Source organism: Engystomops pustulosus, chromosome 1, assembly GCF_040894005.1.
Source record: "Engystomops pustulosus chromosome 1, aEngPut4.maternal, whole genome shotgun sequence".
NCBI classification, from domain to species: Eukaryota; Metazoa; Chordata; class Amphibia; order Anura; family Leptodactylidae; genus Engystomops; species Engystomops pustulosus.
This window is the reverse complement of record NC_092411.1, coordinates 67,151,290-67,401,963: the sequence shown is the minus strand read 5'-3', so window position 1 is coordinate 67,401,963 and position 250,674 is coordinate 67,151,290. Positions and strand designations below refer to the sequence as shown.

At 40.0% G+C, this 250,674-nt stretch overlaps 1 protein-coding gene across 2 annotated transcripts; it reads right to left on the bottom strand.

Annotated features, from left to right (window-relative positions):
• Positions 1-16,423: 16,423 nt before the first annotated feature.
• CUX2 (cut like homeobox 2) lies at positions 16,424-246,921 on the bottom strand. 2 transcript variants are annotated; one of them, XM_072142885.1, is made up of 22 exons: positions 246,474-246,921; positions 146,771-146,881; positions 145,693-145,740; positions 110,612-110,690; positions 83,165-83,305; positions 77,281-77,395; positions 64,388-64,464; positions 62,691-62,757; positions 51,540-51,588; positions 49,341-49,442; positions 48,145-48,336; positions 43,654-43,712; positions 40,919-40,967; positions 40,722-40,821; positions 39,947-40,586; positions 39,277-39,374; positions 35,825-36,597; positions 34,903-35,062; positions 32,980-33,261; positions 32,287-32,475; positions 29,860-30,133; positions 16,424-26,611 (listed from the first exon to the last, which is right to left on the bottom strand). In XM_072142885.1, the coding sequence occupies exons 1-22, from the start codon at positions 246,534-246,536 to the stop codon at positions 25,777-25,779; spliced, it is 4,503 nt and encodes a 1,500-aa protein (XP_071998986.1). In that variant the 5' UTR covers positions 246,537-246,921; the 3' UTR covers positions 16,424-25,776. The 2 variants fall into 2 exon arrangements, with proteins under 2 accessions (XP_071998986.1, XP_071998994.1); XM_072142893.1 differs by lacking the exon at positions 49,341-49,442.
• Positions 246,922-250,674: the final 3,753 nt, after the last annotated feature.

Genomic DNA, 250,674 nt, shown 5'->3' with positions numbered 1-250,674 from the left:
TCAGAAAATCATCTGCATAAGGACGTGAAAAGATGATAAAATACTACAATGCTATAGGCCAGCTGAATATACCAGAACCTCCCCTTTAAGACATTCTTCCAAAATGTTGATGAACTCTGCACTGTTTCTTCCAGAGATCTTGGTCTCATATTAACAGAATGTTTATACTAACTGTCTTTGTGTTAGCTTTGTATAAGTCACAACATGGTCTGCAAGCAGAGAAGCTTCAGAAAGATGAAGTAAACAACAGCGAGGACACAGTCATTTCTAAACCGTTCACAAAAAATTATGTACAACATGGCTGGACAGTGGTCAGCATAACCTCCGGCTAAGACAAGATGGTGTCCTACTGGACCAAAATGGGGTCTGTAGAGAAATATCTCTCGCACTGGTATTGGTGTGTGTGTGTGTGTTCACACAGAAAGCTGTCAATCGCTGGATGAATGCGGGGTAATCTGTCATTCCTCAGAGATCTCTAAGGAAAATTACTCAGCTTTTTGCTCAGAAATCCTGCCCCTTATCATATAAAACCTTGTATCACAGAGCTCTGCATATCTATCCCATCTCGCACCCAGAGAATCAGAGCTTGCTACTTGCTTCAAGTCAGACAAATATTAAATAAACGTTGGCTAAATCATTGGCAAGATAACAGAAAGTGGAGACAAATTGTTGTACAGAGAAGAATCTTTCCAATTATATTGTAGTAGAAGGGTGAGATGGGACTAGAAGTTCAATGTCTATTGTCTGCTTTCTACATGTGGGCCATTGAGCAGAAATGTATTTGTTATATTTGTTCTCGGGGTCTGGCTGGAGAAAATGAATGGTGCGCTTTATTTTTTATTTGTTTTGGCTTCAATGCTGAGTGGGTGCCATAACTTATATATATATTATGATAGATGAGTTTTTTTTTTTCTCCACATACAGCGTCAAGTTTGTTAAACTTGGCATAACAACGGGACAGTTTTTCCCTACAGGATACACTGTTCAGCCATTAAGTGAAGTTGGTGCATTTGGCATTGCGGGTGATTGCCATGTATAAATCCATGCTTCACAAGCGCAAGACTAATGTATCCTCTACTTGTGGTTCTGTATCATGTTTTTATACAGGTTGTCTACACTTGTGCTCTGTGACTGATCAGTCTAGTATTCAGGGTACAACGTACTTATGCTGTCACTTCCATATACGGCATGGCCTTTCATTTACATTTCCTCTTGTAATGAATTATGTTTAAACATTTACATTCCACTAGTAACTATGAAAAATGTTATTGTATACACTTGTACATTCCTTTTGTGAAATAAATTGTTCTTAAGAAAAGTCCTTTTTTTCCTCTTTACGGTCAAGCTGACAAAAAGGCAACAAAGGCTCAAGCAGAATTGGGCTGTAGACTTTATTCATTTACAATAAACCTAAAATAAATGCAGAATTTTATCAACTATGCATCAATTTAGGTTTTGTAGAATCTCATTTATTAAAGGAAATCTACCATTTGATTTATGCATTATGAACCAAACATACTTTGAGAATGCTGTAGCCACACTTGTTTAAAGGGAACCTGTCACCAGTATACCCCGATTTTAGCCCTCCACACTTCCCCATAGAGCATTGCATGTACACTACTAAACATCTTTTGTTGCAAAACTTGGCTTTACAGAGAAAAAGAGAACTTATATTTTACCTTTGAAAAACCTGTGCAGTTTGACTACTCCAGTCACCAAATGGGCGGGGTTGAAGAGGAGTATATTCCCCTCCACCCTCTGGAAACGTCTCCTCACTGCCACATTTTCAAATCAATATTACCGCCCCTCATCCGCCCTTTGTCTTCATTTCAACGCCCCCTTGCTCGGCCCTCAGTATCTCATCGCGGTCAACATGCGCAGATGAAGCGGTGCCGGCCGCAAGGTCCCCGCATTCATCTGCGCATGCGCCACACTACGCTGACAACTCGCACTAGTTACGTTGTTTGCGTAACCCACGGCGCCTCTCTGTCTATTCTCCCAGTTCCCACTCAGTCAGTGATTGCTCCTGACAGGGTGAGGCTGCAGATACAAACCTTTGAGGGGGCTGACTGTATTAGTATAGTGAGATCCAGACTGGCACATAATATATATTATATATATTATATATGCCATCCACACTGCCCAGTCTATTATATGCCATCCACACTGCCCAGTATATTATATGCTATCCACACTGCCCAGTATATTATATGCCATCCACATGCCCAGTATGTTATATTTCATCCACACTGCCCAGTCTGTTATATTTCATCCACATGCCCAGTCTATTATATGCCATCCACATGCCCAGTCTATTATATGCCATCCACATGCCCAGTCTATTATATGCCAGCCACACTGCCCAGTCTATTATATGCCAGCCACACTGCCCAGTCTATTATATGCCATAAAGTTGCCCAGTATATAATGTGCCAGTCTGGATCTCACTATACTAATGCAGTCAGCCCCCTCACAGGTTTGTATCTGCAGCCTCACCCAGTCAGGAGCAATCACTGACTGAGTGGTAACTGGGAGAATAGACAGAGAGGCGCCGTGGGTTACGCAAACAACGTAACTAGTGCGAGTTGTCAGCGTTGTTTGGCGCATGCGCAGATGAATGCAGGGACCTTGCGGCCGGCACCGCTTCATCTGCGCATGTCCGTGCGCAGAGCACAAGCGATGCTGACCGCGCAGGCGTGAGAATGCCAGATGCGGTCAGCGAGAGTTGCGGGACGTGAGTAGGTGACGTCAACAGTAGGGCCGAGCAAGGGGGCGTTGAAATGAAGGCGGTAATATTGATTTGAAAATGCGGCAGTGAAGAGACGTTTCCAGAGGGTGGAGGGGAATATACTCCTCTTCAACCCCGCCCATTTGGCGACTGGAGTAGTCACACTGCACAGGTTTTTCAAAGGTAAAATATAAGTTATCTTTTTCTCTGTAAAGCCGATTTTTGCAACAAAAGATGTTTAGTAGTGTACATGCAATGCTCTATGGGGAAGTGTGGAGGGCTAAAATCGGGGTATACTGGTGACAGGTTCCCTTTAACTTGTTTAATCCCGGAGTTAAGTGGTTTTGTTAAAAAAGCATTTTAAAAATTCAGGACCTTGGGCAGCTGGGTGCTGCTGACTGCAGTACATTAACACATAGCTTCCTGAACTGTCCAGACAGGACTAATCAACCTGAGCTGGATGTCTCGTACACAGCAGCTGGGAGAAGGTGCAGTGATTGATTACTTCTGCCGGTCAGATACATCACAGTGAATACAGAGTTCTCTGAAGCAGTGCATAATTGGGGTAATAGGAGAACACTGGGCAGCCACAGATGCGACGGAGCCTCACTGTTATAATTTTATAATTGTTTTTGCAGCAAAGTCTCTCGGATCAGGGATTAAACAAGATATGTTTCTGCAGCAGCGTAGATACAGCATTCTCAAGGTATGTTTGGTTCATAATGCATAAAAACTAATGATATATTTCTTTGTAAGTGGATTTCCCACTAACAGAATTGTATTCCTCATTCACAAGTAACCATCAGAGTAACCACCTTTGGCTTTGATTACTGCTTTGCACTCTCTTGGCATTCTCTTGATGAGCTTCAAGAGGTAGTCGCCAGAAAAGGTTTTCTTATTTGGGCTAAAAAACACAATGAATGGACATTAGACCAGTGGAAATCTGTGCTTTGGTCTGATGAGTCCAAAGTTGACATCTTTGGTTCCAGCCACCGTGTCTTTGTGTGACACAGAAAAGGTGAATGAATGGACTCTACATGCCTGGTTCCCACTGGGAAGAATGGAGGAGGTGATGGTGTGGGGCTTTGCTGGTGTCACTGTTGGGGATTTATTCAAAATTGAGGGTATACCGAACCAGCATGGTTACCATAGCATCTTGCAGCTGCATGCTATTCCATCTGACCCCAAACACACATCCGGGCTGTGTAAGGGCTATTTGACCAAGAAGGAGAGTGATTGGGTACTACGACAGATGACCTGGCCTCCACAGTCTGAACCCAATCGAGATGGTTTGGGGTGAGCTGGACCGTAGCGTGAAGGCAAAAGGGCCAACAAGTGCTAAGTATCACTGGGAATGTGCAAAGCAATAATCGGAGCAAAAGGTGGCTACTTTGAAGAAGCTAGAATATAAGACATATTTTCAGTTGTTTCATTTTGTTAAATATATAATTCCACATGTGTTTATTCATAGTTTTGATGCCTTCAGTGTTTTTATAGTACAGTTTTTATAGTCATGAAAATATAGAAAACTCTTGAGAATGAGAAGGTGTGTCCAAACTTTTGGTCTGTACTGTATCTGAAATGAGATCATGCCATTTCACATCATTAGGGGGTAACAATCAAATGCCATAACTGCTGGAAGCCCTTGAGATGTTTAATATAGGGACCTAGAGAAAAAAGGGGTTTGTGTCATTTTGCCTGCACAGGGAAAGGCACTTTATTTTGCCACCACGTTTGCAGTTTTTTTTCCCAGCTTCACAGTACGTTGAATGGAATATTAAATGGTGCTGGAAAGAAGTACAATCTGACCTGCAGAAAACAAATCCACATCTGGCTCTGTAAATTGGAATATAAAGAAGTTCTGGGGAGAAAGAAATGTAAACCCAAAAATAGAAATGAGCTGTGATGTTAAGGAGTTAAGTGTCAAAGGACCAGATACCCTCAGTTGTTGAGTTTCAGAAAATGGGAAGATTAAATAAATGCTAATTATATTGAATGTTGTGCATAATATAAAGGGAACCTGTCACCAGACTTTACCCAATTAAACTACTAGCATAGTATGGTAGGGTATGAAATGTCCTTTGCAAAATTCTTTTTTTTTTATGGGAAATTTTACCTTTTTATATAAAAAAAAATTCTATAGAGAGCTTCTGTGCTTACTTCCAGTGGACAGAAATCTGACCATGGTCACACAGGTGCACCGCTTGTTATATCACACAGCTCTGATAACTCTATATAACTGTAACGATCAGGGGCGGACTGGGAATTTAAAGTGGCCCTGGAAAAAACTGTTAAAGTGGCCCCATTCTGTGGGTGGGGTCAAAACAAGTAGGCGTGGCCATGTGATGTGGGTGGAGTTACGAACTGCATACAAACTGTTTATAGAAGGTCTAAATCAACATGTACAGCACAGAGAAAGAAATTGTATATATGCCTCCCTTATACAGGAATAACGCTTCTTTTTTTAAGAGAACACAACTTAATACTACAATACCTTCTCCGATAACCAAGAAAGTAACTACTATAATACTGCCCCCTATGTACAAGAATATAACTATTATAATACTGCCCCCTATGTACAAGAATATATCTACTATAATACTGCCCCTATGTACAAGAATAGAACTACTATAATACTGCCCCCTAGGTACAAGAATAGAACTACTATAATACTGCCCCTTATGTACAAGAATAGAACTACTATAATACTGCCCCCTATGTACAGGAATAGAACTACTATAATACTGCCCCTATGTACAAGAATATAACTACTATAATACTGCCCCCTATGTACAGGAATATAACTACTATAATACTGCTCCTATGTACAGGAATAGAACTACTATAATACTACCCCCTATGTACAAGAATAGAACTACTATAATAGTACCCCCTATGTACAAGAATAGAACTACTATAATACTTCCCCCTAGGTACAAGAATAGAACTACTATAATACTGCCCCCTATGTACAAGAATAGAACTACTATAATACTGCCCCCTATGTACAAGAATATAACTACTATAATACTGCCCCCTATGTACAGGAATATAACTACTATAATACTGCTCCTATGTACAGGAATAGAACTACTATAATACTACCCCCTATGTACAAGAATAGAACTACTATAATACTGCCCCCTATGTACAAGAATATAACTATTCTAAACTATAAACTACTATACAACACAGCTACATACAGCCGCCTCGCCCCCAGTAACACCGCTACATACAGCCGCCCTGCCCCCAGTAACACCGCTACATACAGCCGCCTCCCCCCCCAGTTACACATCTACATACAGCCGCCTCATCCCCAGTAACACAGCTACATACATCCGCCTCGCCCCCAGTAACACAGCTACATACAGCCGCCTCGCCCCCAGTAACACAGCTACATACAGCCGCCTCCCCCTCAATAACACAGCTACATACAGCCGCCTCATCCCTAGTAACACAGCTACATACAGCCGCCTCACCAGCCACGCAGTCCCATGTAACATCCACCGCAGCCACACCAGCCATGCAGTCCCATGTAACATACACCTCAGCCACGCAGTCCCATGTAACATATACTTCAGCCTGCACCAGCCTTTCAGTCCCAAGTAACATCCACCGCAGCCACACCAGCCATGCAGTCCCATGTAACATACCCACCAGCCACGCAGTCCCATGTAACATACCCACCAGCCACACAGTCCCATGTATACAGCCACTTACCCTGTAAGTTCTTTTCTGATTGTCAAAGGCTTCTTCTTGCGATCCAGGGAAGAGGAAACGGGGGGGCAGGGGCGATCATGAGGGGGGGCGATCGCGAGGGGGGCGATCATGAGGGGGGGATCCAGGGGGGGGATATCGCGGGGGGGGGGGACATCATGAGGGGGGTCACGTGTTGACACTGGCATCAGAAAACAGAAGCACAGCAGGGGGAAGTCCCTGCAGCGCTGCGCCCGGCCTCCAGTTCCTACGGTCTTCAGCGTGGCCACTGTGAGTTTTTTTTTTTCTTCATCGGCCCCACTTGTGTCAGACCGGCCTCGGCCCGGCCCCAAACGAGTCGGCCCACCAGGATTTCCCCCGGTGGGTCTAATGGCCAGTCCGCCCCTGGTAACGATCCACTGGAAGTAAACGTAGAAGCTTATTATAGAATAACGGCAAACTGAGATCTAAAACATTGCGAGGAATTGATACAGAAAGTATACTGGAAAATTTAATGATTTTTCTTTATAAAAGCAATAACATTAATTTTCCAAAATGGGACTACCCCTTTAACCCCTTCCCGACGTGCGCCGTAATAGTACGACGCGTCGTGTCCCAGTGTATGGAGAGGGCTCACAGGCTGATCCCTCTCCATAGCCAGTAAGTTTATCCAGCAATATGCAGCAAAGTCTTACCAGTTACAACCAGAGTCTTAACCTGTCGATCGCTACTGGTGATGATCGCCGCTCCCTGTGACGTCATCTGGGAATGGTGATCATTTGTCATGACAGCCTCGGGTCTTCCCATGTGCAATTTGCACATTGTAATGAATGAGGTGGAAAATCCCCATATACAGGTAATCCCCGGGTTGCGTACCGGCAGGGGTGAACCTAGCCTCTCTGCTGCCTGAGGCGAACTATAGAAAAACGCCCCCTCCCGCGGCCAGCCAAATAGCTAGTTACTATGATTAGTGCAAACAATCAATTGATACCCCAGTGGTGGCGAACCCATTGGACCCCTCGTTTTCGTGATATTGCAGTGGTGGCGAACCTATGGCACTGGTGCCAGAGGTGGCACTCAGAGCCCTCTCAGTGGGCACTCAGGCTGTTCCACCATGGGAGAGTCCGCCAGACAGGGATCCTCCTGTAGTCTCAGGACTTGCCATGTTTAGCATTATTTTAATGTGGAGCATCCTGGTATACCTGCAAGAAGAGAGGTGGTGTGGACAGGATCAGGTTATCATTGCCCCTTCTATGCAACCCCTGAATCCTACTGTTTCGGGGCTGTCAAGGGAAGCTCCAGTGACAACCCAAATTTCCTCTCCTTCTGACAAAGATATTGGTGCCCTTAAGCCCATTGAAAGCTGATGGTACAGCACAGAGCAAGAAAATTGCAATAAGTTACTGCTTGAATTGCTGTTTTGGCACTTTGCAAAAAATATGCAGGTTTTGGGTTGCAGTTTGGGCACTCGACCTCTAAAAGGTTCGCCATCACTGCCCTATTGTGTGGGGAATTCATTAAAGGAGTTTTCCCACGAAGAAACTTTAGGGCCTAACTTGCTGATCAGTGGGGTTTTAGAGCTGAGACCCCCACAGATCACGAAAACGAGGGGTCCAACGGGGTCCCACACACCTCCGTCGGACCCCTTGTCGCTCCGTCAGATTAATGGAGAAGCCGAATGGGCATGACGATTCTGCTCCATTAATCTCTATGGAGCTGACGGAGATCGCCGAGCAATGCGCTCGTCAGCTCCATAGAGATTAATGGAGCAGAACGGTCATGTGCAGCCGTCTGCTCCATTAGTCTGACTGAGCAATGAAGGATCCGACGGAGGTCCGTGGGACCCCATTGGACCCCTCGTTTTCGTGATCTGTGGAGGTCTCCGCACTGATCAGCAAGTTAGGCCACCTCCTGTGGATAGGGGCATACTTTTCTTCGTGGGAAAAACCCCTTTAAGACTGCTCTTTTAAATGCCAGTCTTAAAATTATTCCCTCCAGCACCCGTATCATCTAAAAGACTCCGGTCTATTAGTAGATTTTGGTGCAAACTCCACCATTTCGGATGTGATACAAGGTCTGTTCCGCAAATATGCAGACACATGCTCTACACACATTCCAGACACATTCTCTATAGATACATTGCAGACACAACTCTATGTATACATTAAAGACACAAGCTCTACATACTTGTTACGTACGCAAACTCTACATATACATTACAGACACAAGCTCTACATACAAACAGTATTGTACACTCAACTCTCCTTTAGATAGTTAGAGGTGGTCAGACAGCCAGTAAGGGACATTGTCTCTCCCACACCAGGATAAGAGTGCAGGGAGCACAGGACAGTGCAGACACTCAGAGCACTTCCTGCTCTTCTCTCTTTTCTGTCCCCTGGCTCCCTCCTCCCCTCACCTCAGTCCCATCTCCTGCAGTTGATAGTGTCATGCAGCAAAAGTTTCCTCAGTGAGAGGAGCTGCTTCCTCTGCACATGAGGTGGTAGGGGACCCCTAGGAGCCACTGACAGTACTTCCCTGGTACACAGAGACACGGGAATTATGGGCGGGGCCTCATCAATGAGTGAAGGAAGCGGAGGACCCTGACTGTACTGAGTTCTGCAGCAGCTTTTACTCCACCTGCAGCGCTGCTCAGCACAGTTGACAGTCAATCTGTGGCTCCACACTAATGTTGCTCTCTATTGAGCCTGCTACCTCCTACTGACTAATGCCTAGCCAGGACATGCCATGGTCATGATTATTTTAACATGACGTGTCCTGGCTCAGACTGGCTGCTCTTTACAACAGTGGCCTGCATGATGCCGCCCTCATTGACCACGAGAGGGCGCCGCCTGAGACGAAAGTCTCAACTCGCCTCATGGGTAGTGCACCCCTGCGTACAGGATAGGTTCTGTAGGTTTGTTCTTATGTTGAGTTTGTATGTAAGTTGGAACTGTATATTTTACAATTGTAGCCCCAGCCAAATTTTTTTTGGTCTATGTGACAATTTGATTTTTAAAATATTGGGCTGTCATAAGAACCAGGATTAGCAATAAAGCTTAATTGCAGACACCTTTGATAATTGTTATAGCTGTTATTGTAGCATAGGGCTAAAGTACAGGAAATTACCAACATCTAGAGGTCCGTTTGTAACTTAAGTGTTCTTAAGTAAGGGACCGCCTGTACGGCCATACTGTAGTATGGCAGTATATGGTAGGATTGATCGGACAACTTAGGGTTAAAGTAACCTAGGGGGTCTGAAAAATTGTGATAGTAAATATAAAAAAAGTTAAAAAAAAATTCACAGGGTATTACAATGAGCAGAATATGTGTCGGCCAATTTCCTGTTCTCTCTCTCCTCCTGCCAGTGGAAGGAAGTGCAGGGGGAATTGCTCAGCTCTTTATAACAGCCTGCGAAGGTACAACACTGAGGAAGGAAGGCTTCCATAGATAACTAATGCCACAGTAATCATACCTCCCAACATTTGGGAAAAGGAAAGAGGGACAAAATGGCGGCGTAGCGTGCCGCGGCGATCCCCCTAAGCCACACCCCCAATCACTCCCTGGCCACGCCCCAAATTTTAGCCATATTAAAATAATAAAAATCATCATTTAAAAAAAAAAAAAAAAAATTATCCTCATTGGGATTTGAACCCAGAACCTGCAGTGTCCATGTACATTATTAACACAGCGCCTTAACCCACTGAGCTATAACCTCTGTGATTAACAAGATGGAGAATTTTGGTAACTAAGAACTATATACTGCCTTGGTATATAGGGAGGGATCTTCTCAGATTATTGTAATTATTGAGACTATTATTATTATTATTATTTATTATTATTATTATTATTATTATTATTATTATTATTATTATTATTATTATTATTATTATTATTATTATGGAGATTATTATTATTATTATTGAGATGATTATTATTATTTTTACCATTATTAATAATCATCTCCATAATAATAAAATTTATAATAATAATAATAATAATAATAATAATAGTCTCAATAATTACAATAATAATCTCTGAGAAGATCCCTCTCTATATATCAGTGCATTAGTCTGTGTCACAGTGTAAATGGCAGATAACATGTCTTACTTACCAGAAATCCCCAGCTTTGTATCACTGGGCTTATAGCTCAGTTAGTTAAGCTCCTGTCTGCAGTGCAGAGGGTCCCAGGTTCGAATCTCAGCCTGGCCAAAACTTTATGTAATTTAATTATATAAAGAGCTTGTGTCTGGGGAAGACCTGGAGACCATATATGGACAGATACTGATCTGAGCTGATGACGTGGTCCCTGCTCTCTCTGCCAAGCCGACACTTCTCTGAAAAGGATTCCCTCCCGATGTCTGCTCTGGGGAACCCTAGGAGATGCAGTGACCATATATGGACAGATCTGAAGTTGATGACGTGGTCCCTGCTCTGCGCTAAGCCCGACACTTCTCTGAAAAGGATTCCCTCCCGATGTCTGTAGAAGCCATTCTGTACTGTGAGTTGAGACTTTCAAAGTATTTACTATGCGGACACAGCGCCGGGACACAGCGGGACCTGGGGGGAGAATCCGTGACAATATCATAGCTGCCCGTGACGCGGGGCAGGGGTACGAAAAACGGGAAAGTCCCGTCAAAATCGGGACGGTTGGGAGCTATGAGTAATGGTGCCTGGCTTATCATGCTTGATTTTAATGGTAGTTTTCCTTTAAAGAGAACCCGTCATGCAAAATAACCCCCCTAAACTAAATATATTTTCATAAACTGCCATTAGAGAGCATTGCCTCTATCCCTTCATTGTCCCTCTACATGCCTGTAATCCTAAGCAATGAGGTCCTAAAGCTGTATGCAAATGACCTGTGAAATGTCCAATGAAGCATTAGCATATTCAAGCTGTCCACTCTATTCATGAGTGGGAGGCACAGCCACACCCCCAGGGCATGACTGACAGCCTGTATAATGATGTGAGGCTGTATAATGATGTGCTTCCTGGTGCTGGTGGCCACACCCCCTGCAGCCTGTGTGTGTATATAGGAGAGATACAGCAGCTCCAGGCAGCCATGTTACAGCAGAACATGTCAGATTCATGTGTAGCTGATGTCTGTGTCTCTCACCTGTGTATTAGGAGGATGCAGCATGTCAGCAGATACAGCACTCACACTAGCCATGCTTTACTATACATTACACACATACATGAGCAGGGGGAGGAGAGGGGAGGGGTAACAGGGGTGACATCACTGCCTCTGTCCATGTGACCAGCCTCATTTACATGATAAAGAATAGATGATTTTACAATGAATAATGTATGAAATAACTAGATAAAGGCTGGGATGGATCCTTGTGAGCTGCTCCAACAGGTAGAGGTGACAGGACTAGTGGCAGAGACCTGATGACAGGTCCTCTTTAAGTCAGGGGCGTTACTTGAGAGGGTGCAGAGGGAGTGGTTGCAACTGGGCCCAAGAGGCTTAGGGGTGTAACTTTTCCATATTAGAAGGAAAGTACTATAATCCATAGATTATAGTAAGTAGCCTGAACCAGACTTTGCACTTAGGCCTTTCAACTTCAAGTTACGCCACTGCTCTAAAGGAGTTGGCCACTTTAAAACCTCATGTTTTTTGTAAAATGTAAATGTGGGGGACAGGATATTAGGTAATTTACTAATATACATCTATTAAAAGTTCTGCACCGTGTTATTGATATGTAAAGTCAAGGTTACTGTTTTTACTGTATATACTCCACTGTAAGCCGACCCGAGTAGTATATAGCCTTCCCCCTGTAGTATATAGCCATCTCCTTGAAGTATATAGCCAGCCCCTTTAGTATATACCCATCCAGCCCCGTTTAGTAAATAGCCAGCCAGCCCTTTGTAGCATATAGCCAGCCACCACCCCCATTTTGTATATAGCCAGTCCCCTGTAGTATATAGCCAGTCCCCTGTAGTATATAGCCAGCCCCTGTAGTACATAGCCATCCCCCTGTAGTATATAGCCAGTGCCCTTTAGTATACAACCAGCCCCCTGTAGTATATAACCAGACAGCCCCCTGTAGTATATAACCAGACAGACCCCCTTAGTATATAACCAGACAGCCCCCCTTAGTATATAACCAGACAGCCCCCCTTTGGATATAACCAGACAGCCCCCTTTAGTATATAACCAGACAGCCCCCTTTAGTATATAACCAGACAGCCCCCTTTAGTATATAGCCAGCCATCTCTCTTTAGTAAATAGCCAGCCGGCTCTTTATAGCATATAGCCAGCCAACCCTGTGTAGTATATAGCCATCCCCCTTTAGTATATAGCCAGCCAGCCCCCATTAGTATGTAGCCAGGCATTCCCCTTTAGTATATAGATAACCACCCCTCCCCTTTAGTATATAACCAGCCCCCTTAATTATACATCAGCCACCCCCTTTAGTAGATAGCCAGCCACCCCCTTTAGAATATAGCCATCACCCTTTAGTATATAGCAAGCCATCTTCCTGTAGTATAAAGCCAGCCCACCCCTTTAGTATATAGCCAGCCCGCCCCCTTTAGTATATTGCAAGCCCTGTGTAGTATATAGCCACCCCCTTTAGTATATAGCCAGCCCCCTATAGTACATAGCCAGCCAGCCCCCTTTGGTATATAGCCAGCCACCCTGCCTTTAGTATGTAGCCATCCCCCTTTAGTATCTAACCAGCCTCTTTAGTACATAGCCAGCCAACCCTTTTAGTATACAGCCAGCCAGCCCCCTTTAGTATATAGCCAGCTTCATGTGGTATATAGACAGCCACCTTTAGTATATAGCCAGCCCCCAGTTTGCCCAGCACAAAAAAAAATAAACTAAGTACTCCCCTTTCTGATGCACGGGCAGGTCCTCTTCTTGCTTCATCTCCAGGTCAGCGACAGGTCCATGCACAAGGCCCCGCCGGTGCACACTATGATGTAAAAAAAGACCAGTGTGGGGTGCCGGAAACGTGCATTTTGACTTATTTTTTTTTCTTGACTCTAGTATAAGCCGAGTTTAAGTTGTTCAGCACATTTTTTTGTGCTGAAAAACTTGGCTTATACTCAAATATATATGGTACCTCATCAGCCAGACATTCCTGTCCATAAAATGGCTGCAGATGGAGGGGCATGTGATCTCTAACTGGCGATTGTTTATGGACAGATAAGATCACACGACCCTCCATCTGCAGCCATTTTATGGACAGGAATCTCTGTCTGATGAGATAAAAGACAGGAGGCTTCACTTATCAGGTAAGTGGTGCAGAACTATTAATAGATGTATATTGGTAAATTACCTAATATCCTGTCCCCCACACCTACACACACATTACAAAATGTGTACAGGTAAAGTGGCCAATCCCTATAAGTTCTATAGTACTTAGAAATGAGCGTTGGTGTCATATTAAAGCTGACAGTGTTTTTTGGTTCTGTAAATGGTAGAACCAGAGATACAGGCAGTTGAAAAAATAGTTGGAAATGCAAAATAGCTGTCTGTATCTCCAGTGTTGTGATCTGAAAGATGAGATTCTTAACTTGAATATGACACCAAAAGTATGTTTCTGGGTTCAATAGGGGTGTCTGAAGTAACACTATCCCTGCAGCCTTTATACTTGACTTATCTCAGGCAAATATGACTCTTTTCTGCTTATATTCACAGGTATTTGGAAGAGATTTTATTAAAGAAAAATTTCACATAATTAAGGGAGTTCTGGAAAAACATAGCATACCGACATACGGGGCCTATTAGTTTAATGGGCTAAAATCTGGTGCCATGTTGTCTTTACGGCGTAGCTATTGCTGTAAAATGCAGTCTAATATGCAGACCACAGTAGTGGAAGAAACCACTTCCAAATAAAAAGGGCTTTATTTTATCATCTGTAGACAGCAGTCACAGGGGCGGTCCTATCAGTAATTGACAGCATTCACAGTCTGAATGTGTGTTCAGAGATAACTCAATTATTAATAGTTCTACCTCCCATGACTAGATGACTGTATCCAACCATAGAAAGATCAGAGATAGAAATGAATCATATTGAATCTTTTTCCACAGAACTAATATATTACTGTGCTCAGCACCTTGTGTTCTATTCCATGCAGCAGCAGACCAGATTACATTTTCATGGTGGGAGGTGGAAGGGAATTTTTAAGATTGTAATTTTTATCTGACATGTGATGTAGGTTGCAGTGTGTTTCCCATTTTAACATACATACAGTATACACTCACAGGCCACTTTATTAGGTACACCTGTCCAACTGCTCGTTAACACTTAATTTCTAATCAGCCAATCACATGGCGGCAACTCAGTGCATTTAGGCATGTAGACATGGTCAAGACAATCTCCTGCAGTTCAAACCGAGCATCAGTATGGGGAAGAAAGGTGATTTGATGCCTTTGAACGTTGTTGGTGCCAGAAGGGCTGGTATGAGTATTTCAGAAACTGCTGATCTACTGGGATTTTCACGCACAACCATCTCTAGGGTTTACAGAGAATGGTCCGAAAAAGAAAAACATCCAGTGAGCGGCAGTTCTGTGGGCGGAAATGCCTTGTTGATGCCAGAGGTAAGAGGAGAATGGGCAGACTGGTTCGAGCTGATAGAAAGGCAACAGTGACTCAAATCGCCACCCGTTACAACCAAGGTAGGCAGAAGAGCATCTCTGAATGCACAGTACGTCGAACTTTGAGGCAGATGGGCTACAGCAGCAGAAGACCACACCGGGTGCCACTCCTTTCAGCTAAGAACAGGAAACTGAGGCTACAATTTGCACAAGCTCATCGAAATTGGACAGTAGAAGATTGGAAAAACGTTGCCTGGTCTGATGAGTCTCGATTTCTGCTGCGACATTCGGATGGTAGGGTCAGAATTTGGCGTCAACAACATGAAAGCATGGATCCATCCTGCCTTGTATCAACGGTTCAGGCTGGTGGTGGTGTCATGGTGTGGGGAATATTTTTTGGCACTCTTTGGGCCCCTTGGTACCAATTGAGCATCGTTGCAACGCCACAGCCTACCTGAGTATTGTTGCTGACCATGTCCATCCCTTTATGACCACAATGTACACAACATCTGATGGCTACTTTCAGCAGGATAATGCGCCATGTCATAAAGCTGGAATCATCTCAGACTGGTTTCTTGAACATGACAATGAGTTCACTGTACTCAAATGGCCTCCACGGTCACCAGATCTCAATCCAATAGAGCATCTTTGGGATGTGGTGGAACGGGAGATTCGCATCATGGATGTGCAGCCGACAAATCTGCGGCAACTGTGTGATGCCATCATGTCAATATGGACCAAAATCTCTGAGGAATGCTTCCAGCACCTTGTTGAATCTATGCCACGAAGAATTGAGGCAGTTCTGAAGGCAAAAGGGGGTCCAACTCGTTACTAGCATGGTTACTAGTATTTCTACTAATCTGTTTATGGTTTGCATATACATAGAATATGTCTTTTTTTCCTATTCAATTCAAAAGGTAAGGCTAAATTCACACTACCGGTCCTTCCCTCCATTAAAGTCAAGAATGAAGGTTTAACATATTAGTTAAAAATCCCATTGCCATCAATGTATATTTTATGTCATCCGTTATGTTTGCTTTAGGCAGTGATCTGTTTCCCATGCGTTATTTTCGAATGGAGGAAAAGTACTGCAGCCCCGTCATTTTTTTCTGTCTTAAAGAGGCATGGATAATGGATCCCTCCCTAAACGGATGACATAAAATATACATTGGTGTCAATGGGATATTTAAGTGATACATTAAACCTTCAATTCTTTACCTTATAACTCAGATAAGGAACGGAGGGAATGAACAGTAGTGTGAAATGAGCCTAATCCAGGAATAAAATGTATGGTTGAAAACAGAACCTAATTGCTCATAGATTCTGCCTGATATTCCAGCTTGGAATGGAGCCAAGTTCAATACCAGCTACAACCTTAAGATTGGAGTGGCGCTGTTCTTTGACGGAGGCTGGTAGTGTACTAATGTAACAAAGTAGGAAACAGACCAGGCACAAACAAGTATCAAGTTCTATATTTAGCGTCTTTAACATAATAATTGCATTTTAGTTGTTTAACAAAGTATTTGTTATTTGTAGTTTATTATACAAACGAGATACAGTACATGATCCTACTGGAATTACATGTCCACTTGTTTCAGTACAACAGGATCCCTGTAATCCGACTACCCTAAGTGCTTAACTCAATCCTGGTACATGGACATCCCAATTTACACACAAAACACTAGACTGCCATGAAATCCTTAAGTTGCACTTAAGACATTATACAGTACTTACATCAGAGATGTTGTATAGGTTAGACTTTTATACAGATTTCACTGTAAGCAGTATGACCCCCAAAACAGCCTCATACCAGGATGCCCTCTGTTGGACTTCTGACTCTTGAAATTTAAATGTTAAATTCCAAAGGACTCCGGCATAACTATTAGAAGAAACCACCACCGTATTGTTTTACACTCAAAGTGGAAGCAATCATTTGGACGGCTACTCAAAGATGACTGTGATCTGCCTAAACGGCAAAGTGTTGATGAATACTGGCTTCATAATAGCAGAAACAACACAATTAGGACATATTTTGCAATCATATAAACCATTCAGAATTTACCTCCCGATAAACTTATGGCATGTATAGGAAATATTTCATACATGTTATAGACCCTTTTATGACTTAAAAGAAGTGAGGTCCTATTAGCAATATAAAATATGCAAATCTGGCAAAGAGTGTTGTAAACTAAATCATCTAATACAGGCGGTCCCCTACTTAAGAACACTCGACTTACATACGACCCCTAGTTACAAACGGACCACTGGATTTTGGTAATTTATTGTACTTTAGTCCTAGGCTCCAATAAACAGCTATAACAGTTATTAAAGGTGTCTGAAGTCTTAATCCGGGTTCTTATGACAACCCAACATTTTTAAAATCCAATTGTCACAGAGACCAAAAAAGTTCTGTCTGGGATTACAATGATAAAATATACAGTTTCGACTTACATACAAATTCAACTTAAGAACAAATCTACAGACCCTATCTTGTATGTAACCCAGGGACTGCCTGTAGTTGTAAAGTTAGACTAGACGGCCTTTAATTCATCAGATTTTTCATTTATTACACGTTTATAAATCTGGTGCAGTTTAAGGCTATCTACACATGCTGCAGATTTTGGTATAGAAAATCTGCAGCGTAATAAATTCATAAATAAAGTGAATGTGATTAGGAACAAGGAATGGAGATGACACTTTTTTTCCGCTTGGAAATTGTTGCTCGATGTGGAAAATAAAATAATGTTACTTTTGGGAGAGTGAAAATCTGGATCAACATGTGGTTTTCATGCAGAATCCATAAAGGCAAATCTACATCAAATCTGCATGAAAAATGCACATAAAACCGTGGGTATTGGATGTGGAGTTTCATGCTCAAGGCTTTCTCCCTGCCTAACTTTTAAGACACTATTAGTAAAGCTCAAAAGGCTGCTGAATTGAGACTCAAATTGTCCATATACTTTAGATGTCTGTTAGCTCAGGACACTTGAATACAATAAATTCACTTGTCCAATCTTTATCTTCTCATTTCGGAGGCCCCCGTATACAATAAATGGTTGAATCAGTCAATTATTTGGCAGGTTTGAGGAATATTTGTCCATTGTTTAAGATTATCCCATTTTCACAGTATGGGGGGATAACAATCTGATCATTAGGGATCTGACTGCCCGATTCCTCACCAATCACAAGAGCTAACTCCAGCACTCATAGAAGCTGACAGAGTGCATGGGCCGTGCATGGGCGTCTCAGCAGACATATAGGGGATGATTTAAAATGATGTATTTGTTAAAGGAAATCTACTATTAGTTTTTATGCAGTGTGAACCATACCTTGAGAATGCTGTAGCGACACTGAAGCAGAAACATATCTTGTTTAATCCCTGAACCGAGTGGTTTTGCTCAAAAAACAATTATAATATTCAGGACCTTGGGAAAGTTGGGTGCAGACTGTCTGCAGTACATAATACATTACACAGAGCTTCCTGAACTGTCCAGATAGGAATTAATCAACCTGAGCTGGATGACTCATGCACAGCAGCTGGGGGATGGTGCAGTGATTGATTACTTCTACCTGTCAGGGACAACACAGTGAATACAGCATTCTCTGAAGAAGTGCATAATTAAGCTAAGGAGCATGCCGGAGCAGCCACAGGAGCGACAGACCCTCGTTGTCAAAATGTTAATATTTTTTTTCAGCAAAACCACTCAGTTCAGGGATTAAACAAGTTATGTTTCTGCAACAGTGTAGCTTCAGCATTCTCAAGGTATTTGGGTTCACAAAGTATAAAAGGAAATGGCAGATTTCCTTTAAAGCCTACATGTAAGTTTCTGCACAATTTATGCTGATATCCTGACTACATTTACTTAGCAAATAATGATTGCATTACTTTTGATGACGATATTGGAAAATATGACATGGTTAAAACAAATTCTCCTGATGGAGAAATGTTTAATGGTGGTAGAATTAGCTGAAAGCTGTTAAATCTCCTTTATGCATCTAAATTCTTTAAAAGCAAATTCTAAGAAAAGGGCAACAGACTAAGTGGAACTACTTGTGTAACCGTAGACGTGGTGTCCGGTGTGATACTGACACGTAAACCACAGCTTGGCATAGGACTGTGCAATGGTGTTCACACTTTGGTTTACTCAACTTGTATGACGGCACAGAAATAGAAATGCCCCTCATGAATAGCATTTACACATTCAGCCTCAGGGCATGTGTGACATGAGAGCAGGTCGTGATAAAGGCAGAAACTTTTCCATGAATCTGTGAATACTATTCTAGAGCCCCGCTATAACACAAAGGATAATATACAATATACAGAAAACTGCATAAGACTGTTGATCAGTAAGATGCTGCTGCACATGAAATCTTCAGGGGACATTTATCAGGGCAGTTTTCTTGGCAGAAAACTGGTGTGCAAGCCCTAAAATTGCAATTCACCCCTACAGTCTAGCCCCTGCAGTTCAGGACGGAGCTCACAGACACTCATTTCTTGCCATCAAACAACACATCGTGAGGAGAGAGAAACTGCAAGCTACAGGCAGATAAGGCAGATTCTTTGTCTGGGGAGGGATATATATATACAGATATGTAGCAGAGCTGACAGTGTGTAATAGGCATCTCATGGATCTTATCATCTCTGATCTGTCCCATCTCTGTGTCAGTGTATTAGTCAGTAGACAGATGAAAGTGCATATACACCTTGTACCCTGATAATCTAACCACATTGTCACCCCACAGAACTAGATGAATAATATTGTGTCTGCTTAGAGAGTCTCTGCCCACACCCTGAGATTTTGCACTGAGCAGCCTAGGGAGAGATAGCAGCTAAAGCAGCAATAAAACTGAGTAAATTGAAAAGTAAGGGGTTAAAATGATCTTTATTGTGTTAACATCACTAGGGGATTGAGATTTGAGAACCCATTTAACTCCTGGCATCTAATCATTACAGTTTGCAGGTAGAAGGCAATAACTAAAAAAAGGTAATATTGATAAAATTAAAAGGAAAAACAATTACCGAAGTGTTTCTTTAAGTGACAGTCCACCTACACATGTCACAGTATTCTAGTTCTCTGCTAGCAGAATCGCTTTGAGGCCACAATATACATTGGGGCAGATTTATAAAAAGTGTCCTAAGGTGAGACAGTGCAGAGTTGGACTAGACAGTCTTATTCTGCACCAGATTCATATAAGTGTCTGCTGCTATAGGGTTGGCACCAGGTTTCAGTAGGCCCCTGGGAGACAAAACCTCTTTGGGCCCCTTTGCAGTGAACTCATGGCAGCATTAAAAATTCAGAAACTAAAACAGTCTCCAGTTCCCTAAAATAATCCCTTTGTCATAGCAAACAGCTCCCTCATGGTTATTTTATATAACGCCCCTCTCACCTCCTTGGATTCCTTATGTACAGCCTTATGTGAGCCCTCCCAGCAGCTCTGGGCCCTGGCACTTGCCCAGGTATGCCCATTGCTGGTGCCGGCCCTGTGGTGCTAGATGATAAATCTGTCCTAGTATAAGACTGTATGGTCATACTCTGCACATCCTATTAGTTGGCCTACTTTATGCCAGAAAATTAGAACAAAGTTCTGTCGGGTCAGCAGTATTTTTGGTGCACGGACCTTTTTTGGCGTGAGGCTACGCCCCCTTTGTCGAACTACTCATAGGAGAGCCACAAAACTCTCCTAAAGGGTCTAAAACCCTTTATAAATGTGGTGTAGGCAGTTGTTTTAGTGCAAATTACAACAGAATTCCTTCTTATACACATTAATAAATCTATCCCATTGTCTACATGATACCTTACCTATGTTTGGTGAGTGTCTCCTATTACCTGACAATTCAGAATAAAAGCCTGGGTAAAACCATTAGAAGAATCATACATTTCTACAATCCCATCCAATAAACTGTGACTTTAAATCGATGTGGGATAGCTGATTTCGCCATTAAGTCCTGTGTTTCTAGAGGATATAAGGAGAGAATATCTGGCATTGTACATTACTGTACTATGATCATTTGTGTAGTTTTACATTAATGGAAGAATTGAAAAGAGATGAGTAAAGTAGTGATATATTTCATCATTTTCCAGGAGCTTTCAGCGATTACTACCACATTCCAGCAGTGCCTGATGAGAACAGTGTGTTACTGCCACCTAGTGTAATATTGTGATATGTGTTTTCTAGAGTAAAAGTATGAACCTGTAGCTTAATATTGTATTCTACCTCTAAAGAGGGCAGTATAACTTGGGGAAGAATAGGCACAAAATAAATGTATTAAGTGTAGATAAGCATAAATGCATGGGCTGTGGACAAAAGCAGATTATTTATGTAACAGTTTATTAATAAGTGTATAGTTAATATTTCCACACTTCATTTATTATTTGGCCCTAAGATGAATCACGACAATTGATCTTTACTATAGCCATGTGGCTGTTGTTGTGGGATCCCTCTCTGACATATAATAATTCTTACCCCTGGTATATGACCCCTAGCTCTCCAGTCAATTCCTTTCCGGATAACTTGCTTGGCCACAATGTGTTGCTCTGATTGCTGTTTTGTTTGTCCCAATATTGTAAGCAGCTAATCATAATAATATAATGAAGGTGCAGGTACAGCACAATTGTGTCTGCTATCTAGTGGTAGTCTGTATCCTTCTAAATACTGAGAGCTGCATGAAAGCTATATCATGTTTGCATGATTCTTAACAGGAGCTATAATATCAGTGTAACCTCTGCTCATGTAATAAGTGTTGACCACACATCAATATCTGATATGGGAATATAGAGGGAGTCTCTGGATTTGGACTTACACATATACCTTTTTCTCCTGCTAGCATCCTGATCACTTGGGGTTTCTCCCAGAACGTATGCTTAGTGGAGGGCTTGGATGGATGCCATACAGTTGCATCCGTCCCCATAGGCTATTAAGGCCTCTGCTGAGCGTAAAGGAGGGAGTAGGATGGAAAGATGAATCTTGCTACATCTTCCCATTGTGTTTCACACAGTATGTGTCATATACTTGTCAGACAGAAGCAAAGAGAATGCCTCCATCTGCCAGTATATGTCTATAGGTACATATATTGTTTATGTTAGAAGCTTTCCTGTTGCATACACCATATGAATATCCATATAAACTTGGTGTGGAAGTAGCTTAACCTGCAAGTGCCATGATCATCTTAGTCCCACCGTATTAGCCTGCCCAACACCTCCCACTTGTTCCCTTATTCCCAGCCCAGTGCTTGCCCTGTTCAGCCTGATATATAATCCAGATACATAAGATACACAATCCACTGGAGTTAAAGCACTGCATATGTGCAAGAGTTCAGGTAAGATTCAAGTAACAACATTGCGGTCAAATGTAGCTAGCCACTCTGGCACCTAACATCATCTTCACTAAAACATAAAGGTTATGGATTTTAGGAATTTGGGTGGTTGTAAAGCAGGTTGCCTGCCAGTGAGTTTGGTCTGAGAGACTCGCTCTGTATGTTTGTGGGATTTCCTGGACCAAAATCTCTCATACAGATATGTCATACATTATGTGAGAAAACATGCACCTGTCTGATGGAGGCCATCTGTAGCCTTAAGCTCTGGTGTTATAAAACAAACCATAAACATTTAATGTATATCTTTCAGCCATCTTGCCTGCAGGCAGCTGTTAAGGTTCAGATAAAACCATGACAGAGCCTAAAGGTGATCATACACAGTAGATTGTCTGGATTGTCTCCTACCAACCATGAGATGTGTATAGGGGTCTCCTGAATCTCACTGGCAGTAGATATCAGGAAAAGCAATGAATCAGGCATGTTTTTGTTCTCCGATGTGTTTGGAAGGGGGCTATTCTCTTCTCACCAGTCAAACATGTGTATGAGGTGGTCAGGAGGAATAGGTCAAAATAATGAGCTATAAAATGGCAGATATAACAACAGAAACCTACTACAGGGATTATAACTATTAACTCATTTATACATTGCAGTGCAATGTACACAAATATAAAATGGTGCAAAAACGCTTTTCCCATAGCAGAAGTTCACTATGGTCTAAGCAGACTTGTATTATACTAAAACCCTAGTACAGTTACATTACATGTAATACATTTGTTCATTATTGTTAGATGGCATGGGTTACTCATACAAAAATAATTTACCTTCTACACCAGCACACGTTATACTGAGATACCCGTCATATCATGTTTTCCTGTACTGTTAGGAGACAGCTTCATGTTCAGTACAAATTGCATTCTCATTGCAAATACCAGGCACCTGTCTTCAGGAAGAGCGCACCAGGAAAGGGTCATAGAAATAGACAATTTACTGCACGCTGAATGCGAGGCCTTCATACTCTTCATTGCCTCAAACACGTATTAACGGTCTTACAGTACAATTCCATTCTGTAAGTCCCAGGTACAGACAACTAGGGTTTCTCCAGATGTACCAGCTTGTAGCAGCTATTGCTGACCTCTTGGAGTTAAGACGGTTAAACCATTATACTGCAGAAATTCTGTATAATATAATAATATACACAACATGGCCATAAGTATGTGGAAACCTAAACAGGGCCCCTTGTGACAGTGCATCAATCTCTGGGACAAATCGTGGCATCCAGCATGGTAAAGCGTGACTTATCCCTCTAGGACGTGTTCCCCTGATCCTGTGTCTTACACCTCTTTAGATGACTCTTGCAGGGGTTGGTAACTTTAATATGGTATGTATAAGACCCTAAAAGGGTCTCCAATTTTATACTTACCCTATTAAAGTTTGCCATTATCTCTCTGGGAGCAGTGGGTCACGTGACCAAAAGGCAGCAGCACTCAAGGCTTCCTGTGTGGTCCTGTGTCCTGCTGGCTTCTGACAGATGGGAGGGGCCGTGCAGTCATTACTCCTCCATATGTGGTTGGAAGGATGTGCAGATACATCAGCATACAGTAATGACTGCACGGCTCTCTCCATCTGCCAGTAGGACACATGATGTCACAGGAAGTCCTGAGTCTTGCTACCTGAGTGTTACGTGACTCCCTGCGATGAACAGGAAACTTTAACAGGGCAAGTATAATAATGATCACTGTCTTGGAGATAGTGGTAGCAACCAGAGCAGCTCTTGATATACATGAGAAACTTCATTTGGAATCCTAGTGCTTCTTGATGGATTGAAAGTGACTTAATGTAATGTAGACCCTAATAGGGTCCCTTACTTATCCTGTTAAAATTTGCTACAAATGGCCCACCTATTTAATATTAATTACATCGATCCTGTGTGTGGCTGCTCTTGCTTTGATGTTTCTTTTAGGGGTAGTATTGAATTCCGTATGTTGATTGTGAGGTCAAGCAAGATGTAAAGAGATCAATGTTATGCCTTATGGTTGGTAATGTTCTTAAATAGGAAATGTACTTTCACCCGCCAATAGTGCAAGTGAATATAAGAAAAGTTTTAGTATTTATTTCAGGGTATGTTCACACTGAGGATTTTGGAAAAAAAATATCCACTTTAGGATTTCCAAAAACGCTTTTTGGAAGCATATTTTGAGCCTCCCATCAATGGGAGTTTCTGAACTGAATTTTTAGCTGGAGCAGGAAATTTACAAATGAATTTATAGGGAAGCAGGCGAAATTTTTTTATGTCAAAATCCACAGTGTGAAAATGCTTATATATATTCCTCCCTGAAACGGCATCTACCACCAGTACGAAGACCTATATGAAAATGAGCCTGTTGGGCTTCAGGCCCCATATGTGTTAGTGGAGCCTGGTGCCGCTCAGGGTGATTTGCATACAGTCTTTCATCCTGGTGGTAGATGTCCTTTAAAGATCTATGTAAAGTGGAGGGAGAAAAGATTTATTTGCGGAGACAAGAGGCACACAGAGACGTGACATTTCTTTTGAGCGTTGTACCTCACTACAGTGTTTAATTCACTGCTTTACTGATGTCCTCCATGCTGCTCCTTACCTGTATGTGAGTTAGTCTTATACACAGCACACAGTTACTCTATGGGCTGTGTATTTGACACCATATCAGCTATTCTCAAATAAAACTCAAGGAAAACTGTTAATTGGATATGTCATCCCCTATCAGGAAAAAGGTTATAAATTCATGGAAACTTCCTAAAGCTAGACCCACATACTTCTGGCCGTGCAGTACAAATAAAATTACATAAAAACTACCACCGGACACATAGCAATTTCAGCAATCTGTTACTTGTAGCACTTTATATGCTGACTATTTCTGCCATAGCTCTCTGGTATATTATGTCATATTGGACAACCAATCTGTTACATATGTCAAGGCAATACATATTGAGTTTAGAGTCTTGCAGACTGTATCATCTCTTTAGAGGGTAGGTCTGATCGCTGTCTTGATATCTATGAGATACTTCATTTGGACAGACTCCTAGGGCTTCTTGATGGCTTGAAAGAACAGTGAATTAATCTAATCCAGTGGCAAGCTAAAGTACATCATTGTTATCACGGCTACATCTCTGCGGTTTTGATCAATGTCCATTATCAAAGCAGCTTCAGCTATTAATAAATTCCAAATATTAGGTAATAAAATATCGAAAATGTTTATAAATATTTTTTTTCTAAAAGATTTTCTTTGTTTTACCTTGAAAATTGTTTCTCTTATTTTTTTTTTTCTGTTAAATTCCTCGGGATCATCAGGATATTTGTTACCCTCTTTGTCTACTTCACAAAACAGAAAAACAAAAAATATAGATATATAAAATATGCAATATTTAAGGTTCAATTACTCTGTTCCATAAGGTGGATTCACAGAGTGGGGTAGAAACAATAATTCTTTTTTTAAATTACAGAGATAGAAAGAAGTTTCAAAATTCCCATTCCAGGGTCTCTTCTTTATTTGCGGCTCTCTCAAGCCTATGGATAATGTTATTTAGATTTGCCATTTTTTCATTCCTCCTCTGGTTGTTGGGGCTATGTTTTGTGGAGGGATGCAATGGTGCAGTGTCGCTGCCTGGGCTGGAAGCATGAGTCTTAATAGGCATGGTGACAGGCAAGGATGGAGAGATGGGAGCAGAACATGACGGAACGGGAGAAACGGACATCATGAGGCCCGGAGAAGAGGCGGCTGATGGTGAGTTCAGAGACACTTCGAGGCTGCAGCGGGACGATTCTATTGTAGACTTAAAACTGATGGGGTCAGCCGGTGACATCTCTGCTCCCATTATCTCTTTATGTGTATGTACAGAAGCAGAACAGTCATGGGTCACAGGATGGTGAGATTTCTCAAGAACAGAGTTGCTTTTCCGTAAATATCGTAGTCTCTGGGAGCCATCACAGTGACAGGAAGCAACCTGTTTTTCTCTAAGCGCTCTAGATGGCTCTGATTCATAACCCGTTCTTGGCGGTGTTTCCGAGCCGCAAGACTCACATTGGTTGGAAAAGTCATAGTTATCTTCTTCCGGGCTCTCCTTCTTAATTTTCATTGCAGTTCTCACCTCCCTTGAGTAGCAGCTACTATGCAGCATATGTTTAAAATCATTGATGACTGGCTTCCTGTCTCCTGCTTCAGAGTCCAGGCTGTTAGGAGTCAGCTCCCTGTGGGGTAGTGTTGTAGATGTAAAGCTGTCACAGCTGTTTGGTTCTTGGTCTATATCATTTTCATGCTGGCCTTCCATTAGAATCTCCCTGCGCATGCGTGACCTAAAGATATAGATAGCATAGGTAACATTGTTAGCAATCTCAAAGTACAGTTTATACAGTTTATGTAGTCATCCATGATTAGAAGACATGACTTTTTGAGAAAAGCAACCATTGGTATCTAAAGGTTGAGCCTTTGATATCTATGAGAATTATTAAGCTGCAATGCAAACACAAGCTGTTGACCCCCTTAGTTCTGAATTAAATAGCATGCACCTTCTCTGATACTATTCCTCATCTGATGTATAATTATGCATACCTGTTGATATCTGGTTTGCACAAATTAAGGTTTTATATAGGATAGATGCATAAAATCAAATCCATACATATTATGCCAAATCCCACCAATATTATAGTATAAGCTATTTAGGCATAGAGAGCGTTTTCCAAGCCACCAGAGAGGAGACTACAAGAAAAGTTCATTTATCATCATAAGTAACATGTGAGCTCCAAGTTTAGTTACTGTGACTATAGATGTGTTGTTAAAGAAAGGTGAGAGGTGAGGGAGTTTAAACTTCAGAACTGCTTAAAGGGGTCGTCTAATTGTTTTAAAAAATATATATATTTTGTGCTGCAGGGAGTGGGAATAATTCACAGGTCTTCTGCTTCCAGCAATGGTTGTCTGAATTACTTTTTTGTGTCACCATTAAGCGCAATTACTAAATTCTGCAATTACCTGGCGGAAACAGAACAGGAGAAGTTAGTGAACTTATTTTATGTTTAATTTTTCTCCTGCAGCACAAAAAAAAGGATTAAACTAATAGTCAGGGCAACCCGTTAGGCAGAGTACACCTTGTATATGTATTTTACTATACTAAACTCAATAAGGATTGAGTGTTATTTTTAATTATTTCTGGTGCTGGTGCATAGAGATGAACGAGGCAGCCTGCGCATGCGCGACTGGTAATCTCAGGGTGTGATGGGGGTACATCAGACCCTCATTCTCGTGATCTGTGGAGGGTCCCATCAACTTGCTTTGTGGGAAAACCCCTTTAGCGTGACAGACAGTTTGCACTGAAATTCTTTCATGTTAACATATTCAATTGTTACATTAAAGTTAAAAAGATTCTATCATGCAAAGTTTTTGCCTCTGAAGCAAAAACTGTTCTATTCAGGTTAGATAAAAAACCCAAAGCACCAAGTCCCTATTCATGGTTAATTGAAATGATCTATGAAGGCTTCTGAGCAGCGTTGGAACATCTCCTGAGACCTGTCAACCAAAGTCAGACGCAGCCTGAAGCTGCCAGACACCAGGAGAATGTAAAAGAAAAATCAAGACCTGGGGAATAGAAAGGTAAATGCAAAAAGAAGCATCTGTCCTGGAAATTGCTTGGTTTTGCCTTATGTTACTGGTATTTCTTGTATGAAGTGTATATATATATATATATATATATATATATATGATTACAATGCTGTACACATAATGTACCGGTACACATAAGTTCCTGCTTCTTTATGTTCAAGGTAGGATTTTCATCATGTCTTCTTTTTATAGTGAAGCCATAACTGAAAAAAAATCTACGCATTTCAAGCCATGTTTCTGGCTCTTAGTCACGGATCATTACTAAGAGCCACAAACATGGTTTGAAACGTGTAAATCTTTTTCTATAGATGTACATCTCTAGTTTTTAGCATGTCTAAATAAAATGTAGTATTTATAATTTCTTAACAATTGAAGTGCTCAAGATTCCTTTTTTTTCCTGACTGCAAACCGGAGCCGACATGGATCCTCCTCCTCTCCCTGCACTCCATAGCGAACAACGGTGTATTCACATGGTGGTAAGACGAACATTTAAAAAAAACAAACTTCTGACAGCAGGAGGAGGAGCAGCAGGCAGTATCTTTCTTCTGACATAACTGTCCAAGTATGGCCACAGCCAAGGTCTCCAGTTAGTGGAGGCTGGGGATGGAAGCCATACAGTGACACCCATCTTCCATAGGCTATTATGACTTCTGTTAAATCGATAGTTTCATAGTTTATACGGTTGAAAAAAGACACTTGTCCATCTTTGCTTATAGCAGCCAGCAGAATTAAATACTATAGTCTGCTAAACTATTCCATCCTGTGTTTGCAGCCACTATTTTGGCCTATATTGGCCATATGACATCAATCAATCATTTAGCACCTGGGTCCCCAAACTACGGACCGCGGACCGTTCCTATTCGGTCCCCCGTGGGCTTCGACAGTCGGAAGCTCCTGCCCTTCACTGTATAGTGCTTGGTGCGGCCGGAAACGTCCGATCGAGCACTATTATTGGAGCAATGTGGCCGGAAGACAACTCCGGCGCACATCGCTCCATTAACTAGGCTGCGCAGTTGTGTGACAACTTCATCACGCGGCCGCGCCAGGGAGCCCAATATGTGAAATAATTAATTATGGGGGCAGCATAGGATATAATTAATGATGGAGGGGCACCATAGGAAATAATTAATGGTGGGGGCAGAATAGGAAATAATTAATGATGGAGGGGCAGCATAGGAAATAATTAATGGTGGGGGCAGAATAGGAAATAATTAATGGTAGAGGGGCAGCATAGGAAATAATTAATGGTGGGGGCAGCATAGGAAATAATTAATGGAGGGGGCAGAATAGGAAATATTTAATGGTAGAGGGGCAGCAGAGGAAATAATTAATGGTGGGGGCAGAATAGGAAATATTTAATGGTAGAGGGGCAGCAGAGGAAATAATTAATTATGAGGGGCATCATAGCAAATAATTACTAATGAGGGGCAGCATAGGAAATAATTAATTATGAGGGACAGCATAGCAATTAATTATGAGGGGCAGCATAGGAAATAATTAATTATGAGGAGCAGCATAGCAAATAATTAATGGTGGGGGCAGCATAGGAAATAATTAATTATGAGGGGCAGCATAGGAAATAATTAATTATGAGGGGCATCATAGGAAATAATTAATTATGAGGGACAGCATAGGAAATAATTAATGGTGGGGGCAGCATAGGAAATAATTAATGGTGGAGGGGCATCATAGCAATGAATAGACCCAATTAATTAATTAATTGGGCCAATAAATAAAATAGTTCACAAGGGGGTGCAGTATATTAAATAAGTCACATGTACCGCTATTTAATTTTAAACTTTAGTCCGGCCCTCCAACGGTCTGAGAGGGACAGTGAACGCCCCCTATGTAAAAAGTTTGGGGACCCCTGATTTAGCATGTATGTAATGTATGTATGGAACCCATCCTGATGGAAACTGACAACAGAGCCATATGTTTCTTGTCCTACCTGTAGTTATGAAACCAGTTTATGACGGTGTTGGTTTTGAGGTTGAGCTGTAAGGAGAGCAGTTCAATGGTTTGCTGTGTTGGGTAAGGTTCCAGCTGATAAGCTTTTTTCAAGGCTTCCTTCTCTTCTAGTGCAAGAACCACTCTTGGCTTTTTCATCTGCAACAGATTGTAATCCTGTGGCTGGAGGCTGGGGCTTGCACAATCCGTTCTAGTGTTGGAAGATTCGCTGTCCGAGCCAACACTTATGAGGCCATAACGACGCTTCAGATAAGCTAAATGTAACAGAAATAACTTTTTATCATCACAATTACATTACTGCATAAAACTCCAGCTGAGCAACATTCAGGAGCAAATGCTGAAAACAGCAATTTAAGTTTGAGGAAGAATTATTCTATACCGTCAAAAAAAGGTAACTAGATGTAAGCCTGCGCAGCCTAGTTCGTGGACATGTTTTTTCTTTACATAACCTGCATGCTGTAGAACCTTTTTTGCAGTTACAGTTATATTCATATATTTAATCTTTCCAAAGATCTTTTTATACCTAGGCCTGTGGCCAGGACAAGGGGTCATCTTCTATAAAAAGAGGAGTGGCGGATCTAAAATTGCCATAGACGGGGATTCTTCGCTCGGCGAGCAGTGAGACTATGGAACTCTGAGGTTGTTATAGTGAATACAGGCAGTCCCCGGGTTACATACAAGATAGGGTCCATGGGGTTGTTCTTAAGTATATTTGTATATTTTATCATTGTAGATCCAGAGGTCACAGTGGGCAGAGGGCTCTGTATTTAACTAGGGGTCTGTAAGTCAGGTGTCTTTAAGTAGGGGACCGCCTGTACTTTGTCCATGCTCAGGACAGGCCTCGATGCCTTTCTTGTGAACTTATGAGAAGAAAACCTTTGTTTAATCATAAAGGTTGGACTTTATGGACTTGCATCTTTTTCAAACCCTATAAACTTTGACACTATACTATATATTTTAGGCAGCTTTCAGATGAGGATTGGTGGGCCACTCAGGACCTCTGTTTCCTAGGCAGCTAATAATATATTAATCCAATTGTTTATAATTCATCATTAAAGTTCTATAACACTTGGTTAATTCATATGTGTAGATGCCTTTCATATGCCTACCTCTACATGAAAAAAGTGCCAGATTGAACATTCTAACTTTATTCATCTTGTATTGGCCTGTGATTAGCCCCTTTTTAGAGGAAAGTGCTTTCCTTACTTTCTACTGTTTAGAACTAGACTGTCGCTCTCTCCCTGACGTTATTCTTGCTTGGCATCACCCAGGACGGCGACTGGACTCACTATGAGTAGTGAGGAGGGGGTTGTTGTTTAGTTATTGTATAATCAAAAACAGACTTTTGGCAGACACGCGATGTCCTATGTTTTATCCTCTTTCTTATTGCTATTTGCATGTTGCACAGCACTATGTTTAATTTTCTGATGTCAATAAAGCGAATTAAAAAAAAAAAAAGCAACATCCCACTGATCAATGCCCAACTTTCGAGAATCCTCGTGACATGACTTGGGGTATTGGCAAACCGGTTAGTCTCTTCCAAAAAGAAAAGACACCCAAACACAGACAGTGCTGTATTAGAGGCATTGCTCCTCATACAGTGCAGGTAACTGGTATTACTAGAATAGAGGATATAAGGAAGGCGAATGTATTTCTTATAGCAGTAGCCATGTTTCAGGAAATGAATGTTATTATTTGTATGATGAAAAAGTATATTGGAAAATTGTATAACTTATGCATCAATTCCTCATAGTTTTTTAGATCTCTGCTTGCTGTCATAGTATAGGACGCTTCTATGTTTACTTCCAGTGGACATAAATCTGACCTCGGTCACAGAGGGGCACGGCACCTTATAACACACATCAATGCTTACTCTCAGTGATATGGACGAGCCAGCAAGCAGAGAGATCAAGAAAACCGCAAAGGAATTAATACAGAAAGGCAGCACTAGAGGCATAGTTTTTCTGAAAACACACATACACATAGCAACATATTTCATACCGTCTACTATGACAACTGTGTCACTAAAAGTGAACAAGGAGGTGAAAATATTATTGGCTTGATATGGACAATGCCAACACCTTTTGGTAGAATTGATTATTGCAGGAATGATAAAAGGGTTTTACTGGACCCCTGGAACCCCCATAGGGGTTTGGGCAGGGATAAAAAGTAGAATATAATAGTATAACTACTGTCAACAAGATCGGCTCAGAGCAGGAACCAGTAGCCATACAGGGGTTTGTAACCCTGCCCCAATGTTTATGGTTTTTTTCTGGAAACTTAATGTTAATTAGTTGCTGTTGAAGTTTTGGGAAATATACAGAAATCTGCACTAACTTAGAAATATGCTACATATATATGTCCGTTTAAGTATAGTTTTTTATTACGGTTTGTTTTTAACACTCACCCTTTTTTTCCATCTTTTTCATGTCTCTCAGTTTTTCTATGTTGTGTGGATCACTCAGCCATAGCTGCATACGAACAAATGGCTCTCTGCCTTTTAAACTCAGCTTATGCCAAGGCTTGGGCCGGGACAGTAGATCTGATACAGACCCTTGAGTAAGGCCCAAAATGCTTTCTCCAAATAACCTTTGACCTGAAAAAGGAGTAAAGACCAGTATATATTACTGTTTGTGCTGCAGCACTTTAGGAAGGCGGCAACTATGAAGCATTTTATGTAATGTACAAAATTTACAAAAAGTTTAAAATAGGTGCATATATTCTACTTATTTATATCTTGGCTATTACATTTCTTTTCTTTCTGGTTATAAAATGTCAAGATTTGGTTCAGCGTAGCAAGAAAATAGAGGTAAATGTTATCAGATTTTGGCTACAAATGTTCGCCATATAAAGTGGTTTATAAAAGAAGAGCAAAGAGTAGTATGGTAGCAAGTAATTATATATAGCAATTATATATAGACTGAGCTTTATCCTGAAGTCTCCTTGACTTCCTCCAAAAGTTTAATGATAAATCGAGAACTTCAAAAAGGAACCATAAGCATAGGTAAGCGAGAATAGTTTTAGAGGTCTACATTTGTAGACACAACTAGTTTTTATACTGAGTTTGTACACATAAAGGCAAGGCTGTAGAAGCATTTACCTAAATTATTGTCTGTCAACACTTCCTTAACCTTCTTAGTGATGGCATAGGTGTCAAGCTCTGGAGACATTGCCACAATTTCTTGGATACCTGCTGAGGTCACTGGGTGGGGGTTTGGGAATGTTCTATTATTGAGTGATGAAACAGATCTACTCTCAGGTTGCTGATTCTCTTTGCTGCTTTCCAAACTTAACACAACTGGTTCAGCAGGACTTTTTTCTTGCTCTGATGGGCTTGGTGACGGAGATGGGGATGGATTTGTTTCCAAGGGACTTGTTGTGCCTTAAAAACAGAAATATATTAACAAAACTTGGAAGGATCTATACTTGGTAGGTTCAGAAACAGACAGCGGCACACAGTTTTTTAAATTCCCTTTCTTTACAGTAATTAATAAATATAAAAAATATATACTTTTTTTTTAATAGAATAGACTAGTTAAAGTTAATTTTCAGTACTTGGTTATGGTATTTTTGGATGGTAAAAAACCGAAGTACACACTGATAGAAGTGTTTCAAGTACAAAATTTAGCATATTTACTATATAATACAGAGGATGCAAATATCAAACATCACAGAACATAAACATATAAATCGGAACTACATGGGGCGACACAAGGTAAAAAGTTTTTATTTTGTGAAATGGTCAAGTTATTATTTATAAAATTTTTTTTAAAACATATAACATTTTGATTACTAGATTTGATTTTGAGGAATAGTATGGAAATAATATTAAATCTACATCTAAACCAGAATCCAGTATTCCCATCCCAATCCATGACCCAAAGAGATAGTTATACTAGTGGAAGTCTATTTATATGAAATCAAAGTCTAGATTTTGTCTGGTTAGAGATCTGGCGTGATTATTTGGATAATTTCTGTAATTTACTGTACTGTAACATTGCTTAGTACCGTACTGTGACATCATCTTATTATCCCTATACTATAAACTGTGTGTATCATCCCTGTACCATGACATCACAGTGTGCATTGTCCCCCCACTGTAATGTCACGGCGTGCATAGTTGCTGTACTGTGACATCACAGCACGTGTTGTCCTTGTACTGCGATGTCACAGCGTGTGTTGTCTGGGTACTGTGACGTCACAGAGTGTGTTGTCCCCATACTGCAACATCACAGCGTTCATTGTCTCCATACCGTGACATCACAGCATTCATTGTCCTCATACTTTCTTATCACAGCATGCATTATTCTTGCACTGTGACATTACAGCGTCCCCGTACTGTGATATCACAGTGTGCATTTTCCTGCACTATGACATCACTGTCTATATAATGGCTCTACTGTGACATCACTTACTATCATAATCTAAACCTTTTAAAAAGTGCTGCTGAAAGTATCATTTTGCACTGGGGGCCATGCATATGTGTTAAACTAATGCATTGAGTCTTGAAACAACCCAAACTTTATAATTAAGAATTTAATTTAATTTTATAACTAACATACTAAGTATGTTATGTGGAGTAAAAATTACATTTTAATTCACCTTAAGGCCTATTGCCAACGACCGAGTTTGTTGGGTGCAAATCACATCGTAGGTTTTCTTGAATATCTGGCTCGAATGCTCTTAAACCAGAACCGAACTGGGCATGTCTGTTTAGTTCTGGTTCATGAGGGTTCGACATGATGTTCCAGCAAACACACAATGTGATTTTGATTAGAGCTTTATGCATCAAACTAGTTTGTGTAAAATAGGACTAAGTGTCTGGCTTTACACTTTACATCGTAAGAAGTGACCCTCTTGCAAATGACTTTACTTTTCTTCACGAAAGAATAATACTGTAGCATTTTTTTATGTTGCCCTGTTGCCTGGGTATTTTTACAGGACATGTAAGAATAGCTCACCAAATGTTTATAGCTACAGTGAAATAACTGGTTTCCTTTTCAGTGGAAATTTCTATAAGTACCTTGTGACAGAGCTGGTTGCTGGTTAATCCCCTGACCAAGCTGATCAGTCAGCCACAGCTGCATGCGAATAAAAGGTTCACGGCCTTTCTGGGTCAACTTACTCCATGGTTTTGGTCTGGACAACATGTCACTCACACTGCCTTGAGATAATCCCAGCACCTGAGTAAACAACATAAGTTACAACAATATGGTTATTGTATGTTCAACAAAAAATTAAAGGGAACAAATCAACAAAAATTAAAGGGATCCTGAACTATGAGCCCCCACAAGTAGTGTATGAAATGTCCTTTCTAGAATTCCCTCTTTTACCTAAAAATTTTTTAATTTTCGCGAGTCGTCTCTTCCTTAATAGAAAGTGCAGAGATCTGGAAGGAGAAAGCAGTGTACACAGTATAGTGACAAGGCTGGGTTACTGCAGCTTAGCCCCTATTCACATGAATAAAGTTTTCAGTTTTCTAAAAATCAGGAAAACTGGATATAAAATTACACTATTCAGATGATCAAAACCATGAAAATCTGATACAGTTGAACAACAAAATAGACTGTCCAAAATCCGCAAAGGCTCCAAGGGAATTGGCTGGTAGTTCCTAAGTGGACTTCCTTATCATAGTAGTAAATGGAGCAGTAGTACGCTGCACGTACACCCCTCCATTCACTTCTATTATACAGCAGTCCCATAGAAGCAAATGGAGTGGGGGTCTCCACCTCCGCTTCATTGACGTACAGGCCCTTCTTCGTATGATTGCTGGAGATCATGTAGACACCTATCCTCCAAAGGATGATACAATTATCTTGTGGATAAGGGATATGTTTCAATTGTGAAAAAACTGCTTTACTATACAAAAGAGGATATGTAAAGTATTATAAAATGACTGGTTCTCATGGTTCAAGATGGATAACACAACTGAGCCTCTGTAATACCTTTTCTCCAAAGATTCTTTGGCAGATGCCATTCTTTGCTAATTTCTCCTTAACTTGTCTGGTCAGATCCAAGGTGTCCACTTCTCTGTACATGTAAAGCTCATATTGCTCTGGAGTGAGAGGGGGAACAGTGGGCTTGAGATTCCTAGGAACATAGGCAGGGTAGTAGGAAAGCTGATTTACATTCGGACTATCCAGGCTTCCTGCCTCTGTCTTTATCTCCACAATCTTATGTGATTCTTCTCCATTGGGTACATCTTCCTCATTTTGTGAAGTCTCAATAATTTCCCCTTTCTTCCAAGGGCGACCATTGACCGTACTAGAGTAACTTGAAGATGATGAAGATAATGATGGAGACACAGAGTTAAAGGGACGGCTCAGGAGGCTTTTCTCAGATGCCCAGTGCTGGTCAAAGTATGACCCTGCATCACCTATTTCTGACTTTACTTTTCGGATAATGCTTTGTACAAAAGCTGCTGGAGACAGTACACTAAGAGGGGTCTGCGTGGAGCTTGTGCTAGTCAGAAGGCTGCCGTCCTCCTGCTTAATGTACATATGAGGTGTTTTGTGAATGGAGGGAGTGAGAATAGGGCACTCATTTGGAGGTGTGGGGATGGACCTATGGCCATTGCCTGATTCGATTTCTAACAATGCCCGCTGTTGTGCCTGCATCTCTCTTCTTGCCTGCTCTAGAATATTCTTTATTGCATCTTCGGAGCTGTTGTTACTGCAGGCAGGTGATGATAAAGGAGCACTCGAACCTTTTGTTTCACCTGCATGAACAACAATAAAGCAAAATGCAGAATGAACAGAAACATAATGGGTAACATGGATGTAGTATCCAAATGATTGAAGGCAATATACATATAGAAGAGCATCAAGCATTATGTTTTATTCAACTAACTTATTTGTAAATACTTGGATTTCATTATGAAATATCAATTCAGCGTTATCTCTTCTCATAACTTTGTGTAGTGCTATTCCTTTTTTTTAGATTTACTAAAACTATCAGATTAAATAGCTTTCTTGGTGGCACCAATTGTGGATGCATCCTTGCAAAGTCTAGCCCAGTCAGCGCTGATCAGATTGCAGGGATACAACTGCATAACTTAATGTTTAAAAATAGATAATACAGAAGTGCTATTTCATTGGCTTTTTATCTTCTGAGATAAGATATCACAGTGTAGAAAATCCTAGATCTGAACACAACTAAATCTGAAATGTTAAAGTTAAGTATAGAAACGGGCAGCAGGTGGCAGTATAACAGAACGCTGCTGGTTCTACAAGCAAGAACAGGTCAGAAATGTAGCATGTACAGTACTGTTATCTCTAATCATTCTAATGTATGTTTTTCTTCTTCTGATTCTTGTAATTTTTAAAAAAGGTTTTTGTCCCACAAGGAAACTTTTCCTTTAAAACTTTTCCATCCTTTGACCGCTAAAAATGTAGTTATTGGGCTGTTATGGGGCTTTCACTTATATAGGGAGTTAAAGGGAAAAATATATAACAATATTTCTGCCACAGTTGTATCTTTGATCGTATAACCTTGTGATGTCCTTGAATCAAAAGTTAAAAAAAAAAAATAATAATAATAATAATAACAGAATTGTACAGTGCATTTATTACATTTTTCAGTGAAAGTTCCATTTTTATCTTTATGCATATGAGTTTCTCTGCCAATTAGAGAGTCAATCATTGCATATGAGGGCAGTGCTAAATAGTGCTAAATAGTGATGTGCGGCAGAAAAAGAAGAAAAGAGGTGCACCAGCAGTCAAGGCCTGCCCCGGGCTTATAGAGGCTGATCTGCACAGATAAATATAGAATTTCTGAAACAACTTGCAAACAGGAAAGGAAGAGGCAGATTTATCAGAAGTCTGAGAGCAGAACAGAATCAGAGCTCAGCTTTCATTTTATAAACTGCTGTGGGAAAATGAAAGCTGAGCTCTGGTTGTTTGCTTTGAGCAAATAAATCACTCCAGGTGAATTTCCCCTGGTACCAAGGTGAACTGTGCCATCAGGTTTATACCTGTGTTCCCTTTGCTTCTTAAAAGGAATCTGTCACCTACTTTTACCCCACTAAAAACTATGAGCCCACCGAGTAGAGTATATTTTTTGTAGCATTCCCTCTGTTAGGTGAAGTTTAACCTGTATACCTATTTTAAAAATCACCTCAAGTCATGTGCAAATGAGCAGAAAACAACCATGATTCATAGTTGGGAATGCAAGGTGCAGATAAAGAGCCAGTTCTCCCCCCCCTAACAAACCTGAGTGAAGTTGCCCCCCCCCCCCCACCTTGTTAAAATCTGGTGTAAAATGTTTGTGCTGCTTTTGCTTTGAATATATTAACAAAATTGTAAAGGTCAAAAGTTCAACCAGCCTCCCCACATTAACCGAATCAAACAAAACTGGTGTCAAACGTTAGTGCTACGTTTGTGTTGCTTTGTGCAGCAAAATTGTTTGCTGCACAAATTTTGTTTGTGCTGCTCTAATATTTAAGGTCTGTTTAGGGGTTTACATAGGTTAAGGTGTTTAGGATGAACAGGTAAAAAACAAACATAGTGACACTTCTCTGGTTTGATCACCAGGGGGAGCTAGCAAACACATTGTACTTTGGAAGGAATAAACTCCACTGACCTCTGGAAAAAATATAAACATATTAAAAATAGTAGCACAAACAAAAATTTTGCTGCACAAACCAGCACAAACGTTTGACACCAATTTTGTTTGATTCGGTTAATGTGAGTGTGTGTGTGTGGGGGGAGGGGGCTGGCTGACCTTTTGACCTTTCCAATTTTGTTAATATATTCAAAACAAAAGCAGCACAAACAAATATTTGAGCAGCACAAACATAGAACAATTGATTGGCACCAGTTTGGTTTGATTTGGGTAATGTGGCGGTGCTAGTTGACCTCTGATGATCTATGTAAACTTTTATTAATATCTTAAAAACAATAGCCGCACAAATGAAAATTTCTGCTGCACAAACGTTTGACGCCAATTTTGTTTGAATTGAACAAGGTGGGCGCCAACTTCACTCAGGTGCTAACGAACCACAAGCCTTCTGTTATCCGGAAAAAAAAAATCTCTTTTTTAGGGTTGCTTTACACCTATTGTGGTCGGCATGTGATTGCACACAGACTGACAAGAGTTACAGTGTCATGCTGCTGCTTAGCAAGGACTCCTTGCCTCATATATCAATATGGTGCAAAGAATCTCATTCCCAACAGTGTTTATGATCATGGCCATTCAAAATAACAGCTCCCCGTCACATAACCAACATGTAAACAGCTCTGTCACAACCTTGGAGTGAGACCATGGCGCTTCCATGAACACTGGTTCCTATGAAACAGAACTGCAGTCTGGACTGTCACTGTGTATGTACAACACATGTACAAAATCTGTTGCTGTTTGTTGTGCTGCTTTTACAGAAATGCAAAATCTGTAAACTCACCTCCTTTTTGAGATTGAATCTCTTTTTTGGCTTGCTCAAGAATATTTTTTATGGCATCATCTGATCCTGTTTCTGGTGTACGGATTCTTGGTGTAATACTTCCTAGATAACAATAAAGCAAAGTGAATACAAATTTATAGAGTAACTAAACCTTTGAAGCATTTTTTTTTATTTTATTTAAAAAATGAATAGAGCCAGTGGTAACATTAAAAATAGTATATAGTATATCTGCTGAAGCAGTAATCTACAGAGAGTAGGACTGTTTACTTCCAATGGACAGAAATCTGACCATGGTCACACAGGTGCGCAGCTCGTTATAACACACACCTCTGATTACTCTCTGTGATGTAACGAGCTGTGCACCTGTGTGACCATGGTCAGATTTCTGTCCACTGGAAATAAACATAGAAGCTCTCTATGGAATGACAGCAAGCAGAAATCTAGAAAACTCTTAGGAATTCATACAGAAAGTATATTGGAAAATTTAAGAACTTTTCATCATACAAACATTAACATTTATTTGCTGGAATGGGAATGCCCCTTTAAGCAATTTTATCAGAAGTTTAGCCTTGTTTTAAGGTGTTGATAGATCAAGAATCCCAGCTACCATCTCTCATGCATTCAGCTCATTGAGTACAACTGTATTTTGTGTAATACAGGAAATTACCACTTGCCTCTTTGCCGCACTTGAATTGTTCTTAGTGCCAGGACATTTTGCTCATCTGAAAGAAACTGCTTCATCTTAATAAAAGGTTCTTTCCCTTTCACTGTAAGTTTTCGCCAAGGCTTGGGGCGAGCCAGTATCTCGCTTACTGAGCCCTGGGAAAGCCCCAGGACATAGTGTCCAAATACTCGTTGTCCAATATTATGTTTCAGTAGCTGCTCCTTAACTTGAAAAGCTATTTCAGACGTGTCTAGATGTTCATCGTCCACGGAGCTGGAGTTGGTTCCTTCGGATTGATCACTATGTGGGCTAGAATCTTGAGTGCCAGTTGACTGGTGATTGTTGGAGAGAATATTGGCCTTTAATGTGTAGAATGGAGATTGAAATGAATGCATGTGGTTATTTTCAGTCTTAAGCAATGGAGATGTAACCCGATTCTTGACGATTTGTTCCCCTGCCAATTGTTCATTATTACTGTAAACAGAAGATGGGCAAAAGGTCCTACGAACTTTGTTTCCAATGGGTGTTTCCAGCACAGATTGAGCAGGACTTGGTGTAGACACTCGATCTCTTGTCAAAGGAGAAATGGAGTATGGCCTTTCAGCTGGCCCAAGATCTTTTGCGGCATCTTGAGAATGATCTTCATCTAAAAATATATATGTCATGTAAAATATATAAAAATCATAATAGTGACGTAATTTCAGGAAGGTGCCATTATTACAATTTAGGCTAATCTTGTGGATCCTGTCATGTGTAAATAGAATAAGAATTTGGTACATACCACAGTTGGTGACAGTGCTCCGCTTTTCTGGGAGATAGTTCTGTGAGGGGTTAAATGTTTCTTTTTTGATGGACAAGCTTTCTTCTGACTTTGATGTCTCCTGCAAGAAAGAAGTGAAACATTTTATTAAGGGCTTCTAGACAGATCTATCAATATGTAATATTATTTTCACATTAAACAGTGTTCACATTACATACTGGGACAAGATCACAGCTGGATGTAGCAGACTTCATAGCTTTCAATATGCTGGAAGAAAAAAAAAGAATTACACTTGGACTCTATAAAAATCTATGCAAAATCAGGGATTAGTCAAGCGACAATAATTCAGATTCTTCCTTGCTGGTTGTTATCGTTCGATGAGCTGTTTATACCCAGTTTCTACTCTGTATACTTATGACTTATCCAGAGGTTAGGTCAATTAATGGTTGGGCTGTAGCTCAATGACGATCAGCTATTTCACTATGGATGGAGTTGGAAGCAGTCAGAAAGTTCCGTAAAGTCCGAGCTGGATTATTTTCATAGAACAAGGGGACCTGCTACATAATGGTAGGGGGTGTCTGATCCTTTCTCTGTCTGTAGTGTCAAGCAGCTGGGGCGCCAGGTGTACCCCCACCGATAACATAACAACAACCTACCGTATGGAAATCACTCTAGGTATTTTAGGTCACTACTCAGGTGAAACAAGGATTGTGCAGCCATGGGTCAGGTGCTTTGCCTTTCTGATTGTATCTATACACACCAGCGAGTTCACATGAACACGCTCTCAGTCTATGTAGACCCAGAACAGCTGTCACTTGTCAGGGGAGCTCCAGTTACAGGACATATAGAAAATAAACAAGTTTCCAAAAGTCCTTTTCTGATCTTTTAAGGAAAAATGTATTAAAATAAAAATGCTCATCTAAGGCTGTGACTTTAAAGGGGTATTCCAGGAATCAGCATAATTCATATACAAGTGGGCACTCAAAATATAAGCTAATGTGTAATTAGTTGTTATTTAAAATTTTGCTCCCCTTAGCAGAAAATGCTGATGACATAGAGTGTAATGAAGAATTAAAATGCTACTGGCCCTTTAATCAGTCCGTTAATTTCCTCCGCGCGGTCCTTGGCAGAGCATACACAGGACAGAAGATGGCCGCTGGTCACATGTCCACATCACATGTTCTGCACCTGCCTGGGCAGGTCATGTGATCACCACTACGTTTGGCTGTAGTCGGTTGGTTGCAGTGCATCGAGAATGGCCAGTGTTGTGGTGATGGCAGTTACACATCATTACTATGGTAACAGAGCAAGAAAACCTGTTACATCATCACTGTCAGCAGAGCATAAGAGGGAGGAGGAGTTACTGAGAACTAAAGGATCATGGAACTTGTAGTTTCCAGTGGCGGCCATCTTAGTGATAACTCCACCTACTTTAGAGAGGCCATAAATTTTGTAAATCATAAAATCATATTATTTTGGCTCCGTTTTGTGACTAATGACATTGACTATTGTTGTATTCATTTATTTATATCATCAAGGGTTTTTGTGTCAGACGTTCATATTCCCGGAATACCCCTTTAACTAAAACATTTCATATATTAAAATATCTGTCACAATATCTGAGGTTGAATATATATAACTTATCTAAAATCCTAGATAATAAAAAAAAGGGAAAACCCCTTTTTGTCACAAAATTATGATGTCCTTAAGGCCTATAATACATTTGAAATAAGAATTACAGTTGATAGTTCTGTGATAGATATGAATACCCCTTTGAGGTCTTATGTAGATTTCTACGTGTGATATAGAACTACTAGCAGTGGCTTATTCAACAAACTTTATTACTGATAAATAACTAAAAAAAAATTTTTTGGTAAACTGAAATCTCAGAAAACACAGTATATAGTTTATAATAAGTAATACAGATAGTCCCTGGGTTACATACAAGATACATTCTTTATATTTGTTCTTAAGTTCAATTTGTCGTAACTGTATAATTTATAATTGTAACTACAGATAAAAAATATTTTGGCCCTGTGACAATTCGATTTTATAAATTTTTGCTGTAATGGGAACAAGGATTATCAATAGCATTTCATTACATACACCTTACTACATGAGTATACCCGGGAACACAGGAAGCTTCTACACCACTGCATCCACCACTGCATATACACAGCTTTACACATGATAAGCAGAAGCATTATCAGGCAATTTCTAACATACTCCCATAGACTTCTATTAGGTTCATATCTAAGCTCCATTATTCTATTATTCTGCTCTGTTATAGGAGGCAAACAAAATATTAGCAGGCTGGATGTTTAACATACTGGAATCTGTAAAAGAAGCTCTTCCTATACTTCCTATACTGACGTCCTTGGGTAAATATGTTACAAATAAAAAAAGGGGATGATGAGCTTTGGAAGAAGGTAGAGTGCCATTAAACATGCCATCATTAACTGGATTGAATAATTATACTATGTATATAAAATCATATTACTAAGTACGTATGTAACAGCTACTAAATTATTGTAGAATTGTAAAAAAAAATGCCCATAACTAATTTTTAGAATTATTTTATAAATCAAATACTAAAAGTGAAAATTGAGTATTGTAAAATGTACTATTTCTCTGGGGTAAAAGATTTGAGAATCGGTAAATTGTACAGCTGCCCCTCGGTGATGTAAATATAGATGATAAAAGCTTTGCGTGGCTGTTCAGTTAATACCTCCAGAAGATTTATATCTCATGTTATAAAATAACAGATGGATATGTATTTTCTGCACAACGGAAGGGTAAATATATACAGCACTGTAATAGGTATAAACAACCCCCAGTGACACTGCCGTCTTATTTATTGCATTATAAACCTGGGAGCGTGGAGTGTTCCCCATGGCACATTATGAATCAGACTGATAGAGAGCAGATGTACTCAGGGAGGCAGAAATCTCACCTTAGTTCAGTTTTAATTTCTTCGTAATCAGACTGACTGTGCAACTTCTCTTCCAATTTCTGCAGAAACATATAAATAGAAGAATATGGTATCAGTCTGCAGGCTTTCCAATCCAAGCCTAATGCATTACACACACACACATACATACAATGGGGGAGATTTATCATTAGTCCTATGTAGCTTCTTGGTGTATAATTGTCACAAATTTTTGTGCAAACATCATTTTTGCAGGGTTTTTTTAGCAAGCAAAAAAATGCAACTCTAAAGTTTCCAATGGCGGAAAAAATATACCAAAATGTACAACACCACATTTATTAACTGGGTTTTTTTTTTAAAAGAACGCAAATTTAATGGCAAAACTACACCACATAGGAGGTGGTGTATGTGGGTCCATTGCTACTACAGGGGGAAGGTTTTAAAAAGTTTTTGCTCAATTTTATGTTTGCGGTATCTGAGAATTTCCTACGCAAAAACATCGCAAAAAAGCAGAAATTGAGCAGATGTTAGTTGACCCCTTAAGGACGTAGGTAGCCAGTTAATGGCTTAAGGCTCAGCCCCATTTTTTGTATTCTGACATGAGCCGCTTTATATGGTTATAACTTTAGAACACGGTTACTGATCAAAACGATTCTGACATTGTTTTTTCCTGACATGTACTTCATTTTAGTGGTAAATTTTGGCTGATAAGTTTTGTGTTTATTTACAAAAAAAGAAAAACTTGCCATTTTCGAAATCATCGCGTTTTCAGGCAGATAGATTTACCACCTAAATAAGTTACTGAATAACATTTCCCATATGTCTGTATATTTTATAATTTTTTAAAAGTCTGGATAATTTATTTTGATGTCACACGGCTTACAAATCGAATAACAGTTTTACGTATTTTCAGAATTGACTATTTTGGGGATAAATACAGTTTTGAATGAAATTTTACATATTTAACATCAATAACCCCCTATGTAATCAACCTGCATATATAATCAATCTGCACCCCTCAAACTATCAGAAACAGCTTTTAGGAAGATTGTTAACCCCTTGAAATCTTCATAGTAATTGAATCAAAATGGAGGTGAAATTTAGAATGGTCAAATTTTGTCGATTATACGTTCAATTAGCGCTAAAATTTACACATTTCCAAAAGAGAAAATCCACCTTACAATTTGTTATACAATTTCTCCCGAATACAGAGACCCCCCACATGTGGCCGTTACTTGTTTTATTAAAATTTTTAGTTTTTTCATTATTGGGGCATTGACAGCATTTTTTTTTTTGCGGGATTAGATGCTTTTTCCAGTGTTACCATTTGGTATCCTGATCGGACCCCAGAGCTGTCATGGCAACGATCGGCACCCCCCGAACATGGCACGGGGGGGGGGGGGGGCTGATCGTGGGGGAAAGACACCTGGAAGGCATGCTAAATGCCATGGTCCAGCTGATCGCGGCATTCAATGGGTTAAACACCCGCGATTGGATCCCACTCCGACCGCGGGTGTTACATTGGGTTGTCAGCTGTTAGCTCTGATCCAGAGCTAAGCCAGCATCAGTACCGCGGCAGATATATCCAGTCTAACACATAGACAACTGCTCAAAATCCTGCCTAATGATAAATCTCCTTTCCAAAAGTATACTTCTCTGTTGCCCATACACTACCACACTAGCAGAGATGCCTATTTCTTCACTCAATTGCCATGTATGACCTAGTCCTTCAACTTTTAAAGGAAAAATATATTTTGCAGATACAAATTAGATAATAAATAAACTCTTTCAATATCTTATCGAAAAATTCACTATCAACCTAAATTATACCATACATTTGATTCTGCTCTAATATTCCACTGCCAAAGCTCAGTTCACACCTGTGTTTGGGAGGTTCCCCTAGACCAGTGCAGCAGCTGGAAGCACAACACAAGGTAGGAAAGTCAACTGAAGTGTATGAGGATCGGAAGATGAATGGAATGTGTGGAGTTTAACAGAAACCCATGATGCAGGTGTGAACTGGCCCTAATTTTTACCAGGATATTGTTACAATTTAATTGTTATTAATTTAATTCTTAATTAAATAAAAAAGACCTATATTAGATTTATTCTAAACAATAAATCCACCATTTGCCATAATGAATTCTCCCCAAGAGTGTTTTCTCTATTGTAGTAATGCTTATAAAGTACCTCTTCCCTGGCATGCTATCTATGTACCATCGATAATAAATATTCAGACAGGACAGTGAACTCTTCCTAGTAAACCCTTGAGGGTGGGGTCACACGTTCAGTTCTTCAGGGGCAGTTTTTAAAGCCAACATATCACTGAGAGAAGCGGCTCATCCTCTTTTATTCATTCCACTCCTGGTTTGGACATCAAAAACTGCATCTGAAAAACTAAACGTGTGAATGCACCCTGAATACCTTATTACCTACTCACCATAGCTTCATCATGAGATCTAACAAACAGCCCTACATTTGTGGGAACAAAGTGGACCCTTTAGATACTGATATGTTTTCACTATGGGTAGAAGACAGTATAGGGTAGAATTTACTACAGGCTATACATTATCTCTATCTGAATTTTTACTTTTGGATAGTGCACTTTGTTTTATATGGATTCCATATCCAGGAAATGGTAAATTATAAAAATTATAACGAAAAAGTTAATTTATATTTTTTAATCTACAATTTATAGTTGTATTGTTAGTATTATTGTTTATTATGCATCTAATAAGAGTCGTTTTTAGTGAATTAACTTAATGATAAGCAGATGAAATTAGCAGTGATTTATACTGATTACTCCTTGAATTGTAATTGCCAGCTTAAAGTTGTTGCATCTCATTTCATGAAATGACATAGGAGGGATGCCCACATGGCTTATTCCTATGGTTTATTAGCACAAAAATCTTTACTATTTCTACACATGATTTGCTGGTTTATGTAAAGAATGTTACTGGACATGTACTTTAATTCTGCACCATATTCAGATACAACTTTACCATCTGTACATAAAAACATTGTATTTCTGGACTCAGCTGTGGATTTACAGGATGTACAGTATCCTATGTAGACAATCCCTGTAAGATACAATAACTACACAAGCTGCTGCACAAATCTCTTTGCTACAAGTCCGAGAGCAAGGTGTTTAGCTCACACCACATGGTCTACACTGGATTTAGTTGTGTCTCAGTTGAGAGCAGGACAAGCTTTGTACATGTTTGAAATGTTTTCATTCACTGACACCTAACAAACTTCCCTGAAATATTGATGAACTGAAACACATACCGGTAATCCCTTTAAATACTTAAGGAAATCCTGTCACCATAAAAATGCAGTGTACTCAGCAGGAAGAATGTTATAGTAACCATACTCATAATGTATGGTAAGAGTTTGCAGAAAAAATAAATCTGTATAATGGATTTTATGCAATCGAGCTTCTGCTCTTTCTATGCTTACAAGTCTGAAAAGCTGTCCCATAAATGATGGCGGATATCTCCGTATGGAAACGGAGGACTGTCAATTGATAGCCTTCGTAAAGGAAAGCTACCATCAAAAGCATAATAAACCCTAGACACTTACTCATAGATCCAGGCTTTGTGACTGCGGTACTTGTCTTATATTAGTTATCCATGGCCTCCTTCCTTTTAAAATCAACTTAAAATTTTTTGCTAATGAGCCAGAAGGGCTTTGGGGGTGTTACCAAAGCACCTCCATGCTGTAGCTATTACAATGTGCACTTCCCCTTCCCACTGTGCGAGATTGCAGTAAGCAGAGAGGATGGGAAGTGATGTGAGCACAGGGGGAGACAGTGTAGCAGCCTGTGAAACTACAGCACAGGCTCTAGTAATGCCCCGCTGCCAGCACCCTTCTGACTCATTAGCATAATTATATAAGTTAATATTAGAAGGAAGAAAGCCATGGATAAATGTATAGATACATAAATGTAAATATAAGAAGATTATCACAGTAACAGTGCCTTGATCTATGAGTAAGTGTCCCTGGTTTACTATGCTTGGGTTTGATGGTAGATTTCCTTTAACTTCACTGCACAGAATTAGCAATAGATTCACACAGCAGTGCACATGATGTGGCAAAATCACCACAATGTATTCTACGAGTAATGCAGATGAATGGTTCTCCAGATTTTATTAGGGGTTTGATTTTATTTGTGGAAAAAATCTGCATGCAAACACCCAACAGCAGTGGGTTTCAAGTCATACACAGACAGTCCATGGGTTACATACCGGATAGGTCTATAGGTTTGTTGATAATTAGAATTGTAAGTAAGTCAGTCCAAGTAGATTTTGTAAGTGGAACTTAAGACATCTTGCACATTTCCTTACAAAACTTTATTTAATCTGCTCAGGCATGCAGATTACACTGCTTTCTAATGGTGACAAATCAGTAGGCAAGTGACGTTATGCGCCATTCTTGAAACTGTATAGACTGCACTAGCAGTTTACTAGAGAGATTTATGACAGCTTAGCTTTCTAGGATGTGTAACATTTGCACCTCTATGGCCTCGGTTTTGATGAGCAGCTGTTGTTCTAGTTCAGCTATTTGATTAGACGAAGACTCCTCCAGTTCTTGTATAGCGTTCTGTAGTTGCTGAATATCCTTGAGGAGTCTTAAAATTTCTCTGTCTTTAGAAGCTAAAGCTGATTCTAAATGAGATCCAGAACATAGTGAGAAGCCACTTTTGTCCTAAAAAATATAATAAAAAAATAAAAGAAAGAAGAAGAAAAAAAAAACACCTGTTATGATGCTTCAAATAATGGAGACAATTAACATAAACTTCAGATACCATTAGGCACATACATAATCCACTTAACTTCCCTGGAGACACAAAAACAAGAACATGCCTACTTGAGTTACTCTGGAAATAAAGAGTAATGTTATTTTCTCTGGACAGAGACACTTACTGCGCAACACAGCAAAAATGTGACCTAGGTAATAGCAAAGCACAAAGTAAAGCTCTAAAAGCCACCGGGGCAGTCTACAGAGTCTTCTTGTCTCATTAAAGGGCTTTTTATATTATTAAAGGGCTATTTACATGATAGATCTTTATGGCATATGGCAAGGTTTGTCCTTAGTATCTGATAGGTGCAAGTCCCAGAGCTAGGACCATCCCCTATCTCCATAAGGGGCATTTCTGAAAATTGTCTCACCTTTTATGTACTGTATTTGGCTTGGTTAAAATAAAAATATTATAGAAAGTGAACTGTCATACAAACTACAATAATATTAACCCTGATAATTAAAAATTATATTACTATATTGCCTCTAATTTAGTTTTCCCACAAGTATCTCAAAGCTTCCCCTTATGTATAAATTGTAACTATAACATATTTACTATATTTTACCACCCTCCAAATTAGTAGGATTTCTGGCATATTTCCATATTTCCATAGGACCTTTTACAAAATTTTTCTTTTCTACATCCCTAGTATCTCTAGATACTACATATCACTTGCTGAGAATGGAAATATGGCTGGTGGCCACTATCAAGAGCAAAAACACCTGTGACCCACTGTTTATGTCCTATAGACGTTACATGATCTACTTATCTAGTGAACTAACTTGTTTTTTTAGGAAGCCCTTCACAAGTGAAGAGCATAACAGTTCGTCCATGAAGTTTTGATATTTGTACAAAAAGACATTTAGGCAGTGTATGTAGTAGCTACATAGCTCCCAGAAGAAAGACTCACAGAAGAACTTTGAGGAGAACAACAGGTCAGTGAAATGGAATTATTTACAGACGATAATTGTTCCCTGAGATTCTCAACCTCCCTCTGAGCAGCTTCTGCTCTCTGCAAGACAGGGAAAATAGATGGCAAGTCAGACATTTGCAGATAACACAAATGTGTAATAATGCCACACAATATTGTGTGATGGGCTTTAATGGAATGATTAAATAATGGTAGTGGTTCTGGTTCTATTAAAGACAACAGCAACAGTAAGAATATTCACAGAACGACTTAAAGTTGTTTGACCCTCCTAATAGACCACCACCGATAGACCTTCCACTAATCACAAGCTAAGGAAAGCTAAATGTTATGGAAACAGGGAAGCATTTTTGTCTAAGGGTTAATTCACAAAGTGTTTGGCCTTTATAAATGTAGAAATCACACAGAGATTGGTTATTACTTTATTGGGAGGGCATGATGAAACACATAGGCTTAACAATAGGCAGAACAAATTCTCATATAGGATTAGCTCTAAAAAGGGCTATCCTCACGTCCCATACATGCATCTACCACCCGTTCTACCTTTATAGGTAGAATCGTGGTGGTAGTTTCCCTTTAAGCAGGTGTAGTAACATAGCATTTGCATAAGAGTGTAGAAGCTTTGAGATACAGTACACTATTCGCGAAATGGTTGTATGAGTATTATTATGATGAAGCTTTAATATGTTACCCATATCTTCTGTATACTATGTTCAGTCTATTCACTCCCTTATACTCCCCTATCAGTGGATGGTATTCAATGTTCAATTTATGATGAAAAAAAACAATGTTCATTTGAATGGGTCTAAATATTACAATGCGCTGTATACAACAAGTAGAGTATATGCTATCGGGCCTGGTTACTGTGTGGTGAAGCTACATCATAAATTATAGTGAAGGTTCTATTATTGCCTGGATTTAAAGTGGGACCAGTCTTTGTATATTAGCAAATTCCCTGCTTGAGACCTACCTCATTTATAGGTTTACATGCATTAAGCTTTAGAGTATTGCTTAGACCAGTGGTGGCGAACCTATGGCACGGGTGCCAGAGGTGACACTCAAAGCCCTTTCTGTGGGCACCTGGACCATCGCCCCAGCACACCAGACAGGACTCAAAGCAACTTAAAAGATGCTGCTTTCAGTCATATTTTGATACTTACTTAGCTACTTGGGACTGTAGGAAGAGGGAAAATGAATAGACATGGCCGAATTATCTTTGGCGGACCTCTTGCTGGCCCCTACAGGTCTACAGAGGGACACTGGAAAGAAGCTAAAATGATACAAATTTTCATCTTTCTACTGTGTTGCTGTCCTCAGGAGGCCAATATGATTGTTGAAGAACAGGGAGCAGTACTTCTTTAATTTATGGTTGGCACCTCTCAATAAATAAGAGGGGTTTGGGGTGTCTTTTTGGGCACTCGGACGCTAAAAGGTTCACCATCACTGGCTTAGACTTTACGTACATTTTTTACCAATAGGGTTAAAAAATGTTTAATAAGTATATTAGAAATAATTTGACTATACAACCCCCTACACATTTAGTAAACTAAGTGCACCCCTTAACTGGAATCAAAAGTGGGGGTTCATAACAGAAGGTTACCATTTAAAGTGTGTCCTAGCAGCCTGGAATAGTCTTATAGGGGGACTTTTTTAAAGTTAGTTTTTCTGGAGACTGCACTAATGCACTAAATTTATAAATAAGTCTGATAAATCAAGCACAGAATTAAAGGGGTTCTCCCGTGACATACAAGTTGGCACATATCTACAGGATAGGGGTTAACTTGCTGAACCGTGGGAGTCTCAGTTATGGGACCAAAACTGAGCACAAGTAGGGGGTCCTTTGCACCCATGACGTACCAAGATATGAAGAGAGCAGCACCTCGCACATGCGCCGACTGCTCCATTTATTTTGAGGTACAACGGGAGTACATCGAACCCCTGTTCTCATGATCTGTGGGGGTCCCATCAGCAAATTATCCACAGCATAGGGGCTACTTTGTATGTCACTGGAGAACCCCTTTAGTACTATCCAGAGGTGTTGCTTTCTACCCCAAACTTTTAATGGAGAGAGTTTGTAACAACTTTGTACAACTCTTTATATAACACTGACAAATACAAACAGGAGGAAAATCCTGCATCATGCAGAAAAAGCTGTAAAAAGATTATTAGTACAGTACTTACCCTGTGAGCTTTTTCAAGATTGGTCATTATCATACCCACTTCATCTGCCCTAAGGAAAAGGGAATTTTCACAAGAATTATAAGTATGTCCAGAAATCTATTTTAAATATTTTATACAATACACCATAAGCTTTAAAGGGGTATTCCCACAAAGACAAGTTTCTTACATGTACTCAGTAAATTAAAATAAAACATTCTCTAATTCATTGTTAATTGTAAAGTAAGAGGTTAAAATGTTCTTTATTGTGTTAACATCACTAGGGGATTGAAATGTGAGAATTTTCTTTCGTGGGAAAGGCCCTTTAAAAGGGCAGGCAATGTATTTCTGTGAAAATTATTTTGCTAAACAACACTATGAGATTGTTTCCATTTTTTTGGGTGAAAAATATTGTAAGGGAAAAAGCTGGAAGCATACATAGTATTTTGTTGCACTTTTCAAAAATACTGTTGCTTTACATTTCATTTTTTGTATTTTCTCTACAATTTCTGTGATAGTGGTTTTCAAAATTCCAAGCATTAATACTTAAAAACACCAGTAAAAATTTCTACAAATTAAATATGGACAATGGGGAAGATATACCAAAAGTGTCAAAAATTTTGACTAGATAGTCTTAGTTGAACCAGATTAAAACAGTGTCTAACGCTGAAATCTGGCATAGTCTGGTCTAACTCTGCACCTCTCGTTAGTTGGATTAGTTTACACCAAAAAATAAAAGTCTGCATAAATTTTGTCTCACATCCATTTTGCTATAAAGCTAATCTCTTTTACCAAGGTCATTCCCCTTTTTATTGTACAATTTGTAAAACTATTTTAAACTGCCTTACAACTCTGATGTGAAATCAAGGGCACAAATGTATCCTTTCCTACATTTTTAAAGATCTCAGCTTGCATTCATTGATAATAAGAATAATCTTTATGTCTATAGTGCAATTATATTCATTATATATTTATTAAATAAAAAGGAGGGAGGGCTGTCGGTGAGTCACCATATGCAAGGTTAGATTTCTAAATCTGGACTCTTGTTTGGGCAGAGTTAGCCATAAATGTCACTTTACTGACTAAACTACATCAGATTGAGTTGGAGTTGTGCCATTTTCCATAAAATTTCATTTTTTTTACGCTGTGGCCTTTCATTCTGCTCTGCCTAATAGGTGAACCCTGGACCTCTATTAATCTGACAATCACTAAAGGGTTTTAAATATTAAGTTTCTAAACAAGAGACCTTTTTAAACACAAAACCCCAGATGCAGCCAGCCCTCTAAGGTCCTGTGTGATATAAACACTGATAAAAGATTGTAATTATCTACATATACAGAGTATTATGCATCCATCCTACAGAAAGGAATGGTCTACACCCAGTCTTTTCTTCTACTCTAGGTCATACAGAGACCTCGGAACAGGTCAGTGGACTTCTTCCGCATTTGGGATGAATATAGGAAAAGGTTTGGAAGTCTGCTAAATACATTTTGGCTGGGGAATGATAATATTCATTAAATAACTTCAACAGGTAATGAAAAGCATAAGGATCATCTCCTTATTGACAAACCTGTCCATTCTATTATTGTGTATTCAAAGTTGGACAGACCATTAGTAGGTGCTGCTGACTTTTCCTGGACTAGATAACTTTTCTCTTCTTTATTTTATCCTAGCGATACCATTTGTATATGATTTTGCAAAGGTTTAAAGATGAACTAATATCAACTATGTATGACTTGAGGGTGGCCCTCAGAACAATATGTAGTGCTGGGCCAAAGAATCTTTGTTTATATTAGCCATCGTTTTAAATGGGTATTCCAGGATGGCAAGATTTTTAATTATACTCAGGATAACAAAATAACACATTCTACACTATAAAACATTTCACAAATATAATTCCAACTTGTCTCTATAAGTCCTGGTGTTTACAATTTTGGTTGTCCCTAGATACGACCGTGAATCTTCCGAAGACCAGCTCAGACACCGGCACTTCTTGCCGGCAAGCAGCGGTGTGCAGAGACTTACTCTACAAGCTACAGGCAGGATAAGGTCTTTATCCAAAAGGGAGGAATAGCAAAGCTAACTCTGTGTGGGATATAGATGAGTTAGCAGAGCTTAGAGCGTCATTGTGTTTTATATCCATCTCATGGATCTCAGGCCATGCAATGAGTCTCTGGAGCTCATAAGCTACAACTTGTGCTGTAGTCAGAGGTGTTTGGTAACTAAATTCTGATGCATAAAACAGACTTCTGTTACCAAGGTGTCTGCAACAAATCTACCGTCCAATAAGGAGATCTACCATCAAATTCCAGCATGATAAACCAGGAGCACTAACTCATAGATCCAGGCACCGTGACTGTGGTAATCTTCTTATATCTGTTATCCATGGCCTCCAAAAGCTAATGAGCCTGAAGGGTTCTGGGGGTGTTAACAGAATACCTGCCCCCCCCCCCCCCGCCCCTTGGCACTTCTGTCCATCTATTTTAATCTCACTGCGGCAAAGGAAGTTTCATCACACAGTGGGAGGGGGAAGTGCTCCTGTGCACTGTAACAGCCAGTGAAGCTGCAGCACAAATGGGCTCATAAGCATAATTTTAAAAGTTGATTTTAGAAGGATTTTTTAAGCAGGGGGAGGGGGAAGTGCTGTGGGCACATGGGCAAGCAGTGTAACAACCTGTGAAACTACAGCACAGGCTCTGGTAACAGCAAGTGCCCTTCTGGCTCATTAGCATAATTATAAAAGTAGAAGGCGATAGGTAATAAATATAAAAAGATTACCACAGTCACTGTGCCTATTTCTATGAGCAAGTGTCCCTGGTTTATCGTGCTTGATTTTTATGTTAGATTTTTTTTAAATCTGTGATGAACGATTAACATGACAAACTTGTAATAAAGAAATAGATCAAATAGAAGATTTCTAGGAATGAGAATATAATTAAACCCAGTCATGAAATGAGTTTTGCTCACATTTCTTATATCGGGAGAGTAATAGACAATTATACTGTACACCTTGGCAGCCAGAAGTTAAATTGTGACGGCTTAGATTAGGGATCATATCGTGAACACAAATTTCTCTCATTCACCATTAAAGAGAAAATTATTTACAACACATCAAGGTAAGGGAGGTCTATCAAATTATCAAAGAACATCTGCTTTGGTGTAATAAGATTAAGAGTTCTCCCAGTGTTGCATAATATAAAGAGGAAATGTGTTGCCGTGTGTTAGTAAGACTGGCACAATGCACCAACAGCTGGGAGATTTGGCAGTGTACAGTAATGGGTATAGCCAAAGGGGTGCAGAGGATGATCCAAACTCATAAAAATGGATGGCACCACACCAATTAAAATAACAACCAGCAAATGTACATTTAATGAAGTCAAGACGTTATTTTAATATAATTCATTTGGTTCAGTCTGCCCAAAGCAGCAGCTGTGTCTGTGTGTTAGGGGCATACAAGGGCACAGTGTTACCAACTCTTTAGGAAGTGGGAGTGATAACTGCTCAGCAATAGTCAGGCTTACAGGGTTAGTAGTGCCCTGCTCATGCCCTAGCAGGAATACAGTAAACAGGCATTTTATTTGGTGTGTCTATATGTACAGTATTGCACTCTACAGCCCAAATAGCGGCTCTTGCCAAACAATGATAGGTGGTACAAGGCTGAACATGGCTTATATCCTGTGTCAATGAGAGCCAAAAGTAAGACAGTATTAAACATGCTTACTAAGGGCACATGCACATGACTGTATTTCCTTGCAATGTGCTAGCCATACCGTAACGTTTTATTCACAGGTAGCACATGGCCCCTTTGTTTTCAATGGAAAATACATCATCTATTTTATTGACCATATTTATGACTGAACCGTAATTTGGCCAGACGGCTGTGCCAAAAAATATAGGGCCACAAAAAGAACAGAGGCATGAAAAATAGATCAAGCAAATACTATCTTTATTAATAGAAAAATACACCACAAAACATGCTTAAAAACCTTTAAAAATTGTGAACGAAGTCACAAATGAATGACATCCTTGGGAAAGTGCTGAACACATGATAATGTGCACTATTCCCAGAACTCCAGCTTCCCCTACTGGCCACAATATAGTATACAACCATGTACAGAAATAAATATTATAAATGGTGAGCTAATCAAATCTTTTGACAAGTCTATACAGATGCAAAGTAACAACAAAAAAAAGAGGTGAAACACAATAATGGACGGACACACAATTCAAGTATCAGCACAAAACCATGTACAAATAAGAAAATTGTATACCTAAATGCTCAGGCAATGAGAGCGGGGTGCTGGGGATAGATGCCCCACGCGTATCGCTACCTCGTGGTAGCTTCCTCAGGGGGCAAAATATAGGGCTTGATCTTTGTGGCACGGCTGCTCGTCTTTCAATGGAGAGGGGCCTGGAGCGCTCAATCCCCTCCCTTCTTCACTCAGCCACGTGGAAAGCCTGGGCTCTCACTCATTGTATAGCTTGAGCGTTCTGGTGCTTAGTTGGACCGTGCGCCATATTTAAGAATTGTGTTGCACACCCATGTTAAGGGTGCACTAAAAAGGTGATGCACTCTTCGGTATCTGTGCAGGGGGTGCCAGATTCATGTTTAACCTGTGCCAAAAATCCTGAATTTGGCACCCTGCACACTACACAAGAAAACTGCATTTAGTGCAGTTTGGTCCGTTGCCAGTAAATGTACCTCTATGTGTTAAAACAATCACAAATGTTTTACACAATAAACAAGCACTCACACAACTCAATTAACAAATATATTTTTTAAAAGTTATGGAACAATTAATTTAATATTTGTTTTAATTGTGCAAACCTTTAAAAACCTTATTAATTTGTTATCGCTACCATTGGTTCCATATAAAAACAAGTCACAATGCAGGTAGCTATATGGAAAAAGAAACTGTAAAGTTATGACTGTAATGACATGTGGGTTTTTACATTATTGCCAAGTTAATTTAGTCCCTGAGCTATTTCAATTACTTAATTTTCTGTAGTTGCAAATACCGAATCCTTACTCTTTGTCAGCTATTTTAAATGTGAGAGGCTGGCCATAAAAGCTGATACTTTCACAAAACTACTGATATTGTCTCTGTATCATCAAAAATAAGGAACAGTTATGTGACCTTGCAGTCCAAGAGGCTGCCAGCAAAATTAGGTAATCAGCTCAGCGATGCAATACGTATGGTTCCAGAATCTGACAATTATCTAATGCAAACTGACGGGATCATTAGCAGGCATGGTGATATATCAGAATGGAAGCCGGCTGATGTCAGCACAAGTTTTTGTTTACCAGACTAGAGTCAGGCCACGTCTAAGCAAGTGATTCAACAGCTAAATCCGAATCACCATAGCGCCATTACATTTGCCACAGTAGCACACAGCAGAGAGTAGTTTGTTTTAGCCACTAAAAAATAAAAAGCCATTTGAGTAAAGACCAGTGTTCACACTAGGCTGTGCAGCAGCATAGTTTCTGAGATCGGCCCACTTAGGTCTACAGCTGTCAGTGCGGGGAAAATATCCTCCTGCACTCTCTGGGAGCTCTAGATGGGATCTTCTTCTTCAACAGCAAGGAAGAGTGGAAAAAAAAAGATGTGAGGGGCCTTAAAGGAAATCTACCATCAAAATCAATCATGATAAACCAGTGACACTTATACTGTGACTGTGGTGATCTTCTTACATGTGTTATCCATGGCATTCTTCCTTCTAAAATCAACTTTTAAAATTATGCTAATGAGTCTGACTTGCTCTGAGGTACGTTACCAGAGACCCTGCGTGCTGTAGTTCACAGGCTGTTACACTGTACAAGAGTATGTCTCCCCCTTCACCTGCTACCTCTGCACTTCCTCCCTCCATATGTCTGCTGTAATTTCACAGCGGAGGGGTAATGTCCCCCAGAGCCCTTTTGGCTCATAAGGATAATTTTTAAAGTGGATTTTTAGAAGGAAGAGGAGTATGAAGAGAGAAAAATGCTGGTTCTAAGGGTGCCACATTTATATACATAGATGTTCCCATATGCTGGCCGGAAATCTAAAGTGTACACCATAGTGTATATTAGTGATATATAAGTGTCACAGATAGTGTCATAACCTTGATCTTGTAAAAACTCTGCCAAGGTAGGTAGATAAAATAGCATCTTACAATAATGCCTGGATGAATTAATAATTAGATGCTCTTGTATAGACTTGTGGGTATACAACTGGCTATGACGATAGATTATATAGTTAACAGTGTTACACGTGTGTGTGAATGAAGCGTCTTGTTCTTGATAGTAGTATTTTAGTGCACTCTGTGGAGGGCATGGATAGCATACATTCATTAAAGGACCTCACTAATATAATACAGATAGGAAAATGGCAAAATAAAACCACATTTATCAAACAAACAGATCACTATAGTGGCACAATACACCAAACATCCCCGCCTAATGATACATCTGCCCTTATGTATATCTATATCTTACACATCATACATCAGCCCTACATATATATATATATATATTACATATCTGCAATTAAGATTTATTGTTAATCCTAAAAAACAATGGTGCACTTTTTCTTTTGACTCCTGGCCTGACGTCAGCGAACCTCATTGCAACTATTATGCAGTCTTGGGTGGCTTCCTAGGTTAAATTCCTGCTTAAAAAAACAGTTCTCCTATCCAGCATGATCCTCCAACAGGTTTGGAGGTCAACAACACAATTTAAGGTTGGCGATCGAGAAACCATTTGCCCGGGGAAGGGGGTGGTTTATGAGGGGGTTTGTTAAATATAGGGAGGGGTTGATGTCTTTTTCTTGTAAAAATTGCTAATAAAAAATATTTGACTAAAAAAAAAAAGATTTATTGTTAATCCTGTTTCTTATGACAACCCAAAAGTTTTAAAATCCAATTGTCAGAGACCCAAAAATTACTTGGCTGGGGTTAGAATTATAAAATATACAGTTGCAACTTAAAAATTCAACTTAAGAACAAAACTACAGAACCTATCCTGTATATAACCCGGGGCTACCTATATATATGTCTGAGTGGGGGAAATGATAACACAGAAGAAAACTGCATATAATATGTAATAGTACTGAGAAGCATACTGTAAAATGTTATTAGGGCCAAAGTAGATCCAGTTGACCCTTGAACTGACTTCTCATGATGGAAATAGCTGAATCATTTGCCATGTCAGAATTTCTTTCAGATACAACCAGCTGCCAGGTTTCAGAACACGGAGACTGGGAGAGAAGCCAACGCCTCCTCACAGTGTGATCTTATAGGATTCCCTACTTCAAAGCCCAGGGATTGTTTTTGGAAGCGAGTACTGTCCACTTATCTCATTGTTAACATTTTACACTTGAAATTGAGAGTGTGATTAACATCAGTGCAATTTATTCTCCGTGTACAATGAAAGGCGAAGCGCAGATGAACGCTTTCAGTTGATTTTGTAGAACATTACGGTTCACAATGATTATTAGAATCCAGAGGTAATTCAGAATAAGATTATTGCAAAGCTGATCAGGCGTCACTGCAAAAGTGCAACTTAGATGCAGTGTTAGAAGCTGAAATTTAATATAAATATAGTACATTAAAATGTTTCTAAATTCTAAACTATAATAAAAAAAAGCAGCAATTATAAATAAAAGAGAAACAAGCCATTGAATTTCTCAGAATCTGAATGCATTGAGAGACGCATCAGACCTGTTTACTTTTGGCTCACTTTTAGATGATGTTCATGTATAGCGTTCATTGTGTGAAATACAGAACATACGTCCGTTTTATTTTCCCACTGAAAAACGGGGTTGGGGACCTGCACTCCTAGTTATCTGCCCTCCCCTTTTAGTTTGAGTTGTGTTTAAAAAATGCAACTGAAACACAAAGTGTAAACGTTGTTAACATGTTTAAAATAGCTTTCTGTAAACATAAATGTTAAAAGCAATGTAGGCAAATCTCCTCGCCTCAACTGTTGGATTTCAAAACACAATTTATTTATTTTTTCTTTTTAAAAACTAGGGGGCATCTGTAATTTTTCCCATAATATGTTACAAAATGTTCAAATATTCACTTGTACAGAGTTTGATGCAAAGTTGGTGAACTTTCCAAGATAATCCTTCAAAATGTTATGTTTTTGGCTTGATGCCTAGGTTATAAGCTGTAGTTTAAATTTGTGAAGCACATTCAGTTCATGAGAGTTGAGACATAGGGGCACTTTTACTAAGAATGGTTCAAACTGCAGTAAGTGTGGCTTGTCTGTGTAGTGTGCAGAGGAAGCCACGATTTCTGGCGCATATGAATCTGGCGCTTCTTGAACTGGCTCGAAAGAGTGCACCACTTTTTTTCTGATCTATCTTTAACCAGGGGGCGTGCAACACACTCCTGTTGGACTTGCATGTTAAATCAGGCGCACGGTCCGACTGAGCACCGGAACGTCCCCTAATTTGTGTCACATGATGCCTAGTGCAGCTGTGCCAAAAAAGGGTTGCATGTGGCACATTTGTGGTGCAGACACTTCTTAAATACCTGTGCACGCAGTTTGCACTAGAAAGAAGGCACAAAGTCCACCAGAAAACTGGTGCAAAACCCTTAGTAAATGTACCCCATAGTCTTCAGCAGTCAGGAAAACACTCTGCAACCCATGGGGCAAGGGACCTGAGTGAAGTTGGCCCCCCCACCTTGTTCTAATCAAACAAAATTGGAATCAACGTTTGTGCTGGTTTGTGCAGCAGAAATTTTTGTTTGTGCCGCCATCGTTTTCGAGATGTTAATGAAAGTTTCCAGAGGTCATCAGAGGTCAACCAGCCCCCCCACATTGCCCAAATCAAACAAAACTGGTGCCGAACAATTCTGCTATGTTTGTGCTGCGCAAATTTTGTTTGTGCTGCTTTTGTTTTGAATATATGAACAAAAAATTAAAGTTAAAAAGTTCAAGCAGCCCCCCCACATTAACCGAATCAAACAAAACTGGTGTCAAACGTTAGTGCTACGTTTGTGCTGGTTTGTGCAGCAAAAATTTATGTTTGTGGCGCTATAATTTTTAAGGTATGTTCAGGTGTTTGAGGTGTTTAGGATGAACTGGTAAAAAACAAACCTAGTGACACTTCCCTGGTTTGATCACCAGGAGGAGCTAGCAAACACATTGTACTTTGGAAGAAATGAACTCTGATGACCTCTGCAAAAAAGTATGAATATATTAAAAATGATAGCGGCACAAACGAAAATTTTTGCTGCACAAACCAGCACAAACGTAGCACTAACGTTTGACACCAGTTTTGTTTGATTCGGTTAATGTGGGGGGCTGGCTGAACTTTTGAACTTTAATTTTTTGTTCATATATTCAAAACAAAAGCAGCACAAACAAAATTTGAGCAGCACAAACCAGCACATACGTAGCAGAATTGTTCGGTCTCAGTTTTGTTTGATTTGGGCAACGTGGGGGGGGGGGGGCTGGTTTACCTCTGATGACCTCTGGAAACTTTCATTAAAATCTTAAAAACGATAGCGGCACAAACGAAAATTTCTGCTGCACAAACCAGTACAAACGTAGCACAAACATTTGACACCAATTTTGTTTGATTTGAACAAGGTGGGGGGGGGGGGCAACTTCACTCAGGTGGGCAAGGGCTTTTCCTAAAATTCTATTCTACTTTTATTCTGTTGATGATTAGATCATGAGGAGCAACAGTGCAATAAAATATACAAATCTGTCCAGGGTGTTACTGTGTGTAAACAATGACCCTGTAGCATTCTTTGATATGTCTCCTCCAAATGCTGCAATAACCTTTTAAGAACTTATAAAGTAGACGGGAAGTCAAACTATCCTTCTCCAAGTGGTGAGCGTGAGGGACCTCCTGATCCTATCCAAATTTCTATACCGCATTTATTACATGCCTGTGAGACTCCACTGTATGGGAGTGTGTCGGGTGATTCCTGCTTATGCTGCTGGCTCCTTCCGGCACTGCTTATGGGCCAGTCTCTGGGTTAGTGCCTTTTGGTATGAGGTGCTGCACTTCCTTAACGGGCATTTTAATTTCCCGCTCACTGTCTGCCTTCTGAGCGAAGTGATCCATGGTCACTATGATATTTTTACTTTTGTCTTATACTATGCTCGCAAAGTAGTGATTATTTCCTGGAAAGATCAGGATCCCCCTCCCCTGCACGCCCCTCTTCATTACATCACCTGGGAGAGGGAGATGTGGGGGCATGCATAATTAGCAGCTTGGAGAACCGAACATCTCATCCCCATGCTCCAGGCTCCTAATTATAATTTTTTTTCTAGGTGATTCCGGCATGTCAAGTTTAGCAAAGAACACTGCCCGGATCAAGATGAAGAGGAGTGTAAGCAAGTATGTGTAGCTATTTTTTTTTTTTTTAAATGGTAGATTTTCTTTAATAGGTATAGGTTGTGTATGTGCTGTTGTATATACTGTGGCAAACATAATTTTTAAAATTTTATGGTATAAATTAATTTTAAGTTCAGGATAACATTTGTCGATAAGGAAAAAGTTGGTAGTATTAGTAACATGTATACATGTGGCATATTTATGCCAGTTTTTTAAGATTATTTCCAAACAAAGAAAATCTGGCACAAAGTACAGTTGCATTATAAATAAATGACTTTGTTGTACCACCGACCACTTCATGCCTCCACCCACCCCAGTTAGTGTACAGCATGCACAATTTACTAATAGGCTCCAGCCTCTTAGTAAATCCGTAAAGGGCAGTCCGTCATTCTCCCTTAATTTCCGGCAGGGTTGACTGGTTTAAACCAAGTCAAACCTGGTTTAAAAATCAGGAGCAGTCGCCGCCAGAAAACAGTCAATTCGGTAAAAACGGTTTAAATTGGGCTCCACAAAAACTGCTTGAAATCAGCTAAAAATGCTGATTTTGATGAGCCTTGTCTGCCAAATAACTGCTGGATAAGGTTTAGTAAATCACCCCTAGCCGGTATGTAATACTACATTTTTCCGTAGCTGGCAAAACTGCAAGTGCGCCAAATGGCTTTTAAACAAGGCAGTTCTATATAGTGTCCTAAAATTAGGTGACTTCAATCACTCACCAACTTCCCTCTATTTGACAAATATGTCTTTTGAAAAGACAAAACTATTGCCTGTAAAACATGAGATGCTAAAGGTAAACAGGGCGCTTGTATCTCGCAGACATACACAATACAGAACTTACTTAGACGCTGTCTCCTTATCATATTGACACCGCAGGTCAAGCAGCTCCCTCTGAGTTGTCTTCAGTGCTGCATAACAAAGTAAGACAGAAGCATTTGGTGAAACTGTCTGCTATTCCATCTCACAAAGAGATTAATAACCAGGTCAAATAACAAAAGTCTATTTCAAGAGCCATCGGGATATATTCGACAGCTCATTCATTTTAGCTTTTGTCACATCTGTCTCCTCCATTCTCTCTGTGCATTTTAAAGAGGACAAAAAGTCTCTCTTCAACAAACAATCCCACTTGTGAAGATTGTGAGAACGCAGGCCAACGTGTTCCAGATTCAGCCCTCCAAATATAGATGAGTAACTCCAGGCTCTCCACATCTTGATTAAAACGACTCTGTCAGCAGTATCGACCCCTAACATCTCTGGACAGTGGTAGACTAGTTGTGTAAAGGAGTTTGAACAAACCTCGCTGACTGGTTATGTACATTACTCTATGTACCAAGTTCTGTTCTACCCTACCCCAGCTCTTTTCTCTTAGATGAGACTAGTGTTCATCCAAAAGACCTCTAGAGGCTTCACTTATGACCAGAGGGAGAACCATGCTGCTGGTATCATGTTAAAGATAAGAATCTTAAGGCTTGAGATTCTATGAGCAACAGAAATAAAGATACAAGTAAAGAATATATTATATTATATATATAAGCCGAGTCTTACAAAATGTGCTGAAAAATCCAAACTCTGCTTATATTTGAGTAAAAACAAAAAACAGTACTTGCCTTTCAGATGCCCCCTGTGAGTCCTCTTCTTTCTTACAGCAGCGACAGGTGCATGCACGCTAGCTGCACGTATACTATGATGTCAGCCGCTGCTGTTGTCATAGTGTGTGCACGGCCAGCACAGAACCTGTCACGGGTATGATGTCAGGGTGCTGGGTGCCTGGTCCACAGGAAATCTGCCCTGGTAATTTTTGTTATGTATAGACAAACTTTTAAAAGAAATCTACCAGTCAAGCATGATAAATCAGGGACACTCATAGAACCAGGCACTATAACTGTGGTAATCTTCTTATCTTCTCATCTTCCTTCCTTGTGCCAATGGAACGGAATGGCTCCTGGGGGTGTTACCAGAGCCCCCTCATGTTGCATATTTGCAGGCTATTACACTGTCTCCCCCTCCCCCTCTGCAATTCACTCCTCCCTCTGCCTTTTGTAATCTCACTGCAGCATAGGAAGTTTCAGGACACACTGGGAAGGAGATGTTCTCCTTCCACACAGTCTGCAAATCTGCAACACGGTGGGGCTCTGGTAACACCACCCAGGAGCTCTTTAGGCTCATAGGCATCATTTTGGAAGCAGCCCATGGTTAACACATATAAGAAGATTACAATAGTCAGGGTGTCTGGATCTATGAGTAAGTGTTGCTGCTTAATCATGTTTGATTTTGATAACTATCTGAATGCTCCCTACTACTGTTATCTTCGCTACTCACATCAAATTCACATGTATAAAAGTATCCAACAGTTTAACAATACATGTGTGTGTGTAAATAATAAGTGTATTCTATATCCTATAAGATAAATATACAATCAGCCTAGTAAAGACTTCATAAAACCAAACTTCTACTCCCACATTATATTTCCATATGATAGACATATGCATTGAGCCAGGATAGTCACTATATTATTTGGTCCTATGTGTTTATACTAACCTGAATGAAGAACCTTGATCTTCTCCTCAGCTTCACCAAGTCTGACAGCTAACGTAAACTGTGCTTCTTGTAATCCTCTAAAGAGGAAAGATATATCAAGTGTCATTAGCACAATATAAGGAAATGAAGAATGTTATAAGGAGCTCATGTGATTCTTAGCTCCAAATTGAAATTTAATCTCCTAAACAAATGAATATATAGCTACAAATGTTACTTATACTATACTTTCCCACAATGTAGAAAATGTTTTAAACGCCATCACAGGTTTACAGTAGTTGCTGTAGATCATTAAATGGTCACTACCAACCTTTACATAAAACGATAGTATCCAAAACTATTAAAATAGCTTTTTTTCTCCACTTATTATGACCAGCCCTCCCCTGGAAACTTCTAATCATGAAACTTTTGCTGAATTCCATCTTGCAATCTTTAATGTCAGCTCAGTGTGCAATTGAATTACATGCAGCATTTTGAATCTCTCGATAGTGAAAGGGAAGTAGTTGTTGAATGAGGAATAAGTAGGGATACAGATAAACAGAGGCTGCTGCAGAATAAAGGGAACTGTGCATCTCACCGAAAATGATTTACTTAGATCATTGCTCTTAGAGGAAACTTACCTATAAAGGTAGATCATGTGGTAGGTGAATCTATAGGACGTGAGGATAGCAAACTTTTATTTCCCTAATATGCAGATTTTCTAATGAGGCTACTGAGGCGTGGAGTAGCCTGAGCTGAGGCTACACGATGCAGCTACTCCACGCCCCAGTAGCCTCTTTGATCCTCCTACCAGAAATCTTTGGCATGCAGCTAAAAGGAGCTGTGTGCCCTCGTCCGCTAAGCCTGCCGTCCACGCGTGCGCAGTCGCTCCGGCTTCGGAGCAGTGTCTGCGCAGTCGTGGGCCTGCTTATAAAAAGGCAATCCTCACGTCTAATAGATGCAACTACCATAGAACCTGGTATTACAGGGAGATCCGTGGTGGTAGGTTTCCTTTAAATATTTTATCTCAGATATTGTTCCATAATTTTCTAACTTGTCCCTTATGGTGTGTGACGGAGCAGAGTACTTTTTTATTCAGTGCGTGTATGAGAGACATCACTACAACTATTCTTCACTGGCTGTGAAAATTATAAAGAAAGCCTTCTGAGGGGGTGGAACTACTCAAAATGTAGTTAGTTGTAAGTCATCTGAAAGGTAAGTAGACTTTAAAGCAAACCTGTCTCCAGGAATGTCATTTTTAGCTGGTGACAGTTTCCAATAGACTATTCTGTGGGAAGCTGCAGCCTGTGTGTGCCTGTGTCTCCTCATATATCCTTCCTCTACTCCACACCATCCCCGTTCCCTTGCTCAATGCACATGACAGGAAGTGGGGAGGGGTGAGGGAGTTGGAGGAGTGTATATACAGGATGCAGCTGTCGCCTCCCTCTCCATGGAAACTACCACATGCATAGCATGGGCTATTGAAACCAGCTAATATTACCTTCCTAGTGACAGGTTCAGTTCATGTAAAAAGATGTAAAACATATGATTATACATTTCACATCTGTAGGATTTGATAATCCTTTTCACTTAATAATAATTCTTTTTTTGCCGTTCTTTAAACTTTTTATGGGGTATTGGTGGATTTGCGTTTTTTTCTTTTTAGCACCAAAGATACACTTATTGCAAAGTTGGCAGAGCCTGAGTTTTCCTATGTTCCGCCTGATTTATCACCAGTATCCAGATGGTGAAGTCTTTAAATTGTTGTATGGCTTCAAAAAGAACCTCAAAAAACGTGAACGAGTTGCACATAATCTACAGGATCAAATGCCAGATTTAACACCTTTTAAGGCTACATTCACACGGCCGTATGGGGGGGCGTATATACAAGTTCTTTCCTCGGAATACGGCGCCGTGCAGCGATCTCCCCCTCCTCCTCTCCCTGGCCCCGACATGTGCCCGCCGTGACCCATGTGTGTGTGACCCATTGTTTCATTACGGATACAGATTAACACTCCCCAAGCTACACTAGACTGATTCATAACTGATTTTTGTAGTTTCTGGGCTTCTTTTTGATATGCTGTACTTTCTTTAGTCAATCTCTCTTAATCTAAATAAGCCATATGAAATAATCTTCTCTCAATAATAAACAGAAATACTATAAATGGAAAGATGGCTAAAGAGAGCATTTAATAACAAAGTATACTACAATATTAACTCATAGGAGCAGTTCCATATGCAAGCTGCCAAGGATATCACTAAAATCTATGGCAGATGTAACATAGTATCTTCTATTATTCAGCCATAATCTATAGTGCACACAGATTACACCGCGCTGCACAGAGCTTGCCAAATCAATCCCTGTCCCCATGGGGCTCACAACCTACCACTATGTTTTTGGAGTGTGGAAGGAAACCGAGGGACCTGGAGGAATTTCACGAAACATGGAGAGAACATACAAACTCTTTGCAGATGTTGACCTGGATGGGACTTGAACCCAGGACTCCAGCAGTGCAAGGCTGTATATAATAATAGTCCCTACAGTACTAAATTATGCATAATTTTCTTTATCTGCCAAAGGTGTGGTCTCTCTCTTATAAAGAGTTAAAGAGTCAGGCAGAGATAGAAAACTCATTACTGTATTTGTCACTGAGCTAAGAACACACCTGTAAGCCTTCCATTGGAAATGTCTATTCTTAAATCTTGCTGTACACAAATCTAGGAATAAAACCAACTAAAGCTGAATTATTGCAGATTGGTAACACAGATATTTAGCAAACTTGGAAATGCAGGAAATATTCATTTAAGATTGTTTTATCATACAATGTTTTATGACTCACAGTTCAGTTTGTAAATGCCATGAGCTGGTAACTATGCAGGGAACAGGCAGATTTGAAGTTACACTGGCAGTCTCCCAAATCAGTGATTTACCCCCGTGACAAGAGTATTCACTAATTACTAATAATACAAAGTCCACGTTTCTACAATATTACCAGTTGTATAGCCTCCTGTGACCTATGTTATGCAAATATCACAATGCTTTGTAATATGTTTTGAAGGTAAAGCCAAAAAGTAACCAAAACCACTGTTACCACGCAAAACATCTATTAATTCACTAGAAAGTGAAACATTAAAAATCACCCTTCAGGTATCTGAAAATTCCTTTAGCATATGGATAAAAGACCGGTCAATATGAAACCCTGATAATATAGGTTTATGAACTCAATTATCAGTGGTGGAAAACCCATTGGGGGGAGATTTGTAAATCTTCTGTCTACGACAAAATTCTGTCATAATTTGCACACAAAAAACTGTCTGCATCACATTTATTAAGGGTTCTACACAGTTTTCTGGCGCTCCTATGGCTAGTTCATCAAAAGGGGCATGGCCTATGAAAAAGGTCATGACCTTGCAACCAGTGTGCCAAAAAATACTGCTGACCTGACACAATTTTGTCCTAGTTTTCAGGCATTAAGTAAGCCAACTAATATGAGGTGCAAAGTTCTACTACACAGTATTAATCTACTATACAATTTCATACAGCACCTGGATGTATGCTTTTCTTCTTAAATTTTTTTTTTTTACTAAGAGCTGCATCAAATGCATCTCATCCCCAACCAATAAGTACCCTGCTCTGTACTGGGAAGGGCAGAGAGACCCAAAACAGCCACCGAGTATCTGTTTTGGCTTATATGAGACACTTTTCTTCCATCTCTATGACCGCTTGCATATTTTTTTCCGTGAATCCCTGGCTGTTCAATTTTAAAAGGGCTTTGAAGTTGTAAAAAGTAGATTTACCCTTTAAGATTCACTCTAACTAAGAGCCCCCAGGATTCCAGTGTCTGTAAACTAAAGAAAGTGGTTACACAACTCAATCTGCCTGCGCTTCTCTACCCACGTTTTAATAAACTCTTACTTTATTTGTTCAGCATTCAGCAATCGTCTGCCCCTTACATCTCTACACATTAATCATCTTCAGGTATTTAATTTAAAGACTGTTTGTGTTTCCCTGTGAGAGCACACAAACCTGTTATTAGCTGAATAAGTATTAAATAATGATTTATGAAAAGGCGTCAACAAAGATTTGGGTAGAGAGTGGATACACTGATCATGGATAATTATCTGTTATAAGTCTGCCTTTCACACCCTGAATCTAACAAGACCACTGAAGTGATACAGACACCAGTCACTACAGTAGCTTGTTTTAAAAACAAAAGAACAAGCAACATTAAAAACTAAAAATGTTTTCAAATTCTTATAGCTGCTCATGTGAGTCAGAAACAGAAACTGAGGTTAAACTGGACAGCGAACATCCAACACCCAAATGATTACATCTTCTTATAGGAGCTAGTATTGCTTATGGCCCAAGCAAAATATAGCTTTAGCTTTTCTAAACCTTAAAGGAAATCTACCATGGGAATCTACTCTCTGAGAGATTCCCGATGGTAGATTCCTCATCCGGGAAGCAGCTGCATCCCATTTTTCACTAACTCTGGGATGCATAATTAGTGAGTTTAATGCTGGAATATGCCAATTAATTTCTTAGACTACTGGGGCATGGAGTAGCCCGAGACAGCTCTTGGGGGGGGTAGGCGATTCCACATCCCCTGTAGCCACTAATAACACTCCTCTACCCGCTCCGGCCTGTCTCTGGCATCATTTGGGCTCTGCGCAAGTGCAGTAGCTTGCTGCCGCTGGCAGACGACTGGAAGCTGCTGTGCGTGCGCACAGCTCAAATGGTGACGGAGATGGTCTTGAGTGGATAGAGGAGTGTTAGTAGAGGCTACTGGGGGCGTGGAGTAGCCTTCGCCCCAAGAGCAGTCTCCGGCTACTCCACGGTCCCAGCATCCTTAGAAATTCATGAAAACCGGGATGGAGCTGCTGCCCGGTGGGGGAATATACCATGGGAAATATCTGCATGGTAGATTTCCTTTAAAACATCAATACCCCAAAACACACAAATAACCCTTCTCCTTCTCTGTCTGATGATAAATTCTTCAAAAGTAGTTGACCGTTTCATTTAATCAGATGTAAAATAACTTTTCATTTAGTATTACTTTATAAACCTATGGTTGCACAGGATGTTTGTTACAGGTATAATTTCTTTTAAAGTCGGCTTTAAAACAGATTAGTATCAAACCTAAAACAGTACTTATACCTCTATACAGCAATAAATATATCCAAATGATTGTAAATACATGTACAAAACATACTTAAAGTTTGATTGCTAATAGTTTGTAAGAAAACATCAACGTATAACTAATGCAGATCCACTAATCATGCCCAATAGTCAAAATGGGTAAGTGTAGAAAGTCATGTCCATCACAGTGTTTGATGCCAGATGCTAAATCAGGTGAATCATTAGACTATTTAGTCTACTTAATACCTCCTATTACATGGCTTAGTGTATACAAAGAGCGTGGGTGGTCTATCTCTATAAAGTTTAGAACTTGTGGTTTTCTATCCGAATGAAGATTATATTTTTTAATTCGAACTTCTGGTTTTCCTGTTCTGCTTTTGGGAACAGCAGCTTATCCTCCCACATATATTTCACCAGGGGTGTAACAATCGTGGTCGCAGAGGTTGCCACCGCTACAAGGCCCTGGTACAGAAGGGACTGCGGCTCTTCCATATGCTGCATCCATACAAGAAGAAAGTGCAGCACATGGAGCAGCTGTAGAAGCTGGGGGCCCCCTGTATGATGGGTCGTCCATGGAGCCGCCTGCCAGTGGCCTGTTGGGTCCATGCTGTTCCCGGCAGCAGTGGACACCCAATGGAGGAAGTAATGCTGTTCCCGAGCTCCCCCTACTGTGTAATGTGACAGCAGCCAGGCAGCTGCAGGGTCGGAAGAGACAGTGAAGGAAATCCAGCACCAGCGCTGTAGATCCACACTACTGTCCTGGATGTTCCTTTCTATCCAGGTCAACTTACAGTGTGTCATTTAGAGAGGTAAGTATGTGTGCGAGTGTGTCATGTATGCGTATATGATTTGTACATATATACCACAAGTATTTGTGTGAAAATGTGCAACACGTGCAGTGTATATGTGTTCAGTAATGCATGGCACGTATAGTGTATATGTGCAGTCAGTATGTATGTGCAGTAATGTATGTGAAGTAGGTATGTGCAGTAATGTATGTACAGTAATGTATGTAGATGTAATGCATGTTTGCAGTGGCGTAACTTGAATCTGCAGGGCCCCATTGAGTCTGTGCCAGGCCCCCTGACTATAATGTATGTTTTATAGTACTAGTCTTCTCATATGGGAAAGTGACACCTTATGGGCCCCTAAATCTCCTGGGCCCGGTTGCGATCACACCCTTTGCACCCCCTCAAGTTACGCCCCTGCATATTTGTGTGATGGGTGTATGTACTGCATGTGCAAGTAATAATGTGTGATAGATGTGCGTATTTGAAATTATATGACTATATGGTATGTGGGGCTATTTGTACTATCTATGTGTATGTGAGTATGTATTATATGTGTGTGTAGTTTATTCGTGTTTATTTTTATGTTTTTTATTTATTTTTGTGTTTCTATTTTTCACTCTTCACCTTCAAAAATTAATCCTTTTTTTTATTTTTCCATGTACAGCGCTGAGTGAGTGCGTAAAGAATTGTATTTCAAAGTGACAGTATTTTATATTCCATGCCATGTACTGGGAAGTGGAAAAAAAAATTCAAATGTGGTAAAATTGGTGAATTGGTTTCAGTACACTTAAATAATTAGAACCTTATGTACGAAAAAAAAAATGTCTTTGTTTCATCATCTACTGGCACTAACAACTGTTTCATACTTAGGGCTCATTGACACGGCCGTCTGCGGAGACGTATTTGCAGCCGCAAATTTGCCGTCCCCATAGACGGCAATGGCCGCCCGGCGGAGTTCAGTGCCACACATGTTCTGCGCCGCACAACAGGAAAAGATAGAACATGCTCTATCTTTCCCTTGTGTGCGGCCATGCGCCGCTATTTCCTATGGAGAGAGGAGGGGTCATCTCCTCCTCCTCTCCAGCAAGGCGGGCATACCGCGTGTGAATGAAGCCTTAGATGTACAGAACTGTGTGAGGTGAAGCTGTTGGGTTTTTTTTGTTACCATTCTGGAGACTGTTTATACTTTTTGATCACTTTTTATTACATTTTTTATACATTGCAAAATGGCAAAAAAAAATAGTGTTTCAGACATATGGATGCTATTTTCCGTTCTAGGGTTTAACACTGGGAATAACCATTATCATATTTTGATAGATCTGGACTTTTGGGACGTAACGATACCTTACATAACTTTTAGGTAGTAGTAGTAACAGTAGTTTACAACCTTGGCATGCTGCAGCTTCAAAAGCCACATGACATGTCAATTTACACTATGGTATCTTAGTGCAGTATGTTAACTGCATTGATGTCCATTAAAAAAAAAAGTCAATATTTAGGGTGGGATGTTCTGTCTGTAAAATAAAATGTACCGCAAGTGACCATATTTCACGGTTGTGTGAATAAACCCTTAGTCTTTCCACTTCTTTTATTCTATGGGTAGTAGACATGCAAGACAAAGTGAATGAATTTGACAGCTGTGCACATATTGGACATACTGGGGCACATTTACTAAGGACCCTGTGCCAGTTTTTGTCAGGCACTGCACGTTATTTTATGTGCAAACTGCTTGCACATAAATTTAAGGAGTGCCAGCGCTTAGTGTCGGAGACATGAGATTTGTGTCGCAGCTGCACTATACCCGACGCGACACAAAATTCTGCACTGAAATGGGCGTTCTGTGCACACTCGGATGCATGCTCCACATTTATCACGCAGAGTCTGACAGAAGGGTGTCGCACACCCATATTAAAGGTGCACCAACAAAAAAGTTGGTGCACTCTGTCAGTGCAGAGAGCCCCGGATTCATGCAGAACGGCAACACAATTCATGAATCTCGTGCAGGTTGCATTGTTTCTCATAAATGTGCCCCACTGCATATGTTTTATGTGAAACTGCAAAAGTCAAATACTGGATCACCCCAAACTCTGGAACTCTCTACTAAAATGCCTCATACTGTTCTCCACCTTCCAAACCTTAAAACGTAACCTGAAAAACAATTTGTTTAGGATCAGCTACAACAAATAATAACTGCTCTGCTCACTCACCCCATGACTCTATGCTCCCATATAGATTATGAGCCCACACGGGCAGGTCCTCCATGCACTTGTCCCTGATCACTGTAGTTTTTGTATTTGTACTAGAATTTGCTATGGTCTTAAAGGAAACCTACCATTTGATCTGATGCATTATGAAGCAAACATTCTGTGAGAATGTTGTAGCTACACTGGTGCATGATCATATCTTGGTTAATCCCTGAGCTGAGTGGTTTTGCTGAAAAAACAATTATAACATTCAGGACCTTGGGAAAGCTGGGTCAGGCTGGCTGCCTACATAAACACATTATACACGGGAACTTGTAATTACAAATGGAGGTTAGTCAAGACATGACTAATCAACCTGAGCTGGATCACTCATACACAGCAGCTGGGGGATGGTGCAGCAATTGATTATTCTGCCTTCAGGCACAACCCAGGGATTACATCATCCTCTCCTGCAGAGAATAACTCACGTGCTAGGAAAAGCACTGAAGCAGCCATAGAAGCGAAAGATCTTCATTATCATAACGCTGTATCAGTTTTATCTGCAAAACCACTCAGCACAGGGATTAAACAAGATATGATCCTGCATCAGTGCAGCTACAGCATTCTCAAGGTATATTTGCTTCACAATGCATCAAATCAAATTGTAGGTTTTCCTTAATATAATGTCTGTGAACCTCTGTAAATACATAAATAAAAAGAATACTGCCTAACCCTAAATTAGCACAGCTAAAGGCTACAATGCTGTATAGAAACAATATTATTTTACAATCTCAACTAAGTGCCTAATATACTCTACTTTAACTGGTTCACAACCGCCCGCCGTTTATTCACGGGCTGAGCCATCTCCATAGCCGGTAAGTCTTTGCTGCATATTACAGGTAACGGTAACACCCGCGATCGGTTCTAGCACCGACTGCGGGTGTTATTACAGCGATCGCTGCTGGCAAAGCTGCTGGCAGCCTCAAAAAGATAGCGGTGCATGGGTGCCGCCATCTTGCCTAGGATCGTCGTTCCCGTGACGTCATCGGGGAGCGGCGATCCGTCTCCATGGTAGCCTCGGGTACCCGAGGCTGATAGCACATTGTAATGAATGAGGAGTAAAATCCCCATATACTGCCCTACTGTAGTATGGCAGTATATGATAGGATCATTCAGACAACCTAAGGTTAAAGTACCCTAGGGAGTCTGAAAAATAGTAAAAATAACAATAAAAAAAGTTTAAAAAAATTAAATAAAATTTAAAAAAACCTAAAATTCAAATCACCCCCCTTTCCCTAGAACTGACATAAATATAAATAAACAGTAAAAATCATAAACACATTAGGTATCAACGCAACCGAAAATGCCCGATCTATCAAAATATATTATTTTATATATTTTTTAATGCGTTTAACCCTGTAACAGAAAATAGCGCCCAAAATCGAAAATGGTGGTACAGTCCTAAAAATGATATCATTGAAAATAATATCAAATGTCGTAAAAAATGACACCACCCACAGCTCCGTACAACAAAGTATAAAAAAGTTATTAGTGCCAGAAGATGTTAAAATAAAAAAAAAAAAATTTGTACAGGAGGTTTTAATTTTTGTAAATGTATGAAAACATTCTAAAACCTATACAAATTTGGTATCTCCGTAATCGTACCAACCCAAAGAATAAAGCAGACATGTCATTTGGGGCGCACAGTGAACGCCGTAAAATCCAAGCCCACAAGAAAATGGCAAAAATGCGGTTTTTCCACATTTACACTGCATTTGGTATTTTTTTCCTGTTTCCCAGTACTTGGCATGGAATATTCAATGCCATCACTATGAAGTGCAATTTGTTACACAGAAAACAAGCCATCACAGAGCTCTTTACGTGTAAAAATAAAAAAGTTATAGATTTTTGAAGGTGCGGAGTGAAAAATGGAAATGAAAAAACAGGAAAGGGCCCGGTCCTTAACCGGTTAAATAGTATTCACCCCCAGATGAATGCGGTGCGCCTAGATGCACGTTGGGGTATCTGACATCGTGGTAGATGTTGGTGTAAGGCAACATGTGTAAGCAATGGTTCTTCTTGATCTTTTATGCCCATACTATTCTCCATATATTAGCACTTTATACACTGTTGTACTTTTCATATAGAAATAAAGCCAACTGTAAGTGGCACCAACTTTTAGCTTATATGTGTACAGTCTGTTTTACCTTAACATATGCAGCCATATATACACCATTAATGGTTTTGTGTCTGTGTAACATGATGTTATGTGTGTCTTTCCAATGTAGTGTGATTTCTTTTATTATAAATGTATGTATTTTCTGAATTAACATTTAATAAAGTACATGACATGACTGTAAATAGGATTGTAGGATGAAGGATTGTATGCAAATGAACCTGGGGGGGGGGTCATTTGCATACCATCTTTCATCCTGGTGGTATATGTCATTTAACACTTCATGGTAGAAATAAAAAGTTTACAATTCCTAGACCATAAATGAGTATGAAATTACATTATCTGAGTAAATAATTCCCATGAATACAGAAAAGCATCAATTAAATGCCAACCAAGTTCTCTAGCTAATAAACAGACGAGACCCACCACTGCTATAAAACAATAGAGGGAAAATAGACTGCTCAAATGATATTTTCTTCCAAGGACTACTCAATGCCCACTGGCATTCCTCAGAAGTAATCTGGATAGAATAAATGTCCAGCAATAAAGCATGTAAATGCTGCTCTACGGGTAAACAATTGTGTTCTTGCTGTGCAGAGAGCTAAATCATGACAAAGTTATGTTACAATAGTTTTTCACATGCCATATAGTAGTATGATGCCATCAATGGCTAATATATAAATAATGGATTGATAAAACACACTACACTATGCTTTTGAGGTGTTTTCCTCTTGGTGGTGTAATTCTTGCCAGTGGATTAATGATTAAAGAAATCTACCATCAAATCCATTATGATAAACCAGGGACACTTACTCATAGATCCTGGCCCTATGACGGTGGTAATATTATATTTGTAATCCATGGCCCCCTTCCTTCTAAAATCAACTTTTAAAATTATGCTAATGAATTTGGAGGTCGTACCAGAGCCTCTCAGAGCTGCAGATTCACAGACTGTTACAATACGCAAAACATGACCCACCTAACCCCCTGGTCTCTCGCTCCTTCCTCTGCCTGTGTAAACAGCAGCAGGAAGTGCAGTGGGAGGGGAGAGGAGACCTGATCTGCTCAATGTAAAAACCTGTGAATCTGCATCATGGTGAGGCTATGAAAACACCTCCTTCAGGCTCATTAGTATAATTTTAAAAGTTGGTTTTAGAAGGACGGAGGCTATGGATAACAAATATAAGAATATTACCACAGATTTTTATGCATTGTGAACCAAACATACCTTGAGAATGTTGTAATGACACTGATGCAGAAACGTTTCTTATTTAATCCCTGAACTGAGTGGTTTGGGTCAAAAAACAATTATAAAATTCAGGACCTTGGGAAAGCTGGGTGCATGCTGGTTGCCATACATAAACACATTACTTCCAGATACATGGAGCTGCCTAAACTGTCCCGAAGGGACTAATCAACCTGAGCTGGATGACTCATACACAACAGCAGGGGGATGGTCTTATGCAGGTCAGGAAAAGGCTGGAGCAGTGCATAATTAGGGTAAGAGGAGCACGCGACAGATCATAATCTTATAATTGTTTTTTCAGCAAAACCACTCAGTTAAGGGATTAAACAAGATATGTTTCTGCATCAGTGTAGCTACAGCATTCTCAAGGTATGTTTGGTTCATAATGTATGAAATGAAATGGTAGATTTCCTTTAAATGCTCTGTGATGAGACTTTTAATTCTGTATAAATGCCCTCTTCAAAGCATAGGGGTCTGTTTTGCTGGAAATCTGAATGCATACAGAATAGCTTTGGAGGCAGGTAGGAAATGACTGCCAAACTTTATATTGATAGTAATGAAGTGAATAAACCTACAAAACGGTAACATCATGTGCTTTGGATTCTAATTATGGAATTCCACTAAGCTACGACTCCTTCTGGCTTTGGAGAGGTTTATATAGCATATCATGCATGTATGCCTCTGTCATGGGCTATCCACACTGGCCAGTACGGATTCAGGCAAGTTACCATATTTTTGCTATAGAAAGTCCCATTTTAGATTATGGCCTGATTTATAACAGCATCTTCACTAATAGGACAACACAAACACAATGAAGAATCCACCAGCAGACAGGACTTTTCCCATGTCACTCATCTCCCAGTGAAAGTGTCCTGGGCTTTTATACATCAATGATCACTTTTCATTACTAAATCCATTTTGATGATATTTCCATCGGATGGTTATCCTTCTATCCCTTGAAATTCCTCCACCTCTGGGTAATACGGTAGCAGCTTCTCCTTAGTCCTGCTGGGCTCCATATAAACCTCTGTATACAGAGGGCTAGCTCATTCCCACAGCCAGCATGGTGGTCCTGTCACTGGATGAGCTCGTCAGGAAGACCCTCAATCAGTGAGAAGGGACCCCAGGATTACATGGCAGGACTATATATAAATATATACTATGTATATAGCGGCTTCAGCCTGGTGTCATATATGACAGACATGACATGGTCCTAATACATGGGGTAACTAATAGGAATAATGAGAGTTATAACAGAGCAACTACAGAACAACTACAACTCCCACCATCCACCAGGGGTTGTAGTTCTGCATCAGATCCACAGGTGCTTGAGTAACCCCTCCCTGACCTTACACCCTGACCCTGCAGGTTACTCACGTACTTTTCGCTCTCTGCTTCGTTCTTGTGCTGGAAGGTGTCCACAGAGAAGAGCTTCCCGTGCCAGGCGTCCTCCCTCTGCAGCGGGTTAGCAGCCGGAGCGGTGCCCTCTTTCCTCTCTGCGGGTGTAAACATGAAGCAGCATGAGTAGGGAGCCGGCAGTGATAGGGTTACTGCCCACAGCTGGATGTGAGGAGGGGAGTCCCGCGTGTGCCACAGAGAGAGGCGGCATCCTGCAGCGCCATCGCATCACTGCCGCCCCCTGGTGGCGGGAATGCCCAGAGTCACCGGCTCAGGGGCTCCGTGAACGGGAGGACAGTGCACTTTCAACCTCAGCCGACATTCATTAAGTCTGCAATAAAATGTAGTGCGCTGCCCCTCTCCCCTCACAGGGCGCATGGCTTCTCCTAATTACAATGAGGAGGGCATACTGATCTCACATAGGCACAAGTTGTCACAAAGTCTTTAATAAAGTGTAGTGAGGTGCCCATATCCCCTCACATGGCACATGGCTTCTCCTAATTACAATGAGGATGGCATACTTATGTCACATAGGCACAAGTTGTCACAAAGTCTACAATAAAGTGTAGTGCGCTGCCCCTCTTCCCTCACAGGGCGCATGGCTTCTCCTAATTACAATGAGGAGGGCATACTCATCTCACATCGGCACAAGTTGTCACAAAGTCTACAATAAAGTGTAGTGAGGTGCCCATATCCCCTCACAGGACACATGGCTTCTCCTAATTACAATGAGGAGGGCATACTCATGTCACATAGGCACAAGTTGTCACAAAGTCTACAATAAAGTGTAGCGCGCTGCCCCTCTCCCCTCACAGGGCGCATGGCTTCTCCTAATTACAATGAGGAGGGCATACTTATGTCACATAGGCACAAGTTGTCACAAAGTCTACAATAAAGTGTAGTGAGGTTCCCCTCTCCCCTCACAGGGCGCATGGCTTCTCCTAATTACAATGAGGAGGGGATACTCATCTCACATCGGCACAAGTTGTCACAAAGTCTACAATAAAGTGTAGTGAGGTGCCCATATCCCCTCACAGGACACATGGCTTCTCCTAATTACAATGAGGAGGGCATACTCATGTCACATAGGCACAAGTTGTCACAAAGTCTACAATAAAGTGTAGCGCGCTGCCCCTCTCCCCTCACAGGGCGCATGGCTTCTCCTAATTACAATGAGGAGGGCATACTTATGTCACATAGGCACAAGTTGTCACAAAGTCTACAATAAAGTGTAGTGAGGTTCCCCTCTCCCCTCACAGGGCGCATGGCTTCTCCTAATTACAATGAGGAGGGGATACTCATCTCACATAGGCACAAGTTGTCATAAAAATATCTACATACCTAAACTCAAACCTCCATTATAACATATATTCTAAAAACACAATGCAGTGGAAAAAGGGGTGTTTTGGTGCTTAGTCAGACCAGGCGTCAAAGTTCTGTCCTACATGTGGCCACAATTCTGCAGCACGAACAAGTGCTCCAAAAAAGAAAATGGTGCACACTTCCAGAGGAGTGCATGGGGCACCAGATTAATGAAGAACATTGAACACAATTCCTGAATTAGTTGCACACTTCACAAGCAAACAGTTTGCACTGTTTTTGATAAATGTGGGCCAATATGTTTTGGATTTATGTTACTGAAAATTAGTAATGTGTCATTCCTGACAGAGAGGGCTCCGAGGGCTGGTTATTCTGTTCCGGAGCCAGCTCTTTAGTGAGCGGAGTCTAATGATTCTGTTCACTAAAAAGAGCTGGACTTCTCATCACGACTTAAAATGTTCTTCATTGCACTGAAACAGATACATCAGCTCCAGGAGATACTAGATTATTAACACAGACACCTGCAACATCATAAATTACATTATCATCTAGGATGGAGTTATTACTCTGGAGTGCATTCACCCCTTCACATTAATTAAAGGAACTTTCCATAAACATAGCACAAGTAACTATATATTGTAGTCATTTAGATAAGAAGAAAATATAATACAATCAATAAAGTTTATAAAGGTTATTTCTAGATAAAAAGCATAATTTTAACCAGAGAAAGCAACAACCAGTCAGTGGTTCAGTTACAAGGGGTTTTCTACAAATTACACTGGTTTAAAGGATAAGGATTATTGGGGACCCACAGCTGGGACTCACCTTAGTTCTTATGATTGTTAGATGTCCCAGCAGTCAGAACTGCAGTTATCACACACATATACCCAGGGGTAACAACAGGCTCCCTACTTTGGGAAAAAGAAGTCCATCCCATTGCATAGTGTACGTACAAAGTTATAGGAAAAGACAGGAGGAGAATGTAGTAAGGCTCATTTCACACTACCAATCCATTAAAAGAGTAAAAGATGGAGGTTTAACTTATCAGTTTAAAATCCCATTGACATCAATGTAAATTTTATGTCATCCGTTATGTTCCGTTTAGGCAGGGACCTGTTATCCATGTGTTTTTTGGCCTTAAAAAAATGACAGAGGCTGCAGTACTTTTCCTCCGTTTGAAAAAAACACCTCATGGATAACAGATCCATGGCAAACTGACCATAATAGATAACATAAAATTTACATTGATGTCAATGGGATTTTTAACTGATACATTAAACCTCCGCTAAATTTCCATTCTTCACTTTTTTAACGGAGGGAAGGAACAGTGTGAATTCAGCCTAAGGCGGCACAAACTGCTCTGCCCTCTACTGTAGGAGAGGCGCCACACTGTTAGATAACTAGATGTGGGGGAGGGAGCCGGCTCTCTGCCTTGATACTCCCTGTCTCTCTGATTCGGCTCAGGCGGGCTGGATCCTTCCCCTGGATATATCCATCCTATACAGGGGATAACTTATAGAACCTCTTACAGGTTATTGGGACACTAAGCTACCGAAAGAACTATATGAAGCAGTGACTAAATGTCCCCCTTTTCTAACTCTGAGGATACAAAACAAAGCTGTATACTCACCTAAAGATGAGTTAAATGTATCTCATCGGACTAAGGGTGATGCCACACATGGCGTTTTTGGTCCGTTTTTAAACATCAGTTTTCAATCAGTTTTTGGCCGTTTACCATGTGGTTGGCTGCTTACAACCTGTTTATCTATTAAGATAATTGGGAAAAACAGACTAAAAACGGACCAAAAACGCCATGTGTGGCATCACCCTAATCGGTGGTGCTTTTACCGTCTGCATAGTTGTACGTTGAAGTTGGGACAGTACACCTCTGCTTCAAGGTGCATGCGTCTAAGGTCTAGCACAGTGGTGGCGAACCTATGACACGGGTGCCAGAGGTGGCACTCAGAGCCCTTTCTGTGGGCACTCACCAGACAGGAACAAATCCACTAAATCTTCCTGCAGATGCTGCTCTCAGTGATATGTTAAAGCCACAATTCATTAGCTGTTAGGAACTGTGGGAAAAGTGAGAAGGTGTGGACAGAACTGCATTATCTTTGAAGCTCATCCTGCTGGACCCTTCATTCTTCCTCTACAGAGAGACTCTGGAGAGAAGCTACAATTATAGTCTGAATTTGCCCTCCTTCTTCCAACTGTATATGTGGCCTCAGGTGCTGATACGGCTGAGAGATGTGAAAGAACAGATAACAGTAAGTTACTGCTTAAAATGCCACGTTGACACTTCACGGTAAATAACTGGATTTTGGTTGTAGTTTGGGCACTCGGTCTCTAAAAGGTTCACCATCACTGGTCTAGCACATGTACAGCCAAGACTTGTGTACAACACATCAGCACTGAAAGCAGTGTATTTTTTGTTGAAAAAGGTGATAAGACATTAGACATTTCTGGCATATAAATAGGATATCCAATAAATATTTAAATAACTTTATATTATATATATTTTGTACTGATATTTTATAAGTTTATTACAAATGTTACTAAATTTAGCCTGTAGTGAAACAACACATTGCTCTAAAACTGTTTCCTCTATTCACACAATGATTTGTTAATTATGCCAGTTATAAGTTCTATGTAGAGGTGCATTATCAACTTTAGTATCATTGCTCGCTTCTATGTTTTGTCAGATTAATCAATTTGCCTTCACTGACAACTCATATTGAAAACATCAATTGGAGCACTCTCTACAGCAAATCTATCATCTGCAGTACAAATCACTACAGCTTTACCATTTTACGGCAACTACTATCTCATTCCACTAAACTACAGAAAACGGCCTGATAAATATTTAGGGGATGCATTCTCCCAGAAAGTGGGGCTTTCAAAGAAATAATGACAATTTACAGGCCCACCAACCTCCCCCCCCCCCAGTGCATGGAAAACTTTTACTGTACCTTGTACACTACAGCTATTCAGCATAAGTCACCATTTACTACCCTGTATGCATTTCTTATATAATATGGGCAATGCAACAAACTCCCCATTTAATTTTATATACTTTGGGTGCCAAGATGAAATTTAAATGCAGTGTCTGGCCAACCGGTATCTTTCCTCCTTATGGATGGTCCCATGTCCATCCACTTTTAGAATTGCGCAAATGAGACCGCTATTACACTGTCTCCCCCTCCCCCTAGCTCCTTCACTACTTTCCTGCTCCCTCTGTCTGCTGTAATTTCAGACTTGCAGAGGAAGTTTCAGCTGGGAGTGGTAAGTGCTTCAGCACAGTGTGATAGCCTGTGAAGCTGCAGCACAGAGGGGCTCTGGTAACACCCCCATAAGCCCTTGATGCTCATTAGCATTATTTATTATGATTCCGCAGTCACGGTGCCTGGATTTATGAGTAAGTGCCCCTGGTTTATCATGCTTCATTTTGATGGTAGATTTCCTTTAAGGAATTTGCAAATGGGTATAATATTAGGATTTAGCAGTGTAAGAATGTATTTTATTGGTGCACCGTAGGTACTCCAGTCTGACACTGTAATTCCACTTGGACCATGTTCCCTATTTTGCTTGTATCTTATTACCAGCAAGGACAATTACCACTTTTAGAGCGATTGTACCTTCGAACTTAGATATCTATATTCTATGTATGTCTTACAACTCATTTGTCCGATACTAAATGGGGACACTGGGCAGTGAACATAGTGGGGGAGATTTATAAATCAGAATTCTGATGTAATATGTACTAAAAAACTGCACCACATTCATAAAGGCACTCCTACGACTAGTTTGACAAAAGGGCTTGTCTTATGAAAATGGGGTGGCAAAAATTATACTGGCCCAACAGAATTTTGTCCCTGTTTTCTGGCGTAAAATAAGCTAATTAATAGATGCTAGTAGATGCTAAATAAGACTAGACTACGACAGATTTATCATCCAGCATCAGACTCTTATATTATATTAATCTTGTGCAGCATATTACTGTCTAGTCTAAGGCACCTTTCACACTAGCCGTGTGTGGAAGTGTATTGCTGCTAGATATACGTCCCCATAGATGGCAATGGTGCCCTAGCGGAGGTACAGTACCGCACCATGGGAAAAGATAGAACATGCTCTATCTTTCCCCATACGTATGGCTGAGCATCGCTATGGAGAGGGGAGAGCAGTGCTCAACCCTCCTACTCTCCAGATCGCTACTGTGTGCTTGCCCGGACTAACACATGGCAGTGTCAAAGTAGCCTAACTATGGACTGTCTTACTTTACAAAACTTTTCATAAATTTGCCCGTATGTGTGGACATCAGAAGAAAGGAATTATTTCATTTGCGGTCACCATAACATGGTGGGTTGAACACTACTGGTCTAAGTAGTATAGAAAAGCCTGCTAGTGATATATCTCAGAAGGATAATAATCTGACAGCTTCACTTTGAGAAATGACTGATGTATGAAAAGAATGTTTTACATTAAATCAACTAAACTATGACATAATTATAATGCTGGAGATGGAAATGATCATAAACTTGTGTAATTACCTTTAGTTGTAGAAAAAAAATCTGAATACTTCTTCCAATGTCGACAAATTTCCTTCACAGCTTTATTCTCAGGCTCTATGCATTGAAGTTGCTGTAACCTGTCTTCTAAGCCTCGTGCTGCTTCTAATAATGGTGCTGGGTCTGTATGAATACAGAAAGGAAAGGGCATTTCATAATTTGTTTACAAAATTAGGGGATGAATACTGAATAACAACCATTGGCACAAATAGCAAATGTATGCTTGTATATCCATTAACCATTTTCATTGAGATATATGCCCTTTGTGCAGCTTGTCTGTGTAGTGTGCAGAGGGCACCAAATTCATGATCTGCGGCGCTTGTTCTTTATGAATCTTGGGCCCCCTGCACAGCTCCGACAGAGTGCACCAATTACCCCCAAAACTTGGCAAATGCTGCTGGCAAGGATAGCAACTTCAGGGCCAGCTGACCCTGTCTCTTTATCTGAAAAGAAATCCTGCTGGCAGGAAGCCATGTGATGTGAAATAAAGTTTTATAAAGTACTGCGATGATTTAGAATACTGACAAGGGCATGTGAAAATCAGCATAGCATAGGCTATTGAAACCTGTCTCTAGCTCAAAATGACATTGCTGATGACAGGTTTGTTTTAAGGAACAATAACAGAGGAAAAGCACTATACAACATTATGAGGGTGCAGTCACACGTTGCAGTTAAAACTGCATCGCAATTAGTTTTGAGGTGGTTTTAGGTGCAGTTTTGTCAATTTCACAGGTGAAAGACATGAACTGAATGGGTGAATTTGATTTTGAAGGAGAAAGCTGTTCCACAAATACCATTGACATGTTGATTTGATGTCTTTCACTTGTTAAAATAAGTAATACCACCTAAAACCAACCCAAAACTAATTGTGATGCAGTTTTAACTGCAACGTGTGACTGCACCCTAAGAAAAACATTTACACATTGAATGCAAGATTTTGAATCCAAATTAGAACATTCCAGGTCAAAATATCAGTCATATTTTATAAAAAATAGAAAAACAGCAGCACAGTCCTCAGTAACAAATGGTTGACAAAGGCTGGGAACACAGCTGAAATGTTGTACTATATTGGAGTGCTGCCGTTTTCTTTATATAGTCATATTTTATAGAGATGCCAAACTTCATTACTTCTTTTACTATAAGAAGAAAATGACATAAAATGTATATCTTACAAGATATTAGACACAACTGCCTCTAATCTGAACACTGTTATTTTAAGAGATGGAGTAGTTTGTTTTCATGAACTAAAATCTGCTATTTGTTGACAGAGGCTCACCTCACACGATACATCATGCACAACCCTATCCTGCTCAGTGATTACTTCAGCTCCGCAGTAACAAGGTTACACTTAAAAGGACAAGAAAAATAAGACACAACAAAGCAGACAATATGACTCATTCAAGTGGTTTAATAGCAACTCCAGGGCCAGCTGACCCTCTCTTGATCAGAAGAAATGATTTATCCTGCTCTCCCTTCAAACAACTCCACTGGAATGATCTTTAGAAATCACAACATGATTCTAGGATGCACTTAGTTCTAATTGCAATTAAATAGTGATCAGATGGTAGGGAGGCCATAAAAATCAACCCCTGTTGGGCTGAGACCTGCAAGCGGACAGGAACAAACACCCCACATCCAAAAAGCCAATTTTTAAATGGAAAACATTGTAGAAGTCAAGGTACATCAACATGATGTATCGCATTGTAACCAAAAGTTAACCAGAGTATATATATATATATATATATATATATATATATATATATATATAAAAACAAAGTTGTACATAAAACCATACAGTAAATTTACAAATATATATATAAAAACAAAGTTGTACATAAAACCATACAGTAAATTTACAAATGGCAGATAAACACCATTATAAATGTCCATATTTCTTCATGATTACGGTACATGATTTCCTATCTGATAAGGCTGAAAAAAAGCTCAGGTAAGTACCTTGTGAGGTGAATACTGTACAACTCATATTAGATAAATCTGTACATCAACCCCATCAACCATAATTATTGGATACTGCTATTTTAAATGTTGCTTTACTTACTGCTTTCACCTTGTACATTTGCACTGTCCATGGTGCTGACTTCGAAATAGACTATAGCAGAGATGGCGAACATTTTAGAGACAGAGGGGGTCATTTACTAAGGGCCCAATGCGCGTTTTCCCGACGTGTTACCCGAATATTTCCGATTTGCGCCGATTGTACCTGAATTGCCCCGGGATTTTGGCGCACGCGATCGGATTGTGGCGCATCGGCGCCGGCATGCGCGCGACGGAAATCGGGGGGCGTGGCCGAACGAAAACCCGACGGATTCGGAAAAACCGCCGCATTTAAGAACCGAAAATGTGTCGCTCGGGACCCGCTTACCTTCACTCAGACGGCCTCGGTGAATTCCGGCGCGTTAAAATGCTTTTCAGCACAGCAGCGCCACCTGGTGGACGGCGGAGGAACTACCTTATTAAATCCCGGCCGGACCCGAATCCAGTGCAGAGAAAGCGCCGCTGGATCGGGAATGGACCGGGTAAGTAAATCTGCCCCAGAGTGCCCAAACTACATCCAAAATCCACTTATTTACCGTGAAGTGCCAGCATGGAATTTTATACAGTACCTTACTGCTACCTGTTCTTCCACATCTTTCAATTGTATCGACCGCCTGAGGCCACCAATATAGTTGACAGAAGGAAGGCAAATTCAAACTATCATTGTAGATTCTTTCCAGGGTCTCTCTGTACAAGAAGAAATGGTGGGCCCAGCAAGATGACCTCCAAAGATAATGCAGTTCTGTCAACACCTTCTTACTTTCCCCGCAGTTCCAAACACCCAATAAAGTGTCATTTTAAAATTGCGCTGAGAGCAGCATCTCTTAAGTTGAAGAATCACTGTTTGGTGAACTCTGTCCTTGGACAATTTCCTGAGTGCCTGCAGAAAGGGCTCTAAGTGCCACCTCTGGCACCCGTGCCATAGGTTCGCCATCACTGGACTATACACAAAAAAATAGTCTTATGTTTAGGTTAATAATCACCTAGAATTAAAACATAACATGTTACACGTGTGGGACAGTTTTGTGAGGGGCAGCAAAGTCCTCACGTGATTCAGCAGTGATACATTGCAGCCGAGAAGAGTCGACATCTATGACTGATGGAGTAGAATCATCAGCACTATGATACTACAAGGGCACTATAAAGGCTATACTATTGTAGTTATCTACAGTTATAATAGAGACACAAACTGTAAGTCATCAGTTATGACTGGCCACTTTACCTCATGTAAAGCGCTATCTTGATATGTAAAGTGAAGTCTCCTGTCTATTGTCTCATCAGCCAGACATTCCTGTCCATAAAATGGCCACAGATGGAGATGTGATCTCTATCTGTCCATGAGAAAATGCCTCCATCTGCGGCCATTTCATGGTCAGGAATATCTGGTTGATAAGGTAAAACACAGGAGGCTTCACTTAGGCCCCTTCCACACTAGCGAGTGTGATGCGATGAACTCGCATCACACTCGCAACGCAAGCTGGCGGGAAAGCACGGCCCGAACGCTGCACCGCGGGAGTGAACTCAGCATGTCAGTTCACTTCCGCGGTGCAGCGTTCGGGCCGTGCTTTCCCGGCAGCTTGCGTTGCGAGTGTGATGCGAGTTCATCGCATCACACTCGCTAGTGTGGAAGGGGCCTTACCATATCAGGAAAACGGAGCAGAGCTATTAATAGTTGTAAATTGGTAAATTACCTAATATCCGACACCCCACACTTTAGTTAAAACATGAGGTAAAGTGGCCAATTACCGATACTGAAACACTATTTACCCAGTCTATTCAGAAAACAAAGAGTAAATAATACATGGTAAGTAATGATCCAACCAATGCAGCCTATAAACAGATGTTAATATATTTTAGAAACTAAACTACTTCTTGGCTTTCGCAGGGATTCCAGACATTTTCAGACATATTTAGCAGCCTCTAATCTCTTTAAAATAAACATCACAAAGTAATTGTTCTTCACATTTTGCAGATATTTATTTGTGTTTCGTCGCCGAGTAATAAAAGTCAATGAAGAGGATCTACATATTACTTTTCTAGGCGCTGGATATATCTGCACAGATGGATGGGATATTTATGGTGGCTGTTTCCAGCTAATCAGAGTGTGAAGCTACTAAACTACTGGCAAGGGCCCTACATCAAAATAAAAAGATACTTCAAGGTTCACTGTATCGCAGAAGATCTTAGCATTTAGATTTTGTGCAGGGCCAGATGGATGGGAGAGGATCAAATGAACCCTGAAGACCAGTGCTGAACCCAAGAAAATAAATCACTGATTTACAGGAAAAAGGTAGAGCAGCTATATCTGGAACATTGCTTATGATTCTGCTATACAATCAGATTTTACATGGAGATAAAAATGGCAAATTCTAAACAATCTGGGTCTATGCCAGAGCTTTGGAGCTATGTTCAGAATGGGGTATTATACCAATTTCCATTTTGATGCCCTATACCAGTGGTGGCGAACCTATGGCACGGGTGCCAAAGGCGGCACTCCGAGCCCTTTCTGTGGGCACCCAGGCCATCACTCCAGCACACCAGACAGGACACAGGACTGCATCCAGCAGTCTCAAGCAACTGCTGCTTTCAGTCATATATTAATGCTATACTTACTACGCTGCTTGGGACTGTAGGAAGAGGGAGAAGGAGTAGACAGGGCTGAATTATATTTGGAGGACCTTCAGCTGGCCCTACAATTCTCTGTGTACAAAGGGACACTGGAAAGAAGCTTAAATTATGCAAACTTTCCATCTTGTCCTCAGGAGGCCAATATGATCAAAAGTTGTTGAAGAACAGGAAGCAATAAGCTACTGCTTTCATTTTTGGTTGGCACCTCGCCATGAATAAGGGGGGATTTGGGTTGCAGTTTGGGCACTCGGCCACTAAAAGGTTCACCATCACTGCCCTATACTATTTAGTTATCCCAGGATGGTTTCAGAAAGCTTGAAATATCTCAGTAAAATAAAGTAGCTAAGAAATCACGTAGTTGATTTCTATGGAACCCCCAGCGATGTCATAGGCTGTGTAGGGAAAATTAGAGAACTTGTTCTGCCAATTGAGTGCAGGCTTGGTTGTAGGACCAAGTATACATTAATATTAAATCACTCAAATTAATGTAAAACTGACTATTTCTCACAAAATAAAAGGTAATCAAACGAAGCCAAACTGATAAATAACTATAGATCAAGACCATGGCCCAGATGTATTAAAGCCCCTGTTCTGTCGGACTTTGCACACTTTACATTGCAAACTGCTTGAAGTGCAAGAAGTGCCCCCACAACATATGTGTCACACTATTCTGCATGCAACACAAATTTATGCACTGAAAGGCGCATTCTGTTGCACCGTCGGACCATGCACCTCATTTATCATGCAAAGTCCAACAGAAAAAAAATTGGTGCACTCTGTCAGGGCAATGCAGAGGGTGTCAGATTCATGAAGAGCGTGCGCCAGAAATCATGAATCTGGCGAACTCTGCCCTATACACAGGCAAACTGCACATAACACAGACTGTACTGTTCTTAATAAATGTGCCCCAGTGTACTTAGTCAAAAATTGCCATTGTTAGATTAAATGCCCTCAATCTCAATTACTTTTAATTTGATTATACATTTGAAATTAATGGATGTGTTTCTAATGACATCAAGGAAAATTGACTCTGCTATTGTGCAACAAAAACTGTGCCTGTAGTGATGAGTGAGGGGTGCTACATGAAGATCGGAGCAGTTGGCTTCATGCTCCATCCATAGCTTAATGGTGCTGCTTGCACTACTGCACTGAACCGATTAGAAGGCAATTGGGATGCAGATTATGCAAATATTATTAACAAAAACATTTAAAGAAATTCTGCGATGATGCTATTATAATTTAATGTTTTACAGTTTGAGTCTAAAATATATCTGATGCTTGCTTGAAGTGTTTGTGTAATCATTTAAGTTTTCATGTAAGTTTTGGGAGTTTATATTTTACTTGAGTTAAAGGATTTGCACGATTCATGCTGACTGCTTGATGCTATTAGATATAGAAGATTTGGTTCTACTTTGAATGTACCTATCATTTCAAAAAAACTTTTAGCATGTCAGAAGTTTTGATCAGTTGGGCTGCAGGTACTGAGGCACCCACCAACCAGAAACAGAGCTCTCTTCTCAAAAGAAAAAGCAATGAAAAAAATACAGCCCTGTTGTTCTTCAAGAAGATGAAATCGAAGGTGCATAGTACTCAGCAGAGCACTTGTGGTCCTTCTTTCACCAATTGTTGTAGGTCTCAGTACAAATCAAAATTTAAAATATGTAAAAATGTAATTATCAATAAGCTAGAAATACTCTTGGTAAATAACTTTCAAGTATGTACTCTTGGCAGTGCATGTACTCAAATCATATACTATGTATAACACAGTATAAAAGTTTTGCTTAGAGTTCCTGAAAACCAGTACATGCAATAATTAGAAAAGGCGGACTGAGGACAACCAAGGAGTAGACGCATTAAAAACCCGCAATACCATACTTACTGCAATGACTCCATTATAACTCTTTGCAAATAAGGCATTGGCATAATAAAACAACAGGAGAGAAGGGCTTAGAATCATTCACATGCATCTGGCACGGCTCTAATGCCTAAACTACAGTATTTGTATACACCAATTTTGAGTAATGTCTGTTTATTTAAGCAAAAGAAGAAACATGGGCACAAGCGGTTTGTGCAGAGGTAAGCAGGTGCATGCAGAACAGTATGTCTTCCCTCTGTCAGCATTACACCATCATTAGCTAGTGTCTGCTCAGCAGGGTGTGTCATTATGTCTCCCAGGGCTGGTGTAATTATACATTGACATAATTAACCCAGCAAGCCCATTAGGCAGCCCGGCGAAAAATTCATCTATAATTATTTGTTGTGTGCATGCTAATGAGTCCATCTGTACCTCCATTGTACTACACGAACAAATTAATTTACAAGTCTGGATTTTTTTAATAAGTTCTGGAGAAATTGTTTTTGTTTTAAAGGTATGCAATGGACATAGAAAATGGACAGGTACAGACTTATGGGAGGTCTACAGTGAGAAAAAGATGATAGATCTGAAATGACCAATAACTGGTAATAATGCTTATGGGACATAAGATGTGGAGCTTTATATAACAAGATTACAACAGGAGGCAGTTCTGCTGAACTACAGAAAACTTACACTGTCCGTTACTAAACAACACTGAGAAATATAAGTAACCAGTAGTCTTACTTCAACATAATGACAAAAATAGTAGCAAAATAGTTGGTAAATTATGTTACAACAATGCACATCTGCTAGAAAGCTTACATTGGTTATGCTAACAAGACACAAAAGATGACATTAGCTGCTAATTGAAAAAATATAAGCATAATATGTAGCTGAAGGCAGTTTACAGTTCTGAAATAAAATAAACCTACAGCAAACCTGTTGCCAGTAATGTCATTTTTAACTGGTGACAGGCTCCAATAGCCCATGCAATGCTGATTTAAAAATTGCCTTTGACCGCATACGGAATCATTTCAGTACTTTATAAAAATTTGTTTCACATTACCTGGCTCCTCTCCTCCACACTTACCCAGTTCCCTCCCCACTTCCCGTCATGTGCATTGAACATGCAGGTGAGGGAAGGGGATGGTGCACTCCAAGCATGCTGCCACCCATTATTTAAATTTCTGCCCCATCTCATGCTGCTGCTTGTCAGTTTCCTCGGTAGGTGGTTTGAGGAATCAGTCAGTGGAGGATTAAGTTGCTACTTATGGAGTCAATGCTGTTTCATCCCGAAACCATGCCCCTAGAAGTTGTGGCAATAGAAGGCAAGTTCACAGAATTCCCGCAGTTGGACCATCCATTGGATAAGTGAGGGAAAACATAGGCAGCCACCAACTGTCTACAAAAGGATATCTTGGTAATAAACTAATCTCAACCCGTTTTTCCTGTAGTGCAAAAAAGGCCCACCCTTTGCTGCAGTAGCAAGCATCTAACATGGGTGCAAGCTAGTAGTCATCCCTCTTCTGAACTGTAATTATTCGGCCATGGCAGGATGAGCCTGGCTATTTCAACCAGGGAGTCAGAGGGAATCCAAACAGAAGAATTAAATCAGCTCACCCGCTACGGTTTCAACCTGTGCACGGATCACCTCTCTGCTTGAGGAAATGACTTACCACAATCCAGGATTGGTGCAAGAATCCATGCCTTGCTTTGTCAATAGTGCATATTCCGCATAAACATCCAGACATTCAGTCTACGCGTTTCAGGCAGTACAACCACCCTTAATCATGACAGGTTTAAATGGTTTGGCCCGTTCCTTATATACATCAGTGGGTCAGAGGAACACCATGTGAAATACTAATTAAATTAAAACATCACATCACAGCATAATATAACTCTAAATATTACACAATATATAAGTGCTTGTTTGCAATGATAATGTACAAAAACTCATACTTGTTTGTTTATTCTGGATATAAAAAAGATATATATGAAATTTAAAAGCATGGGGGTGGTACGAGAGGTGGAGCCCATGCAGCAATCCTGAGTCAGCTGATCTGAGATTGACAGCTTCTCCGATCATGTGATGTTAAAAACATCGTAAGTATCCTGAACAATCTCTAAGAAGGGAATCTGTTCTCCAGCTCCCGAACCCGCTAGGCTGGCACACTATGCAGGATGTGCATAAGAGACAAGAGAGACAAAAAATAAGAACACATTAGGGATAAAAGAACCTAAGGGTTTGAAACGCGTTAGTTTTTTACTATGGACGTCTATTGATGTTTTTACATTACTATTTTTTCTAATAAAGTGGATTTTAAAATATATCATTTCTTTTTTGGCATGTTGTTGGGAGCTGGACAAACTTTGCTGTTTTTTTGTCCACTATATTATTAGCCCTATCTAACATCCAAAATGGGTAACCTATCATAATCTGGAACAGAGTGATGCAGATTGTGAGATAAAGCATGTTCCTCAGAACAATTGCGTTTAATCTTGGTAAGTTCACCCACTGGAATGGACACAATTGTATGTGATGGATGAAGGGAGTCTGTGTGCAAGAGTCTGTTGCCTGCCATAGGTTTGCGGTATGTGCATGTGATGATACTCTTATTGGCTTCCCCTTTCAGGAAGAGATCCAAGAACATGATGGCTTCAAAATCATGGTGAAATATGAACCTCAAATTAAAAACATTGTCATTTAGGTCATTCATAAAGTGAGGTATTTCAGGCACATCACTGCTCCAAATGAGCAGTAGATCGTTGATGTACCTGCCATTCCACACAATGAAATCAAGAAAGGGGTTATGTTCTGTGAATATATAATATTCTTACCACCAAGACATAGGGAGATTGGCCACTGAGGGAGAAAGCTTTGCCCCCATGCTGACCGTTCTCACTTGGAGAAAACACTTTTGTTTAAAAATAAAATAATTAAAATAATTGTAGGTCATTAGAAAAGAACATACCGTACCAGGGCTTCAAGAGCAATATGGTGGGGTATGCAGGTATATAAGGATACCACATCACCACTTAACCAGCTGTGACTGCCATCCTATATTCTACCATCCATAGCTGACAGGACATCTCTTGTGTCCTGTAAGTAGCCTGGGACACGACAGACTAGAGGCTGGAGAAGATTGTCTAATGGTGGAGGTTCCTTGATGTTTTGGGGTTGCTTTGCTGCTTCTGGCACTGGACTTCTTGACCGTGTGCATGGCATTATGAAGTCTGAAGACTACCAACAAATTTTGCAGCATAAAGTACGACCCAAAACACCCTTCAAAAAGCACTAGAAATGGTTTAAGAGAAAGCACTGGAGACTTGTAAAGTGGCCAGCAATGAGTCCAGACCTGAATCCCATAGAACACCTGTGGAGAGATCTCACAATGGCAGTTTTGGAGAAGATGTCTTCAAATCTCAGGGACCTGGAGCAGTTTGCCAAAGAAGAATGGTCTAAAATTCCCATAAATTCTAAAATGAAGATATTATTACCAATGAATTTGTGATTGCAATCATTTTCTGGAAGAAAACCAGTATTATCTGACAGAATTGCAGGGCTGCTTTTGGCCACCACTGTACATGGACTTTTCCCTGTAGCTGTGGGGCAATGAGGATGCACCATTTTGCAGTACTACTGGTGTTGCTTCTAACAAAGCTCCTTTTTTTTTTTTTTAAATAAATTTAAATCATAAATCTACATTGTGCCCAGGTACATGTTAGGTTGTGGTAATATAATCGATTAATCTTTGCTCTTGAAAATGCACTAGGTCAAAACACATGTGCAATTTAACAAAAGTGACGTTTAATCAGTATCATAATTTTGAGATCAAAATGTAATTTTACCAAACACAATGTCCATGTGTTCTAGCATCCGTTTGCAGTGCAATTTCCTCATGTGAGCCTGGTTCTAGGGCAGGGGACACATGGGGCAGTCTGGCTGCAGGTTAGCTGCACTGGGATGGTCTGATCTACAGCAAGTGATATTAGCATCAAAGTGGATGGGATTTATCACAAATCCACCTTCTGTGTTAAAAATCTGCAGTGAAATAGTTGAGCTGAGTTTTAAATGTGCAGCAGCTTAATTATTGCTCAGCGATTCCAACCAGTCTGTCCCTGACCTTAGGCTCGATGCCCTCAACCAGCCAATTGTCATCTGTTAAAAATAGACGTCATCATCCCTTTCTCTAGGACAGTGATGGCGAACCATTTGGAGATAGAGTGCCCAAACTTCAACCAAAACCCACTTACATGTTGCAAAGTGCCAAAATGACAGTTTAAGCTGTAACCTGCTATATCACAGGTTTCAATCGTATTGCCGTCCGGAGTTCACCAATACAATAGAAATATGATGGAGAAATTTGGATTGTAGCTTCCTCGCAGAGTGCCCTGAAAAGGAAGAATCCAGGTTCCCAGACCAGGAGCTCCAAAAATAATCTCTCTGTCCACACTTTCTTGTTTCTCCTGTAGCCCTGGCAGCAAGGGATGTTACATTAAAATGGCGCTGAGGATGGCATGTACTGAGCTGTATTGGACCGCAGGAGGAAGCCCTGAGTCCTGTCTGGCAAAGTCTGTGTTTGGGTGAAAGCCTGGGTGCCCACTGAAAGGGCTCCGAGTGCCACCTCTGGCACCCGTGCCATAGGTTCGCCACCACTGCTCTAGGACAATATGCATCCGCCAGGCATCTATTGAGACATGCTCTATTACCATAGGTGTTAATGGAGCCTGGAGCCCCTCAGGCTCATTTGCATACGACCTTTAATCCTGGTGGTAGATGTCCTTTAATGGAACAGAAACAAGGATATTACGACAAACTTTATACTTTTCCTGAACTACAAATACTCCTCCGAAAATATAGAGTATTTTTACCTTAAAAAAAACCTTTTTTTTTTGGTGCTGATCCAAGTTTTTTTTTTAGATTACTGTTAGTATTGTACTAAATAGCAACTTTCCGATTTTTAAGTGTCTAATATTTCAACATTGTAGTTCAACTCTGTGCATCCTATCTGTATACAGTACCATAAATATGTGCACTATACCAATTCCATCCGGTATTGCACTATACCACTATTTGCACTACTCCTGTATTATGGCATCACTATGTTTAATCAAATGGCTCACATTTATTATAGTATGCACAAGTACATACTGCTTTCACATGTATTTATAAGGTTTCCTTGACACATTTGTGTCGCAGCTTTCCTGATACAACACTAAATTCTGCACTGAAAGGGGCGTTCCTGTGCACAGTCGGACCATGTGCCAGATTTATCATGCAAAGTCCGACAGATTTGTGTAGCACACCCCATGTTTAAAAAAACTCTGTCGGAGCCGTGCAGGGGGCGCCAGATTCATGAAGAACGTGCGCCAGAAATCCTGAATCAGATGCACCCCACACACTACACAGGCAAACTGCGCCTAGTGCAGTCTGCACTGTTTTTGATAAATATGGGCCATTGTCTTTACTGTGCACAGTATAATAACATCAGTGGAACCATTTTCCATATAGTGAAATCAACTCTTGCATATTTTCTGTGCTCTAACTTAGGCTACATTCACACTGCCGGGGGTATAGAGCGGTACGGTGCCGCATGTGTGCATGGGGCATTATTATGCCAAAAATATGGTCTGTGCACCAGTCACTTTTCTGGCCTACATCCCACTAATCTACACTGAATGCGCAATTGTGATGCACAATTCATAGACTGTAAGCTCTTGCCAGCAGGACCCTCATTCTTATTATTTCATCTGACCATGTTATTGCTATGTTATATTTCAAAGTGCTGCAGAATATGATGTCGCTATATAAAAAAAGATTATTTTATTTTTGATTCTTTGGTAGAAATATATCATTTGTTTTCAGGTGGATTTTTGGCATCAAAAAGTCTAATCACAGATTTTGTGACCTGTTCATTGACTTGCACAGGGCACTTACCGCCACCATGTGATGTGTGGTGTTTGCAACTAAATAAGAATAGATCCCTAAACTATTTCTGCAAATCCTTTCACATTTTAAACTATCACAAAAAATGTGTTTTTTTAAGTTATTGCATTTAAAAAAAAGTTAGCCCTTAGACCAGTGGTTCTCAACCTGTGGGTCGTGACCCCGGCGGGGGTTGAACAATCAAAACACAGGGGTCGCCTAAAGCCATCGGAGCCACGATTTTATTGCATTTTTGGCACGAATACAATATTCTTGTATATGGTTTGGGGTCACCGCAACATGAGGAACTGTATTGCGGGGTCACAGCATTAGAAAGGTTGAGAACCACTGCCTTAGACTAATAAGTATGAAAATTCACTAAAAATGCCCTGGTCATTAAATCCTTTTAAGGCCTGGTCATAAATGGGTTAAACAGCACTCTGTAGTATTCAATGTACACATAATTACGATGCAATATTATACAGAAATAATTTCCGCTACCAGAGAATAGTAGGCTAACATGATATTGTATCAGCTAAATGTGACACTTCTGCAGTAGATGCAGTTGGGTATACTAAAACCATGAATGCTAAATTATGACCTTCTCCTAATTAGCTTGATTAGCTTGCAATTATCTGTGGGGCACTTACTGCTATACCCTTCACTGTCAGCATAACTTTAATCTAAAACGGAATACATTACTTTTCTTAAGTGTTTCCAGTATCAAAGAAATGTAGTTGTGTTTTTTGCAACACACAATAAGCAATTGCAGTTTTTTATTTTCTCTTTTAAAGGTATTGGCCACCTTTAGCTTAAAACTTCCAAATAATGGGCATTACCGTAGATTGTTCATATCTAATATTCCTCCCAGTGGCAAATGATGATAAAGCCACTTGCCCGTCGGTTTCCTCTGGTCCATGCTCGTTTCCCCGGCTCTCCACAGCTCCCCGATTGGGTGGGATTAGCAGGAGCCATTTTCTTTGTGCGTGGCCACATGCACGGTCCACTGTTTTCATTGTGTGCAAGCTCGACAGAGCAGATAGAGCAACCTGCACAGCATACGGGAGCAGGATCACGTGAGAGAGACGAAGCAGACAGCCAGGAAGGCAGAGAAGGAAGAAAAAAAAAACATAGACTGCAGGACAGCAAGGGAGGGACAACAATGGAGAAATCCTTATGAAGGTAAGTAGGACAAATGACAATCAGTCTGCCCCCCAAGCCCAATCCCCTAAGCATTTTTTGGTAATAAGTCATAAAAATTTTTTATACTTATCGTATATACGCAAGTAATTTTTTTGTGCTGAAAAAGCTTCAGTCAGCTTATACTCAAATATATAACAAAAAATCAAGTTAGTACTAACCCTCCAGGGCTGACTCCCGGCATCCTCTTCTCCCCGCAGCAAGTCTTCGGGCTGGGCAAAGACGTGCATCTGTCGGCCTGGCCCTGGAACCCGAAGAGGTGCTGCAAGGAGAAGAGGATGCCGGGAGTCAGCGCCGGGGGTGAGTACTAACTTTATTTTAAGGGAGCCCTCTGCTGGACATGATCTTTATGGGGGCACTCTGCTGGACATGATCTTTATGGGGGCACTCTGCTGGACATGATCTTTATGGGGGCACTCTGCTGGACATGATCTTCATGGGGGCACTCTGCTGGACATGATCTTCATGGGAGCATTCTGCTGGGCATGATATTTATGGGAGAACTCTGCTGTACATTTGATTAATGTGGGCACTCTGTTGGGCATGATCTTTATGTGGGCACTCTGCTGGACTTTTTATTAATGGAAGCATTCTGCTGGGCATGATATTTGAGGGTACTCTGCTGGGCATTTTATAAATGGGGGCAGTCTGCTAGGCATGATCTTTATGGGGACACTCTGCTGGACATTTTATTAATGGGGGCAATCTGCTGGGCATGATCTTTATGGGGAACTCTTCGAGGCATGATATTTATGGGGGCACTCTGATGGGCATTTTATTAATGGGGGCACTCTGATGGGCATGATCTTTATGGGGCACTCTTCTGGGCATGATATTTATGGGGGCACTGTGCTGGGCATTTTATTAATGGAGCAATCTGCTGGGCATTATCTTTATGGGGACACTCTGCTGGACATTTTATATATGGGGGCATTCTGCTGGGCATGATCTTTATGGGGAACTCTTCTGGGCATGATATTTATGGGGGCACTCTGATGGGCATTTTATTAATGGGGCGCTCTGCTGGGCATGATCTTAATGGGCACCCTTCTCTGCATGATATTTATGCGGGCACTCTGCTGGGCATTTTATTAATGGAGCAATCTGCTGGGCATGATCTTTATGGGGACACTCTGCTGGACATTTTATAAATGGGGGCACACTGCTGGGCATGATCTTTATGGGGAACTCTTCTGGGCATGATATTTATGGGGGCACTCTGCTGGGCATGATCTTTATGGGGGCACTCTTCTGGGCATGATATCTATGGGGGCACTCTGCTAGGCATTTTATCAATGGGGCCACTTTTGGGCATGATCTTTATGGGGGAACACTGCTGGGCATAATATCAATCTGCCGGAGATTTTATTAATGGGGGTACTATGATGGACCTTTTATTAAGTGGGGCCCTCTGCTGGGCATTGTATTCATTGGAGGGGCTGCTATGGACATATTATTTAGGAGGGGAGACTACTGGACATTTTATTAGAAAGTAGCGGCTGTATTTCCCACTCGAGGCTTATACTTGAGTCAATACGCTTTCCCAGTTTTTTGTGGTAAAATTAGGTATCTCAGCCTATACTCGAGTATACACAGTAATTTTTACAATGCATCCATGCTACGTAATAAAAACAAACATGAAACCTGAAAGTGAATTGAAGTCCCATTGAAGTAATGTGCATCCTACATGCAGAATAAAACATAATTACTGATTGAGCATAACTTGTTTTTTATTCCTTTAAATCTTTGTTTATTTTGTGGTTAGTCGTCCAGTATCTCTGTAGCTCATTTGTACTCTGCTTCTACTTATTAGAGTTATTGTTTTTTTTCTAATACATTACAATCACTATGCTGGTTAATTAATATAACCTATGGTTCAGTTCATTGGAAACACAGCAATACCTACTTTGTGTTAGTTTTTTTCACATAATAAATGAATAAACAAGGTGATTTTCTGTGTTTATTTTTTTATTAAATGGTCATTAGGGATAAGACTGGAGTAATCTTTGATCAGTCCAGATATAGCAGGGAGCCGGCTATGAAGGACAAGTGGCCTCCTACTGCTGTTTGCCCAGGCTCAGTGGCAGAATGAGCATGATATCCATGACATGTATGTGGGCACAAACTCTCCCTATAGAATTATGGAGCATACAGAGTTAAAATACTTTGTGTTGCAAGATACAAATTTAGTCAATCTTAAAAAGTTAAAAAATGTATTTTCCAATAGAATTCATAGTAGCACACAATACAATAGAACAGCATGCATTTTAATAGCTGGCCACAAGCTGATGCTGTTGTACATATTGTGGCATTTATATAGTATGGAAAATGATGAAAAATATAACATTTTTATGATAACTCTAAAGGATTATGTATGATGTGTTGCAAATCTAGAGGACAATTAATGGACAAAATTGTAATTTAAAAAAAGCTTGAGGGCAGTTTTTGAGGTCCGAACCAGAATTGGTGTTAAAAAAGAGGGGTAGCACCTCTCAATTATTTGTTCTCACTCATTATGATCCACGTGGGTTTTTGGTTTCAAAAACTGCATCAGAAAACCTAAACTTGTGCTCGCAGCCAAAGACACAACCAAGATGAATGTTCAAGGCTCAAAATTCTACAGATACATAAAAGAGTAGTTTTCAAAATATATCCATCTCTCATTTTTCAAATTCAATGGGGTATTCTGTTGCGAGCTCACTTTATTCTTGCTCTCCTGTCTTTTTTTCTAATTTCTCGCTTCGGTTTTTTCAGATTTAGTGTTCTATGACTACTGTTCACCTACAGCATCTGCATGTAGTCTATTGTTGTGTGACACACACCTCCTTTCTAGTCATTGTGGTTAGTTTCTACCAGCACCTAATTTGGCCTCCACTTAGGGATTTTGGGAAAACATGCAAATGTGTTTTCCAGGATGGGATAGGGAAAACCACGTATCTATTAGCTACTTTGTAAGGCAGCTCCCTTGACATCAATCATGACCTTCAGGAAGGCTTTTCACATGATGCGGGATTAAAACCAAACCAGTAAATCTATTCTAGAAGGAACAGACTCCCAACTGTAGACAACACTGTTTCAATTTGGTTGGGTCTCATCAGTACAGTGTAGGGAACTGGTTTGGCTGAGTGAGAGGCTTGTGACTAAGGTCGGGAAGTAAAAGTTCTCCTTACAGAGACTGCCAATTAAGGCCACAAGAAAATATAAAATCCAGCTCACCATCCTCCTCGCTGATTGTTCCCAGCCAAGCACAGTCCTCCCCACTGTGAAGGCTGTATACCATGCAAATAAACTTAAAAGTCCAGCTCATGGGAAACTTCAGTAATTCTTTTATTGGCGCAAAATTCCAAATATCCAAGGTTGCAACATAATAAATAGTGTCAACGTGTTTCAGACAGGAATACTGTCCATGAACATAAGCCAATTAAGTCGCCTTGTAGTGAGAAACAATAACACTATGTATAGATCTAACCAATTTCACTTGTACCATTTTAAGACAATGGGGCTTATTTACTAAAGCTTCACGGACATACTTTCGTTGCGCTATCTGACGTTTTCGGGTTTTGCACGGCTGTGACAGATATTTAACGGGATTGTGCCTTACGCGAATGGATTTTGGCGCAGCTGTGCTGGCTTTCCTGCAACAGAAATTGGGTGGCGTGCCATCAAATGATTCGACTGATTGGGACTGGGCACGGGATTTAACTTTCAAATTGTGTCGCAAGTTCAAGCACTTACATGCACCAGGAAGAAGAAGAAAGTGCACTCCGTCTGACCTGAGCAGGGAATGCAGGACACATGCAGGATATCGGACGCATGATCTTTGTGAATTGCAGCAGAGTGCATGATCGTCAGACAATGCACTTTCTGTGAACTCCTCCGGACGGGTAAGTAAGTGTTCCCCAATGTTCGGGCACTTACATTTAATATTCTAGAGATAATCTAAGTTTCAATATGAAATATTAATAACCTACTGAAAAATACACCAGTATTTTTATTCAGATTTTTATTCCCACAGTAATTACAGTGGATCACATATTAAGACAACATGTTCAGAACTATTGATAACCTAAATGTGACCAAAAAGTTGTCTATTTTGCTATCATTAGTTGTGAAAGAATACATCAGTCTCCTGGCTATATTAATGAGCATAGTCTAAATCCAGCACACATCTCTACTTGGGACCAGATTAATCAGAATTGAGGTTTATACATTACTGAACAGTTAAATAGATTTTTTCCATTACTGAATAGGCAGATGCATAAATGTTAGCAGTTAGAAGTCATTCTTAGTCATTGTTTTTCTGTGTGTTGACATAATGCCGCAGCCCTCGTCACTCGCAGCCCTTTTGTTGCCAATATTATCACCTGTATGTGGACAGGTCAGTGCTTCTCTCAGGAGCAGCGTACTCATCTACTGCTTCAGTGAACATTAGCTACAGACTTGTTTTGTCAATATCCTGTGATTTCAAAGGTGTAGACAACCTGAATGAGCGGGGTTTACAGGACAAGTCTGCATTTTATCGGGGCTTTGGACAAACTGCAAATAATAGCATTCTTCACTTTGACAATGTACTGTTTGCATTGTCTATGTCAGTCCTCAGTCCACAAACCTGAACAGTTCAATTCTAAAGAAATAATAATAATATGAATCTGTATTTACAAACTTTATTTAACAAATTTTTCTTCATTTACACAATTGTGTCCTAAAAGTTAAAGGGGTTGGCCACTTTTCAATAAATCTCTTACATTAGACACATCTCTGCACGTATATATGTCCTTTAAAAGCTGCAGTCCTTCCCTGATCTCAGCATCTGCCATCACGGCTCTAAGTAGTCCTTATGGTGTCACCCTCTGTATATTTCTCCTCATGGTCTGTCCACACTGACATAAACAGAAACAGGGGCTGGGAGGAGTCATTCTCTCCTGCTACAGCTCCTTCTATTTAGAAGAGCTCACAGATGTAAAGAAAGAAGCATAGAAGCATGGTATGCACACAATACGAAAGTAAGGTGCAGGACTGCAGAATCACTTGAACACTGAACATTCACAGATTATCCACAAGGTAGTAAATGCACGTGAGCAACTTAAGTGAAAGAGTGGCCTACCCCTTTAAAAGTCTGTTCCGATCAGGAGATTAGGGGTCATCCAAAAGCTCCCTTGTTCATTCACTGGTTGAAGAGGTTGCTGCCCACTAAAGATTGCTGCAGGTCCCAGACGTGGGACCTGTATCTATCTAAAAATTCTTAATTAATGAATTCATTAATAGTAATGCTTTATTAAAGAGGTACTTTAACAATTAATGACTTATCTTTAACATAGGTAATTTATTATACATTGGTGGGACCCTGCATTTTTAGCACTGTCACTGCACATTGTATAGCGCTATCTACTTCTAGATCCATACATTTTGCTAATATTAGAATTTTTCTGTTCACATCAGTTTACTTAAAGGGGTTTATCAAGTTTTATAATCATCTCATGTCCACAAGATAGTGTATACATATATGATTGCCAAGACCTCTCACATTCTATAACAGTGGGACTTGATACAGCTCCTATAAAGAGGATCTGACCACTCTTATAATATGACTATTTAATGTTTTAGTCATTGGATTTTATGTAAAATCATAAATTTTGAGTGTTAAAATCATACATTCAGTTGGAGGTGTTTCCCTACACACTATGACCCTGTTGCATCTGTGCTGACAGCGCCAGACTGTGTAAAGATAAAAGACTGAAACAGGAAATCAACAGACCTTAAAATGATGCAGAAAAGTAAATTGAATGATCCTGGTGGTCCTTGGCTTATTATCCTCTCCCATGAACTCATCTTCTTTCATTAAAGAATCAATACATTTGAATGTAAGCTATAGTAAGTTTATTCTGGAAATGAGCATTAGATAGCAGTCATCAGAATGTAGCCGTTTTAACCAACAGCTAAACCCCCTCCCCCCAAGTTAGGCAAAGTATGCATATGTAGTTAACATATAGGGCAGTGATGGCAAACCTATGGCACGGGTGCCAGAGGTGGCACTCAGAGCCCTTTCTGTGGGCACCCGGGCCATCGCCCCAGCACACCAGACAGAACTCAAAGAATCTTCCTGTAATTCCAAGCAACTTAAAAAACGCTGCTTTCAGTTATATTTTGATACTTACTTTGCTACATGGGACTGTCGGAAGTGGGCCGAATTATCTTTAGAGGACCTCCTGTTGGCCCCACAATTTTCTCTGTACAGAAGGACCCTGGAAAGAAGCTAAAATTATGAAAATTCTCCCTCTTTCTACTGTGTTGCTGTCCTCAGGAGGCCAATATGATTGAAAGTTGTTGAACAGGGAGCAATAAGTTACTGCTTTAATTTTTGGTTGGCACCTCGCGATAAATAAGGGGGGTTTTGGGTTGCAGTTTGGGCACTCGGCCGCTAAAAGGTTCGCCATCACTGATATAGGGGAAAAAAGTTGGGCATTACAAAAAATAAACCTGAAAAAATAGTATAGTACACCTGAACCTGAAATAGTCAAAATCTACTCGAAAATGGTTGTATATGGACCACTAAAGCAACCACAAAACCTACAATTTGAAACCTTCATTTTTAAATAAATATTTGCCAAAAGTACAAGTAATTCTCATACATGATTAGTCAAATATATAACTTTATTTTATGTAAAACACACAAATTAAAAACACCCCATTAAAATCCAACAGAGTATAACAAAATATACATATATACACTGACTAAACACCCTCTGAGTGCATCTCCAATGAGTAAACCATATATAACAAGCAGATAATATAACAAGTAATATCCACTATCGCAGTATAAAGTTGTAAATGGGGACAGAAGCCACTTAAAATTTCAAAATAAAAATTAACAAAACAGGGGTTGCAAAAATACAACTAAGGTCCACATATGAGGGATCATCAATACCAACCACTAGCAATATCAGAAGAGGGAAACCGTCCCCCTTAACACCATATGTGCCGGTGGTCAGCACAGAACATACATACAATACAAACTTTAAAAATGTATGTTAAATACATACAGGATTAACACTTAATATATAGAAATAATATAATTTCTGGCATTCCTGCAATTGGAAATAGTGGTATTTAGCATTAGAATCCAGAAAATCTCTGTGTTCAGGAGTTTACTCCAGTCGTCTCCGCCTCAAGGGTTAAATTAACTCTCTGTGGTTTTCCCGGCGGCAGTCAAAGGCTCACCTGTGTTACCGATGGGTATTTGCTGCAATATGTAGCAAACACCCAGTTCGATGGAGCCCGTGAGCCCTCTCCATAATCCCTTAATGGACTTGTAACATACTCATAAGTCACAATTCGTTAAAAGAAGGATTTAAACTGGGTGCTTATTGGGGGTCAACTCTGCAACCATTTATTTCTATTAGTGTTGGCAGCAAATCTGTCAAGAAACATACGTTTTCATCCCTACAAAAACAAATTATTCTGCTGACAAACAATCCAGAGCATGTGCACGAGTCAATGATCAGGAAATAAATTGCTATTGAAAACGTATGTAAAAGATAAACTAAACACCAAAGAAGGCATGGCCAAATTTTAGCCAAAGAATTCTGCAGATGCGGCAAATTTTTGGTATTTGCTGATTCAAATTACGCCAAGATACAATGTTACCATTAAAGGGGTACTGTCATGTTGAGTATCTACAATATATCAACAGGATTTGCCATAAATACATAACAATACAGGAGCAACTCTCTGTTCAGCCCAGTCATGGGGAGGAGGTCAACAATCCACTGCCTTTGAGATAGATAGGTTCCAGAGTAGGGATCCACATTTGTCTGGTATTTATGCATATCCCGTAGATATGTTACATAACCATGACAATACTAACTAGATACTAGCCATGCCATTTAATGCAGCTAGATGGGAGTATGAAGCGAGGTCTCTGCATAATCTCAATAATAACACATTGGGTTGAAAAGATGACTAACTGAACAAAAATATTACCCAACCACTTTCAGTGCGCAGATGGCTGACTGAAAAAGGCTAATAGTCTATGTAGAGTTTGCCAAGTTGTAGCGTATGCTGAGCAATGTGGGCTTAACAAGCTCAAAGCAGCTTCTTTATATTTGGAGAACATTGCGTTATTACCAATTCCACATCTGTTTGTCAAAACCTGTTAGCATTCTAACAGATTATGGGACTAGCTAATTAGACAAAGTGTTCTCTAATAGTTGTAACATCGCTATGTAACTCTTCTTTGATAGACAATTCTGAAGATTGCTGGGTGGTTAATTACATTAGATATGGAATATGGTGGATGCCATAACATACAATAGCAAACTGTGCCCAGCCTGCACGGAATAAGTTCACCTTTAAGTTGAACTCTAAATAGGTTGTTTACCAACACATTTGTGCAAATCAATGTATACTATTACTATATAGCTTTGTGTCTCATTGGGTAGATATACTAAATGTATCTAAATATTAGACTATGACTGTGTTGAAAATTAGATTGAAATCTGGAACAGATTAGGACTAAGTGTCTGATGCTTAAAACAGTGATTGTGAACCATCTGGAGACAAAAGGGGGTGAATTATCATACGTTGGCTCATCATGCGCCAAGCTATGATGTAAACCCTTCCTCTGCATATATCAGTAGGTTCTGGCCTGCATGGTGTAATATTGCGCTATAACTGCACAGGCGTATAGAACAGGAATATTAAATAACATTAGTGCCATTCACAACTTTGAATGTGCTGGAGTCAATGTGCATTTATACAGTCCGTAAATAAAATTTAAGTTTTAAAACATAGGTTTGATCCTAAAGGGTTTGTTCGCAGATGGCAATTTGTAAAAAGAGAACCAGAGGTATAAGATAATAACATACTACCATGCCTCCTAGAAATATAATGTACGGGCAGTCCACGACTTGTCTGCTTAATTATTAATCTTTTTTCTTATGACAACCCAAAATTGAGAAAGTCCAATAGTCACAGGGAACTCAAATTTGTTGTCGGGAGTAACATTTACAAAATATATCTGTTGCGACTTACATACAAATGAAACTTAAAGGAAAACTACCAATCCATCCACAGGATCCTTATTGCTTTACCGCTTCCATTTAGTTCACAAATCCAGAACGCCGCTCCCTAAACACTGCTATTTCCATCATTTGCTCAGGCTTTTCTTCTTTATAACAGAATATCTCTTCATTAGGCTTTAAATGGTTGTATCGCGGAAAGGAAATACTTTTAAAGATATGCTTAATAGCACAAAGAACTCCTGTGCAAATCACACAGGCTGCCCAGCACTCCTTCACTTCCTAATTATGCAGACTTACTGCGTGCTATCATTTCCATCCAATTCCTCCCACTACTCTGCCCGAGAGCCGGTGACGTCACCCAGATCACGGGAAGTCTTGCGCATGTACTGCCTTCCACCTGTTCAAGCCGCCGCATCAGCTAGGAGAGGTGGGGGACATCACTGCCTCTCGGGCAGACGTGTGGAAGGAAGTACGTGGATGATAGCACACAGTAGATGTGTATAACTAGGAGGTGAAAGACTGCTGGGTGACGTGCACAGGAGCGCCAGCGGCTAATAAGCATATGATTAAAAGAAATTTTTTTTCTGCAGTACAGCCATTTAAAGGAAACCTACCACCACGGATCGACTATTAAGGTAGGTCGGGTGGCAGGTGCCTCTATTGTACGTGAGGATAGCCCTTTTATTTCCCTAATATTCTAATTTTCTAAAGAGGCTACTGGGGTGTGGAGTAGCCGGAGCTGAGGCTACACAGTGGGGCTACTCCATGCTCCAGTAGCCCCTTTGATCCCCCTACCAGATATCTTCCGGGAAGCAGGAGTTCTGCACATGCCCAGTAGCTCCGGCTTCAGAGCAGTGACCGTGCAGCCGTGGGCCTGCGTTTGGCTTCGCGGATGAGGGCGTACAGCTCCTTGTAGCTGCATGCCGGTGATATCTAGTAGGAGGATCAAAAAGGCTATTGGGGAGTGCAGTAGCTGCGCTGTGTAGCCTCAGCTCTGCTACTTCACATCCCAGTAGCCTCTTTAGAAAATTAGAATATTAGGGAAATAAAAGTTATAAAAAGATACAGGGGACGTAGGGATTTGCCCTTAAAAGGGCTATCCTCACGTACAATAGAGGCACCTACCACCCAATCTACCTTAATAGGTAGATCCGTGGTAGTAGGTTTCCTTTAAAGTCTAATGAAGAGATGTTCTGTTATAAAGAAGAAAAGCAGAAGCTGTAAGTATATTTAGTTTAAATCATTGCCACCTAAGTGGTAGTTTTCCTTTAAGAGCAAACCTAAAGAACCTACCTTGTACGAAACCCAGGGACAGTCTGGCCTGTTACATAGACACCAGGCCTGTAACACCTGGAGCAGATGATTCAATCTAGGGAAATAATTTAGAGCTGCTTTTATTTCCCTCGTTGGCAGATGAGGTGTTAATAAACACTTTATTAACGGGAAGCAGACAAAAGCTCACATGTAGGTGTTGTATCTGCCGTCACCTTCAGAGTCACAGAGAAACTGAAATGAAACCATCCACCATAACAGTGACATTAATTATGCTTTTTAACACATTTTGCTGCTGTGTGAACAATATCAAAAGATTTACGATTTTCTCGTTGTCTAATTACAGGAGCAGTGAGAACGCCAATCAACATTCTTGCTGAGCAATCACATCAGTCAGGCTGGATCTTCAGAAGATTTGTGTTGACAGACTACTGGAGACCCCAGAAAACCCAGAGAGCTATGAAGCTGGTACATTTATAAAGCTGAGACAGTATTATTGCACTTTACAATTGTGTGGCTGATTTACACTCAAGCTGCCAGTAAGACCCTATTCCTTACCATATCAAATGATCTGATTACTGAAGCTACACATAGTAGTATTAATAAACAGCCAAGCCTCATTCTCCTGGTTCTCCATAGACTGATATACTGTATATACTCAAATATGAGACACACTTTATATATACACACACACACGCTGCTCAAAAAATAAAGGGAACACTCAAATGACACATCCTAGATATGAATGAAAGAAATATTCTCATTGAATACTTTGTTCTGTACACAGTTGAATGTGCTGTACAACAAAATCACACAAAAAAATCATCAATAGAAATCAAATTTATTAATCAACTTAAAACAAGGCAAAATGAGGCTCAGTGTTGTGTGTGGCTTCCATGTGCCTGTATGACCTCCCTACAATGCCTCGGCACGCTCCTGATAATGTTCTCAGGTCTCCTGAGGGATCTCCTCCCAGGCCCGGGCTAAAGTGTCCGCCAACTTCAATGGTGGATAGAGCGCGACATGATTTTATAGATGTGCTCAATCAGATTCCGGTCTGGGGAACTAACAGGCCAGTCCATAGCTTCAATGCCTTCATCTTGTAGGAACTGCTGACACACTCCAGCCGCATGAGGTCTAGCATTGTCCTGCATTGGGAGGAACCTAGGGTCAACCGAACCAGTCTCACAAGCGGTCAGGGTAACCCATCTTGGTATCCAATGGTAGTCAGGATACCTCTGGCGAGCACATGGAGGGCTGTGCAGATGTTGCAGGCAGCATATCGCTCTCCACAGCGTCTCCAGACTGTTAAGTCTGTCACAAGTGCTCAGTGTGAACCTGCTTTCGTCTGTGAAGATCACAGGGCGCCAGTGGCAAATTAGCCAATCTTGTTGTTCTCTGGAAAATGCCAAGCTTCCTGCACTGTGTTGGGCTGTGGGCACAACTCCCATCTGTGGATGTCTGGCCCAGATAGAAACCGACTCCATGAGTATAGTAACTGTTTGTGCAGACACATGCTCATTTGTGGCTGCTGGAAGTCATTTTGCAAGGCTCTGGCAGTGCTCCTCCTATTCCTGCTTGCACAAAGGGGAGGTAGTGGTCCTGCTGTTGGGTTGTTGCCCTCCTACGGCCCCCTCCACATCTCCTGGTGTACTTGTGTATCTCCTGGTAGCGACTCTGGCCTCTGGACACTACCAAACAGACAAAGCAAACCTTCTGGCCACAGCTCGCATTGATGTGCCATCCTGGAAAAGCTGCGCTATTGCAGCCCATTCATAATTAACAAAAATATTAGCCAGAAAGCCTACTATATAACGGCGCAGATCCCCAAGTGTGTAAGTGCTAACTGCGCATGTCATTAGGGTCATTTACTGAAATCGAGCTATCTACAAGGCAAGCTAGTGCATGCATCAAGTGTATATCTAAGAATGCTCCTGGATTTAGACTGCCGTATGGGGGAAAGTAATGACACTTGAATGCAAATGTTAATTGAAACACTGAAGCTGAGATGCAGAACCCACTTATTCCTCCTCCACCCTAATGACATCTTCAAGGAGAATGAGTACCGTTCATGACCATTTTCTAAAAGTCATAACTTCTAATGGTCACTATTATAACATCATATGATTAGTAACTCTAGGAAAACACTGATAAAAGCCCTAATACTGCATAATGCTTTTCCAAAAACATAATCAAAATTAGAATCCCCCAAAAAATATTTATTGGTGATTTGTTAAAAAAGACTTATGACTAAGTACATTTAATGAAATAATTATAAGAAATCAACCACTTCTATACAGTGGTTATGCGCACCACTCACTATAACACTGCTGTGGTGCTGCCAGTGAAGAATCTGTAAGGATGAAGCCCAGGAACTGTCCGGTTATGGAGAAAAAGACTTTTAAATTCCTTGTATACGGCAGTCCTGGAGCAGGAGGCGGAAAACAGCTTGGCCACTCCCTATATGAATAATTACAACTGCATAATTATGCATATAGTGAGCGCCCAGACTGTTCCCCGCCTCCCTCAGGCCCTCCAGGGCTGCCGTGTACAAGGATTTTAAAAGTCTTTTTCTCCACAAATGCACCTTTCCCGGGCTTCAGCTTTACAGATTCTTCAGCAGCAGCACCACAGCAGTATGTAAGTGAGCAGTGCTTATTATTACAGCAGTGGCTGATTTCCTTTAAAGCCATGACGAAAATATCTATAATTTAAAAACATTTGAAAAACGCCTGTTAAACTGCTTCTAATAAAAGTATTCAGGAATTCCATGATGGTGGATTTCTTTCCCTCTTCTAAGCTACTGGGACGTGGAGTAGTTTTAGCTCCAGGCACTTGGCCGGGCTACTCCACTCCCCAATAGCCTCTAAAGTTAATTTACATAAAAGAAAGATAAACTTTTTATTTTTAGTTAGATAGGGAAAAAAGATTAGATAAAGACACCTCCCTGCGTGTCCCGCAGCGCTCTTCGCCGCTTCAGCCCCTGCCCATGCGCAATAACATGTGCAATAACTTCCACCTCTTTTCTGGAGCTCCAGAGAGCAGTCGGCAGTGGGTTGGAAGTTATCACGCATGCCTGGACACGGGCTGAAGAGCGTTACAGGACACACAGGGAGGTGTCTTTATTTAGTCTTTTTCCCCTCTCCAATAAAAATGTTATCTTTCTTTTATGATAATTAACTTCAGAGTCTACTGGGGTGTGGAGTAGCCAGACGAGTACCGGGAGCTAAGGCTACTCCACACCCCAGTAGAATCTGAAGTTAATTTACTTATAAGAAAGAAAAAGTTATTATTTAGTTAGACAGGGCAAAATGATTATATAGATAAAGACAGGGTAGGGTGTGGGGCTTAGAAAAGGGGAAAGGAATCTACCATCAGGAATACCTTAAGTTAGTGTATTCCTTACGGTAGGTTTCCTTTAAATAAGTGCTAAGGAAATGAACACAAAATAATGAAGTATAAGAAAAGATCACCTGGTGCTTCAATGAGTTGCTTGTATACACTGAGGAAGGCGGCCTCTGCTTCTTTGCTTCTTTTACTAAGTGCAACAACCTGGTAGAAAAGCCAAACAGAAATACATATTATACAACTACATATCAGATAATACAGATCATCAATACTTTGATGCAACACATCTGTCTTGCTGCTACTTTATATATGTGTAAAATATGCATGCCACGGTGCCAAAGAAAAGCAAAGTTTGTGTATGTATTATGTATATATAGATGTCACCATCTATAATAAAATTATGATATTGTGGCTGACAATGCCTAAAAAATTAGACTGACCCTAAAAAGTTCTGTAAGTTTTCCATCCAGGGGCACCTCATTCACATCAGAGAAGGGTTTACAATAGATAATACAACTATCATTGCCTCTCCTACTGACAATATATGATGTCAGTAATCAGCCTCAGCTTCACCGGCTGTAAAACTGAGCAGAAGCACTTCTCCCCTCCCAGTGTGTACTGAAACTTCCTCTGCCTCCCTCCTTCTAAAATCAGCATCTGTGATCCGGCTGTACAGACTGGTACACTGTTTCGCCACCTCTTCCCCCCCCCCCACTCTTCTTCAGCACTTATGCAATCAGCCCTTCCTGCTGTAATATCACAGCTGAGAGAGAAGGGGGAGGGTGAGACAGTATAACAGTCTGTAAAGCCAGATCACAGGGGGGCTAGGGTAGATTTTTATAAGTTTATTTTAGAAGAAAGGAGGTTATAGATAACAAATATAAGAAAATTACCACTGTCACAGTGTCTAGATCTATGAGTAAGCCTTGCATTTTCCATCATATTCTAGAACAACATATTAATAAATCTGGTACAATCTTAACAGTCTCTTCTGCTCATGTGATGCTGTACTGAAGCATTCAGCTGTTCAGCTGCTTGATGACATACTGGTAGTGGTTTATTACGTCAATTTCTGCTGACATGTTCCCTTAAACGTCTCCACAACAGTATGACAGAACTGCCTAGTGTGTTCCTTGGTCTTCATGATGCAGAACCCGCAGACTATCACAGAGCATGTGTTTATACGGAGACTTGATTATACAGAGGTGGATTATATTTATTATCATCATTTAGGACAACATTGGATCATTCAGAGATCCTCACTGAACTTCTGGAGTGAGTTTGCTGCACTGAAAGTAAAGGGGTCAAATAATATAGCACTCACCCCTTTGCAATTTATTATTTTTTTACAAAAGTTTAACCCCTTAAGGACCAAGCCCTTTTTCGTTTTTGTGTCTTTATTTTTCACTCCCCACCTTCAAAAATCAATAACTCTTTTATTTTTCCATGTAAAGAGCTGTGTATGGGCTTGTTTTCAGCGTAACAAATTGCAATTCATAAGGGAGGTATTTAATATTCTAAGCTGTATACTGGAAAGCGGGAAAAAAATTCTGAATGGAGTAAAAATGATGAAAAAACACATTTGCGCCATTTCTTGTGGGCATGGATTTTAGGGCTTTCACTGTGCGCCCCAAATGACAGGTCTACTTCTTTCATTGGGTCAGTACGATCACGGGTATATAATGTTTTTATACAAAAATTAAAACCTCCGGCACAAAAGAAAATTTTTGATTTTACCGTCTTCTGACGCTAATAACATTTTCATACTTTGGTGTGCAGAGCTGTGGGTGGTGTCATTTTTTTGGCCACTTTTGATGACGTTTTTAATGCCCTAATTTTTAGGACCGTACGACCTTTCAATCACTTTTTATTGAATTTAAAATATTTTTCAAAATGGCAAAATGGCGCTATTTTTCGTTATGGAATTAAACTTAGTGAAATAACGTTACTATATTTTGATGGATCGAGCATTTTCGGACGCGCCGATACCTAATGCGTTTATGATTTTTACTGTTCATTTATATTTATATGACTCCTAGGGGAAAAAGGGGATTTGAATTTTTAGGTTTTTTAAATATAATTTTTTTTTTATACTTTTTTTATTTTTATTTTTTACTTTAACCCTAGGTTGTCTGATTGATCCTACCATATGCTGCCATACTACAGTATGGCAGTATATGGGCATTTTGCACACCATCTATTATAATGTGCAAATCGCACATTGTAATAGATAGCCTAGATCATGATAGCCCCGGATCTTTGTGTGACCCGAGGCTGTCATGTCAATGGATCGCGGCTCCCCGATGACATCACAGGGAGCGACGATCTGTGCCAAGATGCCGGCGCCCACACTTTGCCGACGGCGATCAAAGGGTTAACAGCAGTGATCGGTGCTAGCATGAGCATGAAGAGGGCGGTTAAAATATCCAATAAATTTCGTTCCACTTCACAATTGTGTCCCACTTCTTGTTGATTCTTATTTTTATCTTTATGTGTGAAGCCTGAAATGTTGCAAAAAGTAGAAAAGTACAAAAAGGACGAATACCTTTGCACGGTTCTGTATGATTCATGTAAACATATTATTTTCTGTTACTGTATTGAACTGTTGATACTTCAGTTATAAACTCATCGCTCCTTGTCCTCCTGATGAGCCCATATATCTTGGGCGAAATGTGTAGAGTTTGAGAAGATGAGAACGTAGACGAGTGTTTTATGTCAGCACTTCAGGGCAGATAAGGGGGCACGTATGTTCACTATGTGACATGGGATTTGATAAGTGTAATGAACCCCTTCCATTGACAACGCAACAAAGTGTGTTTCTAGATATCCTGTGACTGACATGCCCAAGTTATATATCCAGGAATCTTGAATATTGTAACATTTGCTTGCACATGTGAAACACATCCACTGGATGCTTCAGTCCCTGTTTTTGGATGTGAGCAATAAAACAGTGCTCGCAGTACTAATACAATTTTATACATTGGGGCAATTTAAATCATCATTAATAAAAGTTAGATTTTATTACCCACACACTATCTCAGTGATCCCTTTATGTCATATAAAAGATGTACAGAGTTGTACACAGGCAGGAAATGAAGTTCTGAAAAGTTTTTATTTCTGCTAGAGATTTTCTTTAATCAATTCATGCAACAGACAAATGTAAGTAACATAAGTGCACAATAATATGTTCTAAGGCTTTTTACAGCAGGATGAAAAATTTCCATCCTGTGTTTCCTGCTGGACACAAAGTATAATGAGCAGACGGAGGCCAAAAGGAGGCCTCCACCTGCCAGTATATTTTCTATGGACACATTCAGCGTGTATGTTGGCGGCTTTCCTGTTATACAAGCTGAATGTGTTCACAAAACTAGATTTGAACTTAGTTTAATAATGCAAGTGTCAGTTGCCTAAACATCTGTCATCCGGCTATATATACAAATGTCAAAAAATAACTAGTATGACATTGAGTTGATGAAATTGTAATAAATACATAATAGGTTGGACATGATAGACTGATGTCTTTTTGTAACATTTACTTTTCTATGATACATAGACAACATAAAAACTGGTGACTTAGAGTGGCACCAACAAAGAATTACAATTTGTCTGAAGCTCCTAATGAAGATGCCATAAATATTAAGTGTTAATGTTAGAACGTAAAAACATCAATCTCCTCTTTGACATGGTTGAAATAAATAGACAACATAGTTACTCTACATTTCTACATTGTAACTCATATTAAATCACAATGTCAAAACAAGTCAAAACAGTCGGGATGCAACAAGCTACATGATTAGATGGATATGTCAGGGGTCAGACGAGAGGTCAGCGGTCATAATTAAGTGTGGGAAAAAGGTATCAGGAGATAAATCGATAATAGGAGCAAGACAAAAGCAAAATCCAATACTGAAGCCAAGGTCAGGGTCCAAGGCAAAATAGCAATCCGAAACAAAGGTAAGGATGCCCTGTGACCTTCAGTCTTGGCGCTGAAGCTGGGGACATACATAAATGTGTAGGCAGGACCCAGGTAACTGGTGTCACAGGTTCCAACTACAATCCAAATTTAGCTGGGAGCCGATAGGGGAATAACAAATTGCAAACACTGATGGGGGAAACCATGCAGAATTTACTGCCATTAATCTAGTATATGCTATGTTTAAATGGCCATAGTGGCTCCTGTGTCCCCACTCAATCACCAAGCCTTGGTTTAGTTAACTAGAATATGATACCAATTATATCCCAATTTTGGGAATTAATTAAAGCCAAGGTTATATATGTTATAAAAACATATAAAAAGGACAAGAGGCAGTGTGAATCAGACAGTAAGTTACCCCCGGAAAAAATCTCCTAAAGTGCATAATATAAATGTAGTTTATAAAAAAAAATCCTTAATTTAGTAACCTAGTGAAGAAAGTTCAGCATCAAAGTAGTCGAAGACCTAACATTTTACCCAAAGTGGGAACTATAATGAATGAATGACACTCACCCATGTCACAAGTAATAGCACAGGAGTAGCGGGGGGTAACGCTGTCCCTTATAGGGGAGCAGAACTACAATCTTGGTAATTCAGGGTATTTATTTTAATGCAAAGCTACATTAAAACAGCTATGCATTTGAGTCAGACAACTCTTTTAATGGTGTTTTGCAGAACCAATCATATTTTCCAAAAATGGTACAAATCTTAGTCTTGGTGCATTAAGCTGTGAGCGTGAGTTGTGATGTCATTGATGGTCCTTTCACGAATGGTACTGCTGGCAACATGACACTCTCAGGCAATTCTCAATAATTGATATTACAGAAGAAGCAGAACACATGGTCATTATATTCAGACACAGAAAAATTGTTCCACTGGAAATGGCTTCCCGCAGAAGGATATAAGGAGCACTTATGATCAGCTATCCTGTTTTATAAAATGACGACTGACTTCAGCGCTATTGATTGTATATTGTGTTGATAAGCTGTCTGCCCCAACTCCCATGAATATCTTCCCACTCCCCCTGTCTATTTATGCTCTGAGACTGCAGCTTTCCATCTGGGAGGAAGGACAGTGAATATAATCATAAAGAATTTAATTAATTTGTTAGCGTGCAGATCTGGCACAGGGTTTCCAAGAAAGCAGGAGAAGTGCAGAGGGGCAAACTCCACACTAGCATAGACAATAGCCAGAGTGGGAGGTTAAATCATTGGCAGCTCAGACTAATAGACGCCATGGAAAAGGGAGGAAGGGGCTCAGCCACTGCTATGAGAAGAGGAGGGTAACGAAAGGGTTGTTGATGAAACAACATTTAGCAGACGCTTCATCCTAAATTAAGTTACTCAAAGCAATGTAGTTAAAAGGAGTAATTGCATGTTATCTGAGCCTCTTTATGGCTAGATAGCATCATAATGCGACTGGATCAAATGAATGAACTTATGAAGAGACACATTACTTTATAATCCTTTCTTTTATCTGCATAGATGAAGAGGCTTTAGAAGGTATCTTATCGTCAGAAGGTACGGACTACATATTTTTAAGAGGTCCAACAAGCAGCCTATGCTCCCTTAAGGAGCCACACATCACATTTCTAGAGAACCTTTAGGCTCCCAAATAGGTAAAAGCGTAAAGAAGCAAGTTTTTCCAAACATCCCGCTTCACAGACAATTGCACGCAGCTAGAGTGATATGCTGAAGATTGCGAGTAGGACGCCTTAGTTGCCTATGCTGCCCCACCCAGTGCCGATTCTAGCGTTTTTGCTGCCTGTGGTGAAAATTGAACATGCCTCCCCCTACCCCCTGCTCGCCTGATGATGCTACCTCACACACTAGTAGTCAGTCATTAGTGCCATCTAGTATCTAGTACCTTACCTTTGAAAATCTGCTCCATTAGGAAGAGGACTTGTTTTTGTTAATTTACAGTCAAATGTCTTCAGCTCTATGCACCACAACTCCACACAGCGTCCCTAAAAATACCCTAGTCACTTACATTATAATGGAGTGTGTTCCTAAATAAATATTATATATCTGCTATATATATTATATATATATATATATACCGTACTATCCCGAAATAAAAATTCCATTATATATTCCCACAAATAATTTATAGTATCTACAGTACACACAATTTTTTTATATGTAACAGGCCCCCTGAATTACAGCACCCAGCTAATTTATATACATGCTAATTCATATACAGTTCCCCTAATTTATTTATAACAGCCAACATACCTGCATACATACTCCCAAATTAAAAGTTATACAGTACTCCATATAAAGCATCCCAGTTTGATTTAAATCCAGCCCGTACATACATATCCCCCAGAGACAGTATATACAGCTATGCCAACCCCAGTACCACACAGCTCCCCCCAGTAGTAGTATACACAGCCTTCCCCCCAAGTATTACATAGCCTGCCCCCCCAGTATACACATCCTTCCCCCAGTAGTAGTATACACAGCCACCCCCAGTATACACAGCCTGACCTCCAATATTATACAGCCTGCACTCAGTATACAAAGCCTTCCCCTCCAGTTTTACACAGCCTGTCCCCCAGTATTACTTAGCCTGCCCCCCAGTATTACACAGCCTGCCCCCCAGTATACACAGCCTGCCCCCAAGTATTACACAGCCTGCCCCCCCCCCCCCAACACGTTTTGTTAGGGTGACAGGTCCTTTTTAAAGAAATAAATAGGAACTGGATCTCACATTACCAACTATGTCATTAACTGCCCGTATCTCCGGTTCTGTAACTCAGAGAACCATTAGCTTATCTACGATCTGAAAGATGAGATTTGTATCTTTAATATGCCACCAAAGAAATGCTTCTAGGTACTACCAAAAATAAGGGCATCTGAAGTTACACTCCTCCTGCAGCCTCTAAACTTGACTCATCTCAATCAAATTATGACTCATCTCATAATTTTAACATGGCTTTGGAGGAGATTTTTTTTTTATAGGTAAACAGATAAGATTTCACATCAAACAGGGAATTCTGGAGAGGGCATTTCCCACAGGGGGCTAGGTTAATGTGTACAAATCTGGTGAAAGTGTCCCTTTAGGTTCTAGCCTACATAAAGTAAATACAGGCGGTCCCCTACTTAAGAACACTCGACTTACATACGACCCCTAGTTACAAACGGACCTCTGGATATTGGTAATTTATTGTACTTTAGTCCTAGGCTACAATGATCAGCTGTAACAGTTATCACAGGTGTCTGTAATGAAGCTTTAGTGTTAATATTGATTCTTGTGACAACCCAACATTTTTAAAATCCAATTGTCACAGAGACCAAAAAAGTTCTGGCTGGGACTACAATGATAAAATATACAGTTCCGACTTACATACAAATTCAGCTTAAGAACAAACCTATAGACCCTATCTTGTATGTAACCCGGGGACTGCCTGTATAGTACATAAGTACATGGGGTTATTTATCATGGCTTGTACACCATCTTTGAGGTATGCAATGTATGAAAAAGTCATAATTTCTGGTGCATGGCCAGACAGGGCACATTGATTTACCCCTTTACCACCCCTACACTATAGCATTAACTATGGCCTGTGCCAGGTTCCTGCTGCAGGTAATGGTGCAACTCTATAGAAGGCAGGATCTGGTACAGAATTAATCTGGTCCGGATCCTCTGGCACAGTATATCTGGCACAGAGGACACAATAAATTCCTACCCATAGAGTTGGTAGCAACACGCAACTCTGGACTTGTTGCCAGAAAAGAGAGACACGGAGAGTGGACATAGTGGACCAGGTGCATTCATGCATTACATTTATACGCTGAAATGAAGGTCCAGAAGTGGCTTCACCCAGCAATAACAATTTGATCTTCAAGTGACCTACAACACCCACATAAATCAGTTCATCACTTTGTTTGCTTATAAAAATAAGATGTCGATAAAAAGAAGGTGTCTTTGGGACAACCCCTTGAAGCTAGTGTTAACGTGCATTAACTGAGCAAAGTTTAATATCCACCATAGAATCATTACTGGTAACTAGTATCCAAATTCTATAGCTGTAACTCCACTTTAAGAGTCTTAATTTGACATCAAGCTCCATGGCAATGAATAATTTCATAATGACCTATTATTTGGCTGAAATCCGTAAAAAAATACATTAAGATACTTTGCGGATAGACAGAGAGGATATTTCAAACATTTTATAATTTGTAAAAAAGAAAACTACTTCTATATAAGAGATTAAACGGCAACATTAAATGTGAAAAAAGAGAAACATTAAAAAACATTAAGTACACAAAATGAGTCCTAGCACAGCACACTGGCAATTTACAGATGAATAATTGGGGTATAAAATACAATGTCAGCATTAGTGGAGGAAATTCCACGGATTTTAATGACAAAAATGCAGCACTTTGGATGCACTAATTTCCTATTGCTTAGAGATGTATTCCAATGTGCCATGAAGCTATGACATATATTCTGCTGAGAATCGCAATGTCATACTAGGCGCTCCTTCCATGCTGATACATTGTACCTATAAAAAGCTCTTTATACATCAGTAAGCAATAAAATGATAGCTTTAGTAAAGCAGGTGATCTCTGGAATTCAAATATCTAGCCATCTCCCGAATACATTGGATGAGTACTGTGGTGTCCTATCTGACATCTTAACCCTTTTGTCCATAAAGTCTATAAAATTCAATTTCAAGAAATGAGTCATGTCATAAAAAAAAGATTGTAAGAGTGAAAAAAAATATTAACACCTTACTGCTCTTACTTGGAATGGTTAAAAGGAAACCTCTGTCATCGGAAGTTGAGAATACGTGTTGCTTGAATCCTATTGTTGAATCCTAATCCTCCTGTTATGAGTACACTGAATTTTTTTATGAGAAATTGTATCCATCTGTATTGATCAAAATCATTCTATCACAATCCATCTCATAAAAGTCAGTAGGTGTGTGTATAATATGATGGTTATCTTATCTTATATAAGTACAGAAAGTTTTACAGCATGTGTTATTCATGCAAGACACTGTGTGACTCAGCCCATGTCTCCAGCATCTCCCTCATTGCCCCTCCCTTCGTCTGATGTCATCCTCTGCTCTGCTGAAGGGAGGGGGAATGAGTGAGATGCTGGAGACATGGGCTGAGTCACACAGTGGGGCAGATTTACTTACCCGGTCCATTCGCGATCCAGCGGCGCGTTCTTTGCACTGGATTCGGGTCCGGCCGGGATTTATTAAGGCAGTTCCTCTGATGTCCACCGGGTGGCGCTGCTGCGCTGAAGAACATCGGAACGCGCTCAAGTTCACCGGCCTATTCCTAGTGAAGGCGGTTTTTCTGAACCCTTCGGGTTTTTGTTCGGCCACACCCCCGATTTCCGTTGCGTGCATGCCAGCGCCGATGCGCCACAATCCGATCGGGAGCGCCAAAATCCCAGGGCTATTCAGGGAAAATCGACGCAAATCGGAAATATTCGGGTAACACGTCGGGAAAACGCGAATCAGGCCCTTAGTAAATGTCTTGCATGAATAACACACACCCTTGGGACTCGCTGCTCCTTTGGACAGGGTGCCGGGTAGGCTTCCAAAGTTCATTTTCTGTTGATAGGAACTATGCATTTTTAATGGAAACCTGTCATGAGCAGTTTTAGTGAATATCGGTGACATGTTCCCTTCAAAAGAAGAAAGTGACTCCTACTTTCTACATGAAAGTATTCAATGGGGCAGATTTATTAAGCTGTCTGAAAGTCAGAATATTTCTAGTTGCCCATGGCAACCAATCACAGCTCCCCTCTGAAACATTCATGAGCACTGGTAAAATGAAAGCTGAGCTGTAATTGGTTGCCATGGGCAACTAGAAATATTCAGACTTTCAGACAGCTTGATTAATCTGCCCCAATAAGTTGCTCACAATATATGAGAAATTGGCATTCTGGTGAGAAATTTCTTAGGAAGCCATGAGAACAGCACCCTATAATGACCATTCTGCTCTTGGAAATAAGATTTTAAAGACCAAAGCGCCCTAATACTTTTCTTGCACAAGGCTCCTGCTGTCTATTTCCGCCCCTAAAGCAGGGGTGCTCTGAAGTTCCTAGGTAGAATGTTCTCTCTCAATACTCAGTTTCAGCAGTACATGAGGAGCAGGCTGCCAGAGATCATGGGATATTTCCTTCCGATCTATAGCCGCTTTGATGATCAGCCAGCTGTGATCTGTTTGAGAAAACAGTCAAGGCATCTGTAAACCCTATCTATTACTCCTAATTTCATTATGAGGTTATGGGAGCTGCACTCACATAGGGTTCACATTCACATGTACTTAGTAAAGCAGATTCAATAGTCTTATTGACATAACTGTAACCTTCAAAATCTGCATCTGGAGATAGACTCATGTACTAAGCAGTAAGAAAGACTTCAGAGAGATGACATGAGCTATGCTATTTGTCACTGTATGATATTCTATATTGATTTTATTTATCAAATCTGCTCTTTTAGCATTAAAATCATTACTTGCTGTTGAACCTATATTAAACATACAGTTTGTGTAAATTGTACAGACAAGTAAGTAAAATTCATGGATTCTTGTAAAGCAAGACTATGGCTACATTCACATGACGATGTGCCCGCCATACTGTAGTATGGCGGGCACACATCAGCGCCCGCGAGAAGAGGAGAGGGTGAGCACTTCTCACCCCTGCCCCTCTCCATAGTGATATATAGTGCGCGGCGCCGTATTACGGGGAAAGATAGGACATGTGTGCGGCACCGTACCACTCCCGTACAGTTCCGTGCGCACATTGCCATCTATGTGGGACGTATATATGCGGCATATACGGCCGTGTGAATGTAGCCTATATTGCCACTGTTTTGTATGCCTCTTGTTGTCTCTGAATGGGGGCAGTTCTGGTCCCAAATTAAACCTTAAAAAAAGAGAAACACAGAATATTGTAAACCTGGTACAATAATGTGCTCAGACTGCTAGTAACAGTTTGAAGCACAAAATAGACAGCAATGACTAGATCACTTAGCAAGCTGGGAATGCACACAGAGATTGCATTGATTCTTACTCAAAGATATAGGAATATCCTCAAGCTCCACAGAGAGAAGATTCACGTCTCTGAAAACAAGTTCTCCTCAGGACACTTGTCCATTATGTTAACCTGTAGGACTATGTGAGCATGTCTCACACATACAACACATACTTCATCATCCACAGTGAGCTACTATAACCTGCCATGCAATATAAAAGTTGTATAGCACGTGTTAGTGTAACAGGTGTGTTAGGGTTGGGTAACACAGAAGACAGGGGATAGTGTGCCCTGAGCTTGCCCCAACCTCTGTCCCTTCCTATAGCCCCCCCACGCTAAACCGTGGGGCGACTACTTGAAGACTCGAAATACACTGGATAAGTGTGGGAAGGGAAACACAAACAGACTGACAAACATAAAACCCAAAAGAGTGGTAAACTAGTCGGAGTCACAACGAGAGGGTACGTCAAGAACAAAGTCAGTAAGCAAAGAGTCAATGTCAAAAACTAGCCGAGGTCAACAACGATACAGATACAGATCGAGTCAACCTAATGCAGAGAGCGAGTGATGAAGGGATTTCAAACACTGGCACAGGTGACTAGTGAAGCTGCAATTTATGCAGCCAGGACCCCACCTCCAGAACAGCGCGAGATCTTAGCTGCCCGGGACGAGAGGTGGAGTCTGCGCGGATACGCGCTGGGGGTCGGAGAACGCTGCTAGCACCACCAAATGAACCAGCATTCTCCCTAGCGAACCTGACAAGGTGTAAAAAAAAGGACTCAAGTGCCACAATCCCCTTTTAAATGCGGCGCAAAATGATAATCGTCAGAATATCCGACGTTTGTGCGGTCTGCGCACCCTTAGTAAATGAGCCCCTATGTGTCTCAATGACTACAAAGCCTGTGTAGTTTAGGACAGACAAAATTTTGTATAAATGCAGACAGAGACAACGAATAAATAAAAGTCTCAGGATGGGGATAAGAGTGCAGGCTCAGGATCAGGGTACAGGGTACAAGCTCAAATACAGGTTTGGATTCAGGATTAGATTGGGGTTCAGGATCTGAATACACTGGACCGCTATAAGCTTGATCCAGTGTTCGGAGGGCTATGTAGTGCAGTGTTCTAAAAAACATAGCTATTTAACACTGCTATTACTGCGTAGGGCTAGGGAGCTGCTTACTAAAGGATTATTTAGGGTGACAGGTCCTCTTTAAATGCTATGTTTATGTTGCAGACATGTTAAACATTGTACTGCTCTTTAAATGTTTTAAAATACTGAATACACAAGACATTTTATCATCTTCCATTCCTAATGACAATTTTTATTAGTTTTTGCCTAGTAAAAGCTTTCCTAAATTTGGCTGTACCTATGGTTCTGCTCCACGTATGTATTTGCTCTCTTACTGATAATATTCTATAGGTAAGCAGTAGCCAAAATGGAATTGACTGGGTGTAAAGTAACAAAGAATTCACTGAGGTAAGCAATATTTTGAGCAAAATGTAATGAAATATGGGCAGTGACAGAAGAAATGATGCTTCTGTCCAGATTTGCTTGCAGTTGCAGATAATTAATTGAATCCAGAGCTGCACCAAAAATGAACTCTTATAGGTAATATTCTCACACTTTACAGAAGAGACACTTAAAACAACAAGGTAAATTGTGCACAGCTGTCACCTCTTAAATGGTAAAATCAGATTAGTGTTCACATGTTTGGGAAAATAATAGGCACAGAAAACCAATGTGATAAATGTATTGGTTACATTTTCTGGCTTAATGACGTTGAATGCCCTCTTTATGTACATGCAGCTAATTTATAGCCACAAACTAAAGCCTTTGTCATGTTTTTGCTTCTTGCTGCATAGTTATTGTGGTAACCTTCACAGGATCTCCTATAAAAGTCTAAGGGTGCTGTCACACAATAGTGTTTTGATTCAGTTTAGAAACTGAATCAAAACGCACTGGGACGTGCCAAGGCCGATCACATATGCATTTGTATGCAAACACATACGATCGCCAATCAGCACCGTCCTAATGCCTTGCATCTAGACAATACAAGACACCCAGTGCTGATTGCCGATAGCATGCATTTGTGTACAAACTTGTATGCGATCGGCCGTGGCCCGTCCCAGCGTGTTTAAAATTCTGTTTCAAAATGAAATCAAAACGCTATCGTCTGACAGCAGCCTAAGATGTTGGACCCAAGTTCAGATGGGAGAGTCTCTAAAAAGTCATGGCTCACAGAATACAGGGACAAAAAGAAAATATTGTGCACTCTCGTTTATTTTCATTTTATTGCACAAAGAAAATGTAAAAAAATTGTATTATTTAGGAATTGTCACCAACAACATTCTAACAGAAAAAATATAAAACTATCTTGTATTTCCTTTTTTTAAATGTTTAAAAGTAATAAAAACTCCACTGATAGGAAGAAGGAACGACTATCACTTTCAGAAAATAGGTGAAGAAATCATTTAATTTTTTTAAACTACTTTTACTGTGCGAAAGCATTAAAAGATTCATAAATACACAATAATAAAAATCTAAAAGAGAAAATTTGCTAGCATTGTACCTTAGCTTCCATATTCCATACAAAAATCTCACTGTGCAATGCTTAAAAGGAACCTGTCACTAGCTTTTACCCCACTAAATTAACAGCACCTTTAGGGAGGGTATCAAATATCCTGTCATTCCTTCTTTTAACTTAAAAATCAGCCATATGAGATGGGTGAGGCTGAGATGTTAGAGGTGGCTCTTCACTATTTTGGACACTTTCTGGGTCTATCTTTTATCAGCATTTATCTTTGGTTTTTGAGTGGTACAAAAATGTACAACTTTTTGACCCACTCAAAGTTCTCCGCAACCTAGTTTTACAGTGTTGTGCCTGATTGATCTTTGGAGTCTAAATATTTTGGTTAAGAAAGTCACACATTGTTGCACAAAAAAAACACCAGTCTCCTCCTAGTGTAGGAAAAAGTTACTTAAAAAAAAGACTCCCACTAGACATATCACCCTCTAAGAAAAATCAAACAAGCCCCTCCACGGCAACCAAAAAAAACAGGGGCAAATTTCCAGACTTCATAAATTATTACCTGCAGCTCTTAAAATAAGAGAAAAGAATCTCATATTTCAAATCACATGAGGATCATTAGGATGATTAGCATCTTTATCTGAAGCTCACAAAAATATTTTCAAATGCCATATCTCTGGTTGGAACAAAAAACACAGAACCACAAACCTGATGCAATTTAAAAGATGAGATACTCATCTTTAAAGGGGTTGGCGACTTTACCTTATGTTTTTGTAAAGTGTGTTGGGGCAGGATATTAGGTAAATTACTAATGCTTGAAAATGGCTCTATAGGTGAGCTGAAACGTTCCATCTTATATTGGCATGGGTGAATAAAATCACTTTGTATTCACTGGAGTGCTGCCTAATCTTATGCTTATGCTTAGATTATTGGTTGTGCAAATCTGTTGATCAGTTTTTTGGAGGCGTGCAACCATTCCTGGGCTTGATCCACCATACTCGTTGTGCTGCTCCACAATCGGACTGTGACGCCTCCTGACTTTTACCCCATCAGCCAGAGATTCGTGACCATAAAATGGCCTGGCAGGATTTATGAATGATAGTATTCATAAATATAAAATTAAGGTCCTGGGAAGGCGATTATTTATGGACATATAGAGATCAAATGACCCTCCATCAGCAAACATTTTACAAACAGGAATCTCTGGCTGAGGAGGCTTCACTTAACACACCAGGAAAGCAGTGCAGAACTTTGAATAGACGTACATTGGTAGATTACCATCCTGCACTTACACACACATTACAAAAAACATGAGTTAAAGTGGCAAACCCCTTTAATCTCATACTATAAGCTTTGTTCTAGCTGCTATAGAGTCCAAGGTGATCCCTCAGGCAAAAAGTGACTCTTCTCAGTTCATTTGCGTGTGGCCTTGGAGGTGAGTGCCTTAACAAGCTGTTAGTTTAGTGAGGAAAAAGCTGGTGACAGGTTCTCTTTAATACAATAAGGCTACGTATTTTAACGAGCAAAGTATATATATATATGGACGGTCGTTGCAGCAAACAGTTATCTTTCTTACTACAAGTACGGATTGAGAATAAGCTACTATTTTTTCTTTGTGCTGTCTATTGGAGACATCATAGTAGCTAGTCTTCATTCAATTCCCCCCCCCCATAGAAAAGAAAATTGTAGAAAATGGAAAATACATATTGTTCTGTATAAAAATCAGAAATATTGTTACTCCTACTAACTCCATACATTGGCACTAATCCTGCCGAGTGATTAGAATGGTCAGATGTACTTTGAGACTTACTTTAGACTATCTGTTCTAAAAGAATTTAAAGAACTGATGGGATTCATTTTCATGAATGTGCAATCAGTTGGAATGCATTTTCACTGCTAGTAGATGACAAGTGCATGTTAGTAACTGGCCCTGCAGAAAATGTAGCCCACAGACTTATTCCATCAGCTGCTAACAACGTAGCTCAGGATCTTTTGACATCTAACAAATTTCCTGGAAAGATCTCTGGAAGATTTGTCTGAAATAATGAGACCATGAATGAACATCTAGTGATAAGACGTCCAAGACAGAGAGTTGCAAATTATATATTTATGAGATGCATGGATCATTTCCTCTTTATTTTTCTTATTTCTCACCATACTGTTCATAGACTCAAGGTGAAAAAATGCAGCTTAGCTTTAGCAATTCAGATTGATAAATTACATTTATGTGCTGGATCTTTTTCATGGCTGGTGACTTTCCAGCAAAGCAATTATCACAGTTGAATGCATAATAGCCTAATTAATTACTATTGTCAGGCCAGCCTCTCTGCGATGATCATACCTTCTTGTAAAGCAGCTTTTCAAACATTTCTTTGTGAAGTATTATCCCAATTGACCAGTAAAATTGTTAAGCTATCCTCTCTTTAATCACATTCGGAAAATATCTGAGAAGAGATGGCTGTAATTAGAAACAAGTGTTTCCTCTTAAAAAGTAAACAATGAAATAAAAAATGTGTCCTCCCTAAAATATCTAGCAATATAATTGCCTTTCCAAGATAATGGCATCACAGACATTATACACAAACCTATTAAAATGGTCGTGTGATGCCTGTACCTTGTTCATATAGGTAGCACCCAGCCATAGTCACTGCATTAGGCAAAATGGTCATTCATTTAAATATTACCCACTGTACCGTACTACGAGCGAGCGAGACGTAAAACAAATATAGAGTGTGTCCTATTTCTCCTGTATTTCAGCAGAGCACATTCATCTCAACTAAAAAGGGGATCAGGGAGGCACAACCCACGCGGACAGGCCACATGCAACCTGTCAAGCCATGAGTTGTGGTCCACACCCTGCTGACACTCAAGTCAAATGAGCACTTCCATAACTGATGTAACATAAATGATGGAAGCCTTCACTAATGGAGAAGCCTTGGTAGTAGTGAGCGAAGCCGAGAAGTTGTTGCTGCTCCCAGGTTCTCTCCTGCCGATTTACTCTGTGTCCTCACTGCTCCTTGGTCCTATTTTGCCGCGCCACTCTGTGTCATGACTCCTAACACTGGTTGCATGCGTCGAGGTCAGAACCCAAAGCAGAGCATCCATAGGACCCAGGAGTGGTAAGTACTTGTACTGTAGATGTACTGTACTGTAGATGTACTGTACTGCTCCAGAGCCCTCTTGTGCTCCTGACACAGTTTTGCTTCGGGTCCTATTCCTAATAACATCTTATTGAAGAAATGTATGTATGTAGAAGATGAATTTAATTTAATTTGAATGTCCAATTAGGAAAACCCCCTTAACATAACTGTCTAATTAGAGGGTAATTTACATTTAAATTTCTTAGTACAAGTAATGGAAACTGGAATATTACTATAAAACTACTCGAAATGTGTTTCTCCGACTAGACATTTGAACTGCAGTCTTAAAGCAAACCTACCACCATGGATCTACCTATTAAGGTAAATCGAGTGGAAAGTGCCTCTATTGTACGTGAAGATAGCCCTCAAGTCCCCTGTATCCTTTTAAAACTTTTATTGTGTTAATATGCACATTCTCTAAAGAGGCTACTGGGGCGTGGAGTAGCCAGAGCTAAGGCTACACGGCATGTCTATTCCATGCCACAGTAGCCTCTTTTATCATCCTACCAAGACATCTTCAGCGCGCAGCTACAAGAAGCTACTCGCTCTCTTCCGGCTCTAAAGCCATTGCTACTGTGCATGCGCAGAACTCCGGCTTTGCAGACGAGCTCTTTGTAGCTGCGCAGTGAAGATATCGCGTATGAGGATCAAAGAGGCTACTGGGGCGTGGAGTAGCCGTGCCTTGTAGTCTCAGATAATTTGCATATTACCACAATAAAAGTTTTAAAAAGATACAAGGGATGTGAGCATTAGCTCTTAAAAGGGCTACCCTCACGTACAATAGAGGCCCCTACCACCAAATCTACCTTAAAGGGTAGATCCGTGGTGGTAGGTTTCCTTTAAGACAGATCTTATTAGTAAACTGAGCAGTTTACAGATAAGGGTGATGTTATATTAAGACTGGCAGAGATTTCAACTACAGTCCCGCCTGCTTTCCGGTGGAGACTACAACAAATACGTCCATGCCTACGCCTGCCCCCCCCCCCCCCATCTGTCCCATGTGGGATAGAAGACAGACAAAACTATTAGTAATGGGGCTTTTTACATGACAAAAAATGTTAAATTCCTCACTACAATGTTAGTTCCAGAACCTTCCCTTCATTTAACTAGAGCCAATAAAGGGTCAAATTGATTTCATGTTTCGGTACATCGTCATAATAGAAAGCCCGAATGTGTCCCATAGGCAGCTTTGTTCTCATGAATGAAAAATGTTCTGAAATGTTTTGCTGTAGGCTGCTACATATATCTTTCCTGCAATCTCTAAATGTATTGTGCTAATAGAGCTCACTTACCCAAAAACATAGGCAGTATTGACTATTTTCCAAACATTTGGTATTATAATTGAAAATTATTTTGTTCCATAAGTTCTCTTTAGGTGCCGCCCGGCATATAATTAGCTTGTTTATTTTGGGGTGTGTAGTAATTCAGAACACTTTCATCCAAATAAGAATAATTCAAGTTGTTTGAGTAGCAGTAACTTGAACAATCTAGTCCATCATCCTTCTACTCAATTAGTAAGACATTACTGTTTGTCGTTTAATGAAGTTCACAGACTTCAAGAGCTGATACACTGAGATGGATGCACCTTTGTTCTCAATGATAAGGGTCCTTTCACACAGGACTTATCCACAATATTAGCAAGTTCATTCGTTCAAGTTACATGAAGAAATAAACGTGACGGTATGTGACCGGACAATCATTAGTGTGTTGTTCATTCACATTACTTCAGCAGCATTAGATGTGCTGTACACATGCGGGGATGTGCTGCCAACAAACATCAATTTCAATGTTTGCATAAAGATAAAACCCTTTGCTAAGCAGCGATCAGGAATGTTTCTACAACTATTGGGTTAAGCAAGTGTAAAAGGCCTGTTTCTTCTGGCTACAATAAATGTGGTCACCTCAGGGGAGGGAGCAACTGATTGTGTAAGAGACAACTATAAAAGTGTCATGGTGCTGTGTGCTGATCCTTCTCTCATCCTGTTTTGGTTTAGCATGCTAGCTTTCAGAGAGACATACAATATCTAATAGTATTATTTGAGGCTCAAAAGTTCTTTTAAATTTTGCAGAAATATGCAGAAACTTCTTGATGAAACTTTTCTCACATGTTTGAGAAAGTGTATTGTCGGTGGTCCAACAACAAAATCTATTGCAAAATGTTTTAAGACCTCCCGTGTCCTACTGGCATTCTGCGGATGAAAAGGGTCATGCAAAATTTACAGTATGCACACACCATCCATCATAACCTCCCCCATATGAGTGGATGGAGGGGTGTATGTATATCCTTGGCATTCCCCTCCAACCACTAATATAGAGTGGTTGTGATGGAGGGGGTGTACATAAAGTAATGTCTGCTCAGCTTCCTTCAGGTCTTATAACAATTTGCTGCAGATTTTGTTATTGGACCAACAATTGGCCAATACACTTTATCAAACATGTGAGAAAACTGTTCGACTATTTTAGGAGGTCACGCAGAGGCAAAAGAGAAAATATTTATAAAAATATAGTTTTCTATAAGTGGCGAGCACCTTTAAATGAAATTTGGACAACCTCTTTCAAGCTGTACCAAGTTTAGCAAACTATTGCTATCTTTGGTACATCTTTTAGTTAACACAGTCTCTGGGAAATAAAAGGCCCTTGATAATAAATTCCCCCAATGTATTCAAGTTGTATTGTATAATGAAGTGTTCATAGCCTAATAAGCATTTAATTATTAAAATTCCAAGCAGGAATCGGTGAACAACCATTATTCTGAGTATTGAATGGCCTTGGAATGGTGGTACCGTGAATAATGGCAAAAGTAAAAAAAAAATACATTTCCTCCATCATGACATAATAATTTTAGTAGTAACAGACAATTTCTGAAAATTTGGGTTGGAAAGAGTGAGATCACATTTCTATTCAGCTTCAATATCCACTCATGAGTGAAAATTTCTAACTCTTAATTAAATACCATTTGCATTCACAATGTCAAGGAGTAATGAGTTCTGCCAAATGTGCAGTGCTTTGATTCATTTTCTACCTCACTGATTTAGAAAACAGGACCGGAGAGACAAATAACCTACCATATGAATAAACACAGGTGAGTAGGTAAACAGCTCAGATCTGGCAATCCGCAGAAAAACCTTCAAAGGGGTCCGCTGCAGATACTTATATATATTCTATGATCTGAATACTCAGATGGTAAGTGAATTCACATCTATCAATTTCAGATCTCAAGCAATGCACAATACTTTAAGAAATAGCAAATATGAAATCTACCTCCTGCTGCGTGCCTATTTTGCCGTGTTCCTCGACAGAAAAACTAGTGAGCCTAAGAAAAGATGTATAACAGTTTTGGAATAAAAATAGAGGAAGCTAAAACTGCTTATAAATAATTAGTTGAAACATAAAAAACTATACATGAGAATCAGAAAATGTTGCATGATGCTGCCCAATGAGTCACTGGGGCACATTTACTTATCCGTCCGCTGTAGTTCACCGAAAGTGCATTGTCCGTGTATAATGCACTGTGCCGCGGTTCACTAAGATTGTGTGCCTGATATCCTGCAAGTCCCACAGAGTTCACCATCTTTTTAGTGGTGCACATAAGTCTTGGGCTTGAAAGTTAAATCCCACGCTCAGTCCGAATCAGTCGGATCTACTGACTGCAATTTGTGTCGCATGGAAGCCAGCGCAGCTATGCCAAAAAAGGATAGCGTGTGACACAATAGTGAGAAGCGCGACCCTTAGTAAATGAGTCCCACTGAGTTAGAAGTTTAACTTGCCTCCTGCATGCTTATACCAGTAAGCTCAGTTATTTCCCTTCTTTCAAACTTTTGGTACAAATATAATTTATATGCAACGTGTGCCGTCATAATATGTATACCACAGCGCTTATATCAGGAGGCTCCGCGCTGGCATATAATTCTATGGCAGGCATTAAATTGTGTTATTACAAGCAAAGCTGTTGTAAAAGCCCTGATAAATGTCCCCCATGGTGTCTATTCCTTCAGCTTTCAAGTACTTGTGAAAAACTCTCTCACAGACATATGGGTTGAGTTCTGATTCATGAGATTTGACAGGACCCTTTCCCTGAATTTCTAAATTATCACTGTTAATATCTAAGTAGGAATCATTTCTTGGCTTGACTTGAAAACTGCTATTACCAAATATTCTCCAACCTATATGACTGAGCTACAGCTATTTTTCAAAAAAGAATGGACAAACATTACAGTCTCTAGATGAACAAAGCTGGTAGAGACTTTTCTCAAGAGCTTTGGAGTTTCCATTGCATCGGAAGGTGGTCCTACAAAGTATGAAATACATATGTATGCCTAACTTTTCTGTTTTTTCTTTATAGTTCCAAAATATGCTATGCTTTGTGTTGCTCTATCATATAAAATATCATTAAAATACAAGTAAGTTTGTGGCTGTAATGTTTAACAATGACGAAAAGTTCAAGGGGTATAAATACTTTTGCAATCCACTGTTGCCACAATGATGCAGCAAATAGAGAAATTTACTTCCTATTGGTTATGTGCCCAGATAGCTGTAAGGAAATACCCTCAGTGATCCTCATTACAGATTTTGGGTATTTGTGGTTTCTAATGTCCTCCTGTATGCACTTTGAATTCTGCACCTTTATTCCCTGTTTAACAGGATTTCAGAAGAATAACTGGATTGAGTGGTAAGCTTTCTACCATGCATGTTTACAATGAAAAGCTGCAAGTTAAAAGAAATATTGTATAGTTTTCTAGATCCATACGAAGCACCTTTGCCCAAAATACACACAGTTAATAAGTGGTTAAATATAAATCGGCTTCTGCTATTCTTCTATGTGGTAGGCTTTGTAGACCCTCTACCTTGCCCGAGGGAAGCAGGAAGGAGATATGACAAGTTGCTGATAGCAGTGGTCAGGTTTTCTTCACTTGAAAATTCTCATGTCAGAAAAATGGAATATTTAATCATGAGGCAGGCAATGAAATCAGTAGATTCTGACTCCCAGGAAGATTAACTTGGCAGTCACAAGCTAATCACACATCTATGGCAGAAACTATGAATTGCAGTTGACTTTCTGACCTTGGATAACTGGCAATTCGGCAGTAAAAATCTTGGAGAAAATCGTATTTCAAATTATTACAGTTGTGTGCGTGGATCTGTAAATCTTTAAATACATATTATATCATGTGGGATATGTTATACATAGTTACATATTTTATACGGTTGAAAAAAGACACATGTCCATCAAGTCCAACCAAAGCCGGGAAGGGATTAGATGAGCAAGGGATTTAAGGAAAACAACTGCATATTATCACATAACCGTCAATGTTATTTAGATGTCAAAAGACATCTAGGCCCTTCTTGAAGCTTTCTGCTGTCCCTACTGTGACCAGCACCTGAGGCAGGCTATTCGACAAATTAAAAAAAAAAATGCCCTGTCTGGTGATTAAACCTTGTTTTCTCCAGACGGAGACACTGACCCTTGTCTTTTCATTTGATTTGATTTAATATGGAACACATTTCCACCATGTTTTTGTATGGACCATTCATATAGTTATGTAAATTAATCATGCCCCCTTTTAGTCAGCTTTTTTCAAAAATAAATACATGTAGTTGATTTAATATTTCTTCATAAGGGAGATCCCCCATACCACTCATCATTTTTGTTGCACTTCGTTGTACCCTCTTCAGCTCCAGGACATCCTTTTTATTGACTGGTGCCCAGAACTGGACAGTATTTTCCAAGTGAGGCCGAACCAATGCTTTGTACAATGGTAATATTGCATCCTAGTCTGGAGAGTCCATACCACTTTTGAGACATGACAAGATACTGCTGGCTTTAGAGGCAGCTGATTGACATTGCATGCTGTTATGTAATCTATGATCTACTAGTACATCTAGGTCCTTCTCAACAAGGGGCTCTCCCAGATTTACTCAACCAAGGACATATGTTACAAGTGCAGGTGCATAACATTTATCCATACTGAACCTCTTGTAGCCTATGAACATCCTTTATAGACTATATTACAATACACAACTGGGCTTACATTTTTTGATTTTAGTAGTGCATTTAATTGTATCATTCCATTTATTGGCGGATAAATTGAGCAATTTATTGGTAGATTGAAGAACAATTGACCGGATTGTAAACTATCTAAAAGACAGACTGCAGAGGGTGAGAATTGGCAGTCACTGGCCAATTAAGTTTTGTCCACTGTAGGAGTCCCGCAGGGGACAATACTTTCATCTTTGTTGTTTACGGTATATACTTATGATTTGGGGAGGGATAAGAAGGAGTGTTTTAGAAGAAAAATACTCAGATGACGCCATCTTAGTAGGATTGTTAAGAGATGGAGTTGATATGGAGTATGGGCACTCAGTGGCTGAATTTTCTCATTGGTGTTCAGCAAATAGCCTAAATTTTAATGTCTTAAAAACAAAAGAGATGGTAATAGATTTCTCTGGGAACAAGCGGCATCCAATTGAACCATTGGTCATGGATGGGGTGAAATTGAGCGAGTAAACAAGTATAAATATGTCGGAGTAATATTTGATGATAAATTAAACTGTCGGTCACAAGCAGATCAGAGGTATAGGAGAGCGACAGGGAAGCTGTACTTCCTACTATGATTTTGTTCCTTCGATAAAAACAATAAGAAACCCCTGGTAGTCATGGGTACGTTATCTTATGGGTTATGTGCTTGGGGTCATTGTTTGTCTGCAGGGGTATCAAGTGTAAGAAAATAGTGAAGAAGGCGCAAAACATAATTGGCCTAAGGGTGGACGAATGGGAACCGTGTTTCTCTGTCGTGTATGTAGAAAATTCAATCAGATGTTTATAAAAACCTATCCCATCCACTTTATAGCCTACTACAGCACCGGAGAAGTAAATTTGGTTAACATTTCATTATGATGAAATGTCCCACTGACAGGTAGAAAAAATCATTTGTGTCAAGTACTCTCCACTTGATGAATAATCAGGGCCAATTAGAATTGTAGTAGGGGGAGACAAGTGTTACTTTGTATTTTTATGTATTATGTGTTTTAAATCGGATTTGACATATTCTTTTCCTCTTGGGGATAATAAATTGCTATTATTACTACTATTATTATTACTGGTGTCATCTGCAAAAGTGGACACCGTATATATACAGGAAAACTTATTAACTCGAGTATAAGTCGAGGCTGGGAAATGCATTGGACACAGCCTCCCCAGTATATAGCCAGCCAGCCCCCTGTAGTATATAGCCAGCCAGCCACACGTGGTATATAGCTATCTCCCTGTAGTATATAGCTATCCCCCTGTAGTATACAGCCAGCCCCCTGTAGTATATAGCCAGCCAGACCCTGTAGTATATAGCCAGCCAGACCCTGTAGTATATAGCCAGCCCCCTGTAGTATATAGCCTGCCCCCTGTAGTATATAGCCTGCCCCCTGTAGCAGCGTCTGACACCACAGTTGTGTGCCGGCCTGGAATCGGCATCCACGCACATGAAAATAAAAGAGGAGCTGCTCGGGGGTCGGAATAGTGAGTAATTGGTTTATTTTTTTATATACTCGATATATAAGCCGAATGGGTAGTTTTTAGCACAAAAATTTTGCTGAAAAACTCAGCTGATAGCCTTTCCTATCGAACAATAGCAACCAATGAAACAGACCACAACCTTGCTAACCAGCATGACAAATCTGTTTTCCCAAAAGAGAAATAGGGACATTTACTATGCCTGGTCTGCCACTTTTCTGGTGGACAAGGTTTGCAAAAAGTTTGTGTTGCTTTTCAGACCCGCAAGCCACTTGCTCCTAAAATGGGTGGGCTGAGACAGAAGGAGAGGGCTGTGCCACTTTATGAACTCTGGTCTCCCTGGCAGAGATTTTATTCTGGAGACTGAGCACACCTCCAGAGTTCTTTTATTTACATACTAAATAGCCCATTCAAGTCTGCCAAGGCTAATTTATAGCTCAATTCCAATCTGTCCAATAACAGAAAAAGGCTTATGGTCAGGCCTAGAATTCATTAATCACACCCAAAATATTAAAACCCCATGTTGAAACTACAGTTAATCTATAGATTGGGTATTTGAGACAGTTCCGTCCTCAGTTATACTAAGTCCTACTAGCAAATCTCTACAGATATTAGACTATAACAGACTCTCAACATGACACTTAAAAAATAATCCCTAGAAGCCCTGCCCCGAAATGTTTCACTGGAGCACCAGTACATCCGGGGATCGGGATACTGTTACAGTATAGTATAATCGCTGCAGGGAAACTCTATTAGGACTTAGTACAACTTTGAGGACGGAACAGTCTCAAATACCCACTCTATAGATTACCAGTAATCTCAAAAAGAGGTTTTAATATTTTGAGTGTGATTAATGAATTGGTAACTTTTAATTTCAAATTAAAGTACAATTTCAAATAAAGGTTATGGGGGTCATTTATCTTATTTCCCCCTGCTCTGAGCTCTTTTTGCAGCTTTTGTTAGTCAATTTTTTGCACCTGATTTGTCTTTGTCTAATAGTTTTTTTTGCAGCTTATTAGGGATAATGTTTTGCGCAAATCACACCATAGCCTAATCAGGACTGGCTTGTTATTGTGCAATTATTTGTGCCCAAATCAATGTGAAATAGGGCGTAAACATCTGGAAGGAAGAGAAATACAAAGATAAATTAGGCGCAAACCAGGAAACTGCTACACGGCGAACTCCAGTGAACTGCCTGAAAAAGGTGCAAAAAATATCCCAACACGCTCAAAAAGTCCCTAAAAAAGGCGCATCAAACTAAGATAAATGACCCCATATGTTTTAGGCCTGACCATAAGGGATTTTTCTGTCTATGGAGGGATTGGAATTGAGCACCTCCAGAGTTACCTCTAAGTCAATCCGCCTGCAGTACGCTGGCCAGAGAAATTCAGAGCACAGCTCATCACATCAGCTTTAATAAATGCCAATGTGCAGTCCAAGCTTCCCTCTGAATAACAATGCACTGCACACGATTTTGTATTTAACAATGGATTTGACATGGACATTAAAAAAAGATGTCTAATTAATATAACAAAAGTATTAAAAAAAAAACAAACATGTCCATTTACACAATGGCCCATCTATATTAAAGGGAACCCGTCATGAGAAATTGGCCTAATAAACCAGTATGTAGTCAAACAGATGACACATCTTTCAGATTGTATTTCTTTCATGCCCTGGTGTAGTGGCATCATCCAGAAAATCAACTTTAAAGTGAGAAGTAAATTGGTTATATGAAGTCAAAGAGGCGGAGATTTTAACACTAAAGTCAAGATCTCCCTGCCTTAGAACACCCTTTTCAATGTAATTGGTGGTCCTGCGTCCAGGAACATCATCGATTAGATCTCCTAAAGTCAGGCACATAATATGAATCACATGGAAGGTGGTGTTCTGAGGTGGGGAGAGTGTGACTTCTGTGTTAAACGCCCCGCCACCCTGACTTTATGCATCCAACTTACATCCCACTGGTTGATTTGGATGATTCCACCACACCAGGAAATGAAAGAAAAGTGATCTAGAAGCTGTTCAGCTGCTTGACAAGATACTGGTAGTGCCATCCAAAAGTTATGTAACTGAGTGGTAATGGCAATCTCAAACGATTACCCCCAGTTATGCAAACACAATAAACCAAAAAATCTTTTAAACATATACATATATATATTAAGATACTGGCAGTGGTTTATTAGTCCAATTTCTGATGAAGTTTCCCATTAAAACTGATGCACGGTGCAGTGCATGATTTTTCTTTGCAGTTGGTTTGTGCAATTTGCCCCACATTAATTAATCAGGTCTGTTTTCATCATGTGACACAGTTTCAGCTATTTTTTGATGCACTGGGCTTCATGCTGTTGCGACACAATTGTCTCACAGTTAATGGGGCAGATTTACTTACCCGGTCCAGTCGCGATCCGGCGGCGCGTTCTCCGACGCTGATTCGGGTTCTGCCGGATTCACTAGGGTAGTGCCCCCTATGTCCACTAGGTGTCACTGCTGCGCTGAAGTCCGCCGGATTTCACCTTCTCTGTCTCGGTGTATGTGAGTGCTATTCTTGCGACACAAATTTTTTTTTTAATTCCGCAGTTTCTCCGAATCCGTTGGGTTTTCCGACGGCCATGCCCCCTGATTTCTGTCGTGTGAAAACGGCGCCGATGCTCCACAATCAGATCATGTGATCCAAAATCCCAGGGCAAAACGGAAAAATTTGGGAAACTCGATGGAAAAACGTGATTTGGACTCTTAGTAAATGTGCCCCAATGTGTCGCAAACTAATATCAAATCAATGTGTTGAAAACTAGGAACACAAGCTAGCACACCTCTTTAGGTGCACAGTATTGAAAAGTGTTGGACAAAATGCAACCGCGACACAATTGTGGCACACGGACATAATGAAAAAATTTTAAAGCTCTAAAGACACTTTTTATAAGTAAACCAAGCACAAAAACTGGCACAGACAATATGTCCACCCCAATAAGTGCTATAGAAAAATGAAATAGTAATGTAACAGATATTATAGTCTATTATTTAGGTGGCACAGTAGAAACTTTTCATAATTCATAAAAGTCCTCCAGTTGCAGTCATCTCTGCAGGCACAACATTGGAATCATTCTCACAAGGACAGAAAGCAATATACATCAAGAAAATCGATATTATTAAAATAAAGGACACAGCACTAGTTAAAATGAAATGCAATATAAGTATGCCTGCCACGTTCATTATTTGAGGATGTATAAGGGAAAAAAAAATCAATATTTTTTTTTAGATCAAGTTATTTCAAATAAATACAACAAGAGTAGCGCAAATAAGGCTTGAATGGAGAACACATTTATAATTCATTGCATAAATATAGAATGGTGTATGAGGCATACATTCCAAAACTAGCAGTACACTCAGATTTCTTCTGCAAAGAAATACACCTTCTTAAAGGGGATGCTATATCTTTGGTATTTATGAAGTATCCAATGGACTATGAGTCTCCAAACTATCCTAAGAACAGAGGTCTCCTGACCTCTGTCTCACTGATTTGCGAAGACATCAGTACACAATTCACCAATCAGAATTTTAACAAATGTGGGACCAACTATTGGTTGCAGTCTATTCAACAATTATTTTTCAAAACTGGACACCCAAATTAAAACCTTTATACACCAAGAGTAATTTCATTTAAAAGTTACTTTTATTTATTCAGTTATGATAAAAGTATTTGTGTGCCCTTTGTGATATTAAAATTAATTTGCAAACACCAGTCATGTTACATTAGATTTGTGTTACATTATATGCAGCAGTGTGCATGTCCAACATGCTGCTCCATTAATTTGCGGGGTACTACGAATCCCTGTTCTTGTGATTCATGGGGGATATCTAATAGCTAACTTGTTGTGACCAGACAACCCATTGTAGTGGTACAAGTCCTTATCTATATTTATAAACTAAAAGAGTGATTTCCCTACATTGGGAAGAGACAATTCACAGGCCCTCTAAGGCAACCTCTATAGCTCCTCACGTTATCTACCCAGAAAATGCCAAATGAAGTGGCACAAAACCAAATTATGACCTCTATCCAGTTGTGCAGTCTGTCTGTCTATCTATCTACTGTCTGTCTATCCTTCACTGCTACCTTCTCCCCAACCGAACTTGATTTCCTGGACTTACACCTGTCCATCAAAAACGACCAGATCATCACGAGCACTCATTTCAAAACGGTAGACACAAACAGTTACCTTGACTACGGTAGCGCACACCATAACAAATGGAAAAGCAACATTCCGTTTAGTCAATTCAGGAGAATCCGAAGAAACTGTACAGAAACCACCACTTTTAAAAAACAGAGTCTAATCCTAAAAAGGAGATTCAAAGAGAAGAGTTTTCCGAAACCCCTTGTTGAAGCAGCCTTTGATAGAGCCCTTAATCTCACACAAGCTGAATGTCTTCAACCATCTAAGTCAAACCAAGAACCTACCCAGAAATCACCTCCCAACAACTGTCCAGTTTTCATCACTACCTACAATAATAACCATCTAACCCTCGCAAACATCCTTAAAAAACATTGGCCTATATTACAAAATGACCCCTTTCTAAACAAAAACTTACCCAGACAGCCAAAAATAATTTATAGGGGGTCACAGACACTAAAAGGCATACTAGCCCCAACGAAATTACGGGGTAAGAAAAACACAATTAAAACGACTTCCCTCTTCCCACAAACTACGGGCAGTTTTAAGTGTGGCCGAATAAACTGTAAATGCTGCCTGAACATTCAACATCGGAAGAACTCTTTCACCAGCAACCAAACCGGAGAAACCTTTAAAATCCATCAGTTTCTCAATTGTTCATCTACCTATGTTATATACCTAATAGAATGCACATGCGGTCTACAGTATGTAGGCCGTACTTGCCTGACTCTACGCATTAGAATGAACGGACACAGAAGCAAAATTACAAATGGCTATACTAAACATAGTGTTTCTAAACATGCCTTAGCCTGTCATGATAAAGACTTCTCAGTATTCACGGTCACACCCATTGAATCTGTACCCGTCGATGGTAGCGATCGATTCCAAAAATTACGAAAACGCGAAATGTACTGGATTTTCAAACTAAACAGCCTACACCCAGCAGGACTAAACGAAATGTTCGAAGAGAACTTCTAACAACATCAAACCCCCCCCCCATGTATATGTCGTGTCGCATGTGTATATATGTGTCGTGTATATATTTAAGATTTTAAGATTTCTGTTATCTAACAGATGCATTTCCTGATATATATGCATCTATGGACTTTTTTCTTGTGTTTTTTACTCATATTTACTAAACCCTTACTCTTTGTATATAATGTTTGTATAAACTTATATATGCACATATACCCTTTTGTACTTCGCCAACCCACAGATTCTTTATCCACTTGAAAAAGGGGACCATAGTTCCCCGAAACGCGTTGTGTATCCTCTGTGTACCTATGACGATTTAATAAAAAAGAAAACCTATTCGGAACCATCACTCAGTCTTGTCGTGCGCCCTCTGCTCTTGGCTCCTCTGTACTGTATCTATCTATCTAGCATCTATTAAATCTTATATTTTAGTAGTACCAAACCATCACTTTTCTAGAAATATCTTCGTATACTGATGGTAATCCAATTTTATTCTCTGTCAAACGTCTATGAAAACTTATAGCTACACTAGTTATCTTCCATGCACAACAAGTGGTATAAGCAGGCAGACACTTTAGACTTTAATGCATCTGGTAGTTTAAGTAGTTAATCCTTTTTGAAAGCCCATTTATATATATTGAGGTTTTAGGTACTGAGACAGATCAATCACTCTCTTGATCTCATAGATTATACTTCCAGAATCTGATATACTAAGCAACATTAATTTGACACAAATTAGAAAGGAATATGCATTTCTCGACTTCTCGTTACAATGTTACTCAGCATATAGGCACAAGCACTGCACTTTGGAAACAGTTTCCTCTAACTATTAAAGGTATTAAGTAGAGATGCTGTCTAATGGGAATCTTTTCTGCCAACTCCATTACTCACTCCAGCTTAAAAGTTCCAATAAACAATAAGGGGCTTAAAAGACTAATGGCTGCCTGTCAATCAATCAATCAATCAGATCCCTCTAACCACAGATTTCACTTATACACTTGTATCATCATACTCAGACCAGTATGGAGCGTCAAATGAACATGTCAAAAAGGTAAAGACAAATATTTCTGGTTCTTACCAGTATTGCTATTCTTTAGTGCCATGTGTTACACCCCATTAATGATAATTTAGAACACAAATATCAGACACAAAGCGCGCAGGCCAAATCTGGCCCACCATCTCAATTTATGTTGCCCTTTATAGCAATTCACCATTTTAATCAAGAATGATAAACCGGGACACTTAATTACTAGATGTGATTGTGGTGTAGTTTTGCAATTAAACTTGCGTTCTTTTGAAAATTCTCAGTTAATAAATGTGGTGTTGCACGGTGGCGCACACTCTGTCGTATATTTTTTCCACCAATTTGCGACAATTATACGTCTAGAAGCTACATAGGAATAATGATAAATCGACAACCCCCCCTCCCCCCGTGCGTTTTTTTAACAAAAAACGGTTTCAGACCCCTGATTTAGGACTTCGACTTTTAGAACTGGAACTTCTAAAATAAACTTTGGATATGTGTTTAGCATCCATTTCATCTATTTTTATTAGGCAAAAATAATATCCCAATAGAAGCCAAGTGGGGTCCTGGTCCACATATTTATTCTCTATTTTTTGCCATTGCTCAAACTGCATTTTTCATTTTTACGCAATGCCCACTACCAATGAAGATCTCATGCTCAGCAAGCAATGATTTAATTGAAGCTAGGGCTTACTTAAAGCTATTAAAAGAGCAGATTTAATAGCATTATGCAATTATGCAGCAAATAAAAAGCGACATATTCACACTGGGAAAACTGCCCTTTTTATATTTCTTCTGGGCATTTTCTAAAAGTTTCATCAGCGAATTAACATAACAAAACCTGTAATTCAGATGTTTTCAACCACGTATCAAGCGAGAAAAAAAAAGTATATTTAAAATAATGATTATAATAAATAGAGGTAATTAATTGTACTTTTTTTCCTTTACAGTCTAGTCAGCTTAATTTTACCTTTTCAGCTAATAATGAGAAAATAATTTTTGTGCTCTGGGGGTTAATGATATGTAACTGCAAGAGCTGCTAATTGCATGTTGCAAACCATTCATCAAAATTCCCATCTGTGCTACTTGATTATGTTTGCTAAATTATTGCTTTGAATTATCTTTTGTAAAGCAACTTTTGTAATTAGCTGGGCTCGCGCCTTGCTCTGGTTTTTCTATGCAAGGATATTCAAAGTTTGGCCATTTCAAGCAGACTTCATTTATTCTGTCAATTATACGGATGCAGAGTGTTCTTTTCTTCAATGCCAGGAAAAATACACACTTCTCCTTTATTTTGACAATCCGGGTAAAAGGAAAAGAGCGACTTGGTGAGCTTGTGTGTCAGCGCAAACACTGGGATCTGTGTGCTAATGGCTCCACATATCCAATGACTTCTATTAGTGTCATGCTGAGAATACAGCATTTGCTACTCTGCTTCTTTCAATCCAAATAATTCTATCTGACACATAGTAGGCTATTTAGATCTTGCTAAATTCCATGGTTGCAATAGGTTTTTCAGTATTTTAAAAAAATTGTTGTAAAATATCCTTTTATTATATCAAACATTTTGAGTTTTATCGCATATTATAGCCACCTCCAGTCCAGAGGTGAAAAAGCAGTAAAAATACTTACATTTGATTTTCTGTATCAAGCCTGATAAAACAGGGACACTTAGTCATAAATATGGGCACCTTGACTGTGGTAATCTTCTTATATTTGTTATCCATGACCTGCTTTCTTCTATAATTATGCTAATGAGCCTGAAGGGCTGTTGGGGCCGATCCCAAAGCCCCTCTGTGCTACAGATTCACAGGCTGTTACAGTGTGAAAAGAGGACTTCCCCCTTCCACTGTGTACTGAAACTTCATCTGCTGGATTATATCAGGCAGAGGGAGAGGGTGAATTAGTCTAACCCCAAGCAACAGCAAGGATGATCTCTGGGAACCACCCCACTAGCACTTTAAACACATTAGCGTAATTTTAAACATTGATTTTAGAAGGAAGAAGGCAATGGTTAACAAATTTAAGAAAATTACCATAGTCACTGTGCCTGGATCTAAGAGTAAGTGCCCCTGATTTATCCATTCTTGATTTTGATGGTAGATTTTGAGGAGTACTTCATAACTTCAGTGTAAAATATCCACCATATAAACACACACGCATAACTTCTGCATATTAATCCAAGAAGTCATGAGAGCTAGATAGATAAGATCAGTTATAAATGTCACCAATTGTTGATACAGAGCCAGGGTTTTGCATTGTTCATTGCAGCAGTGTTAATAGCATTTTCTAATGTTCTGCTAGTTACCCCACTAACAATATTTAAAATCTACCAAAAGATGAATTCTAAATGTATTCGGGAAGGTTTGGCAATGCTGGAACTTTAAAATCACTTTAACCATGACCTCCTGGAGGAGTTTCAACCATTAATATCTTAGAAAAAAGGGGGGGTCCTAATTTTTTTTTTTTATTTCATTTGTCCCACAAATTCTGTCTAGCTATATAGCCAAAAGTATACAGGCAGGTTTGTGTTGTTGAATTTGTATGCAAGTTAGAACTGGTATATTAAGTAACTGTAAATCCAAACAAAATTTATTTTTGTCCCTGGGACAATTGTATCTTCAAAAGTTTGGGTCGTCATGGAACTTTTGAAGAAAATCAACAATTAAAAAAAAAAAAAAAAAAGGCTGCAAATACTAGCAGCTTCTCTTCACCTTGATCCCGGCGCTGTCCGTCGCTAAGCTTGACACGCTGGGAAACTTATAAAATGTCATGCGCTCCAGGCTGCTAATTATGCACTTGCCACCTCCCTCTCTTAATAAAAAGTAATTTAAAAAGTTACGTGTTCCACAATAAGACCACTAAAACGAACAACTTTTCTTGCAAAAAATAAGCCTTTAACCATTTTTGTCAGCCGAAAAATAAAATGCTTCTGATGAGATGGTGATGCTAAAATTGAGAAGATTTTCTACAAATTAGTTTTTATTCACTAAAATTGGGAATAAATTAAAAAGCCATATAAATTAGGTATTTCCATAATCGTGGTGACCCATAGAATAAAAATAACTTATTGGGGTTCATTTACTAAGGGCCCATGGACCACACTTTCGTTGGACATCCTGAAGATTTCCATTTTGCGCCGCTGAGGCAGTTATTTAAAAGGGGTTTTTGGAGCACGCAATCAAATTTTGGCGCAATCGCGACAGAAATGGGGGGGGAGTGGGCCGTCAGACGATCCGACGAATTCGGACAAACCGCGGTATTTAACTTCAAAATTGTGTCGCAAGCCAAGCACTTACATGCACCGGGAGGAAGATGGTGAACTCCAGCGGACCTGAGCAGGGAAGCGACAGATGCAGGAAATGGGGCACACGATCTTAGTGAATCGTGGCACAGTGCATTCCGGACGAACAATGCACTTTCGGGAACTCTGAAGGACTGAGTAAGTAAATGTGCCCCATTATTTTTATGGTATGGTGAACGGCCAATAAAAAAGCGGAAAAATCTTACCATATGTACATATGCGTTTGACAATGTAAATGTGCTCTGGACAAAGCTCCTTTCATTCTATGCATGACCAAATGCTCATCCAGCAGTTTACCACCACATATACACTCTGGAGAATTTAGGTATCAAACTTTGTGGAACTTTTTTGTCATTTCATCCACTGTGATTGTTTTATTTTCCTCCCAAAATGAATGCATTGTCCAAAAATATTACAATTTGTAAACCACACCTTTAAAACATCTAAAAGGTTAACAAATTACTTAAAAGTGCTTTTTGATACATTGAGGGGTGTAGTTTCATAAAGGAGTAATTTACGAGTCTAGCTATTATTTAGGCCTCTCACAGTTGATTGAAAGTTGAGCAAGTTTTGTCGATTTTCCAAATTTTTTTTAAAAATGGCACCCAAATTCTGAGCCTCATAACATTCTAGTAAAATAAGTGAAATCTTAAAAAAATGCCAACATAAAGCAGTCATTTGTGAAATAAAAGTTATGAATTAATTTGGGTGCCATGACTGCTTCAAAAGTAGAGAATTTAGAACTTTGAAAATGAAAAATTTTTTTCACATTTTTGCCAAATTTCCATTTTTTTTCATAACTAAACCCAAAAGATATCATCCAAATTTAAAGTATACGTGTCACGATAAAACAATCTTAAAAACCCCTGGATATCTTAAAGTATTTCAAAGCTAAAACCACTTATAGTGACAGATTTGAAAAATGGGTCCGTGTCCTTTAGGCCAAAAGAGTCCTAGAGTCCTGAAGGGGTTAAGATATTAATGTTATTGTTGCATATGTGAGAGATTAGATAGTAAAAAGAAAAGATAGGTTCTTTGGGTTGATTCTTAAGTTGAATTTGTCGGAACTGGTATATTTAGTAAGTGTCACTCCAGACAATTTGATTTTATCTCTGTGACTATTGAATTTTCAAAATTTTGGGTTTTCTTGGGAATAAGAATTAACAGTAAGGCCTCAATGCAGCCACCAAACAGCCGATCAATGCAGCCAAGGGCTTAAGTTCGGTAAATTACAAGAATCCAGTGGGCATCACCAGAGGTCACACCTTTGTAGCTAGGGGTCGTCTGTAAGTCAGGTGTTCTTAAGTCAGATGTAGATGGTGTGCCACAGTGGCACCTGATGACTTGTGGTAACGTGTCATAACAGCTGTCCTGTACAGCACACTTCTCAACTGCTGGTTGGCTGTATGGGCTGTCGTAGTCAGATGCTGGCTACAGCGCAAAAGAAAGCGGGAGCCATGTTGAAGGTGAGTACTCTTTATTATGTTGCTAGCCTGCATTTGGTAGGAATATATAAAAAAAGAACATCTAGAACCCTATATTTAACTGTATTAACGATTTGGAGGAAAAGATGTTAACATATTTTACCTCAGCCTGAAAACTCTTCAAAACTGGAGCCACGACTTCACGGATTTCCTAAAAAATAAACAAAGAAATTATTAACCTTGTTGGTTAGAGAAACATCTGTAAAGATTATAATAATAGGATAATAAGCTGCTGCACTACATATGGGGAACAAGCGATGGCAAATGATAAAACTGGAATGACCCATACACATTAAAAACACTGCCATCCTGATCAGAATCGGATCCATTTTCTTTAAGTTGTTTGGTTATATTTACATGATCATACGATGTGCCGTAGATATGTCAGATGGCATGTTACTGTACAAAATTTTTTATCAGCACACATGCGAGGCAATAGTGAAATGTGTTTTTTTATGGATTAGATTGCTGCTGCCTTAAACGTAAGATATCTAGTAAGATTTCTTGTTTATATTGCATTTGTGTTGTATAAAACAGACACTATGAAAGTTATTTATTCTACACTAGCTCTTGCCCTGCCGATGATGGTCCCGCCAACCCTCCTGTGCAGACGGGTACATCAGACCGATCTGGCGGGTGACTGCACTGTTTCATTTCTATGCCAGATCCTACCTTGAGTAGAAATAAGCGTAGCCAGTGACTTTTCACCTTTGAGATGTCGCTGGCTGCAGCGAATTCTCTGGCGTGGGGACAGGAACACCCAGTCCCAGCCCACTGCCCTGCTGGCCATGCCCCCTACACGCCCCTCCATGCCCCCCTGGTGTCCAGGTGGCGGAAAGGCGAAAATAATCACAAGTGCTAGCGATATGCAAGCATTTGTGATTATTTAAGGGCTTCTATGCCACTTTACTGGCATAGAAGTCCTGATAACACCCCCCCTCCCTTCACTTTTTTTTTGTAATAAAAACTGGATACCAACCTTGATCTAACCTGCTTGTTTTATGTTATACAATAACATTAAACTTTATTGAATAACTAAAAGCCAATGTATAGTTTGCATACATTAAATATAAAATATAATATAATGCCACAGGAAAAAGGGATCTCATGAATTCCACCTAGAAACAAATTGCATCTGCAGTGAGTAGGTAAAGCAGGACTTGTAGTGTAATGTACTATACCTCAGGGACGTTCTTCTTGAACTCCCGGCTGAGTTCAATAAGCCGCTTGTGGGAATGCTCGCTCTCTTCCTGCCGCGCAGCCAGCTCCGACGCGAGGGAGTTCAGCTCTTTCTGCAACAAGAAAGGAATGGGGTTTTTGATTTGTAATATCATACATAACCCATACCATGTCCAAGTTTGCAAACTTTCAATTCGTGGAGACAGCTGCAATATTGACTGCGAACATGAATTATTTAAGGAAGAAAAGTATGTATTCAATGCAAAATCAGGACAGCTTTTAGATAATGAGAAGCTGCTATAATCAATATCCCTCAGTGAAGTTTCTTTCAAAGGATTTCAAGGGCCTTAGTTCACTGGTAACTTTTCTGAAGCTTTGCGGGATGCAATAACATGTTCGTAGGGATTTAATGTAAAGAAAGCTTGGCTGCCAGCTAATATATATCAACAGGAGGGAATGGATCCAGGCTAGACTTACTTATACTTAAGTGTTCATAAATAAGGCAGTTAAACATATATATGGCTTTTTAATTTCAGCACAATATGGGAAAATGAATGTGCCCACATACAGCAGACTGACCTCTGAGCGCTGTAGATTAAATCATAAGCGGTTCACTCTAAGTGCAAGTCATGCTCTCAGATACCAGGAGAGTTTCCAACATCCCTGCCTATATCGCTTTAATCAGCCGCTTACAAATAAAAAAGGGATATTCCCATATGATTGCAAAATGGGACTAAGCCAGTGGCACAGACTAAGATAAGTTTGCATATCTGGACTAAACACAAATAACGACTCTTAGACCAGCTTCATGTTTGGCATTAAGGTAAGGTGTTAACAGTACGGGAAAGTTAACTGGGATTACCCCGCAGTGGTGGCGAACCTATGGCACTGGTGCCAGAGGTGGCACTCAGAGCCCTTTCTGTGGGCACCCAGGCCATCACCAGAGAGGACTCCAGGTATCTTCCTGCAGTCCCAGAAAGCCCAGGACTTGCTGTGCACGGAGGCATTTTAAAGTGACAGGACTACCAAGGACTACTGGAGGAGTGGGAAGGTGTGGACAGATCTGGATTATCATTGTAGCTCCTGCTCCGGCCATGGCAATTCTTCCTGTTTATGGGACCCTTGAGGGAAGCTACAATGATCGTCCAAATTTCTTCTATTTTCTGCTTTATTGGTGTCCTCAGGGTGCCGGTATCAATGTAGGCTGTGACATAGAAGGGAGTATAAATCACAAATAAAATTTCTGCGTTGGCACTTTGTGATAAATAAGTGGGACTTGGTTGAAGTTTGGGCACTCTGTCTCTAAAAGGTTCGCCATCACTGCTATAGGGTATTGTACTTAACCTGTTAAACTTTCTTGTTCAGCATCCAACACCCTTAAGCAAAACCAGGAGTGTATAATAGACAGAGAAAAGAATATACTCGAGTATAGAAGAATATAAGCCGACCCGAGTATAAGCCGAGGCCCCTAATTTTACCACCTGGGAAAACTTATTGAATCGAATATAAGCTGTATATAGCAAGCAAGCCCACACTAGTATATGGCCAGTAAGCCCCCTGTAAAATATAGCCAGTCCCCTGTAGTATATAGCCAATCCCCTTTAGTATTAAGCCTGTCAGCACCCTGTAGTATATATTATTATTAATAAATTATTTATGTATCTTTTGGTTTATTGTTTTAACAAGGAGTTTTCATTTAACAATAAAAACGGCATTTGTATATGCCTTATTTTTAAATTGGGTTACGGCAGAAAAGGGTCCTCCTTTTCTTCTCTACACGGCCCGATAAGAATGAAGTCTTCTCGTTTTCTTGGGTGAAATACACATCTTTGAACCTCCGGAGGTCTTCCCGCTGGCAAGGACTTGGCAGCACCCTACTTGCATTCCAAGGTCTTGTGCCCGGTTACACAACTGCCAGAGGTGAGCACTTTATTTTAAAACGCGGACTCTCCCTTTTTTTACCTGCACCAGGAAGTGCTTGTTTTTTCTCTCTTCCTGTAGTATATAGCCAGCCAGCCCCTTTTAGTATATAGCCAACCCAATGTGGTATATAGCCAGCCCCCAGTTTGCCCAGCACATAAAAAATAAACTTACATACAAACCTTCCAGCACCCCAAATGCTCGCTGGCCGAGCGCATGGCTGTGTCTCTGTCCGCTAATACAGCAGAGAGAAGAAAGAAGAGGAGCCGCGGGGAGTCACAACGAGCATCGGGGAGTCGCGCAGAGCATCAGAAGCCCCGGAAGGTCAGTATGTAAGTTTATTTTTTAATTGACTTGTGTATAAGCAGAGGTGGGTTTATTCAGCACATTTTTTGTGCAGAAAAACTCGTTTTATACACGAGTATATATACGGTATAAAAAATTATGTGGTATCCTGTAGGCATTTCATTGTTATTTTAGTCAATGCTAGCAGACTATTTAGATTATATAATCATCATTTTTAAAGACCAGGCTTAGAATTGTTTAACACAAAATGTTATGTGCTGCCAAATGATACTTATTAGGAAAAATGCGTCTCCCTTACCAAAGGATTAAAAATATAGATTACACTTAAAGTGTAACTAAACCTTTGAAGCCATTTTTTAACAGTTTCGGCAATGAATAATACATGATAATAGTAAACTTTGTAATATGAACTGCTCAAAAAAATAAAGGGAACACACAATGAGGGGAATTTAATATGGCTTCCTGACCCGATTCTGAAGTAGACAAATACAGTCTGGACCTTCTGCCTCATTTATTATCGCTGTGCGCCAAAAGTAATAATTTTATTTCTTAGAGCACATATAGCACTGCCATGCGCCAAATGAATTACGTCCCTGCACCACATTAATCTATTACAGTATGGAAACCAACAGCTAGTCGGCAACACAACACAGGTAATAAATTCCCCTCAGTGTAACTCCTAGTCAATCACACTTCTGTGAAACCAACCTGACTAGTAATGAATCAACACATCAATTTCACCTGCTGTTGTGACAATAACATATAGAAATTATTGGCAGGCATTGGTAGGTGGTGACCACAGACAATTTCTCATTTTCTTATCATTTTTGGCTATTTGTTTTGCATTTTGTCAATACTATGACCGATAAGAGGTAAAATAAGGTGGTGTCTACAACCCACAGAAGTTGCCCAGGTCTCTGTTGCCCAAACGCCACGAGGGTAGTATGAGGACCCAACAAGCACAAGTCGGTGTTATGCTTACAGCCCAACCATGTGCAGGGTAATTGGCATTTGTAAGAGAACACCAATAGAAACATATTTGACATTGGTGTCCTGTGCTTTTCACAGATGAGAGCAGGTTCACATCAAGCAAGTAATAGACGTGACAGAGTTTGAATATTTTGCTGTCTGCAACATCCTCCAACATGACCAGGTTGGCCAGTTATGGTGCTGGAAGCCATGTATTTAAAGGGCCACAAAGCCCTCCATTTGCTGTAGTGTGTCAAGTGTTCCTGCATGATTAAGGCATTGATGCTATAGAGTAGCCCCTCCATTCCCCAGACCTTAATCCGATGGAGCTCATCTGGGACATCATGAGGCATTTCCACTGAAGTTGGATCAGCCTGAAATTTGATTTTCCACCTTGATTATCATTGAATATAATTCCAAGTCCAGACTTCCATGATATATTAATTTAGATTTTCAATTTTTTACTCTGAAACCCTCCTAAAGTCTGTTCACTTCAGACAGTTAAGCAGGATAAATATGAACTCTTTCCATACCTAGAACATATTTTTATTAATGATTCAGCTCTCTGAGGAGACAATACAGCATAGAAGTATTTTTAAAAGTTTACAATTATCGTCTGCACTATTGATTTCTGCAATTCTGTTGAACACTTTAAGGAAAACATGCAAAAGTTATCAGACATCTTTCCCAATACCGGAGGCTATAGACAATTCAATGAATGCAATCTTCTTAATTAACTACTGGGAGATTTTATGTCCAAGAGTAATAAAGAGATGTCTATCAAAGTAAAATGTATTTTAATTGGGGTTTGAGATATGTGTGAGTTCTCACCAAAACCAGTGCTGAAAAATCCTGAGTGCTATGTCACCATGAATAGTATTACTAAAAAGTTACTAAAAAGTGTAAATATCAATATTGATCCTGGGTGGAAGCAATCTTAGTTTACCAAGCAACCGTTCTGCTTGTGCCATTTGGCAGGTGAATCACAGTTAGTTCTGGATTTAACTATTCTATTTGTATACAGTTCGTTCTGGATTTATCTATTCTATTTGTATACATTTTATTTTGCTAAGGAATCTTTTTGTAAAGATATAATTTTCTCTATGGGATTAGATGTATTTGCGTGGGTTTCCTTCGGTTTCCTCCCACACTCCAAAAACATGCTGGTGGGGTGTTTAGATTGTGAGACCCATGGGGACAGGGACCACTTTGTCATGCTTTGTGCAGCGCTGCATAATCTGCAGGCGTTATAAATAAAGACTTATCATAAAAACATTCATATTTTGGTAAGGGTAAAAAACAAGAAATCAAGAAGAAAAACAAGAAAAGCGTGAAAACAATTAGTCCATTTTTCAAAACTAGAACTAAGGCAGAATCCTAATATAAAACTGTTTAGATAATCGCTGCATTTCAGCCACATATTCAATTATCCTCCAGACACTGGATTGTTGAAAGGCTTTTTCTGGAGGGTGTTTGTGTGGTTCCAGACTTCTAGGGTAGAGCAGCAAGCACATTGTATTGTTATGACTGACCATTAGACAGCACACAACAGCCTCACACATCTGTCTGCTGTTTTATGTAACCTAATTGGGACATTAGCAATTAGTGGTGAAGATCAAAGCCGATCACGTGCATTCACTTTGTATCACTCTCAGGATCATGATGCCTGTTGTAAGGAGGCTAAAACAAGGACCAATATTCCAGATATAATTGGCTGCATTAGACTACTAATGGAAGATGACCCCGGGGAGAGACTAGAAAGACAAGTCGGCAGTCTCTTATATCAAACATGAGCAGAAAGCAGGAAATAATACATGCTGTTACTAGTGCCATGTATGATTATCACTCTTTGTTAATGAACACATTCTGAAGAGACTCTAATGGGATGTGGTATCATGACAACTAGGTGGGATAAAGTACTTGTGATGTTTCTTGGAAAATATATACATTTAAGAGTTAGTTGTCTCTTAGAGAGCAGAAAGAATCATTGAGATGACATCTCCTTTGTATACTGGAAGGTTATGGGCAGTTTGACAACAAAAGATGTAAAAAAAAGAGCCATGTTTGTATTTTATAATAATTCAAATATTATTGTCTAGTAATTAAATCTAAGTAATTAAGCAAAAATGTAGAGCTGAAACAAAGGTTAGTATTGACTCAGTGCCATCAATAGAATTCAATTGGAAATTAATTTGAATATTATTCCTTTAAAAACATCAAAAGGATTCTCAAACCTGGAAAATGGGATATAACCTAATGGACTGGAAATGGTTCAACCTCTTGGGGCTCATTTACTAAGGGTCGCACTGCTCATTTTCGTCAGACTGCTCCTTTTTTCAGGGATTACAGGGCTTGTACAGGTATTGAACTAGTGTATGCACTCGGATTTTGGTGCACACCATCCTTTTTTGCCGCAGCTGCGCTAGCTTCCATGCAACACAAATTTGTGGGCGTGCCGTTGGATGATCCAACTGATTCGGACTGAGTGTGGGATTTTACTTTCAAATTGTGTTGCAAGCCCCAGCACTTAGATGCACCACTAAAAAGATGGTGAACTCTGTCAGACCTGAGCAGGGAGCAACATATGTAGGATATTAGAGTCTTATACTAATTGGGGCACATTTACTTACCTGGTCACTGGGAGAGGAACATAATAATAAATAATAATAACTTAAGAGGTTAATGGCAGTTTTTGGAAATCACACCAATACTCTGACAATATTATGCCATATTTCTAGTTCCCCTACTGATAAGAAAATACAGGCAGTCCCCAAGTTAAGTACACCAGACTTACAGACGAACCCTAGTTACAGACGGACCTCTCTGCTAATTGTGACCTCTGATATAGCACTCTGGATGCTTTACTCAAGTCTCAGGCTGCAATGATCAGCTATAAGGTGTCTGTAATGAAGCTTTATTGATAATCCCTGTTCCCATGACAGCAACCAAATAAATTTTGTCTGGAGTTACAATTATAAAATATACAGGTACAACTTACATACAAATTCAACTTAAGAACAAACCTAAAGACCCTATCTTAAAGGGGTTATCCGGGTTTAAAAATTTTTTTATGGCCGGGCTGGGGAGGGCTAGTTAAACATAATAAACATGGACTTACCTCCTCCGGTGCTGCCGATGTCCCGCGCCGCGGTCACTTCGATCCGTGCCCCTGTAAACAAACAGGGGCACGGAAGCTGCGCACAGGGAGCTTCCGGTCCGCGATGTGGACGGCTCCTCCCATCCGTCCCTATCTCTCAGCGTTGTAAGCACTGGGAGATGGTGCGCATGGGAGCTTCCGGCCGTCCGGAAGCTCCTTGTGCGCCCTTGTACTGAAACCGGCGCACGGAGAAGACGGGCCGCGGCGCGGGACATCGGCAGCACCGGAGGAGGTAAGTACATGTTTATTATGTTTAAATAGCCCTCCCCAGCCCGGCCATAAATAATTTTTTAAACCCGGATAACCTGAGGACCTAACGTAACCTGAGGACTGCTTGTATATCATAAAGACATGCATAAACCTTTATAACAGAAAAGGCCCTTTAAGACTGCAGCTGAAATATAAAAGCTATCCTTTGTTTTTTGCTCATACTGTGAACATGTCCAGTATCTGACAGTGATGACACCAGATCCGGACCATGCCCTTGAGCGGTACTCACAATGTGAATCTAAGGAACATATTACACCAGCTACTCTAACAGATCATACCTGCCCATTGCTCAAACCAAATAATAATAATCAAATTATATGTAGTAATTTTAGCACAATAAACGAATTGGTATATTGAATTAGTTTTTTTTTTGTAGGCATGAACCAAAATCACCCATTAAATATGTGAATATTATTTCAGGCAACGGAGTTCCCTTAAAAAAAAGTAATAAAATAGTCTTAGTTCACACTGGCTTCATTGCTTCCAATGAAATATTACGATCCTTTACAAAGCAGATCATGTAAGATACCATTGAGTTATAAGAGGTAGGGCAGGTTTCTGTATTTAATATATGTTTTATTGAAAAAGATTGAAAGCAAGTGTAAGGAGAGTCTAGTCTTAGAACGCACTAATCATTTCGATACCTTATAAGGAAACATACACTTAATTTAAAAATTGTATCTTATGGCACGGTCAAAAATAATAGCTGAATATCATTGAATGAAGCTTTTTCATCAAATTAATCAGATATTTTAAATAATTATGTGTTATATCTTCACATAAATATTACATTTTTAATATTATTACATTCAAATTTTTTAGATGTCCAAACAAACCACAACTCTACCTAAAATTATAAAGGAGGGATCGGCATAACATGTAAATTAGACTGTGCCTTGTGAGCTTCTTTTAAAGAAAATCTACCACCAGGATGAAGGATTGTAAACCTAGCATACTGACATACTGGTGTGCGCCCCCCTCTAGCAGGATCCACTCTTCTTTAAGCTTCCTATGTCCTTGTTTTTAGGGGCTCCAGGCTCCCATTAACATCTATGGAGCCCCGAGCCCGTTTACGCTAATTTGCATAATATAAAAAACCTTTTTTTGTAAAAACAATGGCATAAGAAGCTAAAAGAAGAGCGATCATGGCAGAGGGGGCACACACCAGAATGTAAGCATGGTTTACGTTCCAAGATCCTGGTGTTAGATGTCTCTTAAGTATATAAATTGCTTTTCATAACTGTCATATCTTTCAGCAGTTTTTGCATTTTTCACTGTCGCAAAATCACAATTTTAAACATAAAATATTACTAGTTTTATATTACTAATATACTATACTATTACTAATATTATTAGTTTTACCACAGGTCCTTTGTTTGCAGTTGGTGACCAGCAGCAATCTGCACATGATTTATAAGTATAGAATAAGCCTTGGTATAGATGAATAAAATATAGTTTTCAAAAACCTATGAATCAATTCACTTAGTTCCCAGACTCCATAACATACTGCTGAAATGATTATTTAAATAGGTAAATGTAATTAATCCTGTCCTGAATAACTGCATAGACTTCTCCTGGCCAGTAGCCTTTGCACTTGAACTCGTTTACATGGCCAATCTGTCAGATAGCTCTGGAGGTGGCTAATCCTCTGGAGGCGGCTTATCTTCTGTGAAACAAAGAATCAGCCAAGATGAAATTCACCCTACCTGTTTATTCCTTCATGCGGAGTCAGGAGCCCCCTACACACATAATATATTCGTCCGGGCTCCTACAACCCTCTATAGGAGGTCAGCACAATGTTAATGGTGTAGTAGGGGAACAGAAGCCCTCTTCAATTACCCAGCTCCAGGCTTAGTAGGCTGGATAAGGACCCCTAGAAATACCCAAGAGCAAGCTGTTTACTCCTGCCCATCCCATAAATCCTTTAATAAGCCACATGCTTATTTATGGGCCTGTATTTTACTGTAGAAAACGGGAAAAAATATATATCTTGTTAATAACTGTTTAACAGAATGCAAAACACACAGAGGAATGATTGATTGATGGATTGATTGAACCTCACTAAATAAAGCAGTCTGAGGCAGGACGACACTTGAACTCAAAGAAGCTGCAAGATGCAGAGATGAAAGGGATGCGTCTCTGTAAAGGTTTAAAATAATAGCGTGGATGCAGATGGTTTTATATTTTTTTGTTTTGCATCTAATTGCAATCAACAGCAGACATCTGACACATTGACAGCATCAGCAAAATTGCTGCTGAGAGCACAGAATCTTTGTCTAAAAATAATCAGCCATTCTGTGCACCACTGTTTGTTATAATGGTAATCGATGCTGGAGGCTTTGAATTCCATCAATGTATAGATCTGTTCTGTTCTGCCTGGTGATTGTGTTCTGCACACACATACTCTCCCCGCTGAAGACAGAGCAGACGCACTGTGTGATTAAGATAAGCTCAGATTCTTTTCATACATTCCTTATCAGTTCTAATTCTCCACCAGCCAGAGATGTTTCACAGCGGTTAAAGATTAGTTCAGCTTCTCAGACGCCAAATCTGAGGGGTATTGATCAATAAATCAAATCAGGGCCAATCAATGGTCCAATAAGAAGAGTCTAGCCAATGCATTATTAGTGGCGCCCACAGAACAGGAGCTTTCATCAAAACATTGCTTTTCTGGCTCCTTTCCAGAAGCTGGTCTGGCTAATAGACTCCCACAGCAGTGGAGCTTCATCCCAGCAGAAGAGCAATAAATTTCTCATCAAACAGCCGATAGAGAGACAAGATGAACATCTGTTTTGCTGCAATGAAACCCTGTGTTCTCCAGGATAAAATGCTACCTGCAAACCAGGTCTGACAGACCACCCCAAAGGCAGACTCCGTCCACACGCGGTGCGGCTCTTTGTATTTGCCAGTTATTTCAATCCGTTAATTTAAGGTGACTTTGTATTCTTCACAGCTGCCTCTACAGCTTTATCAAAACATATTCCGACTCAGTCGATATTAAGAACCATCCAGGGATCCCATGCTATGAAGGCAATTTTATGATACCCATTATGTGGCAATGCAACTTCATTAAAAGCTGTTTATTCCCTCTAAGCATTGTAAAGTACTATCCCTCAGCCATGAAGGATAGTCCTCCTGAAGACCCAAGACTGAGCAGGCCTTTCTTTTAAAGAGAATTTCCCTGTAATACGTCTTTTCCGGCAAGACAAGAAATCGCTGTGCTTTATTTAACAACTAAGCGCTTGAAGATTTTTACAGTCATCTGACTGATGGTTACGGCAGTCATCTCTGTAACCTTTAAAGCACCACAAATTTATGTCTTTTGTTGGACTTCTGAAATCTGGGAGCTGAGTAATAATGCAAAAACAAATTTAAAAAAATCAGCTTTGCTTGAGAGATCACAGCGACAAAAGGCTAAAAAATTATGAGATTAGTAACTGTTTCCTACTAAACATTAGTATTGTATTGCTACATATTCCTCAGACATCTACTATTAACAGAAAGAGTTACAGTCGTGTATGAAATTTTGATATAATGACAAAATCACTTGATATAACAATTCAGAATATCACTGAAGACAATGGGGTAGATTTACTTACCCGATCCATTCACAATCCAGCGGCGCTTTCTCTGCGGTGGATTCGGGTCCGGCCGGAATTCACTAAGGTAGTTCCTCCGACGTCCACCAGGTGGCGCTGCTGCGCTGAAGTTCCCCAAGGACCACAGGAATGCACTGAAGTTCACCGGCCTATACCTAGTGAAGGTAAGCGAGAGTTTCCAGACACTTTATTTTTTTTTTAAATGCGGCGGTTTTTCCGAATCCGTCGGGTTTTCGTTCGGCCACGCCCCTGATTTCTGTCACGTGCATGCCAGCACCGATGTGCCACAATCCGATCGCGTGCGCCACAATCCCAGGGCAATTCAGGGAAAATCGGCGCAAATCGGAAATATTCGGGTAACACGCCGGGAAAACGCCAATCGGGCCCTTAGTAAATGACCCCCAATGTCTTCAAGCATGCACGATTTTAGAGGGCAAGCATCACTTCACAAATGTAAGTCTAACTTTAACAATGCCTGATTACAAAATCTAGAGGTGGTGGATGTAAAATTAAAAAAAAAAAACCCTGTACTTACCTTCTCTGTTGCTCACAGAACTCCTGCACCACCATAGCCGTGTCCCTCTCCGTTTACAGGGGCAGGCATGCTTGGCTCTGACAGCACTGGGAAAGGGGACCGATGGCCGTGGCAGGCAAGCAGAAGTGCAAGAGACTGGGAGTGTGAAAGAAGGTAAGTACACTTTGTTTTTTTACAGACCCCCAGCCCACCTCTAGATTTTTTAAATAAAGTCAGACAACCCCCTTAAATGTATTTTCCAGTATATTGAAAGAAGTCTATTATTTAGATAAATAGTCAACCTTAGTTTTGGCTTTGTTCTCCTGTCTATTTTTCTATTCTGCTTTTCTGATGGACAGGTATGTCTTAGGAGTTTTGCCTTTTTAATAAATCTGAGTTAAGGATTTTATTGAACAAAAGTCGCTTTTGCAACTTTAAAGGACATCTACCATCAAGTTACTGATGGTAGACAAGTCCTACTTAAAGGCTTCCTGCAAAATCCTTCTTCTTAGAACTTATTTTATTATAACCCTGTACCCTGTAATTTCAGCGATATATAGTTATAAAAATTATGGTAATCAGTCTGGGTCGCTCCTGCTTAAAATTAACCCCTTCCCGACATTTGACGTACTATTACTGCAGGGCGGGAGGAGTGTTCCCGCAAAATGCAGTAATAGTACGTCAAGCTTCTGGTGCCGGCTCCTGAACGGAGCTGGCACCAGAAGCTGCGGGTGTCGGCTATATATTAGCGGGTGTTAACCTCTAACACGCCGCGGTCGCGCTGACCGCAGCGTGTCAGGGGCATTTCGCTGGAATCGGACCCCCCCCTCCCCGCAGCGCTTACCGGGAGGGGTCCGCTGCTCCGATCGCATCCCGGGACTGCCAGTGCCCGGGGCTGCGCCATCTGCTTCCGGGGAGCCGGGTCCTGCCTTCTGGCTCAGTGTGCTCAGTGTGGTCACATAATACAGTGTAATACATCTGTATTACACTGTATTAGGTGAAGAATAGCTTGAACAAGTGATCAGTGGATCACTTGTTCAAGCTAACCTGTAAAAGTAAATAAAAAAAGTAAAAAACACTAATTAAACACACTAATAAACACATCTAATAAAGTGAAAAAACCTGAAAATCACCAAAATACCCCACATATTTGGTATCACCGTAACAATCTGTACAATAAGTCAGAAACATTATTGGACCTGTACGGTGAACCCCGTAACAACAAAAAGCGAATAACTCGCCAAAAATGTAAATTTCCATAAAATCCCTTCACAAAAATGTTCCAAAAAGCGATAAAAAAAAGTTATGTGCACCAAAATGGTACCACTGAAAAGGACAACTCAACACGTAAAAAATAAGCCTTAAACCAGCTCTGTCAACCAAAAAATATTAAAGTTATATCTTCGAAAAGATGGCGATGCAAAAACAAATGAGATTTTCTTCATATTCGTTTTTTCCTGTAAAATTGTAAAATATATAAAAAACTATATAAATAAGGTATCACCGTAATCGTAGTGATCTATAGAATAAAAATATTATAGTATTTTTAGTGTACGACCCCCAAAATATACAAAAAAAAGAAACCCAAAATTGACAATTTTCTTTTCCTCCATACATTAAAGAGTTAATAAAATCTCATCAAAAAGCTACAGACCCACTAAAATTAAGTATTTGTAAAGTGCATCTCATGTCGCAAAAAATAAGCCCTTATATGTCCAAATTGCCCAAAAAATAAAGGTTGTAAAGCCATTATAAAATGACAATGCATAATCTGCTCTGAACGGCGCAGCTCCCCCCTCAATGCCCTGGCGTGTGCCCATACAGCAGGTTACCACCACATATGGGGTATTGTTATACACGGAAGAGATTGGGTATCAAATCTTGTGGCGAGTTTTGGTATTTTATCCACTGAGAATTTGTACATTTTATGAAAAACACATTTATTTAGTAAAAAAAAAATTAATTTCAAAATTGCATCCGATTTTGTTTTAACCCCTGTAAACCAATTAAAGAGTTAACAAACTTCATAAAAGTTGTTTTACGTACGTTGAGGGGCGTAGTTTCTATAATGGGGTAATTTATGGGGTTTTACTTTTATATAGGCCTCTCAAAGTGACTTCAAACCTGAGCAGGTCCCTCAATAGCAGGATTTTGATTTTTTTATGAAAATGTGAAACATTTCACCTGACGTTCAAAGCCCCATAATATCTTACAAAAATGATAGTATGTATAAAAAACCACGGAGGTATAAAGTAGATATTGTCTTGATGATGTGCCAGTAGGCGCGAAACGGCTCGTTGTCAGGCCCCGCTCCTCCCTGTACTATGCACCCGGAATAAAGTATCTTCACAGCATTGGTGAGTGCCGCTTATCCTTTCTTCTTTTACTGGACAGTAGACATTCGGTGAATGTTAGTTATTACATTTTTTGATGTTATGACTCATGTGTGGAAAAAGTAGAACATTTTGAATTTCGAAAATTGAGAATTTTTCCAAATTTTCACCAAATATCTGATTTTCTCATAAATAAATGCAAAACATAGCACCAAAATTTTTTAACTAAGTACAATGTGTCACGAGAAAACAATTTCAAAATCACTTGGATATATTAAAGTGTTCCAAAGTTACAACCATTTATAGTGACACAGGGCAGATTTGAAAAAATGGGCCGTGTCAGGAAGGTGAAAAGTGGCTTCGGTGTTAAGGGGTTAATTCACTCCCCCCGCACTCATCCAGTCCCCCCGGACCCTGATGTCACTGTCTCTCTGCAATGTGTACAGTCGGGACCAGGATGGACCAGGCAGAACTGGAAGAGTAATGGGAGTGAATAATTTATAAACAGGGGCGCTCAGACTGATAAGCATAATTTTTATAACTCTGGTGCGGTTATAATAAGAAGTTCTAAGAAGCGGATTCCTGCAGGAGCTTGTAAATAGGACTATCTGATGGTAGATGTCGTTTAACATATGGAAAAGGGTAATAACTCAGGGAACACTGCAGAGAACTAGAGAGAAAACTTTGAAGGGCGGGTATCTTAGGTGCAAAAAAACCAGCAACAGTGCGCACCATAAAAAAAGAAAAAAAAAGCCAAAACTAAGGTACATGTGTCCCAATGTGTCATTAGTGTGAGTATTAAAGGGACACTGTTACCAGATTTTATCCCTTTAAATTACTAGCACACTCAGGTAGGGTATGAATCTTAGTAAATGAGCAGGGAGAAGTCATATTGGCCAGAGATGAGACAAGTTTAGAGACTATAGGGAGAGTGACACTACAGCCGTCCTTATCTTCAGTTCTGTAGTACCGGGAAACATGAATTTTTGTGTCATATTAAAGATAGGAATCTCATCTTTCAGACTGAATCAGGCTTGTGGTTCTGTAAGGCACAGAACCACAGCAACAAGCAGTTAAAACATTGATGTATTGATTGAAGCATAAAAACATTGATGTAAATGTCAGATGCAGATAAAGATCCAGTTCCCGCCTTTTTCTTTAAATATACCTGTATGTTTACCCTGCTTACCTGCCGTTCTTCCTTATTTAACCGATTTGAAATTAGTTTTCCCTCCTGTGTCTACTGACAACAGTGAGATAAGGAACATAATAAAGTGTGTAATAACTTAACTCTTTACAGGCAGTCACAGGATAGTCTAATCACCCCAGAAAGCTGAAGGGAAACATTCTCTCAGTATGAAAAGTTAGTTATCCTTATCTGTCTCAAGGGGACAACAGAAGTTGCTTTACTCTATGAAATATATTACAAAGTTTACAGTTATCACCAGCACTATCCGTTTATGAAAAAAAATGCTTCAAAGTTTTAGATACTCTTTAAAGTGGTTCCTTCCTTCCTCTGCCAAAAAAGTAATCTAGCAGGACCACATAGTGTTATATGAACAATCCATACTAAAGGCTTGTATATTCTACACAGCACAGATGTCATGCAAAATAAGAAAAATCTATGATCAGGATGCCCAACCACAAAGGTATAAATATTCACCTTACAAAATTTGGAACCAATCACATAGAATTACTGGAAATCATCATAATTATTGTCCTTTTATTCCTATAAATATTAGGCCAAGTATACCTAAACGAAAGCCAAGTTTATCATTTATCTCCCTGCTCTGAAAAATGCTAAAAATTCATAAGGGATGAAAGGTCAAAAAAATGTATTCACAATTCCCTTTGGTCTAGATGGCAATGTTCCTGTCTTCCTACCAAGCAACATTTGAACTAAGAGGCCACAGTAATAAAGCTGGAGCACCGGGTCAACTTTTTTTTAAAGTTTAAAGAATCATTATGGCTTCTAAATGACAATTCAAGTGTGCCGGTCATATCTGTGCAAGCCGTTAATTAACACCGGGCCCTAAAACAAGGTAGATAGATGAGCATTTTAATGAATAGTTAATATTTAATCTGTTAAAATATTCAATACCCACTAAATAATTGGAAAGAGCTTCTCAGAATATCCTACATGCGTAATAATTTTGGATATGGATCATTTCAATTTGGGTCATTTTCAAAGAATCATATAACCATAAAATAGTAACGAGAAAAACTATTGGGATGATTTATAAATAGATGTCCACGAGAATTGAAGAGCGTTTTCTTGAGAGGGCAGTTTTTTACATTCTTGTATACATGTGACTTGGATATAAGTTGCCCCCTCCTCAACGGAATGAAATCAACTAATTCTTACTTTCATTTCATATTTTGACACTTTTTTGTGCAGCTCCCTAAGCAACATAAAAAAGCCAGGCAGAGAAAGCCTTAACTGCCTTGTTATGTAAATTAGTTGGTATTGTGCAAGACACTTTGATAAATTTTAGACCGATGTGTTTTAAATATATTTTAATATTTAGAGGAAGATTTTCTGCACAAATAATCTTTCTTTAACCCATTCCCAGTCAGGCATTTCTGGAAATTTTGACGCATTATTGGCCAGAGCAATTTTGATATGAAGAAATAGATGTAACAGATAAACATGTGAAGAGTTTATAGATACCACATAATCATATGTTCACATAAATAAATCACCATAAGATCATTAAAAAAAGATGTTTTTCAGCTATATTTATTAGTACAATCACAATCTGTATAATATAGCGATTAAATAGATTAAAACATAAAGGCACCCATAAAACCTGGGGATGCTTTGCATTTGTCTGGATTAACAGTTGACAGTATGGACCACCATGCAACTTTGTGACAAACACAAATTCTGAAAAAAAAAATGCATTTAAAAATGCAATAAAGAATAATTTTTTTTACAATAAAACTCACATCTAAATACACGGGGTAGCCAAATAATTTTTGCAGAAAATTGCACTGAGGTTCACACAGATAATATATTATTATTATTATTATTATTATTATATATGCCTTACACAATGGAATCCAAATATATATATATATATATATATATATATATATATATATATATATATATATAAACCAAGCTAATGAGATAACAAAAGTCATTTTTAAATGCGCCAAGCCGTGCAATAAAGGATGCTTCTGCAGTTTATAAGAATTTGAGTGAGAGCGCCATAGCATAGGTGTAAATAAAGGAGGATGGTGTGAAATAAAAACTTTATTCATGAATGTGTGTGTTTTTTGTGTTACATATAACTTTTGGACAATTTTGGGGTCACTGTTAATATGTAAAATACCAAAAGAACCAGAGCGGCAAAAAACACTAATCTGTAAAAAAGTAATATTCTTTATTTAGAAATAAATACATCAATTCAACATATATAACCCTCAAATGGGGAAAGAATATAAATACAATGTATGGGGGACACAAGTAGCCCAAGATGGAAATAAGGGGCAACACAGGAGACCAATGGCTACCCCTATTTAGCCCAGAGTCCAAATAATGTAAAAAAAATTTGTGCGAAACGCGCGTCGGGGTGTATCCTTTGGCTTTCCCCTGATCTGCCCAGCGTCTGTCCACCATGTTTTCGGGTAAGTGTGCAATGGCAATTTGATACTTTTTCAACACTGGACGGTACCTCCAGTGTTGTGCATGGTTTATCCTCACTGCACTATTGCCACTTTTTCCCCTATTTATTTGAGTCAAATATTTTGACCACATTACTGTCATTATCAATTACATTATTTGGACTCTGGGCTAAATAGGGGTAGCCATTGGTCTCCTGTGTTGCCCCTTATTTCCATCTTGGGCTACTTGTGTCCCCCATACATTGTATTTATATTCTTTCCCCATTTGAGGGTTATATATGTTGAATTGATGTATTTATTTCTAAATAAAGAATATTACTTTTTTACAGATTAGTGTTTTTTGCCGCTCTGGTTCTTTTGGTATTTTGTATGCATAGTTGGAGAGGCGTTTCATGATTTGTTGAGGAGTGTTGGGGTAGATTTGGTTTTGTCACTGTTAATATGTAGCCACATTAGGCAAAGAGGATTCAATGTTCATCCACTCCCTTAATTTTATTTAAAAAACGATGATGAAATATAAGACAATCAATGTGCTCTCAGATTGTTCTGGGTAGGGGCTTAATAACATGAACATTAGTTGATGCAATACCGTACCAATTTGGCAACCGTTAAAGTCAACATTGACTTTATCTGTGAGCTGTGAGAAGCTCCTGTGTGCACCCTTCTCCAAGCTTGCACCCTTCTCCCTGCAGCCTGCATCTAAGATTGTACTTCTAGGTGACTGTGAACTGGAGATATTGGGGCAGATTTATCAAGCTGTCTGAAAGTCAGAATATTTCTAGTTGCCCATGGCAACCAATCAAAGCTCCCCTTTAAAATATTCATGATCACTGGTAAAATGAAAGCTGAGCTGTGATTGGTTGCCATTAGCAATTAGAAATATTCTGACTTTCAGACAGCTTGATAAATCTGCCCCATTAACTGTTAAAGTGCAGTCCAAAAATATTTTTATATTAAATAAAAAATTTGGACACACCTTCTCATTCTAAGAGTTTCCTGTAATTGTAGATTCATACTGAAGGCATCAAAACTATGAATTGACACGTGAACATGTTAAATTATATACTTAACAAAAAAGTGTTAAAAGTGCCACCTTTTGCTTTGATTACTGCTTGGCATTCTCTTGATGAGCTTCAAGAGGTAGTCACCTGAAATGGTCTTCCAACAGTCTTGAAGGAGTTCCTAAAGAGCTTAGCACTTGTTGGCCCTTTTGCCTTCACGCTGAGGTCCAGCTCACCCCAAACCGTCTCGATTCGGTTCAGGTCTGGAGACTGTGGCGGCCAGGTCATCTGGCGAAGCACCCCATCACTCTCCTTTTTTGTGAAATAGCATTTGGGGTCATTGTCCTGTTGAAAAATAAATGATGGTCCAACTAAATGCAAACCACTGCTACCGGTAGATGCTGTGATAACCATGCTGGTTCAGTATACCTTCAATTTTAAATAAATCTCCAACAGTGTCACCAGCGAATCTCTCCATCCCCCCACCCCCCACCATCACACCTCCTGCACGCTTCATGGTGGGAACTAGGCATGCAGAGTCCATTTGCTCACCTTTTCTGCGTTGCACACATATATAGTGGTTAGAACCAAAGATATCAAATTTGGACACATCAGACCAAAAAACTGATTTCCACTGGTCTAATGTCCATTCCATGTGTTCTTTACCCCAAACAAGTCTCTTCTACTTGTTGCCTGTCCTTAGCAGTGGTTTCCTCTTTACACTTGTTGTAGAGCTTTGTCTGCTGCTAGAACTCTGTTTGGCATTGTCCTGGTCTCTAATCTGAGATGCTGTTAAACTGAAATTTCTGAGGCTGGTGACTCGGATGAACTTATCCACAGCAGCAGAGGTGACTCTTGGTCTTCCTTTCCTGGGACGGTCCTTATGTGAGCCAGTTTCTTTGTAGTGCTTGATGGTTTTTGCAACTGCTCTTGGTGACACTTTCAAAGTTTTCTGATTTTCCACACTGCCTGACCGACCTTCATTTCTTAAAGTAATGATGGCCACTTGTCTATTCAGTAGGACATCCACCTGACTTCTGCACAACACAACTGATGGTCCCAACCCCATTTATAAGGCAAGAAATCCCACTTATTAAACCTGATAGGGCTCGCCTGTGATGTGCAAACCTTTTCTGGTGACTACCTCTTGAAGATCATCAAGAGAATGCCAAGAGAATCAAAGAAAAAGGTGGCTACTTTGAAGAACCTAGAATATCAGACATATTTTCAGTTGTTTTTTTTTTTTAAGTATATATTTTCACGTGTGTTAATTCATAGTTTTTAATGCCTTTAGTGTGAATCTACAATTTTTATAGTCATGAAAATACAGAAAACCTTTTATATCTTTATATATATATATATATATATATATATATATATATATTTATATATAATATTAAATGGTAGATTCTCCTCTTTCGCAGAAAAAAAAAGAGATTCTAGGTGCCAGGGATCCTGCATTATGGCTCCTAGAATGGAGGACGTATTACATACATCATGTGAGGCGCCAACCTGTGAGGACATATGAAATTAGAGAAATTCAATGTCATTGAATGTATGTATGTATGATCAGTAATGGCTACATTGATGAGTGAATCGTTCACCGGGCATTTGCTTTTTCAATAATATATCCATACATCAATCTACTGCTATCTAACGTGCATGGCCATAGTTGATAATTATAATGATAATCGTTTTGACATTATTAACAGAAATAAGTTCATCAAGAGAAGTGAACCATAATAGAACCAATCACTTTTATCCCTGTGGTCCTGAAGAACCAAGTTTTGAGGGTATCCTTTGGGTTATCCACATGGCGTGACTCCACACATCTGTCAAGACCAAATAAAAGATAAAATGCTAAACTCCCTTTCAATACTTTCATCCAAAAAAAGTTAATATATTATTTATCGTGGCATGGTTGTTTTAAAGTTTTGTGTTGGAATGACAGGTTAATATGAGATGTTGGAATCTCAACCACACACAAAGCCTTGAATATTCACAACATCCCTTTAGATGTATAATCTATGGCTTTAAGCTGGAAATTGTAATTATCAATATTGACACCAGCCTGTGACTGCATCTGGAGCTTCAAATGGGATTGTGCAGATTCCCTGCAGCTTGTGCTACCTCATGGAGTGAGCGCCAGTATGAAGATCAGCTCATAAATAAAAGCACTGATCACTTGTACTTTATACAAGAAGAATCTGATACTATTGTGCTGATAATACTCCTGCTTCAACGTACTGTAAATACTTGAATGCATCTACTAGAAAAGGTTATCTGTACTTCCAGAAGTTTAACTTTCAAAAGTGAAACATGTCAACAGATGACAGTAGTAATATGTAAGAACATACTGAATTATGATATTCATATGATACACAACAAAACAAAATGAAAAATACAGAAGGTGGCGCCTCAGGTAATACCTCACGACAAGTGAATAATCAGGGTCCCACAGTAGGGCTGCTCACCTTGCTGTTTCTTGGGTGGAAACAAAACATAACAACTTGGAACTGGAAAAGGTTTTCCGATGATCCTCAGTAGTTGTCAATGGAATGTAGCCAAGACTATGTGCTAGACTCAGCTGCCCAAAAAGAGGGCCGAACACCCCAAAAAACACAGGCTCCCGGAGATAATATGGAATACAACAGAGTGGGCAAAATAGGAACTGGCAAACATAGGCCAGACCTATAGGCGCTGAAAGCAGGCACTATAGTGGTGCATAGGAGTATCTATATCAAAAGGAGTTTCGACTCTTACTCCAAATAAAGTTAAATGGTTTTAATATTATAAAACAATGTAAAAACAAAGTATCCAATGATACAATAAAATGACAAGATAAAAACAGTGAATGTCTTTGTTTAAGCGTTTCGGGGTGGCACCCCTTTCTCAAAACAAAGCAACAAAGTGAACAGAAAATTTGTAGAACCCAGGCTGGACTTGTGGTTCAGCTGCTAGAATCGGCTATTTGGTAGTCATATGAATGACTTGCAGAACATGGAAAACCCTTTTCAAGGGGCTCTACCAAGTTTGGGGAAAAAGGGACAAAAAGTGAGGGTGCAACTGCAAAGACCCACAGCGATCACAAGAATGAGTCCCCAGCAACGCAGAGAACGGCTCTGATGTGCTCTCCAATAGTATGGAAATCTCAGACACCAAATGGAAGTGCTGAAGATAACAAAATTTGCAATTTACAACACTCCAATACTATTGAATGGAGCGTCAGGATAAATGCTTGTCCTGATGATACATCCATTTGTGAAAATGGAACCCCTGTTTTCTGGTTTGCTGGGGATCGAGACACCAGCCATCTTGTTGTCCCCTATTCAAGGACTGTCACCTCCACTAAACCAAAACCATATAGAGTAGCTTTTACAGAGGTATTTTTTCCGTAAACGCAAAACGTACTACTGCTTTCTCCGTATAGATTTTTTGGCAAATCTCACCCATGTAATGCTACTCTTGGGGCTTATAACACAAGACCATAATGGTGGCTGTTATCTGGCCACACAATCTGCAGACAGATCACAGCCCCCATTGAGGTCTATGGCACCCGGTCATGGGGAAGTGAGCATATAGTATCTTACCGCAATCTATAACAAAAGTCCAATATTTGGGCGGAATCGTGGCATGGCCACTTTTCTTTCTATGAAGAGGGTAGAGGTAAGGAGCACTCAGCCCTTCTTCTCCCAGCTCTGTGCTACACCCGAGTTCCAGTCTGAGGAGCACACGGCCATCTGAATGAGGCCATCTAAACATATTTCAATGCACAAACATTTGTGATACATAAATCAGTTTTACCCAGTGCATCTTACTTAAGTGCAACTATTTATGTGCACAACAGAATCATAGAAGAATGAAGCATTATAGAATATGGCCTTGCATTCCATCATCATCATGATCTTCGTCAATGCCATCACTTTCACCTGGTCACACCTTCACTCATTTCTCTCATCCACAGGCATGGCTACTTAATTCGGCACCAATAGTCCCAGCAGTATTGTTTTTCTTTGCACCTCCCATATTTATGGGAATTTATCACCAAAAGTCCCAGCATCTCTTGCAGTATTGTTTTTCTCTGCACCATTCATGTTTATTGATATTTGTGAATGCATATCTGTTTCCCTGTCCTCCCTGGAGACTTCCTCACTGCTTTCTCTGTCTCACCACCCTCTTGGTTAACACCTGGTTATATACATTTGGGGTACAAATTGCAGACTGCAGGTCATACCTGACCGAGGTCTTATCCACTGCATCTTTCTTAAGTGCAGCTATTTAATTGCTCAACAGTTATATTGAATTGTATTTAACCAGTAGGGAACAAAGAGACTTTATCCAAAAAGCAAAATAACCTCTTTCCTGCATCGCCTTCCCAATCTGAATCTTGTGGACTTGTAGTGGTACTTAGAAAATATGCACCGCCAAGATGGCGCTGCTGTAGGTGGCTGCCTGTGCATTGGCTCCGGCACCCGGCCCTGCGGCACCAACTTGGCACACTCACCCTATCACCCCCCACTAAGCAGGTCATCAGCAGCAGGGGCTCCATGTCACACAACTGGTTGCAACAGAGTCCCGAAACCAGATCCTGGAAGCTAAGAGCACCAGCAACGGCTTCATTGCAGCACCGGAAATGTAAGTGATCACAACCAGAGCCAGTGGCGTTACTGGTTCCGGCACCCGGCCCTGCGGCACCAACTTGGCACACTCACTCTATTACCCCCCACTAAGCAGGTCATCAGCAGCAGGGGCTTGATGTCACACAACTGGTTGCAACAGAGTGCCGAAACCAGATCCTGGAAGCTAAGAGCACCAGCAACGGCTGCATTGCAGCACCGGAAATGTAAGTGATCACAACCAGAGCCAGTGGCGTAACTAGGAATGAGTGGGCCCCATAGCAAACTTTTGCCTGGGCCCCCGTCCCTTCCCACCCCCGGTGACCACAGCACATCCACTTTTGCCTCCCAGCCCCTGCCCATTTTGAACATATACAACATATATAGGGTTTTTTAACTGTAAATATACAGTTTTAAAAGTAATTACAATAAGGGGTTAGAAATGATGCAACAAACACCTAAAATGACCTACTTCACAAATAAAATGCCCCAGCAGCCTCCATTTTTCAAATAAAATGCCCCAGCAGCCTCCATTTTCAAATTAAATACCCCAGCAGCCTCCATTTTTCAAATAAAATGCCCCAGCAGCCTCTTTTTTAAAAATAAAATGCCCCAGCAGCCTTGCCTAACAAGTAAAATGCCCCAGCAGCAGCCTCTCTTTACAAATAAAATTCCCGGGGCATGGGCCCCGTAGACACCGCTACAGCTGCTACGGCGGTAGTTACGCCACTGACCAGAGCCTTACCACTAGCCAGGAGGAACGCTGCACTAACGCTACAGTGGCAGCCAAAACCCAGCAGCTTCAGTGCTAGTACTTGGTAAAAATGGAGCTACGGGCAGTGTCTCTTCTGCCAAACCAACAGCTGTATGAACACGACACTGTCTAGTCTGTGTCTATGTGTTATTGTTATTGGTATATTTTTGTACCCTAACTGCTTCCCCATATGTAATGATTTCATGTAATCTGTATCGTGCTGTATGGCAATGTCCTGTAACTATGTTTGTATACAACCAACTAGCCACATGCAACCTATCAAACGCACCTCTCAAAGTATTTCTCTATATAAAATGTTAAACCTGTCTCTAACTGTGTAACAATCACCGAAAGACATTATGTACAAAATAATTTCCCCCCAGGGGATCAATAAAGTTGTATTGTATTGTACTGTATTGTATCGTATAAAAGAATATATCTTGCACTGGTGGTATATATTTTTATCTGGCCAGAAAGCTGCAATAAAAAGCTTGACTTTCTCCTATAGTTCAGTATACAATCAGAAAAGTAAAAGTGAAAAGTGCAGGGACCTATTTGGATAGAAATTGATTTACAATAAAAAGCCAGTGACAAATGAAATTTGTTTCATTGACTTTATACTCATTATCTTAATTTACGGAAATGGCTTGCAACAGTATACTTGGAGACTGCAGCTTACAAAGGCCTTTTATACTTACAGCTTTATTATTCGAGGGAGACTGCTGACATAGTAAGTTTGTTAAAGTACACCTGTCACATTCCTGCACTTTAGTCACAGTAGATCTTCCATGGGTTTGAGGAAATCCAAAATATTCTAAGCTTTGTGTTGCTTTACTTCATTGGTTTAGGCTGTGGATGCAGCTCTATATGCTCTACATTTTAAATTTAAATTAACACCAAATACAGAAAATGCACAAAAAATAAAAAAAAACATTTCCTACCCCTTCAAACTGTGAGAAATAAATACAACATTCTTTAACATGTTCCAGGGACATTGTCTTTGGTTTCTGGCTATAAGACAATTGGCTGCAGAATTCTTCCCCTAGAGCAGTGATGGGAAACCTTTTATAGACTGATTGCCCAAACTACAACCAAAATTTACTTATTTATCGCAAAGTGCCAACATGGCAATGTAAGCAGTAAACTTATTGCTCCCTTCTCTGTCATAACTTTCAATGATCATATATGTATCCTGAGAACACCAATACAGTAGAAAGAAGGATGACAAATTCAGGTTCCCCTGAACAGGAAGAATTGTCAGGCCTGGAGCAGGAGCTACCATGATAACGCAGATCTGCCCTCCCCTTCCAATCCCACCAGTAGTCTCAGGTAGCGATGTTGCTCTAAAGGGGTTGCAAGAGGTTGAATAACTTCACTGATTTCTTCCAGAAACTGCACCAGTTCTGATCTGGACTGTTAAACCTGTTAGATCCCACGGTCAATGATGTGACCATGGGGTCTACATACCTGGTAAGGGAGGCAGCTCCCTCCCTTTCCTATCAGCACCCCAAGATGCCATTGCGGGCTGCTATCTTGTTTCCGAACAGCTGGGACCTAAAGAAGGTCCCTGGGTCTGCCCGAGTCCCAGTGAAAAACAGTAAAAACAGAGCTCAGAAGAAAATGGTGCAAATGCGGTTTCTTATCAGTTTTACCCTATTTTGTACTTTATGTCCATTTCCCCGTACATGGCATGGGATATAAAATACTGTGAATAGGAAGCAAAATTTGTTACACAGAAAACAAGCCCTTATACAGCTCTGTACATGGAAAAATAAAAATTTAGGAATTTTTGAAAGTGGGTAGCGATAAACAGGAAATAAAATGGAAATAGCCCATCAGTGGCAAGGGATTAAAATGCCCCCTATGAAACATCATAAAAATTTTACAAAATGGATTCATTCTCTGGGGGAAGGGTTTGTGGCACCTGAGGCTGCAACCACGTATGGGATTTTGGTTGCATTTTGAAATGAAATGCAAAGTCTTCACCCGTTATCACATGTTGAGGTAATATGTAGTTTCCAACGCGTCAACTAAATGCAAAGGAAATGCAATAATACCTCTACATGTGATCGCAGGTGGAGCTTTTGAATTGCAATTGAAATGCTAGATGTGAACTTGGCTCAGGGGCTCTGCAAACATGTCACGCGGAGGCCACTGTTTGGCAATAGCATGTCCCCTGACCTTGCTTGCTGACACATGACCACTACAATGCAGGAAACGGAGCCAGAGAAGAGTAAGTACACTTTCGTTTTTTCTTACTGCCTAAAAATCCATTTAAAGTTACAAGTACATAATTAATATATGCTTATAATAGTTAACTCTCCAGCATCCAAAATAATTTCATACATTTTCGAAGCAGCTGTGATAGTGAAGGCACAGTATGATACTTCCTGTAAGAAAACACATTGCAGCTGTATTAGTGTCACAATGACAGCCGTGGACACTCAAGGAAATTCTAATTTCCATATGCATCTTCATACTGTCATTGTCCATTGTTGGATACACTTAATATTTTAGATATTAGATAGATATTAGATTAGCTATTTAGATAGAAACATACTAGATGTTTAATTTTTGTTCAATAGCCAATTGTTTACTCAATGGTAATTCAACTATGAACCTATTTCAATCCTATGTGGAGGTTTGTATTTCATGAAGATGAAAGAAGGTGGAATGCCTAATTTTAAAAAAGTGGGGGATGGGGGATGTATTATTCCTTCTCTGACAGTTTTTTGAAAGGCAGGCAAGGGGACGAACACCCTGCCTGCATGAAAACCGGAGACTATAGCGAAAATCTCTGCCAGACCCAGACTCAGTCTAACAGGTCCAACCTGGAGATTACGCCCAAATCTAGCATATATATAATACAGGATATATATGTAGAGATATATACAGATATGTTAGCTATGTAGATAAATACATTTAAACCGCCAGTCTTAATAAATTCCCCCCATTGTGGCAGTTGTGCCAAGATCAGAACTTATAAGCTATACAATGGCCTGTGAAACTGCAGCATAGAGGAACTCTGGAAACGCCCCGAGGCACCCTTCAGGCTCATTAGAATAATTTTAAAAGTTGATATTAAAAAGAAAGAGTCCATGGAAAACAAATATAAGAAAACTGTCACAGTCACAGTGTCTGGATCTGTGAGTACGTGTCCCTGGTTTATCATACTTCATTTTGATGGTAGATTTCCTTTAATGTAAACCAATGTATATATCATCATGTTGAACTTTTTTACCCTGTGAAACACTTTTCTAAAGCCTGTAGTGCATGGATATTTGCATAAATAAGGCTAATGATGAGTAAATGTGACAGTTTTACATGAGCAAATGAGCCTATGTTGTGGATTTTACTACATTTCCTTGGAGAAAACTAAGTGCATGTTTGCCTTCTAGCGATCTCCAAGGAATAAAAGTGAAATGCGATTCAGATAACAGAAACACAAAAATCTCGGCTGTTCCATAAAAGACGTTAAACAAATGCTGCTGTCTCACAAGGGATGTGCAAAACTGATTGTGTTATATCTGAAGTGCTGTGCACCCTCAAGCTACCACTCAGCCGCTTTTATGAGAGCAGCAAAGTCTTGTTTAGTAGTAAGATACTATTGCCTTTCCATGTAAAAGCTATGCATTTAGCATAGTGGATGATGGGAGAATCCGCAGTAAGAGCAATGGCAGGAAGTTGGGTGAAAAGGCAATATGAAGAAGAAAAATACCATCCAGTGTGGTAATGTAGAACTTTGGACCTGAGCTGCAACACTGTGCCTCCATGAGGCTGTAGATTTAAAGAAAGTCTACTTCCCAACTCACCCACAAATAAAACCTTGTGTCGGGCACTTTCCATAAGTTTTCCATGCATTTATTTCATGTTTCTGAGTGATCTGTTTTTTTAGAGAAAACTTGTGTTTTATGTTTATTTATATTAGCATATTATGCATCCCTGTTGTTGATCCCCTGTTGCCCACTTGCAGAAAGATGGTATTTAAATAATAAAATCAATGCATCAGCAGGTATGGCCCTGACCTGGTGCACTGAAAAGCTTATTTGGATAACGCTAAAAATGTAATTTTCTCAAAAATGACATCACGGTATGTTGGAAGACATGGTAACGTGTCCCACGCAATGGTGTTTCTACTTGTAGGTGAGCTGGGAAGTGGTAGACTCCTTTAAAGAGAACCTGCCATTAAATTGAACCCACCTAAAATGAATACTTTATTAAAAACTATGATTAAAGAGCATTGCCCTTATCCCTTAATGGCTCATTTCCATGGCTGCAGTGTTAAAAAATCAGTTTGTAAACTTATATGCAGCTCACCTGATGTGAGTCCAATGACACTAAGTGTGTCCAATGAGGCCCTGCATATTCAGTGGTTACTGCATTGCCATGTCTCCTTGTTCCTGATTGAGAGGTCTCACTACTACAGAACATGCTGCTATATGGAATGTTAAGAGAGCTCTTTTATGTCATTGGGCACTTACAAATCATGTGGCCAGGGTGATGTCGTCTAAGGCGCTGTTACATCTGCAATGTCTACCTCATGTATGTATCTGATCACATAAAATTAGCATGCCTCTCTGGATTTCTACTCCTCTCCATCCTCCATGGACTTCTACACCTCCCCTTTCCTTCATGGAGGCATGCTATGATTTTATGTGATCAGATACATGGGGTAGCCGTTGCAAATGTAACAGGACCTTATATGACATCACCCTGGTCACATGACATGAAGTGCTAAACACTTAGAACAGGTTTGGGTCATGAGGGGCCGACCAGGCTGGACACACCCCATCTGATGCCAGGGAATATAACATAAAAATGATTTATAGCAGTGGTGGCGAACCTATAAAGCCATAGAGAGTGCTCTGAGTGCCACCTCTGGCACCAGTGCCATCACCCGAGCACAGAGTTCGACAGACAGGACTCAAGGCCTCTTGTAGTCCCAGGCAGCCCAGGACCCTCGAAGGAGCTACAATAATAATTCAAAATGTCTTCTCCTTCTTTCTACTGTATTGGGGTGCTCAGGTGGTATTACAATTTAAACCTGTGACAGAGCAGGGAGTCATAAGTTACTGCTTAAATTGCTGCATTGGCACTTCACTAAAAATATGTGGGTTTTGGTTGTAGTTTGGGCACTCGGTGTCTAAAAGGCTTGCCATCACTTATTTATAGGGATGTGCGAGAAACAATTTTTCGCTAAAACAATGGTGTCAGTTAGTAAATAGGGATCTATGGGTATCTATCACTAGCTGTATTTGTGAAAATTTGGTGACAGTTTCCCTCTAAATATTTTGTATAGGATTGGAAAACCAGAAAAGAGCGTGGATCATTGTGCAAACTACAATCCAATGAAAGGTTGTAAAACATAGTCATAGCATTGAAATACAGTGCTCAGTCTATCACATCTTATACTATAATCTATACGTGGATTTTACATATTACCTAGCTTCTCTCACTTGTGATTAAATAACTTGTATTTTTGCTGCAAAAAACTAAATATATAGTCTGTACAAAGAAAGCTCCATAATTAGCAAAGCCATTGCTGTAGAGCCATGGAGAAAAGCCTCAGCTACGATCACTGCAAGCACAAACTGAGATATAATTGCACTGTTGCTGCATCATCTGTAATCGATAGCATCCGGGCCTGCCACCTCTCGTAGCGTCCACATTGGATTCTGAGCCAGGAAACAGCAGGTTGTTAAAAAGTCCAATAGCTCTTTCTCGCTAATGGGTGGCCTGTTCCCTCGACCCCGCTGTTTTTTTAAATAAACCTAAATTCCAATAATTGTTTAATGTTTATTTCTGTTTTGTTCTGGTTCAAATCACTTGCCTCCGTATGACAGAAATTGATATTTTGCGAAGGTTGTAAATCAGGAATTGGTTTATTTTATCTCAAAGCTGTTGGAATATATTTATTATAAAGTCATTTAGACAGAGTTTACTGTTCTCCAGGAGGCTCATATAAAACCCTAGTTCAAACTGCGCAGTGGGAATTCATTTACGATGTTCTATTTAAGGTATAAATACCTTTTCCAACACTAATCTTTTAACAAACTGATTAATATCATCTGAATGTAACACAAGAGTAAACACATCCCCAGGAATGGTAAAAACATTGTGCTCTTTACTGCTAAAACTTATTGCGGCAAACAGCGACAAACCTTTAGTCCCCCCATGCTCCGGTACATAAATGGATATTGAAAGAAATATTTCAAATTATCCAACACTGGTAAAAAGAGTTTACAAATTAAGGCTATTTGAATACCACATAGACATTTTGCGTTTGATCTTAAAGTTTATTTTCTGTCAATGAGGTTATAAACTGCAATACCAGTTATCGTTTAAGGACCAAACCACACTGGACAATTTGGACAATTTATTTTGGATGCATTAGGTTTCTGTTAACAGGTATTGTCTGATATTTTTTTCTATGGTGAAATGGAAACCTGCTGTACACAATTTCAGTTTCCCCTAAACACGACCCTTTAACTTCTCACTTAGGGTCGGCAGCCATCTTGGATTTTTGTGTGAGATCATGCACATGAGATTACTGTCTGTAGCCATGCCTCCTGCACGGAGCTCAGAGACACTGACTGATTACATCCTGCCAGCACATGGTGAGCAGAGAGAGGCTGCAAACTACAAGCTACAAGGAGATAAGTGACCCGGGGGAAGGGGGAGGCAGGCACATATATGTGAGATGTAGCAGAGCTCACAGTGTAACAGTATAATGGTCTATCAACATCTGTGTAATCGCATGCATCTCTGATCTCATCTCTGTGGCAGTGTGTTAGTACAATGTCCCTGACCCTGACCACATTGTCACCCCACAGAACTAGATGGATAATACAGTAATTCGTCTGCTTAGTGAGGCCCCATCTACACCCTGGCATTTTACACTGAGCAGTATAGTGATAGGAGCTAAAACAGCAATAAAACGAAGTAAGGCTACATTCACATGACGTTGTGCCCGCCGTACCGTAGCACGGCGGGGACCTGTCGGCGCTGCTCATCTCGCCGCTTTCCATAGTGATGTATTGCGCATGGCGCCATATTATAGGTAAAGATTGGATATGTCCTATCTTTCTTCCGGCAACTGAATGGTACGGTGCCGCACGTGTGCGCACCATACCGCTCCCATATGGCGCCATTCGCCCATTGCCGTCTAAGGGGTGGGAAAACCCCTTTAAAGGTGTACCAAAAAAAAGATGGTGCACACTTCCCATGCAGTGCAGAGTGTACCAGTATTCAATAATATGGCACAGTCTGCACATTAGTAAGGCACATAGTACAGTTTGCACTACTTTTGATAAATCTGGGCTATAATCACTTCTAAAAATCACCCACGAGCATTGAGATTACTCTGAATAAGTTATAGATCCTGTTGAGGGAAAAACTGTTGAAAAATGCAGGATACCAATGTTATAAATAAACAAGAATAAAACACATCACTGAAAACACTTTGTTTCTGTACAAAAAAAAACCAAAAGCTTTCAGAATTGTGTTTTAGTTTTAGTTGAAACTGGGAATCCTGTTTTAGAGGACAGCAGGAGTTCATCAGAAGTGTATAGCATGTTTTCTTGGCCAAATTAAGGTTAAATGTCAACAAAACCCGTTTTATTTAAACTGTGACATAAAGTTTCTGCATTTATTACAAAAATCTTATATGAAGGTAGGTAAATTATCACCATAGAATAATTCAATGAACAGTATTTTGGACGTCCAGTAATGAAACACAGTGCAGTAGTTAGATGCTAATTTCTTCCTGGCAGACGGCACCAATGTTTGTCCAGCACTACCAAATGTTTTGTAGCAGAAGAATGATTTGGCGGCAGAACGGTATTATCTGACTCCCTATAGCTGTCCCAAATTACAGTAGCTGCTATTTACCAAATTACCCTTAATCATAAAGATTTGGAAACCTTTGAGTCACAAATGGCTACTTGCTTTCAATGTGACAGATTTCGGTCCAGTCAGTTTAATTACAGTGTTAAGTTGGCACCACCACAAAATGCATGGAACTCCAAAATCTTCTTAGAAGAATGAAACTGCACAATCATGGAGAGTTCATCTGTTAACAGCCAGGCACTAATTTCTCCTATTGCAGACATGAACATACAAGAAATGCATATATTTACAGTCATACAAAAAATACTCAGCTGAAGAGCAGATGAAATGCAGCATGGTTGTCAAAGCCTGTGAGAGCACTAGACAGCTGGTGGCATCCTATCTCAACAATGCCTACGGTTCAAAAAGGGCATACCTCACAGCAGTCCTAGATCTGGCGTGTCTGTCCTAGACGGGAGGTAAGTCAATGGTGATACAGGAGCCCCTTAGCTTCCAATATGGTGGAGAGGGGCCACAATGTAAAGGAGAGAAGGAGGGAGCCACATTTTGAGAAGGAGAAAGAGGAGAAAGAGCCACAATGTGAGGAGGAGGAGTAAAGGGACCACGATGTGAGGGGAGGAGAGGGGCCACAATGTGAGGGTAAAAGGAGTGGTGCCACGATGTGAGGGGAGGAGAAGAAGATCCTCAATGTGAGAAGGGGTCTATGTGGAGACCATTGCAGTGGATATTATATTACGGTATATATGGATGCTCCTTTTGTTCAATTTTCCCTGTTCAAAAAGTTGGGAGGTATAAAGGTGCATGTCACCTACCTCTACCATCTCTACGTTAGATAATATATTTGGAATTTTTCCCAGGAGTTCTTTGTAAATGACTAAAATCTCTCTTGTAAACCTATAATTATGCTGATTACAAATTATTGTATCTTGAGTGTTTAGAAAAAATATTTCAATATCATCCAAACAATTCCTTTGTATAATTCACCGCACTCTAAAACTGAAGCACCAGTCAGTGCACTGTTGTTTTGTAATGTCTCCTTTCTGGCTCTCCACAGGAACTTTCTTTTACCATTACATTGGATATGAATCGCTTGCTGGACCTGTCACCTGCAAAATCCCTCTAAAGCTAGCAAACACTGCACAACATAGCCCTCCGAACACCGGATCAAGCTTACAGCGGTCTTGCCCTACTCATGAGGGGGCAGTTGGAGGCACTCCCCTCTGCTTCTCCCCGAGACCGACACTCACACTATAGGCCAGTGGTGACTCCGCCAGTCACCGCCTCCTCGGACTGCCCCCTCATGGGCGTCCGGGCAGCTATGTAGTGCAGTGTTCGCTAGCTTTATCGCCGTGCTTTACTGGGGTAGGGCTAGGTAGGACTAAAGCAGTGAGCAGCTCCTAGAGGGATGACAGGTCCTCTTTAATTTAACCACAAAGTGTGATCCACAATTACCAAACCTAGACTGCATAGAACACACTTGTACGCCTCAGATATATAGGGCCTCATGTCATACAGTACATAAGACATTACACATACACAAACCTTTGTGTTAAATCCTTTTCATTCCTGGATTTCTATTGGGCTTCTCTAATGCAGAGGCTCTTCATGCATTGTGCCTTCTTGAAAGCTATTTCGAGTGTAGAGCAAATGTATGCTCTAATGTGATATAAAAGCCACTAATACAATTAGTTCTCCTTTTATATCATATCCTAGAAAATGAATACTAATTTGATAGAAGGCTCTAATTTACTGGAACAGGAATAGTAAGGGGATATAGACATGTCTCTCTCTAATGAACAAACACAGACACTAAAGAAAACACTTGCCTTCTTTTCTATTTTAAATCATTTTCCTCTCTACCCCTGCCAGTGCCAGTTTTGGGTACAACATTAACCGAGCTTCATATAAAATCTATGTTTATAAAACAATATATATAACTCACGGTAAGTATCTTAAATCCTTCTTTTCATTTAATCCACATATACATAAATATTTTCTTGGAATTCCCATTGTTGATGCTAATCCAACCAACACCTACCAAATAACAGATGATGTACTTTATATTCCCAGGCCATAAAATGATGTGGTTGATGAATATGTATATATCGCCAGATGATGTGAACTTAGGATATAGCAGGAAGTCAATGACATAGACCATTGTGAGTTTTGGATTGTTTATATACAATCTCCTGTATCTCTTTGGTTTATATATCTTCCTATGTAATAAAAATCTATAACATTTACTATTATGACTGCTCTGCTCTGAGACTTTATGATTCAGCTGGATTCATTTTGACTCCATATTGTAACCTACAAGCAGGTAAAAGTCTAGAAGTGTACAACCCAGACACTTGAGAAATGTTTGCTTACCACTGACTGCTCTTTCTGTCTGAGAATGCTGTCTGCTCAATCACCTGCCTCCGCTCATCCCTCTATTCAATGGCTGTCTGACAAAGACATGGCAGCGCAAGCACTGTCAATAAAAAGCGCCTGCTTGCCAAATGTTACCATTGTCATTAAACTGCTCTAGACAACTCTTCTGAGCTCTGCAGACACAGCTCAGTCATCGCTAGATCGGAAGGTAAATTTTTCGAATAATCCTTTTGAAAAATCTTTACGGTACCAGGACCAAACCAGAATATATAACTAGAGTAAGGGGGACAGGTTTTTAAAGCAGATATATATCTCTATATCTACACAGCGGATGACAAACCGATAGTATTATTTTGCACTACTTACAATGTTATAGTCTCAAGCAAAAGGCAGTATGTGATATTAAACAGTACATAATACAATATAGCTTTTCCATTGAGAGAAACAAACATCTAAGGCATAAAACTCCCATTGCAATGCACCAATTATCCCAACCACCTCAAGAAGTTTATGATTGTGATCCGGTCACAAATTATCACGGTCCCCATAGCCATCTATGTCACCTGGTCACAGTGTGATGAGCACACCCTGGCTCACCGAATTGTAACCGAGCTCAGACAAATATAGGACATGTCCTAAATTTTGCCGTATTACAGCGCCGGATGCTCTGATCTCAATGGAGAGGGGAGGGATGAGGAGCACTCACCCCTCCTTTCTCCTGTACCCGTCCAGATGTTTGCCTCGGTTACAGCTACCTTAAAGGACATCTACCACCAGGATGAAGGACTGTATGCAAATGAGCTTGAGGGGCTCCAGGCTTCATAGGTGTTAATGGGGCCGGGAGCCACTCAGGCTCATTTGCATACAATCTTTCATCCTGGTGGTAGATGACCTTTAAAGTTCTTTGGTGCACTTCAACAGATCAAATCATCAAATCAAACAGATATATTAACCTAGTAGATATGTCACACACATAAGAGGATTTCAATGGCTTTGAAAGTGATCTAAAATATGAACAGCAGTATAAACTTTTTCTGTATGTAACTATATTTTTATTGAATTTTTTATATTTTGTTTCCAAGTTAAACAATAAATCAGAAAAGTCACAGCTGCAAGTCAAATTTATTTGAGAAATAGACACATAACAATGCCGTGCGGCTTAGGTCAGAAAGATCTTTTAAAGCTACCTGAAACATTTGTGAATAAAAGTTTCAGAGTTTCAAATTTTCAATTTTTTTAAATTATTCTAAATTTGATAATTTTAGATTAAAAATATACGATATTGTAATTGAACATAAGTATAAAAAGTAACCCATGGAACAAAGGGAAAGGGGGCAGCTTTTAGGTGTACTAGTAATAATAATAATCAGCTGCTAAATATAGAGAACTGTGAAATATTGGTCATGCAATATACATAAGCTGCCATTTCCAGCTATGAAGCGCTATAAATGAAGTGGGTTATATTTTATTAACATTACATTATATCATTACATACAAAATTATAGATCAACTGAGACATATAATTTATCAAGCGTCCAAGTTATTCTAAAGAGCTATCCCAAAGTTAATTGGGTTCTTTCTATAACATGTTTCCGTTCATAATTTAATGTATGAGACTCTAAACCCCATCAGCTTTTAAATCACCATTAAATATACTTTAAGATACTCGCACACTGAGGTTGATGGGGCCAAGTGATCTTCTGAATTTCATGGCTGAGTGATATTGTGCTCAATGACAATGTTATAAGTAACCCTTTCAACCTAAAGCCTGCTAAATAAGTATATTTGATTTTTTTTTTTTTACCTGACCATCAATTTATTTATTTTTTGTTGGTTTTGTCTCCAATACTTCTATTCAGAACATAATTATGGGGGAGGGGAGGGCTCCTGGGGAAAATGCACTAGGGCCCCCACCATTTTTCTCCTAAAGGGGTCCCCACTAATCATTGGTGGATTATAATGTGGGAGAATCACCCATTATATGTGCAGGGATTGAATACGGTCCAGCTCCCTGGCTCTTCTGAATTGGCTGTTCAGAGAACTGGGCGGAGGCAGACCCAGATCTCCTCAAATGCTTGTGTATATGGCAGAGCGAGGGAACATTTCCTTGTTCTGCCATGGATTGAGGGGCACACAGCATGTCTCCATGTGCTCCTCAGTAATAGAAGAGGAGGAGAATGAAAGTAAAGTTATATTATTTTGTTATTTTATATATATAAGAAACTGGTTAAGTTTCTCTTAAAGAGGACCTGACAGACCAATTTGGAACAATAAACCAACTACAGATCCATATGGACTAGTGCTTTAACCCCTTAACGCTGAAGCCACTTTTCACCTTCCTGACACGGACCATTTTTTAAAATCTGACATGTGTCTATTTAAGTGGTTATAACTTTGGAACGCTTTAACATATCCAGTTGATTTTGAGATTGTTTTTTCGTGACACATTGTACTTCATGCTGGTTGAGAAATTTAATAAATATATTTAGTATTTATTTATGAAATAAATGGAAATTTGGCAAAAATTTTGAAAAAAACAATGTTTTCCAAATTCAAAATTTTCTACTTTTTGGAAAGTTGGTCATAGCACTAAAATAACTTGATAACTAACATTTTCCATATGTCTGCTTTAACTTGGCATCATTTTTCAAACATCTTTTCCTTTATTTTGGATGTTAGGAGGCTTATAACTTTAGGTGCAATTTTTCAGATTTTTACGAAAATCATCAAAACCTACTTTTGGAGGGTCAATTTAGTTAGAAGTGACTTTATAAGGCCCACATGACAGAAACCCCCCACAAATGACACCATTTTAGAAACTACACCCCTCAAAATATTCAAAACAACCTTTGGGAATTTTGTTAACCCTATGAGCGTTTCATGAGCGTGAAAGATAAATGAAAGTGAAATTAGAGAAATGTAATTTTATCTTAATATAGATTCATTTAACACTAAAATTTGCACCTTCACAATGGGTTAAAAAGGAAAATGCATTTTACAATGTTGAGGGCAATTCCTCTTGAGTATGCCAATACCCATTTTGTCACTGTACCCTGCTGTACGGGCACAGGGGGGCACTTGGAATGGAAAGAGCGTTGTTTCGTTTTTGCAGGGCAAATATGGCTGAAAAAGTTTACATGTGTCAGGATGCATTTGGAGAGCCATAGTGGTACCAAAACAGAGGAAAGCCCCAACATGAGACACCATTTTGGAAAGTACACCCCTTGGAGAGTTTAGCAACGTGTAATTTGTGTATTTTCCCCAATAGGTGTTTGATTCAATTAGGCCCCAAAAGGGAAAAAAGGTGAAAATTTTCTCAAAAAAGTCACTTTTACCCCAAATTTTTGTAAGCCACAAGGGATAAAAGATGAAACAACCCCATAAATGTGTAAAACTATTTCTCCTAAGCACAGAACTGCACCACTTTTGCATATAAAGTGTTGTATGGGTGCACAGTAGGGCTCAGAAGGGAAAGTGGGGCTTTGGCCTTTTAGAAGCCAGATTTGACAATCATCCTTTACATGTGTCAGGATGCATTTGGAGAGCCCTAGTGGTACCAAAACAGAGGGGAACCCCAACAAGTGTCACCATTTTGGAAAGTGCACCCTTTGGAGAATTTAGCAAGGTGTAATATGTGTATTTTCCCCTACAGGTGTTTGCTTCAATTAGGTCCCTAAAAGGAAAAAGGTGAACATTTTCCCAAAAAAGTCACTTTTACGGCTAATTTTTGTATCCCATAAGGCATTAAAGATGAAACAACCCCAAAAAATGTGTACTAGCATTTCTCCCGAGTATAAAATTGCCCCACACATGCAAATAAAATGTTGTATGGGTACGCAGTGAAGCTCAGAAGGGAAAGAGGGGCGTTGGCCTTTTAGAAGCCAAATTTGACAGACATCCTTTACATGTGTCAGGATGCATTTGGAGAGCCGTAGTGGTACCAAAACAGAGCGGAACCCCAACAAGTATCACCATTTTGGAAAGCACACCCCTTAGAGAATTTAGCAAGGTGTAATATGTGTATTTGTCCGTAAAGGTGTTTGATTTAATTAGGACTTAAATAGATAAAAGGTGAACATTTTCTTATAAAGGTCATTTTACTCCTAATTTTATATAGCCACAAGGGATAAAAAAATGGAATAACCCCTCAAAATGTGTAAACCTATTTCTCTCGAGTGTAGAAGTACCACACATGTGTATATAAAATGTTGTATGGGCGCACAGTAAAAGGAAAGGGGAATGTTTGCCTTTTAGAAGCCAAATTTGACAGAAATGTTTGACATGCATTTGGAGAACCCTAGTGGTATAAAACAGATAAGAATCTGAAAAGTGACCCTAATCTTTGAATGCACACCCCTTAGAGAATTTTGCAATGTGTAATATATGTATTTGCCCCTACAGGTGAATGATCCAATTAGGCCCGAATCATTAAAAAGGTGAAAATTTTCCTATAAATGTCACTTTACCCCTAATTTATGTATGCCACAAGGGATAATATATTAAATAACCCCAAAAAAGGTGTAAAACTATTTCTCCCGAGTGTAGAAGTACCCCACATGTGCATATAAAATGCTTTATGGGCGCACAGTAGAGGAAAAGAGGGATGTTTGTCTTTTAGAGGCCAAATTTGTAAGAAATCCTTCACATGTGTCAGGATACATTTGGAGAGCCGTAGTGGTACCAAAACAGAGGAAAACCCGAAAAGTGACCCTAATTGTTGAATGTACACCCCTTGGGGAATATAGCAAGGTGTAATATGTGGTGTAGTGTAATACATGTGGTGAAATGAGCATTTTGAACATATAGGTGGTTTCCAAATATGATGTGCAACGGAGTCCAAGATGGAAATTGCAATTATTTCTGGAAAGTTCAGTGCCCATTATGTGGCGCCCCTTATGAAATAATGGAGGGGTATAGGGAGCAACGGGACATAACAGTTGTTACAATTATTCATTTTACCGAAATTAATTCACAATAGGTTGGGGCGTGAATTGTGAATGTCTAGTGTATAAGGAGGTAGAATATACCAGGGGACCAACTAAACTTTTGTCACTCTGGAGTTGTCGCAGGTCTCTTAGTAGTATGTAGTGTCCATCCTAACTCCTCTTTTGGAACAGACTCTTTATTGAGTCCTACCATTAGAAGCAGCAGAATTCAGAAAATGATACGGAAATGATACGGCAGGACATGCACATTGGAACAGCTCGTAAGAGTTGTACACCATAATCTGTACAATGTACACGGCCCGCACTTTTGTACCAAATCTTCGTTTTAGTAGGGAAATTATCACCAAGTGTTGCTTTTATTCACCCTAGCGATGCCCATTGTGACGAATATTGCTGCTTTTGGCTGGACCAAATCGACCAGCAAATAGCGGCAAACATGGACAGAGGGGGGCAACAAAACCCCTCTGGACCGCAAGGCAAAATTGGTGGCTGTCAGGAACAGCCACCACCCTGCCCCGATCACCGTGTCTACAGACATGGTGACCGGTATTACTGACGTCATAAGTAAATTCGCTGCTATCGGCTCGTCTGAATTGATGAGCCAGTAGCAGCGATAATAAACTGGGGGGGTGTGGGGGGGACGTAACCCTTCTGGTCCATGGGGCAGGATGGATGGCTGTCAGGAACAACCACCGTCTTACCCCGATCAGTGAACAGCCGCCGTCTTACCCTGACCGGTGTTGGAAAGTCACTACCCGCCGCACCGTTCTATTACAACGCGCGTTGGGAATAGGCTATACAATCTTTATTTATTTTTTAAGCAATTTAGACAAATAAGGGCTTATTTTTTGCGAGACGAGATGCACTGTAAAAAAAACCTTAATTTTAGTGGGTTTTTAGCTTATTGAAGAAATTTTATTAACTTTTTACGTGTGGAGGAAAATAAAATCATCAATTCTTGTTTTGGATTTTTAGCATTTTTTTGGGGGGTTGTTCACTGTAGCATAACAATAATATATTATCTTTATTCTACGGATCACTACGATTACGGTGATACCTCATTTATATATTTTTATTTTTATTTGTCCAATTTTATTGAAGGAAAACTAGAATAGAAAAAATTGCATTTGTTTTAGTATTGCCATTTTTATAGCAGCATAATTATAGTATTTTTTGGTTTACGGAGCTGGTTGTAAGCTTATTTTTTGCGTGACAAGTTGCTCTTTTTATTGGTATCATTTTGGTGCTTGTAACTTTTTCGGATCACTTTTTAGAACATTTTTTGTAAAGCAATTTGATAAAAAGTTTTAATTTTTGGCAAGTTTTTGGTTTTTTTTTTTTACCACGTTCACCGAGCGGGTCCAATTATGATTAGGATTTATTGTACAGATTGTTACGGACGCGGCGATACCAAATAAGTGGGGTTTTTTCGTGATTTAGTGTTTTTTATACTTTATTACTTGTGTAAAGGGAAATGTGGTGTTTGGGGGGACTTTCACTTTCTTTTATTATTTATTTTTACTGTAAAAAACCTTTATTTATTTATTTTTACTTTTTTTACATTTACTGACATCTTAGCTTGAACAAGTGATCTTCTGATCACTTGTTCAAGCTATTTTACAGGTTACACAGTGCAATACAGATGTATTGCACTGTGTAATGTAAGACACTGAGCATGCTGCGCATGCCCAGTGTCTTACAGCCGGGTCCTGCCAGGAGGCAGGGACCCGGCACCGAGAGGAGGATCGCGCAGCCCCGGGCACCGGCAGTCCCGGGGCTGCGATCGGAGGAGCGGACCCCCCCGGTAAGCACCGCGGGGGGGTCCGATTCACATTTAAATATCTTTAAATGCCTCTAACACACCGCGGTCAGCGCGACCGCGGCGTGTTAGGGGTTAACACCCGCGATCGGAGAAATCTCCGATCGCAGGTGTTAGAGGCGGGTGTCAGCTATAACATATAGCCGACACCCGCAGCTTCTGGCCCCGGCTCCGTTCAGGAGCCGGGGCCAGAAGCTTGACGTAATAGTACTGCATTTTGCGGGAACGCACCTCCCGCGATGCAGTACTATTACGTCAAATGTCGGGAAGGGGTTAAGGTCCTAAATCAACCTGTATGAGGACTGTGGGTGGGCAAAAGTTATCAAAATAACTTCTGTCGTCACAAGGCACATTGGATTCACATCTCTAGATCCGCACCATCATCTCCTCCCCCATATCCTGCTGGCTCCCAACGGATGAAGGAGGACATACAGGCATTACTCTGTGCACACCCCCTTGTTGATAACCAATCCCATGTCAGTGGTTGGAGGTACATGCATACATTAACGACTGCATCTCCCCCTTCATTCACCAGGGGCCAGCAGGACACAGGATATCACAGGAAGTCGTGAGTCCTACTGCCAGTGGGTCATGTGACCTGTGGGTCTCAAAAACTACAGAGAAACTTTAACAGGGTAAGCATGATATGCATTGTACTTACCTTGATACGTTTCATATTAGTAAACAACATTCTGAATTTATTTTTTGTAAAGGGCAAAGCTATAGACTGGAAATCTATGACATGCACTATTAACACTTCTTACTACACTTTAACTACTCCTGAAAAGTAGAACATTCATTCTCTCACACCATTTCATCTTAGATTGTAAAATTGAAACTTTGGAGATGGCTGCCAATTTAAGTTTAGGAACAAACCAACATTATTTTTTGTGTATGAAATGTTTAGCACCTTTTAAAATTAGAGAAACTTTGAAAATTTCAAAATGCACCCCTAAAAATGATTTTCTTCTGAATCTGTATTCATTTACATTTAAATAAAACCTAAATCCCTTATCTACAATTTCTTAATACTGAGCTTGCACAAATACTTACCTTCTGCTTCTCAAATCTCCAATAATTTCAAAGTACATTTCCAAGCACAATCAAAAGCCTGATCTTAAGCGCTACCCAAAAACCCATTACTTTGTATTCCGGGAAGTTGGCTCTTGTTTATTAATAATACTGTACTTTACAGCCTTCCTTAGTGGGTCAATGATTAATTACGCATCCAGCTCATAACAGTGTTTAATAGGAATATGCAGAGTGCCTGCAAATAATTTTTTTCTAGCTTTGATCACTCAAGGACTATATGAGTGTAAAATGTTAGCAATACTACATAATACACACATACTGTAAAATACATATAAACTGTAAATTAATAAAACTCTGACGTTGGCCACTTACCAGGCCACTTTATGTATGACATCAATCTCTAAATATTTGTGAGCAATGTTCTCTGACTAGAAATATCATGCTACATTTACTAATCCATATGCATCCCATGGAAACTGGTCTGTATATTGGTTGGATCCCACGGATTGCACACATTGCACAGTGAACTCCTTGCATCATGCAGAAATCTTATGCTAGCAGAGGTTGCTTTAACGCCAGTACAAGCGTCATAGATGTTACTTGTTGAAAAATGCCCAGTGTGTCTAAACTATGGAGGACCAGCTGACTATGGATTAGTTACTATGGGGGTCCATCTGACATGTTCGGTATTTGAGCCCAAGGCCCCGGGTAGCAGCACACGGACACAGCCCCTCCGTCATCTGATGCCTTTTCTCTATATTCTGGTCTATGAGGGCGGAGCTACAAACAGTCACACCCACTCTGCATGCCGATGTCTCTGGACTATAGTTGCAGCACATATCAAAGGCTGGGGCGGTGCCAGAGGAAAGTGTCACAAAATAAAACCAACCAGGGAACTGTGGGTATGGTGGCCAAGTGCTGAGATCCATAATAAGTAGTGGCATTAGTGAAAAATCGGTAAGTCTGTAAGGTAGGGTTATATATTGAAGTGAATATATCAAGTATGTAAAGTGCAGAAGAAACCAGACATTTTTAGTTAGTATTGAAAATCTCTGCAAGTAATGTACAAAATGTAGGGTATATATTTATTTAAAGAGACATGTCATGCCGATTTGGGACCCTGAACCAAATACAGGTCCATATCGACCTGTAGTTTAGGGTCTCAAATGAGCCTGTATCAAGTCTATACATGGCCCCCATGTAACAAAAAAAAAAGTAAAATCCATCTTATCCCGGCTTTGTAGGTGCTCTACTCTGGCTTCACTCGCAGCAGAGCGCCATCGTATTGATAGTTGCATACAAATTCGCTTATCTACACTGACTTCCATGGTCTGATGGACAGAGCACAGTGCACTGGATGGAAGTCCTTGCATTGTAGAGAAATATGATGCTACAATCCCCGTCAACCAGCTGTACAGCAGTCCAGTGTATTGCAGCTGCCATATTACTTCAAATTCCATACTCTGTTCCCTGACTAGAAATACTAGAAATTTCTAGTCAGGGAACAGCAGTCAGGGAGTCCTTACATTATATTTTTGTATGATGCAAGGACTCCCATCCTGTGTAATGTGTGCAGTCAGTGGGACCCAGCCAACATACTTGTCAGTTTCCACAGGCTGCACATGTTTACACTATGCTGGCCTTAAGTTGAAATAAGTCAAGTTTAAAATACTGAATGGTAACACTGCTGCAATTTTATAGTGTAATTTACACCACCTAGTTTTGGGGAATTCAAGTCAAATCATGCTACCCTCTTCTAATACCTACCATACCCTCCTTTCATGTTGGTGGGAGCAGTGTGTAGAAAAGTGTAAAACACTTCATAATTGTACATATTATTAGAATATTGCTTTAAAAAAAATAAATGGCAGGTGTGGTCTTATATTTTGTTATAAATGACGAATTGTTCTACTGGGCAACTGGACAAGCATATCGTGTTGGTATTTACTCTATATATACATACAGTTGGTGTGTTGCTTAAAAGGGTTTTCCCACAAAGACAAGTTAGGCCCTATCCACGGGATAGGACCTAACTTGCTGATCAGTGGGGGTCTCAGTGCTGAGACCCCCCGCAGATCGCGAAAAAGATGGACGCGCATGACCAGTCTGCTCCATTAATCTCTATGGAGCTGTTGGAGGTTGCCGGTTATTCCCACAAAGACAATATTTTTAAATATACTCAGGATAACAAAATAATTTTTTAATTCAGTGTTATTAACAAAAATACAACATCTCACACATATAATGCATTCTGCAGTACAAGACCAGCTCAGACACAGGCACTTCCTGCAGGCAAGCTAAAGACAAGATAAGGTCTTGATCCGAGGATAGCAGTAGGCATAGAACAATTGACTGTGTGTGTTATGGGTGAGATAGCAGAGCTGAGTGTTTCATTGCTTCTTATATCCATCTCATGACTCAGATCTGTCTTATCTCTCTTTCTCTGTGTTAGATACTAGTAAGATGTTCAGAAGCTAAATGAAAGTGTAGCTTAACCCTGTACCCTGATAATGTACGCAAATTGTCAGTACACAGCATCTCATAGCACAGTGGAATCATTAAAGGAAACCTTTGGAAACCATTGGAACCCTTTTTACTGCTAATCTTTCACTGGCCGATAAGACTGCAAATCTTTTATTGCCCTAATATGCAAATTAGTGAAAGAGGCTCCTGGGGCGGGGAGAAGCCAGAGCTGAAGCTACATGGTGCATCCTCACCCCATAGCCTCTTTCGATCCTCCTACCCCGAGATCTTCAGCACGCAGCTCCTGGCAGTAGCGCACACCTGTCCACGCCCTGCAAAGGCTGTGTATGCAGAGCCGGCAGTCGGAACTACAGCTTCGGAACCCAGCACGAGCAGCCGCCAGCTCAAGCACGGACAAGTGTGCGCAGCTACCAGGAGCTGCGTGCAGAAGATATAATAGGAGGATCGAAAGAGGCTACTGGGGCACAGAGTAGCCACGCCGTGTAGCTTCAGCTCCAGCTACTCCACGCCCCACTAGCCTTTTTCACTTATATGCATATTAGGCCAATAAAACATTTCTTTATGAAAGATTATCCATAAAAGGGCTCCAATGGCATTTATTAGAGGAATCTGCCCCTGGATCTACCTTAATAGGTAGATATGAGATGGTAGGTTTCCTTTGAGTTTTCTCTCAGAGAGTCCCCGCCAACACTGCTGAATCTTAGGGACCAGCCTATACAGTCATAGGAGCAGAAAAATCAATAAAACTAAAAGTTAAAAATGATCTTTATTGTGTAAACGATAAAATTTGGGGATTAAAATTTGAGAACTTTTTTTCATCGGCAAACCCCTTTAATATTTGTAACAGAATCCTTCGAAATTACAGAATTTAGACCATGGTTCGTGACAGCCACTGCAGGAGACAGAACACAACCACACAGAAAACGATCATATAAGAGGTGCATCATTATGATCTCCACATAGTTCATTTGGCCCATGTCAAACAGATCATGTTTCTCTCATGCCTCAGTGTAATCCAGAAAATCTACTTTGAAGGGTGATGTGAGTCAGATGTATTAAGTCAGGGAGGTGGAGGTTTTAACATTCAAGTCAAGCTCTCCCTGCCTCTGAACACCTCCTCATGGACTGGACTTGACCTGATCAATGATATCCCTAGATGCAGGACCATGAATTACAGTGAAGGGGGTGTTCTAAGGCAGAGAAAGCTTGACTTCAGTGTTAAACTCTCCGCCTCCTTAACTTTATAAAATTAATTTACATCTGACTTTACAGCTGATTTTCTGGATGATGCCAACACACCAGGCCATGAAAGCAACATCATCTAGAAGCTGCTCAGCTACTTGACAACACAGTGCTAGTAGTTTATTAGGCCAATTTCTAATAACAGGTTCCCTTTAAGCTTTAACATGATTCAGCTTCATATTGGTGAATAATGACAAATAAATCCACCTGAATCTATTAACATATACTCTGGAGTTTCTTCCTAGTTGCTCCCCAAATATCAGGTATATAACGGTAAGCACCCTATACCAAGACTTTAGAATGCATAGTGTTTAAGCATACAGCAATACTATAGCAGCAACTAAAAAAGAATCCAGAATATACAGTGGGCACTTATACATATGTTTAAAGTTGTCTATACAGCCCCAGAGAATGGTATAACATCCGTCTACGGAAAGAGGTTACCTTACCCCTTGAGGATTGTCTGCATAAAGCAGCATGCGTTCACAGACCTAATGCCTAAAATATCTTCTGTATTTATAGCACAGCGTGCGCGGGTTTAGCCATGCTGAGCCGCTGACAATTTGCCCTGTGCTGCTAAGTAATAATTTTGCTGAACCGACTGAAAAGAAAATAAAGCTGCCTCTTTATTGCTAACAAACTTGTAAAGTAAAAAAAAAAAAATCCATTTACGGGCTTACACGATACGGAGTGCCTTTAATTTGAATTAAGAAGAAATAGAGGATGTAAAATATTAAAACAGACAACTACGTGCCTGCTGTTTATAGCCATCTCCAGCAATGATAATGTTCCCCCTTTGGCGAGAGGGATTGGTTTAACCACTTCATGCCTGGGTGGAAGCGCCGGCACGCTGGGGGTTAAGCCGCGGCGCCTCACGCTGACAATTCTGAATCTGCATTGTCAGTGCTGTATATCACTGTGAGCTATAGAGCATATTAGCAAAAAGAACTGAATTATATTGCATTCATGATGCAATTAAACACTTCACTAGGAATCAATGTAAAACTGATGAGGCCTGAAAGTAGTGCATATGGCTGCGAACATTATAAAACATTACCTTCACTCAAATCCTTTTCAGTAGCAATTTAAATCTTCATACAGTTACTGCTGCCAATGGTAAAGCATCTCCTGATTCATAACAATGCCGGCTAACAAATGACTTTTTTTTTTTGTTAACTTAAATGTATTCAACTACTAAATTACCCATGAAACCAGAATAGCTGACAAGAGTAATCGGAATTATTATTAGCTCGGCAAGTATTCTGCATTAGCCAATTTAAAAAGCACGGCTCACAGGCAGAGACCAGTTAGAGGAAGGCAGGGTGTTAAATGACTGCAATAGTTCTTCATTTTACTGCTGCTCCAGCTAAAGGTCGAGAGATAGAAATTACATATGACTGCAAACACGGGGAAGGTATTTGTCTTTCCCTGCAAATCAGGTCAGCGGTAAGCATGAAAACATTTGGAATTCAATCTGATGGTGTGTCATATCAGAATGGATAGTATTGCCGGTGCACAAAGCCGACCTTCCTCTTATTTATATTTCCGCCTTTTTCTCATTTTTATCCAGCCTCTAGGCTCTGAGGCCTAGCAATAAACACAGCAATGTCGCAAAACAAACGATTCCTAGAATAAGCCTACGTATAAAACTATATGCCCACAAATGCAATGCATGTTATCACAGCACGCTCTACGAGCATATGTTGTAGTAGATGCAGGATTCCACACAATTTATCTTTTATTGCCTTTTTTCTGTTCTTCCTCAAAAATGTACTGATAAATTAAAGTGGGTGTTACCCGTTCGGAATGTGTCCAAACAGATTCTAATATGGCAGACAACGGGAAAGGAAACACACAATTCTCTATTTATTCATACATTTCCAAAAGGAATGATGCAGCAGAGGAGTGGGTCTTAAAAATGATACTCCAAAAGGGCAATTCTACCATCAAAATCATACAAGATAAACCAGGGACACTTACTCATAGATCCAGGCACTGTGATGGTGATTATCAAATTATATTTGTTATACATTGCCCCCTTCCTTCAAATATCAACTTCTTCTGCCTCCAGCAGAGGAAGTTTCAGCACACATGGTGGAGGGGGAAGAGTTCTTGCACAGCATGACAGCCTGTGAAGCTACAACACAGAGAGGTGCTGGTAATTCCCCTCAAGAGGCCATCAGGCTCATTAGAATAGTTTTAAAAGTTGATTTTAGAAGGATGGAAGCCATGGATAACAAATATAAGAGGATTTCCACAGTCACAGTGACTGGATCTATGAGTAATTACCATTGGTTTATCATACTTGCTTTTGATGGTGGATTTCCTTTAAAGGCAACCTGTCATCAAGGACAGGCAAAATTAACATTACTAACACCCCCCACCCCCCCACCCCCGCCCCACACACACTGTGGCTTTATTGAAAGGTGCACTGCAAGTGTCCCAGCTTAAATCTGCCACCAATAAAATTATTCCTTTTGCTTGGAACTTCAGAAAGTTGAACTTTAAGTAATACCGGTGGACTTCCCATGTAATACCAATGACATGCTGGTTCTTTTAGTATGAGAAATGGTATACTGGGTTGTGCAGACTAAGGGCCAATTCTGATGACTGGGTACAGAAAAATAGGTTCAATGTTATATTGATATTTACCAGACCAAATACATCTTGGCTGAATTAAACTCTCTGAATCATAGTGATCTATGGTATTGTAAGATGCCACCAGTTTGGAAAATTAGAGTTGGGTTGTTGTCTCTCATCCCTGTTATGAGGCTTCTATTCACATTCATTTAGTTGGAAAACACTTTTAAATATTTAGGATCTACCTATACAGCAGTGATATAACGATTATCATCATGACACCTCAGTTTCTAATGACAGCACCAAGGAAGGTGATTAATAAATCTGATGGCAGACTAGTAAAAAAAGATTATTTATCTTTATTCTTTTAGTTAGTAATCTCTGAGGATATCCCATAAAAACCATAAGAAATGTCCAATTGAATATATCCAGTAATCACCTAAAGCAAAACTTCCCAAATGGACTAAAGAACATGTGCAACCAGCACTAATCAACCAGGTAAAAATCTACATTCAAGGGTATTAAAGGAAACCTACCAGTTAGAATGGTAGGGGTAAGCTGTAAGTACCGACACCAGTTCAGGGTGCTTACTTTCGTTACTTTTTAAACTTTAGAGCAGAAGGGGCTTCGGCGCTGCGCGCGACTGTGCTATTTCCTATGTAGGCGCGCGCAGGATCGTGCGCACGCAGCGCCGAAGCGTCTTCTGCTCTAAAGTTTAAAAAGTGTTAAAACCGCGATACCGCGGTTTATAACACTAACGAAAGTAAGTACCGGCACCAGCTCACCCTGAGCTGGTGCTCGGTACTTACAGCTTACCCCTGCCATTCTAAGTGGTAGGTTTCCTTTAAAATCCATCCACATGGTACAGGAGTGGTTAACCTACATGTTCGGACTCTCACCAAGTCTCAGTCCTGGTTTTAAGACTCGGTGAGAGTCGAAACGCGTATGGATTACCTCTCCTGTACTATGTGGCTGGATTTTAATACCATTTAAGAAGAGGATTTTTCTTTGAACCACAACTTTACCTACTTCATTAGTGCTGGTTGCACACGTTGTTTGGATCTTTTGTGGTTCCTGGCTGTGGGATTGATACCGGGGACCAAGCAGAGTTCTCCCATTAGGTTGGGGTGAGCTACTTTACAAAAATTTCCTAAATGTTATCCTTATTGTCACATAAACTGACGAGAGCGGAGCTAGCCAATATCATCCATTTTTGTAAAGGTTCTGGGTAAACCTCCTACTATTCAAATGAAAGAAAATGGTAAGTACCATCCCTGAGCAGAAGAATATAAGGCATGCCCCTTATGCAGGGTGGGATACTACATCATCTTTTCTCTTCCTATTTTCAGTTTTATTAGCAAAGCAGCACAATGTTTATACGAGTGGGTATAACATTTGCCAGAACAATTACAGTATGACAAATGGCACATCACAGTAATCCATCAATTTAGCCAAGACAGGAATCCTTTACACGGGACAGCCATTAATTCCATGCTCCGATCTCTGGGGCCCCATGCGTTAGTATCCATGACAACATGGAAGACGCTTTGCAAGACTGCCATTCCTCCATAAAAGATGGGCACGTTCATTCATGAGCACATCACGTTTATGTCACCTATGACATTTGCATATGATTCATGTACGGAAGAGAAGACCGCTGCCTTGCTTAGCACCTTTTGATAGTGATGCACAAACATATAGTTTTTTATTGGGATTTACTAATACATCAACGTATGTAACAATATAAATACCATAAAAGACCACCAGACAATCAGCCTAAGTAAAGGGAACCTGTCACCAGATTTTACCCATTATACTAGCAGCCCCCTCTGGTAGGGTATCACATGTCCTTTCTAGAATTCTCTCTTTTATGTGACATCCCTATCTCTGGTTCTGTGGTACCTAGAAACATGTTTTAGTGTCATGTTAAAGATAAGAATCTCATCTTTCAAATTAAATTTAGGCTTGTTCATCTACAGAACCAGAGAAACATTTAGTTTTAAAAAAAAGCAGGAATTAGATTTTTATCTGCAGCTCACATTTTCAATTCTGTTTTTAATGGTCTTTATCACCACCTGTAAAGATTCCTATCTTTAATATGAATTCAAAAGTATGCTTCTAGCTAATATAGAATGGAAGATAGGGGCATCTGAAGTGATACTGCCCCTGCAGCCTCTAAAGATGACTCCTCTTAAGCAAATATGACTCTTCTCTGCTCATTTTCACATAAAAGAGGGAAATCTAGAAAGCGCTACCTCTGCCTATTCTACACCAGATTTATCATCCAGCATCAGACAGATCTAAGTTCTTACCTTACCACATTTTTGATAATCTCCAATATGCTTAAAGAAGATCAGGTCACGATAAGGTCGATCTGGGACCCTAAACCAATTAAATAGCCCTTATTGACCTGTGGTTTAGGATCCCAGATTGTCCTTTCTTTTTACTTTCTTTTGTTTTTACTTGCCTTAAAAAAAAAAAATAAACTTTTATACTCACCTTGATGTCAGTCCGATGAGACACATCGGACTCACATCAGAAGATCCTGCAGCAGCTCCAGCACTCGCGATGTTGCAAGTGAAGCCAGGATAATGCTGTACCTACAGCGCATCTCACAGCCGCAGAAGGGAGCGAGGGGAGTATAAAGTTGTTGGGTTTTTTATGTTATTGCTTAAAAATTTGGGAAACGAAACCACAAGTCTGTAAGGTCCGTAGTGTCCCAAATTGCCATGACAGGTTCCTTTTAAAAAGAGGAGGCAGAGACCAAGTGACTTACAAATTGTGTAACAATTACCGTATATACTCGTGTATAAGCCGAGTTTTTCAGCACAAAAAATGTGCTGAAAAACGTCCCCTCGGCTTATACACGAGTCTATAACAAAAAAAAAAATTACTCACTTAAAAAAAAATAAACTTAAATACTCACCCTCCGATGTCAGCGCGGCTCCCCGATGTCGGCGCGACTTACCGATGTCCCCGATGTCAGCGCGTCCCATCTTCTTTCTTCTCCGTGGCTCTTCTTCTTTCTTCTATCTTCCGTCATGGACGCGGCCATGTCTTCTTAGTGGCTGCGCATACTATGACTTCAGCAGCGGCCGCGTCATAGTATGCGCCTGCTAGAAGAAGAGATGGCCGCGTCCATGCCGGAAGAGAGAAGAGGAGCCGCGGAGAAGAAAGAAGACGGGACGCGCTGACATCGAGGACATCGGTAGGTCGCGCCGACATCGGGGAGCCGCGCTGACATCGGAGAGTGAGTATATAAGTTTATTTTTTAAGGGCCGTGGGGGCAGGCTGGCTGTATACTACTAGGGGCTTCTGTATACTACTGTGGGCTGCTGTATACTACTAGGGGCTTCTGTATACTACTGTGGGCTTCTGTATACTACTGTGGGCTGCTGTATACTACTGTGGGCTGCTGTATACTACTGTGGGCTGCTGTATACTACTGTGGGCTGCTGTATACTACTAGGGGCTGCTGTATACTACTAGGGGCTGCTGTATACTACTAGGGGCTGCTGTATACTACATGGGGGCTGGCAGGCTGTATACTACTGGGGGCTGGCAGGCTGTATACTACTGGGGGCTGGCAGGCTGTATACTACTGGGGGCTGCCAGGCTGTATACTACTGGGGGCTGCCAGGCTGTATACTACTTGGGGGGTTTGACCAATGCATTTCCCACCCTCGGCTTATACTCGAGTCAGTAGTTTTTCCCAGTTTTTGGTGGTAAAATTAGGGGTCTCGGCTTATACTCGGGTCAGCTTATACTCGAGTATATACGGTAGGTTTCTACCCATCTGCATATAGATCATGCAGATATAGTGCCACCAAGATGTTAGAGGCTGCAATCCTCACTAGCAGGCACATTGCAGCATTCATCTAAGATTATAAAAATAAACAATGCTAAAATCAAAAGCTTTTAACAGATGAAATCATCAATGTAACAATACAAGCACATCTCTCTTTGACAAATCAATCTGGCTCAAGTCCAAGGTTCCAGGCAGACAGACTGAGATACCTCACCTGTTTTATTAAGCCATTACCAGATACATTTTATTCCCATTTATTATGTTCAATACCCGGTCTGAAGATTTTTTTTTACATATATTAATTGGATAGAAACTAGACAGACAGATTGAAATGGCTGGACAGTCTTCAAGAAAATTGCAAGGAAACCCAAGACTGCAAGTCATATTGTGATTTTGTGTACAGCGCTCAAAATTGCACCCTAGAAACTACTTTTTAAACACTATGTAACATTGTCTCAGAAATGTGATATCAAATTTTTTTTCATAAAAAAATAAAACAGAAAATAGCATATAGATGAGGCAGCACTATGATCAGGTACATTAATAATATACATTATTTTTCTTCTATAGTTTTTAATGCCTATATTGCTAGACAAATAACTTAAGAGGTATGAGAACTTATATAAATGGCAGTATGCAGTGAAATTGTACATATGTGCTCCTTGGTTTACCAGCCGAACACAAGACATGTATCTTTATGTGATGTTTACGCGTGCTGTATCATTCTGTTGTACTTTCTTTAGTTAATATGTGAACTAGATCAACATCTGCAGAGAGTTTGTATGTTCTCTCTGTGTTTGCATGGGTTTCCTCCGGGTTCTCCGGTTTCCACCCACGGTCCAAAACATACAGGTAAGTTGATTAGATTGTTATCCCCATTGGGGACAGGGACTGATTTGGCTAGCTCTGTGCAGCGCTGCGTAATCTGTGTGTACTATATAAATAAAGGAATTATTATTAACTAGATACTGTAGTATGCTCTGCTTGAATGGACCTGTAATAAGACTGGCTGCTGGGTGCCATTATATAGAATTATGAGAGGTTCTGCTCAGCTCTGCCTTGAGCCGTCTGACATGGAAATCCTTTTTACCCCAGCTTTAGAGGAAGGTTGTCATTTCTATTTACAGTGTGCTGGGATATAAAATAAGGAGAGATTCAGTGGTTCATATCCTTACAGCCACTTCTTCAGTTCAGAGCAGTGAAGGATTATTATGTGTGTGGATATTTTTTGCCTTCTTCTAGTCTGTTGAAATGACAGAAATGTGCTCCCTGTACAGTATGTGACTGGTAAATTTTACAGATATATGAACTTCCTCCGACCTCTTTTGACATGTGGGAAAACAATAGCTGTCTTGTTTTACCCTTAATCATGCCGCAGGTTTACCGATGCATCCAAATACAAAGATGGAAATGTAATTCTATATAAAACGCCTCCTAATCTGGGGAGAATTTCTCATCTCTAATGTCTAATAGCACCTTCAGAAATATAATTACAGGCAGTCCCCAGGTTATATACAAGTTAGGTTCTGTAGGTTTGTTACTGAATTTGTATGCTAGTCAGATCTGGTATATTTTTTAAGTGTAACTACAATTGGATTTTCAAATGTCACGGGAATAAGGATTAATAAAAAAAAGCTTCATTGCAGACACCTTTGATAACTCTTATGTTGACCATTGCAGCCTGGAGCTAAAGCAGAGTAAAAGACCAGCATCCAGGGAGCATGAGCAGACGCTACAGTGAGCAGAGGTCTGTTTCTAGGGGTCTGCCTGTACTTAGAAAATTGCTAACATATTGGGGCAGATTTACTTACTCGGTCCATTTGCGATCCAGCGGCGCGTTCACTGCGGTGGATTCGGGTCCGGACGGGATTCACTAAGGTAGTTCCTCCGACGTCCACCAGGTGGCGCTGCTGTGCTGAAGTACCCTGAGGCCCGTCGGAATGCACTGAAGTTCACCGGCCTATTCCTAGTGAAGGTAAGTGCGAGTCCCGCAACACTTTTTTTAAAAAAATGCAGCGGTTTTTCAGAATCTGTCGGGTTTTCGTTCGCCCACGCCCCCCAATTTCCGTTGCGTGCATGCCAGCTCCGTTGCGCCACAATCCGATTGCGTGCGCCAAAATCCCGGGGCAATTGGAAATATTAGGGTAACACGTCGGGAAACCGCAAAATCGGGTCCTTAGTAAATGACCCCCATTATATTGGGTCGCAGGTGCACCCGTGTGCCTCTCAGTGCCCCCAGAGCCTGCCTGCAGGAGAACTCACCTCTCCCGGCTCCAGTGGTGGTCTTGGCGGCTCCCACGGTCCGGCACTTGCGTCCCCATCTCCTAGGGCGCGCAGGCGCCGGTTCGCAAAAATTTTAAGGGCCAGCACGTCGATAATTGGCGCTGGCCTGCCACCTTCCCTGAAAAATTCCCAGCCCCTCCCTGTGTCGCCTGCCAGATCTTTACCCTCTGCAATTACCCTGATTTCCCATTGTGACCTGGATTCCGTTCCTGACTCCTATCCTGTGCTGCCTGTCATGACCTACGTCCTTGACTCTGATCCTGCCCTGCCTGTCTCGACCTCCTGCCTGTCTTCGACCACGAGTTTGCCTGACGATTTTGTACTACACCTTTGCCGCCACCGCGGACAAAGTCACGCCTGTGAAACGACCTGGTGATACCATGCCGCAACAAGTCCAACCTGCTTTGCGACGGGCTCTGCTGAAGACCCGATGCCACTTAAGACTCCAGTCCCAGTTGTCGGCTTACGTCATCGTCCGCAGTGGTACAGGGGATCCACTTCCACTGATCCTGACAAATACTTATTTGCAATAAAATTAATACAGAACCTTATAACTCTGGTATCAAGGGAAATCATGACTATCCAAGTGGCTGTATCCTAGCAGTCAAAAACAAGTACAACTTAATATCCTTCTAAAGCTCTAACTCTATTAAAAGAAATCTACCAGCAAAATCAAGCATGGTAAACCAGGGGCCCTGTGACTGTGGTTCTTATATTTGTTATCCATCTGATCCTTCCTTCTAAAAGCAACCCATAAAATTATATAGTATGAGTGCATTGAAACTTGCTCTGTTGCCGTGAGATAACAGCAAGGGGGAAAGGTGAGACCTGCACCTCTACAGTGTAACAGCCTGTGAAGATGTGGTGGGGCTCTGGTAAAGCCTCACATAGCATTATTCCCATAATTTTTCAAGTGAATTTTAGTAGGAAGGAGGCTATGGATAACCAATATAAAAAGATTACCACAGTTACACTTATGAGTAAGTACCTCTGGTTTATCATACTTGATTTTGATGGTAGATTTCCTTAAATGTGTTTTCCCACAAAGACAAGTTAGGCCCTATCCATGGGATACGGCCTACCTTGCTGATCAGTGGGGGTCTCAGTGCTAATGGAAATTGCCAAGCGCTGCGCTCGGTGATCTCCGTCAGCTCCAAAGAGATTAATGGAGCAGAACAGTCATTCGCGGTCGTCTGCTCCATCAGTCAATCCCGTGGATAGGGCCTAACTTTTGTTTGTGGGAAATCCCCTTTAAATACCGGTCTAATTCTGCCTAAGAAAAACATGCACCAGATTGTACTGGCTTATTTTGTAGATAACATTAACAATATGTAACATATGCACATAACTTCCTTTTAGACACAAATTCTAAATGGACAATTTTACAATGTACAAGTTATATAGAATATGCCAGTGATATAACACTAAACTTTTGTGACTGCTTGTCTTTTATGTATGTAGAGTCACATGGCTTTATCTCAGTGTTAAATTCAAACTAAACTTATTAAATATACCACATGTTTAAGTTTCATATACTAAGTCTCTCCATAAGAAACGTTTCCCTCCACCTGTGGAAGGAGAAGAAGGGAGATGATTAAACGCCTTTTTATCTATGTTATTTGTGGCTCATTTGAATTGGCAATTCCTCAATGGACAGCTCTTTTTATTTTCCTGACAATTTTCCTTTTATGAGTGATCCAGTCTGAGGGGCTAGTCTGAAAGACGCCAATGGAAAAGTCTTCTTTCAACAACATTAATTATCTCTAGCTTTCCATAACACAAAATCTTGACCCTTATGCCTGCCAATATTTAAGAAGTTTGCAAATGAAGCTCTTTTATCTCCGTATCACATAGCAGATCAGTGTTTGATCTGCATTTTTTAAGATCCTCTAGTTTATAGACAGATTAATTCTTCCCATGAACTTTTTACAAAGTGCTGTGATTTCAGCTGACTTCCTTGCAAGAGGAAAAGCCTTCAGAAGGAATTGAAACAGCTCAGCAAATCTCTGGCCTTTCTTTAATAATAAAAGCCCTGGAAGTAAAAACGATTTCTTCATTTTTATATTAAAAGTTGGGGATTAAAGGATTTTATAGTTATTGTCCACCGTTTTCTAAATCCTGAATGAGCAGTGAATAATCTTCATGTAAGAGGCTAACTCTGAAGCAAGAGTGTTTCTGACCCCCGACAATAATACATTCTTTTATGATACACTTTATTCTGTATGAAGTGGTGGATGGAATAATATACTATAGAACATACGGAGCAATTCCGATGCTTTATTACTACTAATACTGTGCTCCAAGCATTTGGTTGAAATAATACAGACTGAAAAGTAACCGATACTTTACATCATCACAATCCTGTACTTTGCTTAATGTGCACATTATATGTTTAGCAGCATTTACTTCTTTATACAATGGAATACTAATGTGTCTCTTAATATGTATATGCTAGTGCTATAGAACAAAGGAATAACGTCTTATGTATAAACTTTGTTGTTTTCGGAAAGTATTTGCTTATGGCTGGCGGTAGACGAATGTATTCAACCCATGGAAACAGATGGGTATGCTGGTCTGATACCAAGGACTGAACACAGTGCATAGGACGAGAGTCCTTGCATCATAAAGAAATATGATGCAAGGACTCCTTGTCTTCCAACCAAACTGCAACACCAGTACTTTAAGGCTCTGCAGTTTCAGATGCAGAAATGTTTTTGTGAAATGTGTTCGTTCTGTGGCATCGGGCCAACACATACATGGGTTTATATTCACAAGCTGAACATTTTCATTTGCAGCTGCCTAGGAAAGCGACAAAAATACAGAATTTTTGAGGCACATCGGACTATGCTTAATATTTAGGTTTATTTAGGATAAGACACATTTGAGGTGTTCACCATGCTCAAAAACAGGATGTCAATTAAAAACAAATCATGCTAAATGGTGAAGCCACTGCCTAGTGCTGTTATTCATCCCACTAAAATAGATACATGGTATTTTACAGTCCATAACTTTATTTCTAATTCAAAGGGGTTGTACCAAGCAAAATATTATTTATTGTTAAAGGAGATCGAGACCTACCACTTCATTTAAACGCTACAAAGCACTTTTTTATAAAGCTTAACGGTGGAACACTTTTATCACAGGTAATTGCTGACTGATTCCTTAGAAAAATACTTTAATCTTTATGTAAATTAAGCTGAAGACCTCTGGGTGACATTACTGGAGCCCCTCTAGGCATCTCGCCCCCTGTAGCACTTCGAACCTGTCGGCTGCCTCCTTTGGCCCTCTCTTCCATATGACGTCAGCTTAGAAGGGCTCCGGTAATGCCCCCCAGGGTCCTTCAGCCTGATTTACATAAATATCAAAGTATTTTTTATAAAAGGAATAATATTATTCCTTATCTCTGATAAAAGCATGCCGGGATTTTAACCTCTACAAAGCACTGGTGCTGTTTTGTATAGGTTAAATGAAGTGGTAGATTTAATTTAAATTCTAATTATAATCATAGACATTTTATATTAACATTTATTGAATTAAATGCTGGCAATTGCATATTTTTCAAAATAATATTAGAATAGTGACATCTGCTGTTTCTTTAAATCAATGTTGAAGTGTTTTTGAGAAGAGCAAAAAGAGGTAGCAAATGTAACAACGTATTTATTTTGTTATATTTTTCATACAGTGATTTATCTAGGTCAATAAGATTAATAGAAAACATGAAAAACAAACCAGTCCCTGTGGTTCAGCTTACAAAAATAAAATCTCTAAATGTATTGTTAACTTTGAAGGACCACTATTCACTTAGTGACACTTATGACCCTAATATATCTATGAAAAGTAAACAAAGAGTTACTAACAAAAAAAAGGTCTAGACGACTAAATCTAGTACTAAACCCTGGGAATTCAGTGGCTTGCCTCCTCAGAAGACATAACAGAGGTACAGGAAAGGGTGACCAAAGTTGTATGGAGGCCTGCAAGATGCAGCACTGTCCTAGATGTCTCTGTGACTAGTCCTGACGGAGGAAACGTTTCATACAGATTCTATCCACCATGTGGCCTCCACCAAACCGCTTGCCAGATATACAGCTTGCAGAGTACAACTGTTGTTTGAACCAGAGCCATTGGGGAGGATGTATCACTGCAGTTACATCAGTTTTCAGACAACTTACTTCATGTTCATTCTCTAAATCCAGATGCGGTAGACAGATTCATAAAGTGCGACTTTACAAAAAGAAGCTAACTTTGGCCCAAAAATTACTAAATTTCTGGAATGGTGAAGGAAAAACTTAAAGGGGTATTCTTATTTCCGCAAATAAAGGTTATTGATTGTATATTGCAAACTGATACATTAATTGCTTTCCAATATACTTTCTGTATCAATTCCTCATCGTTTTTCAGATCTCTGCTTACTGTCATCTATAGATATATTTTATCTATGTTACTATGTAACCATGGTCATGTGATGTCCCAAGTGCATGGGTTGTTAATATCACATATGTGTGTTATAACCAGCCGTTCACCTGTGTGACATCACATGACCAGGAACCAGTTTTGATCTACTTAGAGCAGGGGTCGGGAACCTTTTTGGCTGTGAGAGCCATGAACACAACATATTTTAAAATGTAATTCTGTGAGAGCCATACAATATGCACATGCCCCCCAGTAGATAGGTAGCCCCAGTACTTGGCCCCCAGTAATTAGGTAGCCACAGCACATGCCCCCAGTAAATAGGTGGCCCCAGTAAATGCCCACCAGTACATAAGTAGCCACATCACATGCAACCAAATAGACAGGTAGCCCCAGCACATGCTCCCAAGAAGATGGGTAGTTACAGCACATACGCCACAGTAAATTGGTAACCATGGCACATGCCCCCAGTATCAAATATTTGTACACGTGTAGTTATCTCGTCTATTTCAACACTTCGTGCAACAAAGTTTCGGATTGCATTCAAAATTAAACGATCATTTATTGGATGCACAATGTGTTTTGGCTCCGAGCGGGAGCCTTCATCAGGTGCAGGAACTGGGTCACATAAAGGACGCAGGCAGCGGTAACATCCCTGCCTACATCCAGTGGTCATCGCTGTGTGTGTCTTACATGTACACACTGCCAATCGCTATTAATCAATGATTTGTCTGAGAGCCAGATGTAGCCATCAGAAGAGCCACATATGGCTCCCAAGCCATAGGTTCCCTATCCCTGACTCAGAGTGACCATGGAAGCTTACCATAGAATAACAGCAAGCAGCGATCTAGAGAACCACAGGGGCTTGATACAGAAGATACACTCACCGGCCACTATATTAGGTACACCATGCTAGTAACGGGTTGGCCCCCCTTTTGCCTTCAGAACTGCCTCAATTCTTCGTGGCATAGATTCAACAAGGTGCTGGAAGCATTCCTCAGAGATTTTGGTCCATATTGACATGATGGCATCACACAGTTGCCGCAGATTTGTCGGCTGCACATCCATGATGCGAATCTCCCGTTCCACCACATCCCAAAGATGCTCTATTGGATTGAGATCTGGTGACTGTGGAGGCCATTTGAGTACAGTGAACTCATTGTCATGTTCAAGAAACCAGTCTGAGATGATTCCAGCTTTATGACATGGCGCATTATCCTGCTGAAAGTAGCCATCAGATGTTGGGTACATTGTGGTCATAAAGGGATGGACATGGTCAGCAACAATACTCAGGTAGGCTGTGGCATTGCAACGATGCTCAATTGGTACCAAGGGGCCCAAAGAGTGCCAAGAAAATATTCCCCACACCATGACACCACCACCACCAGCCTGAACTGTTGATACAAGGCAGGATGGATCCATGCTTTCATGTTGTTGACGCCAAATTCTGACCCTACCATCCGAATGTCGCAGCAGAAATCGAGACTCATCAGACCAGGCAACGTTTTTCCAATCTTCTACTGTCCAATTTCAATGAGCTTGTGCAAATTGTAGCCTCAGGTTCCTGTTCTTAGCTGAAAGGAGTGGCACCCGGTGTGGTCTTCTGCTGCTGTAGCCCATCTGCCTCAAAGTTCGACGTACTGTGCATTCAGAGATGCTCTTCTGCCTACCTTGGTTGTAACGGGTGGCGATTTATAACCCTATAAATAGTATGCATCTCTATATACAGGCAGTCCCATTCTTAAGAACACCGACTTACAGACGATCCTTAGTTACAAACGGACCTTTGGAGTGTGGTAATTTACTGTACTTTAGCCCTAGGCTATAATAAACAGCTGTAGGAGTTATAAAAGGTGTCTGTAATGAAGCTTTATTGTTAATCCTGGTTCTTATGACAACCCAACATTTTAAAAATTCAGTTGTCTCAGAGACCAAAAAAAATTTGTCTGAGGTTACAATGATAAAATATACAGTTTCGACTTACATACAAATTCAACTTAAAAAGAAACCTACAGACCCTATCTTGTACATAACCCGTGGTCTGCCTGTAGTGGTTCAAAACTGACTAATGATACGAAAAAGCTCCCTGCCAATTGGTATATCAGTATATACAAGGAGCAGGATATATTCTGGTATCTGTAGCAGATTCATTGATTTGTGCATTGTATGAGGCAGACTCATTAATTCACTTACTCCCAACTCCTACAAACCATACCCGCCATATCACTGCAGCATCCAGAAACAGAACCTCAAATGAATATTAAAATATCCTAATCTTTATATGTAGCATAAATCTCCCAGCAGCACAAGCCTGGAGCCTGATTCAATCTTTTCTCTGCCGACCATGAAATGACACATAGCTTTACACATTCGCCTATTTACCATCCTGTTACAATTCCCAAGCACTAATAGTGTTCTCCTACTGTGCCCATGGAATACAAATACGCTTATGCCTCTTGTGCCCAGGACACGCTGAATTCAATTCAGAAAAGTTCAGAGCATCCGTATTGGACCTTCAAAAATGAGTAGGTATGAATAATCAATACACTTCTCTATATGATACTTACCAATGAAAAAAGTTATAGCATTGGGAACTGATGGAGGACACTGGACCTTGGTATGGAAGTCAAAATGTAACCATAGATATATACAGTATAGTGAACATACCTAATGCCCTCTGTTTAACACTTCTGATACATAAAACATGATTTGCATAGAATCAGAGTAGTAGCCCGAGACATGGCTTCCATAGCATCAGGCTACTACTCTGATAAACAAAAGTGGGGAAAAACATAAGGCACAAGGTATTCTTTTTATCTTCTATAAAATATGAATGCTACAGGTACAAATAATCTATCAGATCATTTCTCATGGACAAAGTATTGTATATGTTCCACTGACAAATTTATAGTGATGCCATTTGCAAAGTAAGAAAGAATGCTAGAGTCAACTGGATTGAGTTAGTAAAGAGTTAACATGCAGAACCAGAGATATCTAAAAGCATAAATATAAATCCCATTATACTCAATGCTAGCACCATAATTGTACAGACAAGACTAATTTCCGGCACCAAGCACGACGGTCTTCTAATCACCGTTAGAGAACTTGCACAGTTTTCGCACAAGCCAAAGCTGGATTTCATCAGAAACAGCCTGCCAAGACCAACAATACCAGGAGGGAGAGGGACGGGGGGGAAAAAAGTTCTAGCTTTTCAACAGAGGTTAATAAGTAGTGACAGTATTAAGTCTATTCTGATTAAGTATGCTGAAAGATATTATTGCTGTTTGTAACATAGAATCATTATTAGGTTAAGCGCAGCGTAGAAAATTAAAAGTGAGTCTTAAGCTCAGAGTTTCAGTGAAATTGCCTTGCTCGGAGTCCGCCTTGCTGATACGTTTATCTGATACAGTCATGTAGTATTGCAAACTCTTTGTTAGCTTGATGTGAAAAAATACTGAAAACAGACTAAGTAGCAATTTTTTTAACTTGGGGGACTGCAGACAATTGCATTCGTAGGGGTACTGCAGAGTATTTCATAGCTGGGCATTTCATTAGGGGGTTGCGGGGCATTTCATTATTAGGGGGAATGCAGGAAGAAGGGAATTGCATTACTAGGGGGAATGATGCAGGACATTTCATCATTAGGGGCCTGCTGAAGGGCATTTCATTACTAGAGGGCTGCTGCAGGGCGTTTCATAACAGGGGTCTACGTAGAGCATTTCTTTACTGGGGTAGGGCTGCATGGGGTATTTTACTGGGAGAGGGCTGCATGGGGTATTTTACTGGGAGAGGGCTGCATGGGGTATTTTACTGGGGAAGGGCTGCATGGGGTACTTTACTGGGGAGAGCTGCAGGGGGTATTTTACTGGGGGAGGACTACATGGGGTATTTTACTGGGGAAGGGCTGCATGGGGTATTTTACTGGGGGAGGGCTGCATAGGGTATTTTAATGGGGGAGGGCTACATAGGGTATTTTACTGGGGGAGGGGTGCATGGGGTATTTTACTGGGGGAGGGCTGCATAGGGTATTTTACTGGGGGAGGGCTGCATGGGGTATTTTACTGGGGAAGGGCTGCATGGGGTATTTTACTGGGGAAGGGCTGCATGGGGTATTTTACTGGGGGAGGGCTGCATGGGGTATTTTACTGGGGAAGGGCTGCATGGGGTATTTTACTGGGGGAGGGCTGCATGGGGTATTTTACTGGGGAAGGGCTGCATGGGGTATTTTACTGGGGAAGGGCTGCATGGGGTATTTTACTGGGGAAGGGCTGCATGGGGTATTTTACTGGGGAAGGGCTGCATGGGGTATTTTACTGGGGGAGGGCTGCATGGGGTATTTTACTGGGGAAGGGCTGCATGGGGTACTTTACTGGGGAGAGCTGCAGGGGGTATTTTACTGGGGGAGGGGTGCATGGGGTATTTTACTGGGGGGAGGGATGCATAGGGTATTTTACTGGGGGGAGGGCTGCATAGGGTATTTTACTGGGGGAGGGCTGCATGGGGTATTTTACTGGGGTGGGGGGGCTGCATGCGGCATTTCCATAATCAGGGAGGCTGTGACCAATTCATCCCCCCCCCTATGCTTATACTAGAGTCCATAAGTTTTCCCAGTTATTTGAGGTAAAATTAGGGGCCTTGGCTTATACTCGGCTCGACTTATACTCGAGTATATACAGTAATTTGAAATGTGCATTAAATGCAATGAAAAGTGGTCTGCAATGCATGCCAATGGGGTTTTATGTAATCATGTGCACAGAAAGTAATTTACATGGTTGTTGATGATAAAAATGCTGTAAAATCATAGTATGTAAAGTGATCCTAACACATTATAATGAACTGAAAACTGGACAAAACATGATCAAAGACAAGACAATATCCAGACGCATTGATGGTAACGTTGATACAAAATGGTTATGTTGGATTTTCTCAGGGTAGAGCAGATCTACATTTGTTGTCCCACCTGGAAAGGCATTTTCATCCAATCTGGCTGATCAAAAAGACCATATATATCATGACTTCCCATTTATTTATTGACGTACATTGCTATATATCACCTGGAAACAGGTAGCTTGCTGCTTATTGGGTTGATAGAAAGCAAGATTGTTATGATGAGCTATTGGCTCTCTATGTCTCCTGTGTAATATTGGTCCATTGTTGGTGGCCCATCCATGTGAAGTCCACTCTTGCACCTATTACATTAGAAAAGACTGCCCCAGTCACAAACACAAGCAGGAATAGGACCTACAAAGATGCGTATAAGCCAACTACTTCAGTCACATTAGCTAATTCTTGAATCCCACAGCAGTTGTTTGGGGGCCATAAGGATTGGGAAGGTGGATTTCCCAATCTCTGCGAGGGTTTTCTCCGGGTCCTCCGGTTTCCTTCCACACTCCAAAACATACTGGTAGGTTGATTAGATTGTGAGCCCCATGGGGACAGGGACTGATTTGGCAAGCTCTGTGCAGCGCTGCGTAATTTATGTGCGCTATATACGGTAATAAAAGGAATTATTATGATCCCAAGGAACAAGGGCTCTCATCTTTCCTTGTTCAGGATACATTTATGTACACCATTTGGCTGAGCTACGTATGGATGTGTATGGAGACATTCATCAAGGATTCAAACACCTCTCTTACAGTATGTGTATGGCTTGGTATACAATGCGTGTGGAAAAACAATCCATGGTCATTGCTAGATCTGTCTGGAAATTCTATTCAATTTAGTTTGTTTCTAGTAGTGTACTTTTAAATAAGTATTTCTTCATGTTTCATTACTGTGGAAAATGGGGATTACGAGAAATGAGGAGCCATTTCTGCAGTAGACTTAAGCATGCTATAGCACCTCTGCCTCAAAAGAAATCGAATATTACAGATTTACAGTTAACATCTTTCATTCTAGATATGTTTTGTATTGATCCCTCAGATCTGCTCCTTCGACAAGTACACCAAGCAGTCCTAAGTATAATAACAATTATGATTCTAATGGATTTGTCTCTCTGGAGAAAAACGCTTTTTCATTTTTCCCCCCATCTCTGGCCAATAAAAGCACTTTTCAGAAGACCATTCAGTCTGTAGCACAACGGGGCAACTTTCTAACATATTAAATTAACTATTCGATTGTGAGCAGAAGAATGGATCTGTTCTTTTACGATGTATTGATGAATTAATGGCTGTAGGCAGAGGGATGGTGTACAGTAATATGAACGTACAGCAATGCCAGACCTGAACAGATTGCAGTTATTTCCCAGGTAATATGAAAATAATTTATTTTTTAACATGAAAGGATTAATGTTACCAGAAAATGTTACCAGAAATCCAAATTTTGAGCAATGTTATTTCTGTATTGACTTCCAGGCAACTATTAATCTTCCACACGTAACTGGATTTTTTGGGGGGACTAAATAATAGTTTAAGGGCACAAATATTACGAAGGGCAGAGAGCTAAATGTTTACAAATTAAAACCTTATTTGAGAACAAACGCCTAATATTGCACAAAAATGGTCTTTTATTGGGGTGGTACAGAAGCTAGTCCAAGTGTCTATAGTCAGCATATGTATACAAAACACTAATAGACACAGTGGGTACGGAAAGTATTCAGACCCTTTACGCTTTTCACTCTTTGTTGCATTACAGCCAATTGACCAAATCAAAACAGTTCTTTTTTCGGTCATTAATGGACTCTCTGCGTCCCATCTTGACAGGGAGTACTTTCTGCATGAAGGAGGTGTTATCCTGCCCTCTACCTAATATTTTGCAAAAGCCCCATACATGTGGCTTCAAATTGTTCAGGTTTACCAGACCAATTGGCATAATGTGACTACCAAGGTAAGTGGCTGCAGGGTCACACATATACTGAACAGTACATCATTGCTAAAGATTGCAGATACATCTAAAATAAGAGTATTGGCTACTCCTTTATTTTGCACAGTATCCCACCTATATACTACTTTTACTGGGATGACCCTTTAAAAATCTTGACAGCTGCCTCCTCTACTCTGCCCCCTACTGCTCAGCCCTTCTGCCGTATACTGCATTTGTTTTAATGCTGTGGTGAAGAGTCAAATAACCCAAACTCGGCTTATTAAAACTCACCTTTCCCGCGTCCCCCGATGCTGGCTATATACTGGGGAAGGGGGAAGGCTATATACTGGGGGGGGGGCAGGTGCTGGCTACATACTATGGGGCAGGGTCAAGCAGGCTATATACTGGGTAGGCTGTGACCAATGAACTTCCCACCCTCGGCTTATACTCGAGTCAATAGGTCATCCCGGGTTTTTGTGGTAAAATTAGGGGCCTCGGCTTATACTTGAGTCGGCTTATACTCGAGTATATACGGTAATTATAGTGTAGTTGCAATCTTGGTCTTTTGGACCTGCCGAGGTTTCACTTTATTTGGTTAATGGTATAAAACTTATGTGAATCATATGTCAGAAATATTTTAATCTGAGCCCCAAGCTATACCTACATCTCAGCTATATAACAGTAGTGCAGACAAGTAACTGAAGTGAAGCAGATTGAACTGCTAGGCCTCATTTTGTATTTCTTCTAGTACCTATCTGCACTGATAACTGTATGCATATACAGTGTATCAGTAAAATAAATATACATCCTACTTTCTACATGATTGTATTCAAGTTGAGTTGATCCTGACCACCCCCTGCCTTAAGACAAGTTTCTCCTGCTCCAACACAGATCACTTATAGACAGAGTATAAATGGTTTATTACCGCTTCTGCTTTCTGCTTCTTTTACTAAATAGCACTAAACTGCAGTTCGTCACATGTGGTACTTCTCATTAGTGGTAAAGTTTGGTTGACAAGTTTTGTGCTTATTTATAAAAGAAAATACATTTAAAAGTTTAAAATTAACTTATTTTCAGACAGAAAGTTTTACCACCCAAATTAGTTACTAAATAACATTTCCCACTGCTTTATGTATTTAAATATCTAGGTATATACAAATCGAATATTGGTTTTCCCTATTTCTAAGGAGGTCCCGGAATTGACTGTTTTGTGGATCATTTCTGTTTTTAATGAGATTTCTGAGTTAAACGAACCTATGTAATTGCACAAGCTTACACAGTGCCTGTAAGTTCCTGTCTGTCACAGGACCTTACAGGCATTTGCTATAGAGAGCCCCACAGTCTTAGATCAGACCCCAGGGTTGCTATAGCAACAACCCCCCCCCCCCCAAAAAAAAAAAAAAAGAAAAAAAAAAAGCTGTGGGGTGCTGATTGGGCAGTCATTTAAATGCCATTGAACACGGGTTAAAGATAAAGCTGATACCCGTGGTTTTTCGATGGCGGGTGAGCTCTGGTGATGAACTGAAACGGCATCTTAACCATGACGTACTAAGTTACAGTGACCCGTGCAGTAATAGTACATTAAGGAGCAGGAAGAAGTTAATATAAGGGAACAGAAAGGAAAAAGGGAAAATAATAGTGGAGGATGTAAAGCATAATCTTGATAACATTAAAAAACTCATTAAAATTCCCTCACTTTTTGGTTGAAACAAAATTAATTCAAAACGTAACATAAAGACATATCTGAAGTCTAAACCAAACCTCACAAACTAAGCTTTTATCTTATCTTTTATAGGTGCTGGTAAAAATGTATTAGCAGGTTAGATCTGCACGTGTGTACTTCCTGTGAATAAAAACTGGTCCATGGTCATCTGATGTCCCACAGGTGCACAGCTCGTTATATCAGAGAGAGACTAATAAGAGCTGTGTTATATAACGAGCTGTGCACCTGTGCGACACCACGTGACCAGAGACTTCTTTTTGTCCAGTAAACAATGTAGCTTCACATAGAATGTTCTAGAAAACATTGAGGAATTGATTGAGAAAGTATATTGAAAATTTGTATAACTTACACAATTTCAATTATTTGCTGAAAGTGGATAACCCCTTTATTTTCTAGGGGCTCATAGACACGGTTGTGGTTTCCATGGCCAGTCCACAGTGTGTGAGCAGACGGCTCCAGCACATAAGTCTGGTCCTATTCCTACCCATGTTTGTGGCTTGGGCAGCCTTCACTAATGTCATCGGGGTTAGTGGACCTTACATGTCAGTGACACACAGTGATAAGTACACCTGTGTCTGTGCAGGTTCGGTAAGAGAAACCTTTTATAGCTACTCTTCAGTATTACTGAAACAAAAGGACTACTTTTTGCACCCAGTTTTATCTTGTTATGCTATAATCTCTGAAAAAATATGTGAACAATGTTCCGTTTTTTGAGGTACAGTCTGTTTCTGTACTGTGCACTGCGCAACCACAGATATTATTTCTGTGTTGCCTACCAAGTTAGATTGTTTCATGTTTTCTTAAAAACAAATTTTTTACTATCTTGTGATTAAGTACATACATTATAGCATGTTAAACTGATGTGTACCAACAAAACAGAATCATCATAGAAATACTATGTTCACGTGTTGTGACCGGGAAGTTTAGTTTTCCGTAACCTAGGAGATTGATGTTAATTTCCTGTATGACGCCCATAGGCACAAGCCCTCCCCCATGGGAATGTCCACCTCATCACGTGTCTCACACAGATGATTTAAATAGCATACTTTGTTACAAAAATGTATCCATGATTAAGGGCGCACACTGCGCCAGAAACGCGTTGGAAATTACAGTGTTTCTATTGTCTTTTATATGATGTTCGAATAAAGAAAAGTTTTTATCCAATTCCTTGACTCGTGGGATTTGAGCTGGAAACGTACTGTTTATATTGTTTGCACCCAGTTGCTTTCTCTGCAGGGAGACATCAAGCATCACAACTGATGGCCAGATGCTGGAAAATAACCAGATGGGATCAGATCTACATTAGATCAGAAGAAATATATAACAAGAAAATGGTAAACAGCATATTAAAGAGTTCTAAACTTCTAAAGACAAAAACAACTTGCAATAAAAAAAAACTCAACAAGCTTCAATTTATCAATCAGCCGAATTGCATGATATCTGTGCAATCTGATGTACATTGTGGGGAATTGCTCTGGTAGTTGACTGGTAGCAGTGCAGAAAGCAGGGACACAAGCAGGTTTAAAAAGTCCAACAGAACACAAATTCAGCCTTGGCTTAGGCACATGCAAAAAAAAACATTACAAAAGTAATTCCTGCCCGGCTAGGCGCTGTCTAATACATTTGACAGACCCTATCTATCCGGGTACCAGGCTGCCTGGCACACGCTCTTGGCCAGCAGCAAGACAGGAGGCCCTCAGTTACCTTTGCTGTGAGAATGCAATCTCGCTTTCAGCTCTCCAGGTAGGGCCTCCCCTCCTGCTTCTGGCCTGCAGACTAAATCAGGCCCTAACGAGACCTGTGACCCGCACCTGTGGGCTATACAAAAGCCCAGGACCGAAGCCCGGGTGGAGTAGGAGTCCCACTACCAGCCTACCCCTACTCCATAATAAGCAGGCCCAGTACGGACATTACAAGACACAGACAAAACAGACTATTCCTGCTTATCATGTCTGCATTAACCCTTGGGTTACTGCAGACAAACCCAGGGCTTTTACCACCAGCATTTCATCTGCCTGTAAGACAGATAGCGGTTTTCCCACACAACACCTCTCACTTTCTCACAACATAAATGGCTGATGCATATTCCTATTTTTAAAGTTATAAAAGAGTTAGATAACACTAAAGTTTTATAAATGCCAAAATATAGAGGAGCGCCATTTCTTTTACAGTATGTACAAGGGCATTAATTAATCACAGAGAATATTGACTAATTAAGGATTTTCAATACTTTGTAAATGTCACTACAAATATGTGAAAACCCTGAGAGTTTGTGTAGTAACTAAGCTTGTAATGACTGTGAGCAGCACTGGGATTGGAGCCTACAGCGCATGCGCCAGACGTCACTCCAGCACTGGACAGGGGCCATGGTTTTCCGGAAGTAAAGGTCAGCAAACTGCCCAGTAGTTCTGCCAGGCCGGAACGAGACAGCTATAAAGTAATGTGGAAAACCGCAGACTCATTTACCACAGTTATCAATGCGGTTATCAATCACATCCAAACATTAAACTATCTGTTGTGGGCATTGTAAATCAGGTTACTGTAATTGGCTATTTCCTATTACAGCTCACAGAGAAATTTACAAATCACAAGGAAGAAACCTTTCAGCTTGGACGATGCCCAGAAAATGTTTTTTCCCTACTTAAGAAGACTGTGCTGTGCAACCATATTAATAATACATATTGATTAGAAGGTGACGTCAACATTTGGGGGTTAAAGAAGTGTGAATATTGCTGGCATGATAATAAAAATTCCTTTATTTCCTTTATTTATAATAATTCCTTTATTTATATAGCACACACAGATTACAAAGCGCTACACAGAGCTTCCCAAATCAGTCCCTGTCCCCATGGGACTCACAATCAAATCAACCTATCAGTATGTTTTTGAGGGTGGGAGGAAACTGGAGGACCCAGAGGAAACCCACGCAAACACGGAGAGAACATACATACTCTTTGCAGATGTTGACCTGGATGGGACTTGAACCCAGGACCTCAGCGTTTAAAGACTGTAGTGCTAACCACTGAGCCACCGTAATCGGCATCCCTAGTAATTTCAGAAAATGACAGATATTCCTAGAAAATCCCATGTAGTCAGCAAGTAGCTGAAAGTTTATTACAACAAGAAGAATAAAGTTGCCTCTTAGTATATGCTACTACTGTATCTTTTACCCATGTGATTAGATTCTCATGTCCATATATACTTGGTATTAGTCAGAAAAAATTGTGTGCTGATGGGTCTGTTTTGTTGACCTACTGCTGGGTCCTGTCATGTTGTTGCTGCGGCAGGCAACGTGTGATGTCACCTCCATTAGGGTAAGGACCCATTAAAACGAGGTCAAAATGAAGAGGTCGGTGGGCTTATGCAATTTAATCATGATTTAGAAACTCTAGTTTTATACCAAAACTTAGCCTAGCCGCAATAATATTTTCCTTAAATGTTGGCATACTTTTACCTGCACCGAATATGACATTCAACATGTCATCATTTACCTTTTCTATCATTCTTAAGATAAGATCTTTTATCATTCAATCATTATTTTGATATTCTCTCAAAGGGGAAAAACATACCATGTCTGTAACTGCCAAGAATTGCTTTCTATTCTCATATTTAGCCCTTTGGTTGTGTCCTTCCTGGTCTTATTGATTCTGGATCTGTAAATGCTCATATAATTTTGTCTGGTCTGAAATACCCAGCAATCATGTACTCTTCAACTGCAAGGTTATAGCCCATTCTAAAAAATACAGTGAGAGTGGATTAAACATACTTAATGGAAATCTACCCCCTGTATATAGCTAGTCAGCCCTCTAGTATATAGCTAGCCAACCCTCTGCTCCAGTGTATAGCCAGCTTGCCCACACTATGTAGCCAGAAAAACCCCAATAAATAGCCAGCCCCCAGTAGTTCCCGCACATGCGGGGGGGCATCGAAAACATGAGTACAGGCAGTCCCCTACTTAAGGACACCCAACTTACAGACAACCCATAGTTACAGACAGACCCCTCTGACCTCTGGTGAAGCTTTCTGAGTGCTTTACTATAGTCCCAGTTTATTTTTATATATGCGAGTTTAGACCAAGTGGGCTTTTTCAGCACAAAAATTGTATATAGACACCTAATTTTACCACAAAAAAACTGGAAAAACCTATTGACTCAAGTATAAGCCTTCGGTGAGAAATGCATTTGTCACAACCTCCCCCTAGCATATCGCTAGCCAGATCCCTGCACCAAAGTATATAGCTAGCCAGACCTCTGCCCCCAGTATATAGCTGGCCAGCCCCCTGTCCCCCAGTATATAGCTAGCCAGCACCCTTCACCCAGTATATAGCTAGCCAGCCTCCTACCCTAAGTATATAGCCAGTCAGCCTCATTACCCCCAGTATATGGCTAGCCAGCCCCGCATTATATAGCCTGCCAGCCCCGAGTATATAGCCTGCCAACCTTCTCCCCCCAGTATATAGCTAACCAGCCTCCTGCCGCCAGTATATATGCGAGTATAAGCCAAGTGGGCTTTTTCTGCACAAAACTCTTATACTTTAGTATATAAATATATATATATATATATATATATATATATATATATATATATATATATATATATATATATATGTGTGTGTGTGTGTGTATGTTTCTCCATATATATATAAAAAAATACTGTATATACATAGACTGTGCCACACCACACTTTCCCATGAACCTATGCTATAAGACTATTTACAAGCCTTACAATAGCTACCAGGAAAAATGTACAAAACCATTACAGATAAACATCAGCTCAGTCCTCAAAAACCTCAGCCTAAGTAATAAAATAAAAGCTAAGTTTTATAGCTGGGCATCCCAAGCATGAAACATAGGCTGTATATCAATATCCTCCGGTGTATGTCTCTCCTTACGCTGAGGATACTGATTTTCGGTACAAAAGGTGGCTGTAATGGCTAAAACCATTATTGAAAACCGCTGCTGAGACCACCTCAGGGGAAGGCTCAATAATTGTTTCAAGCAGACGGTGTTTTTCCTCCTTTAACTGTAACAGGAGCGGAACAGACAGTACGTAATGGAATGATTGGGAAGGAATCTCTCACTGACAATAACACAGGTGCGATATAATAAAATTCCATTAGTCTAATGCAGTTAACCTAAAGATAACAATATAGATAAATAAAAATGATTGATAGGAGAGAACGCTAAGCTTCCTAGTCTGGAAAATGAGGTTAGTCATTGCCATAATAATTAGCAGTTGGTAAATGCTCCCAGTGAACGGTAAAAGGCTTCACAATTCTATCTCATATGTATTTTGTTCCACAAAATATTATTTTTAGCCTTCTATTTTATCTTTGCATATTTCCAGCCAATTTCTCAGATTTACTGTATTAATACCTGTAACCAGAATTTCCAAGCCAAGCCACGCCCCCACTGAAGTGAAATTGTGTGTTCCTTTAAAAAAAATTGCATTTGATAAAGCTGTAATAGGTTAACTCGACCAGCTAAACATGCCAACTTTTTTTCCAACTTTTTGTTCTGGACATGATTCAATTCCAACTGCAGGGCTACTGGAGGAAAAATATGGGGTACTTGTTATTAAAAGTGATTTATACATTATTATTTCTGTATGAATTCCATGGTGCTGTACAATCAGTAAGGGGTTTGCAAACATTACATTAAGATAAGTACATAAGATAAAAAAAACTACTTTAAACTGGAAACAATAGAAGGATGACCCTCCCAATCTATATGGAGGGTCTATGGAAACACTAAGTGAGCATGTGCTGCAGGGAATTCTAAATTCTAAGATTAGATTTGAAGGTTTTAGAAGGGGACAGTCTCACACATTTTGGTAGAGAGTTTGTGAGTATGGTGGATGCACGGGTAAAATCCTGTGATTTCATGTGATCAGATATAAGGGGTATATTTTGCAAATGTTGAGAGGGGTAAAAGAACTTAGATGACATCACCTGGTCAAATAAAATAAAGTCTGAATGGTGAGAAGAGGCGAGACATGCGGAGAGGCCGAGGAGGCCACATCCATTCTGACTCGCAGCTGTATGCCAGGTAAGAGAACAAAGTTGATTTTGTGGGGATGTGTGGGAAACAAATTTTAGCTAAAAAAGGAGTGACATCTAGTTAACAGTGTTCAATGGGAACATGTCTCTAGCTGTATTTGTGAAAAATGTGGTGACAGGTTCCCCTTTAAGATTCATCCCATATAACATGTTTACCTCTATGGCTGTGTATAAATTGGGGACATACCACCATCATAACTGGAAGGGTTGAAGAATGCACATAGGATGGTTTATGATCAAGGTAAGACACTGTTTGTGCATTATATATTTTTCTAATAAGCTTTTCCCTGACCAGTTGAGTAATGTTCCCCTGGTTGCCATGTATTACCCGGCACAATGTTCATTTGCATAATGCTCAGGATTACACCGCAGAAGCAGTCTTTGTAGGTTTCTCCACTGCTCAATCACTTTGCCCTCTCTTCCCCATCAATACCAAGTCATAAATTTTAGTGCATAAAATATTAAGAGCAACAGACTAAAAAACCACTTGCAGACACCGAATTTACTGGTAACTGTAAAATCTAAGACCAGGAACATTAATGCGGGAAAAGCAAGTACAATTACACAAAAACTGAAAAATCACATGCTCATCCCATTTCATTTCAGACATCAACAAACCACAGCTCAATCATTGCATTTCACAATCCATATCATTACTATTTCCATTATGCTGTAAAGGTAAAGCTGGGAGCGTTCATCTAGGAGTTAAAAGTTATCATTTCCATTTTGCCTTTCGACAATTTAGGACTTTTGTGTAAGCAATTGTTCAAAGAAAAAAGAAGGGGTTCTCTTTACATTTTGCCACCCTTTACATTTAAATATTCATTGAGAAAGCTCCTGGTACGGACATTAAATGGATTCATAGGCCTTTATTATAGCCCAACAGAGTGCTTCCTTAACTGTATGGAAAAATGTAATAGACAGAGGCATCCATGTGTATATGGTCATCACATCATGGATACTACTGGCAAATAAGTTAAAGGGGTAGGCTACAAAGAAGAATGTTTACCAGAATAAAAATACAAACCCCGTAAAAGGGATCACCAATAATGTAGTTACTCTGGATAAACCTTCTCCTTTTGCCCTTTGGAGAGATGAGTCATGTGACCCACTTGCAGCCACTTTGCACCGCTCCATTAGAGCATATGGAAGTCTTCAACAGGTTACTGCCCCGGTTGAATGTATTAAATGTAATACCGATTAATAGAATGTTTCACTGGCAGTAAGGTGTAGAGATGGGTGGCTGATGGGTGGCTGATGGGGGCTTTTACTGCAAAAATCAGTTGTTTACCTGGGGTGCTGTGATCCCAAACATAACATATATTTTGCATAATGCAGAAGACATTTGACAATTAATGTTTAATTACCGGTAATTCATTAATTAATTAAAAATGTAATTAACACAATGTAAAGCCATATAATGTATTGTCAAGGACACATGACTTATTCTCTGTTTTTTCTTCTTCAATTTTTTAGCTTTTGATCTTTGATGATGGGGGTAGGAACAATGGTTAAGGGTCTCACCAAATCGCATAGATGTACCTAATTGAAGAGAAACGGTTGCATACAACAACCAATTTCTTTGTATTGTGAAATAGGATAGCATTACATAAAACAAGAGTAAATCCAAGGTCCTATGGCATGCAGCTGTCTACTAGACAACTCATTATGGCCTCAGCTCAATATTTTCCTTACTTTAAATGACATATTCAGCTGTCCCAGACTGAAAATGATTTCCCTTCAATTGAAAAAATAAAATACAGTCGCATTTTTTCCATTGTTACAATAAACTTAATTTAAAAGTCATGAAATGATGACATGCATTCATTTCCTAGATAATAAAATGTTCAAAGTGAAGGAGAATTTATGTGTCGTCTTTTGTGGGCAGTAAAAAAAAAAAAATTACAAAGTGCTACAAAATACAAAAGGAAGAAATAAGAATGATTGAAATGTAAGATATGTAAAAATGCATCCGCACAAATACGCTACCATTAAATATACACTCAGTTTTTACACTGATACAATAATTTGCCTCCCTGTGACCCAGCTCCACTGCAAGTCTATCAAAAATGCATTGTGAATTCACTGCTCTGCTAACGAAGTTTGATTCATTTTACAGCCTCTATTCAGGGAGGATATATAACCTTTATGTACTCCGAATATACACGATAAGTGCACCCGTCCTCTGAAATATATGGCTTTGTCTATGCACCTGCCATACACTATTAATGTCCTCCTTCTCCACAGCTGAATTATCATGTACAGTACATTGCGGCACTGAATAGACTGCCAAGCCTACAGATTCTTAAAAAAATATCCCAGCTCACACCTGTCTACCTCTGTATAGCAGAGCATGTTCACGTACAATGCAAATTTTTGGAAACAATGAGAAATTTATAACACTGGTGGGATTGGGTCTTCCCAATGCAGATAGGAGGCAACATTGTCACGTTTCTAGCAGTTTTTGGAGGCCATAGAGTGGAAAGGTGTGGACAGATCTGGATTATCATTGTAGCTCATGCTCCGGCCCTAACAATTCTTCCTGTTTTTGGGACCTTGCAGGGAAACTACAATGATCATCCAAATTTCTTCTATTTTCTGCTTTATTGGTGTCCTCAGGGTGCTGATATGAATGAAAGTTGTGACAGAGCAGGAAGTATAAATCGAATGTTAAATTTCTCTGCTGGCACTTTGCGATAAATAAGTGGGTCTTGATTGTAGTTTGGGCACTCGGTCTCTAAAAGGTTCGCCATCACTGTCCTAGCCTAACCTTTTATTTGTCCATGTAAGTAAATTAAAAAATGTAAAATCTCTAGACAAGGGGACAATTTGTTAGTGACTAGAGATAAGCCAACCCAATAGTCTATCTGTGTAAAGTCTATCTTTTTTGCAGGATTAGTTGATGTTTTCATTTCTACCATTTTTGGGACCATATGCCTTTTGATCACTTTTTTATTCAAATTTTGATGTGTTGTGAAATGGCAAAAAAGTAGCAGTACAAACATTTGACTTCAATGATGTTATGGGGGCGCCAGCCGGATCCAAGATGGCAGTGCCTATCCAGTACCAAAGTGGCACAGGGAAAACTTACGAACTGATTGCATCTTACTTGTCATTTTATTGATTCCTTTTGACCAATCGCCTCAAACATTAACAATAGCCCATCATTAGAGGAAAATTCCTTCTAGACTCCACATATGGTGTTAAAAAGCTCAAAAGTTGTGATTTCTTTCTTTCAAAAAAGGAGCCCAGGACTATTATTCAGAGTAAACATAAGAAAACGTAAAGAGTTGTAACTTATTTGCCCCTTTCTCTATCTGCCAAAATGAAAAACAAATTTATCAAGCTGTCTACCCCACCAAAGACACTCCAAAAAAAAACTTTAGTAAGATACCTGCATAATGATAAATCTGCCCCGTGATCTTGAAATGTACAGATTCCAAACCCGTCTTGAACTAGTTAATTGAATAGACAATTGTAACCTACAAATAGTTCCATAGTCTATTACAGTAAAGAATTTCCGTCCATGACAATGATGAAACATTCTTTCCGGGCGGTTTAGCAGATGCTCCATAACTAGTTGTCATACGAGGGCGGTTCAATAAGTACCTGTGTTAGGAATGAAGACACCGTTTAAAAAATATATATATATATTTTACAACATAGTCCCCTTTTAGAAAGATACACTTCTCCCAACGTTCCTGCCATTTTTTTTAAAGCCTCCAAAAATAGGATTTGTCGAACTCTCCAAAATACGCCTCTGTCTCGCCGATGACGTTTGAGACAAAAAATTTTCCCGCTAGCCATTTCTTCATGTTAGGGAACAAAAAAAAGTTGCAGGGAGCCAGATCAGGTGAATACGGGTGGTGCGGCAGCAATTCATAACGCAATTCATTCTTCATGCATTATCATACTGAAACAGCATCTTTTTTTTCACCAAATGCGGCCTTGTGTCCTTCAATTTTTTGTTGAAGCGGTCCAATAACTCACTGTAGTATTGTCCAGTGATCGTTCTTCCTTTTCCTAAAAAATCCATGAGAATGACGCCATTCACATCCCAAATATTGTCGCCATGACCGTCTTCACCTACTTTGGAGCAGATTCCCCGGGAGAAATCCATTGTTTTTATTGTTGCTTTGTTTCTGGTGTGTAATGATGAATCCAGATATTATCAACGGTGACAACTCGACGCAAAAACTCCATAGGATCACGCTTAAATTGCTCCAAACACTGCTTCGAAGTTAACAGCCGCATCCGCTTATTGTCCTCTGTGAGCAATCACGGCACCCATCAGGCCAACAATTTATTCATCACCAACTCATTATGTGAAATATTAATTGCCATTCCGGTTGACACACCTATGGCCTCTGCTACTTCGTGCACTTTTGTTTTTTCGATCAGCAAATATCATGTCGTGGTCTTTTTGAATGATTTCCTTGGTAACTACATCTGCCGGGCGTCCTGGTCGCTCCTCATCAAAAACGGATGTTTGCCCATGTTTAAATTTGTTGAACCAATAAACAGCATCCAACTTAGCTTTTATCTCCTCACATTTTTTCCCATCCAAAAACAAAAAGCGAATTACCGATCGATACTGCTCTTTTTCCATCTTAGCGAAAATCACAAAACACGTCTTACTTGAACATATAGATACTAGTACTATCTATTGTTCTGGTGCTGCAATTTCCCTAAATCTCCCTAGAGACATCTTCTCTAGTTCATCAATATGCTCCTTATAAACATGTGCTCAATCAATTTTGTAATCAATCACTTCAATAAATTATATTTAAAATTGTCAAAAAATAGGAATTCTGGATACAAAAAATCATTATAGACAGCACATGAAAACCATAATTCTAGTTCTTATTCATATGGCACTGCTATATGGATTTTCCATTCAAGCACTGGAGTGGAAGACAAAAAACCAGCAATGTAAATCAAATGTACTAACAAAGAGTCATGCTGGTGATTTGATAAATACATTTTTAGGGTACATTCACACATCGGCCCCCCCGGGAGAGGAGGGCTCTACTCACCTCCGTCTCTCTCCATAGCAATATATGGCACACGTGTGCGGCACCGTACCCCTCCCGTACGGAACCGTGCGCCCATTGCCGTCTATGGGGGACGTATATACGGCATATGTACTTTGGGCATATTTACGTCCCCCATATGGCAGTGTGAATGTACCCTAAGTGTGATAATGTTTTCATTGCTTAGCCAGAGGCATGGCCATTGAGATGAAGAAGCTACAATAGTTGCTCATGCTTTATGTTAATCAATTGTTCTAAAATGGCACAAAAAATATTGTGGTTCGGTTCATAGTCCCATAGTACTGCGATCACAGCTCTCTATCTCCCCCTGTAACTAACCATTGACTGAAGGCTGCTGAGATGACCCATCCACATTAAATTGATAGGGTCGCGCATAGTCCCATCCTTGGCACTCTGATTGGTCCATCCAGCCACGCACAGTCTGGGATTCATGGAATGACCATGGTCATTTGTTTTAGACCCTATACCCCATGCACTCTAATGTTCTTTTTGTCCTTGTGCTATCTGTTCATGACACACAGGCTGCAACAATGGATCACACATTGTTTACAGTCCGAAAATGTAACCCTGATAAGATGACCCCTGGCAAAGTGTGCTTTGGGGTACCCCACTCCAACCACTGATATGGGAGTGGTCATAAAAGAGGGGATGTGCAAATTATACTGTCTGGGGAGGGTCATGTGACCGGTCAGCTAACAGGAAACGTATACTTATATATAAGTGGGAGAAATCCACATATGGTTGGAGATGTGGGTTTAAAATAATCATAGCTTGCTGAATTTTCCTATTCACTGCATGCACATGCTAGTGCAGGAATGCAGCGTAATTTCACTGCAGTTTTAAATATTGCAATGTATAGGGAGAAGTAAAGGTCTCCTCCAAACACAATATTATGTCAATTAACAGTAATATGTAAAGTATTATTGTTTTAGTATTTCATATACACATGCCAAGTGCCATGCTAAGTAGCAAAATTGAAGTGACTGCAAATGGTTAATATGGCATAACAAAGACTATGCAGCTAAATCAATCAGAGCTCAGCTCTCCTGCTGCCCACTTTAATAATAATTAAGAAAGAACTCAAGCCTAATGCTGTTTTACTTAACATAACATTTGTCATTGGCCTTAATATTAATGGACATTAGTGGATGATATCATTAGCATTTATTTTGCATCTCATTACCATAGAGGCCTGTTTATATTAACACTACATAATGTTATTTTAACACATTTCTGCATAATTCATAGCCGCATGAAGTGTTAGCATTAAGATGATGTTAATAGAGGCTGACGAGTATTTAGTATGACGCATTGTGAGCGGGCTGGAAATAAAATAGTTCTCTGATGTGACAGATTAGTAGTGTTACATGGTAGGAGCGGACAGTCACCCTTCCAATCCTTTGGAAATACATTGAGACCTCCTCATAGATCTCAGTCATTAATACAACAGATTGCATGCAAAGTCATATTGAAGGAGGTAGCCATAAATTGACTTTGACTGGAATGAACACAAAACAATAACCTGCCAAATACAGGCAGGTTACATACAAAATAGGGTCTGTAGGTTTGTTCTTAAGTTGAGTTTGTATGTAAGTCTGAACTGTATATTTTATCATTGTAACCCCAGACAACTTTTTTGGTCTCTGTAACAATTGCATTTTAAAAATGTTGGGTTGTCATAAGAATTAATATTAACACTAAAGCTTCATTACAGACACATTTAATAACTGTTACAGCTGATGATTGTAGCCTAGGACTAAAGTACAATAAATTACCAATATCCAGAGGTCCGTTTGTAACTAGGGATCGTATGTAAGTCGAGTGTTCTTAAGTAGGGGACCGCCTGTACCTACTTCCCTTATGTTTATGTGTATGGACGACGTCTGTATCATATTCTTAGCAAATATGCTGTTGTGCACCCTGGAATTGCATGAAGAAATCTGTGGCATGTTACAGTCACATCAAGTGGATGGGATTTTAAATAATGATGCTGCAAAAAAATTCTGCAGTGAAGATTTTAAATACTGCTCCAGCCAGTGTTTGGGGACCGGTAGTCTTTTCTACCATCACTTGTGCGTGTGCAGACTTCACACACCAATGACACACGAACCATGAATTTACAGGAAAAAAATCTGGTTCAGTCACATCAAGGTAGATTATAATAATGATGCTGCAAAAAATTCTATTAACAAGCAGAGAAGATTTTAAATCCAATTCCGGCACTTGTTCACTGCTTGCGCATTCTTTTTTACTGTCAACAACATGTAAGTGGACCTCACATGCCAGTGACACATGGACCACAGATTTACAAGGAGAGGATCAGACACAGCAAAGTAGATTAAAATAATGATGCTGCAAAAAATTCTCCTGTCATATTAACATACATTTTAAATCCAATATCTAAGGAGTTTTACTGTTCAGCAAATCTGCAGCAATAAATCCCATTTGAACACTCCACTTTTGGAGTCAGCTAAAAAATAAAATATTTGTTCTAGAGGAATACTGTAACGTTACATAGGTGGTATGATGATGTACATTAACAAAAGAGCAGTCTAGAAGTGAGATAGCATGCGATCAGCTTAACACAGGGGTAACGACTAACAATTTGGGATAATGTTTACAGTGTAATAAAAATACATTTAATTTAATGTAAGTCTATAGCTATGAAAAGTCGTGTGTTCAGTACAGAAGTGTGAATAATATTATTAATAAACCTTTTACCATCAATATCTAATTAGAAAGTAGACCCCTGGAGCTCCACTTGCCACCATATATACAACACCTTTTGCTTAGATGTCAGACAAGAAAAATTTAATGTCATATTGTCTGTGTAATGCAGGGAAATTTTCACCATGAATCCGGGAAGAGTCTGTCTGGTAAATAACACTGAGAGGTGTAAATAGAAGAAACCCTTTGTCTAGGTGTTATTCTGAATGCTGCTGTTCTCAGCAGTAGGTATCAGACTATTGTTTGTTTAGCTCAGTCTAGGTCAGCATGCTGAGGGTCTTCCTTCGCTTCCCCCTAATGCATCCCCCAAGGCGGTGGCTGCAGATATATATATTGCAGCTCCAGACGAGGTCAAGAAGGTTCCATCTAATCCATCATATAGTGACATTTTGCAGTTTCTTCCCCCCTCCTCATGTCTATATTATGACGCAAATCACATACAAAAAGAAATGGCAAGAGATCTCTTCCTTTATTCGAGGATCCAAGGAAAAAGGGAAGTAAGAAAAAGGAAAGATGACCTGTGTGAAATGTGTGGTTTTTGACTAGATATATATAGCCAGCGTATGCTGTGCAGTGACTTTCCCCGATGAATGCCAATTGTGTACAAGCTTCTCTCATTGCCTTTAGAACCGCACATAGAACAGGCATTACGCCACAAATTCTACGTAAACAGTAAAAGCACATTCAGCCAGCCAGTCAGAATTATGGCTGTGATAGGGCCGCACCAATTCCAGACGAATAACGGCAACAGTAGAAGGTCACGGCTAGCACACGCACAGTGACCGTGACGGACGACTGCATTACAAAATATAGGACATGTCTTGGGCATGGCCGCTCATCTACCTATGGAGGAAGGAGGGGTGAGGAGCTCTCACCCCTCCCACCTCCTCCGCCTGGCCCTGTGCTCGCCTGTGATCCGGTCCAGGTGAGAAGACAGCTGCCTGAATGTCTATAGAAAAATAATAGTATTCCAACAGATAACCCAGCCACCAGTTTACTTCTAAACCATGATGTAGACTTTAAATTGGAGGTGGAAATTTGTGAAATATCCAACCATAAACTTGAATATTCAGAAGACAAAGGTTACATCTTTAGGCCCATGCAGGTGGAAGAAGAAACCACAGCCAGACAGTCCAGCTGGCTGCTTATCTAAAGGGAAGCAACAGCAATTGATATTTCCTCTAAGCAAGGTTGATTGACGATGTCTGCTCCTGTCTGACAGCACCCATAGACATGACTATTGACACTCAATCTACGTGAAGACGGCCAGACAACATCCAATGACTGTGAACTTTTTCCCATAAGAAATAAGATTTCCAATTGCTATTCTCTGCAGTCGTTCACTTCATTGCAGAAACCCCTCCAATGCCAATATAAGGACAATGGATATTCCACTAATGTTTTTACATCTCAGCACAATATTCATTGTTTGTCAGGCCAAGTGAAAACTATTTTTAACGCTTGCCTCCAAATGTCTACTATGGGCAGTTTCACACCATACACAAATGTCAACATTTACAGATCATTTAAGCTGAGGGCTTTTCAAAGGAACGATTGGAAGGCTACTATGGTGCAGACAAGTCCATGGGTGGGCGGTCTAGTTGATGTGTACAGATGGCACACTAGCATTATAGACTATATTCATCTGTGATAAAGTGAGTTCTCGCTTTCTCAGTGGCAGCTGGGAAAAATATTATGTGGCCTCACAAGTTATCCATACATAGACACAATGGGGGGATTGATTATGCCTTCTCTACCAGTTTTACTCCCTTCCTAGCCTGCCACATTTACTTTAGTACTTTAGTTTGCTTCAACTCCGACGCCTCAATTTCCCAAACTTCAACTCTGACTCCAGCTCCACCAGAATGGTCACCAACTCTGACTATACAGTCCTGATTTCCTAGTCACTCTAGCAGTGCCATTTGCAGACATTTCTTTCCAGTGCCTAATTCCTCTGATCTGTAGCAGAGGAGCTTCACTCCTGAGCATGCATATAAAGTGCAACCACATTCATCTCAACTAAAAAGGGATCAGGGGTGCACAGACCACGCCGACGGGCCGCATCTCAAGCCATGAGTTCCGGTTTGCATCCTGATGTCAGTCAGAGTCCAATGAGCGCTACCATAACTTATGGCAGATCATTGATGCAGAAAGCTGGGTAGCGGTGAGTGAAGCTGAGAAGTCTGCACTGCTCCCTGGACCTATTCTGCTGCCCCACTCTGATTTTGGACTCCTGACACTAGTTGTATGTTTCAAAGTCAGAGCGCCCCAGAAGCAGGAGTGGTAAATACTTGTCAGCTCCCATGTTCTCTACTGCTCCTGGTGAAGTCTGCTCCGGGTCCTGATGGCACCGCATACAACCAGCGTCGGACATAGCACAGAGCGGCACATGGAGAAGATAAGAAGCTGCAGTGTGGTGCAGGGAGGAGAAGAGGAGCTAGGAAAGAAGAGGATTTATTTTTTTGTCTGCTCCAATATTTTTAGTTTTATGCTCTGGGAGTCTCCAGTAGTTTAAGTCAGCAATAAGCTCTCCAGTATTATTTGTCTGCTCAGGGGGTCCCCAGTACTATTTTTATCTACTCTGAGGTCGCAACTATTATTGTCTGCTCTGGCATTTTGTGTTGTACTTGTACTGTGGTTGTTGGTTCTTCTAGACTGCTGGTTACTGATAAGAGTTACTGATTAGAGTTTAGCAGTATGACAATCTGGCCCTTTGAGCAATAAATGTTCCCCACACCTGGCCTATCAGGAATAGAACCAACATTTAAAGGAAATTTCTTAATTTATATCCACAATGGACAATTTATTACAGGTTTGTGGAGTTGGAGTTGCTCCATTTTATCATGACTTGGGTCCCACAACTTTGACTCTACAGATCTGGTTTGCGACCATATTGACTAAGAGACTGGAGCCTCTTAGTGGATATGCACATTAGAGCACCAGCGGAGGCCCCCCCCCCCCCTCCGCTGGTGCTCTAATGTGCATATCCACTAAGAGGATATGCACTGGGGATGTAAATGCCAGTCTTAAAATCCCCCCCCAACCCCCCCCCCCACATGCCAAGTGTGTGGGGGGAGAGGGTCATGCCCATTTGCTATAGACAAGTGCTTGTTATAGCACAATTTGTAGCTAGCTGTAACCAGTGTTGAATTCATTCAGGTTGAAGCCTTTTAGTATATTGGGCTAATTTTGTGCAGGTAGGGAGAATATCAAGACCGGTGCATAATGCACGCAGACAAAGTATTCCAGGACAGCAGAAGCATTTACGATCATGAATTTAAGAATACAGTAAGTACATTTCACCTTCAATGTCAAGTCCACCTATTTTGTAATGACATTCTTACTTTAACCACACTTGTGAGAATTGAAGGCATTAATAGAACAGAACCAGACACAATGCAGGAGCTAGAAGACTGGTCTTTGGGAGTCCTGGGGCTCATTCAGTTAACCATTTTGTTTCTCATTAAATAACACCTTGGCTGCAATGTTTTTGACAAACAGGTATAGTTTGCAGGCATAAAAATCAATGCTCTTATTAACCAAAAACAAATGCACTATATTGGAGGAGCAGTAGGATCTTTCCATCCATGCATATAATGTTTTCTATAACCATCAGCATATGTGAAGGTTTGTTTTCATTGTATGCAAGAGCTGTTGCCACTATTCAAAGCTGTTCAATATCAGGAGAATGATTTTATAGATTTTTCTTGCCTTAGGTCCAGTGCCTAAACTGACAACGAAACAGACAATGTCACATAATGGAATCCAACCAGGAAAAAGCGGATGGTCATATTTTTCATAAGGGACAGCAAGCGGAAGGATCATTTGTATATTACAATACACAAACAACCTGCTAAATAAACCTTGACTTCTTCCCCACAATGCTCCTCTCATTGAGCGAGTCAGATGTTCTGCTGATTAAAAATTGATCCATTTCAGAATCTAATCAACGGGATAGTATTCTTTCATATGTTATCAAGTCAGCTGCTGACATCAGAAACTAAAACCTGTTATTAACCTATGAACCTCTGTGACCCGCGCCAGACTGGGCTCACCCAAATGTAAATTATTCAGTAGCCTAAGAGCAATATTGAAACTCAGATGAATTTACACAGTGGCTGCAGACTGTGTAGGTTAAGGCCAATATTATTGGCCCATTGGACCCCAGGGAGCGAGGTTCACAACAAGCCATTCTGTGCCATGACTGTGCATATATTACTGGCATTTGCACCCGCCCATCCCAAATGTCTATCCTTACAGCTAAATGTAGAATGTGAACATGGATTATACAAAAGCACTGAAACAACAAAGGCACACGAGTGAAAAAAAAACTAAGCTTAGACAAAGATTTAAAGCATAAATATGCATATTTAGACAATGAGTGTCAAGGCAGAGAAAATTATTAAGTTAACCGCATCACATAATTGTTTGTTCAATTCCTTTTAGAAGAAATCTTTACATAAAGGAGAGCAAAAATGTTAAAAAGCCGACTCTCATTCTATAGATCAAGAATTTATATTGGATTCTCTAATTGGATATTGATGACCTGCAATAAGATTGATCATTCGGCCAGTTTAATTGTGACCTTCAACTTTCTTTTGATCAGGGTCAAGTTTAGCTTGACTCTAAAGAACAATAGATATGGGCTAATTTCCACTTCATGAATACAACACACAATACAGCTACAGCTGGCAGACAGGGCCTGGTTCAGGTGGCTGGAGATTTTTAACCATTTTTGTTGCTACAATGGGGAAGGATTGGTGAAAAAAATAAAGAAACATATCATAGAGAATGCAGAGTTTCTAAGATTCATATCTTTTATCTATAATATCTATAATTCTTAGTATTATTATATCTAAAAAAAAAACGAAACAAATTGATTTTAAAAAAATATAAAAATAAATAACGAAAAAAAGATGTCCATATGAAAGTTCGTGCTCCCAAATTAAACATATAAAAAAAATAACATACATCAATATGACTAAAATTCAGAACCATTAAAGAGGCATTATTTGCCTTAAAGGGGTTAATACATAAAACTATGTGCCTCTTAGGGGTTACTACTTACCGGTATATATGAAATAAAAGGTTAGGGCATACTAATCTTACAGAGTAAGACAGCTACGCACATAAAGTACATAAAAATGATTTATTCTGCGTTGGCCACTGCTGTGTGGCTCCTATTGTGGAGCGTGATTGAAAACACTGACCTTCATCCCTATGTTGTTTTCTTATACACACATGCTATACCCTGGCTGGGGTCTGTCCGAATGAAAGCAATTCAGTAATATTAAAAAACCCTTAGAAATGTTGCAACAAACACAAAAAATATGGGTGGCATAAAACTTTATCATGCACTATTAGGAGTAATTCACAATGTATTATGGCAAATGAAGCATTCTCCATCTGAATTGCCAATTTTTAATACAAGCCACTGTCAATTTGCATTAGCACAAATGAGATGCATAAACAGCCATTATATGATTTTCTCAATATCCCATGAACAGATAGATTTGTTTCATATTGCGAGTAGAACTGTTTAAAAGCCAAACATTTCTGCAAAACGCAAATATCTGCAGTACACAAGGCTGTAGATGGTAAAGGAGCAGAACAATCATACATATTTTTCTTAAAATGAAGCACATTAAAGTATTCCCTGTAGAGATTACTAATCTAACATCCAAATCCTTTATAACCAGCCAATCCCTATAGAGCAATTAAATTCTTCTCCCTTTAAAGCACTTGGTACTCTGTCTGGGGAGCAAACCGGAAGAAAAAAAAATCAAAATTCATTTGATAAATTAAACAGGGACGAGAGAGAATCAGGCTTTGTTCTAGGGTTTTTTTTAATTATGGAATGCACAATAGCTGCATAATGTTTAATAAGAGCTATGAAAATTCCTAACAGTATTACAGCACAACACAAAAGAACTAACCTGGTTACCATGAAAAATTGCATATTTAATTAAGAACAGAGACCTGGAGACTACCTAGAGGATTTCAAAGTGCAATAGCCTGAGGGGCAGAATTACACGCTTGCAATAGTGCTAAAGGAGTCACTGCTTGCAGTCATTACCCCTGCATTGCCTTTCAGTTACATGCCCACACCACACGAAAAAGGTCTGGCACACAAGCAGCCACTTGGGTAGTTAAAAACAACTACTACTATCCTGCTGGCACAAATCAGCTCCCACATTGCTAAAGCTAATAATTAAAGAATATTGTTAATTAGCTGTTTTTATCTGAAGAGAAGGAGCTGGAGATTTTCCAAGTCCTACTTCAATACCTTTCACTTCTGAGCTACGTGACAACATCTCAGATTAAAAGACCTCCCTTGAGTTTCCCCATCTTTATTAGTAGACCGGCTGGGTTGCTTTGTATGAAGATGTATTTACTCTTGATTAAGGTGAAAGTCATGTGAAGGTGTCGATTAGAACCCAGAATACTGCTTGGATATGGACATTGCAGGGCAGAATATTACACCACCATCTTTACCACCCCCCCAGATGTAAAGTGAGTGCTCTAGTTTACAGGGTGTACCTATAATACACAGTGGTTGGGATTCATCCAAGAAGGATCAATAGACTAAGTGTCATTGAGGTCAATGGCAGTCACTATGTAATCACTATGCAATGCACGTCATCCCAATGCGATTAATCCAACTCAGTGGACACTGTCAATGCCACACAATAATATTATTACACCATTGTTTGCTACAAATACAAAGCCTTTCTTTATAAAAAATGAATTTAATACATTTTCTCCAAGAACCTCCCACAGGTCACATCTAACACTGTAGTGTTTCTTATATATATATATTAATGTATCTATTTATATCATAACTACTTTTAATTATGATTGTTAATAATCCCTTTTTCTATTCCCATGATTTCTATACTCTCCTATTCATAGCTCTTTAATTCATCTGTTTTAAAGAATTGGACAGAGACTGGAACATATTTGAAAAGGTTACTACCGTCTATTGCTCTTTTTGTTATTTTAGGGTTATTGGTAACATTTAAAGAAATAAATTAATAAATCCGCAGAATACGCACAGGCCTGCAGATGTGGGACAATCCTATATGAGAAACATAGGATAAAGCATTACCTGATCTGCAATCTACAAGGCATATGCCATTGTTTGTGGAGTGGCTGAAATGAGCAGGTAGCTCATGGTCCAAAATAAAGTACAGTGCATGAGTCCTGATCAGGAGTCCCCACAACTCAGCAACAACATGACAAATATTTTTACAATAAGGCTGGGCCTTTAAGATTTTTTGAGGTAAAGAAAAAATTACATTAGAGAATCCACAAGAGTACAATCCTCCAAACCTATCTATTTAGAATCAGCGACCCCACTTCTAGGTTCCCTCACCTAGTGTCTCCATCTATCCTCCCATATACACTACAGTATAGATCCACTTTTTCTAGTTCAATGTAGTTTTCTATATTTCTACTTTCATTTGTTTCTGTCTCACTATACAGTATCCGAATCCCTTATTGAATGTACAACATGGATTTAATGGTGATAAATAATAATAATGATGATGATGATAAAAAGTATTAGTTGCTTACACAATGTTAACCAGGGCCCTAGCTTTATCTTGAGAAGGCAAATCATATGAGTGGGCTACTCCTTAGGTCTATCAATTTCTGAATCGTCATCACATGTGCCACCTGGGTTGGAAATCCTTCTCATCAATTTCAGAATAGTAGGGAACCTCTATGGATAAACTCTTCTTAGCTTCTTCCAGCAATTAAACTATCCACTGGACAGAGTCAGATGCAGAGAGCTCCGTCCACTCTGTAGTGACCATGCCAGAGAACTGCAGATTAGCTCCCCTGTGGCACAATCACAACAATAGCGGCAGCAGGAATCAATGATTGGTTGGGTTGCTGGGTTTTGGACCCCCACCAATCAGATATTGATATGGGTAATTAATATAAAACTCCAAAGCACAACAATTTAACCATGTGTAGACATTTTATAGATGTATGAAAAACGTAGGGGAAAGTTATTTGGAATTGATTTGTAAAGCGCTACAGAATTTGATGCGCTATATAAAGATTATTATATTATTATTGTCATTTAAACATTTGTTACAACTATTATTTATTTATAGAGAATGATTAAATCCCTGACCCTATACATTTGATAAGGGTTTCATATACATTACGTCAAATACAAAAAGACGCAAAAACTACAGTGATCTCCAACAAGTAGGAGGACCCTGCCCATGACAGCTGACAATCTATAGGGAGGATAGATGGAAACACTTGAGGGATCATAGCAGTGGAGTTACATCACATGTTGTTGGCAAAATAAGATGAGTTTTCTGTTTGTGTTTGAAGGTTTGGAATTTGGGGAACAGCGTGGTACGTTTTGTTAGAGAGTTCCAGAATATGGGGGATGAGCGGGAGAAATCCTGTATACGGTTTTTAGAAGAGTGCAGAAGCAGAAGGTCTTGTGAAGATCCAAGGTTAACATGTAGGAAGGTAATGGGCAATTGGGTCAAAGATATATGGAGACAATATACTACTGGCACTGACCAGTTCTATAGTGAACCAGGAACACCAGCTGAGTTCCACAAATCCATTTTTTAGCATTATGCCACCCAGAATACGGTAGATGTGACGAGCCCACTGGGCGAAACATGCCATATTGGTAATTTTTGTTACGCCTACTACTTAACCTTCACCTAAACAATCAGAATGTGACGAGCCCACAGAGGCGAAACATGCCATGTTGGTAATTTTTGTTAGTCCTACTACTTAACCTTCACCTAAACAATCAGAATGAGACCATCTATCATCAATAGGTTGCATTAGTGTTTCTTGGCTTATAGGGACAAGTTCCTGTCAGGATGGTAGTCGGTTAGGACTACGGCCCCAAGTTGAGGTTATTAGGGCATTTTAGGTTTATTCAGTCAGGGTGATACTTGGAACAGGTACCCTGGTCCCGGGGTCTTCATACCCATTCTCCACAATAGTAAATGTTCCGTACCTTACATCTCATTTCTCACATCATACTTTGACAACATATTCATTACAATGTATTCATTACAAGGGAATACATGTGGAATATACCTGGATATGTAGGTAAAAGGATATTGTGTAATCTGATCTCTATCTTTGCTTGGTATTTCTACCTTGCTTCAAACAAGTTATTATTGTTGTTGTTGTTATTATAAGTTGTTATTGCCTTACTTAAAGATTGATACTGATGGTGTATTTGATTTTATTGTAATCAAGTAGTTGGCTTAACCATTACAAACACTGTCCTGTTTTATGGATTTATCTTATCAATTGACCCAGTAAAAGTTATGTTTTAAATTTTATATGACCCACCATTTGGATTTCAGGAAGGTAATGGGCAGTTAGGTCACATGTATATGGAGACAATACTTAATGTACTACTACTGGCACTGTTTAAGACCGCTAGGATGTTGGCGTTGATGTGGATGATCACTCTATATGACCCTCCTTGTCTCAAAATAATTAAATTTTCCATAAAGATTTTATATAATGTGTTTGTTTGCTATTTCACACATTTGCTGAAATCTCCCAATTTTGTCTAAAAATGATCTAAGGAGTCTGCCTTTCTAGCTAGTTGAATTTAAGATATATTATCATTGGTGTCTTGTCATCACTGTCTGAACATTTGGCACCAAGTGTAAAAAAAAGACATTTCTCTTGGCCTCTTTCGAATAAGCAGATTAATGGCATTTCATGCTTTTCAAATAATGACTTCCAGGGGAGACATGATGGGAAAAAACACGGAACATACAAGGATCCTAGGTCATATTAACAAATAAAATGTTCATAGGAAGGGCTTCCTTCCTTTCTATTTATTACAAAACTGGAGGATAAAATCGACAGATCTTTGAACCTTTATACCAAATTGGCTAGCAACACCCCTTATGTGCCACCAGAATATGGTCACAGAAATTCTCATTCGACCTTGTATTACCTCCAAGTTGCATGGGTCTATAATATGACACAGGCAGTCGATGGGACTTACCTATGGTTCCAAACTTCATTGCCATAGGCACTTCATGGCACGGCTGTCATAAGCTCCTGTGGCCGTATGGATTGCCATTTGTAGATCTCAAATTTAATATGTAGTGCAATCAGAAGAAAAATCTCTGCCTTATATTAAAAACTTCAACATCTGAAAACAAACCACAAGAATCCAGTGTAACTGATATTCTTTGCTCCATGGCTGTTTTTCAAGTAGCTAGATATCTGGATTGGCACACATAGCACAGCATAGTAGGGTATTTTCACATTAGCACTGAAAATGTTTCATTAAGCCAAATATATGCATATTTCTACAAATGAAGCCTTGTAATATGTAAATGATAGTAGTGTGGAGTGTTCTTACACTGTTTTTAGTTATAGTAGTCTATTGTGAGCCCTGTTTGTATTGCTTGGGTACTGTGTATCACCTTTGGGAGATATTAAATACATTTATGGAAATTATGTAAAGAAATGCTTTAGATTTTGCTGAGAAATACATTATACAGCTATATGTGTACACAGGTTACATTATTAAGACATCACTAGATTTGTTTCCAGCAACAGGTTTTTTTTATTCAGGATTCTGAACTGCTCCCAGCCCCAGAACAAGCCACTCTAAGTAGTGCGGAGGTGCCCTGGCTATGACGTTATAAAGGAAGTAAAAAATATTCAGATTTGGGGATTAAAAACCTCTTTTTATAAAGGTGGTCATTCATATCCCCAGATTACCCTTTCACCTATACATTAAGTTCTTCAGAATTCGCTTTAATAAATAATACTTATACATTATCAGTCAATACCAATGTGGTTTGGCTTTGTGCTCCTCCGAAGGGAATTTTCCAAGTTTTCACCTTTTAATTCCCATACAGAGATCCCTGAGCAGTCCTGGTGAAAATGACAGCTAACCCTGGCATGTCAAGAAATGGCAACACAAAGCACCAGGGGTTCGGTAGAGAATGGTCAGGAACAAGATGAGGTCAGGATGCTTGCGGCACAGGCAAACAGAATGCCCATCAAATATTCAACGTTGCCAAGGTTGTCTCCAAGATCAGTATTGTCATTAGATATAGATTACAGAACTAGAACCCAAAATGCCCAGGGACCATCTGGGAGTATGGAGCCTTTTATTACCAGGGCCTGATAGGTATTGGCTGGAAAAACTTTAATCATTAGTGTCCTGGTCCTGGACATCTGGCAGAGGTGGCATATGTCCTATAGGAGCAGACAATGGAAGGACATTGGTGCAGAAGGAATGGGGGCCATTACCTAAGGGTGAAGGGATAGACATTTGTGATATATTGGTTTTACATTAGCAAATGACAGTGTTTTTTGCTAGAAGTAGATTAGTAGCCTTAAAAAGCAGACCTCATTCTCTTTGTACCAAGTACCTGAAAATGTACTTATTATTGGTACTTAGGTCAAATATACCAGATATCCTAAAAGTACCTGATATGAGTAGATCCCAGCCTCTGCATTTATATATGATTAAATGGATAGACAACCGTGCTTGCCCAAGGCCCTCTCTACTGAGGTCTATGGGAGTAACAGGAAGAAATGAGTGCTGCTCATAAACGTACAATAACCCTGTAAATTGGCACCGTACAGAAGACTATGCAGCACCACATGCCTAATGCTCCATAGTGCAGAGCTTTAGGGGCCCTGTGCCTTCATATGGCCACCTACAGAGAAAACCAATGTATCCGCTGCAAGGGAAGAAACTTTAAAGGACTCTGCATCATGTGCTTCTTTTCAGAAGAAAATTCATGTCTAAAGTTTAATAAACCTATTCCAGGAACAGAATATCTGAAATAATAATATACATAAAATATATAATTTTGTGACAAAAAATGTTAATGCACAATGGTATTAATTTGGAAAGAGTTGTAAGATTTAGCAATAGAGAGGTGACACAGACCGCAAACAGCGGGGCTACGCATTGCCTTTTGTGTGCTGTAAGGGTACAAATAAACAGCCTATCATTTCAGGTAATAATGTGTCATTATGACAAATCCAGAAATTCAGACTTCTGCAGAGAAGCACTAGCTGCTTGAACTGATGGCTTATTTACTGCTGTCATCTACATAAAGAGAAATTTTGACATACTGCTAAATGATAACACATTTAGATACGTCAAGCTGTCATATCATTTAATGGATGCTGGAGCAGTTACATAGCCGATATGTAAAATGTATTCAATCCACAGCATTGCAAGGTTATGATATTTTAATCGTACTGCAGGCTTTGTCTGAGTTGCAGCCATATGAGAAGATGATATGAGAAGCTGCCTTTAGTATTCATAGAGAAAGATGCAAAGAAAAAAGGGCAATGCAGGAAAAACTGCATCCTTATGTCACCTTATGGATGCCAAGAGGACCCTATGCTCAACTTCCATTAGAAATTCCAAATGACTTGAATGTAGATCCTTTAATCCGATTTGAGTGTACATGATATGTCTTGTTACTCATGTTATATATCACATTTATTACATACATTTTTACTTATGCTGTATATGTTCTTGGCATTTGTCTGTACTCCTGCTATTCAAAAATCAAGTTATAAAAAGAAAAGAAATTCAGAATAATTCAGTCTTATATGTTATATCTGCTCTGCCGTTACTGGAATAAATGTGGAAAAATATATGAAGAAGGAGAACCTCCAAACTGTTACCCCGCCATAATGTCAGCTTGAATGTCATCCTTCTCACTAGCCACTGGTGGGGCAGTAGTGGGTGGGGTAGGAGAGGCCATGTGCCAATACCATGATTGTTGGGAACAAAGTTCACTTAAAGCAATATATTGATGGTAACTGATTCAAATGAGTCAATAACAGGTAGAACTGTCCATTAGCTGCTATTTGGTTTCCCCTCACCTTTCTTGTCTTGATTGACAGGTACCTATATAAAAATAGGGAGGACAGCATGAACACCATGACAAGTTCCCTTTAATGGTAAAACTGAAAGTGTTGAGACTTCTGCTAACAAACTGCACATCATCACAAAAATCACAGGGTGCATTGACATCACTTGTACGAACACAACACGGAACAGTGTCATTGTCTTTCCATGACATGTTTTTAATGCAAGTTTATTGTTTGGTTAATTAGAATGATATCTTCTTTCCATTACAATGTTGTATCATTGTGTAGCACTCTCTACACAGACATGTTCATTCCTAGTTATAAGTGAGCGACTAGCTTGTTCCCTGTAGGAAAAACACTAAATGTGTACGTTGCCTCATTCGGCATATTCTGAGGCATTTTATGACATGCTTAGTATGCCCACTGAAGCATGAGAATAAGAGATCCTCTTATTGTTATTGTGCAATAAACATGGTAATCCCGATTCTGCAGGAATTAAGATGAATCATATTTTATTCTCTCTGTGCTGCCATCACCCAATCAACAGATCATTTACTTGGTATTGCCAGCCACGCACAGACGGCACAAAGCTCACATTACTGTTTTGCTAGCAAGGCTGGATTTCATTCTTTGCCTCTCTGAAATAACTACCAGAAATTGAATCTGGTATGAAAAAAAGACATTTCAATCTGTTTAATATTTTGATTAATATTTTGCAATGCCAACTTCTATAACCAATTCTGGACACCACCAATTCTAACTTCTGACTAGACTAAAAAGAGAAGAAGGCAACAGTTTAGGATCTGTTCACACTTAATTTTTTTATTTTACATCACTGTTCTGTTTCCTATTACCAGTTACTTTGTTGTGGCTACTGGTCATGAATCCTAGTCAATAAGGAAAATAGAAATCCTAGCACTTCTCCATCTTTTCTCGACATCTTTGACATTCCATGGAGTGCCATGTCCACTGGAGCACCATCTAATTCAGGTTTTGTCCTTGCACCTGCATATATAAGCACTCCTGGCATTCAAATTGAATAAATCTCTATATGTATTTTGAGCAAGAGCTTACTTGGATAACACCCTTGGGATTTGCCCAAAGCCAAACTGTTCTAGTGGCAAAGTGGGTCCATTAACCCCATTTACAATACGGCTGATAAGAAAATTTAACCCATTATCAATGGAAATTTAGATCCAAGCAAATTGGCAAAATGGCCAGTTCAGAAGCATAGGTCAAGGAGGTTTTTTGTTCATGGGGTTGTATCTTCAAGCACTGATAAAAAGACAATGCACAATGGGCCCCCTTTAAATTTTTCAATCTTTGTTTCATTGCAGCCAATAAGTAAGAAAACAGAAATGTTGATAATTTTACAAATTTATTGAACAAACTGAACAACTGAAATATCACATGGTCATTAGTATTCAGACCCTTAGCTCAGTATTAGGTAGAAGCACCTTTTGCGTTAGAACAGCCATGAGTCTTCTTGGGAATGATGCAAAGAGTTTTTAAAACCTGGATTTGAGCATCCTCTACCATTCTGCCTTGCAGATCATCTCCAGTTCCCTCAGGTTGGATGGTGAACATTGGTGGAAAGCCATTTTCACGTCTTTCCAGAGATGTTCAAATGGGTTTAGGTCCATGAGCAGTCTAGAATGGTCACAGAGTTGTTATGAAGCAACTGTTTTGTTATTTTAGCTGTGTGCTTAGGGTCATTATCCTGTCGGAAGGTGAACCTTCGGCCCAGTCTGAGGTCCAGAGAATCTGGAAGAGGTTTTCATCCAGGATATCTCTGTACTTGGCCGCATTCATCCTTCCTTCAATTGCAACCAGTTGTCCTGTCCCTGCAGCTGAAAAACACCCCCATAGCATGATGACGCCACCACCATGTGTCACTGTTGGGATTGTATTTGGCAAGTGATGAGCAGTGCCTGCTTTTCTCCACACATACCGATTACAATAAACACCAAAAAGTTCTCTCTTCACCTCATCAGAGAATCTAACTGTATTGGGCTTTCATATGTCTTGCACTGAGGAGAGGCTTCTGACGGCACAATCTGCCGTAAAGCCCTGACTGGTGGGGGGCTGCAGTGATAGTTGACTTTTTGGGACTTTCTCCCATATCCCTAGTGAATCTCTGCTGCTCAGTTTTTCTTTACCCCTCTCACCAAGGCTCTTCTCCCACAATTGCTTAATTTGGCTGGACAGCCAGGTCTAGGAAGAGTTGCGGTTGTCCCAAACTTCTTTTATTTAAAGCTTATGGAGGTCACTGTGCTCTTGAGTGCTACAGAAATTAGTTTGTTACCTTGGTCAGATCTGTTCCACGCCACAATTCTGTCTCTGAGCTCCTTGGGCAGTTCCTTAGACCTCATGATTCTCATGTGCACTTTAAGTTGTGAGGTCTTGTATAGACAGGTGTGTGCCTTTCCTAATCAAGCCCAATTAATTTAATTAAACACAGCTGGACTCCAATGAAGGAGCAGAACCATCTCAAGGAGGATCAGAATTAAATGGACATTATGTGAGATAAATATGAATGTCAAAGCAAAGGGTCTGACCGTATGGTGAGATTTCAGTTTTTCTTGTTTAATAAAATAGCAAAAATATCTACATTTATGGGTTTTTTCTGTCAAGATAGGGTGCAGAGTGTCCTTTAATGAGCAATTAAAAAGATCTTTTTTTATCTTACCAATTGGTCTGCACGATGACGTCAGCTGGCTGACCGAGAGTCTCAGCATGCGCAAGAACACCATTCCTTGCGCAGCCCATGGGTTACTACTGCGGCTGAGCAAGGAATGGTGCTCTTGCGCATGCGCAAGACTTGCAGCCAGCTGGCTGTTTGCGCAGAGCGAGGCGGCACAGAGGGGTGAATAACAAGTGGCGAGTGAGTGTATAATTAGTGGCCGGCAGAGCCATGCAGTACTCAGGTGACGTCAGCCTAAGTGCCTCAGTCACATTTACATATTTTTAGGAAGATAATTTTTGGCATATTCCAGGGCCTTCAAAGGAGGGAAAAAAAATGCCATCAACCTCCTAAGGTAACGAATAACCTAATGGTAGACGTCCTTTAATACAAAAAGCTATACAATGTCTATACAAATACTATATAAATTACCAGTATATAAGTACACAGACCTCCCTCTAAAGCCTCTTGCACATCCAAATCTGCTTATCTCAGCCCAAAAAATGGATCTGTTTTTCTGTTTTTGCAATCCATTTGTCATCAGTGTGTCAAATGCATCTGTGCCATTTTCCCATAGAAATGTTTTACCTGTATGTCTGCTTTTTGCAGACCTGAAACATAATAACAAATGAGGGCTGACAAATTATGATCCTAGCTCACATGATAACATTATCTAGTAAATGATATGCAAATACGGAAAACAATGTCATCTTCGAGTCATCCGTGTAACATTTTTTTCAGCTTTTAATTCTTATGCCTCTAAAAGGATGTATTTTAACAGATATGTGGATAGAAGTTTGATTTGCCAATTACATAGTAACGTTGACATTGAGCACTCTTAGACTGCATTCTCACGACCTTTTGGGGACCTATATAAGCTTACGAACGTATATAAGTCCCCCATAGGCTGGCAATGGCCACAGGCACTGTACTGCTCTGTACACAGGGATGGTATTGACTAGCTTGGTTCTTGTTATGGTAACTGATGGAATTACTGGCAAGTAGAGGTGAGTTGACCAGAACTCTTCGGGTTCGGGGGCTACCTGCGCGACCGGGACATCCTGCCTGATTGGCGTCCAAACAACCAATCTGGCAAATTGATGCCCATGGCCAACAAGCCCTGGCTATGATTGGCCAGAGATGTCCCCCGGGCCAATCACAGCCATATCTAGTTTGGTAGTGTCTGAGGTCGCTCACACACAAATGACAGCAGAAAGGACACAAACAATGGCAGGGATATAATTGCTCCATAATATGCGGCTCAGGCAGTCGGCTGGTAGATGGAATTCTACGTTCAAATACATGTAGCCTAAGACATGTCTATCATATCCCTCGCCCATGCACAGATAAAAATTTTTTCCTATGCTCTGATTTGTCGCGTGATCACAAATCGCAGAAGCATTGCACAATTTTAAACCCCATCAAAAGGTCAGAAAACAGTCTGTGTTTGGCCACATTAAGGAGTTTCACTTTCAATGGCTGCCCTATAAACTGCATAGAAGAAACTAAATGAAGACCCTGCATACATCATCAATCTGAAGTGGTGATTTGTGATGTTTCTCAGGCTTAGTAAAATAATAAAAAAATAATCTTCTAATAAACAAGAAAAACAGCGGTGCATCAGCAGAATGCTGTCCATTTATACTTATGAACCTCAGCAGTTTTATACAAGGATATTAAAAAAGTCATTTTCCTAAAAGCCTCAATGTATTATTGCTGAATATAGAAGGCTGGGTGCTCTATAAAAAGAACTTGTGTGTGTGTGTTTTGTCCCTCTCCCAAGCATTTGTATGTTCTGATTTCCTAGAGGGATAAGCTTGTTTAATATCCATGTAAATGAGCAGCTAGACAGCAGTATGAGATTAAACAATGCAGGTTATTATTCTGTGCACCAGTCTAGGTGCAGAGCCACTGTTAAAGGTTTAAGGAGGGCTGTATACAATATGCATTAAGCAAATATACACCGAAGGTCAGCTGTCTATCTATATGTTAGAACAAAAGGCTTATTGGTAATTTCACAGACCAATACCGCTACAGCTGCACGCAGAATTAGGTGACCCAAAGACGACTGGAAGGGGTCATTTTAATCTAATAAAATGTATAGCTCCAGGAAGCTTAAAAAACACAGGCAGCCAATCACAGCACTAAAAGCAAAAGGACTAAAGGTTAGAGCACTGAATATTAGTTGCTTAATGAAAATGTTGTTAAGTGACATTCAGGGATGAATGAATCCAAATACCAGGGCAAAGCCGAAATCCTCCAGACCTGAATAACAATAGGAGGATCGCAGCCAGCCCTGAGCACATCTGAACCTGCGCCTGCTTTCTCACATATCTGCTTGCCATGCTCTTGTCATTCCTTATGTTACACAACATCAATCATAAATAAAGAGTCGCTGCCCTGAGAATGCCCAGCTCTGATTTACAAACATTAGCAGGGAATACAGTTACCATTTCCCATCACGGTGTAGGAAGACAATTAAAACAATGCACTCCCCTGCAGAAATAACCATCTCTGTATATATTATTATATGCTCCACTTCAGAAGCATGCCCTGAATGCAAAGATCCTATTAGCTAAACTTAGTTACTGCAGCACATGAAATGCTGAAGAATAAGGATGGGGAAACATTTATTTACACAGACACATTTCTATAGTTATTCAGACACATAATAAATACATAGACACATTGCTACATTGCTATTATGATGTAATATATTACACTTACCAGAGTGATTAACTCAATGACATCAATAAAAAAAAATACTGTTATACAAATCTTTATTTCCATAACGTCATTAAATTCCATTCTTTTGTTCAATATTTGCAGTGAATGAATTCCATTTATAAGAAGTGTATACATGTACATTCATATTATTAGATTGTTGTATATTTCTCATCAGCAATTGGTGTATTATATAAAATGGTCCACTAGAATTTACAATATTAATATAAACCCCCCTCCCTACAATAACAGCATTAGCCCAGTGTAAGAGACAAGTCTTTGCTCTCCCTTTCAGCACCTTCTATGAAGATAGCTGGAGTAGAGGGACATAGTGGACAGGTCTAGGGTCTAATCTCAGGATCTGGCCACACAAAGTTGAAAGCAGTAAAAAGATCTGAGCACTGGGCTTTGTATAGACTAACACAATACAGGGCGTCTGTCTGCACTGGAAGAAAAGTCCTGTTAATACCATTCAGCAGGTAACTTTGATCAGAACCTGCTCTTATGCTGCAAGACAGGAGCAGATACTCAAAGGAAAGAGTCAAGTTCAAATCTGCCTAAGCAGAAGAGCCTGTAGTGGGAGGACATGATCCTGGCCATACATGTCATCCTACACACTATCACCTGTCACCACTACACATGTCCTATCCATACCATGTGCAGGATGAAGCTTTGTACATATCAGTACAGTCACAGTCATATAGGGGTGCAGCATAGTTTGACACATTGCTGCCAGACACAATGATTATTGGATCAGGTTTATGGGCAGCCCTGGGGTCACTCATGGTCATTGCCACAGCTGACCCTTTATGGCCAGTGTCTCATGGAGAGATCCTGGATATGAGAAGTGACTTGTAGAGAACTTATTATGCAGTCATGTTTTCCATCCATGGTCCTGAAGACCCCACTACTAGTTCAGGGCACTTGGAAAGTGCTGATGCTCTGTATATACCTGTATATGTATGTATGCCCTGTATATACCTGTATATGTATGTATGCCCTGTATACACTGCTCCATGGCTGCACACTGAGCTCTATGGCTGCTGATCAATGACTGAACTGAACAAAGGCAGAGATAGCGGATCAATTCCTAATACACTATCAATCCCTCCCTCCTCCGCCGCCCCTTCACCTGGAGACCCCCCAAACCCTGCACCCCTTCACCCACCTGCAGCCTCCGCAGATCAAACCTCTTCCAATATTGAACCATTGATCCCACATTGGCAGCCATCTTGGGGGATATTGAAGCGATATTGTCTGTGTGGGGGATGCTGGCACCTTGCTCAGTCTCCTCCGGCTGGAGCAGTGTCTCCTCTCTTAATTCCAGTCAGGAGAAGACATTGCTGTGTAATCCCCAAAGTGCAGCTGCAGCCTCCTGCACGAGTCTCCGGGTCACCCCGGGACTGAGCTGCGTGAACTTGATTTTTTTTTTCCGCAAAACTTATCGATAGTGACGTCACGAGCGGATCGATAAAAGCAGAGAGGGAGGGAGGGGGGAGACTGTGCAATTCAATTAACATGTGTGGCTCCTGTGATGCTGTGTGGTAATAAATTGTCCCCTCCCTCCCGAGCTGTCTGCTGGTATAGACCGTATACACTGATATAGTGAGCGGGGCAGTCACACTGTGCAGGGGGTGTACACACCAAATCCGACTGGGCTACAGGACCTTTCATGATGTCATCACCGTGTGTGGGAGGAGTCAGACTCCAGCCTCTGCCGCCGGACCGGTCCTCTGTACATCTTCAGGATGTCAGCTATGGAAATGGAATCTTCATAAACATATACAAGGATAAGCTGTGCTGCCAACTATATACAGCACTGAATACTTTATATACAAAGTGCTCTGCACTGAATGCCTCACACACACAGCTCTGCACCCAATGCCTCACACACAGAGCTCTGCACCCAATACCTCACACACAGAGCTCTGCACTGCATGCTTTACACAAAAATAGCTCTGCACTGCATGCATCATACACACAGAGGTTTGCACTGAATTCTTTATACACACAGAGCTCTGCACTGAATGTTTTATATACACAGAGCTCTGCACAAAATGCCTCACATAGTGTTCTGCACTTTACATACAGAGTTCTGCACAAAATGTTTCATATCCACAGAGCTCTGTACTGAATGTTTCATATCCACAGAGCTCTGCACTGAATGTTTAATGTGCACATAGCTCTTTACTGAATGCCTCACACACACATAACGCTGTACTAAATGTTTCATATACACAGAGCTCTGCACTGAATGTTTTATATACAGTGCACTGCACTAAATGCCACACACAGAACTCTGCACTGAATGTCTCACAAAAGAGTTCTGCACTGAATACTCCATACACAAAGCTCTGCACTGACTGCTTCATACACACAGAGCTTTGCACTAAATGCTTCATGCAGACTGTGCTCTGCACTGAATGCATTTTACACACAGAGCTCAACACTGAATGTCTCACAAATCCAGAGCTCAGAAACTAAATGTCTCTCAAGCACAGAGCTCTGCACTGAATACTTCTCACACACAAATCTCTGCACTGAATGCCTCACACACTGAGCTTTGCATTGAATACCTCTCATACATAGAGCTCTGCACTGAATGATTTATAAACACAGCACTGCACTGAATAGCTCTCACACACAGAGCTCTGCACTGCATGCCTCACACACAGAGCTCTGCACTGAATGCCCTATACATACAGAGCTCTGCACTGAATGCCTCTCACACACAGAGCTCTGCACTGAATTATCCAAACACACACCTTATTTACTAAGGTTCACGGTTGCACTTTCGTCTGACTGTTCGTCGGTCTTGGGATTTGCGCGGCTTTGACAGGTATTTAACAGGGATTGTGTCGCAGCTGCTATGGGTTTCATGCAACAGAAATCGGGGGGCTTGCCAGCGGACGATCTGACTGATACAAGACAATGCACCAGGAAGAAGAAGGCGAACTCTGGCAGACCTGAGCGGGGAAGAGCCACAATCAGGATATCGGGCGCACAATCTTAGTGAATCGTGGCAAAGTGCATTATCGTCGGACAATGCACTTTCTGTGAACTCCAAGGAACGGGTAAGTAAATGTGCCCCACGGTGCTTTGCACTGAATGCTTCATACACACAGAGCACTGCACTGAATGCCTCTCACACAAATATGCACTGAATGCCTCTAACACACTGAGCTTTGCACTGAATATCTCACATACATAGAGCTCTGCACTGAATACCTCTCATACATAGAGCTCTGCACTGAATACCTCTCACACACAGAGCTCTGCACTGAATGCTTCATACACACTGAGGCACATTTACTAAGGGTCCACGGACCGCGATTCAGTCAGGTTTTCCGGGCGTTCCTGTGTCCCATGTACCTGTGTTCCCGTTTCCCATCTGCCTAGACCTCCCGTTGCTGACCTCAGATTGGACTTGACCTTGCATCTCTGCCACCTGCCCTGACCCTGTGTCTGAACCTGACCACGAGACTGTCTCCAGCTAAGGTACTACGACCTCGGCTACCATCCCTGTGGGCTAGTCGCACCTTTTGTCAAATCCATAAAAAAAATGGAAACGTAAAACAAATTATCGAAAAAAAAAGAAGACCAATGGCAAAGGGTTTCTACAAAAAAAAATGGTGGTAAACAAAGTAAAACATTTCAAACTTTAAAATTGTAATTTTTTTCAAATGTTTCCTAAATTATTGAATTTTTATCCACCAAAAAAGAAACTGATCCCCGAAATGACAATACTAACATGAACTACAATGTCTCACGAGAATACACTTTAAGATATCTCAAAGTGTTGAAAAGTTATTACCTCAGGAAGAAACACTGATCAAATTAAAAAAAACAAAAGGACTGAGCCTTAACTTACAAACAGGCTGCATCCTTATCCCCATAGCGCAATAAGACGTACCCTTACGTCTTGTTGCGCATGGGGGAGTATGAATAGGGCTCACAGGCTGAGCCCTCTTTATACTCACCGGGTGCTTGCTTCACAATAAAGCAACCCTCCGTCGCTGACACCCGCGATTGGTGCTACCACCGATCACGGGTGTAAGGCCCCTTCCACACTAGCGTTTTTCACGTGCGTGTTCTGCTGGTGCTTTTGACGTGCAGAACTTGCATTGCACTCTGTCCCATTGTTTCCAGTGGGCTTGTCCTTACTTGCATTTTTTTTCACGCGCGTGCATGCGTTTGTTTTCACGCCTCAAAATCGCAGCATGCTCTACTTTGGCGTTTCACATCCATTTTTTCACACCCCATTCAAGTCTATGGAGACGCATCAAAAACACATTGCATTTGCGAGCATTTCAAGTGCAATGCGAGTGCACTGCAGTTTAAATGAATGGGTTGCTAGGTGATGCACATGAAAAACCCACCGAAAACGCAAGAAAAACGCGAACAACACGTGCGTGCAAAATGCTAAATTGCTAATGACTCCAAGGAATAAAGGACCAAAACCGTAGCAAAAAACGTCAGTTTTTCACGCATCGCACCCTTTGCAAGTGTGGAAGGGGCCTTAACCCTTTGATCGCCACCGGCAAAGCTGCTGGCGACATTAACGAGCTGGTGGCGCATGGACGCCGCCATGTTGACTCCGATTGTTGCTCCCCGTGATTGTCGCTCCCCATGACGTATATTAAAAAAAAATAAAAATTTAAATCACCCCCTATTACCGTGTATGTAGGTATTGCCGTGTCCCAAAATGCCCGATCTATCAAAATATAATAACGGATTTTCACTGTGTTTAACCCCGTAATGGAAAATAGCGCCCAAAGTCCAAAATGCCATTTTTTTGCCATTTTGAAAAATATTAAAAATTCTATAAAAAGTGATCGAAAGGTTGTACAGTCCTAAAAATAGAAGCATTGAAAACGTCAAGGAGGTTTTAATTTTTGTAAATGTATGAAAATATTATAAAACCTATAAAAATTTGGTATCCCCATGATCGTTCCGACCCAAAGAATAAAGTAGACATGTCATTTGGGGCGCACAGTGAAAGCCATAAAATCCAAGCCCACAAAAATGGCGCAAATGTGTTTTTTCATCATTTTCACTGCATTCAGAATTTTTTTCCGGCTTCCCAGTATATGACATAGAATATTAACCGGTTCGCGACCGCCCACCGTGTATTCACGGCGGCGGTCGCGTTCCGATGCATGGAGAGGGCTCGCGGGCCGAGCCCTCTCCATAGCCGGTAAGTCTCTGCTGCATATTGCAGCAAAGGCTTACCGGTAACACCCACGATCGGTGCCGGCACCGATCGCGGGTGTTTTCTTGCTGATCGCCGCCGGCAAAGCTGCCGGTGGCTTCAAACTGATGGCGGCGCATAGGCGCCACCATCTTTCCGAGGATTGCCGCTCCCCGTG

What these genes read in the sequence shown, in the direction of transcription:
- CUX2 (XM_072142885.1), bottom strand. Translation starts at nt 246,536, where the DNA reads ATGGCTGCCAATGTGGGATCAATGGTTCAATATTGGAAGAGGTTTGAT. An exon ending in ATCTTGAAAAAGCTCACAGG is followed by an intron (nt 49,443 to 51,539) that starts GTAAGTACTGTA and finishes CCTGTCTTGCAG; the next exon opens with AGAGCAGAAGCTGCTCAGAG. An exon ending in GCAACCAGCTCTGTCACAAG is followed by an intron (nt 33,262 to 34,902) that starts GTACTTATAGAA and finishes TCTGTTTTTAAG; the next exon opens with GCACAACAAGTCCCTTGGAA.